Below are 288,358 nucleotides of genomic sequence, written 5' to 3'. Positions count from 1 at the left end.
TCGTTCTTAACATCATAGCATCTAAATCTTTTTTGAGTTTCAGAATATCCAAGAAATGCATAAGGAATGACTTTTGGTGAGAGTTTGTCATTTTTGTCGGTAAGGACAAAACATTTACATCCAAAGATTCTTAACCTATTTTAGTCGGGTTCCTTTTGGTATAAAATTTTAAAAGTTGAAGTTTTGTTTAGATTTTTTGAAGAAAAGTGATTTATAAGATAAACGGATGTAAGAGCCGCCTCGGCCCAAAAACTTTTTGGAATGTTTTGAGAAATGAGTAAAGTTCTAGTTGTTTCAATAATATACCTATGTTTTCTTTCAGCTAGACTGTTTTGTTGTGGTGTTTTTGGGCAAGATCTATGATGAACTATTCTATGATTTTCAAGATAGTTTTTAAAATCATTTGAAAGATACTCTCCTCCGGAATCAACTCTAAAGATTTTTAAATTATCATTAAATTGATTTTTAATCATCATATGATATGTCTTAAACGATGCAAAGACTTCATGCTTATGTTTAAGGAAGTATATTCAACAAAATCTTGAATAATCATAAAAAAAAATAACATAGTAAGCAAATCCTCCCTTAGACTCTACGGGTGTCTTCGCCTCGAAAGAATAGCGCACAAAGTATTGGCGAAGACAAATACAGCGATTGTTTGCCATCGCTGATTACAGCGATGCAAATAATCAATAGATAAGAAAAGGTTTTGTTGCCATCGCTGGATACTTGTGCTTTGAGTCGGAGAGCGATCTGTGGCATCGCAGCATAAATCCGAGTGCACAAGTTTAAAAGATTTGTTTGTAAACGTAGATCTTTGTTCAAAAGTCAAGCTTCTCATTTTTCCAAAAATGCAATGATTACAATTGAAATTACTATTACAGAGATCTTTGTCTTCGCAATCGCTGTATTTGTCTTCACCTCGAAAGAATAGCGCACAAAGTATTGGCGAAGACAAATACAGCGATTGTTTGCCATCGCTGATTACAGCGATGCAAATAATCAATAGATAAGGAAAGGATTTGTTGCCATCGCTGGATACTTCGTGCTTTGAGTCGGAGAGCAATCTGTGGCATCGCAGCATAGTGATTTGTGGGTATTGTTCGAATGTCAAATCACACGTGGAAAACGTATTTTTGAATATTTAAAACTTAATGAGCGGCATGGAAAGACGTATTTTTGAATACTTCGAACGCAAGCATTTAATTTGGCGGCGGTTATCAAAAAAAGGTGGCATGCGAAAAGCCGTATTTATATTTTTTTTAAACGCAATCAATTAATTAGCTTCGTGCTTTGAGTCGGAGAGCGATCTGTGGCATCGCAGCATAGTGATTTTTGGGTATTGTTCGAATGTCTAATCACACGTGGATAGCGATATGTAGCATCGCAGCGTAGAACGTTGTTGATTATTGTTGGACTGTCAATCTTAGTGTGATGCGAAGGATTGTTCAAGTGTGCTGCGATGTGTGGCATCGCAGCGTAGGACTGTCAATCACTGTGCTGCGATGCCACAGATCGCTATTCAACGATAACCACAAATCGCCATACACCTCCAGTGAACTTCTTCTCCAGCAAATCTTTCGCGTTCCCGACACCTCCACTTGCCTTTTGAAATCATTATTGTCAGTTCTCTATTTGAAAGCATTAGAACACATATATGTATGATTGAATCACTATGAAGTTTTTTTGACAAACTTAGAACATATATATGCTTGATTAAATCACTATGAATTTTTTTTGACAACCTTAGAAGACATATATGCTTGATTGAATCACTATGATTTTTTTTTTACAACATTAGAACAAATATATGCAAGATTGAATCACTAGAATTTTTTTGACAACCGTAGAACACATATATGCATGATTCAATCACTATAATTTTTTTTTTTACAAACTTAGAACACATATATGCATAATTAAATCACTATAAAATTTTTTTACAGCGGTATTTTTTTTTACAACCTCAGAACACATATATTCAATATTGAACCACTATGATATTTTTTTGACAGCCTTATAACACTTTTTTGCATGATTGAATCACTATGATTTTTTTTTATGAGAGCCTTAGAATACATATATGCAAGATTGAGTCACTATGAAATTTTTTTGGTAGCCTTAGAACACATATATGCATGATTGAATCACTATGATTTTTTTTGACAACCTTAGAACACATATATTTAATCACAAATATATGCATGATTCAATGTCTAAGATTTTTTTTTGACAGCAATAGAACACATATATGCATGAGTGAATCACTATAATGTTTTTTGACAAGCTTAGAACACATATATTCATGATTGAATCAATATAAAAAAATATTGACAGCGTTAGAACACATATATGCATGATTGAGTCACTATAAAATTATTTGGCAACATTACAACCCATATATGCATGATTGAATCAACATAATTTTTTTTTGACCGACTTACAACACATATATGCATGATTGAATCACTATGAGTTTTTTTTTACAACCTACGAACATATATATGCAAGATTGAATCACTATGATTTTTTTTAGGGCCTTAGAATACATATGTGCAAGATTGAAATTTTTTTGAAAGCCTTGAAACACATATATGCATGATCGAATCACTAAAAAAAAATTTCAACAGCCTTAGAACACATATATGCATGATTAAATCACTATGAATTTTTTTTGTCAAACTTAGAACACATATATGCATGATTGATTCTAAATGAACTTTTTTTTACAGCCTTAGAACACATATGCATGATTGAATCACTATGAATTTTTTGTCAAACTTAGAACACATATATGCATGATTGATTCTAAATGAACTTTTTTTTACAGCCCTAGAACACATATGCATGATTGAATCACTATGAATTTTTTGTCAAACTTAGAACACATATATGCATGTTTGATTCTTAATGAACTTTTTTTATAACCTCAGAACACATATGCATGATTGAATCATAGTGATTTTTTTTTTGAGAGCCTTATAAGACATATATGCTTGATTGCATCACTGTGATTTTTTTTTTTGCAGCCTTAGAACATATATATGCATGATTGAAATTTTTTTGATACCCTTTGAAAAAATATATGCATGATTGGATCACTATGAAATTTTTTTGACAACCTTAGGAAACATATATGCATGATTGAATCACTATAATTTTTTGGACAACCTTACAACACATATATGAGTGATTGAATCACTATGAAGTTTTGTTGACAGCCTTAGAACATATATATGGCAGATTGAAAATTTTTTGACAGCCTTAGAACACATATATGCATGATTGAATCACTATGATTTTTTTTGACAACCTTAGAACACATATATGCATGATTGAATCACTATAAAAAAAATCACAATCTTAGAAGACAAATATGCATGATTGTGTCACTATAAATTTTTTTTGACAGCCTTAGAACACATATATGTATGATTGAATAACTACATTTTTTTTACAAAAAAGCCGTATTTATATATTTTTTTAAACGCAATCAATTAATTAGCTTCGTGCTTTGAGTCGGAGAGCGATCTGTGGCATCGCAGCATAGTGATTTGTGGGTATTGTTCAAATGTCTAATCACACGTGGAAAACGTATTTTTGAATATTTAAAACTTAATGAGCGGCATGGAAAGACGTATTTTTTAATACTTCGAACGCAAGCATTTAATTTGGCGCGGTTATCAAAAAAAGGCGGCATGCAAAAAGCCGTATTTATATTTTTTTTAAACGCAATCAATTAATTAGCGGGCTGTTTTCAAAAAATGGCTGCACGTTAAAGAACTTTACCTTTGTAGGTGAGGACGGCGTTTCAGTATCTACGTTGCAAAGGTGCCATCGATATCTTCGTCCAGGCATGGCGCCGAAGAAGGGGACAATCGGAGCAGTACGACCAGCCATGGCGGACAAGAAGAGGACTAGTGGAGCAATACGACCCGGCACGACGCCAAAGACGATGAGAGCACTACGACCGGGCACGGCGGCAACGGAGAGGACGATGGTAGCAAAACGACCAGGCACGACGTTAGAGGAGTGGACGAGGCGAGAAAAACGACCAGGCACGTTGCCAATGGAGTGGACGATGGCAGCAAAACGGCCACGCACGGCTCTGAACAAGAAGACAACCACATCCACAGTACCAGGACTAGCGCTTAAGAGGTATATTCTTTAAAACGCCTGAGCAGTTTAGTGAACATTTGGCTTTTCATGTCGTATTTGGACTAGTGTTGTTTACTGTAGACAATAATTTCAATGTCCAATCCTGAATACCACGCTCATGGTGCACTCAGTGCAACATCCACAGTCTCGGGTGGGCGACAACGCCCTGACGAGTTCGTAGATGACATCGAGCAGATGCAAGATGAATTTGCAGATGGGAACACTATCAGTAATTTTGTAAGTATTTGTCCACTATCAATTTCTTGGTCATCGGTTTGCATGTTCTGAAGTTCGTAACTTTGTGCAACCAGACAATATATGATTTTGTCAATTACATTCAGAGCAACCCAACGAGCAATATAGTATGCATCATCAGCCCGTATTTCATGGTATGTCTGTGCCGATGTTGTTCTGTTTGCTTTCATGACGTACTCACGTTTCTTGGTGGTTAAACCTTGCTATTTCGTGCAACAGATGTACGTCTGGCGAAAGTCATACGGCATAGGATTCGAAGATGCACTACCTTGTTGGAACAACGATGATGAGTGCATAGACATTTCAAAATTTGGAAAGGTAAGTGAACAAACCTCTTATCCAAGGTTTATTCGTAACATCCCCATCACGATAAGTCTCTGGAACGAAAAATGATTTTATCGATTCGCAGATTTTACTTCCTACACTCTGGCAACATCCAAACCATTGGGTCCTATACGAGATGAATTTTCAGCTAAAACAACTATGGTACTACAACTCATTGGACTGTCACAGTGGCGTAGAACGCGATGCTATGCATTTGGTAAGCTTGTACCCAAAGGTGAAGTAGCTATTCGAGGTGGACCGGACTGTAATATATTATCCCTTTTTCACAGGCGGGATTCCTTAACGGGCAAATGGGTGTCGACATTGGTGAGTGGATGTTGCTCTGTGCTGACGATGCTCCGTTACATAGTAATGGGGTCGATTGTGGCATATTCGTAATGAAGCATATTGAAGCAATATACAATGGAGAACAACCTTGTTTCCACGCTGTATGAGCTTCGTATCCGATGTTATTGGGTATTCCTGTTATATATTGGATTTCACATTACCTGTTTTGTTGCAGGAACATATTCCGGTAATACGCGACGAAATATGCGGAAAATTGATTGAGTTTAAAATGAACGGCAGACAGAATAGTATAAAGTGAAACCTATCGATTGCTCTGTCTGTACAACCTAACGAGGCCCTCCATCACCGTTCTCGCCGTCCTCCTTGACAGTAACCCAGTGGTGCAGTCGCGCTGAGGGTGGCCAGCAGGAGCTCCGCCAAGTCATGTAGTGTATAACTGTAATGTTTCAAGGTGTTAGTGGGTATCTAAATTTTTGTCATGTAGTATAAAAGAGGGTCGACCCCTATATGTTGTAACCTTTTCAGGGTTTTTTGCTAATGAAGCTTAAGTTGTCTTCCCTCTCTATTCTCCTCTTTTCTCTTTTTGTTCTTGCTGGTTTCCCAATTTCAATATGGTATCAGAGCTCTATTGAAAATGAAAGGGTGCTTTGTTGAAGATCGGTGAGAGGAAGAAGCTTCATCTGCATCGGTCGTGCTGGGACCCACCTCAGCTTGTGTTCTCCACAGCTGACGTCTGTATCAACCTTGAAGTCTTGAACTTTTGGTCGATTGATGTTAGATTCCATTAGCTCTTGATTTTTGTGATTGAATGAATCAAGAATTTTAATGGTCGGATGAAATCTCAATTTTTAGTGGATTTTCTTGTATTTTCTGAAAAAACTGATGAACAGTACCTGAATGCAAAAAGTTTATGATTGTGATGCTATCGGTGGGTTTTGTTTGCCCAAATCAATTGTAATCTGGTCATTTTTTGGTGTGTGATAGATTGGGACTGATTTGAAGGGCTATTTGGGTGTTTGGGTGCAATTTTGATGATAGATTTGGGTTCCTAGTTCAGGCGGTAACCCATTTTCTGTAGTTTTTCTCTGTTTCGACCAGCATATTGTGTTGGGTTGCTGGTGCTTTCGACCAGCACAAGTACGACCAACATATTTTTCTCTGACGAAAGATATTTCTAAATATCGCATTACATGAACTTATCAATAAGAAAGATTTGTTCTTAGAAATCGCTGTATTAATGAACCGACGGTAATGTACACCTAAGGTGATTTCTTTAGACGTACTTGTGGATTTATTTGAGACCCAAAAATTCGGTCCAATCGCATTGACTACCATTCAGAATAGCCCTCTGGCATGACATTGTTTTCATTAATGCGGAGTGCTTTTTTATTTAAGATTTGCTTTTGGTTTAATGAAACTCACGTATATACTCGAAAACTGACGAAGGGTGATAGGACGTTTCATTAATATTTGAATGACACAACACACAGTTCCACTTTGCTTCGCGAATAAGGAACCGACATAATCGACAATTCCTGTATACACGATTTATTCTTCAATTGAGTGCATAGGCGGCTTCGACGCAGTTGTCGTATCCGTCTATACCTTTTTCATAGGTCTGTAAGATCATAATTGAAGAAACCGTCGTTTAAAATTCAAGCAATTTTCAAATGCTGGCACAGGTTTTCATGGTCGTAGCAGTGTAGTTTGACGTTAGACCACCAAGCGTATCGCTTTGTACTATTCATAAAATAAGAATGTGACATTAAAGCGATGTTTAAACATACAACATTTCATAGCGATGTTGAATATTATCATTTCGAACATTAGAAGTCTTTGTTCATTGCACACATCGCAGTCTCACCCTGTGACTGTCAATCACGCGGGTTGAGCGCACATCTTTTATCAATTACAAGCCTTTTAGACCTCGCCTCCGTCAGTTTCTCCTCCGAAATTAGAAAGGACGTCAACTTTTTGCAGAGTTCTTCGCGGAATCCGGGTATATCAACCTGCAAAAACAGATTGTAAACTAGAAGCAATAGACATGCCCTTAATTGTCAATAACAGAGGCCAAGGAATGGCATACAGCGTTGAAACAGGGTTCTGCACCATTGTATATCGCTTCAATGTACTTCATTACAAATACGCCGCAATCAACGCCATTATCTTGTAAAGGAGCATGGTATGTCGTGCGATAGATCCACTCGCTGACATCGACTCCCAAAATGGCTATGAGGAAACCGATCTGAGAATAATGCGACCGAAAGTAAATTCATGACCCCAGTACACTACACGATACTCATATAGATGGAATCTTACGAGATGGGAAATGTCTAGCCGTAAACCACTGTCAACTTCCAACGAATTGTAACACCATAGTTGTTTTTCGCGTAAATCCATCACGTATAAGACCCAATGCTTTTCAGACTGCCAGAGTGTAGGAATCAGTATCTGCAAATAGATCAAAAAAATGTTGTTACCACTGTCAAGCTGTAATATTGCACTGTAGGTTTGTTTGCTTACCTTTTCACTTGTCATAAGGTCTCTGCAGTGATTACTGTTAACCCAATAAGGTTTGCCATCTTGAAATCCACTGGAGTATGGCAAACGACGTAATATAGTCTGCAAACCGAAAGAAACATTGCTAACACCAACGTTAACATACGAATCAATTGGACTAAATCAATAATGAAAAGCAACATAAAATACAACCGATATACCATAAAATATGGGTTGACGACGCTCACAGTCTGGCTTGGTGCGTTGCTTTTAATATAATTTACGAAATCGAATATAGTCTGTTTGCAGCAAATATGGTGTTGTATTGATCATACGTACACATGGCTTACGTTTATAGACAACTACTACTAGTTTAATACTAACAAAATTACTGATCATGTTGCATTGTGCGAATTCACTGCGCATTCGGTTGATGTCCTCCAGGAGTGATTGACTAAGTTTTCGCCCAACTTCGTCGGTGGATGTTCGACTGAAATGAATGCGGACATTGCAACGACCGATATTTAAATTACATTATATAGTACACAAAAACAAATCGCAAAAAACGCATGAAAGAGACGGATTTTGCTGAACATGTAGACTATGTGTAGACAATATACCCAGGATTCGCCATTGTTGGTCGTGTAGCTGTCTTCGTCTGCCTCACTGACTATAATTTTCTATGTTCGAGGGCGGATCTCCAGGTTTATGAAGAAACTGTCGGTTTGGTTGTTGCTGGTTCACGAAGTAGAAGACAAACACACCTTCCAATGCTTGTGCGACTATTTATGACCTAAAAGATGTACTGCTCAACCAACATGATCAATGAATATTGTACGACAACTCAAACATTTATGGGTATCCGTTGGAAAATACACATTGAGTAGCCTTTTATTTATAATATATGGATGCAACTTTTCACAAGATAACAATAATGATTTCAAAAGGCAAGTGGAGGTGTCGGGAACGCGAAAGATTTGCTGGAGAAGAAGTTCACTGGAGGTGTATGGCGATTTGTGGTTATCGTTGAATAGCGATCTGTGGCATCGCAGCACAGTGATTGACAGTCCTACGCTGCGATGCTACACATCGCAGCACACTTGAACAATCCTTCGCATCACGCTAAGATTGACAGTCCAACAATAATCAACAACGTTCTACGCTGCGATGCCACATATCGCTATCCACGTGTGATTAGACATTCGAACAATACCCAAAAATCACCATGCTGCGATGCCACAGATCGCTCTCCGACTCAAAGCATGAAGCTAATTAATTGATTGCGTTTAAAAAAAATATAAATACGGCTTTTCGCATGCCGCCTTTTTTTGATAACCGCCGCCAAATTAAATGCTTGCATTCGAAGTATTCAAAAATACGTCTTTCCATGCCGCTCATTAAGTTTTAAATATTCAAAAATACGTTTTTCATGTGTGATATGACATTCGAACAATACCCACAAATCACTATGCTGTGATGCCACAGATCGCTCTCCGACTCAAAGCACGAAGTATCCAGCGATGACAACAAATCCTTTCCTTATCTATTGATTATTTGCATCGCTGTAATCAGCGATGGCAAACAATCGCTGTATTTGTCTTCACCAATACTTTGTGCGCTATTCTTTCGAGGCGAAGACAAATACAGCGATTGCGAAGACAAAGATCTCTGTAATAGTAATTTCAATTGTAATCATTGCATTTTTGGAAAAATGAGAAGCTTGACTTTTGAACAAAGATCTACGTTTACAAACAAATCTTTTGAACTTGTGCACTCGGATTTATGCTGCGATGTCACAGATCGCTCTCCGACTCAAAGCACGAAGTATCCAGCGATGGCAACAAATCCTTTCCTTATCTATTGATTATTTGCATCGCTGTAATCAGCGATGGCAAACAATCGCTGTATTTGTCTTCGCCAATACTTTGTGCGCTATTCTTTCGAGGCGAAGACACCCGTAGAGTCTAAGGGAGGATTTGCTTACTATGTTATTTTTTTTATGATTATTCAAGATTTTGTTGGATATACTTCCTTAAACATAAGCATGAAGTCTTTGCATCGTTTAAGACATATCATATGATGATTAAAAATCAATTTAATGATAATTTAAAAATCTTTAGAGTTGATTCCGGAGGAGAGTATCTTTCAAATGATTTTAAAAACTATCTTGAAAACCATAGAATAGTTCATCATAGATCTTGTCCAAAAACACCACAACAAAACAGTCTAGCTGAAAGAAAACATAGGTATATTATTGAAACAACTAAAACAACTAGAAGCAAAAACCCGCTATCTATCGATTTGAACAAATTCAACCACGAACCGCAAGTCGTCAATGACAAACGACTATAAACTCTCAAAAAATCCGGCATTGTGGAGATCGGGTCATGCAAAGAGGCATGCCAACTAAGTTAATAGCCCACACGAGATTCCTGTGTCCCAAACCTATCTGTCGACTGCATCGTAGCCTGTCATGAAAGAGAAAATATTAGACACTGAATTAAGTTTCACAAGAAATGCCTACCTCCTCGCAACATCGATTACATACCAAAAGCCTTGTAAAACTGTAGCGATTGTTGCCAGAAATCTGGTCGGGAGGAATGTAGGTTTGAACGTTTGCCGGTACTTCTGCAGGGTATTGCTGCATGATGGACATTACACGAGTTAGCTATTTGACAAGCTTCACGCAATGGGGAGCAATATAATGTTTTACATACCTGTTCATTCGAAGGGCTTTGTTGTTTTTTATTACAGGTTGGTTGTTTCTTAGTCCTTTTCTTGCCAACCAATTCTAGTGCACCCTTTGCCCTCCGACGACTGCGATCAGAGGCAGGTTTTCTTTTGATACCCTTTGCTTCATGAATATGTCCATCATAATCAACAACGTTCACTACTGACTTGTTGAAGATAATGTTTACGCTTCGGCGCAACTTCTCGGGAGTGTCAAGCGAGACATGATTTTGTCCTACGTTGTTCGATCCCATTATCTTCGGCTAGTATTCATTCGCTGCAAAAGACTTAATGTGAATTAACTCCACGTTTTCAAGTAACTCCGTTGCAGCTTTTCTCGCACATGCATAGCCTTCTTCGCTTCTCGATGCCAAATCAGCAACATGCATGAATGACCTACACAGTTGTTGGTAACGGGAGGCTATGTGGCACTTCTCGTCAACACCAGATTTACTCGCATTGTCCATAACGAGCATTTCAATCTTCGTGCGTCTCGTCCATCTTCGCATTACGTAAGACTCAGGTATTTCTTGTATCTTCTCTTGATTGATTGCCTTTAATGCATGACAGCATAGGATACCTTTGAATTCATACATTTTGCACGAACATTCTACCCTTCCATTGTCGACATTGTACGTGACATGCGCTTCTTGCCTTTCCTGATGCTTTTCGCCCTGACAAAAAATATGGTATTTGTGCATATTCTCGGTTTGCACCAGTTCTTCTATTCTGCAATTCATGACATGCAACACCTCTTTCTTGATCCATTCAAATACAGTTAGTGTATACAGAGCTGCAGGTCGCATCAATATTTTCATGCCAAAAGTTAGAGGTCGTGTATTGAAACATTTCACGTCTTGTTCAAGCTCATTCTGTCTTAGACCGTCTACAAATAATTCATATTGTTCCATGAAACGAAACATTGTTAAACATGAATACAGGGTTTTCTTCAGCGTGGCATGCATAGATTCAGCTCTTTGTGTGCTTATCATACCTGCACAAAAGTATTGTCTTCCATATGTCAATGCCCACTTCTCTTTTTCTGCATATAAATTTTGTAACCACAGACAGTCAGCAAGGTCGTATGTCTTAATCATTTTGTCCCAATCTGACTTAAAGGTGACCTCGTCTACGCTATGAAGTACACACCTTGTAACATGTTTGTCAAACCCTGTATTTTGATTAAATATGTGTCCTATGTTCTTTGCTGCATTTTGAAAGATATGCCACAAACACAGGCAATGATGTGCATCTGGCCACACATGAAGCACTGCAGCCGCAATTGCGTGATCACCATCTGTGAGTACAGTTTCAGGATGCTTCTCGTTCATTGCCTGTGTAAATACTCTGAACAACCACTCAAAGGTTTCCTTGGTCTGGTCATACACAAAAGCACCGCCTAATATACAACTCTGTGTGTGATGGTTCACTCCCACAAACTGCGCAAATGGCCACTGTTCAGTGTTAATCTTTACTGTAGTATCAAACACAAGCACATCATTGAAGCATTCATAATCTAATTTAGACCTTGAATCTGACCAAAACATATTCACGGCATATCCATTTGCGTCCACTTGCATTGCACTAAAGAAACCATGTTCATTTCTTGATTTATTCTGTAAGTAACGAACCAAACAACATATTTCTCCGTTCTTCATGTTATCTGTCCTCTTCCTGCTCAAGTGGTTTCTAAGATCCAAAGGTGTGAATGACATATTTTCGCGACCACCATCTATGCGGGTAAACAAGTTGTATGTCTTCCTTGGTGCAATGTCGGCGCTATCGGCTATTTCAGCCATTGCAGCATGAGCTACAGTTACTTTACGATGTGACCTTAGCATAGGAGTCATAAATGATGCAGATAAATCATGATTATGATCACTGATTAAAGTACGCACGACAAATTTCCCATTCGGATGTCTTCTCAAAACCAATCTCGCCTGACATCCACATCTTGATTCTGGCGTGCTCCTAGTTGGATTTCCCATTGATTTCTTCCAACCTTGCTTGGCACCCTATGCATTTTTTGACCAAGAAAACCTTCTCACACTGAAGCCAACTTTTAAGGCATAATCATTGTAAAATTTATATGCATCTTCTTTGTTATTAAAATGCATTCCTTCTACAGGAACATAGTCAAGTGCAATTCCATGTACATTCCCAGTTCCTACGGTTTTATTAAGTGTACTGACATCAAAATCAGGATCATTATTGAATTGCATTTCTTCTCCTGGAACATTGAAGTCAGGTGTACTTCCGTGTACATTCCCGGTGCATACACTTTTATTATGTGCGCTATCATGGTAGTCTACCTCATCATTGAATTGCATTTCTTCCACTGGAACATTCAAGTCAATAGTGGGTCTAATGCCTGCACCCTTCTTTTCATGTGCATCGTTAGTGCAGATGTTCAATTCTTCAGTTGGGTCATAAGTATAGATATTCAATTCTCCAGATCTTTCTATTGATTGAGCTACATCGTCTTTATTACAACTTGATGATAAGCTCAATAATGTTTTAAGCAATATATCAATTTGTGTTTGCAGTAACATGGCAAACAAGTCGATATTATCTCACAAAAACGAGAGTCTGTTACTAATACAGTGGTTTGAGATACAATGCATATGATGAGTGAATGTAGGATACCTGATGGGGTAGAGGCCCTTCCTAGCATCTGCAAACAAGCATTCCTGTCAATAGGTCCCAGCGTCTTACAAATATCGATAAGTTTCCAACCTTCGTAAGAACAAGATCTACCTGCAATAACCAAACAAAGCCTTAATGACACACAAGACGACATGCCTTCTTCATCGATAGCATGATGCTGGGAAGCTACTCACGCCGCCTTGATGGAACTGGTTGGAATGTTTGTGCATCATTGCTTTCTTCCTTAATGCCTAACAACAACGACAAATAAAAGAAGACAATAGAATGATTTGTAAGCAATATATCAATTTCCGTTAGCAAGCGGCATAGGTTTACTACGATTTAATCAGGATGCATATAAGAACGGATATCACTAGGGTTACGCAAGTCAAAGCAACGATTTAATGAATGAAAGTATCAAAGCAAGTGCGGTTTGATGTTTGCTTGTGCTGAGCATCGACGTGTCGCTTACCATGCCAATAAAATAAACATGTCGTACATTGTGAACACCCCCAAATTTTTCAAAATCTTTTAAATATCCCCTTTCTGCCCCTAAATTCATTTTTTTTTCTAAATTCCAGTTCATTTCTCAAGTTTTACTGAAATTAAATTCATTGTATATGTTTAAATTGATTTCGGACCTGGATCTGTTGTCCAGATATAAATCTGAGTCACATTGTCCAAATTTTAAATTAAAATTATAGAAAATACCAAAAATAATTTTTAAATAGCTCGGACAATCCTTCCGACATCTGTTTGGATCCATCAAATCATATTTCTCGATTCGAGTGTCAAAACTTGAATATTTTCTCAAAACCGGGGTCCAAATCCTCTTTTTTGAAGAAATTTTCCCGAAATGGTCTGAAATTCTCAGGAAGATACTTTTGTAAATAGTCTTTTTAGAAAAATACAAAAAAATAGGATTTAGTCTTTATTTTCTCAGGTTTTTATTCCAAAAATACAAAAAAATCAAAATACTCAGAAAAGAACAACAAAAAATAAAATAAAATAAAATACAAAAAAAAACCATTCTTTTGCAAAAACCTTTTGAAAAACACTCTTTTGAAAAATCGGGTTTTGAGAAAAACTTCTTTTGCAAAAAAGTTTTGTTAGGGAGCCCCTCTTTGCAAAAACTTAAAAATAAAGGGGCCCCCTTTTGAACTCATTTTTTTTAGGGTTTTGGTAAAAACCCTTCACAAGGGGTTGAATGGGAAGACCTTCTCCTTATCGCAGGTGATCCATGGCGCCTCTCCCCTCCATTCTCATCCATCAGCGCTCCATCAGCCTTTTGATCGGCTGGTTCTCCCTAAGCCCTTCATCTTCAACCGTTTTCCTCCTTCGCGAACCTCCTTCTCCCCTATAAAGGAACCACGCAGAAAACCCTAAACCCATCCGTTATCACCCCTCCACCTTCTTCTACTTCACGAATACCGCTTCTTCACCTCCTCATTTCTCCATTACGATCCGTTTTCACCCTGCCATTGTCTTCTCTTTCTCCTTCACAGTCGTCTTCCACCCCTCCACCTTCTTTTCCTTCGATGATCCATCTTCACCCCCGCACCTCTTTTTTTTTTTTACTTCGACGATCCCTTTTATCATCTGCTGTCTCTCCGCCTTCTTCTCCTTCGCGATAAGATCATCTTCAACTTCCCCCCCCCCCCCCTTTTCCTCCCTCTTGCTTTTCCTTCTGCTTATTTCCTGGGGCTTTTCTCATCTGACGAAAGGGAGCCAACTACTCTGAAGCGTTTGCAATTATAGGTAAGCGATTCTTTACTCTCTGTCACTTTTAGGGATCTCTTTTTCCTCTTGTAACGTCACCCGGTTTTCTTCTGATTTTTCAAATTTTTTATTTTCTTCCTTTTCTTCATAAGGCAAAATGATGGGTCGACCTGCGGGTAGCAGAATCGACCCATCAATTGCTATATCAGTAGGAATCCTCGGATTCCAACATTTTTTTTATTTTATTTACAAATTTTCCTTAGTCCTTCAATTTCTTGTTATATCTCATCGTCTCGATTTCGTTTTCTTTGGATCCGCTCCCTGCTTCAAATTGCATACATAAGATTCACATATTTCATATGTTTTTCTCTGCATAATACCCTATGTTAGGATTGTTTCTTGAGTCTGCTTGTCAATTGACATCCATTGTAAGCTATATCATTGCAGAGATAATATACTATCGGATTACTACTGTTCTATGGCACCTTGGCAGTGGTCCCAATGCTATTTCAAGTGTGAGTATTAGCAAAACAGGTTTGAAACATTTGCTCGTGATTTTCTTCTTGAGAGAATTGGTCATACCTTGGAATTATATGAGGATAGGGGAATCGAACTGGAGGTTGTCCAAGACAGGAATTGCCTGCTATTGCTGCAGTGTTTCCCGACTTTAGGGAAAATGAGTATACGATGGGCTTGGCATATGTAGATTTGACCAAGAGAGTCATGGATGTTGCTGAACATCTCAATGATAGTCAATTCACAAATATGGAATCGGCGTTAATAGCTTGTGGTTGTGAGGAATGCTTGTTGTCAGTATGTGACAATGTCTTTTGGATATAGCTTTGCTGGAAATTTTTTTATTGTAGTTTGGTGGTTTTTCCTCTTGAAGAATAGATTGGCACCTTCATCACGCTTTCCCTGCCATGCCAATTCCACCATCTAAGGTCAATCAATGAAATACTAACCTCTGTTATGTATTTGCAGCGAAATCATTAGGTAAGCTATGAATAAATGTTATGCTATCTTCTTGCTTTTCGTTGTTTCGATAAACCCATGATTTTCTTGATTCCTTGTGTTTATTTTGATGTTTGATTGACATTTGATCCCTCATTTTTCATGTTTTCTTGCATTTCTTTACATTTGACTGTTTTGCAATTTGTGTCTTGCTTTTATGCTAATTTTCAATCTGCTCTTAAGGTTATCCAATTTTCTGGCCCCTGGTCGTAATTCCCAGTTTGCAGTTAATCATATTTTTCGTTGACTTTCGAACCTATGTTGTTAGATTTACCACCTCTGTGGTGCTTCAGTATTGCTAGAGTTCTCCACAGTTTGCAGCATACCGGATTCATATCAGTTGCAGTCATCAACTTGATCCTTCCTTCTAATTTAAGTTAGTTGTAAATATCTTATGGAGGCCTCGGGTCAGATTCCGATGGTGGGAACATTCAAAACAAGCTAGATCAGTGGTTGGCCAGCGACATGTCTGGGGTGGAGAAATTTGAGGAATTTAAGAAGTGGTAAGTATTCATCATTCAGAAAGGAGGTTTGTCTTATTGGTCAAGGTATGAGGAAACAAGATTAAAATTCCATTAATCTTTTGTGAAGTTCACTATTCTTAATCTCGAGAATCTCATATCTGGAACGAGTTTGATAAATAGTCCACTGCATTAATTTTACGGGACCCATATTTGCATCTGCTTCGTCATAAGTTCCTCTCATTTGTTGTAGAAAATTATTTTTCTTTATTAGCTGTAAGTACTTGTTGCAAATTGCTATTCCATTCGCTGCAAAAGCATACCAAACAATCACCAGTGAAACAATTTTTTTTTTTGACACAGTTGCAAAGGTAAGTTCAAATATTTTTGTGAGACAAGTTAATTTCATTATATACTTGTTCATAGCATCACATTTTGCTAGTCCCTGCAGGTTGTTATTCACATTCTTTTGAATCATCAAGTTGTAGCTCTGAAAATTGGTGACTATATTGGAAATAGCCCAGGTAATGTTTACAGTATATACCGATATGAAGATATCATTGCAAAATACTTTAACATCTCAGTTCTACGAGCCTTATCTGTCATGGAGGATCGATCTGCAGAAATCACCATCGCCACTCAGTTTCTTGGGTTGGTTGATGGTCTTAATGCATCCTTCAGCATTTCCAGATGCTCAGAGAAATGATCAAATCAGGCCCAAGTCCAGCATTTACAGCTTACTTGCTTGCCATTATACAGTTTGTTTTAGAGAGATTTTAGCATTATCATCAAATCCACAAGATTGCTCTTGCTTCCTGTCATCTATTTTTTTTTTTTTTAGCATTATTGCTTAGATATGTTTTCCCACCCACTGTACTAGTCTTAGTTAATTTTATTATTTAAATTGCTCTTTTAATATGAAGATGGGATAGTCTAACGTGTATATTGAAGCAACATGTTATAGGAATAGTTTGTTTTGAATATATTCATTTTGTATGGCTTCGTTTGTTGGTTGTATATATTCAGAATAAATGATTATTCCATCTGAAGGATGTTTTATTTAGACATGGGTATTATGGAAATATGAGTGACCTGCTGAGGATTTCAATGGAAAACCATGAAGATTTGTAGGCTATCTTTGGCAAATGCAAGTACGGGTGGTCAAACACCTTTTTCATTTCTCTCGGGAAATTCATTCTAATGAATCAGAACCCTCAAGGTCTGATATGTAACTACCTAGATAATCCATGTATTAGCCATATCAGTAAGCTCCACTATCACAGCTTTTTCCCATTTAGAATCCAGCCTTCATTTGCCTGAATTTACTGAGCGTGTGAACATTATTACAATAGAAACTTTCAAAACTTTGCTTCATAATAGATAGTCATAACCTTCTGACGCCTTAGATGCTGGACTGCTATGAACAACTAGGTTGTCATAATATTATGGCCTAGGTTTTGGAAATAAGGGCTACACAGTAAACCCTTTGTTATCTAAGACAGTTTCTTTCCCACAAATTTCTCCATATGGTGGAGTTTTGGGGAAGACATCTCTTGATGTTTAGGTTCAAGGAAACAGGTAATTACAGATTTCAATAAAGCAGGTTGATGGTACTTCACCCGAAATGGCTTCATCAAGTTTTGAAGCCAATGTGTCTCAGAAATTCTTTGAAAATCTACTTCCTTTTGGTTTGAATGGGGACACGTTGTACCCCTACTATACCAATGCTCACCTTTTGCAGCATCACTATGTTACACTTCACTTCACAAGCCATCATATGCCCGTTATACAATGGCAGTCTAGCTACACTTTACCTTTCACTCTGCCCTCAATCTCCTACCTTCATACAGTCATATCATTGCATCATTTCACTTTCCTCACCTCCTGCACACAGCCACATGTTCACCAACATCACTGCATCCTTAACTCCCCACTTACTACTGCCCACCTGTGTAAAACATATTTGCTGCAATTGCAGCAATGTCTCCCCTGTAGGTTACTGACATATTGTATTTTCAGTTGTGATTTCCCTGACATACCCTGTATGCATGACCTATGTATAAATGAGCTCAAGTCTTCTAATTATGAGTACATACATGCATGCGTATATATATATATATATATATATATATATATATATATATATATATATATATATATATATGCATATGCCTTCACATGTGTCCCTCCATGAGTGTTCTTAAACATATTTGGACAGATTCCCCCATACATATATATGTATCTATACATAGATATATATACTTATATACATGTGAATATACCCATATATGTACACATATATATGTATATAGGCATATATATATATATCCTTTCCACCTTTTCCATCATTCATATCTCGGTTTGTGAACATTGTTTTTAGATATCCATGTGATGTATGCCATTATTCCTTTTTTTTTCTCATGATTAACTCAGTTGTTTGGCGGGAAATATGTGGATAAAATTATCATTTGAAGTTGTAAAATTAATTTCACATGTTGTAATAGCTAGATTTGAATGAGAATTTACATTTCTTGCTTTAGGTAGAATGAATGAGCATTATAAACATCATAAATTGCTTGTTCTCATGCATTTTTGCCTTTATTTCTCAAATTCTCACAATGGTGAAACACGAATGGCACGTGCACCATTTCGTAAGAGGTAATTAGTCTTAAGTTGATGATTTACATCAATGGCCATAGTCATGATGTAAACAAGACTTAGGATTTTTATCTTTTACGAAATAACACTGGACCCACACTGGATCCGTTTTCAAAATTCATCATATTTCCTTAAATATTTTCTTCTTTTATTGGAATTTAACTTAGAATTGACTCAAAATATATACCAATGGCCATAGTCAGGGTACATTAAGAGTCAATTTTATTTTAAATTCTACAAAAGCACCGAATGTATTTTATTCTTCTCTTGCATTTAAATATAGATTATTATATAATACATTTAATGACCTTAGTCAAGGATGTACTATATCTTCAATCTTATTTTAATTCATCTAAAGAATGGAATAGCTTTTAAAATCCAATTTCAAAAATTTAAATTCATTCATCATTTAGATAGAATTGCATCATATTTCTAAATTCTTTTTCATAAAATCCAAGTAATTCTTTCCTTCATTTCTCAGATCAAATCCTATTTATAAATTCAAATTCAATTCTATTTCTCAAAAGGATTCAAGAATTCAATTTCAAAGTCCCATTTGACTTTGAAACTTCAGAATCATCTTTTATTTCAAATTCCAAATTCTATCTTAAATTTAAAATCCAATTTAACTTTGAAATTCATTTGTATATTCAAGATTCAATTTCTAAAATTCATTTTTTAAGTTCAAATTAAACTTGGAAGTTCTTAACTCCAAATCCTCTTTAGGATCCAGGATTCAACACTCACATTGGATCTCAGACTTCAGATCCAATTCCTCTTTAAGATCCAGGATTCAACACTCATATTGGATCTCAGACTTCAGATCCAATTCCTCTTTAGAATCCAGACTCCAATTTCACTTTGGATCTTAGACTTCAGATCCAAATCTATTTTAGGATCCAAAACTCAACTTCCATCTTGGATCTCAGACTTCAGATCCAAATCCGTTTTAGGATCCAGAATCCATTCTCCACTTTTGGGTCTCAGACTTCAGATCCAAACCCATTTTAGGATCCAGAATTCAAATCCATCTTGGATCTCAGATCCAAAATCCATCTCAAATCTCGGATCCCATCCAAACTTTGGATTCATATTCCATCTTGAAATCCATGTTTCAAATCAAGTTCTATTTTTTTCCAAATTCAAAGCCAATTATATTCCAGATCTCAAAGATAGATCCATTTACAGATCATGTTTAGATTTTCTTAAATTCATTTCTATATCATTGGTATTTCCCAGATTCATTCCAAATTCCAAAAATCAATTCCATTTTTCAAATCTTATCTTTTCTTCTAAAATCCATGATTAAATTCAAAGTTCACTTCTGACTTTAAAACTTCATCTTCTTTCATTTTCAAAGCTTTAAATCATTCTTTCTCTAAGTCAAAGATTTACTCTTTCAACTCCGATTTACTTCAAAGACTTAGAAATTCTCTGATCTATCTAAAGTTCTAAGTTAGATTCAATCATTTCTTCACTTCCTTATCAAATTCATCTGAGAATAACTTGGAGATTTTCAAAATATCTTTCAAAAAGAGCATACATCATTGCATTGCACAAGCATGATTCTTTGTGCATTTAGATCTTTTAGGATAAATTCTTAGATTATATTTAGGCAAAAGCAAAAGGCATAGATTCGATCCTTGGTTCGATTACCCCTAGTAAAGGCGCTAGGAACGGTCGAACCTCGTACCGACGAGCGAATCCCGTCTCTCCATTTTCCCGCAAATTTTCAAAACGGAGGCGAGTTAAATTTCTAAATATTTTTCAAATAAAGGTCAAGTGAAAACCCGCAAAAGAGTTCATCTTCTCTCTCTCTTTCTTTCTTTTCTCTTCTCTCTTTCTTTTCTGCCTTTTATTTTCTTCCCTTCAAAAAGGAAGAGAATAGAGGTTAGAAAAGGAAAAGAGAAGGAAGAGAGAGAAATACACGAGAGAGGAAAAATTTTGCGATGATCACAGTTTTGGCGACCGAGATGAGACCTCGTCTTCGTCCGGTTGGATCTATGCCTTTGCTTTGCTTTTATATAATCTAAGTCTTTATTCCAACATATGTCAGCTACATTTTCATGCAAACCTTAGGAGCCTAGACTCTGTCCTAAAGCTGACATCATTGCATATAGGATCTAAGTATGGTTTGGTAGGACCATATTGAGGAGATTATACCCATGTTCACATTAGATTTAGGTCTTAAATACAACTCTCCTCAAATTTAGGGATTGAATGCAAAACAATGTATGCAAGTGTATGCTTCTATTTATTTAAATCTATCTCTTTAGGACTTGCATTAGAGCCTTCTGATTTCATTGCATGTTGATCATATTTTGAAAACATCCCTACCTATATTGTCCCGGTCTTCACGTTGCTGGGCTGTCTCACTGAACCATAGTTCGGGAGAGAGCCTCACAACTGGACCACTTATTTGGGTTCGCGCCCCCCTACCATGTACCTAAGGGCCATAGTCCGAGGTATATCGGTAGGTGCTCAAGGATGTTGGGAAGCCTCTTACCTTAGAACCGAAGAGATATTTTATATGCCACGTACTTCGAGCTTCGGCTTGAGTATATCGGCGTACCTTGATTGGAATCAGATGATATAAATCTTAGAGTTAGGATTAAGGTCCTATCTTCCATTTCAAATATTGCATATAGAGTCAGCTTTATGGTGTGTTGTTTGTACATCTTTTTGCTTGTATATCTATGATTGAATGATATTATACATGTATATACTTTCTTTATATTTTCCAAAACCCTGGGTGTATATTATTCAAAATTTTCTCTTTTAAAACCCCAGGTATATTACCTTTTTCTTTCTGATTTCTTCAAAATCTTTTTGATCCTGCCTGCTAGTTTTCAAATTTGTTTTTAAATCCTTGTCGTCTATTTTCAAAAATTTGTTTTTCTCCATCATGAGAGAAATGATATTGCCTATGAGGATTTTCAAAATCATAAAATTTCTTTTAAAAAGTCTTCAAAAGATTCAAATATTTTGATCTAAATCCCTTTTTAAATAAACTAATATGTTGATTTTCCTTTTTCCAAATTAGGTTTTAAAAACCATTTGTCTTCAAAATCATCACCTCATGTTTATTCTCCCTTTCAAAATTGGTTTTAAAAACCACTATCTTCGAAATCAAACCTCATGATGATCTCTCATGATGATTCCCTTTCTTAAAGGATCAGATCTCGCGCTGATCATTCTTCTTGCAGTAGATTTTCTTTCCAAAAATGATTTTTCATCTATCTTTTAAATAAACCTTTTTCCTTTCCAAGATCCCATATGCAGGCAGGATCAGAAAAATTCCTTTTTCTCTTAAATCTTATAAATTTTTCAGTTAAATTTGATATTTATATCAATTTCATTCATTTTATTCATGTTTTTCTCAAGTTTATATCAATTTTATCAAGATTTTATCAAGTTTTATCAAAATTCTCCTCAATTTTATTAAATTTTATCAATTCTTTTATCCTTTCAGGTTAAGGGATAAACATGATGCCTCTTTCCCATGAGGTATTTCCTTTATTCTTATTTTTCCCGCTCAGGTTAAGGGATAAACCTGACCCTCGTTGTCCGAGGTGTGCCCATTCAGGATAAGGGATAATCCTGAGATCCCTCGTAGGAGCAATAACGCTACCTATGAGAATTCTTTTGTAAATACAAGTTTTTCCAATCTTTATTGATTTTCTAGATTTATATTAACTTGCCTTAAATTCTATTCATTTTTCCATTCAGGATAAGGGATAATCCTAAAACCCCTCGTAGGAGCAATAATGCTACCTACGAGAATTCTTTTGTAAATACAATTTTGTTAACTTTTATTGATTTTTCTAAATTTATATCAATTTCTCTTCACCTTCTTAAAAATTCTATTCTTTTTCCCATTCAGGATAAGGGATAATCCTGAAACCCCTCGTAGGAGCAATAATGCTACCTACGAGAATTCTTTTGTAAATACAATTTTGTTAACTTTTATTGATTTTTCTAAATTTATATCAATTTCTCTTCACCTTCTTAAAAATTCTATTCTTTTTCCCATTCAGAATAAGGGATAATCCTGAAACCCCTCGTAGGAGCAATAATGCTACCTACAAGAATTCTTTTGTAAATACAAGTTTTGTCAACCTTTATTGATTTTATAAATATTATATCAATTTCTCTTCACCTTCTTAAATTCTATTCTTTTTCCCATTCAGGATAAGGGATAAATCCTGAGAGCACTCATAGGGGCAACCATGCTACCTGTGAGAATTCCTTTTACAAAAGTAAATCAATTTCTTCAAATGTTTTACATTTTTTTCAAAATTCTATATCCTTTTGTCTTTTCAAAGTTTATTCTTTTTATATTCCCCGTCACATACCTGGTCCATCTAACTCATAGATCATAAATTCTAAATCTTGTCATATCCCTTCTAAATTCAAGTTTCAAGTTATCTCGTCGCAAAATCTTTCATTTCCCCTTCATGTTAAGGGATAAACCTGAATCATTCTTTTCCTAAATTCTTCATCAAATGTATATTTCATTTCCCCTTCAGGTTAAGGGATAAACCTGAATCATTCTTTTCCTAAATTCTCATCAAAATGTCTATTCCATTTCCCTTTCAGGTTAAGGGATAAACCTGAATCATTCTTTTTCTAAATTCTCTTCAAAAATGTCTATTCTATTTTTCCTTCAGGATAAGGGATAATCCTGAAACCCCGGCCATTCTTCTTGCTTCGATCTCTAAATATATTAAATAGGCCGATCTCCTCCCCGACTCTCAGTTGAAAAACCTAGTTATCTTTGCTAAATTTTCAAAATCTAAAGATCAAGTTGAGTCACAAAACTCAGTCCTCGTACTGGTTGCCTTTCAAAAGTCTCAATCTTAAATCAAGTCATTAAATGAAATGTCTCAGCTACTTCGCTGGTCGTTAAATGATTAAATGAAATGTCCCAGCTACTTCGTTGGTCGTTAAATGATTAAATAAAATGTCCCAGCTACTTCGCTGGTCGTTAAATGATTAAATAAAATGTCCCAACTACTTCGTTGGTCGTTAAATAAAATGTCCCAGCTACTTCGCTGGTTGTTAAATGATTAAATAAAATGTCCCAACTACTTCGTTGGTCGTTAAATAAAATGTCCCAGCTACTTCGCTAGTCATTAAATGATTAAATAAAATGTCCCAGCTACTTTGTTGGTCATTAAATGATTAAATGAAATGTCCCAGCTACTTCGCTGGTCATTAAATGATTAAATAAAATGTCCCAACTACTTCGTTGGTCGTTAAATAAAATGTCTCAGCTACTTCGCTGGTCGTTAAATGATTAAATAAAATGTCCCAACTACTTCGTTGGTCGTTAAATAAAATGTCCCAGCTACTTCGTTGGTCGTTAAATGATTAAATGAAATGTCCCAGCTACTTCGCTGGTCATTAAATGATTAAATAAAATGTCCCAGCTACTTCGTTGGTCGTTAAATGATTAAATGAAATGTCCCAGCTACTTCGCTGGTCATTAAATGATTAAATAAAATGTCTCAGCTACTTCGTTGGTCGTTAAATGATTAAATGAAATGTCCCAGCTACTTCGTTGGTCGTTAAATGATTAAATGAAATGTCCCAGCTACTTTGCTGGTCATTAAATGATTAAATGAAATGTCTTAGCTACTTCGTTGGTCGCTAAATGAAATGTTCCAGATACTTCGCTGGTCGTTAAATGAAATGTTCCAGCTACATCGCTGGTCGTTAAATGAAATGCTCCAACTCCTTTGTTGGTCGTTAAATGAAAGGTCCCAGATTTTTCTGGTCATTAAATGAAATGTCCCAGCTACTTCGCTGGTCGTTAAATGAAAAGTCCCAGCTACTTCGCTGGTCGTTAAATGAAAAGTTCCAGCTCCTTCGCTGGTCGTTAAATGAAAGGTTCCAATTTTACTGATCAGAATATCCAAGATCATAAATTTCAACTAAAGGTCGCATCAAAATCTATATTGAGTAAATATTTCACATAGAAGTCATAAAAACTTTGCCAATTTGCTAAAAATATTTGTTGATTCCAAATAAATCTTACTACACAAAAGAATTACCTCATATTACCTCTAGTATTTTCTTCATAAAAGGTGAAACTCTTTGTGAAGGAGAGGTAAAATTCAAATCTTTTTCCTGTTGATCAACCAAAAGGATGAAAGAAATATCCTCGGTATGATTAGTGAAATAAATATTCGATGACATTGAAAAGCCAGAAGCGAATTGATATTGATCATAGCTATGATGCATATTTAAAGAAGAATTCCTGGCAATTAGACAGAGGAAGTACCCTGAGCCATAAAAGAATTCATTTAATCCATATCCTCTCATTTTAAAGTTGCAATCAAATATCTGCAAAAGGGATCTCTCAATTGTCGTCAAGATGAAGGTGAATTAAGCGAGTAGACTCCCGGGGCCAAAGAAGATTTGAAACATCTCCAAGATGACGGAGTTTGTGACGGATCCTTCCAGGGAAAGTTCGGATCACCGTCGAGATGAAGGCGGATGTGATGAACCTACCGACAAACCCTAAATGATATTTGATTTCAGCTATCATCTAAAGACCTTTAAGCCAATATCATATGTAATCCCTGAGAAAAATGAAGGATCAGAACATCTCCAAGATGAAGGAGTTTGTGACGTACCCTTCCTTGAAAAAGAGAGAAAAGTCAGGACACATCCAAATGAAGGATGATGTAAAAAGCCCGAAAAAGCCCAATGACTCAAAAAGAGTGCAAGAAGATCATCATGAGAAAACACTCAGATATCAAACTGCCTAAATTGCCAGAAGTCGTCTTTTCTCATGCAAAATTCTTTTATCAATATCTTTTCACTACTTTCTTTTATGAAATTGAGAATATTTTCTTCTCTTCTCATATCAGGGAAATGGATAGCTTCCTTGAAGAAAGTCATCAACGCTAAAATTTTGAATTTGACTCTTAAAACCAAAGAGTTAACCTCGTTGGAGGAAATACTCTAGGTAAAAGAGGGAATATCTTTCGCACATACGTGCACATTTTAAGCGTTGAAGTCAACTATAAATTTATCCCATTGGCAAAATTTTCTAGATATTCTAAGAATGAAATAAATATTCGATATCCATTTTTGATACCACCTAGAGTTGTTTGCCTTCTCCGTCTTTCGCTTTGTCGAGAGACTCGCCTTCTCCTTGATAAAAGGATTGCCTTCTCCGTCTTTCGCTTTGTCGAGAGACTTGCCTTCTTGATAAAAGGATTGCCTTCCCCGTCTTTCGCTTTATCGAGAGACTTGCCTTCTCCTTGATAAAAGGATTGCCTTCTTCGTCTTTCGCTTTGTCGAGAGACTTGCCCTTCTCCTTGATAAAAGGATTGCCTTCTCCGTCTTTCGCTCCGTCGAGAGACTTGCCTTCTCCTTGATAAAAGGATTGCCTTCTCCGTCTTTCGCTTTGTCGAGAGACTTGCCTTCTTCTTGATAAAAGGATTGCCTTCTTCGTCTTTCGCTTTGTCGAGAGACTTGCCTTTCTCCTTGATTAAATGATTGCCTTCCTTGTCTTTCGCTTTGTCGAGAGACTTGCCTTCTCCTTGTTAAAATGATTGCCTTCTTCATATCTTACATTTTACATTCTCCTTGTTAAAAGGATTGCCTTCTTCATATTTCACATTTTGCCTTCTCCTTGCCAAAAGGATTGCCATCTTCACATTTTCATATTTTGCCTTCTCCTTACTGTTGCCATCTTCATATCTTACCTTCTCCTTGCTAAAAAGGATTGCCATCTTCATCGCCATCTTCATATTTCACTTTTACCTTCTCCTGTCCCAATGATTTGCCTTGTTCCATCTTTCGCCTTGTCAAGAGATTTGTCTCCTTGATAAAAGGTCCGCCTTATTCATCTTTCACCCCATCGAAAGATTCGCCTCCTACCTTATTCATCGTTCATTTTTCCTCACCTCTCCTTATTTTCCATCTCTCACATTCCAGAAGAGTTGCCTCATTCAGCTGAAGTATCTCTCCTGTCCCATCACAGTTTTGAGGATCCCGTATAGTCGTTCCCACTCAGGTTAAGGGTCAAAACCTGTATTTTCTACGAGAGGTCATTAAATTCAAAAGTTGATTTTAGTCTCAGCAATGAGACATCCAAGTTCATCCCTTTCTCAAAGCTTTAGGAAACCCCACTTCCTTCCTCCTTTCGCAAACTCCTTTCGGATTTGTTCGTCCAAACTCCGAAGGTCCCATCATGGTCTCTTCACTCGAGGATTCATTATGGTCGTCCCCTTCAGGTCAAGGGTTTAAGCCTGAACCTCGTACCTCGAGATATCTTCCTTTTTCAGGTTTGGGTTAAACCTGAGTCTCGTTGCAAACGAGGTATTTCCTTCCAGTCCCATCATGGTTCTTCCCATCGAGGAATTCGTGCTTTGTATATCCATCCAGAATAAAATCCTACTTGAGCTTCATCTCACAAGGCATTTTTCCAAAATGTCCCATCAAGGTCCTCATATACTACTTTCCCCATTCAGATTATCTTGATATATCTTTGTCCCATCCAAGTTAAGCGCTAAACCTGAGTCATTCCAAAAAGCTGATCTTGCCTCATTCATGAGACTTGATCGAAATCCTTTCATCATTTTGGGGTCTTCACCCAAAGTCCCATCACGATTTCCTCATTTCTATCTATTCGGTCATATCATTTTCGAGGATTTCGTCCCCCCAAGCCATTCAAGGATAAAATTTTAAACCTGAAAAACCATGTCTCTCAAATAAATTTTTCCACACCCAGTTCAGATTTGCTGACTGGGGCCGTGTTTTCTTTGCCACTAAGCTCGTCTTTCAACCGGCTTAGTAGCAAAGAGGGGCATCTGTGAACACCCCAAATTTTTCAAAATCTTTTAAATATCCCCTTTCTGCCCCTAAATTCATTTTTTTTCTAAATTCCAGTTCATTTCTCAAGTTTTACTGAAATTAAATTCATTGTATATGTTTAAATTGATTTCGGACCTGGATCTGTTGTCCAGATCCAAATCTGAGTCACATTGTCCAAATTTTAAATTAAAATTATAGAAAATACCAAAAATAATTTTTAAATAGCTCAGACAATCCTTCTGACATCTGTTTGGATCCATCAAATCATATTTCTCGATTCGAGTGTCAAAACTTGAATATTTTCTCAAAACCGGGGTCCAAACCCTCTTTTTTGAAGAAATTTTCCCGAAATGGTCTGAAATTCTCAGGAAGATACTTTTGTAAATAGTCTTTTTAGAAAAATACAAAAAATTAGGATTTAGTCTTTATTTTCTCAGGCTTTTATTCCAAAGATACAAAAAAATCAAAATACTCAGAAAAGAACAACAAAAAAAAAATAAAATAAAATACAAAAAAAAAAACCATTCTTTTGCAAAAACCTTTTGCAAAAACCTTTTGAAAAACACTCTTTTGAAAAATCGGGTTTTGAGAAAAACTTCTTTTGCAAAAAAGTTTTGTTAGGGAGCCCCTCTTTGCAAAAACTTAAAAATAAAGGGGCCCCCTTTTGAACTCATTTTTTTTAGGGTTTTGGTAAAAACCCTTCACAAGGGGTTGAATGGGAAGACCTTCTCCTTATCGCAGGTGATCCATGGCGCCTCTCCCCTCCATTCTCATCCATCAGCGCTCCATCAGCCTTTTGATCGGCTGGTTCTCCCTAAGCCCTTCATCTTCAACCGTTTTCCTCCTTCGCGAACCTCCTTCTCCCCTATAAAGGAACCACGCAGAAAACCCTAAACCCATCTGTTATCACCCCTCCACCTTCTTCTACTTCACGAATACCGCTTCTTCACCTCCTCATTTCTCCATTACGATCCGTTTTCACCCTGCCATTGTCTCCTCTTTCTCCTTCACAGTCGTCTTCCACCCCTCCACCTTCTTTTCCTTCGATGATCCATCTTCACCCCCGCACCTCTTTTTTTTTTTTACTTCGACGATCCCTTTTATCATCTGCTGTCTCTCCGCCTTCTTCTCCTTCGCGATAAGATCATCTTCAACTTCCCCCCCCCCCCCTTTTCCTCCCTCTTGCTTTTCCTTCTGCTTATTTCCTGGGGCTTTTCTCATCTGACGAAAGGGAGCCAACTACTCTGAAGCGTTTGCAATTATAGGTAAGCGATTCTTTACTCTCTGTCACTTTTAGGGATCTCTTTTTCCTCTTGTAACGTCACCCGGTTTTCTTCTGATTTTTCAAATTTTTTATTTTCTTCCTTTTCTTCATAAGGCAAAATGATGGGTCGACCTGCGGGTAGCAGAATCGACCCATCAATTGCTATATCAGTAGGAATCCTCGGATTCCAACATTTTTTTTATTTTATTTACAAATTTTCCTTAGTCCTTCAATTTCTTGTTATATCTCATCGTCTCGATTTCGTTTTCTTTGGATCCGCTCCCTGCTTCAAATTGCATACATAAGATTCACATATTTCATATGTTTTTCTCTGCATAATACCCTATGTTAGGATTGTTTCTTGAGTCTGCTTGTCAATTGACATCCATTGTAAGCTATATCATTGCAGAGATAATATACTATCGGATTACTACTGTTCTATGGCACCTTGGCAGTGGTCCCAATGCTATTTCAAGTGTGAGTATTAGCAAAACAGGTTTGAAACATTTGCTCGTGATTTTCTTCTTGAGAGAATTGGTCATACCTTGGAATTATATGAGGATAGGGGAATCGAACTGGAGGTTGTCCAAGACAGGAATTGCCTGCTATTGCTGCAGTGTTTCCCGACTTTAGGGAAAATGAGTATACGATGGGCTTGGCATATGTAGATTTGACCAAGAGAGTCATGGATGTTGCTGAACATCTCAATGATAGTCAATTCACAAATATGGAATCGGCGTTAATAGCTTGTGGTTGTGAGGAATGCTTGTTGTCAGTATGTGACAATGTCTTTTGGATATAGCTTTGCTGGAAATTTTTTTATTGTAGTTTGGTGGTTTTTCCTCTTGAAGAATAGATTGGCACCTTCATCACGCTTTCCCTGCCATGCCAATTCCACCATCTAAGGTCAATCAATGAAATACTAACCTCTGTTATGTATTTGCAGCGAAATCATTAGGTAAGCTATGAATAAATGTTATGCTATCTTCTTGCTTTTCGTTGTTTCGATAAACCCATGATTTTCTTGATTCCTTGTGTTTATTTTGATGTTTGATTGACATTTGATCCCTCATTTTTCATGTTTTCTTGCATTTCTTTACATTTGACTGTTTTGCAATTTGTGTCTTGCTTTTATGCTAATTTTCAATCTGCTCTTAAGGTTATCCAATTTTCTGGCCCCTGGTCGTAATTCCCAGTTTGCAGTTAATCATATTTTTCGTTGACTTTCGAACCTATGTTGTTAGATTTACCACCTCTGTGGTGCTTCAGTATTGCTAGAGTTCTCCACAGTTTGCAGCATACCGGATTCATATCAGTTGCAGTCATCAACTTGATCCTTCCTTCTAATTTAAGTTAGTTGTAAATATCTTATGGAGGCCTCGGGTCAGATTCCGATGGTGGGAACATTCAAAACAAGCTAGATCAGTGGTTGGCCAGCGACATGTCTGGGGTGGAGAAATTTGAGGAATTTAAGAAGTGGTAAGTATTCATCATTCAGAAAGGAGGTTTGTCTTATTGGTCAAGGTATGAGGAAACAAGATTAAAATTCCATTAATCTTTTATGAAGTTCACTATTCTTAATCTCGAGAATCTCATATCTGGAACGAGTTTGATAAATAGTCCACTGCATTAATTTTACGGGACCCATATTTGCATCTGCTTCGTCATAAGTTCCTCTCATTTGTTGTAGAAAATTATTTTTCTTTATTAGCTGTAAGTACTTGTTGCAAATTGCTATTCCATTCGCTGCAAAAGCATACCAAACAATCACCAGTGAAACAATTTTTTTTTTTGACACAGTTGCAAAGGTAAGTTCAAATATTTTTGTGAGACAAGTTAATTTCATTATATACTTGTTCATAGCATCACATTTTGCTAGTCCCTGCAGGTTGTTATTCACATTCTTTTGAATCATCAAGTTGTAGCTCTGAAAATTGGTGACTATATTGGAAATAGCCCAGGTAATGTTTATAGTATATACCGATATGGAGATATCATTGCAAAATACTTTAACATCTCAGTTCTACGAGCCTTATCTGTCATGGAGGATCGATCTGCAGAAATCACCATCGCCACTCAGTTTCTTGGGTTGGTTGATGGTCTTAATGCATCCTTCAGCATTTCCAGATGCTCAGAGAAATGATCAAATCAGGCCCAAGTCCAGCATTTACAGCTTACTTGCTTTCCATTATACAGTTTGTTTTAGAGAGATTTTAGCATTACCATCAAATCCACAAGATTGCTCTTGCTTCCTGTCATCTATTTTTTTTTTTTTAGCATTATTGCTTAGATATGTTTTCCCACCCACTGTACTAGTCTTAGTTAATTTTATTATTTAAATTGCTCTTTTAATATGAAGATGGGATAGTCTAACGTGTATATTGAAGCAACATGTTATAGGAATAGTTTGTTTTGAATATATTCATTTTGTATGGCTTCGTTTGTTGGTTGTATATATTCAGAATAAATGATTATTCCATCTGAAGGATGTTTTATTTAGACATGGGTATTATGGAAATATGAGTGACCTGCTGAGGATTTCAATGGAAAACCATGAAGATTTGTAGGCTATCTTTGGCAAATGCAAGTACGGGTGGTCAAACACCTTTTTCATTTCTCTCGGGAAATTCATTCTAATGAATCAGAACCCTCAAGGTCTGATATGTAACTACCTAGATAATCCATGTATTAGCCATATCAGTAAGCTCCACTATCACAACTTTTTCCCATTTAGAATCCAGCCTTCATTTGCCTGAATTTACTGAGCGTGTGAACATTATTACAATAGACACTTTCAAAACTTTGCTTCATAATAGATAGTCATAACCTTCTGACGCCTTAGATGCTGGACTGCTATGAACAACTAGGTTGTCATAATATTATGGCCTAGGTTTTGGAAATAAGGGCTACACAGTAAACCCTTTCTTTACTAAGACAGTTTCTTTCCCACAAATTTCTCCATATGGTGGAGTTTTGGGGAAGACATCTCTTGATGTTTAGGTTCAAGGAAACAGGTAATCACAGATTTCAATAAAGCAGGTTGATGGTACTTCACCCGAAATGGCTTCATCAAGTTTTGAAGCCAATGTGTCTCAGAAATTCTTTGAAAAACTACTTCCTTTTTGTTTGAAAGGGGACACGCTGTACCCCTACTGTACCAATGCTCACCTTTTGCAGCATCACTATGTTACACTTTACTTCACAAGCCATCATATGCTCGTTATACAATGGCAGTCTAGCTACACTTTACCTTTCACTCTGCCCTCAATCTCCTACCTTCATACAGTCATATCATTGCATCATTTCACTTTCCTCACCTTCTGCACACAGCCACATGTTCACCAACATCACTGCATCCTTAACTCCCCACTTACTACTGCCCACCTGTGTAAAACATATTTGCTGCAATTGCAGCAATCTCTCCCCTGTAGGTTACTTACATATTGTATTTTCAGTTGTGATTTCCCTGACAGACCCTGTATGCATGACCTATGTATAAATGAGCTCAAGTCTTCTAATTATGAGTACATACATGCATGCGTATATACATATATATATATATATGCACATGCCTTCACATGTGTCCCTCCATGAGTGTTCTTAAACATATTTGGACAGATTCCCCCATACATATATATGTATCTATACATAGATATATATACTTATATACATGTGAATATACCCATATATGTACACATATATATGTATATAGGCATATATATATATATATATATATATATATATATATATATATATATATATATATATATATCCTTTCCACCTTTTCCATCATTCATATCTCGGTTTGTGAACATTGTTTTTAGATATCCATGTGATGTATGCCATTATTCCTTTTTTTTCTCATGATTAACTCAGTTGTTTGGCAGGAAATATGTGGATAAAATTATCATTTGAAGTTGTAAAATTAATTTCACATGTTGTAATAGCTAGATTTGAATGAGAATTTACATTTCTTGCTTTAGGTAGAATGGATGAGCATTGTAAACATCATAAATTGCTTGTTCTCATGCATTTTTGCCTTTATTTCTCAAATTCTCACAATGGTGAAACACGAATGGCACGTGCACCATTTCGTAAGAGGTAATTAGTCTTAAGTTGATGATTTACATCAATGGCCATAGTCATGATGTAAACATGACTTAGGATTTTTATCTTTTACGAAATAACACTGGACCCACACTGGATCCGTTTTCAAAATTCATCATATTTCCTTAAATATTTTCTCCTTTTATTGGAATTTAACTTAGAATTGACTCAAAATATATACCAATGGCCATAGTCAGGGTACATTAAGAGTCAATTTCATTTTAAATTCTATAAAAGCACCGAATGTATTTTATTCTTCTCTTGAATTTAAATATAGATTATTATATAATACATTCAATGACCATAGTCAAGGATGTACTATATCTTCAATCTTATTTTAATTCATCTAAAGAATGGAATAGCTTTTAAAATCCAATTTCAAAAATTTAAATTCATTCATCATTTAGATAGAATTGCATCATATTTCTAAATTCTTTTTTATAAAATCCAAGTAATTCTTTCCTTCATTTCTCAGATCAAATCCTATTTATAAATTCAAATCCAATTCTATTTCTCAAAAGGATTCAAGAATTCAATTTCAAAGTCCCATTTGACTTTGAAACTTCAGAATCATCTTTTATTTCAAATTCCAAATTCTATCTTAAATTTAAAATCCAATTTAACTTTGAAATTCATTTGTATATTCAAGATTCAATTTCTAAAATTCATTTTTTAAGTTCAGATTAAACTTGGAAGTTCTTAACTCCAAATCCTCTTTAGGATCCAGGATTCAACACTCACATTGGATCTCATACTTCAGATCCAATTCCTCTTTAAGATCCAGGATTCAACACTCATATTGGATCTCAGACTTCAGATCCAATTCCTCTTTAGAATCCAGACTCCAATTTCACTTTGGAGCTTAGACTTCAGATCCAAATCTATTTTAGGATCCAAAACTCAACTTCCATCTTGGATCTCAGACTTCAGATCCAAATCCGTTTTAGGATTCGGAATCCATTCTCCACTTTTGGGTCTCAGACTTCAGATCCAAACCCATTTTAGGATCCAGAATTCAAATCCATCTTGGATCTCAGATCCAAAATCCATCTCAAATCTCGGATCCCATCCAAACTTTGGATTCATATTCCATCTTGAAATCCATGTTTCAAATCAAGTTCTATTTTTTTCCAAATTCAAAGCCAATTATATTCCAGATCTCAAAGATAGATCCATTTACAGATCATGTTTAGATTTTCTTAAATTCATTTCTATATCATTGGTATTTCCCAGATTCATTCCAAATTCCAAAAATCAATTCCATTTTTCAAATCTTATCTTTTCTTCTAAAATCCATGATTAAATTCAAAGTTCACTTCTGACTTTAAAACTTCATCTTCTTTCATTTTCAAAGCTTTAAATCATTCTTTCTCTAAGTCAAAGATTTACTCTTTCAACTCCGATTTACTTCAAAGACTTAGAAATTCTCTGATCTATCTAAAGTTCTAAGTTAGATTCAATCATTTCTTCACTTCCTTATCAAATTCATCTGAGAATAACTTGGAGATTTTCAAAATATCTTTCAAAAAGAGCATACATCATTGCATTGCACAAGCATGATTCTTTGTGCATTTAGATCTTTTAGGATAAATTCTTAGATTATATTTAGGCAAAAGCAAAAGGCATAGATTTGATCCTTGGTTCGATTACCCCTAGTAAAGGCGCTAGGAACGGTCGAACCTCGTACCGACGAGCGAATCCCGTCTCTCCATTTTCCCGCAAATTTTCAAAACGGAGGCGAGTTAAATTTCTAAATATTTTTCAAATAAAGGTCAAGTGAAAACCTGCAAAAGAGTTCCTCTTCTCTCTCTCTCTCTCTTTCTTTCTTTTCTCTTCTCTCTTTCTTTTCTGCCTTTTATTTTCTTCCCTTCAAAAAGGAGGAGAATAGAGGTTAGAAAAGGAAAAGAGAAGGAAGAGAGAGAAATACACGAGAGAGGAAAAATTTTGCGATGATCACATACATGTGTGTTGACGATAACGCTCTCATAATATCCACGAGGCTCTAAAGCGAGTTCAATAGAAGTCGCTGAGAGAGCAACGATATGCATGCGAAAATTGCCCCGCCATGCGTGTCAAGATGTGTTTCTGCACCCAAACGTTTTCAAAGTCTGTGTACAAATATCTTACAAATACATATTACAAAACATATAATATCTTACAAAATGATATGTATAGCGATTTGTCAGATATTGAAAATCGATACGGCAGTTCAGTTTTTATAACTTATAACTCGACGATACAAAAACATACTATCTAAAAGGTCGATAAATATATCGCACAATAAATTACAAATCGATAAGGAAGAACTTGAACATAATAGCAAACAAATCAATATTAACTAACAAAAATGTATCTCACAAAAACGAGAGTTTGTTACTAATACAGCGGTTTGAGATACAATGCATATGATGAGTGACTGTAGGATACTTGATGGGGTAGAGGCCCTTCCTAGCATCTGCAAACAAGCGTTCTTGTCAACAGGTCCCAGCGTCTTACAAATATCGATAAGTTTCCAACCTTCGTAATAACAAGATCTACCTGCAATAACCAAACAATGCCTTAATGGCACACAAGACGACATGCCTTCTTCATCGATAGCATGATAAGATGAAAAGCTACTCACTGTGCCTTGATGGCACTGGTTGGAATGTTTGTGAATCATTGCTTTCTTCCATGATGCCTAACGACAGCAGTAATGAAGAGAAGACACTGGAATGTTTTGTAACACTGGAACGTTGATAATGGGAGCACTGTTACAGCAGATGGCGCAGGCGAACGTCTCCACTTTAAATGGTTAACATCAAACTTTCTGGAAGGAGGACTTTTTTGTCCTTTTCCCCACCCGTCGTTTCACAACTTTTGAATGGAGGATATTTTTGTCATTTCCTCGAACCGTCATTTCAGGGCAAGAAAAGCAAGTAAGGGTGATTAAGTCTTTGCAACAGCACCAGAGTCCGATGCAAAGTTATGTCAACATACACGGTAATACGAGCCCCATGTGCATGAATACGTGGCGCTCATTCGATCCCCCAAACACGGACGTGGGATTCAGTGAATCATCGGGGGCGAACATACACAACCCTCTCCTAAAATAAGGATGGGAAAACAAATTTTAAAAAAAGTGCCTTGACGGGGTGGAGGAGCGAGGCTGAGGCCCGTGAGGGGCCGATGAGAGCGATCACAGCGAGGAAGACACTAGACAGAGCGATCAGTGCAGTATTTGTCATCTATTTCGCTCTAAAAATGCTTTCATGTGAGATTTTGACGTGCGGTTGGATCTAGGGTTTGTTCTTCTTGCCTTCTTTGGGTGTTTTAGGTGGAGTGGATGTTGGATGTAAGAAGAGATGAGAAAATACTTCAAAGAAGAAAATAATTTGGAGAGTACTCCCTTTATGGAGTACCTTTGTTTGGACTTTGATGATGTGGAATAGTCTCATATTGATGAATCACAAAATGGTGGTGGAGTTTATATCCTATATGGTGATTCAATCATTTGTTCTAAAGAACAAAAGGGTGAAATGGTTACCACACACGCGTTGTGTCGGGCCGGGTCCAGGTTCGGGTTCAGGTAATTGGCCATTTAGGGCCATATCCATTAATCTAAGTTCAATGTTCCTTTTTGTCCCGCATTAATTATTTTATTTGGATTAAATAAAAAAATAGATTATGGATCATTCTGTTGATGGGTCACGTCACTTCGTAACCGGTAACGAATCTCTTCTATGTCTTTAGTATCCATTCAGGGATTATAAAATGTGGTTAGAGGGTTGCGGTTACGGTGACTCTCGAGAATTATCTTATAGAATTTGTTTTCTCTCTCGTGCTTTTCTGAAGGGTGTTTCCTGGAAAGGAGAGTTCTGCAACAGTTGTTCACTGAGGTTGTTTTTTGAAGGGTGATCTACCATCAGAGTGCATCGATCCAGATCGTCGAGGCTATTATATCGTTGGGGAAAGACGCTCAACCCTTTTTACATCGTATGTGGGGGCAAATCTTTTCTAAGGGGAGTATTTTTATACGCCTTAGCTTATTACAGAATATTAACATGTTGTCATTGTTGTTCTTATTATGTTCTACGCATTTGTTTTATCTGTTGTCTTCGTCTGGATTTTGGTTTAAAACAAAACTTGACATGATTAAACCTTGTCACGGTTTGAATCTTTTGTTAAACATGCATATCATGTTGATTTATAATTTTATTTGCATCATGATACTGTATGTGTTTCTAACAGTCTTAGAGAAGATTTTAAGCATGTTGACTTCATCTAGTTTTATACCGAAAGTAGACATGTCTGGTATGCTTGAAAAGTTTGTCGGTCAAAATTTCAAGTGTTGGCAACAACGCATGAAAATCTGGTTCACGACTATAGGCTTGATTTATGTTCTGGAGTTCGAATGCCCTATGATTTCTAATATTGATCATGATCCTGTCACTGTTACTGCAGCTGCAGAGTGGAAAGAGAATGATGGTATATGTCGTGGTTGCATTCTGTTGGCTCTATCCAACACTTTGTTTGACGTATATAGTTCCTCCTCTACCACTCCTAAAGCCCTATGGGATCAACTTGACAAAAAGTACAATACCGAAGACCAAGGTCTTGAGAAGTACTCTGTTGCCAAGTTTCTGAAGTATCAGATGGCTGAGGGCAAGTCGGTTACTGAACAGGCACTTGAGTTTATGTTATTGCTCCATAGTTTGGTTGAGGCAGATATAAAACTTTCTGAGAAGTTTTAAGTCATGATCATCGTAGAAAAAAATCCTAAGTCTTGGGTAGACTTTGGCATGTCTCTCAAGCACCGTAGAGAAAAGATTTCCCTGGATGATCTTATGGTAGCCATAGCCATTGAGGAAGAGCATATGAGTCAGAAATAATTTGTGATGCCAACTGAACAAAAGGAAAAAATAGATTATTTTGACATATATTCTCTGGTTACACAGATGACCACAATTAGGGTGCTTATTGCACTGGCTTCTATTTATAATCTCTCGGTCCATCAAATGGATGTGAAGACAACATTTTTGCATGGCGATCTTGAAAAGGAGATCTATATGGATCAACTTGAGGGCTTTGTGGCTCCTGGTAATAAAAATAAAGTTTGTAGACTTGTTAAGTCGTTATATGGACTAAAATAAGCCCCTAAACAATAGCATGAGAAATTTGATAAAGCTATTTTATCATTTAACTTTGTTGTCAATGAATCTGATAAATATGTTTATTACAAAGTTAAAAGTGATGCATGTATCATTTTATGCCTATATGTAGATGACATTCTTTTGTTTGGTTTCAATATGAGAATTGTGAATGAGACGAAGTTGTTTCTTAGTAGTAAATTTGAGATGAAGAATATGGGCATTGCAACTATGATCTTAGGCTTAAAGCTGACTCAGTCAGCTGATGGTATAGCTATTTCTCAATCTCATTATGTTGAGAAAGTACTTGAGAAATTTGGCTATAACAAAGGAAGATCTGTAGCAACTCCATATGACCCTTCTACTCCTCTTTATAAGAATACGACTCATGTTCATGTGTTTCAATTAAGGTATTCTCAGATTATTGGAAGTTTGATGTATCTTGCAAATTATACGAGACCGGATATTTCATTCTCTATGACAAAATTAAGTAGATACACAAGTTGTTCAAATCACACTCATTGGAAGGCATTGGACATGGTACTTAGGTACCTGAAAAGAACTATTTCTTTGAGTTTGCATTACAAGAGATTCTCTGTCGTTCTTAAGGGATATAGTGATGCAAGTTGAATAGCCATAAACTTTGGGAGTTATGGCATAACAGGGTATGTATTTACCTTGGGTGGCGGTGCAGTCGCCTGGAGGTCAGTAAAGCAGACCATCTTGTCACGGTCTACTTTTGAGGTTGAGCTATGTGCTTTAGATATCATAGGAATGAAAACTGAATGGTTAAAGGGACTTCTAGAAGAACTTCTTTTAATGAGCAAACCAATTCTTGTGATATCTGTGCATTGTGATAATATAACAACAATCGCAAAGATCAAAAGCACAAAATATAATAAAAAACAAAGAAGATACATCCAAGTCAGAATAAAATCTATAGGAGAACTGGTGTCTCAGTTAGTGGTTGTTGTGAACTATGTTGGATACAAAGAGAACACAGCTGATCTATTAACGAAAGAACTAGATAATTCATTAGTCCTGAAATCCAGAGAGGGGATGAGACTGAAACTCATCAGTAGTTCATCTACAGTGGCAACCCAACCTATTTGAGTGAAGATCCCATAAAATAGGTTCATTGAGGTAATAACAAGCTGTAGGGTGAACTGGATAGCACCTTCTTAATGTGATACTATGTATCTATGTCTTTTCTTCTAAATACTCTGAAAAGGTATTGTAGCTGCAAGTAAATGAAGAGTGAAAACTATGAATGAGTTCAAAACCTTCTAGGCGAGATGTTAGAAGTGCATCTCTAGAGAAGCCCACCTATATGAGTGTGATTGTGTGACCGCAGTTTGAGAAATTGGATTATTCCTGAAGTCACTCATGGAATAGGATTTGGGTGCAAGGCCATTAACGCGTCGCCCTTAAAGATTACAACCAGAACCTTTATCATGTTGTTGCTAGTGGATACTCCTACACCAAAGGTTCAAGTTCAAGACTTTAGTTCACTTTATTCCTATGGGGGTAAAGTTAGTCAACTAAGGTAGTGGTTCAAACCAGAAGGTACCATTACTTAAAGCATGATATGTCCTGCTTCAGATTACTCCACCTTTCATATTTGTTTCCTCATGTTTTCATTCTTTGAATTTGTGAGGGAATGTTGAATATAAAAAGATATGAGAAAACAATTCAAAGAAGAAAACAATTTGGGGACCACTCCCTTTATGAAGTACCTTTGTTTGAACTTTGATGATGTGGAATAGTCCCATATTGATGAATCACAAAATGGTGGTGGGGTTTATATCCTATATGGTGATTCAATCATTTGTTTCAAAGAACAAGAGGATGGAATGGTTACCACACACATACACACACTCGTCGTGTCAGGCCGGGTCCGGGTTCAGGTAATTGGCCCTTTAGGGCCATATCCATTAATCTAAGTCTAATGTTCCTTTTTGTCCCGCATTAATTGTTTTCTTTGCATTAAATAAAAGAAAAAGAGAAAAATGGATTACAGATCCTTCTGTTGATGTGACATGTCACTTTGTAATAGGTAACAGATCTCTTCCACGTCTTTAGTATCCGTTCAGGTATTATAAAACGTGGTTAGAGGGTTGCAGTTATGGTCACTCTCAAGAATTATCCTACAAATATTGTTTTCTCTCTCCTTGCTCTCTCGTACTTCTCTGAAGGGTGTTTCCTGGAAAGAGGAGTTCTGCAGTAGTTGTTTGCAGAGGTTGTTTTCGAAGGGTGATCTACCATCGGAGTGCACCGATCCAGATCGCTGAGGCTATTGTATCCTGAGGAAAGGATGCTGGACCCTTTTTGCACCGTTTGTGAGGGTGAATCTTCTCTAAGGGAAGTATTTTTATACGCCTTAGGCTATTACAGAATATTAACATGTTGTCATTGTTGTTCTTATTTTGTTCTACGCATTTGTTTGATTTGTTGTCCTCATCTGGATTTTGGTTTAAAATGGAACTTGACATGATTAAACCCTGTTACAGTTTGAATCTTTTGTTAAACATTCATATCATGTTGATTTATAATTTGATTTGCATCATAATACTATATGTGTTTCTAACAATGGGTGGTTCGTTTTGTCTGGTGGCTGATTGTGGTGATTATAGGTTTAAGAGTTGGAGATTGGGAAAAAAATTCTTTTGAAAGGAGTTTTAAGGTTTTCGTTTGGGAGTATAGGGGGTTTTCCTTTTTTTCTAGTGTTTGATCGTTTGGTTTCCCTTACTAAAGGTTTTGGGCATCAAGTTTGTTCTTTGTATGCTTATGTTGGGGATTTTGATGTTTAGAGGGAGAAGATCTTGAAAAACTTCATCCATTTCATGGAAAGGAACTCTGAATCTGGATCTGCGCAAGAGCAGAGACTTTATGCTTTCCAGCATATGGTCACTAAGAAATTCCACGACCTTGCATCTTGCAACCCTGATTAGCTTCTTGCAATTTCATGGATCTGTCGCCTCCTTGATGCATTCCTTGCATGCTAGGAAGAGTTCAGATTAATCCTTCTAAACCATCGGTTCCACTTTTCCAAGCCCCCTCTTGACCATCAGACATCTGAATTTTTTGAGCGTAGTGTCAAGGCTCTTGATATCTGCAATGCCAATTGTGCAGGTCCGGCAATGGCACAGACAGCTTGAGATTGTGTCATCTGCATTAGAATTCTAGCAAAGAACGATCTGTGGGTCATTTTCGATCGGTTTTCTGGAGTGTATTTTTCCAAATTTTTGCCAATAAGAACCTAAGAAAATAAACAAATTTAAAAATCTTACCAGAAAATATTTTATGCTTTTGAGCATAAAATGTGATTTTCAATATACATTTTTTGAACACTTTTTAGTTTTTAGATCAAATCCAATATTTGAGATTTTAAAAGTTTTTTTATGTAAAATGGTGGGTGGATGGGTTCATTGTTGGACATATGGATCGGGTCCAACCCATTGGGTGACCCGGTTTGACATTAAAGGAAAGTAGTGGGCTAATGGGCATGATAGTGGAGGGCACTTAATGCCATTAGAGAGGAGGCTACGTGAATGTGGATATCCACATTCATTGTATTCCATCTCCCTCCTCCACTATATATAGGGTTTGATGGTTGCAATTGATGATGAGTGACATTGCATAGCCTTAGCCTAGCCCACGTTAAGCTTCAATTGGGTTTAGGACCTTGCTTATCGTCGATCTTAGGCCTGGGCTCATCGTGGACGTCGACCGACTGAGGAGAACACTGAATACCCTGCACGCGCTCTATGGTGAATATAGGTACGCTTTTTGTGTTTGTTTTACAAAAATCGCCATCATTGGGTTATGGGCCCACCACGCTTTTGCTGCGCGTGCGGGCATTGTAGGGCCTTCCGGCATTTTTGCTGCAACTGACACCGTGGGGCAATGTAAGTCGCAGGTTGCCGACGATTGTCGCCATGAGGCGACAACATTTCTGGCAAACTGTCACCAAAAGGCGACAACTTTTCTGGCAAACTGTCATCGTAGGGTGACAACCTTCATCGATGACATAGCCATTCTAGTCTGTGACCGCCCATCGCCGTGGGGCGACAGTCATTGCTGGCAGTCCTTAGCCCCAATGACCCTCTGTTAATAAAAAAAATAGAGGAGCGAATCCCTGCACCGTCGGGTTGCAGGATGGTCGTACATCATCAAGGTTGTTGCAGAACATCATCGGAGGGGGGTTTTGCCGGACCGCTAGATTGCCGGTGGAGTGTGGCAAACTCCTTACCTATTGCGTTGGTCGGTAGAAAAAGTAGGGTTAAAAAACCCCTTTCACCAAAACCCTTCAGTTGTCGGGCTGGGGGTTTTGGCCGATGGTTTGTCCTCGGGAAGATGAGATCGTCGTGAATGATGATGGCCTTTTCGACGCCGCTGGCTGCCTAGCGCTGGCTTCTCGACGACATCGCTGGTTTACCAACAACTCCAATGATAGTTATTAAAAAAATAAAAAGTAGCCCCTTGTCGTCGGGGTGTCACTGAAGATGCATCGTCGGAGCCGGCTGGTCACCGGCGCCGGTCGTCGTACGACGACGGACGTAGAGAGAAACTGAAGGTTTCTCAGTTTTTTTTTTGTAAAACAGAAACCTTCGGGTTTCTATTTTAAAGTTGATTGCCGGATTGAGTCCAGCTTTTTTACCCGGTAACATGCCTGATCCAAACCCTTTTCAAGGCAGATCAGGTCTGCTATTTTATTGGATTAGACCTAGACCCATAATGGTTCCGAGTCTGATTCAGGCTAAACTCGGGTCCAACCGGGGTCCACTTAGGACTGGGTCAGACCTGGGTCCTTTTTCGAACTAGGTACAACCCGGATCCATTTCAGACCGGGTCAGACCTCGGTCTATTTTGGATCGGGTCAAACCCGGGTCCAGTTCAGACTGGGTCCAATCCGGGTTTCATTTTGGACCGGGTTAGACCTGGGTCCATTTTTGGACCGGGTCAAACTTGGGTCCAGTTCAGATCAGGTCCAACCCGGGTTTCATTTCGGATCAGGTTAGACCTGGGTCCATTTCAGACTGGGTCAGACCTGAGTCCAGTTCGAACCGGGTTAGACCTAGATCCTATTTGGACTGGATTGGATTCATGCTACTACAAGATCCAGACACTATTTGGCCTGAACCGGATCAGAAACTGATTCGGACCTTTCTAGGACCAATTCAGAGCCATTTTTGACTGGTTCCTTCTGAAAGTGCACTAGGATAGAGACAACGAGCACTAGAGGGGGGTGAATAGTGCTTTTAAAAATTGTTTGCGGAATATTGAAGGATTTTGCAATTTGAAAAGCAAACACACAAAGAACACAAGATTTTATCCTGATTCGGTCTATCCCGACCTACATTTAGTACCCAAGTAAAACTCGCTTGAGATTTTCACTATCAACCTTGTTAACTACAAGATCACACAAACCAAAACCAGTCCCACTTTCAGTAACAACCCTACTGAAAGCAAACAACTTCTTTAAACCAAGGAGTCATTCTTTTTATAGAAAATAAGTAACACCTTACAAAACAACCTATGAGCCTTTCTTTTGAATGCAAATGAGATGCAATTGGCTTTTGAGGTTGTTGAAATACTCTACTCACGAATTCACTATCTCTCAAAGTGATTTGAGTGAAAAACTAAAGTGAAAATATCAAGTGAGTGAGAAAACAAATACTTGAATGAATAGGAGTGAAAAGCAAGAAGTAAATGATTCAAATCGATTGAATTCTTGTTATTGAGTGTAAAATGCACTCATATTTGTAGTTGAAAGATTCCATACGTTGAGAGTATGAAAGGGTGTCAAAACCGTCCATTTTGAACGATCAAAACGTTTGAAAAATGAAGACACACCTTTTTTGAAGTTTCAGGAAAATGGCAAAATTAGTCAACTGAAACATCAGTTAGTCGACTAATAGTTAGTTATTAGTAGATTGACAGTTATCGTCTTTCGACTGATCTGTTAATCGAGCCGTTTGAAAATCTGAACTTTTGAAACTTAGTCGACTAGAGAAAAATTAGTTGATTGATAATATTATCAATAGATTGAAAAACCTTTCAGTCGACTGCTGCTAAAATCTTCTAAAAAACAAACATTCTGTTCGGTCGACTGATAAAAGCATTAGTCGACTGCTGCTAAATTTTTAAAAAACACATGTTTTGTTCAGTCGACTGATAAAACCATTAGTCGACTGCTGCTAATTTTCCAGAAAATAGACATTCTGTCCAGTCGACTGATAAAACCTTCGGTCGACTAATTTGACAAAAATAACTTTTTAGAAAATATGGCGCGAAAGGATTAGTTGACTGGTAAGTTTATTGGTCGACTAATAAACATTAAATTTAAGAAAAGAGTTTTATAAAAAGATTTTCAAGAGGGGTTCTTTTAGAAAAGTTTTTCTAAAGACTTTTAGGTAAAATGCAACCTAAATATGCACTCTAAGTAAGGCTCTTACAAGAATCTAAGACTTTTAATGAATTTAACATTTGCACACTAGTCTTCAAAGATTCTTCATTGAATTCTTCAATTTCTCCATAGCCTTAGCTGAAATGCAGTTGATTCTACTTGCTCATCATCAAAACCTTGTTCTTGAAGTATCATGTATGGCTTCATTGTCGTAACACCTTCCAGTTTTTCATCGGTTCTAAGATGCTAAGACCATGTTTTCATAAATATAAGAAGATATAGGGATTTTAGCATACGGTTATAGGTTTTATGAACTTTTGTTCATATTTGGTACATGTTCATAAGGTTCAGAATCGGTTCAAACCCTTGGATGATCAATTCAGGGTTGTTTCAGACCGGTTTGGGTGTTTTCTGATTGGTTCCTACTTGAGGACCCCGGGTTTTACCCATATGAGCCTGCTTTTATTATTTTTCATGCTTTATAACAAATTTATTGTATGGAAATCATGACTTATGCATGTTAATTCATGTGTTTTACGTTGGTTAAGTTATGCATGATGGTTTTAAGTATGAATTATAACTAAATTCGTGACATTTTATTATCAAAATTAGTTTATGCATATAAGCTGAAGTATGAGCTGATATTTTGATGTTATTATATATATTATGTCATGAATATACATGCATTTAAATGTGTGCATGGTCATGGTGCATAATACGAATATATTTTCGCTAAAAGATCTTGATTGACCGATTCATGTAATCATCAAAGTGATCTGACTCGTGTTGACTAAGGATTCTTTAGACCGTATTAAGATTCGTTATTATGATTATGTGTGAATTTATGAAACATGGATTCTACCCAAAGGTAAGTCATGTTCAAAATTCATGTAGGGTGTAATATCAGATATGTATTTCAGCCTATGAAACATATTCATACCCAAAGGTACAATGTTGAATTGCCTCTGGTTACATGATCTGCTAATTTCATCAACTTAAGTCAATTCCTTGTGAATTGAAGAGACAGAGTAACTATGAGTATTGTCGTTTCCACCAAAGTGGATCGATAATGGCTCAACTATGCTTGTCCCAAAAAAGGTGAAAATAAAGGGTCTCACTTTTACCTTTTTAACACGAGTCTTGACTGAGCAATAATAGTAATGACTTTCCATTTTCATTCATTGTTGTATCTGATTCCTTCTTTATTGATGATTTTAATAATATCCTCCTTTTAGACGAATCTAACTTTTTAGATTGAAAATAAATCATCTTATTCACTTTGGGCTATATGGATTTAGATCTGACCCTTAGAATTGATGAACCTCCCACTCTTACAAAGCAGAGTACAACCGATCAGAAGGCTGCATATGAGAAGTGAGAGCGCTCAAATAGACTTAGCTTATTGCTTTTGCAATCTCGGATGGCTAAGAATATTCGAGGTGTCATTCCTCACTGCAGGACAGTGAAGGAATTTCTGAGAGCTATTGAGGCTCAATTCATTATTTCTAATAAGGCAAGGGTCAGTACATTCATGTCCAAATTAGTGTCTATGAAATATGTTGGCGACAGTCACATCCGACAACACATTTTGGAAATGAGGAATATTGTGACTTAATTGAATGACATGAAGTTTGTCATCTCTGACTCCTTCTTGGTCCATCTGATCTTAACCTCATTACCTACTGAGTATGGACCCTTCAAAATTCCCTACAACACACATAATGATGAGTGGTCTTTTAATGACCTCTTGGCCAAGCGTGTTGAAGAAGAGGAGAGATTGAAGGGTGAGAGGGTGCCAAGTGCACATATAGCTTCTCATCATAATAAGCAGAGGTCAAGACCAAAGAAAAACTCCTTCAAGAAAAAGAATCAGAAGAAAGACACTGGGTAAAGTTTAAACTCTCAGGCGAAAGCTAAATCCCAGTCAGGAGGTTCTTCTATCAAGTGTTTCTTCTGCAAAAAGAAAGAGAATAAGAAGGTGGATTGTTTGAAGTATAAGAAGTGGCTCGGAAATAAAGGTAATAAGTCATTCATTTATCATAAGTGCAATTTAATTCATGTTCCATTACATAGTTGGTGAGTTGATTTTGGTGTCACGGTACACATTGTCAACTCTTTGTAGTCATTTCTGTACAAGAGGGAACCAACATAGCATGAGAGAAACATCTTTTCTCAAAATAGGATGTGTTCGCATGTCAAGAACGTTGGGACCTGCAGGATTATGTTGGAGTCAGGATTCATATTGGATTTGGTCGATACATTCTATGTTTCATCCTATAGTCGGAACCTGATTTCAATTTCAAAACTTGATAAGTTTGAATTTGTATTTAAATTTAAAATTTTCAAACTTATTATTATGAAAAATTCAATGAATATAGGTTTTGCATATATGTGTGATGGTTTGTATTAATTAAGAATCAAATTCTAAATCCAAGAATCTCACTCCATTGAGAACACAATGATTGGCAATAAACGTGGCCTAAAGGACAATCCATCATATTTGCTTTGGCATCGAAGGTTAGGACATATCTCAAAAGAGAGAGTCCAAAGACTCGTGAAAGAGAGAATCCTTGGATCCCTTGATTTTACGAATATAAAGACATGTGTCGACTGCATAAAGGCTAAACAGTCTAACACGTATAAGAAAGATGTCAAATGTAGCAATAAAAAGCTAGAAATAGTGCATACGGATGTGTGAGGCCCTTTTTCACCATGTTATACAGGTGAAAAGTATTTTGTCACCTTTATAGACGATTACTCAGGGTATATGTATCTTTACTTATTATTTGAAAAACTAGAAGCCTTTCAGGTTTTTAAGGACTTCAAGAAAGAAGTCGAGAAACAAACCAATGAAGTTATTAAGGTTGTCAGGTCTGATATAGGTGGCAAATATTATATTCGTTTCACTAAGATGGGATAAAAGAAAGGGCCATTAACGTCGTTTCTAAAAGAGGAACGCATTATACATCAGTATACTATGTCTGGTAGTGCTTACCAAAATGGTGTATCTGAAAGGAGAAATTGTATGCTTAAAGAAATGGTTCGAGTGATGTTAAATCACTCAAATCTTCCTTTGATCTTGTGGGATAAAGATCTTAGAACAACAGTGCATATTTTGAATAAGGTTTCTACAAAGGTTGTTCAAAAGACTCGTTACGAGTTATGAACAGGTAAAAAACCTTCTTTGTCATATATGTGCATATAAAGATGTCTGATAGAAGCTAAATTATATAAACTACATATAAAAGCCTTTAATCATTGGACAACTAGTGGTTTCTTCATTGGTTATCCAGAAATGTCAAAGGGCTTCAGGTTTTATTCTCCATCTCATACACCACAGATAGTTAAAACAGATAAAGTAAGATTTCTTGAAAATAGTTTTGTTGGGATAGATGCGACTCAAAATATTGATTTTGAGAAAATACAGGATTCAGGTTTCACACCTGCTAAGGATAAAGGACTGGTTTTTTCTATCATTGTCCCTTCGAATAATATAAGAGAAAGTTTGGTCAATAAACATCAATTCCAACTAGATCTGGTTGTTGATGAGGATATACAACAACAATAGGATATAGAGGCTCATTTTGAACCACCTGTAGCACCTGTATGGAGGTCCACCAGAATAAGGAAATCTGCTATCCATCCGGATTATGTGGTGTATTTACAAGAGTCAAATGATTTCATAGACATTGATGAAGATCCTTTCACATTTGCAGAAGTCATTGAAAGTGAAAGATCAACACATTGGATCAATGCCATGAAAGAAGAGCTTGACTCTATGGTAAAGAACCAAGTGTGGGATCTTGTACCTCAACCTGATGGAGTTAGACCTGTTGGTTGTAAATGGGTCTATAAGACCAAAACAAACTTTAAAGTGATATGGAAAGGTACAAGGCTATGCTTATTGCAAAAGGTTTCACATAGATAGAGGGCATTGATTATAATGAGACTTTTTTTTTGTCTCAACTAAGGAATTGTTGAGGATAATCATGGCCCTTGTAGCTCATTTTGATTTAGAGCTACATCAGATGGATGTGAAAATTGCCTTCCTAAATGAAGATCTGAATGAGGAGGTATAGATGCAACAATCTCATAGTTTAAGTATAAATAACTTGAATAATTTAGTTTGCAAATTGAATAAGTCAATTTATGGACTTAAATAGGCTTCCCGCTAGTGGTATAAAAAGTTCAATCAGGTAATTATGAACTTTGAATTCACTAAAAACATTGTTGATCAGTGCATTTACATAAAGACTAGTGAGAGTAAGTTCATAATTTTGGTTTTATATGTTGACGATATTCTTCTTGCAACTAATTATTTAAGTCTATTACATGAAACAAAAGATTTTCTTTTCTCTCGTTTCGAGGACATGGGTGAGGCCATTTATGTCCTTAGAATCGAGATTCGTCGTAACATAACTAAGGGTGTCCTTGGCCTCTTTTAGAAATCTTATATCATTAAGGTTCTTAAAAGATATGGGATGAAGAATTATTCTCCTGGTTTGGCACCTATAGTGAAAGGGGATAAATTATGCTTAAAAGATTGTCCTCAAGATGATATTGTGAAGGCTCATATGGATGTTGTTTCATATGCTTCGGCAGTTGAGAGTTTGCAGTACGCGCAGACCTCCACTCGACCTGATATAGCATTTGTTGTGGGAATGCTTGGTAGATATCAGTCAAATCCAGACATTGCGCACTGGAAGGCTGTTAAGAAGGTCATGCGTTATTTACAAGAAACAAAAGACTATATGTTGATCTACAAGAAAGCTGACCACCTATAGGTCGTTGGATACTCTGATGCAAACTTAGAAGACTGTATTGACAGTAGAAAATTCACTACTTGATACATTTTCTTACTAGCGGGTGGTGTTGTCTCATGGAGAAGTGAAAAGCAGTCCACTACTGCTGCTCATACCATGAAGGAAGAATTTATTGCTCTATACGAGACTTCGTCACAAGTCATTTGGGTAAGAAACTTCATTATAGGTCTTGGTATTGTAGACTCTATTGAGAGACCACTGAAGATCTTTTGTGATAATGAAGCAGTTGTGTCATTTTCAAATAACAACAAGAGCTCAACATTGTATTGACACATGAAGTTAAAATATTTTGTTGTTAAAGAAATGACTGAGAATCATCTGGTATATATTGATACAATTGGGATGAAGAAAATGACTGTGGATCCCCTTATTAAAAGGCTAGCACCGGGATTGTATTCCCAACATGTAAAGGGGATGAATCTTTTTTATTCCTTTTGACGTATAACAATATATTTTGTGATCATATTTGTGTGTATTTTGATTCTTTATGGCTTTGTTAAATATTGATTTTGCATAAAAGATCTCTCATATGGGTTAGAGAGAATAACAAAATAACAATATTAAATGACCAATAAAATAGGTAAGAGACCAACCTATTCATAAAGGTAATTTCAACATGCTTAAGCATTGAAAGTGAATTGTAGTGTAGTACATGGGAATATGATATTTCATAAATGAGTGTTCATCTCCATGACTCATATGATTCACTCTTCTGATAAAGGGTAGCATGTGAACCTACGTGAAGAATTAAATCGAGATAATTGTATAAACCTCGATTTAGTGCACTTTTAGTGTCAATGGGTTAAGTGAGAGAATGTTGGACATATGGATCAGGTCCAACCCATTGGGTGACCCGGTTTGACATTAAAGGAAGGTAATGGGCTAATGGGCATGATAATGGAGGGCACTTAATACCATTAGAGAGGAGGTTACGTGAATGTGGATGTCCACATTCACTGTATTTCATCTCCCTCCTCCACTATATATAGGGTTGGCTCGCTGCAATGGATGATGAGTGACATTGCATAGCCTTAGCTTAGCCCACGTTAAGCTTCAACTGGGTTCAGGGCTCTTCTCACCGTCGATTTTAGGCCTGGGTTCATCGTGGGTGTCGACTGGCTGAGGAGAACGCCAAATATCTTGCACGTGTTCTATGGCAAATACAGGTACGCTTTCTGTGTTTGTTTTACAGAAATCACCATCATTCATATGATCCAAAACAAAGTAATTTGAATCCATGTCAGTCCAAGTTATATGCACATCATCACCAAACAACGAATATTTGAAACACTGGATCCAAGTACGATCCAAACAAACGTTGGACTTGGTACGACAGAACTCTCGGTGACTGTATTCCTCTTGATGTTGTCACTGCTTCTTTGTTAAAATGTTACCTTCTTGAAACATGAATAATTGGTTACTCTATTATTTTTCTTCACATTCACATTTTTTTTTTTTACATTTATGAAATTGGTAACAGGCAAACAGCCACCCCAAACCCACCTACAATTTTTATTTCAATAAGATTAACGAACCAGTCTATGTAATTCCCATTCAAACAGGATGTTTCACGACCAAGCTTTTGTACATTGAATATACAGCAAACATCTCCAAAATACATCTTATTAAATAGAAACATTGCACCAGAAATACAACTGGATTTCATTTTTCGCAGTTTTCGTCTTCTGGAAATCCAGTCTCATCATCGATCCTTTCAGGCGATGAATCTACGTCAACCTTGCGCTCAACCTCTCCACTTTGCTCTGCTCCTGACCCAAGCACACGAGCAAAGTCGTTCGAACGGAAATTAGCCTGCTCTAGGATGTTATGTGCATCTTCATCTTACCAGCCATCTCTGCTTATACATCGAGGAGTCTGCTTCAAATTTGGCCTTCTTGGACTTAAGCTTCTCAATTCGTTGCCGTGATTCTACAAGCTCCCGGTGGTGGTTATGTGAGAAGAGGGCTGGGCCATCACCGGAGTGCTGCCTGGAATGGCACCTGATAGCCACCAGATAACATAGGGAGGGTGAGCTTGTTGGGAGTAGGGCTGGTAAACTAACTGAGCAGCTTGTGACTGGGCTCGGTTTGGCTCTATGATCATTTTGTATAATTGGCTAACCAAGCCACGAGCAGCTAGTTTAGCTTAAACAAGTCAAGCTCGAACCTAGGATGTTCAGTTTTGCTCGAGTGAGCTTATATATATAAGGGATGAATGAAATATATATACATAAAATATGAACAAAATAAGCTTAATGTATATATTTCATGTATAAATAACATAGAATGTTTTTACATGTGTTCGGCTCGTCTTATTAAAGAATGAGCCGAGATCAAGCTTGTTTCAACTAAACACGAACACAAGCCAGTTATGAGCTCAATCCACTGCTAAACCATTTCTGGGTCTGAACATGCCCTGTTGGGTTCATTCAGCTCGTTTACCAGCCCTAGTTGGGAGGAGGGAGGGGGGAGGTTAGGGTGAGAATAGGGTTGGGGGTTGGTTCATCACTTCATATAGCTTCTAACTATGGTTATAACCTAACTATGATTATGACTAATTTGACGGTATGCGAACGAGAGGACCATTATATAAAACCGTAGGAAAGATAATGGACGGACCATTATGCAATAACGGTAGGAAAGATAGGGAAGTACTTGCAAAAACGCAAAAGGGACTAATTTGCAAATCGATGAAAAGGCAGGGACTATTTGCAAAAAAACTCTAAAAAAATGAAACAGCTTGGCACCTAAAAAAAACTCCAAATCATGATCATTTCATCTATGGTGTCAGATGGGAACAATATGCAATAAAGAGATCTTTCATGGGGTATGACAATAGACCTGAAGATAGGTTAAAAATGACCATGCATGCTCGTAATGCCAATTAACAGCAAAGAGAGAACCCAGTTCCATTCATCACCTATATCATCCCTATCATCATACCCCTTCCTAAATCTCATTGGTGCAATTTCTTTTAATCAAATCTGGGCTCGGATTCAACATGGTCAATTTGATAGGAATCAACCATTAAATTGCACGTCTTTACAACAACAACTACGCCTTCATCCCAAAACAATTGGGGTCGGCGATATGAACCAACAAAGAAAATCATTATGGGTCTTCCACATGAATCCTTCTCCTCCGTTCATTTCTATCCAATGCCATGTCCTCGGTGAGGTTCAAAGCATTCATATCCTTTCTTATCACCTTTATCCATGTCTTCTTAGGCCAACCCCGACCTCTTTTAACTAATATATTTTCCCATTGCACGTCTTTAAGAAAAAAATTGATTTTTTTAATAAATGACATTTTTACAGCTATTAATTTGTAATCGCCAGAAAACCCTGCACACAGGTCACTTTTTGGCAATTTAAATGCAGATATTCATTAAACTGAGAATGTAGATCATATTTATAGGTCATATTTGATTAAAACAACTTGATCTCAAGATCAGTATGGTGATAGCTATGTCACATGGACACTCCATTTTTGGCCCACATAGTGTTCCCTCATGCTAGTAATGTTGAAAACGGGCTGAATCCCCGTATCCACATATGTATCCATGTAACATATGGTGATAGGGATAAGAGAGTTTGAGTGAAACAGAATTATAGTCTACAGTGCCCAATCTCCCAATGGACTTCCGAGTAACCAGTGTGTCTTTTAAGAGTTGGTTCTGAAACCACAGCTGAAACTCTGTATAAAAGGGACTAAATGCCATCATTGTATTCTAAATATGCCAGCCAAAGTAGTCAATCTTCTCATGATACACTACCAATGAGGTATCATTTCCAAGGCCCCATGCCTTCAAAGTCCTCAAGTTACCTTAAAGAATACATCTCCAACTTCTGAACATTGTATTCTAAATGTTTGCTACAGTGGACTATATGTACAATCTAGTATTAAACACAGTGTTTCTCTCTTTTTTTTTACTGTACCTTACAGAATTGATGACTTGTTTAGTGGAAAGCATGCTTCCAATCATGCAAGTGTGCTGTTTAGGTAGGTTTTTCAGGGGTTTACAAAATCAATGGCTCAATAGATCACCAAAAATTTTACAACTCAGAAAAAATATGTTCATACACGCAATGACAATTCAAGATGCAGCAAACAAGCCATGTTGATGCATCTATGTTGAACAAACAAGCCATGTTGATTTAAGGCTGTCAAACGGGTTGGATCAGGCCCAGGTTGGGGTTGACCCTAACCCATCCATGTAAATAATGGGCAGGTTCGGATTTCGGGTTCTGGTCATCATGGTTTTATAACCTAGTGACTCGTAACTCCTCGTCCTTGAGTGACTCATCACTCGGCTGGTACAATAGACCATAGAAGATAGATACAACTTAAATTCTCTAGTCTTCCTCCAATTTAAAGACTCTATTTACTCTATATCTCTTCTCATCAACTACTCCCTGGCTAGGATTTGCAGGTGTTTTGTGCTCCCGGTGGTTATGGGTGCAAACAGGTCGGAGTCAGGCTGGATCTTGCCAGATCCAAATCTGAATCTAAGATGCAAATAGTAGATCCAAATCCAAATCCAAATCCAGATCTGAATCAGATTCGAGGAGGTAAGGTTGGTTCCGAATGCGAAATACATGTGGTAATATTGTTGGATCGAATTTCAGATCACACAGTTTCACAATCATCATCATGATATAAAACATGATACAAATAAGAAAATATAACAGTGTAGACATCATGATCAACAGACGATCGAAACAATAACAGGGAGCAAACATGTCGGGTTCCACCATATACCAAAATCCAGACATATGCAAATGAACAACCATATGCATAGAACATAATATAAACAACAGAAGCATGTTAATACAGTATAAACGGCTAAGGCGTACTAAAGTACTCCCCTTAGAGAAGATTTGCCCCCACATACAGTGCAAACAGGGTCCGACGTCCTTCCCTCAGGATACAATAGCCTCGACGGTCTGGATCGGTGCACGCCGATGGTAGATCGCCCTTCGAAAACAACCTTAGAAACTATAACTGCAAACCTCACAATTTTAGCAAAGCAAGAGAGAGAGAGATGATAGAGTGTACATCCATCCCCTTGGAACCTCTCTAACCACGTTTATATAGACGTGGAAGAGATCTGTTTGAAAGGACATGACTCTTTAAGAGTTGCCCATTTTGAAAAGACATGACTTTTGAAGAGTTGCCCATTTTGAAAAGACATGGCCCTTGCAAAGAGTTACCAGATTTGAAAAAGTGTGACCCTGCCAAGGGTCACCAGTTCTGAACGGGTGTGACTCTGCCAAGGGTCACCAGTTCCAAAAGGCATGACTCTTCATCAAAACCAAACTTTTTCCAAAAAGAAAAAACACCCCACGTTTCTTCTTGGAATTTCCTCTCCCCTCCCTTCTTGCACCTAACATTCCCCCACAAATTCAAAGAATGAAATGGGAGGAAACCAAGATGCAAGATGAGATAATCTGCAGCAGGACATATCATGCTTTTAGTAATGGTACCTTCCGGTTTGAACCACTACCTTAGTTGACCAACTTTACCCCCACAGGAACGAAGTGAACTGAATTCTTGAACTTGAACCTTTGGTGTAGGAGTGTCCATTAGCAACAACATGATAAAGGTTCTGGTTGTAATCTTTAGGGGCGGCGCGTTAAAACCAGGCGCCTGAATCCTGTTTCATGAGTGACTTTAGGAATAACCCAATTCCTTAAACTGCGGCCACACAGTCACACTCACATAGGTGGGCTTCTCCAGAGATGCACTGCTAACATCTCGCCTAGAAGGCTTTGAACCCATTCAGAGTTTTAACTCTTCCTTAACTAGCAGCTACAGCACCTTTCCAGAGTAATCAGGGGTACAGACACAGATACAAAGTATCTCATAAATAAGGTGCTATCCAGTAAACCCTACAGCTTGTTATTACCACATTGAACCTACTTTGTGGGATCTCCACTCAGATAGGTTGAGTTGCTACTGTAGATGAACTACTGATGGGTTTCAGTCCCATCCTCTTTCTGGATTTTAGGACCGATGACTTGTCTAGTCCTTTTGTTAATGGATCAGTTGTGTTCTCTTTGAATCCAACATACACAACAACCACTAACTGAGACACCAGTTCCCTTACAGATTTTATTCTGACTTGGATGTGTCTCCTTTGCTTTTGGTTATATTTTGTGCTTTTAATCTTTGCTATTGTGGCCATATTGTCACAATGCAGAGATATAATTGGTTTGCTCATTAAAGGAAATTTATCAAGAAGTCCCTTTAACCATTCAGCTTCCAATCCTGTGACATCTAAAGCACAGAGTTCAGCCTCAAAAGTAGACCGAGACAAGATGGTCTGCTTTACTGATCTCCAGATGACTGCGCCGCCACCCAAGGTAAATACATACCCTGTCACGCCATAACTACCAGAGTTCATGGCTATCCAACTTGCATCACTATATCCCTCAAGAACTGCAGGGAATCTCTTGTAATGCAAACTCAAGGAAATGGTTCCTTTCAGGTATCTAAGTACCTTGTCCAATGCCTTCCAATGAGTGCGATTTGGACAACTTGTGTATCTACTTAATTTGTCACAGAGAACAAAATATTCGGTCTCGTGCAATTTGCAAGATACATCAAACTTCCAATAATCTGGAAATACCTTAATTGAGACACAGGAACACCAGTCGTATTCTTATGAAGAGGGATAGAAGGGTCATATGGAGTTGCTACAGATCTTCCTTGGTTATAGCCAAATTTCTCAAGAACTTTCTCAACAAAGTGAGATTGAAAAATGGCTATCCCCTTACTCGAACGAGTCAGCTTTAAGCCTAAGATCATATTTGCAACACCCATATCCTTCATATCAAACTTACTACTAAGAAACGACTTTGTCTCATTCACAGTTTTCATATTGAAACCAAACAATAGAATATCATCTACATACATGCATAAAATAATACAACCATCACTTTTAACTTTGCAATAGACACACTTATCAGATTCATTGACAACAAAGCCAAATGATAAAATAACATTATCAAACTTCTCATGCCATTGTTTAGGAGCTTGTTTTATTCTATATAATGACTTGACAAGTCTACAAACTTTGTTTTCATTACCAAGAGCCATATAACCCTCAGGTTGATCTATATAGATCTCTTCTTCAAGATCGTCATGCAAGAAAGCGGTCTTCACGTCCATTTGATGGACCGAAAGATCATAAATGGAAGACAGTGCAATAAGCACCCTAATTGTGGTCATCTGAGTAACCGGAGAATAGGTGTCAAAGTAATTTATTCCCTCCTTTTATTTGAACCCCTTGGCAACCAGTCTCGCCTTGCACTTGTCAATGGATCCATCTGGTTTCAACTTTTTTTTAAAGATCCATTTGCACCAAATTGTGGAACTACCACGATGGAGGTCAACCAGTTCCCAAGTGCCATTAGAGATAATGGAGTCCATTTCACTCTTGATGGTGTCTTTTCAATGCCTTGCTTCAGGTGAAGCCATTGCATCTCGGAAAGTAGGAGGATCATTCTCGATAAGGTAAGTGATAAAATCACTTCCCAAATCCTTGGTAATCTGTGGTCTCTTGCTTCTTCTAGGTCCAGCCACTTTCTCAGACTCAATGGGTCTAAGATGGAAACAAGATGGTTCTACCTCTACATCTGTCATCCTTTCCACATGTTCGGGATTGGAACCAGAAGTTGAAGGTATATCTAAAGAAAAAAGATTTTGAGGTACACCAACTTTCATGGAAAATACATTCTCAAAGAATGTAGCTTCTCGAAGCTCAGCAATAGAGTTTACATCTATGTCAGATATCTCATACTTAATTACTAAGAACTTGTAGGCATAGTTATTCTCTACATAACCCCAAAAGACAGCATCTATTGTTTTAGGACCCAGCTTTTTCCTATTGTGCTCTGAGACAAGTACCTTTGCAAGGCACCCCCACACTTTAAGGTATTTCAAGCTAGATTTCCTATTTCTTTAGAGTTTAAAAGGGCTACTATCCTTATGCTTTTGAGAAACTTTATTCAGAATATGGTAAGCCTATTCAAAGCATCCCCCCACATATAGGTAGGTAATCCAGAACTCCTAAGTAGAGTATTTATCATGTCAGTTAGAGTTCTATTCTTCCTTTCTGTAATTCCATTAGATTGAGAAGAATATGGAACAGTAAACTCATAAACTTGCCAACAGATTTGCAATATTCAACGAGTTTATTAGAGGTATATTCTCCCCCTCTGTCAGGCCTCAGTCTTTTAAGTTTTCTACCACTTTATGTTTTTGCATCATTCTTAAAAATAAGAAACTTGTCAAAAGCTTCATCTTTTGATTTTAGCAGATACACATAACAGTATTTAGTGCCATCATCTATAAAAGTAATAAAATACTTTTTATGATTTCTGGTTAACACTCCATTAAACTCACAGATATCTGTGTGCACCATATCTAATATTTCAGAATCTCTAACAATCGTATAGAATGGTTTCCTATATTGTTTTGCTTGCACACAAATTTTACATTTCTTAGTTTTATTAATGGAATGCTCAGGAATCATTTTCAAGTTCATCGTGCATTTCACAGAATTAAAATTCACATGACCTAATCTATTATGCCACAAATCAGATGATTCTATGTTATATGCAACATTATACAATGAATCAGAAGAAACATCATTTTCTAATTTATCACTGCAAACATGTTCAACACGAAATTTAAACAAACCATCATCTAAATACCCCTTGCCAATAAAGGTTGCAAAATGTAAAATAACAATTTTATTACATTTAAAGTTAAATTCATAACCCTCTCTAACAAAACATGAACCACTTAGAATGTTCCTTCTAACTACAAGCACATGGTGCACTCTGTGTAAAGACAGAACTCATCCTGAAGGAAACTTCAGATCCACGCATCCAATCCCTAACACCTTTGCAGTCATTGAATTGCTCATAGTTACGGATCTGCCTGCAGCAGCCTGGTATGAGACAAAGACAGACTTATCAGCACAAACGTGCACATTAGCCTCAATGTCAACCAGCTACTTTGTTGGCTCATAAACGTGATAGATTTGCGGGTTAACAGAAACATACCCAGTACTGGTCTCATCGACCTCAGTCACCATGTTGACTTGAGGCGTTCCATCTGTGGTACCATGAGCTTTGGCCTTCTTCTAAGGACATTCCTTAGCTTAGTGCCCAACCTACCCACAGTTCCAGCACGGTTTGTTCTTTGCCTTTTTCTGGATTTTGGCCTTAGGTTTAAACAGATTTTTCATTACACATTTCGGTTTTTGTCCCTTGCCCTTAAAAGATCCGGTCATTATGTTCACTTTAGGTTGTTCAATTGGCATCACGATTTGTTTTTGGCTTCTATGCTCTTCTTCAATTGCAATGGCTACCATAAGATCATTCAGGAAAATCTTTCCTCTACGGTGATTGAGAGACATACCAAAGTCTACCCAAGACTTAGGAAATTTCTCCACGATGGTCATAACTTGAAACTTCTCAGAAAGTTTCATCTCAGTCTCAGCCAAACTATAGAGCAACAATAGAAACTCGTGTGCCTCCTCAATGACCGACTTGCCTTCTACCATCTGATATTTCAGAAACTTGGCAACGAAGTACTTTTCAAGACCTTGGTCTTCGGTATTGTACTTCATGTCAAGTTGATCCCATAGGCCCTTAGCAGTGGTAGACGAGGAACAATACACATCGAACTACGTGTTGGATAGAGCCAACAGTATGCAACCACAGTATATACTGTCCTTTTCTTTCTACTCTACAGCCGCAGAGACCGCAACAGGGTCAGGGTCAGTATCAGAAACCGAAGGGCAATCGAGTTCCAGAACCGACAGCAGCCCTATCGTAGTGAACCAGATTTTCATGTGTTGCTGTCAACGCTTGAAATTCTGACCGACAAACTTTTTCGGCATTCCGGACATGTCTACTTTTGGTACAAAAGCGGAAGAGGTCGACATGCTTAGAATCTTCTCTAAGACTGTTGGATCGAATTTCAGATCACACAGTTTCACAATCATCATCATGATATAAAACATGATACAAATAAGGAAATATAACAGTGTAGACATCATGATGAATAGACGATCGAAACAATAACTGGGAGCAAACATGTCGGGTTCCACCATATACCAAAATCCAAACATATGCAAATGAACAACCATATGCATAGAACATAATATAAACAACAGAAGCATGTTAATACAGTATAAACGACTAAGGCGTACTAAAGTACTCCCCTTAGAGAAGATTTGCCCCCACATACAGTGCAAACAGGGTCCGGCGTCCTTCCCCCAGGATACAATAGCCTCGGCGGTCTGGATCGGTGCACGCCGATGGTAGATCGCCCTTCGAAAACAACCTCAGGAACTACAACTGCAGACCTCACAGTTTTAGCAAAGCAAGAGAGAGAGATGATAGAGTGTACATCCGTCCCCTTGGAACCTCTCTAACCACGTTTATATAGACGCGGAAGAGATCTGTTTGAAAGGACATGACTCTTGAAGAGTTGTCCATTTTGAAAAGACATGACTCTTGAAGAGTTGCCCATTTTGAAAAGACATGACCCTTGCAAAGAGTTACCAGATTTGAACAAGTGTGACCCTGCCAAGGGTCACCAGTTCTAAAAGGCATGACTCTTTATCAAAACCAAACTTTTTCTAAAAAGAAAAAACACCCCATGTTTCTTCTTGGAATTTCCTCTCCCGTCCCTTCTTGCACCTAACAAATACTGGACCCAAATAATTTTGAACAAAAAGAAGCTATTTACATGTAAAAAATTGTAATCGGATTGGATCGATTTTAAATCCTTCTTAAAATGATGATCCGAATCCAACCCAAAACCAAAAGTAATCCGATTGAACATATCTGAATCTGATAGAATGTATATCCGGATCTTAATTAAATAATCCATAGCTAAAAAAAACATGTTGGACTCAGATCGAATATCCGGCCATATCCAATCCGTTTTCAGCCCTATCAGTGGTAGAGTCATGTCCTTTGAACTTTGGCATTCTGTTACAGAAAATTCTAAATCAGTAATAGCGTTTACTTCTGTCAAATGTAACGTTAGTAACTCTTTCACCTTTGCCACAACAATGGTCTAAATTTCTGCCCTATTCAACTGCATCAAGTGCAGTAAAAGTGGCCAGCACTCTTGACAACAAGAGAGAAGACCAAATAGTAACATGTGTTGACAATGCCCCTCTTCTTTTTTTTTGGATTTATAACTCAAAAGAAACTGCATCCAGCACGAAGACCTGGTTGCGCTGGCTCAGCCTGTCATACCTATAATCGTCATGCCAGCAGTGCAAAACTTCGAGGCTAGGACCCCTGCCCCCCGGCCTCTATGTTATGCATTGGCTTGCACAGAGGGGCGACACCCATGAAAATCGAACCATGACTGTCCGTCTAGCAGCCAAGGCCCCACCCACTACCCCAACCCCCCTCTCTTCTTGCTAACCCAAATATGCAAAATGAGGTTGCATCATGCACAACAAAGGCAAGCAGCATCCTGCTCAATATTGCAGCAAATAAATTACCAGGCAGTTTGAATTGATCTTTCTTTCAAATTTTCCCACCTACTTTTTTTTTTACTTGAAGAAACCACCCCAGGATCAGAGTCCTAGTCGCGCTGGCTCTGCCTGTCATACTTAAGGTCACTCTCCTGGCATCATAAAATTTTGAGGGCTTACCCCTTGCCCCCAAGAAGTCACCACGCTTCATCTTGAAGCAAGGTGGGAAAATTTGAACCTAGACCACCCGCCTAGCGGCCTAGGCCCCATCCCACTATGCCAAACCCCTTGAGGCTTTCCCCACCTACTTAAGCCAAATAAAAAAATGGAATTCAACCATTGACAATTATTGGCACATATATAGTTATCTTAAGCTTATAAAAAACACTAAGAAGGTTGCTTTGGAAGCGTGAAACCATACATTTCTTTCACACTTATAAAAATTTATGAAATCGCTATTGTTGATCTTAAAAATTCACTTTTCATGTTTAACGATTTTTTTTTTGTAAATCCTATATATGATAGTTATTTTTGAGCAAAAGGCCTAAAGATATACCTGAGTAAAAACATAGGTTGTATATACCTAATTCTTTTTTTGTCATTTGATACTTCATTTATCCTTTCATACTTGCTTTATCTTATGATTCTTAAATGGTTCATACTTCACACAATAAGACATCTTTTAAACACGATCGCTTCACGCTTTTGGCACCTAGTTCTTTCCCTGATAACTATGGTTACAGGTGAGGCAGGAACAATAATTTTAGTTGCATCTCTTGCTTGTGGCAACACTGGCTAGTGCTGCAGTCACAGTGGAGACCAACCTTGCCAAAAAAAGAGGTTTTGTATTGTCAAAAAAAATGAGGTATGCTGCATGTAACGCCCCAACTTTTTATAGTAAAAATTTTGGAGTAATTTTTTTTTTTTTGAAATAGCGGAAGTGCGAAAAACACAAGTCGGGTGCATTACAGGGTAAAAACAGAGAAGTACTAAAAGCATATCATTCATTAATTAAAGCATTAATGCCATTAATTATATCCCATTACAAAAATGTAAATCTACTAATCAGAGTTCAAACAGAAAACACTGAAAAACTGAGATCTCTTGACTACTTCCAAATGCGACGCCACGATGCTCCATTTATGCGTTGCCTGAAAAACATTTAAAGCAGAAGGGTCAGACTCCCCTGTCTGCGTAAGAAGCAATGTATTTATATGTGGTGCTCAGTGTCCTGTGTACAAATATGTGCAACAACTGCAGATATAACTAGCATGGAAGTTTATATCATTCTAAGAAGATAATTATGATTTCTAATTCATGATACAGTGCAAAAGATGACTGAACTAGAGGTATATTTATCCACATTAGTACAAGCTGTAGATTCCACAAGTTTTACTAAAGTCAAATCAACAGTATATAATTCTTCAGAGATAAGTTTTCAGTCAACTTAAATTATTTAATGCTTATCTTACTCTTACTCTTACCCTGTGGGTACGCACGGGCATAGACATCGTAGTAAACTGAGACCCTACGGTGATATGCCTAGCTCTCACAAAAACATGAATGTTTACGAAGCTTGTACCACATACCCTCTCCAAGGTAGATCAATGGGTCCAGTAACATATACCGTCTTTCAGGTATACCCATAGCCCAGAGAATCCGGTAACATATACCGCCTTTCAGGTATACCCAGAATCTCGAAAGTTTTATATTTATGTTATCATTTAACATCTTCTTTATAATCACGTGTGAATCATCACACCACGAGGGGTCCGGTAACATACACCGACTTTTAAGTGTACCCAGAACCCTGGGAAACCAGTAACATACACCATCTTTCAGGTATACCCAGAATCCCATAATTATTATATATGTGCATAATTTTCATTCTTGTTTGTTTGGGTCTAGTAACATACATCGTCTTTCAGATGTACTCAGAACCCTGGGAAACCAGTAACATACACCATCTTTCAGGTATACCCAGAATCCCATATTTAGGTTATGTGTGCATATTTTTAATTTTATTTATTCTTATGTGCAAGTCATTGCACCACAGGGGTTTTCCAAAATCCCAACCCACATTCGGGGTGATCTTAGTGTATGCACATTACCTACTAGAAGCCCAATAGGCGGCAACCATAATTTCTCAGAATTCTGGTTCAACTTTGTGTCGAGTACTTATACATTCGGCATTTTAAGATTTGTTTATGAGCTCGAGTGTACGTTTCATACCCCCACTGGTTACGCCGCAACATGACATTATCTAACTTTATCATTTCTTAAGTGCTTGTTTGGCACTCCCAACATTTAGCAAAACCCCATGTTTATTTTTGAACACTTATATTATCCTGAACAAGAATTGATCTTCGTTGTGCAAATATCTGTATCATGTGTGTTCCATGTATTGGACATAATCCTAAAATCCATATGTGAATCACATATTTAGTTTACCATCGAACTATTTCTTTCATAAATATTTCAATTGCATTTCACCTAAAAAGTCTTTAGAAAAAAAAACTTCTCTAAAAGAACCCTTCAGGAAAATCATTTTAGAAAACTGTTTACTTAATTTTTCATGTTTATTAGTCGACCAATAGACTCACCAGTCGCCAACCTTTTTGCTTCAAATCTTCTAAGCAGAAACGTTACTTTTTTTATAAAATTAGTCGATCGAAAGTTTTATCAGTCGACCAGACAGAATGTCTGTTTTCTAAAAAATTTAGCAGCAGTCGACTGAAGGGTTTATCAATCGACTGATCATAAAATTAGTCGACCAAAAGTTTTATCAGTCGACAGGACAGAATGTCCGTTTTCTGGAAAAATTTAGCAGCAGTCGACTGAAGGGTTTATCAGTCGACTGATCATAAAATTAGTCGACCAAAAGTTTTATCAGTCGACCGGACAAAATGTTCATTTTCTGGAAAAATTTAACAGCAGTCGACTGAAGGGTTTATCAGTCGACTGATCAGAATGTCTGTTTTCTAGAAAATTTAGCAGCAGTCGACTGATCAGAATGTCTGTTTTCTGGAAAATTTAGCAGCAGTCAACTGAAGGGTTTATCAGTCGACTGATCATAAAATTAGTCGACCGAAAGTTTTATCAGTTGACCGGACAGAATGTCTGTTTTCTGGAAAATTTTAGCAGCAGTCGACTGAAGGGTTTATCAGTCGACTGATGATATTATCAGTCGACTAACTACTGTTCCAGTCGACTAATTTTGTCGTTTTTCTGTAACTTTTTAAAAGGGCGTGTCTTTTCATTTTTTTTTTGTTTTTTTTTTCTTTATGAGCGTTCAATACAAGGCTAATACTACCGATTCCATTGTATAGAGTGGATCGATGCACAGACCAAGGCGTTTTCCGGCAACCCCTCATAGGTTTCATGCCATTCGTCTACTTAAGATTGTTTCGACCTTGGATCCGTTATAGCTAACGCCCACACCAAAATATATGTATTTTCCTACATATATTTGAATATATGTATTTCCCTATATATATTTGAACTATAGATTTTGATATGAGTAATACACATCACCAGGCATACACATAGGAACATAATGCCCTTACTAAGAACACCACAGTGCCCCAACGTTGGCCAAGGGTGAGAACCATTGGCTGAACCACTCCATATTGACCTATTGGCGAGTAGGTGTTTCAGCTCATGTCACCTCGGTCTCGAGGCCCTAAACGCACCCACATATAGGTGGTGTTTGTCGCGTAAACTCCATGATATTGCAATATAAATGTGCAACAAGGCATCAACCACTTACATACAAATAGCAATGCTCCTTACCTCTTTGGAGTCTCACGACGGCAAGGCTGCAACCCCTTCTCTTCGTTAGAGCGGCACCCCACATCGATAATGGATGTTCACGCGTTCAGCAAGGGAGGTCCACACAGTCCAACAATGGAGGTCGACCACCACCGTGAGAGAGAGAGAGAGTGAGTAGTCATCTCCTCCTTTTCATCCAATTTAATTTTATTCCCTATTTAGGGAAATTTTTGATTTCCAAAAAGAACTAACCTCCAGCCCCACGTTTTGTGTGGTTTGTTTAGAAACTTCCTAGATTGCCCCCCTTTCCCCATTAGCAAAGTGTTTTTCCAAGGTTGCTTTATGGGTACCCCCACCACATTTGGGGGGATTTCCCATATTTCTTGGAAAAGGGGAAACACAAAGGCCAACTCCCACACGTTTATTGTGGGAGAGGGTCTAGAGAGTAGGGTTTTAACTCCCCCCCCCCCCCCCCCCCACGATTTTCCTTTTTATATATATATTTTTTTCAAGTAAAAATTCTAACTTGTGTGTGTAAAAAGAAAAATTGTGCACATGGGGTTTTGAAACTTGGGTTGTGGTATCACACACCGTGTGTCCTACTACAACACCACACCATCACTTGGTGTTTACTTTTGCAGAAAATTCTCTTTATGTCACAATTGGACATTTTTCCTTGTTGATGGATTTCTTTCGTTTTCACATGGATTTTTCACCGTTTGGTCTTAACTTGCACTCGCTTACTCTAATTGTGTTTCGGATCTCACACTATCATCCCGAAACCATCGGGTTTCCTTACTTGGTCTCGTGAACCAGGTCAGATCATCGGATCTCGTCAAAGTCCGGATCCAAGTACCCTTTCCAGTATTCGTTATTGGGTTCACTCGACTGGCCCGCAAGTCTCAAAATCACATTGAATATCTCATAAACCATATTATCTCACGTAAACACACCTTTTTATTTCATTGAAAATTCTTTAAAATTCATGGGTTTTACACTGCAATTCAGGCAGAATCAAGGGAAGTGGCATCTCATGCAGACAAATCATTTGTACATTTTTTTTCCTTTGAGAGGATCAAATTATTTCTACTGTTAAGCTAGAACATCTGGTAGTTAAAACTCAAATAAAAACTAGGGTAATTTCCTTTATCTGAAATTCCCTATCAGGTACCGCCTTTTTTCAATTCCTGATACAGTTCTATGATTTTTACAATGGTCAAGTAAGGACCTGGTCTAACCTACCCCTATCATTACCTGGCTAATCCAAGTTAATTATTTTAAAATACCAAAAGTACCCTTATATACTCCCACATATTAGAAATCATGGTTATAGGTTGTATCTTCTCAATTAAACAGTATATATGACCTCAACATAGTTTATTCGATAGGAATTCCCTATCACGTACCGCCTTTTTTGAAATTCCTGATACAGTTCTATGATTTTTACAATGGTCAAGTAAGGACCTAGTCTAACATACCCCTATCATTACCTGGCTAATCCAAGTTAATTATTTTAAAATACCAAAAATACCCTTATATACTCCCACATATTAGAAATCATGGTTGTAGGTTGTATCTTCTCAATTAAACAGTATATATGACCTCAACATAGTTTATTCGATAGGAATTCCCTATTAGGTACCGCTTTTTTTGAAATTCCTGATACAGTTCTATGATTTTTACAATGGTCAAGTAAGGACCTGGTCTAACCTACCCCTATCATTACCTGGCTAATCCAAGTTAATTATTTTAAAATACCAAAATACCCTTATATACTCCCACATATTAGAAATCATGGTTGTAGGTTGTATCTTCTCAATTAAACAGTATATATGACCTCAACATAGTTTATTTGATAGGAATCATGCCTTGGATCGTGTTTTTTGGACATAAAATTAGGATTTTTTCTGAAATTTTGATACATTGTGAGCTGTTGATTTTAAAAGGTCTTAAAAAACATACATATCTGCTATAATCACATGATCCAAAACTTGTTTTCTACTAAATAATGCTTATAGATCATATGATCGACTAAAAAGTTTAAGAAATTTGACAATCTAAAGCTTTAATTAGGGTAGGAGTGGGGTACTCCGGGAGCACCGTATCATTACAAATTTTTAAATACTCAAATATATTTATCTTGGATCTGGCCCCCAGCTGGACATATGCCATCCAAAATAGAAAATATGGATATGATCGAACTTCGGACTTGGGTAGGAACTGTCTGATTCATTTTGATTACTCGTATCGTAACGTGTAAGGGTGGGTGGATGTAAGTTTATAAGATGTGAGAAGGCAGTCATGTATTTTTAATATATAAGGGTAAAATAGAAATTCTACAACACTTTAAAATGTTTCCCACCATCGTATGCGAGGACCGAGGATCAGTCTGTTTAACTCAACAACGTCCTTATCCAAAAAAAAAAAAACTAAGACCATATCAGGAATTTGTAAAAAAAGGTGGTACTTAACGTGAAATTTTAGATAGAAGGTTGGTCAGTAATCAGTATCAAAAAATTGCCCATAAAGCTACACTTGGGCCACTGAGTTGCTTAGCATCTCTGAAATTCAGAAAGGCCACACTTTCCACCACCGTTTCTCCTATTGCCTCTAGTTATTGTTTGTAGCAACACTAGCTTTCTAGAAACATCTTTTTTTTTTTGGTAGAAATGACACTTATAAAAGCAAACTTCTTTTAAGGTTTGGAAACAAGAAAATATCTTAGAGGAAAGGAAATTTTGATTATGAAAAGTTTTGATATGATAACTTTTTTATTGAAATTTTTTCACTTGTTTATATAACATGAGAAACACAGAATGAAAAATGTGAGAAAAATGAGAGAGGAGAGGGGGGTCGATCACCTCCCTCTTAGAGAGAGAGAGAGAGACCTGAAAATGGTGGGGAGTGGGAGGAAGACGAAGATGGAGAAAGCTCTCTCATTGTGGCGGTGGATGAGATGAGATGTGTTGTAGGTGAATAGTTGCCTAATCAAAAAGAATTTTTTTTATCAAAAATCACACTTTTTAGAAAAACTTTCTTTTAAAAAATTTTCTCAATTAAAATGGTTGGAAAATTTGTTATTTTTTCTTTCCTACTTTCATTTTTCTTACCATTTTCTCGGTTTCAAATATACCCTAAGTACAAATGTCATTTGAAAGATTATGAAAGGTGTAGTTGCTAGGGGTGTAACTGGGTCGGGTATGTCCAAACTCAACCAATTTCCCAAACTCATTTAAACTTGACATGCCCTGATTTTGATAGACCATAGGTTAGAGTCAGGTTTAAGATCTCGACTCATTTTAAAAATGGTTTAGTTCTTGAGTATGCAAAATGTAGATCCAACCCATTTTTGTACCTGGCCCAAACGGTTTTATGTAATTTATACCCGAGCCAAACTGAACTCGAAACCGTGTGTACCCCGAAACTCATTTCATGCTTGACCCAAACAGTTCTATACAATATGTACCCAAACCCCTTTTTTCTCTAACCTTTTTCAAACCCGACCCGACCAAAATACATGTTGTTTCATATCCAACACTTGGACCAATCCTAACCTCAACTTAATGTATATTGATTATGATAAATTTAAATATAATTACCCAAACTCATTTCATCGACATAAATATATTTAGCCTTAGTCCAACATGTTTCTTTTATCAGAACTTTCCTAATTAACTCCAATAAGTAAAAATTCTAATAGGCCTTTTTTTTTAAGACAAGCTGGGGTTAAGCGGACCCTACCAGAATAACAGCCGCCCATGCGGCAGAGGGATTCGATCCTCGGCATTCAGCTTGACACAGGACCCTGCTTACCAATGCATTGAAACAACCCAACCCATTTATACCCTACTTGATTTATAACTGAACTGAGTAATACCCAGACCCAACCTAAACACAAATCAAAATAAGACTTGATCCGTTTGAAACAGTCTCATTTTGTACTCATACTTGTTCATCCATATTAGTATATTGGTGCACAATTTTTAGCCATACGTCGACCTGAATCAAACCAGGTTGGTTTTAGGCCTAATTGTTAGATCCAATTAAAAAACATGTCTAAAAAGCAAACCTTCTGGACCCGACCATGTTTGTACCCGAACTCGCTAACTCAACTAAGTATAATATTTAAGCATAACCTGATCTGGTTGTAGAAGTGAATCAAATTGGGTCGTATGCAAATCTAATTTTTAGACTTAATTCAAAAAATAGGTCTAACATGATCCGACCCAAACCAACCCCTTCCAAGGTTTGTTTGTTTGTTTCACTCATTTTACACATAAAAATAGGGGTTTGCTTATGATTTAGGGTTTCTCAAGACTCTGTTAGATATTTTGTTTACAAACTCAGTTTTATCTAATAATTTATTTTATTTTTTTAAATTAAATATTTTGATGAACAATGAGTGATTGACCACGTACTTGTGATTTATCTGACATCTTATTAACTATCGTCTATTTATGCTGATAAAAATATTTTATAAATTTTGTTACATAAAAAAATTATAAATTTTGAATAAAGTTTTGTTTTGAAAATCCAAGCATTATAAAGACAGCAGGAGGGGTAGGGCTAGGAGGAGCGATGGAGCGGAAGGTGGGCTAGAGAGAGCAGGAAGGAGTGATGGGGGAGTTGGGTTCTCAGAAAAGATGAGGTGGTTGTAAAATGAAAATTTTTGGCTTGTTTGGGTAGCATGAGATAAATAAAATAAAAAATCTTAAAAAAATAAGAGAGAGGAAGAAGAGGAGGTAGTGGTGAAGCTTGTCCAATGCAATTTTGGGAGTTGGGTGGCGGTGACAAATCATCGTGGGTGATGATAGGTAGTGATAGAATGGTGGTGAATTGATGGTGTGGATGGGAGTTTTTCTCAAGGTGAGTAGTGTTGGGATGGATGGTAAATCTTATCTAATACCATTTTTTTAGGTGGTGGTAGTGGTAATGGTGAGATAGATGGTGGTGATGGATACTCAAAAGTCATTGTGGGGAGGGCAATTTTTAAAGAAGTGGATAGTGGCGGTGACGATGGTGGGTGGTGGGTGAATGAGAGTGGATCTCATCGTTTTCTCTTGTTTGGAAACATTACTCCGCCTTCCCTCGCGAAGGAATGTTACATATGGAAAAGTATACTTCTAAAAAAAGGTCTTTTATTGAAAAATTTTCTTTGGAGATCATAAAAAATTGTACCGCAACTGTCTATCACTTTTTCTACATTTTTTTGGCATTGCCCTAAGAACCCCACACCAGCACCCTCTATTCTTTATTTTTTAGGTTAGGACTAGGGGTGGCAAAATCTGACCCGACCCGTCAACCCGCTTCTTAGATAGGTTAGGGTTTGGCTTAAACGGGTTCGTGTCATAAATGGGTCGACCCACCTAACTCATTTATTAAACAGGTCGTGTTTGTGTTAGGGGTATGCCAACTCGTTTGACCTGTTTAATAAACGGGTTAGATGGACGGGTCAACACATTTACACGAACCCAACAACCCACAACCCGTTTATAAATATTAACTTATCTAACCCTAACTCCTAACTTTACACTTTAGTCACCCACCTAACTCCTTCCTACCTAACCGCAGCCAAGAGAGCCCGAGACCTCTCCTCTTCAGTGGGGGTGTGCGCCTATGCGGTTATTGGGTCGACCCATTTAATAAACGGGTCGTTATTGTAATCGTATCATGTCGACCTGACCCGTTTATTAAATGGGTTAATCTTGTCATGTCGTGTTACCTGTTTAATAAATGGGTTGTGTTTGTTACATCCGACCCTTTTAATAAATAGGTTATGTTCGTGTTGAAGTATTCTGACCGGCCGACCCGACCCCTTGTTAGGACAACTGAAAACCCTAGCCCTAGTAATCTCTTCCCCCCTAGACCTAGCCATAACACTAGTAACACACCCGTGACCTTAGAAGGGACCAATTCATTCACCAAGTGACAACTTTACCAGAAATCACCTCCACTGGTGCCAGCCTGTCTGCAGACTACATGGGAATTAAAAAAGTCCGAGAGCTAAAACGTCAGAAAACAGGAATAATAAACTCCCCGATTTGACACGACCCCAATTGTGGGCAATCACAGTTAATTGAATGCAACCCTCACTTGTTTTGTATCAGCATCTTTTGCTACTTTTAATCAAATATCAATAGAGCTATGAAAGGACGCTAAAGTTGAGGAAGGGCACATATACAAAAGCTCACAGTCCACATGATGTTGGTAGGGGGCACAAGTTCTTCTTTCCACTGGCTAAGCTCTTTTCTTTTCTTTTCTTGAAAGAATAAAGCTAATTGGATTTTCTCTAAATAATATCAAATTGAATATGTGGACTCAATAGCTATTACACTTCATACTTCACCATTGAAGTGAGCTGGTTGGGGCTGGTAAACCAACCGAGCAGCTTGCGACTGGCTAGGTTCGGATAGCTGGTGAGCCGAACCACGAGCAGCTCATTTAGCTCAAACTAGTCGACCCCAAACACATGATTTTCGGCTTCGCTCGGCTTGATGAAGTCATCAGTGTAATATATAAAATATATATTTGTAAGTGTAATAAATATATATTTGTAAGGAAAAGTTTTATAGGACGACTATTAGACCCGCTTTACTATATGGTACGGAATGTTGGGCTGCCAAGAGACATCATATTCAAAAAATGAGTGTAGCTGAGATGCGGATGTTTAGATGGATGTGTGGAAATACAATAAAAGATAAGATTTAGAACGAGGAGATACGTAAGAAGGTAGGTGTTGCACCCATTGAAAATAAGATGCGAGAGAATCGTTTACGATGGTTTGGACATATTCGGCGAAGGCCTAATGATGCTCCTGTTAGAAGGTTGGAGAAATGAAAAAATATATTAGTTAAAAGAGGTCGGGGTAGGCCTAGAAGACTTGGATGGAGATGATAGGAAAGGATATGAATGCTTTGAACCTCATCGAGGATATGGCATTGGATAGAAATGATTGGAGGAAAAGGATTCATGTGAAAGACCCAAAATGAATTTCTTTTTTTGGTTCATATCGCTGACCCCAATTGTTTTGGGATGAAGGCGTAGTTGTTGTTGTTGTTGTAAGTGTAATAAATAAAAATATAAATATATTCTTTGTATAAATAACATAGAATGTTTATTATCCAAAAATATAACATAAAATGTTTTTACACAAGTCAGTTGGTGTTCCGCTCGTCGCATCCAGGGACAAGCCAAGCTCAAGCTCAAGCTCAACTCGGCTCGGCTAAATACAAACACGAGCAAAGCTGAGCCACGAGGTCAATCCACTGGGAAACAAGCCGAGCCCGAACATGTCTTGTTCCTTCTTTCACCTGGTTTACCAGCCCTAGAGCTGCTCTGATAACTTCCTCGGTTATATATATATATATATATATATATATATATATATATATATATATATATATATATATATATATAGAGAGAGAGAGAGAGAGAGAGAGAGAGTCGGTTATGAATTGGCTGACTTGTGCTAATCTCAGGCATGTAGGACAATCCACCGGCTCTATTATTTGCTGCCATCATTTTCTAGAATCCATCACAACTTCAAAATTATCTTTTTCTTTAGGAAAAGCTTAAGGAAGAAGATTTGGACAATATTTTAGTTGTCAAATTTCATACGACAAGGTAACACAGCCCTGACAAGTTATAAGCAACTAGGCTGGGTATAAGGGATGCAAACGGGTTGGATCCAGAATAACTAAACACAAAAGGATTCGGAACAGAATCAGATCCGGAACAGCCCAAAATTGCAAAACATCCATCTTGGCATTTCTCAAGATGGGTGCAGTGGCCCATCTTGAGAAATGGCAAGATGGATGGCTAGCCTTTCGATCTGCTTATTAATAAATGAAAATCCAAGAATTGTCGTAAATGAGCTAGCTTGAGCTCAACTCGTAATCAGCTCGGGCTCAGCTCTACTCAACGCAAGCTTGAGCCATAGCTCAAGCTTCGGTTTAAACTTAACAAGCTGACCTTGAATAGGACAAGTTCCCCTTTTCTGCTCGTTCATTAATATTGCCAAGTTTAAACAAGGTTCAAAATGAACCATATTAAGTTGTTGCCAGAGCTCTATGCCTTTGACAACCAGGTGCAGGCCACTCACTCCATCTCCCATACTGGTATCCAAGATCTGACAGGCCCTCGAGATGGGGCTCAGATACTAATTGCAACAAAAAGGTGAACCCGCCCCAAGGGGGTTGGTGTAGTCGGGTGGGATCTTGGCTGCTAGATAGGCAGTCAAGGATTGATTTTCATGAGCCATGCTCTTCTGCAAAAGCAATGGTTTGTATAGGCCCCAGGTGCAGGTAGGGGTGGCAATCGGGTAGGGGTGGCAATCGGGTCGGGTTGACGGGTTGGAGGGTCAGCATACATGAACCCGAACCCGACCCGTTTATTAAACGGGTAACCTGACACAACCCGCCAACCCGCTTAATAAACTGGTTGGGTCGGGTAAACGGGTTGGCGGGTTAGCGGGTCAGGTTGGCGGGTCGGGTTGGCGGGCAGGTTGGCGGACGGGTTGGCGGGTTGAACCGCCCGCCTAACCCGTTTATTAAACGGGTCAACTGGGTTGGCGGGTTGGTATACCCCTAACACGAACCCGACCCGTTTAATAAACAGGTTAGGCAGGTCAACCCGTTTATTAAACGGGTTTGTTTTTGCCCAACCCGAACCCGCCTAAGAGGCGGGTTGGCGGGTCGGGTCAGGTTTTGCCACCCCTAGGGGCAGGGGTCCTAGCTTCAGAGTTTTATGTTGTTGGCACAATGGTATGGTTGAGCCAGCACGATCAGGTCTACGTGCCGGGCACGGTTTCTTCTCGTTATAAAAATTTAAAAATAAACAAAAAAGGTAAAACTATAAATAAAGTGGCCTTTGGAATAAAGAAAAGGGCAAAGGTGACTTTGGGTCACTTCCTGATTAACATTGACCAGATCAGCATACTGGTCAATGGATGACCCAAAGTAGGGGTGGGCAACTGGCCGAGCGGTGCAATGGTCCAAGCTGACCCGGCCCACCATGGTTAGGATTTGGGCCAAGGTTTAAGGCTCAAGTCCATTAGGTACCAAGCCGAAATTGGGCTGTTATATACGTGGGTCGGTTCTAAATTGGATCACGCGCTATTGGGCCGGCCCAGTCTGATGGGCTTCAGTTATTTTATTAATTTTTTTAATAATATAAAATTTTAAAAATTAACTATTGCATAGTAACTTGGTAACTATTACTATTTACCTAAACATTAATTTTATAAAAAACTAAAAAGACAATCAATTAGGTACATAAAAAGTTGAAAACTTGTTAATTATTAATATTTACAAATGGATTTGGGTCAGACTGATCTGGACCTCGCCGAATTCACGTTGACCCATTGGGCCAATGGGTCGGGCCATGGGCTTCTCTTCAAACCTGAGCCCGTTAAGAACTGGGCCAAAACCTGACCCATTTGTAAAACGGTAAGAGCTATCTTCAAAATTAGCCACACTTAAAGCCCGACGATGCCCACTCCTAACTCAAAGTGGGTGAATTAGTTTTAAAAAAACTTAGGTGAGCATTTGCAGCTAGTTCTTCTTCCTATGAATACAATAATATTTTTGTTAGTATATATTTTATGCACACATCAAATGAGATAGTGGGTTGAATGAAGAAGCCTAATGACAGACTTTGTTAATAAGATATTCCAGATGGAAGCCAAATAGTTTATTAGAAAAAACTGTTTTGACTTTAAAGAACTCGTCATTAATATGTCATAGTCTATCTTTAATTCAATGTCTATGATACGTGTGCTTGCAAACGTTTAAGATGGGCCTTTATGATACAGTATAAAATACTCTATCTTTTTCTCAATTTATGTTTCGCTTGCGAGGCTCAAAGAGGTTGGCGTAGTGGGGTGGGCCCTTACCACTAGACGGGTGGCCAATGTTCGATTCTCATGGGCGTCTTTCCTCTATTCCAGCTGACGGCCAGCGTATTTACTGAGGGCAGAGGTCCTAGCCTTGGAGTTTTATGCTGCCGGTAGGACAACCATAAGTATGGCATCGGAGCCAGCACGAACGATCAGGTCTTCATGCTGGGTGCGGTTTCTTTGGGTTATAAATTCAAAAAAAAAAAAAAAGTTTCACCTGGGAGAAAAGTATACTGAAAACAGGTTATATATACTACTGTCCATTTAAGGTTTACCTCAAACCTTAGGTAAGATACAAAAGCTTGTGTCAAACTCATCTATAAACTAATCTATAACTAAGTTGATCAAAGTGCCATAAGCCTAATTCATTGGACAAACAATTTCTTTTTATGTTCATTTATTTTCGGTAATAAAATAATTCCATAGGCAAGATCCAAAAAATCATATTGGTATTAAAAATTTGAGCTAAAACCACAAACAAACAAATACATTCTAATATTATAGGTTGTTTGGATGACTAAAAACCAGACTTTGGTCACCAACAATATATTAAAAAAAAGAGAGTGGTCATTTTTGAGCCAACTAGCTGAAAAGTGGTTGAGATGTCACACAAAAATGGTAGGGTTAGGCATAGTATAGTTGTGTATCAGCCAATACCCGTCGTATCGACAGAATTTTGATACGTTGTCTTGCCGATTCAGCTAATACAACAACAACTACGCCTTCATCCCAAAACAATTGGGGTCGGCGATATGAACCAAAAAAGAAAATCATTTTGGGTCTTCCACATGAATCCTTCTCCAATCATTTCTATCCAATGTCATGTCCTCAGTGAGGTTCAAAGCATTCATATCCTTTCCTATCATCTTCATCCATGTCTTCCTAGGCCTACCCCGACCTCTTTTAACTAATATATTTTTTCATTTCTTCATCCTTCTAACTGGAGCATCATTAGGCCTTCGCCGAATATGTCCAAACCACCGTAAATGATTCTCTCTCATCTTATTTTCAATGGGTGCAACGCCTACCTTCTTACGTATCTCATCGTTCTGAATCTTATCTTTTATTGTATTTCCACACATCCATCTAAGCATACGCATCTCAGCTACACTCATTTTTTGAATATGATGTCTCTTGGCAGCCCAACATTCCATGCCATATAGTAAAGCGGGCCTAATAGTCATCCTATAAAACTTTCTCTTCAACCGCAATGGCATTCTACGATCGCACAACACTCCAGTTGCACTTTTTCAATTCATCCACCCAACTTTTATCCTATGATTTATATCTCCATCAATTTCTCCATACTTTTGGATGATAGATCCCAAATATTTGAAACAATCATCCACTGGTATTTCTTGCTCACCAAGCTTCACTACACTCCCATTACTACTTCGTTGCTTACTATTATTAGCTAATGTTTTATTTTTGGGCTGCCGATTCAGCTAATGTTTTAATAAATATAAAAAATACCAATTTTTATTATTATTTTTAAATTATTTTAATGGTTTTAACACATATCATGTTATGATTGATAAGTATTAATTTTTTATTATTTTTAGGCTGATACATAATGATTGAGCTTAATATCGGTAGAATCAGCAGCCCAACGATTCAGGGTCGATACCAATACTGACAACATTGGTCTACACGTATAACATTTACCAAACCACTTCTAAGTCAACCCTCCAAAGTGTTTTTCACAACTCGAATCACATCCTTTCTGGTGCTCTCAACTATGACCCACTTAGATCGAACGCCATCTAAAAAATTTCTCCACCAATACCACTTTCTTATTGCTATGCCCCCATGGCAGACCATCCAACCCAGCTTCAGAAATGAGCTATTGTGACACTAACAGCTCCTACCAAATTTTGTTAGAGCAATTTATGTTTTAGATGAGTGGCATCTATGGTGTGAAGAATGAACGGTTGAAAACAAAGCAAATGTGATGGTGCTCTGGCCAGTGGCAGAGCCAGAAGTTTTTTGTTGGGTGGGCAGACTTCGGGTCTCGAGGACAATGCTATGGTCTTGAAGGACAATCCATTTATTTGGATAAACATCAAAAGTACAAATCATGAATGGATAAACCCAATTCTTTGCTTTATTTTTTTATTGTCCTCATCAGGGAAAAAAAACACGAAGAGATGATTTCCCTCTTAATAACCTCATAAAAATCTCAGAAAAGGAGCCCAAACCAATGGAAAAAGCATAAATTTCCAAAGTTTACATCATCAAAGCTAAAGCAACCATTCGCCGTTACTAGTCCCAAAATTTTTTAAATTTACACCGTGAAGCAACCAAAAACAAGATGTCCTACCAGGAATTTAATTGGTACTCTGAAAAGATCATAGTCTAAAGAACCAATCTTTAGGCTTAGAAACATCAGTTCTATCAAAAACCAAAATCATGAATCGTTTAGGATAACCGAAAAGACAAACCCAAGAAGTATAACAAAGTTAAGATTCAAAGAAGGGAAATAAAACCCAAACTCCACCTGCCCCCCCCCCCCAAAAAAAAAAAAACAAAACATGAAACCTCTAAGTTTCAACAGGCAAAAAAAGAGAAAAGGAAAGAAGGAAAACAAAAAGGATGAGTACCTTAATATGGAGAAAACTTCCTCCCCACTGGCTGTCGCTTCGATTGTTGAATTATCCAAGCATGGTTCTTGTAAAAGCAAGCACCCTTCCATTGAACGGATGAGTTCGGGGAAGAGACGACACCCACAAAGGAAGAGAGTAGGTCAGACGCACTGTAGAGGGTGTTGAGGATGGGCCAGGAGACCTGTTGGGCAAGAGGGGCAGTATGTCCTTGAGATAGAAGGCCAGTTTTGAAGGGTACCCATACACATCTGAGAAGGACGATGTCGCAGTAGCCAACATCAACAACAACAACCACGCACGGAAGAAAGAAAAATAAGAAGAAGAAGAAGGGGAAGAGAGAGAGATATTGACCTGCTTCATGCCTTCAATCGGTGGTTCGGCGTTCCAGCATGATGGCGAACGGTGGTGATGCTTCTTTACATCGACAACAGTGGTGGAGCCAGGGGTGGGCATGGGTGAAGCAGCAACACAAATGAAACGGTGAAAATGAAATGGAAAACCTCAATCCCTAATTTTTTGAAATGTCCTGACTCCTGACTCGGCCTAGTCACAGTAGACTCGGGGTTGGGTACCGAGTCAAGTTGACTCAGTCGAGTCCTGAGTCGACTCAGTTTCTAATTCTGGGGTGGGTGACCGCCCACCCTTGGCTCCGCCGCTGGCTCTGGCTGTCGTCCATTGTTGTTGTTTTAGGGCTCAAAAACAAAATTAAAAAAAAGTTAGGTTTCAATACGGCCTCATAGAGGAAACAAAAATTACTCAAATATAAGCAAATAAACAATCAACCACAAGACAAAGAAGATTTACATGGCTTGACTATGTGCCTATGTGTAACGCCCCGGATTTCCAAAACAAAGCTAAGTTAAAATTTTCATGAATTTCTTTTTTTTTTTCTTTGCAGCAGAACTTAGAAAAGCTTTTAGCAGCGGAATCAGACGATAATGAGTCGTCAGTTTTAGAAAACTCCAAGCACGTTGCAGGTATGTGGCCAAGCAACTCATTGACCACCAAAGTGTTCCATTTTATCGAAAACATATGTTTATTACAACACTACTGCTTAGGAGAGCAGTGTAGGTTCAATAAAAAGGAAGCAGTACAACTCTGTCTAGAGAAACCCTGGAACTCGATGCCGCCTTGCTCCGCATATCGCCACGCAGGTCCAACACCTGAAATCCCCATAAAACGGGGTCAGAACCACTGATGGTCTGGTAAGCATGCAATCATGTAACCATTCAACTCAAGCACGATAATGACCACTCAGGGTCGCAATGCGCAATAACGACGCTCAAGCCTCCAAGACTTAGCGTATATCGCAGGAGCCTCCTCAGGGCTATGAGTTGAACATCCGCTCGAGTCTTCATGACTTAGAGCAAGCCTTTTCAGGGCTGTGATTTGAATAGCCGCATAAGTCTCCACGACTTAGCCATGACCTCTTCCGGGTCTCAAAGTGATGTCTAGCTCAAGTCTTCATACTTGGCACATCCGTATCCCACGCATCTAAGGACAACTCTTTGAGCTTCGCTTAGTCGTGCGGATACAACACGGGTCTTTGCCCAGTCGGTCCAGTAGTATACCGAACATGACACCTTCACAAAGGTTATGCAGGACTGACTCAACACGTCATCCACTCATACATTCAAAGCATCGCTGTACCTAGAACTAATGCATTGTTTGATAATTAACCGCTCCCGCCTTTGGTACGCAGGTAGAGCTATTGTCCGGGCATCAACGCGACGTTCTGGGGGTTGATTATTCTATGTATTTTAGATACCCCAGAGGCCTGTTGACCCTATCCATAGTAGGGCAGTGTGTTTCAACTGGGAGAATCCTACTAGGCCCATATTCGGATGCATCCTCTACTTGCAGTAGTTGGGTTCAATCCTTAGATCTTAAGGATAACCACGACCCCAAAACCCATGAGTGACTGAGGCCATCGTGGACTCTATCAGGTCCAAAGTAAAATACATGTCACTCAAGGCTGTACCATCACTGTCATTCCACAGTGAGCATAATTCCTGAAGGGGTCTGCCAGTCTTACAATTACTTGGACAGAATCTGCATGCCATTTAGGCAGCCCGTGCTTTCAGCACTACGGGAGTATGTACCCGACCCCATTCAGTCTTCCCCAACACAGTCATTACTGAGGGGGTACCCCTAACACGATCTTCAACCGCGGGGTATGTGCGACCTTAAGTCTTATTCATATGCATGCAGAACACCGCTCTTTGGCACTTCGGCCACCACGAGCATCACACCTCTTTGGGTGGAAACAACACACTCTGGCTCTTCGGCCCTTACGAGTCTGGTTGTGTAACCGTTCTCAATGAGCATGCATATGACTCGATCTAAATAGATCGGCTACTCGGCGTATTTTTACGCAACGAGTCCAAACCTAGCCAAGGCGCAACCTCTACTCCGGCTCAGCGGCCCTTACGAGCAAGGTGCCCTTGCAGGCACAAGGATACGAGCCGATCTGGCATCGTTCCATCAACGGACATCATTATGCCGTTCCATTGGTTCCGGCAGCTCTTCTGCCAACCATTTCGTCAGCACCTCCCCTGCTCTACCGGCAGTAGTGCGACGAACCCTTCTACGTTGTAGAGGGCAAACCATGAACTGGGTAGCACTCTGCTATATGTCAGAGTATCCTGCTACGTTCTTTCTGAGCTATTCATAGCTTCTTCAGAAATTTCAGCAGCACTTCCTCTCTTTTACGGAGAAAGCGTGCGTTTCTTTTATCCATTTCAGCGGCATCTCCCCTCTTTGGTAGGAAATCGCCACGCTTAATTCGGGAAATGGATGCGCACCGTTGTGCGTACTTTGCATCCATCAAGGTTGCAGGAACCCTTGGCCATAGCCAGGCCATACGAAATTGACTTAGTCATTACGTAAAGAGCATTTTGCCAAAAACCGAAGCCTTTCCAATAGGGGCTTCATTCGTCAAGCAGAATCTTGAACGAGGAGCGGTCAAGGAATCGCATGGGCGATTTGGAGTTTGATCTCCATTTGAACGCTCATTTATGCGCTATATATGTAGTATAAGCAGAAGCCTGTGCTTTATACAGCGGCGGCGTAAAGAAATGCATATACTATTGTTCAGGGTGTGTAACTGAACGAAATATTCTACATATATAACAAAGCAGAAGCCTTGGCATCGTTCGACGCGACGGCGTAAGTAAAGACATTACAGAAAGCAGGAGCCTTGGCATCGTTCGACGCGACGGCGTAAGTAAATGCATAATCGGAAGTGCAGTAATCGGAAGTGCAGAAAACAGGGAGCCTTGGCATCATACGACGCGACGGCAAAGGTAAATTACATAGCCTGTGCGATATAAGACGCGTCGGCAGAATCAGCAGATATACACCTAGATCTGTATCCAACGATAGTTACGAGGCGAGCGAGTGAACACCGAAGTGTCCTAGAGGGCTCAACCAAGAACTAGGGTGAGATACTATTTTTGAAGAACGCATATACTGCGCATTCGAACATATATATCCGACGATAGTTACGAGGCGAGCGCGTGAACACCGAAGCGTTCTAGAGGGCTCAACCAAGAACTAAAGCAAGATACTACTTCAGAAAGTATATTCTATATACAAACAATCAAATACTTGAGAGAGATGGATCAACGAAGCGAACTTACTTCAAATCGTGGAAGAAACGGCTCCGGGGTGCTTCTTTGGCTTTGAGCCTTCCTTCGAGAGGTCAGACTAAGTCAGATGAAGCTGACTTAGTTGAGAAAGAGGTAGAGCAGGTCAAGCTACTCAACCTAAGTGGTTTGAACCAAACAGGGTTCGATCCAAGTCAACTGGGTTCAGCAGGTTCGAACTCAGCTCAAGTAGGCTAAGTCTGGGTTCAGAAATCCAAACCGGAATCTGGACCAAAAAGGACTTTGACTTTGACTTTAAACCCAACTAGGTTCAAGTCAAGTCAACTGGGTTTGGACCAGGTCAAGTGGGTTCAGACCCAGGTCAGGTGGGTTAGGACCAGGTCAGGCAGGCTCAGGCTAAGTCAGGCAGGCTCAGACCAGGTCAGGTGGGCTAGGCTAGGTAGGGGAGGTTTAGGAGAGAGAGAGAAGGCAAGAGAGAGAGGGGGGGGTCGATTTTTATGAGAAGAGAGAGAGTGGGGAGGGCTATTTATAGCCCAAGCCCACCTCCTCTTGGGTTTTTCCATGCCATTTTTACCCCTTGGCTTCTTTTAAATTCCTGGAGGTTCCTTTTGAAGTGGGGCCCACAAGATATTTCCATAGGATATTTTGTGGGTCCCACAAGATATTTTCTGAGGAATATTCCTGTGGGTCCCACCAATATTTCTGTGGGTCCCGCAAGAATTTCGGGTTTCCGGTGATTTTTTTCCGAAAAATTTTGAGTACGCCATTTTCTTCGTATTGACGTAACTAAGAAAGTTGGCTCGTACGAATCTCTTCATTTCGTTTAGCTAGGAAGTTATGGCTTCCAGAGTGTTTGAGCATATATTCGCAAAGCGACGAATATCTCAAGTATAACTGGTTCGTACAAATCGATCTGATTCGTATTTCGGGTTCAGATGTTATTTTTACTTGAAAATGCCTCGTGAATTTCTTCAGAAAGATACTGAAAAATTGCGGGTCTTACACTATGTCTACAAAAAGAGTTCAAGATGATCTTATTAATGAGAAAATAATCACCATACAAGATAAATATACAAAAGCATAAAAAGAGAACAAAAGTTATTATTGATCGGTCTACCAAGTAACCTGGTGTGTGCATCCAAACCTCCCTCTCTCTACCAGTAAAATAGAATACATTATTAATGGTTTTCAATAAAGGACAACTCTCACCAACAACACTTCTTTCTGGCTTCTCACAACTTCTTTTTCTCATACAACACCACCACCCTCACAATCTCATAATACCACCATCATATATCATGTGAGATAGTATCCCTCTCTCTCTCTCTCTCACTTTTCTTAATGTAATATGAAAGTCAACAAAAAAACAAAATAGCGCCTCATGAGGATTCTATACACGATGTGGCATGTGGGTCCCATGTGAACCTCAAGTCATAAAACAACAATCTCCACCTTTGCTTGAATGTTGATACCCATCCACCATCTCTCTGAGCTATGTCTCCTTTCCCTATGGTCAATAATGTCAACTCAAGACATTTATCAAGTTCAATCAATGCTTGAACTTTTCAGCAGTTACTTGCTTCATCATCATATCCGCAGAGTTCTCTTTGGCATGAATCTTCTCTAATGGAATCTTCATGTCTTCAATGAACTCATAAATTTTATAGTATCTGATCTCAATATGCTTTGACCTTGAATGATACACCAAATTATGAGCTAAGTCAATTGCACTCTTGTTATCATAATGCACATATACCTTTCTTTCATTTATAAACTCTCTATTTTTTCTCATAATTCCTTAACTGATTTAATTTCAAGTACATTAATACATGATATCATAGAAAAAACATATCTTGATTGTGCTTGCAGTACTAAAATTAAACTTCTCTCAAATTTTACCACTCATTGTGGGTATTAAAGTGGTGGTTTGTTGTCCATCAGCTACCACCACTGGTTTTATCGGTCTAATCGATAGGGCTTTGTAGAAACCTTGTTAGTTCAAAAGATCCTTCACCATTCTATGCCATATGCCAAAGTCCCCTTTGCCATTAAATTTCTTTACCTCAAACTTGACACCCAATATCTCTGGGGTCATACGGAATCCTGCTTAAAGAAAAAAATGATGACTCTAATACTAGTTTGTTGTGGTTTCAGAGCTAAACACAAAATCGAAAAGAGATTCAGATTCGAATGGGGCTTTAAAGAGGAAACACAGATACCTAAACTTAAGCAAAGAAACAATCAACCACCAGATAAGAAAATTTGTGTAGTACGACATTGTGCTTATGCCTACGGGAAGAGTTTGAGATGTTCTTATTAATGTGAAAACAATCATCGTACAAGAGAAATATACAAAAGCATAAAAAGATAACGAAAGTACTTATCGATCGATTTATCAAGTAAACTGGTGCATGCAGCCAAACCTCGCTCTCTTTACCACTAAGATAGAACACCCAAGAATACCTTCTTGATGATCATCAATGTAAAATAGCTCTCACCAATCACCCTTATTTCCTCCCTCTCACGCTTTTTGTTATTCTCATACACCAACACCACCTTCACAATACCACTATCATATACTATATAAGAGAGTCTCACTCTCTCTCACATTTTACTTGATATAATAGGAAAGTCAATAAAAAAAACAAAATAGAGTCTCATGAGGACTCACACATGATATGACATGTGGGTCTCATATTGACCTCAAGCCATAAAACGACTTCATCACATAGATGAACATCATCCAAGGCACCTCTGATGTTAGTAAAACCATAGGAGGTGTCTCTGACTCGATATCCTCTATGCATAAAATATGCCTGGTTCAGATGTGGGTCCCATGAGATTTAAACTGGTTTTGACATGTTCTGTCGTCTAAATTGAGCATGTGTCAAACAAAGGGATGAGAATGCAATGCATTTACATTGTTCTCGATCGCTATTCATGTTTGGGAGAATGGTGGCAAACCATCGAATTGGGACAGAATTGTGGATGCCAAAAACTCTGATTATAGCTATGTTTGGGAGCCTTGCAATGGGATGAGAAAACACTCTCAGTATTTTGCCAATGTGTGATGTGGAGAGATAAAGTTGCAAAAACATCCTTTCATGAAAGGTGTTGAAATGTTGTGTTGAGCCTGAATACATTGTTTTAGCAATGCCACTGGTCCCAAACAGCAAAGAGTATAGAATCATGGCAGAAACCACAACACAATGGCCGATTCAAGCCTAAAAAACATAGCCTAAGTTTCACCTAGTGTTTCAAAAACTGAGTGGGGTTTGGGGTATGTATTCTCTTGGTGCAAAATGCACTAGATTGCCTATGTGGTACTTGACATCCTAATAAGAAAGATTATGTCATCGAATCCCTTCAGGACTTGCTCTCATTGTGGCATGATGGTGATAGTATCACCTCGAGTGACCCGTATGATGTTATAGACCAAAGAATTCAAGTGACTTCCTGTCACTCGGAGGTTAGGAGGTTGAGTTATCCTTAAAATCTAGAGATTGAACCATGCTACTACAGTAGAAGGATGCATCAGAACCAGCATGAAAATTGTCGCTCCACTACAGCCAGAGTCACTCCGGTCACTAGGGTATACAAAATACATATCATAATAAACTCCCAGTTGGTTTCGTTTGACACCGAATTTAAGTTTTTTCACGTAGCAGAGGTGAACGAGTAATATCGAAACAATGCATTAGTCATGGGTACAACGATGAATGAATGATTGTGTGTTAGTGTTACTCATACATTATTTTATGAATGGTATTGATATCAGTACATTGTTAGACCAATCAAGCAAGAGACCCAAATTATATCCATAAGACTAAGCTAAGCTCGATGAGCTCTTGCTTTGATTCATGGGATATCAATACACTAAGTCATGGAGACTTAGCTACGATATTTCAACTGCGGCCCTAAAGAGGCTTCTCATATTTATACACTAAGACGTGGAAACTTGAGTTACGTTTTTTCCAACTATGACCCTCAAGTGACATATCATGTTTTCAAGTATTATACTTATTAGAATTGAAATATTTTTCTACTAGACTGGCGATGGTTTTGACCTCGTGTTATGGATGATAGAGGTATTGAACCTACGGTGTGATATGCGGAGCAGGACAACATTGAAATTTAGGGTTTCTCCAAACTGCGTTAGACATTTCATTTATAAAACCAGTTTTACCTAATACTACTTTACCAAACTGTGTTGTTTGTAATAAATAACTCATTTTGGTTTGCTTAAATAAAATATTTTGATGGTCAATAAGTGTTTGGTTTAAAATCGACGACTAACGAGGATCAAAGATGGAGGACATGAAACGAGGATCAGGGATGAAAGTTAAAATCAAAACCCATGCGGAGATGGAGGCGGAAATAGACTTATACTTTGCATCGTCCCCGTCCCGATCCCTGCTTTGCCTCACCCCGTTCTGTCCGCATTCCTTCTTTAGGGATGACAATGGATCGAGGAAAAACAGAGCCCTGCCTCACCTTGCTCCATTTGAATCAGGGATGGAGGATATGAAATGAGGATGAAGGTGGAGATGGAGGTTAAAATCAAAACCCGTGCAAGGATGGAGGTAGGGATGGGAGGATGGAGGCAGGAGGCAGGGGTAGAGACCTTTTCTCCCAACCCGCCCCGGCTCCAGTCCACTGTCATCCCTAGTTTCATGTATGGCACTCTAAGCAAGCATGACCAGGTCTTCCGCGGGGTAAAGTTTCTTCGGGTTATTAAAAAAAAATAGATTTTCACAAAATGACTTCAATTAGTTCTCACATTTAATTTGTGGTTGCGCAGATCCGATGGGGAAAGGGTTGTTCGTAAAAGCAGCCGTACGGAAATTGATTGCGCTCGACTGGTTTGCGTTGATGAGAATTAAGAAATTTTGGCTTTTATTTAGATATTAATTTTGTGCTGTAAGGACAGTGGTCACCATTGATTTCTTTAAACCACAATTTCTCCTACAATGAGATGAGCAAAATTAGCAGCCAGAGCTGTCAGGCAACGTATGCTTTGAATGGCTAATCACAAAAAAAGAGAGAAAAAAAAATTCAAAAAAACACTTAAAGTAGGCATTAATAAAATACACTTCAGTTGGGACCCGGTTTGACCAGACCATTTTCAATTTTGTTTTTTCTTTCATTAGCAACCCAAACCCGTCCTTCGTTTTGCCCATGGTCGGCAAAAAACGGCTAAATATTGAATAAGTTATTTGAAAGGTTTTATATTAAAAAAAAATGGCACAAAGAAACGAGTAGTAAAAAAATGGGCAAACAATATATGAGACTTTCCCTTGAAAAACAAATTATGGCGAAGGAACTACGAGATTCAAATTTAAGAATCATTATGATCCGAATCCAAAATCCAGTCTAGGTGTAAACAAGTGGAACGAACTGAACAGATTCAGTATCAACCTGGTTTACCACTGGATGGAGCTCATGACTCGGCCTATGTTCATGTTTAGCCGAGCCGAGCTCGTCCTTGAATGAGGAGCCAAACACGAGCTGACTCATGTAAAAACATTCTAAATTATTTATACATGCAACATATTACACTTAAAATATATTTTCTTATATATTACACTTAATAGTTCATGTATATATATTTTATGCATTCTTCTTTTTATATATTACACTTAAAATCTATATTATACATAATATATAATTTTCATCTATAGGAGTTCTTGTTACAAACTCCTTATGTTTGAGCTGTACTCATTTAAGCTAAACTAGCTGCTCGTGGCTCAGCTCGCCAACTATATGAACTGATCACTAACGAGTACCTGACCAGCCGAACCGAGCTGAGTCATAAGCTGCTTGGTTTGTTTACCAGCTTTACCAATGGGATCCATAGTTCTGTTTATTTTGAAAAGTATTTATTTTAAATATACATAAACGTTTCTCCCAATTGTTGTGTTAGAGCTTTTAATTTGTGGAATTTCTTTCTTTCTTTCCAAAAAAAAAAAAAGAGAGGCTGGATTTGGGTCGTGCTGGACCCGATTATGTGTTGACTAGTTCTAATATGGAATGCGACTGTTCAAATAGTTAAAGATTTGAACTCATCCCCACCGGATGTTATTGCCACGATAGCGGCTGCTTTACACTTTTTGCAATTTCCGGATCTTGGATATGGTTTATGACCCAGATTGAAAACAGCAAGGGGCTTCCTCCCACAGGGTCCCACACCCACCCGTCTCCAGCCGAAAGATTCGGTCGCTGTGACCAAGGGGGAATACGATAGGGACAGGATGGTAACTTCATCTTAGTGAAAATAAATACCACCGTCACGTGATGACTCAGGCAAAGCGAGAAAGTGGGAGATGACCGCAACGTGTTGGCACCTCCTCTCCGCTCTTCCTCACGGAGGTTTGAGCGCCGTTACGTCTGACGGGGTTATAAGACGGAGCCGTTAGTGGGAAGCTTGTGCTGACGTATCTGATGCCCTTCTGATAACGAGATGAGGTGGCAGTGATGAGGAGGCGTCCCACGTCGACCACCTTGGGTTTCACTCATCTTTTTATTTCTCAACGTTTTCAGAGATATTACAAATGAGCGGCCACGAAAAACTAATTTTGCAGGTGGACACTCTCCTCTCTTTTTCACTCTTAGTGCTGTAAATGAATCGAGCAGCTCATAACCCCTCCTCGGTTCGGCTCGTCACGAACTCGTTCATGCTTGGTTTAGTCTCAGCTCAGCTCAAGATAGCTTGTATGGATAAAAATTCTATACATTTTTATGTATATATACATTTTAAGTGTTATCTATAAAAAAATGCATACATATAAGTACAAAAAAAAAAAGAATGGGTACTATTTTATGTAATATATAAAAATTATATATTTTAAGTGTAATATATGAGAATATATACATGCATTTCATGAATAAATAGCATGAAATGGTTTTTATGAGCTCAATCCACTGATAAACCAGCCGAGCTCCGAGCATGGTCTGATAAGTTCGTTCAACCAGTTCATCACTCAATCCATCAAGGCCAAACATAGGGATGGCAGTGGTTTGGGAAAAACAGGGCTCTGCCCCCACCTTGCCTCGTTTGGATTGGAGAAGGTGGACATGAAATAGTAATGGAGGTTAAAATAAAAACCCATGTGAGGATGGAGGCCGGATGGACTTAGAAATTTTCTTACCTCGTCATTTCTGATCTTTATTAATAAAATGCTAAAATAATCTTTTGAAATGACAGTAGAGAGAAAAAACTAAACTTGCCCCCCCCCTTATTTTTTTTTAATACTAGGGATGGCAGTGGGACGGGGGACAACGGGGCTCCGCCCCGCCTCACCCCGTTTGGACCGAGGATGAAGGGCATGAAATGGGGATGAAGGTTAAAATCTATCCCCGTGCGGGGATGGAGGCGGAAATGAACTTACGCATTTCCCCACCCCGTCCCAATCCCCGCCTAGCTCCACCCCGCCCCGTCCCCAATCTTTTAAGGAATGACTATAAACTAAGGGGAAATGGGGCTCCGCCCCGCCTCGCCTTCATTTGGACGGGGGATGAAAGACATGAAACAGGGATGGAGGCTGGATTGGGGAGGTTAAAATCCATCCCGGGGATGAAAGGCAGGGGGTAAAGGTTAGGATTTTGAAACGGGGCGGGAGTAGAGACCTTGTCCCACTGCCATCCCCTAACGGAACGGAGACAGAGATAGAGATGAGAATAAAAACCCGTGCAAAGACAAAGGACAGAATTTTGAGACGGTGCCGGAATAAAGACACTGTCATCCCTAGCCAAACAAATCCATTGAAACAAACACATTGGGCAGGCAAAAAGTTGTTGTCACGAAGTTATTTATTGTTTGCTTGGTGTGCAATTTGTCATTTGTAAAATTGGTAAAATCGTGGCAGTGTTTTGGATAAACACTAAGATCAATGACTCGCTGGTGAATATGTCAAAGAGTGGAAACCAGATAGGGATGGTGTTTAATTCCTTCCCTGTTTGTGCGTCTTAAAATACGGAGTGGACTGCGGACTCCAGCTGGGATTTAAACGGAGTTGAATGGTACGACTGCTACTACGCGCAAACGCCATCCTCTCCGACGTTTATGCCGTGTACCCAATCGAAGCACGGACTCCATTGTCCGATTTAAGCGGATTGGATTCCCCAATTTGGAGTTTAACCACTGTGGTTAGAGACTTGACCGCGGTTAAGAGTCCTTTAAAAGGGAGTGCAGAGGTTGCCATTACATCTCATCCCTTTGGAGCTCTGTTTCTCTCTCTCTAATCGAAACTTGGAGGGTCGACAGACCCCTTTTATCGTCGTTCTCTCTTCCCTGGTTATTCCCTTTCTTGGGTTTTCGAGCTAAAAGGCTTAGCTCGGTTTTCTATATACCCTTCCCGGTGCGACTTTTTTTTTCCCTCCTCCCTATATATTTCCCCTAGAAATTGTTATTTCTACGTTTGGAAAGATTGATTTTGGTCGTTTGGTGTGAGCTTTAGTGCTGCATTTGTTGTTAAAAACTGTGGAGATGAGTTCTGATTTTTTTTTCCGTCTTTTTTAAACTTTTACTGGGTTTGATTAGTGTTTTTTTCCCCGAACTTTCGCGGTGCTTTTTTTTTATGCAGTGTTTGGGTTCTGGGGGTTATGTTCAGAGTGAAGGGAGCCGCGAAATTTTCCACGGAAATATTCGCCTTTGTTTCGGCGTCCTTTGGTTCCGAAAGATTTTTTTCTGAATACGAAAATTCTGGCGCTTTGGATAGTTGCACTTGTTGATTTTTTATTTGTTAACAGTACGTAGTACCCGTTTAACGTCTGTACGTGGTGACGAAAAAGGTTTATTACTCGTAGCGAGATGGGCAATACCCGTGACATGTTGAATTCATTGAGATCGATAACGAAAATGACCATCTCTCAGTTTTTTTTAAGTAGACAAAGACTATGAAAATGGATAATCTATCCCTGTAGAAGACGGCATCTTCCGTGCATCGATCGAAAGAAAATAGGTGACAGCTAAGTAGGAAAACTTTGGCTCTCTTCACATCCCATAATCTAAGCGATGCAGATTCCAAGCCCCAACTTTTCAGGGATAGAATAGTTTTTTAAATGAAAAAAAGGATGCGTTGGTTCCTGTTGATAAAGGACTCTTTCTTTTTCCCATTTTGTCCTTTTGCAAATCAATTCTGTCCCTCTCTGAAAATATTCTCTGCCATCTGTGAGCAGGGAAGAAAAAGAAGGGGAAGAAGATGGCGGAGAACGGAGACTTCAGCTTCGCGAATGGAGGGGTGTCGTCTCCAGTGGTTGCTCAGAACGGGCTAGCGAGGATCCAGACGAACAAGAGGGACAACGGGGTCTGCCATGACGACAGCGCACCGCCGGTGAGGGCGCAGACGATCGACGAGCTGCACTCCCTGCAGAAGAAGAGGTCGGCACCAACCACGCCCATCAAGGGAACCCAGGGCGCCTTCGCGGCCGTCATCTCCGACGAAGAACGCCAGAAGCAACAGCTCCAGTCCATCAGGCATTCCCATCTCTCTCTCTCTCTCTCTCTCTCTCTCTCTTGTGTGTCTATATATATGGCAAGATGCCAAGAACTAAGACCTTAATTTAAAAAACCCCAAAAAGAAAAACAAAAAGTGCTTATAAAAAAATTAAATATGTGTGGGGTTTCACAGCGCATCGTTAGCCTCGCTGACGAGGGAAACGGGGCCAAAAGTGGTGAAAGGAGACCCCACCAAAACGCCGGCGACACCCAAGGTCGAGCACCATCATCTCACCACCCCAGCCTTCTGCGTCACCGACAGCTCTCTCAAGTTCACCCATGTCCTCTACAATCTCTCGCCCGCCGGTAAGAAGCTTACTATAAATGGATCAAATTTAAGCCCACTTCTTCCTAAAACATAACTTATTTTTGTGTTTTTTTTTCAATGGTGATCAGAGTTGTACGAGCAGGCCATCAAGAACGAGATGGGCTCGTTCATCACGTCGACGGGTGCGTTGGCGACGCTCTCCGGTGCGAAGACGGGGCGTTCTCCGAGGGACAAGCGCGTCGTCAAGGACGAAGCCGCCGCAGCCGAGTTGTGGTGGGGAAAGTGAGTAGCTTCTCTTTTTCATTGCTTTCTATTCGTTTGCTTGTGATTCCTCGTTTTCTCTTAACTTGGGGAGACGTTTTCTTTGCTGATTTCAGGGGATCCCCCAATATCGAGATCGACGACCATACTTTTATGGTTAACAGAGAGAGGGCCGTCGACTATCTGAATTCGCTCGATAAGGTAAACTCGCTCTCTACTAGCAATTGAGGTGCCTCTTTTTCGTATGTAAAATCCTGAAGTTTACAAGCTTAACCTGAGAGTCAGGCAACTGTTTTCCCAAGATTAAAAAAAAGAAGGGAAATTTCCATTTTGGGGCCAACCATTTGCCCCCTAATTCTAAAATGAGAGTATTGTATTCTATTCTTGTGTTCCCATGACTACAGGAAGATAGTGGATCTTTTAGTAGTTTCTTTTGTAGAGAACGTGGCTATTTGTTCAAGAGTTTGTTTTATGTTCATATATGCGTGGCGTGATGGTGGTGTCTGCTAGCGTCAGTGACGGTTGACTAGGCCTAGTCGGTGGGGCATACTGTTTTGTTGTGAAGAAAATATGGTCCTCACCCCTTCTCTCTCTCTCTCAATTTGCATCTAATTCGTTGTGTTGTGATTGTTTTGTATTGTTTCAGGTCTTCGTGAACGACCAATTCCTCAACTGGGACCCCGAACACAGGCTCAAAGTGAGGATCGTTTCGGCAAGAGCTTACCATGCCCTGTTCATGCACAACATGTAAGTAGAATGATAAATATTGCACCTCTTTATATTTCTCGCCTCCAGCGATCGTCAGGCTGCCAGATAAGTCCTCGCCAACGTTGACAATGCCCTTTGATCTGTTACTCTCTGATTTTACTTCTCCTGCTTTTGTGAGACTTTACAATTTCTCAAACTGTCGAAATATGAGAGACCCTGAATTTCTAATTCCCGTTTTTGGGATTCTTCATTCTTCTTTTGCTAAGACTTGCCTTTTTTCAAATTTCACTTTCATCAACGATGGCAATGTCCCCTTTCTTTTTTTTATGAAAAGTGAAATATATGATCAAATTGTTGGTTTTCTGCTGCTATACTATTTTTCGAAAACCAGACGCTTTGAAAATATGAACTTCAAAAATCAAGGTGTTAATATGCCTGAAATTCATGGGTCTCTACATGTTTTTCTCCCCCTTCTTTGACATGGGGTAAGAAATGAGTTGCAAATTTGGGCATGTTGGTGAGTATTCCAGGAATGCAAAGCAAGGTATAAAAGGTGAGTTGAGTTATTTGAATGCGATAATAATAAAAGGAAATAGCGGTAGTAACACATGGGTGGCAGGTGTATACGTCCCACCCCTGAAGAACTGGAGGAATTTGGTACCCCGGATTTCACGATTTACAATGCGGGGCAGTTCCCTTGTAATCGATACACACACTATATGACATCATCGACTAGCGTAGACATTAATCTTGCTAGAAGGGAAATGGTGATCCTTGGTACCCAATATGCCGGAGAGATGAAGAAGGGTTTGTTCAGCGTCATGCACTACCTTATGCCAAAGAAACAAATCCTCTCTCTGCATTCCGGCTGCAATATGGGAAAAGATGGCGATGTCGCCCTCTTCTTTGGTTTATCAGGTATGGTGGTGGGAGGAGACTGACCCTTTCTGCAGGCTCTCCCACCATCGTCTGAAACGCACACCTTGGGTCTTTTTTTATTGCTGAGAGTTTTTCTCTTTAATTTTCACTTATTTGGCTCTGCTTTTGCTTAACAGGGACAGGCAAGACCACCCTTTCCACCGATCATAACCGGTTCCTGATCGGAGATGATGAACATTGCTGGAGTGAGAATGGGGTGTCCAACATCGAAGGTGGTTGTTATGCTAAATGTATTGATCTATCTCGGGAAAAGGAGCCTGATATCTGGAATGCCATTAAATTTGGAACTGGTAAGGATGATGTCTTTCAGGCCTCAAAACAAATGATAGGCCATTACCCAATTGAATTTGGACCTTTTGAGTCTTCCTAGCAATTGGTAAAATATTTTTTTTACACACCAGTAAATAGAAACTTGTCTGGCCTCATACTTGAGTCTTAGAGAATCAAATTAGACTGCTGGTGTTGGTTGGACGGTTTCAACTTCAAACTGGCTTTCTTGCAGTTTTGGTTTTGGTCAATATGTGGTCAAATTATTCCATCAATTTTAAGCTAATGATGGAACATCTTTCCTTTTGGTTTTGCAGTGCTGGAAAATGTAGTGTTTGATGAGCACACCAGAGAAGTAGATTATTCCGACAAGTCAGTCACAGGTATAGCTCCATTTTATCTTCCTTTTCTTCCTCTTGTGGAATCTGCTTCTTCTTTTTCGATTCTTTATTATGGGCCTTATGGCTCTGTATTGTCGGTGTGGATATTTACCAATTTTCTTTGTGCAGAGAATACAAGAGCTTCTTATCCTATTGAGTACATTCCGAATGCCAAGATTCCCTGTGTTGGGCCTCACCCCAAGAATGTGATATTGTTGGCTTGTGATGCATTTGGTGTGCTCCCCCCTGTCAGCAAACTCACTCTGCCTCAGACCATGTATCATTTCATTAGTGGCTACACTGCCCTGGTATGCTTAACCAATTCTGATATATTTGTGGTAGATGTGATTTATGTCCATCTTCCTAGTTCATTTAAGCACCCACACAATTACTAACTGAAAGGACCTTTACATGTTTTGGAATTCTCTTACACATAACACCATGGTCCATAGACCATTCATATAGTTTTGAATTGACATCAGTTCTTCCCCTATCCATGCCAAAAAAGCAAGAAAAATTGATAAGTTCCGCCTTTTTTTTCCTTTATGGTTCTGATTGAACTAGGTGGCGGGAACTGAAGAAGGGGTGAAGGAACCACAAGCCACATTTTCTGCCTGCTTTGGAGCTGCCTTCATAATGCTTCACCCCACCAAGTATGCAGCCATGCTAGCTGAGAAGATGCAGAAACATGGTGCAACTGGCTGGCTAGTCAACACTGGGTGGTCTGGTGGCAGGTAAAACAATTTGCAAGCAATCATCGATGAGAAGTGCAGCAGGGACTAGGGAATAGAAAAGTCTCACCTGGTTTCCCATACAAAGATGTTTTATGATTTATTTTCTCATCAAGCAAGCTTCCTTTCTGATGAATAAAACTCAATTTTGGTTGTTTTTTTCATTTGCAGATATGGCACTGGTAGTCGGATAAAGCTAGCATATACTAGGAAAATTATCAATGCCATACATTCAGGCAGTCTTTTGAATGCCAACTACACCAAGACAGAAGTCTTTGGCCTTGAGATACCAGATGAAATTGAAGGTGTACCTTCACATATTTTGGACTCCATGAATGCTGTAAGTGGGTTTAATTTTTCTCCTCTTGATCTTTGATTATTTGAGCATCACACCTCACTTGAGATTTACCAAGATGCTTGTAACATTCTCAGTTTGCCTTTGACATATGGTTCTTTGTTGATCACAATCTGAGCTTGAATCACAATTCCTCACTCTGATAGATTCAGACATGATGGAACTGGACAATATAGTGACCAATGAGTTGGTTTTTGAGGCTCCAAAGTCTGAGCTTGAATGTGAGGAATTGGAATATGTTTTGCCCTTGCCATCCTAAGGGCCTGAATGCTCGTTTCTTTTGATGGCACTGCAAACTGATTTGCATGGTCAATGTTGCAAGTCCTCACTCTGTGCTGGTTTATCATAACTTAATTCCGAGAGCTGTGCAAATTCAGCATGCACAGATGTTCCCTAAAGAAATTTGAAATACTTAAATTTGGTTAGCTAACCCTGCAACTTGTTATTGGCAGTGGGCAGACAAAGATGCATACAAGGAGACCCTTTTGAAGTTGGCTGGTTTATTCCAAAAGAATTTCGAGGTATTCGTGAACTATAAGATCGGGGAGGATGATGCACTGACTGAAGAAATTCTGGCAGCAGGACCCATCTTTTGATTGATTTATGCTGCGTGACAAAAAATGCATTGCCAAAAACGGGGTTATAGGAATAATGTGGGAGCTTTTTCAAGTTAGTGTTACTGTTAGGGAATACTGAATAGAGAAGGAATATATGCATGGACTTGCACTTGGTATCTTTATCTTTGTTATGTGTATACAAGCCATGATCTGATTTGCAATATATGCTTTATCTTCATTGTTGCTGCAAAAAGATAATGTTAAACAAAAAAACTGTTTTGGGGCAGAAACATGTTCTCTTTTCACTGTTTTTGAGTGCTAGGGCCTTGGTCAAATTCCGTAAAAATTTTAAGTGTTTCATTGAGAACCTCTGTTGTGTTTGGCTGAGGAATAATTGTTCAAGATTGGTTAACTATGTAATACAGTACACAACCAAAGTTTCTGATTCTTTCAAGTCTGAGGCAATCTTAAGTCTTGACAAATGTCTGGCTCTTGTTGGACCTGTGGTGAGATGTCTGTCATGTAATTTGTTTCTTGTAAACTGGTTGCGGTTTGCCTAACCCCAGCTTGCTAATTAAAAAGAAAGAAAAAGAAAAATCTAAACTCTAACTGTAACACATTTGAAGGGGTAAACTTCTGGCATAATTTGGCTTATGCACTCCAGTTCAAGACTGAGAACTAACTACGCAAGTTATCAAATCAAGTGGAACAAGAAATGGCAATGGTTGCAAATGAGCCAAGCTGAATTGAGCTGTAGGTTCAAGCTTAGTTTGGTAAGATATTTGACTTTGAGCTTGAGCTGAATATAAGGTTCTAGCTAACGATGGGGCTTAGGCTCTCCTGTTCAAGACTTGGAACCAACTATGTGACCCCAGCTCCATGGATAAATATGCTACTTGCTAACAATGGAAATCTTAGATTGAGAACATTCTATTGGTGGTATGAACAATTACCAATTCCTTGGATCTTGTTGAAGCAGACGCCCAGATTTGAGGAGGCCAGTCCAACGATAAACCCAAAAAGGGAGAGAGAGAGATTCATTGATCTCTAATCCCTTTAAATAGTGATTAGTTAAAAAAAGGTTCACAAAAAGAGACTAATTTACTTAATTATGTATGACTATCCAAACTTATAAATATTACTCAAGCTGGAACATATATATCTATCATGTTTGGCTTGTCACAGCATCTGAAAAAACTGGCACTTGCAAGAGGTTTTGTAAACACATCTGCGACTTGTTCCTCTGAGGTCACATGACTAGTAGTGATATGTCCCGTCTACACTAAGTCGCATATATAGTGGCAATCAACTTCAATATATTTTGTTCTCTCGTAAAACACATGATTGTTAGCTATATAGGTGGCTGCTCTATTATCACACATCATCAACATGAGCAGGAATCGTTACATGTAAATCTTTGAGAATGGATCTAACCTACATCATTTTAGCGGCAGTTTGAGCCATAGCTCTATACTCTAATTTAACACTTGATCTGGCTACTATTGTTTGCTTTTTACTTCTCCAATTTATTAAGTTTCCTCCTACAAACAACAAAACCCAGTGGTGGACTTTCTGTCATCAATGGCCCCTGTATAATCAGCATATGAATACGCAACTATACCAAGTGAGGAGCTTTGTTTATACAGGAGTCCCTTTCCAGGAGAAGATTTCAAATACCAGAGAATCATCATCGCAGCCTGCCAATGCAATTGAGTTGGCTTGTCCATGAATTGACTTATCTTACTCACAACCAAGAAAATATCTAGTCTTGTCACAGTAACATATATAAGTTTACCAACCAAGGATCTAAAACTTCTACTGTCAACCGGTTTTGCTTGTTCATCATATATATGAAGTTTTGGATCCAAAGCGATGTTTGCTGGTTTGGCCCCTAACACACATGTTTCTTGCAATAAGTCAATCACATACTTTCTCTTTGATAGAACTATCCCCTTACTGCTTCGAGTCACCTTTATGCCCAAGAAATATTTAAGAGGACCAAGGTCTTTTGTGACAAAGTGCTTCTGAAGATGAACTTTGGTATCTGAGATATCCCTGGCACTGTTTCCTGTGAGTATAATGTCGTCCACATACACAACCATAACCACAATACCAGCAGAGGTCTTTTTAATAAACATTGAGTGATCTGATGCCGACCTATGGAAGCTAAATGCAGGCATAATTTCAAATAACTTCTAAAACCATGCACGCAGACTTTGTTTTAGACCATATATGGCTTTCTTTAATTGCCACACCTTTTCACACTTTCCCTAAACCTCAAACCCTAGAGGTTGTTGCATGTACACTGTCTCAGCCAAATCGTCATACAAGAAGGCATTCTTCACATCTAATTGGCACACACTCCGCCCACTATGGACAACCACAGATATGACAAGTCAAATAGTCCCAAGGCGAGCCACTGGAGAAAATGTTTCAAAAAAGTAAACCCCATATGTTTGTGTGTACCCCTTGGCCACCAACCTGGCTTTGAATCTTTCAATAGAGCCATTTGAGTTATACTTAATGGTGTAGACCCACTTACATCCAACAATATCTGCATCCATTGGAGGGGTAACCAACTCCCATGTGTTGCGTGAGAGCAAGGCATCCATCTCATCTTGCATAGCATGTTTCCACTTATGGTCCAACAACGTCTGATGGTATAGATGTGGCAGATAGAGCTGAGATGAAATTCCTCATGTATCCCCCAAGCCTTGCCTCCGTAACAAACTTAGAAATAGGGTGTAATGTGCATTGTCTTTTACCTTTCCTGATAGCAATCGGCCTGTCATCATCCACAGCAGAAAGCTCAATATTTTCAAGAGATCTTACCTCAAGGAAGGAGGTGCTGTATCTATGAGTGTACATTAAAGGAGGATCACGATACCGAGCCGTTGTGGAAGAATGAGAAGCAAAAATACTCTGAGAAATCGACTCTAAGGGAAAAGGAGGTATAGGTAGGGGCATGACATCTCCTTGATTAACATGTAGTCTGGATGCAGTGCTTGAGAAATAAGGGACAAATTCAAAGAAAGATACATTCGCACTAACATACTCTCGATGGGCAATGAGATCATAACACTGGTATCCCTTTTGGTTTTTAGGATATCCAATGAAAATACACTTGGTGGCTTATGCAGAAAGTTTATCATGATTGGGTCCCAGTTTATGAACGAAGCAGACACATCCAAACACTTTGGGAGAAATTGAGAAAAGCGGAGCATTGGGGTATAGAATTTGCGAAGGAATTTGTTCTCCCAACGATGATAAGGGCATACGATTAATAAGGTGGCAGGCAGTGAGAATAACATCTCCCCAATATGAAGGGGGCATACTGGATTGCAACATAAGGGTGTGAGCTACATCTAGAAGATGTCTATGCTTCCTTTCAGCGACCCCATTTTGCTGAGATGTGTGGGCACAAGTAGTTTGAGAGCAGATCCCATTATTTCGATAAAAATTATAGTAATTCATTAGATTTGAACTCGAGCATTATCAGTGCGGACAATCTTGACAAGAGAATCAAATTGAGTCTTTATTTCAATAACAAGAGACATAAGAATGGAGGGAACCTCCGACCTCTCTTTTATTAAGAACACCCATGACAATCTAGAAAAATCATCAACAATCACCAAGTAATAACGACTCTGAGACCTACTAGAAACTTTACTAGGTCCCCAGACATCAGCATAAAGAATTTCAAACAATCTTTGACTCGATGGACTCTGACCGGAAGGAAATGAACTCCTGTGGTGTTTACCCAACTGACAGGCTTCATACTGGAACGAAGCAGAAGGAGGAATCTGAGGAAGAAGTCTACGAAGCTTTGACAAAGGGACATGACCAAGACGGAGATGCCACTAATACGGACCGAACGACGGCTCTGACACTGAGTACGTGACTCCAACTGGTTGATATAAATAGTAGACACCTTCCTCCTCATGGCCTCCACCAATCCTCTTCCCTGTCAGCAAATCCTGAAAAATACAACACACATGATCAAATATCACCCTACAGTTGTGCTCTTTAGCAATACGACTAACTGACAATAAGTTTTGAGAAAATAATGGAGCATGTAGCACATTAGTCAACTGAAGTGTGGGGGAAATGGAAACATTTCCTTGGCCTACTATGGGAGATGAACTTCCATTAGCCAGTACAACATTACAATGTTCATCAACATGATTTAACTTAGAAACATTTTTATAGGTCCCACAAAGGTGTCTGGAAGCATATGAATCAATAATCCATCTACTACCTTGGTAATTCAATTGATTACCTGCAGAACAAGCCACATTAGCAACTAGAGTAGCAACACTCAAACTGGAAGGTCGGTGAGACACCAGCTCATCATACTCTGCACGACTGAGGGTAACTGAATCGCTGGAAGAGCCAATAGGAGTCTCTGTCTCAAGTTTTACAACTTGAACCTTAGTTGCATTTGGTTTCAAGGAGAAAGTGGGTGGTCGACTGGTTTTATCCCAACACCTATCTTCAAAATGCCCCAATTTGCCACAGTAAGTGCATTAAAGCCTACCTCTTCCTCCTGCTCCTCGACCACGACCTCTTCCTCGAGAGTTCAAGACAACACCTCTTCCACGTCTTGCGGTGACAACTAGGGCAGATGCCTGTGATTCAGATTGAGTTTGAGGAAGAGTAATGACGAGTCTACTCAAACGATTGTAGGCCTCTACAAGAGTAGGAACGTCAGAACCAGTCAACATATGAACTTTTGCAACAAAATATTCAGATGATAACCCAATAAGGAATCTAGCAACCATGATCTGCTCTTGATGGGTCTTCTGTTTGGTGCAACATAGGGGCCTGTGTGCATTAAGCCTCTCAAAGGCAGATTTGACAGACACATAATATTGGGCCAAAGTCTGTTCTCATTGTTGCAATTGGTAAATCTCCTGCTCAACCTACAATATACGACTGACATTGGTCTCATGCGAGTATGTATCTCGGAAATTATCCCACATTTGTTTGGCTGTGGTATAATAAATAAGACCATCAGCTATATGAGGCTGAACACTATTCATTATCCATGACATGACAATATCATTGTCTTCTTCCTAGGTGACATATTTTTCAATCTTTTCAAATGGTTCCTGCTCTAACATGATATGTTTCTTTCGATGACCAGAAATTGACATCATGAAGGTGCGAGACTACTTTGCATAGTTAGAATTGTCTAACTTAACCGAAGACCCATATGAAAATGGGTTGGCAAAAGCCTTATATTCACCAAGAACCTCCCCCTTTTTATTATTGTCTTGAGCACTTAAATCTGACATACTCAACTACAAGAACAAAGACAAAAAAAAAATATGCCCAACAGAGATATGATCTAAACAGGACCAACACCAAAACACAACTAACTCTTTATTTAAAACAGGATATTCCACTCATCTAAAACCACTCACCAGGGACAAAAAAAAAATAGACAATGTCTGATCAGACCTCAACCGATATATGTTGTTGTTGGTTCAGGACTCCATCAATAATACGCCCAGGTCCACGTTGAAATCTGGTTCTGTTCTTTATATATATATATATATATTCATCTCAGATCTATTCAGTGTTTCCAGATTTGATCGATGATGACCATCAAATCTCTATCCACGACCATTGAAGTTTTTCACTTTTTGTTTTTGAACTACACTGATCAGATTTCCACCAGATCTGATCATCAACAATGATCAGATTTTATCATGTAAAATCTGATTTCAGATCTGGATCTTCAACGCTTGACAGATCCCTACTACTTCTGTTAGATCTGATTTCAGATCTGCGCAGACAATACCAACCAGCGAATTAGATCTCTACCTGATCTGATTGCTTCCATCCACGTTTCACGACACTTGCTGCAACTTCCCAGATCTGATTTCAGGTCTACGCCGACAATACCAACCAGTGAATCAGATCTCCACCTGATCTTATTGCTTCCATCCACATTTCACGACACTTGCTGCAAGTTTCCATAGTCAGGCACAATAGCATCCCACGACCCATGATCAGCAATAGTATCCCAAGAGGGAACGTTGCTCTGATACTATGTTGAAGCAGACGCTCAGTTTTGAGGAGGCCAGCAACATCCAACATAAACCCAAAAAGGGAGAGAGAGAGAGAGAGAGAGATTCATTGATCCCTAATCCCTTTAAATAGGGATCAGTTAAAGAAAGGTTCACAAAAAGAGTCACACATAATTTACTTAATTATGTATGACTACCTAAACTTATAAATATTACTTTTTAACATATCTCAAGGATATGAAGCTGTAACCAAGCAAAGACAAATTGGGTCAAAGCCAAGACAAATGGTTTGTTAACAAAATATTTGAGTTTTACCTTGAGCTCAAACTTCTCTATAACCTAACTGAGCTTGAGCTTGGTTTGGTAGTGAGTTAAAACCCTTTCGGGCTAATTTAGTTCTAGTGAAGCAGGAGCGGTATTAGATGCTTTTATACATCCCTCTCAAGATACACACTTGTAAATAACACTCGAGTGAGGAAAACATCAAATAACATTAGCACTGCCAGTTCAACAAACTAACAACTGAATTACTAGTATTTTAATGTAACTAAGCCGCTATGTTTGCATCCTAGACAAAAACCCAAACAAAAGATGTAACAATGTAATGAAAATTCAAAAAACTTCTTGTCCTCAGTTCTTTTGTGCTTGGACAATAGAAAACGAATTACGATAGCCTGCAAGGGGCACTCTTCATCTGTTAAGGGTGATTTGAGAATACCACCAAGTTGACGGGATGTCATGAGTTAGAAACCTACAAGGAGTGTCCATTGCCACAAGATCGAAGCTGGGGTATTCCCTGGTGGTCAGGAGGAAGCTCAAAGGTTTTACCAACCAGAGGTCAGCCACCATGTGATCAGTGATGAGGGGCTTTTCCTTTAGCCTAGCCAAAAAAGAAAAGAAAAGAAATTAGAATAAAAAGAGAAGGCCCAAATAGAACTATTCCCTATTGAAAAAGAGTGCCAACAACATCCAACGACAATACCATAAATAGTGAACAAAAGGCCAGATTGGGGAGTTTAGAAAGAAAAAGGGAAACTTAGAATTAGCATTTGGTAGTTGCACTTTTGTCCATTTAGGTTTGCACTTTCTTGAGCCAACTAGATCAAGCATGATAGAGGATTGAAAGGTTGAACAATTTGGCTTGTCAATGATTTTTTTTTTTACTTGATTGCACCTTCAATGCACCAAAAGTATTTCTATTGAAGGCTTAAATATCAAATAAAAACAAGATCTGTATCACAAAATGCAACTTTGCGACATGAGCCGCTTTAAACCTAAAAGGAATAGATGGACTAATGAAACCAAATATCTAGAGAGAGAACATTCACCAAAATGAGGTTAAGGTTGAAGCAAAGGAGTAGAATGATATGAGCTTTGATCCTTGATATGAGAAGCAAAAGGAGAGGATATAAGAAAGGAAAGATTCAAAGAGGAGAGGTTCGCACATTAAGTACTAGTCTTAGATCTCTTTTTTTTTTAAAGGCAAGCAGGGGTTAGGCAGATCCCTACCAGTTAGACATAGATACCATTGGGAATTGAACTTGCAACGTCCCAACACAAAATGATGTGCACTAGCTGCTCCTACCAGACATGCGGAGCTCCTGTTTGTACTAGTCTTAGATCTCTCAAAGAAAGTGTTGAATTAATCCCAAAAATTTAGGATGAATTTGCCCCTTTTCTAGTTGGACTTCATGTAGAACTCAATTTGCATGAGCATCAGAGTACCCACAAATAGCACTCAATCCATATATATATATATATATATATATATATATATATATATATATATATATATATATATAGTAAACCGTGTTTGATGATGGTTGAATGACTATCCGCTGCTGATCTGCGTGATCAGCAGCAGAAAAACACTGTTTTTATCCAAAAAAAAGTCTTTAGCGCGGTTCTGCCCGCCACTAAAGACCAAAAACTAAAAAAAAAAGCAAAAAAATGCAGATTCGGATGCATCCGAGGATTGGGCATTGGATGATACGTGTTTTTTATATATATATTATATAAACTCATACGTAACTAACTTCTCGTTACCACTACCACTGCTGGGGTTGCCCACGTGGCCAGCAAGATATGTGTGAGGGCTTTAAGATGAAGACACTGGATCGAACCATGCTGGTGCTCTAAGTGTGTCCGCAGCTTTATCGTGGATTGAGCAGGTAAGGCAGGGTGGTTATGTCGTCATCCAGGGTTTTACTTCACAAGGGGCGGGCTCATTCAAAGACCCAGTCCATGATGAGGGTTTGCTCGTCATAAAAAAAACTTCTCATTACCTCACAGTGTACCGCGGATTTAAACCTATTATGTCTCGGATTAGAATCCCACGCATTATTTCCCGAATACCCGTGGCTTGCCTATCAACAAAAAGGAAACAAATTAAAGAAGAAGATACCTGGTTTACCTCTCTTTTTTTTTTGAAAGGCAAGCTGGGTTTAGGCAGCCCCACCAGTTATTATTGAATGTTTTGAACCTGCAACGTCCCGCCACTAGGAACGTGCACCGACACATCCTACCAACCACGCGGAGCCCCCCGTTGGTTTACCTCCTCTTGGCATACAGGCACGTTTGCAGAAGAAATTCAAAATGACAGGTGGATCTTTCTCCCGTGCAAGTGACTTTTTCTACCGTAACATCATTTTTTATGTTAACACTCATACAAAGCAAGTGAAAGGAACCAATGAGATTTTGGTTGTCTTGGGAATCATTCTTCTAAGTAAAATGTGCCCACGAAGTTTCTGACTTTAAAAGAAGAGAATAGAGAATTTTTAGCTTTTATTTAGGGGGCATTACGAAAGAGTCATTCTTCCCTAAGAGGGGTAAAACACACATTATGCAACTTTTTCAATAAAATATATTTAAAAAATATTTTCAATAAAAATGTTTTCATAAAAACCGGTTCGCACGAGTGGTGGAGTTCGGATCAAACTTAGCGAACGAAAAATACTTTATATTCCATCACATAATTAAACTACGCTTTATTATCAAAAAAAAAATAATTAATGAATAAGAGTGTGACCCTTGCAGAGGGCTTAAACAAATAAAAATAATAAGTGCTTTATTACAAACCTTAAATTGAATTAAATTAAATAAAATAAAAACTTAATCTAAAAATAAAAGAAAAAGTCTTCAGTGCTAGTGCTTGAGTCTTTTGTCCTCTTGATCTTCTTCTATGTCGAATACTTTTGCATGGTTTGATTAAGGGCTCTCTGAAGAGACCTTTTAGAGATCTCAGAGGGTACTTCGGAGGCTCAAAATGGAGCTCACTGCACATTCAATCGCTTTCCTGCAAGAATCAAAAGACAAAACACAACAAAATGAAGAAAAAAAACTAAACAAGATGGAAGCTTGAAAATCAACAAAAATAAGATTTAAACTGACTTCTAACATACACTACAAGACAAAATACTAAAACTAACTGCTAACAAACTCCCAACACTTATATGAAACAAACTATTCTAAATTAACACAAAAGAGGAATTAACTATTTATTAAGAAAAATCGTAGGTCTAAACCAAGTAAAACAAAATTTCATCAAACTATAACTCATGGAATAGAACTTGCATCTAACTGATTGCTGGAAGAAAATTTAAATAGAACAATCACTAAGGCTGCAGTAATATACTTGGTTAACAACTAATATAATAAAGCATGACTGATGAAATCGACGTCTAATGCTATCAACGACTAAGGTTAAAACCAACAAAAACCATTTGCTAATGAAATCAATGCAGCCAATTGACATGAATCACTAAAACAGACAATAGCTACTGAAATTAACGTCAATGACCGACTCACTTTTACTAAAAGTGACTACAGCAAATACCATTATCTAATGAAACTTCACTACGCTATTAAAGAAAACTAAAAGTTGATAATTAATCAAACAAACAAATTGGGCTGAAAATAATGTAGATAATCTATTTTAGAAACTAACTAAATGGTCAAATCACGCCTAATGTATTTAAACTAAAAGCAATATTGATTTAACTAATTGAAAACATCAACAGACGTAAAAAAAGAATCAATGAATAAAGACGGAATTTCCACTTAACTACATGCGGCTAAACCTTAACTAACGCTGACCACTAAACTACTATTTTCTAATCTAGCTATTGGAATAAAAAAATTTGGACTTAAGACTAACATTGACTAATCAACAAAAGCATTAATCAACTCTATTCTGGTTGGCTAAATAAATGAACACTAAAACGATTTATTGACTAACCTCTATCAATTAAAACTAAGCAAAATGGAATAGTAAAAACCAATTTTAGATTATGCTAAACTCAATCTAAACGTGGATCTAACACAAACTGAATTCAAATTCATAAAAACAAAAAGATAATCTATGCTAAATCTACCAATTTAAATACAATAATACTATTCTATGCGAGAACCAAGGAAAACGACTAATCTAGAATAATTTAAATATATTTATTTTTTTTCTTTTTTTTATATGTTAAATCCAAAGCTAATCTAAACTAAATATGCAAACGATGCAATGACAAATAAAACTACATGTCATGCTATGATTTGTGATATGCGAAAACTGGAAAAAAAAACTATGGTGAAACAAGGGAGAAGAAGATGGTTTTTACCTTGTTGCACCCAAATGAACTTCAGCTCTATCTCCGACAGAGGAGATGCAAGAAACCAGTACCGACGGGGTTTAGAAAAAGGATTGAAAAGCATAAGAAGCAAGAAGAATGAAGTAGGCAACCAGTCGATCAAACAAGAAGAAGAAATGAAGAAGGGGAGGCAGAGAAGAGAGAGAGAGAGAGAGAGAGAGAGGAGGATCCAACAAGGGGAAAAACAACCCCTCTTGGCAGGAAAAGAAGTATTTATAATAAAAATTATGTCAAAACACATTTTCTATTGAATCAAACTTCATATAGCCTAGTGCTTAAGCATGACGCATCCATTCACAACATGAGAAATTTTTTATTCATAACATGTATTAAAAATCCACATACATGTACATTACGAAGTCTAGAAATTTTAACATGCATACTATGTAACCATCCACAATCATACTTTCAACTGTGCATCATCTCAATTAGAGAATATGAATATTTAGATGCTTACCCACATGCCAAATACAATTACACTTGTTGTTACTGTTATTGTTATTGTCACTACACTTAATGAAATATTGCTTATCTCATGCATATCATGCTATATTCTACATTGTTTACTTGTGCACTGATCATGCGTATATTTTAGAGATATTTCATATGAAAATATACATGATTTCATGAGAAAATAATTTTAAAACCCTAATTTATGTTAGTTTTGAGTAAATGAGCTAAAATGATTTAAAAATAGAAAATGCATAAAAAATAGCTTTATTTTACATTTTAATGCATATTTTAGTTTTTGACATAATTGTAGTAGTTTAGTTTTTAAAAAAAAAAAAAAAAAATTAGAGTTGAAATAGAGTTAGTTTAGTTTTTTTAAACATAAGTCAAAATGAGGCATTTTGTAAATAATTTTTAAAAAGTAGTTTTTTTTAGAATTTCCAAAAGTTCAAAACAAACCCCGGTGGCTTTAAAACTCAACAAAAGAAAAAAATTGATTGTCTTCTCCCTTATGCCTTCTCCCTCTCTCCTAACTCTTCTCCTCCACCACTTCTTGCCTTTTCTTCCCCTTCTCCCTTTTTCTCTCTTTTTCCTCAATCCGGTGGAGGCATCCAGCTACGGCGATGGCGTACGGGAGGAGTCCACCTCTCTTCTAACCCCTTCAGTCTACGATAAGTCTTCTTTTCTCTAATCTTCTTCTTCTTCTCCTTCTTCTATTTCTATTCTTATTCCTCCTTCTACTCTTTATTAGATTAGTTAAGCTGAGAAAATCAAAATAAAGTGACATCGTAGATCTAGTTTTATCTGATTTTTGCATTTTAGCATACATTCAAATCTTGTTTTACTGTATTTCGATTCAGAGATTTATAGATCGTAGTCTGATTTGAGTTCATAGGCATAGTTCATTTCCAGATTGCTTTTCAATTCTAAATCATATGCATTGTTTTAGTTAAGATGATTTGCATTATAGCTGCTGAAATTTCACTGTTCGCTAGAATCTTCTGTTCACCGGCAGAACAGACTTGATCTATTGTTCTGGAATCATCTGCATTTGTATCTGCCGAATTTGAGTATGCATCTACCGTGAAAGCATCTCAACTATCCGGATCAACCGGAATCCCTCTGCTATCCGGTTGGATTTTAAAAGCAAACGAAAATCATCTCCTGGCCGAAATCCACTCTGCTTCGCCAGAATTCCTTTTCTTCACCATACAAATCGGTTTCACGGTGGAATGGTTTAATTGTCTGATTTTTGGATTGAATATCTGATTTCAATCGATCGATTAATATTTGATTTTTGTCAAATGTCTGAATTTCTGAGTTTTAATCGATAGTATTTGAATTCTGGTAAGTGTTCTATTGACTCTCAAGTGACACTCAGCTTGTGTAAATAAATATCGATCATCTGGATCGATTGAATTGAATCTCTTCATTAAAATTCTTGTTTCTTTCATTTTTCCTGTTTTATATTTCATTTTCCTGTCTCTTTCATTCTTTAAATTCCTGTTTTTCCATTACAGTCATTTCCTGTTTAACATTGATTTTCCTGTTTTTTGCATTCTTTAAGGTCTTATTTTACATTCAGTTTTTCTCTATTTTTCAATTCAGTAATTTCCAGTTTTTGTTGCAATTCTAAGTTCCTGTTTGCTCTTCCATTCCGATTTCCAATTTTCCAGATAGATGTTAGTCGATGAAATTCCTGTTTTCATTCGTTGCATTTCTTCTTCCTTGATTTCATGTTTTTCAAGTAATCTCCTGGTTTTCCTGTTTTTATTCCAATCGCGTTCTATGTTTTGTTCATCTCCAGAGTTCTTGTTTTTCATTTGCTGATTTAATTTTCTGTTTGATTCATCATTCCCTTGTTTTTCTGATTTAACTTTCATGATTTCATATTTTAGCATTTAGCTTGTTTAGTATAAGTTTTACTTCTATCTCGTGTATTGCTCGTGTTCTTTTGATTTGTGCAGGATCACATAGGAGTAGAGCGAAAGTGATCGAGTGACACAGAAGCACAAGAGTAGAAGATTTCTGTTTTTACTTTAGAATTAGGAATCTAATTCTGGGTTTGTAAATAAAGTCTTTTAAGCCCTCTGCGTAGGGTATTCATTCATTGTAATAGCCAAGTAGTTTATTTTTCTTCATACTTTTTCCATTTCGGCAATAAAGAATAGTTCAGTTGTTTGTTTGAATACGAAATATTCTCGTTCCCTGAGTTCGACCCGGTCTCTACCACTAGTGAGAACCGGTTTTTATTATTTGATGTCTGGTTTTCACATGCTTTTCATTTAAAAATCTTTTCAAAACTACATCTTCACAAAAAGACATCATGCACCCTACTAGTTTGTCACAAAACTGACCCATTTCATGGGCAGGTGAGAAGTAGATTTTTTTGGGTAGCCGATGGCGCAATGCAACGTGACTCAAGCCTTCATTCTTTCTGCTGGCGTCCTGGATCGAAGTTTTAGGATTTTGTTGGGACTTTGGATTGTAGAAAAACTATTATTTGTTAAACCACAAAGTCTATTAATAAATGATTGCATTTGTTTCTTATTACTCTGAGAAATTGTTTGATGATTGGTCTTCGAGCTAACGTACCCAGAATCCATCCACTTGTTTTCTTTCTTTGAATTGTTTAGGCTGATATTTTCAAAATTTTAAAAAGGGTTTGTTACTAATGTTTTCAAAAGCACAAGTGAAACGGTTAGGGATTATGACCAACCTACTCTTTGCCCCAACATTTGTTGATTTACCATTGTAGAATTTGAGCCAATGTTGCCAGAATCTGTTTATAAGCCGAACCATTTTTCAAAATGGTTAAGCGAATCAGCGGATTTAAAAATGAACTGAATAATTCTGAATCGGCCTTTTTAAATTTTTGGTTTCCTAAAAAAAAGTTGACGCATAAAAATTAAAAAAACTCAGACACATAAATATAATAAATGATGACTATGGGTGTAAATCAAGTTCTAAAATATGCAGTTAATTAATGTCTAGACTCTAAACAATCAAATAGTGAGTCATTATCATACCAATTAAAAAATAAAATGAAAACAGTTTTTCCCATTTTACAGAAAATCAGTGAAGAACTGAATCAGGCCGATCTGATAAGATTATGACTAACATTGTTTGCAACAGTCGCATTCTGGTTTTGACCTTTGTTTACCTCTTTTTATTTTTTTCCCTCTTTGTTCGTTTTTTCAGCTTATTGAAGATTCAGGTTGGGTTGGGTTGGGTCAGTTCAGTCCCCATGACCCAATGGGCCACGAAGTGGGCAATGAGCCACCTGTAACACCACTGTCGAATAGAAACCTGGCCAAGAACTAGGGATGTGAACGGTCTGGATTCGGTAGGATGTGGCCAAATACCAAATCCAACTAATGAGATGTTGCTTAAACGGACCTAAATTCGGACTCCAATGATGAAAACCTCACGCTAAATCTGCTTTTTAAAATGTAATCAGATTGGAATATTTATCTAATATGGATATTTGTTGGATTCGGTAGCAAAAAATCAAAACCATATCTGTATCATATTATAATCAGATATGGTTTTGGCTTACCAAATCTGACTAAATAAAGACGGATGCGGTCTGATGTGGCCAAATACCAAATCTGACTAATCGTATGCTGACTAAATGGGCTTGGATTTGGATTTGGACTGTGATGGTGAAAAGCCCACGCCTAATCTGATTTTTTACATGTTATCAGATTAGAATGTTCATCAAGTTTAGATATCTGTTGGATTTGGTAGGAAAAAAATCAAAACCATATCAGCATCCTATTATATAATCTAATATGGTGTCGGCTTACCAAATCTGACAAAACAAAGCTGGATTTGATTGGATATCGGATAAAATCCGATCCATTGACATTCCTAACAAAAACTAATTTGTTAAAGAATAGGCAGGGTCATGCTCGAGACCAGTAGAGGGCCAGAGGTCTCTCTCTCTCTCCCCAAAACAAGTTTTACAGAAATCTGGTTTTCTTCGAGACTCGGTCCAGTAATTGAACCGACCTTGCAGAACCTTTTCTTTTGGTTCTAAACAACTTCATGGATGATCTACATGTAATATTTAGTTATAGTGAGATCAGGCATTTGAATTGTCAGAATCTAACGCGTGTACAGGTTTTTCTATTAATGCAAAAATCCATGATTGTAAACTGCATCAATTTTTTCAGTCAATAAAAAAAACTATTTTTTTAATGAAAAAAAAACAGTTCTTTCCCACTAAATCGACCATGTTCAACACATTGCCCTCTGGATTCGATTACTAAACCTGCCCTTGTCGAAGCCCAAATACTCTGGAGATTGCAGAATCAGATTATAAGAAAGAAAAAAGATCTAGCGGCTAGCCTATTGCCACGCGTCGCCACCAACGTTTTAGACCTTGTGCATTTTCTGCTTCTCTCTCTCTCTTATCCACTCAAGTCAAAATGAAACGAATCAATCCGATGGAAGAGTCGACCGCCGCAGAGTAGCGGTTCGTGGGCCCCTCGCCTCCTCAGAGTGACAGGGCAGCAGAGAAGCCGGGAGGTTGAGGGTGGTACGGGAACGTGTGGCCTCATTACCTCCTCGCATTCTTGTTCCTACAAAATTAAGGGAAAAACGAAGCCCGACTGTGCTGAACTCTCGACCGAGGCTGCATCACATTCACATATGAGGAGGCCAACGGCGTTAATCTTCTCATCTTCTGCTAAATGATAATTGTCGAGGATTCCTCCCGAATTCGAGGCCACCAACGTCGTTTCTGTTTCTCTTCTTCTCCCAAGCGGCATGGCGAAAGCTGCTTCTCCCATTTCCGCTTCTTGTTTTCGCTATCTCCACCCTCGCAAGGTAACCCCCCCCCCCCCCTTTCTCTCGTATTGTCATATAGCATATGCAGTTTTAGAATTTAGAGCTGCCAACTTCTTCCAAAAGTCACCCCTCAATGCGTACAACCGATTGTGAAGTCTCTGGACCATGTTCGTTAGATAGAATGGCTAAAACATTCGGTCATTTGCTTTTTTAGTTCTTTTTGTGCAATATATTCACTGCATAGGAATCTTCTTTACGTGAACGCCAATCTTAGGCAGACAAACTACCGTTTAAGCCGTCTACCACTACAATGATTTGCAATTTTTACCAATGTTGCCAACCATGCTCGAAGATTAAAAAGAAAAAGAAAAAAAAGAAGAATGAAGAAGACTAAGATGTAATAATTCTAGTTCCAGTTTATCATGAAATGTAAGCAGGCTAGTGCTGTACGCAGCACAATGGTGGAAATGGTAATGATTATAATCAACTAGGAGGGTACTCGATGTATATCTGATGCTGGTTTGGACGTACATTCAAAAACATTTGAGATGCATACGTAGACCAGAATCATGAGCAACTAGTAGGGAGATTGTTGATAGAGTTTTTCGATTGTGTTAGAATACGTAAAGCATCGTACACAAAACTCTAGCACTCCAATCTCATGAGGATGTTGCAGAGAATGTTTCTATGAATTAAAGAGAGTCAAGGACTTCAGAGAAAGAAGTTGCCTGCCTGCAGGTTTTGAAGATATATTTGCTAGTTTAACAGCTCAATCTAGGTCCCTAATTTGAGTATGAACTTAGTATGGACTACTTCAGAACTCATAGCTGCAGGAGCTTTTTGTCTAATCTGATTCATAGAGGCATTTATCTTCGTTTATTTACTAGAAAACATGCCTCATCGAATTGTTTCGATCACAAAGCTTGATTTTTTAGTCAAAAGGTTTTCGTGCAATATAGACCATAGATTTTTAGATTCTCTTAGGAACCCATCTTAACAGAAGAAACTCATCAGACATACACGCACACACGTGTGCATCTAAGATGCAGGTCCGTTGTACCATATCATATCATAAATAAGAAAGATTTAAAAGATCTAATGAAATAATAACATTTTTAAAATAATGTGATGGTTTTTGTGATTTTTTAAGATTGATCACAAAAAATCTAAGCAAGAAATAAAGTTAATAATAAAAAAAGTTAATATGCAACAATAGCAAATAATGCATCACATCAACAATAAAAACAACTGTAATTGCACTGCTATATGCAGTGTAGTGCAACATGTCGTGTGCAAGCATGTCACAAAACAGAGTTGCATCTCAGATTCTAGAGAGCTAAAATAGCTGTCCTAAGGAACTGGGCTCCTAAGAAATGAAGTTGTCTTTTTTCTAAAATGAAATTGCAAGATCATGTTTAAAGTTGAAAATTGGAGGTACTATATTGGTAAATAGAAAGATTGGGGCCCACAAGAGGCTCCACCTTCATGGCTAGGGGCAACCATGGTTTGTCACTTGATATGGAACCACTGTTCGAAACCCACAACGGGCGTTCTTTGCCACAAGGTCGAAGCTTGTGTACTCCTTGGTGGGCAGGGAGGACCCCAAGGGTTTTACCAACCAGAGTCCTGTCAATATGTGGTCGTTGATGGGTTTTTTTTTTCAGAGTTTCCAGAAGCTTCTTATACAGGTGGGAAGTGCGCTTCCTGAAAACTCGCTTCGGAAGCGCGATACTCCTCGCTTCCGAAACTTGATGGGAATCTTGATTCTCTCACGTTTCTCCTATGCTTCTCATACACTTCATTCATGTTTCCTACATGCTTCTTATATGTCCTCTCATGCTTCTTTTCATGTTTTCTATGTGTTTCATCTCATGTTTCTACTCAATTCCAATGTGCTTTCTCTAAATAGGTGACCATTATTTTTAGATTTTGACAAAAGTTTAATTCTTACAATAAAAAATTATGAAACTGAAGAAGTCATTTTTATTTTGATTTTTATTCGCTCCCATTTGATTCCCGTTTTACTTTCCATTCGATTCTAATATTGTTTTTTGTTCGATTCCGATTTCGTTTTCAAATTGATTCCTCTCTTCACGCTTATAAATTTCAAAATGCCTCACTTCTCACTTCCGCTTCCTGGTTTGGCAACCTTGGGGTTTTCCCTTAGCCCAGCCCTCCCACCCCTCCCCCACCCAAAAAAAATAAAGACGGGGTAAAAGAAGAGGGAGAAGAGCAAACCATCAATAGAAAAAAGTTAGTAGGAACTCCGAAAGGATAATAAAAGCCCTGTTACATTCACCTTATCCTAGAAAGAAATGCAAGTGCAACCAATATCATACTACCATTCTTACCTTCTTCAATTTTCTCAGTTCTACAAGAATGTTTCCTTTTCTTTTAATGCTATTTGTTTTATTACAAAATAATCCTATTATTGAAATAAAGAAGGTAGGTGGCTAGGTGCCACAAGATGGGCAACATATTCTATTTGCGTTATCATTCACTGCCAGTTGCTACTTCCTAAAACACTCAAAAGTGACCAACACATATATACTTGCTCAAAGCTACAGCATCAAAAACAATGAATTGCTGGCAATTTTAATTTTGTGAATAAAAACCTTAAGAAGCATTAGATGTAGGTATTATTCCACTAATGCTAGAGGAAGAACCTTGAGGGGAAAGCTGATTTCAGTGATTGTTAGGGTGCACCCAAAAGCATACATACAATATGAAAGTGGTTAACAATGATGAAAATATTCTAAAATAGAATGTCAGGTATCAACAGTATATGTAAGAATGGAGAAAATATAATATGCCTTAGTATATAGAACAAAGGAATTACAAGGCAATACACATACACACATAATATCATCTGCTTGTGGTCTCTCTCTCTCTCTCTCCATTATATATATATATATATATATATATATATATATATATATATATATATATATATATATATATATATATATATAGTGCCAAGATGTTCCATTCATCACATAGTTGCATTATGTCCGAGTAGAATAAATATTTGGCAATGATAATCCTGATGCATGTTATGTTCCCATAGTACTTGATGGTTGAATACAAGTGTTTTGGCATGTTTGTCTTATTATGGTGCTTATAATGAATCCTTCATCCTCTTTTTTCTTTGAATTGTTCAAGAATCAACCTTTTAAACACTTTCATTAATCTAACCTTTTTTGCATTAATTTTCATGTTGCAGGATTCTATTCTGTACCAACAGATTACGTCTCTAAAGGCCTATCCTCATGCTTACTCAAGTCATTGTTGCCATTTTTCTTATAGCTATCCCTTCTCATCCCAAGTGAATGTGAAAGTGTGTTTGCTTGGTTGGACAAAATCAAGGCATTATTTCATTCCAGAGAAATTGCCACAACTGAAAACAACAGCTGCGTCTAGCCTTTTATTTGGAGGTCTTGATGCCTATAATACAAAACAGGCTTATTTGAGAAGATTCAGGGTAAATGCCGAGCTTGAATTTGCAAGTGCCGTCGACGTCATTAATGATTTAGGTTTTGATACCTTAACATTCTTAGCAGTGACTGTTATGGTTGTTCCTGCGTTCAGGGTTATCAAAGCTAGCCCGGTAAGACTTCAATCTAGTATCTAATTCACTTTCTGCTACTGTTGAGGTTACATGTTGGAAGATCATTTTGCTGCTTTGCATATGAACACTTTGAACCATCATTGACCGTAGCAATCTCTCTCTCTCTCTCCTGGATTCTTTTCTCTTTGTTTTCTTCTGCCCAACCTTGAAAGCGATGATGGAACTGATGCTGCTTGACACTTCTCATTATAAGTCATTGTTTAGGTAGCTATTACTCTCATTTTATTTCTATTTACTGATGTGTGGAATGTGCACATTTAAGTTCAAGCTAATTGATTCTAAACTGTGACATCTGGTATTCTTTCCACATGTTAGGAGAATCTGTCGTTTTCTGCTATATGTATAGGGTAGATGATATACCTAAAAAGTTTTGCCAATCATCTTTTATGTTGTATTATGTGAAAAGAACTCTTGCTATCGATTGCCCAATTTCAGTCTGCGAACAGAAACAAGGATCACTTCCTATAATTGTTTTATTTTAGAATACTTGTACATACATGAATAGAAGAGGCAGAGAAAGAGCAGTAGGTATAAATTAATGTAAGTAGATTGAATAACTCTGCCATGCACTTAAACAGAGTCAACAGACTGACAAAAGGGGGCACTTTCCCCAATTGAAGTGGCTATTCTCAAAATGGATTTCTAGAGCAAGGGAAAAGGATAAAGACAGGATGAACAATGGTAAACATAACAAAAGGAAAAAGTTAAGGAACATCAGTGGAGATGGTTGGACATACTGTATAGACACATAAAACAACATTGGTATGGAACAGTCACCCTGAAGGATCTAAGAACAATTAAGATGTATATTAGAGTTGACATTACATGAAATTGGAGTTATTCATGCTTTGATCTTTACATAAAACTGAGCGGAGCCGTATTATCTAAAAATCAACTATATGCAGACATAGCTTCATGATGATTGTTAAAAAGTAATATTTATAAGTTTGGGTAGTCATACGTAATTAAGTAAATTATATGTGACTCTTTTTGTGAACCTTTCTTTAACTAATCCCTATTTAAAGGGATTAGGGGATCAATGAATCTCTCTCTCTCTCTCTCTCTCTCTCTCTCTCGTTCGCTCTCTCCCTTTTTGGGTTTATCGTTGGATGTTGCTGGCCTCCTCAAAACTGGGTGTCTGCTTCAACATGGTATCAGAGCAGCGTTTCCTCCTGGGATATTGTTTCTGATCGTGGGTCTTGGGATGCTGCTATGGCTGACTGTGGGAAGTTGCAGCAAGTGTCGTGAAACATGGATGGAAGCAATCAGATCAGGTGGAGATCTGATTCACTGGTTGGTGTTGTCGGCGCAGATCTGAAATAAGATTTGGGAAGTTGCAGCAAGTGTCGTGAAATGTGGATGGAAGCAATCAGATCAGGTGGAGATCTAATTCGCTGGTTGGTGTTGTCGGCGCAGATCTGAAATCAGATCTGACAGAAGTCGCAGGGATCTGTCAAGCGTTGAAGATCCAGATCTGAAATCAGATTTTAATCAGATTTTACATGATAAAATCTGATCGTTGTCGATGATCAGATATGGTGGAAATCTGATCAGTGTAGTTCAAAAACAAAAAGAGGAAAACTTCAATGGTCGTGGATAGAGATTTGATGGTCATCATCGATCAGATCTGGAAACACTGAATAGATCTGAGATGAATATTTGTTTTTGGATTGTGTAGATTGCCTGTGATAATATATATATATATATATATATATATATATATATATATATATATATATATATATATATATATATATAAAGAACAAAACCAGATTTCAACGTGGACCTAGGCGTATTATTGATGGAGTCCTGAACCGACAACAGCATATATCGGCTGAGGTCTGATCAGACATTGTTTATTTTTTTTTGTCCCTGGTGAGTGGTTTTAGATGAGTGGAATATCCTATTTTAAATAAAGAGTTGGCTTGTGTTTTGGTGCTGGTCCCGTTTAGATCCTATCTCTGCTGGGCATATTTTTTTTGTTGGTCTTTGTTCCTGTAGTTGAGTATGGCAGATTTAAGTGCTCAAGACAATAATAAAAAGGGGGAGGTTCTTGGTGAATATAAGGCTTTTGCCAACCCATTTTCACAAGGGTCTTCGGTTAAGTTAGACGATTCTAACTATGCAAGGTGGTCTCGCACCTTCATGATGTCAGTTTCTGGTCATCGAAAGAAACATATCCTGTTAGAACAAGAACCAGTTCAAAAGATTGAAAAATATGTCACATGGGAAGAAGATAATGATATTGTCATGTCATGGATAATGAATAGTGTTCAGCCTCATATAGCTGATGGTCTTATTTATTATACCACAGCCAAACAAATGTGGGATAATTTCCGAGATACATACTCGCATGAGACCAATGTCAGTCGTATACTGTAGGTTGAGCAGGAGATTTACCAATTGCAACAATGAGAACAGACTTTGGCCCAATATTATGCGTCTGTCAAATCTGCCTTTGAGAGGCTTAATGCACACAGGCCCCTATGTTGCACCAAACAGAAGACCCATCAAGAGCAGATCATGGTTGCTAGATTCCTTATTGGGTTATCATCTGAATATTTTGTTGCAAAAGTTCATATGTTGACTGGTTCTGACGTTCCTACTCTTGTAGAGGCCTACAATCGTCTGAGTAGACTCGCCATTACTCTTCCTCAAACTCAATCTGAATCACAGGCATTTGCCCTAGCTGTCACTGCAGGACGTGGAAGAGGTGCTGTCTTGAACTCTCGAGGAAGAGGTCATGGTCGAGGAGCAGGAGGAAGAGGCAGGCTTCAATGCACTTATTGTGGTAAATTGGGGCATCTTGAAGACAGGTGTTGGGATAAAACTGGTCGACCACCCACTTTCTCCTTGAAACCAAATGCAACTAAGGCTTAAGTTGCAAAACTTGAGACAAAGACTCCTACTGGCTCTTCCAGCGATTCAGTTACCCTCAGTCGTGCAGAGTATGATGAGTTGGTGTCTCACCGACCTTCCAATTTGAGTGTTGTTACTCTAGTTGCTGATGTTGCTTGTTCTGCAGGTGATCAATTGAATTACCAAGGTAGTAGATGGATTATTGATTTAGGTGCTTCCAGACACCTTAGTGGGACCTCTAAATTTTTTTCTAAGTTAAATCATGTTGCTGAACATTGCAATGTTGTACTGGCCGATGGAAGTTCATCTCCCATAGTAGGCCAAGGAAATGTTTCCATTTCCCCCACACTTCAGTTGACTAATGTGCTACATGCTCCATCCTTTCCTCAAAACTTATTGTCAGTTAGTCGTATTGCTAAAGAACACAACTGTAGGGTGATATTTGATCCTGTGTTGTATTTTTCAGGATTTGCTGACGGGGAAGAGGATTGGTGGAGGCCATGAGGAGGGAGGTGTCTACTATTTATATCAACCAGTTGGAGTCACGTACTCAGTGTCAGAGTCGTCGTCCAGTCCGTATCAGTGACATCTCCGTCTTGGTCATGTCCCTTTGCCAAAGCTTCGTAGACTTCTTCCTCAGATTCTTCCTTCTGCTTCGTTCCAGTGTGAAGCCTGTCAGTTGGGTAAACACCACAAGAGTTCATTTCCTTCCAGTCAGAGTCCATCGAGTCAAAGATTGTTTGAAATTCTTCATGTTGATATCTGGGGACCTAGTAAAGTTCCTAGTAGGTCTCAGAGTCGCTATTACTTAGTGATTGCTGATGATTTTTCTAGATTGTCATGGGTGTTCTTAATAAAAGAGAGGTCGGAGGTTCCCTCCATTCTTATGTCTCTTGTTATTGAAATAAAGACTCAATTTGATTCTCTTGTCAAGATTATCCTCATTGATAATGCTCTTGAGTTCAAATCTAATGAATTACTACAATTTTATCGAAATAATGGCATCCACCCTCAAACTACTTGTGCGCACACATCTCAGCAAAATGAGGTCGCTGAAAGGAAGCATAGACATCTTCTAGATGTAGCTTGCACCCTTATGCTGCAATCCAGTATGCCCCCTTCATATTGGGGGGATGCTATTCTCACTGCTTGCCACCTTATTAATTGTATGCCCTCATCATCGTTGGGAGAATAAATTCCTTCGCAAATTCTATACCCTAATGCTCATCTTTTCCCAATTTCTCCCAAAGTGTTTGGATATGTCTGTTTCGTTCATAAACTGGGACCCAATCGTGATAAACTTTCTGCACAAGCCACCAAGTGTGTTTTCATTAGATATCCTAAAAACCAAAAGGGATACCCGTGTTATGATCCCATTGCCCGTCGAGAGTATGTTAGTGTGGATGTATCTTTCTTTGAATCTGTCCCTTATTTCTCAAGCACTGCATCGAGACTACATGTTAATCAAGAAGATGTCATGCCCCTACCTATACCTCATTTTCCCTTAGAGTCGATTTCTCAGAGTATTCCTGCTTCTCAGTCTTCCACAATGGCTCGGTATTGTGATCCTCCTTTGGTGTACACTCATAGATTACCTCCTGAAACAGAACCTACACCACCTCCTTCCTCTGAGGTAAGATCTCCTGAAAATATTGAGCTTTCTGCTGTGGACGATGACAGGCCGATTGCTATCAGGAAAGGTAAAAGACAATGCACATTACACCCTATTTCTAAGTTTGTTACAGAGGCAATGCTTGGGGAACACATGAGGAATTTCATCTCAGCTCTATTTGCCACATCTATACCACTTAATCATCATCAGGCGTTGTTGGACCACAAGTGGAAGCATGCTATGCAAGATGAGATGGATGCCTTGCTCTCACGCAACACATGGGAGTTGGTTACTCCTCCAGTGGATGCAGATATTGTTGGATGTAAGTGGGTCTACACCATTAAGTATAACTCAGATGGCTCTATTGAAAGATTCAAAGCCAGGTTGGTGGCCAAGGGGTACACGCAAACATATGGGATTGACTTTTTTGAAACATTTTCTCCAGTGGCTCGCCTTGGGACTATTCGGCTTGTCATATCTGTGGCTATCCATAGTGGGTGGAGTGTGTGCCAATTAGATGTGAAGAATGCCTTCTTGTATGGCGATTTGTCTGAGACAGTGTACATGCAGCAACCTCCAGGGTTTGAGGTTCAGGGGGAGTGTGAAAAGGTGTGCCAATTAAAGAAAGCCATATGTGGTCTAAAACAAAGTCCACGTGCATGGTTTCAGAAGTTATTTGAAATTGTAGAATAAGATGGGATGTACAGCCACCTGTGGGTGTAGAGAGAGAGAGAGAGAGAGAGAGAGAGAGAGAGAGAGAGAGAGACGGCTGCACAATAGAACACGTTAACTTAATTGATTAGGGCTTCTCTCTATATTAAATAGAGAGAGGCACAAAAGAGAAATTACATCTAAGTCCTTATGAGGACAAAATTTCAGAAAACCTCTAATATAAAAGAACTTAAAACAAAGAACCACCTATTCTCAACACTCCCCCTCAAGCTGGAGCATAGATATCAATCATGCTCAGCTTGTCACAACATTTTGAAAAATTTGGCCTAGCAAGAGGCTTTGTAAACATATTTGCAACTTGGTCTTCCGACTTTAGATATTTGGTAGTGATATGACCAGCTTGAATCATATCTCTTACATAGTGGCAATCAACCTCAATGTGCTTTGTTCTCTCATGAAAGACAGGATTGTTTGCTATATATGTTGCCGCTTTGTTATCGCACATCATGGTCATTGGAGAGGGAATTTTCACCTGGAGATCATGAAGAACAGTGCACACCCACATCAATTCAGCAGTTGTTTGGGCCATAGCCCGATATTCTGATTCTGCACTCGACCTGGAAACCACATTTTGTTTGTTACTTCTCCATGAAATCAAGTTGTCTCCCAAGAACACACAGAATCCTGTGGTAGATTTTCTATCTACTACAGATCCAGCATAGTCAGCATCATCATAGGCTACTATCTCCAGAGTTCCACCTTTTCTGAACAATAGCCCTTTTCCAGGAGATGATTTTAGATATCTTAGAATCATTATGGCTGCACTCCAGTGTACCTCAGTTGGTTTGTCCATAAACTGGCTAACTTTGCTTACTGCTAAAGCAATATCCGGCCTGGTCATAGTTACATATAATAACTTTCCTACTAGGGAGCGATAGCTTTTGCTATCAACTGGTTTTGACCCTTCTTCAAACAACTGAACTTTATGGTCCATGGGAATATTTGCTGGTTTAGCTCCCAACATGTCTGTTTCCTTTAATAAGTCAAGAACATACTTCTGTTGAGACAAAACCATCCCTTCACGGCTCCTAGCAACTTCTATACCCAGAAAATACCTGAGTGAACCAAGGTCTTTTGTAACAAAGTGTTTTTGAAGATGAGCCTTTGTGGCTTCAATAGCTTTCACATCATCTCCTGTAAGAATGATGTCATCCACATATACCACCATAACAACTATGCCAGAGCTAGTTTTCTTTATAAAAAGAGTATGATCTGTTGCTGATCTATTAAAGCCAAAGCTTGACATTACTTCAAACAACTTTTGAAACCATGCACGAGGAATTTGTTTCAAGCCATAAATCGCTTTTCTCAATCTACACACCTTCTGACACTCCCCCTCAACCTCGAAGCCTGAAGGTTGTTGCATGTAAACGGTCTCAGATAGATCCCCATATAAAAATGCATTTTTCACATCTAATTGGCACAAGCTCCAACCATGCTGAACAGCTACTGAGAGAACAAGACGGATGGTACCCATCCGTGCAACAGGAGAAAAAGTTTCAAAGAAGTCAATTCCATATGTCTGAGTATACCCTTTCACAACTAATCTGGCCTTGTACCTTTCAATAGAACCATCAGATTTGTACTTTATTGTATATACCCATTTACATCCAACAATGTCAGCATCTGCTGGGGAATCAACTAGATCCCAGGTATGCTGAGATACCAAGGCTGTCATTTCTTCTTGCATAGCCAGCTTCCAACGATTATCAAGTGTTGCCTGTTGATAGTTCAGAGGAATGGTTTCAGCAGACAAGGCTGAAATAAAAGACTTCATCTGATGTCCAATTCTGGCATGGGAGACAAAATGAGATATGGGATATAAGGTACATTGTCTTGTCCCCTTTCGTAGAGCAATAGGCCTTCTATCATCATCCTGAAGATCACTATTGTCAGTAGAACTTACCTCAGGAGAAGAAGAAGATGAAGGATCTTGCGGAAGTGGAGCTCTACGCACATATACCAATGGAGGATTATTAGATCTGGACATCATCGAAAACATATTTTGTTGGAAGGCGAACCCACTGAGAAATTGGGAAAATATGTTACTTGGGATGAAGATAATGACATAGTTATGTCATGGATCATGAATAGTGTCGAACCCCATATTGCAGATGGATTGATCTACTATAATACAACCAAACTAATGTGGGACAATCTTCGTGATACATACTCACAAGAAACGAATGCGAGTCGTATCCTGCAAGTCGAACAAGAAATATATAACTTGCAACAGGGAGATCAGACCTTGGCCCAGTACTATGCCTCTGTCAAAGCTGCGTTTGAAAGACTTAATGCTCACAGGCCTCTTTGTTGCTCGAAGCAAAAGGATCATCAAGAACAAACCATGGTTGCTCGTTTTCTTACAGGTCTTTCTTCAGATTTTTCTGTTGCAAAAGTTCAAATGTTGACTGGTTCAGATGTTCCCACTCTTGCTGATGCTTACAATCGTCTAAGTAGACTTGCGATCTCTCTGCCACAATCTCAGCCTGTGACTCAGTCATCTGCTCTTGTTGTCCCATTTAGTTATGGGCGTGGAAATATTCAGAATATCAGAGGACGAGGATGTGGACGTGGTATGGGAGGCAGAGGAAAGCTTTAATGTACATTCTGTGGAAAATCTGGACATTTAGAAGATCGTTGCTGGGATAAGCATGGTCGGTCAATCTCTTCTTCATCAAAGTCATATACTCCTAAAGCAAATGTTACTACTATTGAGGCAACAAATGCACAAGAGAATATCACTGCAAATGAAAGTAGTATCAACCTTAGTCGTGCGGAATATGATGAGTTAATCGCTCTTCGACCTTTGAGTTCCACCTCTTTTGTAGCTGGTGTTGCCTATTCAACCGGAAATCATCTCCATCCGACTGATAGTAAGTGGGTTATTGACTCTGGTGCATTCAGACATTTGTGTGGAAATTCACGTATTTTTTCAGATCTAAAGGTCATTAAGGCTCAGCTTGGAGTCTCATTAGCCGATAGGAGCTCCTCCCCGGTTGTTGGTCAGGGAAATATTTCTATATCCTCCTCATTACAGTTGAAAAATGCTCTTCATGCTCCAAACTTTCCTCAAAGTTTACTTTCTGTTAGTTGCCTTATAAAAGAACAAAACTGTAGAGTAATATTTGATCCAATGGGTTGTCATTTTCAGGATTTGATGACGGGGAAGAAGATTGGTGGAGGCTATGAAGAAAATGGAATTTACTACCTACATCATCCAATGGGTTCTGTTCATGCTGCAACCTCTAGGGTTTGAGGTTTAGGGAAAGTGTGAAAAGGTGTGGCAATTAAAGAAAGCCATATATGGTCTAAAACAAAGTCTGCGTGCATGGTTTTAGAAGTTATTTGAAATTATGTTTGCATTTAGCTTCCACAGGTCGGCATCAGATCACTCAATGTTTATTAAAAAGACCTCTGCTGGTATTGTGGTTATGGTTGTGTATGTGGACGACATTATACTCACAGGAAACAGTGCCAGGGATATCTCAGATACCAAAGTTCATCTTCAGAAGCACTTTGTCACAAAAGACCTTGGTCCTCTTAAATATTTCTTGGGCATAAAGGTGACTCGAAGCAGTAAGGGGATAGTTCTATCAAAGAGAAAGTATGTGCTTGACTTATTGCAAGAAACAGGAATGTTAGGGGCCAAACCAGCGAACATCCCAATGGATCCGAAACTTCATATGTATGATGAACAAGCAGAACCGGTTGACAGTAGAAGTTTTAGATCCTTGGTTGGTAAACTTCTATATGTTACTGTGACAAGACCAGATATTTCCTTTGTTGTGAGTAAGATAAGTCAATTCATGGACAAGCTAACTCAATTGCATTGGCAGGCTGCGATGATGATTCTCAGGTCTATGAAATCCTCTTCTGGAAAGGGACTTCTGTATAAACAAAGCTCCTCACTTGATATGGTTGCGTATTTAGATGCTGATTATGCAGGGGCTATTGATTACAGAAAGTCCACCAATGGGTTTTGTGTGTTTGTAGGAGGAAACTTAATTACTTAGAGAAGTAAAAAGCAGATAGCAGTAGCCAGATCGAGTGTTGAATCAGAGTTTAGAGCCATGGATCAATGTGGGTTAGATCCATTATCAGAGATTTACATGTAATGATTCCTGCCCCAATGTTGATGATGTGTGATAATAGAGCAGCCACCTATATAGCTAACAATCTTGTGTTTCACGAGAGAACAAAACATATTGAAGTTGATTGCCACTATATACGCGACTTAGTGCAGACGGGACATATCACTACTAGTCATGTGACCTTAGAGGAACAAGTCGCAGATGTGTTTACAAAACCTCTTGCAAGTGCCAGTTTTTTCAGATGCTGTGACAAACTAAGCATGATAGATATATATGCTCTAGCTTGAGGGGGAGTGTTAAAAAGTAATATTTATAAGTTTGGGTAGTCATACGTAATTAAGTAAATTATGTGTGACTCTTTTTGTGAACCTTTCTTTAACTAATCCCTATTTAAAGGGATTAGGGATCAATGAATGAATCTCTCTCTCTCTCTCTCTCTCTCTCTTCCTTTTTGAGTTTATCGTTGGATGCTGCTGGCCTCCTCAAAACTGGGCGTCTGCTTCAACAATGATCATGTATGAAAAAATCAATAGGCTTTGCAGGCATGTCCCAGCTTAAAGCATGCTTCTCTAGGGAAAAAACTGAAGTTTAAAATGCAATAATGAGCAAGGACTCGTACAAAAAGGATTACAAGCGAGAAAGTGGATGTCATCATAAAAATATTATTTAAAACCTCCATTTGTCTTCTTGTTTCCAACCAGGTTAAGCCAGCACCAGGACATTTTATTTTGACACAGATTAGGACCTGGCTTTGCACAGCCAAATGGATCGAGGTTACTGATTTACACTTATCTTCAAATATTCTCTTGTGGCGTTGAAGCAAAATTTGCCACCACTATTGGAGAAGCTACCATTTCCAAATTGCATAACTTTTTCCTTTTCTCCTAATGCTCCTGGCTGAAGTCAGTGACCTTAGATCCTTTGCATCATCGAGATCCTGCCTCATATCAGGACAAGGCAAGTTTAGGAGCTGTTGGAAGAATACAGAGCCTCCAAACAGATGTTCGGTAGCCTCCTCCTCATATCATATCACAGCATTGATTTGCTAGCTGAAAACCTACTCTCTTCAAGTTGTTGAGGGTGTAAGCCCCATCTAAGATCACCTGCCATGCTAAGAATTTCTGGTGCAGACTGACAGCGGGTCGGCCCACAACGGAAACCCAAAAGAAACCTATTCAAATGTGGAAGCTTCCTCGAAACTAGAATGTTGAAACAGACAGATTCTGTTTCCACTGGATTTCAAACCATAAGAACTCAGAATCAGAGAAAACACACAACAGAGGAAAGATGCATAATAGAGCGATCTTTCCAACACACCAAAAAACGGGATTTTTCAACATTGGAGTGCCGAGATATTATTTTTCGATCGGGACTGACTGACAAAGCAAGAACACAGTCACGGGGCAGAAAATCAACACTGTCACGACCAGTTTCGGAGACAGTATGGACCGAATCCGCAACTGGTCCAAACAAACTCAAAATTTGCCAAAAATTTTGATAGCTTTCTAGTGAACCAAACCACGCAATTTTTCATTTAGGAACGAAAGAGTTATGTCTAAAATACTACAGGCGGGTCAGATTTGGCCAGAACTCCGAAAGACAAACGCACATCAACACAAGCACAAGTTCAAGTCTGTTTTCGACAACAGAGACAACCGAATCACACAATACTCAAAACACGAAATTTGTCGAGTTGCATGACAGTTTTCCAACAAGTCCTAGAACTCTGTAAACTGACCAATATCCTGGGAGATATGATCTGTTTACTAAGAACGGGTCAAACCAACAATAATACAGAATGTAAGCAACAATCACACAACACAAGTCACAATGTTTAGATCCAGTTTTAATCTTCTTTTTATGTTTAAAGTTCAACCTGCAATCGCAAACACTTCTAAAGGTTGATTCACCGATTTCAAAATCCCTTACTCCAATACCCAACTCCGATTAGAAAATGTTCGAAGAGATACAAAAATAATACTACGCACAATCAAAATATCATGCATGCAATTTCACCCAAACCAAGATCTTTCGAAAAACAAGAATCAAGTCCAATAGTTCAAACACAAATCAACAAACCACAATTCAAAATGTTTCTAACACAAGATCAGCAAACATATGGGGGGTCTAGTCAAACCGACAAAGGTGGGATTGGCCAAACAGCAACACGAACACACGATCAACAAGTTGACGTGGAAGAAGATGTAGTCTGGTATTGACTACCGACTCGAACCAGCAACTAGGTCACACGTCCAAGACGAACAGTAGCACACGAACCCAAGAACAAGATCAATACGAACTCTCGAACAACGAGAACAATCTTCACGCCACCAAACGAACTCACGAACAAGGGTGAATCGAACAAGATCAACACGAACAATGGTAGCACACAGACAATGGCAGCACACGAACAATGGTCTTCACATGACCAGCATGAACACGAACTTAGCAGGAAACGACAGCAAGGTTCACGAACAACAAGGGCTCCAAACAACTGTAAGGAAATGACTTTGAATACATTAGGTTCAATAATGAACCAATAAACGTGTACATGAAGTGCGAATACACACACCCACTAATGGATAAACAAAAGCACGTAATGTGCCAACACATAAACCCACGAAGGGGCAAAGCCACAAAGGCTACAAAATATATATCTTCATTATGTGGAAGGGGGTAAAAACCCCTTATTCTACAAGAGGGAGAGCCCTCAAATATATAGAGGGAGAACAAATGAGAGAGAGGGGTCATTGGGGCTCCCTTCTGTAATGAAATATGCGGAAAAGAAATATATGTCCTACAATGGACGTTCACATATAGAAAGCAAAGAACAAGTCCAAAAGAGGACATACACAAAAGCCAACAATGGCTTGAAAGCATAAAATCTTATAAAGGCACAAGAAGGCTTTAAGAAGCCACACATTACAAAGGGGGAGACCCCACTTATTTATAGGCAAGAGAGGAGTGAGAGAGAGTTAGAGAAGGGAGAGAGAGAGAGGCACCATTGGGAGTCCCAACAAGGTGTCGTTGGGCTCCCAACGACTCTTTGTTGGGGCCCCCAATGAGGGTGCATTTAATGCACAAAAAATAAAAAAAGGAAAATAAGAAATAAGAAAAAAAGGAAAAAGGAAAGGAAAAAGGAAAAAGGTAAAAAAAGACTACAATGCCCCCTATTGGGCGAATTTACAGAAATACCCCTTATCGGGTATGGATGAATATACCTATATATATATAAATATATTGATTACATGTATTTTAACACCCTCCCTCAAGCTTTACGAGGATACAACCGAAAGCTTGTTGAGAAGAAACATAAAACGAGGAGCAGCAAGGGCTTTAGTGAAGAAGTCCGCCAACTGATACTCGGATGTGACGTAAGACAGTGCTATGGTTCTTTTTAGGTATTCATCTCGAACATAGTGGTAGTCCATCTCTATGTGTTTAGTATGCTCATGGAAGGTGCGATTGCTTGCAATATAAATGGTGCTCTTGTTATCACAATACATCTTCGAAGGAGTAGAGATGATTATGCCCATATCACTGAGGAGACTTCTAAGCCATACAAGTTTCATGGTTGTAGTGGTCATTGCACGATACTCTGCTTCTGTTGAGGACAATGACACTTTGTGTTGCTTCTTGCATCTCCAAGAAATCATAGTCACCTAAGAAAACACAAAAACCAATAGTTGAGACTCTATCATTGGGATTTCCTCCCCAATCAGCATTAGTATAAGCAATTAAATCAAGAGATGATGAAGAGGAAAAAAAAACTCCCTTAGTTATGGTGTTTTTAATGTATCTGACTATTCTTAAGACTGCACTCATGTGCATAGTTGTAGGTGCATGTTGAAACTAACTAACGGAGTGAACTGCATGAGCTATGTCTGGCCGAGTGATGGATAAGTATGTCGGAGACCCAACAAGTTGGCGGTAGGGAGTAGGATTCTCGAGAAGTGTTCCATCTTCCAACCTTAACTTTGCATTGATAACCTCAGGGGTTTCTGTCTTCTTATCATCCGAAATTTCAGACTTGGAACAAATGTTAGCAGCAAGTTTCATCTGAGAGAGAATGTACCCTCAGGGAGAGTATGCTACTTCAATACCTAAAAAATATCTTAAGAAACCAAGGTCAAACATGTCAAAATTTTCTTGTAAAACTTTCTTAATATCATGGATTCCTTGCTCATCACTTCCAGTGGTGATCATATCATCAACATACAATAGTAAAATAACTACTGAAGACCCTGCCCTTTTCACAAACAACGCAGTGTCAGTATAACAACAACAACTACGCCTTCATCCCAAAACAATTGGGGTCGGCGATATGAACCAAAAAAAAAAATTATTCTGGGTCTTCCACATGAATCCTTCTCCTCCAATCATTTCTATCCAATGCAGTGTCAGTATAACAACAACAACAACAACAACAACAACAACTACGCCTTCATCCCAAAACAATTGGGGTCAGCGATATGAACCAAAAAAGAAATTCATTTTGGGTCTTCCACATGAATCCTTTTCCTCCAATCATTTCTATCCAACGCCATGTCCTCGGTGAGGTTCAAAGCATTCATATCCTTTCCTATCATCTCCATCCAAGTCTTCCTAGGCCTACCCCGACCTCTTTTAACTAATATATTTTCCCATTTCTCCAACCCTCTAACTGGAGCATCATTAGGCCTTCGCCGAATATGTCCAAACCACCGTAAACGATTCTCTCGCATCTTATTTTCAATGGGTGCAACACCTACCTTCTTACGTATCTCTTCGTTCCGAATCTTATCTTTTATTGTATTTCCACACATCCATCTAAGCATCCGCATCTCAGCTACACTCATTTTTTGAATATGATGTCTCTTGGCAGCCAACATTCCGTACCATAAAGTAAAGCGGGTCTAATAGTCGTCCTATAAAACTTTCCCTTCAACCGCAATGGCATTCTACGATCGCACAACACTCCAGTAGCACTTTTCCATTTCATCCACCCAACCTTTATCCTATGATTTACATCTCCATCAATTTCTCCATACTTTTGAATGATGGATCCCAAATATTTGAAATAATCATTCACCGGTATATCTTGCTCACCAAGCTTCACTACACTCCCATCACTACTTCGTTGCTTACTAAACCGACATTCCATATATTCAGTCTTACTCTTACTCAACTTAAAACCTCTAGCTTCCAATGTCTGTCTCCATAATTCTAACTTAGCATTAACCCCAGCTCTAGACTCATCAATCAAAACAATATCATCAGCAAACAACATACACCACGGTACATTTTCTTGAATTGATCTCGTAAGCTCATCCATCACTATCGCAAATAGGAAAGGGCTTAAAGCAGATCCTTGATGTAACCCAACCGTTATCGGAAAATTGGTTGTCACGCCTTCACAAGTGCGGACATTGGTTACTACTCCTTCATACATATCTTTAATTATACTAATGTACTTGAGAGAAACACCTTTCTTCATCATTGTCCACCAGAGAACGTCCCTAGGTACTCTATCGTATGCCTTCTCTAAATCAATAAAAACCATATGCAAATCTTTGTTCCTCTCTCTATATCTTTCAATAAGTTGTCTAAGAAGATGTATAGCTTCCATAGTTGATCTTCCAGGCATAAAACCAAATTGATTCTCCGATATCATGACAACCTTCCTCAACCTAGACTCAATCACCCTCTCCCAAAGTTTCATAGTATGACTCATGAGTTTTATACCACGATAGTTTGTGCAATCTTGTATATCACCCTTATTCTTATATAAAGGCACCAAAGTACTCTTCCTCCACTCATTAGGCATCTTATTTGTTCGCCAAATCAAGTTAAAAAGATTTGTCAACCATTCTAAACCTTTCTCTCCCAAGCATTTCCAAGCCTCGATAGGTATACCATCTGGGCCAACTGCCCTTCTTGATTTCATTTTCTTCAAAGCCTCTGCAATTTCTTTCTTTTGAATCTTGCGCATGAAGTCACGATTTATCTCATGAAAAGGAATGGAGAAGTCTCCAAGATCTTGAGCATGACTATCATTAAATAGCTTATCAAAATAATCTTTCCATCTCTCCTTAATCTCCTCATCTTTGACTAAAACCCTTTGCGTTTCATCTTTGATACATCTAACCATACCCAAATCCTTCGATTTCCTATCTCTCATCTTTGCAAGCCTATAAATATCCTTCTCGCCTTCTTTGGTATCCAACTTGTCATAAACCTCCTTATATACCTTAGCCCTCGCGTTTCGAACAACTTTTTTAGCTTCCTTCTTTGCTATCATATACTTCTCCAAATTCTCATTATCACGACTCTTAGATTTCTATAACACTCTCTTTTAACCTTAATAGCTAATTTGACATCCTCGTTCCACCATGATGTATCCTTACCTAGTGGTGCACCGCCTTTAGACTCACCCAATACCTCCTTAGCTACTTTTCTCATACCACCCGCTATCTTATTCCACATTGATTCTGAATCCTCCTCGAGACACCAATCAACTTCCTTAACTACCTGCTCTACAAACATTCCTTGTTTAGCTCCTTTCAGTGCCCACCACTTAATTCTAGGATCTATCCTATGTCTATCCCTTTTGCGGCATTGTCTAATTCTAAGGTCTAAAATTAAGACTCTATGTTGTGTAGCTACACTTTCTCCTGGTATAACCTTACAATCGATGCAACAACCCCTATCTCTCTTTCTAAGTAGGCAGTGTCAGTATAACATGAACGAAAATTTAAGCTTGTCATTACATTGCTAAATCTCTCATGTCAAGCCTTTGGAGCTTGCTTTAAACCATACAGTGCCTTTTTAAGTTTGAGAATTTCATTTTCACCAATTGTAATAACCGGAAAAAAAAATTTAAGTTTGGATTCGGGTCGGATCCGGACCCGACCCGGACCCAAATGGGGGCACCGCCTCCTGTGTTTTTAACACAGGGAGGCAGGGGTTTCAAAGATAACCCCCGCCCCTTCTTCCTCTCTCGCTGTCTCTCTCCCTCACTGCCTCCCGACTCTCCCTCGCTCGTCTGCTGCCGCCACTTGCGACCCCCCTCCGACGTCGCCGCTGCCGCCGCCGGCGACTCTCCAGGTACGCTTCTTTTTCTTCTTCGTCTCCCCTATTTTCTCCTGCCTCCTCTTCTTCTTCTCCGGGAGAGATCGGCCGACAGGGGGCTGCGCCCCTATCGTCGGCAGGGGGACTTCCCCCCAGCCTCTCTCTCTTTGGGGTCGACTGACAGGGGGGCAGAGCCCCCTGTCGTCGCCACTCGCTGGCAGGGGGCTCCGCCCCCTGTCGTCGCCATTCGCCGGCAGGGGGCTCCACCCCCTGTCACTCACTGTGTCGGCAGGGGGCTCCGCCCCCTGTCGCTTACTGTTTTGGCAGGGGGCTCTGCCCCCTGTCACTTGTTGGTTCAGCAGGGGGCTCAGCCTCCTGTCACTTGCCGTGACGACAGGGGGCTCCGCTCCCCCTGTCCCTCTTGTTTCGCCGGCAGGGAGCGGAGCTCCCTGTGTCGGCCCATCTTTTCGGCAGGGGCTTTTGCCCACTGCCTTTTTGTGGATTTTTCGGCAGGGGCAGAGCCCCTGCCTCTTCGTGGTTCTTTCGGCAGAGGAGGGGCTCGCCCCCTCCTCTCTGTTCCCTCTGTTCGGCAGGGGAGGGGTCGAGCCCCTCCTCCCTGCTCCCTATTCGGCAGGGGAGGGGTTGAGCCTCCTCCCTGCTTCGTGTTACTTTAGGGGAGGGGCTGAGCCCCCTCCCTGCTCTTTGTGTTGACAGGGGAGGGGGCTGAGCCCCTCCTCCCTGCATCTCCTTACAGTAGGGGAGGGTCAACCCCTCCCTGCTCCCTTTTGACAGCAGGGGAGGGTCGACCCCTCCCTGCTCCCTTTGACAGCAGGGGAGGGTCGAACCCTCCCTGCTTCCTCTTTTGGTCAGGGGAGGGGTCAATCCCCCTCCCTGTGCCCTCGTCGTTCAGGGGAGGGGTCGAGCCCCCTCCCTGTGCCTTTTCTCTCTTTAGGCAGGGGCATCGCCCCTGCCTCTGTTGTTCTTCGGCAGGCAGGGGCAAGGCCCCCTGCCTCCCTCTTTGTATGTCGTCTGGCAGGGGCGAAGCCCCCTGCCTCCCCTTCGTTGCTGACAGGCAGGGGCTCTGTCCTTGCCTCTCTTCTACTTTGTCAGGCAGGGGCGCAACCCTGCTTGCCCTCGCTTTATGAGGGCAGGGGTGCAACCCCCTTCCTCCTCGGAGTCCGCTGACAGCAAGTCAGCAGGGCTCGCAACCCCTGCTTCTGCTTCTTGCGCTTATAGCAGGTGCGCATGCGCACGATGCCCCTGCCTCTGTTTCCCTTACGTCAGGGCGGCGATAGTGCCTCTGACTTTCTATTTTGGTATTAGCTTGCTAAGATCGTTACTTTTGCAGCTCGTACGACGGATCCCGCTCGCGCTCCGCGACCCAAGCCGCCAATCGCGTACATCCGCGGACGACAGCAAGCTTGCAACTCTCAAAGGTAGGGAAGATTGCACAGAAGACTTGGACAATTGAATTGAGTTCAATTAACTAAAAAGGATAATTAAATAAATATATATGCATATATATATCATATATATTTATACGAGTACACATTTAACTCAAGGACGCGGTTTCGCGATCCTTGTCCTTTACTTTGCCGTTGCGCATCGCGCACAGGTTTTGTGTTGCACTCCTGTTTACAGTTCCTTTACTTTGCCATTGCGCATCGTGCAAAGGTTCTGCGTTGCACTCCTGCTTACAGTCTTTACTTGCCGTCGCGCGTTATGCGAGGGTTTGCGTTGCACTTCTGCTTACCGCCTTTACTTTGCTGTTGCGCCTAGGCTTTTGCTTTTGCATATGTGTTGGTATTGCCTTGCTTTTGCAGATGATGTGCAGGTTCTTGCTCTTTGCGTATGCCTTAAAGGCATCCTCGTGGAAGATGCAAGAGACATCTATCACTCACTCTTGCGACAAGAGTTCAGTTGGGAGTTGGCGATACACCTCCGTTTACGGAGAGGGATACCTCGCAAGGATCCTGGCTCTTCGTGTGCGCAGTCCTGCAGAGTCGACTTGAGATTTTAGGGAGCTGCGCAAAAACATCAAAGACTACTCCAAATCGAAGCATTTGGAAGGATGTGACTGGCTGGCTTTGCTCGCCTTCTTGGCTTATCTCGGGTGATCCCGAATTGGGGGGTCGAGCGAACTTCTTAGCGGGTGTTCTGTTGAGAAACCCGTATCTCGTCTATCGAGGCCGGTATCGAGTCATGCGAGACATGTAGATACCCCGATAGCGGATGTGATTCGAGATAATCACATGCAAAATGTTGGCACAAAGTACTGTTGTTTCAAAAGATAAAGTAAAGTTGATAAACTTTACATCTTTGTGAAACACTCCTGTTAAGGCTTCTATTGAGGAGCTATACCCCCTTCATCCTAGAGTACTTGTAGTCGTGCACGACACGTTTAGTACTGCGATGATCGGATGAGACGGTCGTGCGACCTCGAACAACGCTAAATGCAAAATGCTGTAATCACATAAATGGCCTCACATTCGCCTTCACAGGCAAGATGCTCGAGTGGTTTAAATACCACAGCATAGAATGGGTCGTTAGTTAAGCAACCCCTAATGCACCCGTTCGCTTCTGGTTGTCTGTCAAGGGAGAGGACAGATCGGTACAAAAACTCCAATGGACAGGTTGTTAACAACCACCCCACGGGCAAAGATCCGGCCTCCCCAGTCATTGGAGTTAGGGGATAGGGGCTACACAAGTTAGCTCAACACTTCTGCAGAAGTTGGATGCATCCGTGGCACTGCTTTTCAGCCTCTGGGGAATCCTCTCTTGGCTAATGTCGTCCCCTTTGGAGCGGACTCAACTAGCTATTCGGGTTATCGAAAATACATAGAATAACAGACGCCCGAACTAGTCTCAGTTGTTTCTATGTTTTGTCTGCGCGTACCCGCAGGCCAGTAATTATCAAAACATAAGGTCTGTTCACACTGGTCATGGGTCGTGAGATTCACTTGTACTACGGATTCGCTTGCACTACTGATTCACTTGCACTACTGATTCACTTGCACTACGGATTCGCTTGCACTACTGATTCGCTTGCACTACTAATTCGCTTGCTTGCTCGATAGTTCAGTATGCTACTCGTTGAACTGTGCACGCCTGTCAAGGCATTACTCTAGTTGGTTAAACTACTTACGCAGTTCTTTGCGGAGTAATAAGGAGTTTCTCATGCTAGTTAAATGCTTATAATAATAGCATTATACCAGTTGCTACATATTAGCATGTGACTTGCTTTATCCCTTGGTCGAACTGTTTGGTGCTTATTGTAGCATAACACTTGTTGGCTTGCATCTCTTATGATTGATGTGATTGCATACAGCTCGTAATCTACGAACTGGTGGCAACTAGGATTGATGTGGCTGCTTGTCTTATAAGCTGCTTACATAGTGTGATATAACTGTTGCCGTATGATTGCTTAGGAATGGCTTGTGATGTAATGGTTTATGCCTTACGATTAATTTAATTACTTGTTGATGGACTGAGCCATTTTATGGTAATTATATGTTTTACGAGCATTGTTATGAGTGCTTGTCTTATTCATTTGTTTTGTTTGGCTGACGGGTAGAGTTAGTTACCCTTCGCCCATAGAATCAACTGAATTGCCATATCTGCACGTTCTCATGTGTCGTTTACACATGCTTTGAGGGCCTATTTGAGGATTGCAATATTCCTTGTGGCAATCATACGATGCGTAGGATTATATGCTTCTGCGTGGAGTGATAGGATGCATATTGCTGATATACATGCTTTTGCCCATATTGTGGCTACTGACATCGAGAGTAGTAAACTGTTCGGAGCAGTCGATTGTATAGATGCGTGTATCACCGAGTAGGGTGTTTGTCGAGCACCTGATCTCCAAAGGATTATCTGTGAGGGCGTGTATGATCAAGACCAGGTACCCGACTAGAGTGGTAGATTCTCTGTGAGGATGTACACTGTCCACGAACGGGTAGCTGCAAAGACGGTGAACTCCTATGAGGAAGTGTATGGTCCAAGACCAGGTATACCATCTAGGGCGGAATTCCTTGTGAGGTTATACATGTCCCAGACCAAGTGATCCGGGCGTTGATCTTGTTGTTTGTATTAGTGGCTATCGACCCCGAGAGGGGTCATTTGTGTTATGCGTGTATCACAATGATTTTCATTGGATATGGCATCTGTTGGGGACCGGTTTCCCAAAGGTTTCGCTGTGAGGTTATACTTTTCCTAGATAGGGTGACCCGGCTAGACGGAGAGATTCTCTGTGAGGATGTACACTGTCCACGAACGGGTAGCCGCAAAGACGGTGAACTCCTGTGAGGAAGTGTAGGGTTCAAGATCAGGTATACCCTCTAGGGCGGAAATTCCTTGTTCGGTCGTATATCTCTCGGACCGAGCGATCCGACGTGGATCTTGTGTTTTCGCTTACCATAAAAAGTTATGGTGAGCTGTGACGATCTTTTGAGATTGCTTGTGATAGCCAACTATGAATTCATAGTTTCGGCTTTCTGTTTTAGCATGATTACATGCTTGACTCAGGTGTGAGAATCAGATCGTTAGCGATTTGAGTTAGTGATCATGTTTTAGACCTTCTACGGAAGGGTGGACTTTTTCTGAGAAAGTACGACGCCTTAGTGCGTCATAACCGGTGACGGTTAGCCGCGTAAGACTTTGAGAGATGAGGATAGATTAAGGTCGTTCAGGACAAAACGTTGGTTAGAAGTAGTGAGTGACAAACGATGTCCTGATGGTAATTAGATGCAGAGACCTCGTTCTAGGAACGAGGACAAGCTTGTTGCGTAGTAGTTCACAACTTACGATCAAATGGATCGTATGCTGCGTTTGTCAGTTGCACTGCTTACACATTTGCACTGCTTACTTGCTTTGAGCTGCTCACTTGCTTTGAACTGCTTACGCATTTGCACTGCTTACGTGCTTGCACTATTTACCTGCTTGCATTGCTTACATGTTTAACTGCATATCTGCTTTAAACTGCGTAGCCTACTGAATTAAATGTACTTAATTCAGTTCCTTGTAGTCTCTCTTGTGCACTTACTAGTTTTTCGCGAAACTAACCCATTCTATGGGTACAGGTGATTTTTAGGTACACTACGGGCGATGGCGCGATTGCAAGATGGCTTCATGACTTCTTCTTCCTGCTCTTAGCTCGCGTCCTGGACGCTTGGGTTTGTATCGGATTTCCCTTAGGATATCTGAATCTTGTGAGTTTTGGTTCTTTTAGCTAACGTGCATAAAGTTGTCAGCTTGCCTTATGATTTATCAAAGAAAAATCTTCCACTGATTTCATAAACAAACTCTGAAGGAAAGAGATATTTCTAGTCTCTTGCCTGTTTTTCTGAAAAGGGTTCGCAAGTTTGAAATTTGGGGCGTTACACCATTACATATTCCTGGTGGAGGATCCATATAGACTTCTTCATTTAACTCACCATTAAGAAATGTGTTCTTAACATCTAATTGATAGATAGGCCAGTTTTTAACAGATGCAACCGCAATAAGAGTCCTAACACTAGTCATTCTAGGTACGGGAGCGAAGGTTTCTTCATAGTCTATACCGTATTCTTGAGCATATCCTTTGGCTACCAACCTAGCTTTATAACGTTCTAATTACCCATCACGTTTAGTTTTAATTTTGAAGACCCATCTACATTTAATAGATTTCTTTTCAGTGGGTAATGAGGTTATTTCCCAAGTTTTAGCCTTTTCAAGGGCACTAAGTTCCAATTTCATGGCTTCAACCCACTGAGGAATGTTTTTGGCTTCATTATAGTGTGACGGTTCATGATAGTGTAATGCAATTAGACATGCCCTATACTTAGGTGTTAGAGACTCATAAGAAACAAACCTATTAGGAGGATTGGAGATTCGTTCGGATCACCTTAAAGAGGTTTCTTCTATGTTGGAACCTTGAGAATATTTTTCTAGAGCACTTATGGGAACTTGTTGACCACGCCTAACATAGGTTTGAATTGATCTATTTTCAAAATCATTACTTTCATTTTCAATATTATTAAGAGGAATATCCTCTAAATCATTAGAAACTTCCTCTTCGTGAGGAGTCACATCTTCTTGAGAGAAAAGATCAAATAAGAAAGCATATTCGCTTTCATCAATATCTTTATTTTTTTCAAAGCCGTTTTCATTTTCTAAAAATGTAACATCTTTAGATACATATAGTTTGTTGCTTTTAAGGTCGAAGCATCTAAAACCTTTTTTTTTTCTCCGTATTCTAAGAACACACATTCAATAGCTTTAGGAGATAACTTATTTCTTTTATGTGTAAGGACAAAACATTTACACCCAAAAATTCTTAATCTATTAAAATTAGGTGTTCTTTCAAATAGTTTTTCATATGGAGATATATTTTGTAGGGATGAGGATATCATTCTATTTATCAAATAGGTTGAAGTTAAGGCGGCTTTGTAATAACCTAGAAAAAAAAATTAACCTTGGATTCGGGTCGGATCCGGACCCGGACCCAACTGAGGCACCGCCTCTGTTACCCCTTTTAAAGGACGAGGCCAAAGGGGGGGGGGGGGGAGGTTATCGAAACCCCCTTCCACCCCGACTCTCTCGTCTCTCTCCCTAATACCCACCGCCTCTCGTCTTCCTTGATTCGCTGGAGACCAGCGTCAGCTCATCGCCATCGGCGACTCTCTCTGACGCCGTCGGCGACCACCAGGTACGCTCCTCCTCCTCTTCTCCTCTTTCGTCTCTCTCTCTCTCTCTCTCTCTCTCTCTCTCTCTCTCTTATTCCCCCTCGTTTCTCCGTTACGCAGGGAGGGGAGGGCCGAACCACCTCCCTACTGCCCTAGGTTGCAGGGGCAGGGCAAAGCTTCCTCCCTGCGACCCCCTTTTAGCGAGGGAGGGGGCAGAGCCCCTCCCTGTGTCCTACAGGGTAAGGGAGGGGCCGATTCCCCTTCCGGTGCCCTTTTGGCTGCAGGGGAGGGGCTGAGCCTCCTCCCTGCTTTCGTTACTACAGGAGAGGGGATGAGCCCCTCCCTGCTTCTGTCACGACAGGGGAGGGGCCGAGCCCCTCCTCCCTGCTCCCTGTTACGCAAGGGAGGGGCACAACCCCTCCCTGCTTTCTGTTATGGCAGGGGAGGGGTCGAGCTGTTAAAATGTATCTCTCTTATGTAAATATTTACATATATATATATATAAAGAGAGATACATATACATATATACATGATGTATATATGTATATGTATATGTATCTATCTTTATATATATATATATATATATATATATATATATATATATATGTAAATATATATGTTTCTCTTTTTTCTTGTAAAACTCGCAAGGGTATTTTAGTCATTTCCCTTCTTTTTGCGCATATTCATAATTATGAATATGTTGTAATATTTTTTGTATTTTTACTTTTTCTTCTTTTTCCTTTTTCTCTTCATTTATTATTTTTTTTTTGTTGACTCAAGTCAACTTGGAGGGGGCTCAACACTAGCTGTTGAGCCTCTCCAACGGTTAGAATTCTAACCGTTGGAGGGGCTCCAACAGCTAGTGGAGCCCCTCCAAGGCTCCTTGCTTCTTATAAATAGGGGAGTTCCCCCTTTGTAAACTCCACTTTTTGGAGCTTTTGTTCTTCATTCTTCTCAATAAAATTCTTTATATTTTGTATGCCTTTGTGCATTTGAGTTTCTTTATTGTACCTTCGTGTACATTTGTTCTAAGTGTTCTTGTGCATTTGTGCACATTGGTGGTGTTGTGCTTATCGCACACTTTATCTCTTTTTTGAGATATTTTCACATGGTATCAGAGCTAGGCTTAAAGGAAAAGAAGATCGTGCATTTTTCTCTCTTCGTTGGAGTACCTCGTAAAGTGTGCCATTAAGTTGTGGTGGTTGGAGTGAAGACTCGGTCCTTCATTCTATATTTTAGAAGCTTTCTACATCAAGAAGGGACTCATTTTGCATTGTGGTACGCATTTATTTCTCTTTGTATCCTCTCTAATGGGCGAAAAGGATTCACACTTCTTTCTTGGCTTCAAATTAAATGGAACGAATTATCATGTATGGGCCGGGAATATGGAGGCTCATATAAAAGGAAAGGGTCTTTGGGGATATGTTCAAGGAACTATTCCCGAATCCGAACCTAAAATTACTATCCTTGAGAGAGGAGAGATTAGGGTTCTTGAGGGAGAAGAAAGAGAAAAGGCTTTTGAAGATTACAATAAGAAGCATGAAGAGTGGGAAATGAAATATTACAAAATACTCTCATGGTTCTTCTCTTCGGTTGAGACCAAAATTAATGCCAACATTCTAAAGTTCAAAAAGGCATATCAAGTATGGGAATATCTTGAAAGAATGTATACTTCAAGAGATTTGTCCCATAAATACTATCTCCAAAAGAAGGCTTTAACCCTTCAACAAGGAGAAATGTCCGTTAGAGAGTATTTTGCCGAGTTATCCACTATTTGGGATGAATTTGCTCTCCAAGAACCTAAATGGAGTGGTGAGGCTATTGAATTGAGGGCTAAACAATTAGAAGAGGATCATTTCTTTAACTTTTTAAATGGGCTTAGACCCGAGTTTGAACAAACTAGATCCTCTTTCTTGTCTTCTTTCTCTTCTCCTCCATTGGAAGATGTGCTTACCAAATTAAGTGGAGAAGAAACTAGATTGGGAATGAATAAAACCAATCTAAGTGTGTTGGCCGTTCCCTCTAAAGATGAGGATGAGGGTGCTTATGTCGTCTCAAGACCGGGGAATAATGTTAAAACCTATAAACCCCCTCATTTTAACAAAAATCAAGAAGGAAGAGAAAATGGTGGACATTATGGAAGAAGAGATTATAGTAAGATCATATGCCATTTTTGCAAAGAATCGGGTCACATTAAACCGGTATGCCCTAAATGGAAGAAGATGGTGGTTATGTCTACTACTTTCCAATCAACCAAGGAGGAAGGTCCATCAACTTCCAACCATGCTACTTTGTCTCTTAATCAAATCATGGAAGCTCTTCAACCACTCCTCAAGGGATCCGTTTCCGGAGCCGCCATGACCACCTTCTCTCCTCCCGGTAAGACTCTTTGGCTCTTAGACTCGGGTGCATCCTTTCATATGACTCCAAATGTTTTTGCATTTTCTAAATACTCAAAAAATTTGTCAACCTCTTTTGTCTCTACCGCGGATGGGGCTTCTCTTGAAATAAAAGGAATTGGTGATTTTGAAAGACAAGGTTTTTCTATTCCTAAAGTTAGATTTATACCAAAACTAAATTTAAATTTGCTTTCCGTCTCTCAACTATCGGATCATGGGTGTGATATCGAATTCTCATCAAATAAATGTTGGATACAGGATCGCCGGTCCGGGAAGTTGATTGGGGAAGGCTCTAGGAAGGGAGATCTTTATCTCATGGAATTTCTTCAAATTCCAAAAATCTCTTTTTGTAATGTTGCCCAACATAAAGATATAAATGTTTGGCATAAATGCCTTGGGCATCCAAATATTGTCAAGCTTTCTTATTTACATTTTGCTAAAACTTTATGTAAAGACAATTTCAATTGTAATGATTGTATTCTTGGTAAAATGAGAAGCTTACCTTTTGGACAAAGAACTATGTTTTCAACTAAGCCTTTTGAAATTGTGCATTCGGATGTTTGGGGACCGGCACCCGTTGTGTCTAAGGGAGGTTTTTCGTATTATGTTATTTATGTGGATGATTTCTCAAGGTATAGTTGGATATACTTCCTCAAGCATAAACATGAGGTTTTCTCTACTTTTAAGGTTTTTCACATGTTAATACAAAATCAATTCAATAGTAAATTACAAATTCTTAGAACCGATTCCGGGGGAGAATATCTCTCAAATGATTTCAAAAGTTATATTGAAAATAATGGGATTGTTCATCAAAGGTCTTGTCCCAAAACTCCTCAACAAAATGGGTTGGCCGAACGAAAACATAGACACATAATTGAAACTACAAGAACTTTGCTCATTTCTCAAAAAATTCCAAAAAGATTTTGGGCCGAAGCGGCTCTTGCATCGGTTTATCTCATAAACCAACTTCCATCCAAAAACTTGAATCAAATATCTCCATATGAAATCTTGTATAAAAAAGAACCCGATTACAATAGGTTAAGAATTTTTTGTTGTAAATGTTTTGTTCTCACCGATAAGAATGATAAATTATCTCCCAAAGCTATTCCTTGTGCGTTTTTGGGATATTCGGAAACACAAAAAGGTTTTAGGTGTTATGATATTAAAAATGATAAACTATATGTTTCAAGAAATGTAACCTTTTTAGAAAACACAAGTGGTTTTGAAGAACTCAAAACTCATGAAGATAATGCCGATTACTCTTTTTTGTTTGAACAATTCTTGACAGATCAGGTATTACTGATGATAAAATCTGTGAGACCCTTGAAATTGTGGGATAAAAAATGAAGATCGATGATGGGAAACCTTTGGAGGATCCTACCCCCTACCGACAACTTGTGGGATCTCTAATGTATCTTAGCATCACAAGGCCGGACATCTTTCATGCCGTGCATACTGCAAGCCAATTTCAGCATGCTCCTACATCCGTTCATATGAGTGCTGTTCTCCGAGTTGTCAGATACATAAAGAGAACTTTAAACAAGAGAGTTTTCCTTTCCTCATCTTCTGAGTTAAATTTAATTGCATATACTGACTCTGATTGGGGAGGTGACCCAAATAATCGTCACTCCACTACAGGCTTTTGCATTTTTTTAGGTGAATCCCTAATCTCATGGAGATGTAAGAAACAACAGAAGGTGTCTCTATCGTCCACCGAAGCAGAATATCGAGCCATGGCTTCTACAACTATGAAGATTGTCTGGATTCATCAGTTGTTGCAAGACATGGGAATTCCAATTCAAGAACCCACAAAGTTGTGTTGTGATAATAAGAGTGCAATCTATATTGCTAAGAATCACACTTTTCATGAGCGGACAAAGCATATTGAGATGGACTGCCATTATGTTAGAGAGACATATCTACAAAAAGTCATCGATCTTCCTTATGTGACTTCAGAATATCAGTTGGCAGATTTCTTCACCAAGGCGCTTTGCTCTTCAAGATTCAACTTTCTTCTTAGCAAACTTTCGGTCATTCTGCCCTAAGTTTGAGGGAGGGTGTTAAAATGTATCTCTCTTATGTAAATATTACATATATATATATGTAAATATATATTTCTCTTTTTTCTTGTAAAACCCGCAAGGGTATTTTAGTCATTTCCCTTCTTTTTGCGCATATTCATAATTATGAATATGTTGTATTATTTTTTGTATTTTTACTTTTTCTTCTTTTTCCTTTTTCTCTTCATTTATTATTTTTTTTGTTGACTCAAGTCAACTTGGAGGGGGCTCAACACTAGCTGTTGAGCCTCTCCAACGGTTAGAATTCTAACCGTTGGAGGGGCTTCAACAGCTAGTGGAGCCCCTCCAAGGCTCCTTGCTTCTTATAAATAGGGGAGTTCCCCCTTTGTAAACTCCACTTCTTGGAGCTTTTGTTCTCCATTCTTCTCAATAAAATTCTTTATATTTTGTATGCCTTTGTGCATTTGAGTTTCTTTATTGTACCTTCGTGTACATTTGTTCTAAGTGTTCTTGTGCATTTGTGCACATTGGTGGTGTTGTGCTTATCGCACACTTTATCTCTTTTTTGAGATATTTTCACATGGTATCAGAGCTAGGAGGGGAGGGGCTCGCCCCTCCCTGCTTTCGTTACTACAGGGGAGGGGCTCAGCCCCTCCCTGCTTCTGTCACGACAGGGGAGGGGCTCGCCCTGCTCCTTTTACGGCAGGGGGGGGGGACCAAGCCCCTCCTCCCTGCTCCCTGTTAAGCAGGGGAGGGGCACAACCCCTCCCTGCTTTCTGTTATGGTAGGGGAGGGGTCGAGCCCCTCCCTGCACCTCCGTTGTTCAGGGGGGGCTCGAGCCGCCTCCCTGCTCCCTCTTCTCTAGCATCGGGCAGGGGCTTCGCCCCCTGCCTGTTCGCGTGTTCGGCAGGCAGGGGCGGAGCCCCTTGCCTCCCCCTTTGTGTCCAACAGGCAGGGGCCTAGACTCTGCCTCTTTGCATGTTCGTCAGGCAGGGGCGAAGTCCCCTGCCTCCCCTTCGTTGTTGATAGGCAGGGGCTTTGCCCTTGCCTCTCTTTTACTTTGTCAGGCAGGAGTGCAACCCTGCCTACCCTTTGCTTTTTGAGGGCAAGGGTGCAACCCCCTGCCTCCCCGTTGTCTGCTGATAGCATGTCAACAAGGGCTCGCGGCCCTGCCCCTGCTTCTTGCGATTATAGCAGGTGCGCAAGGGCACGATGCCTTTGCCTCTGCTTTGCTTACGTCAGGACGGCGACAGTGCCCCTGACCTTCTATTTTTGGTATTAGCTTGCTAAGATCGTTACTTTTGCAGCTCGTGCAACGGATCTTGCTCGCGCTCCACGACCCGAGCCGTCCATCGCTTACACTCGCAGACGCCAGCAAGCTTACAACTCTCAAAGGTAGGGGAAGATTGCACATAAGACTTGGACAATTGAATTGAGTTCAATTAACTAAAAAGGATAATTAAATATATATATATATATATATATTTATACGAGTACGCATTTAACTCAAGGACGCAGTTTCGCGATCCTTGTCCTTTACTTTGTCGTCACGCATCGCGCAAAGGTTTTGTGTTGCACTCTTGCTTACAGTCCTTTACTTTGCCATCGCGCATTGCATAAAGGTTTTGCGTTGCACTCCTGCGTACAGTCCTTTACTTTGCCGTCGCGCATCGCGCAAAGGTTTTGCGTTGTACTCCTGCTTACAGTCTTTACTTTGCCGTCGCGCATCGCGTAAAGGTTTTGCGTTGCACTCCTGCTTACAATCTTTACTTTGTCGTCACATCGCACAAAGGTTTTGCGTTGCACCCCTGCTCACAGTCTTTACTTTGTCGTCGCGCTTTGTGCCTAGGCTCTTGCTTTTGCATATGTTGTTACTGCCTTGCTATTGTAGATGACGCTCAGGTTCTCGCTCATTGCATACGCTTTTGAGGCATCCTCGTGGAGGATGCAAGAGACATTTACCATTCTCCCTCTTGCGAAAAGAGTTCAGTCGGGAGCGAGCGATACATCCTTGTTTGAGGAGAGGGATACCTCGCAAGGATCCTGGCTCTTCGTGTGTGCAATCCTGCAGAGTCGACTTGAGATTTTATGGAGCTGCGCAAAAGCATCAAAAACTGCCCAAATCAAAGCATTTGGAAGGAGGTGATTGGCTGGTTCTGTTGAGAAACCCGTATCCCGTCTATCTAGGTCGGTATCGAGTCATGCGAGGCATATAGATACCCCGATAGCGGATGAGATTCGAGATAATCACATGCCAAATGTTGGCACAAGCTGTTGGTTGTTTCAAAAGACAAATAATGTCAAAGTATAGTTTGAGAAGCATTACATCTTTGTGAAACACTTCTGATAAGGCTCTTATTGAGGAGCTATACCCCTTTCATCCTAGAGTACTTGTAGTCGTGCACTACACGCTAGTACTGCGATGATCGGATGAGACAGTCGTGCGACCTCGAACAATGCTAAATGCACAATGTTGTAATCACATAAATGGCCTCACATTCGCCTTCACAGGCAAGATGCTCGAGTGGTTTAAAGACCACAATATAGAATGGGTCGTTAGTTAAGCAACATCTAACGCACCCATTCGCTTCTTGTTGTCTGTCAAAGGAGAGGACAGAGCGGTACAAAACTCCAATGGACAGGTTATTAACAAGCACCTTACGGGCAATGATCCGGCCTCCCCAGTCATTGGAGTTAGGGAAAAAAGGCTACAATAGTTAACTCAACACTTCTGCAGAAGTGGGATGCATCAGTGACACTGCTTATCAGCCTTTGGGGAATCCTCTCTCTGCTAAAGCCGTCCCTTTAGGAGCAGACTCAATTAGCTATTCGGGTTATTAAAAATACATAGACTAACAGACGTCCGAACTAGTCTCAGTTGTTTCTACATTTTGCCTGTGCGTACCCGCAGGCCAGTAATATCGAAACATAAAGTATGTTCACACTAGTAGATTGCTTGCTTGCTTGCTTGCTTGCTCAGTAGTTCAGTACGCTACTCGTTGAGCTGTACCCGCCTGTTGAGGCGTTACTCTAGTTTGTTAAACTGCTTATGCAGTTTTTTGCTAAGTAACATCTAGCTTCTCATACTAGTTAAGTGCTTACAACAATAGCATTATGCCAGTTGCTACATATTAGCATGTGACTTGCTTTACCCCTTGGTCGAACTGTTTGGTGCTTATTGTAATGTAGCACGTTGGCTTGCATCTCTTATGATTGATGTGATTACATACAGCTCGTAATCTACGAACTGGTGGCAATTAGGATTGATGTGACCGCTTGTCTTATAAGCTGCTTACATATTGTGATATAACTGTTGTCGTATGATTGCTTATCATGTATAGCTTATGAATGGCTTGCGATGCAATGGTTTATGCCTTACGATTAATTTAATTACTTGTTGATGGACTGAGCCATTTGATGGTAATTGTATGTATTACGAGTATTGTTATGAGTGCTTGTCTTATTCAGTTGTTTTGTTTGGCTATCAGATAGAGTTAGTTACTCTTTGCCTATAGAATCAACTGGATTGCCATATCTGCGTGTTCTCATGTGTCGTTTACACATGCTTTGATGTCCTATTTGATGATTGCAATGATCCTTGTGGCAATATTTCGATGCGTAGTACTATATGCTTCTGTGTGATGTGATTGATATGCCACGTGATAAGAAATGTTGGAAGTATGCGATAATATGTTCATGGTTCATGGAACCTTATTGGAGGAATGTGTGATCTTGTTTTTTGTTTTACCATGTGAAGTAATATGATGCACATTGCTGATATACATGCTTGTGCCCATATTGGTGGCTACTGACCCAAGAGCGGTCAATTGTTCAGAGCAGTCGATTGTATTGATGCATGTATCACTGAGTAAGGTGTTTGTTGAGGACCTGATCTCCAAAGGATTATCTACGAGGGCGTGTATGATGAAGACCAGGTAACCGACTAGAGTGGTAGATTCTCTGTGAGGATGTACACTGTCCACGAACGGGTAGCCGCAAAGACGGTGAACTCCTGTGAGGAAGTGTATGGTTCAAGATCAGGTATACCATCTAGGGCGGAATTCCTTGTAAGGTTATATATTTCCTAGACCAAGTGATCTGGCGTTGATCTTGTTGATTATAATAGTGGCTATCGACCCTAAGAGCGGTCATTTGTGTTGATGTGTGTATTACAATGGTTTTTATTGTATATGACATTTGTTGGGGATCGGCTTCCCAAAGGTTTCGCTGTGAGTGTATGTATGATCAAGACCAGGTGACCCGGCTAGAGTGGTAGAATCTCTGTGAGGATGTACATTGTCTACGAACAGGTAGTCGCAAAGACGGTGAACTCCTGTGAGGAAGTGTATGGTCCAAGACCAGGTATACCATCTAGGGCGGTAATTCCTTGTGAGGTTATACATTTCCCAGATCGGGTAATCCGGCTAGAGCAGTAGAATCTCTGTGAGGATGCACACTGTCCACAAACGGGTAGCCGCAAAGATGGTGAACTTCTGTGAGGAAGTGTATGGTCCAAGACCAGGTATACCCTCTAGGGCGGTAATTCCTTGTCAGGTCGTATATCTCCCGGACCGAGCGATCCGACGTGGATCTTGTGTTTTTGCTTACTATAAAAAGTTATGGTGAGCTGTGATGATCTTCTGAGATTGTTTGAGATAACCACTTATGAATTTATAGTTTTGGCTTTTTGTTTTAGCATGATTACATGCAGGACTCAGATGTGAGAATAAGATCGTTAGCGATTTGAGATAGTGATCATGTTTTGGACCTTCTACGGAAGGGTGAGCTTTTCTGAGAAAGTATGATGCCTTAGTGAGTCATAACCGGTGTCAGTTGGCCGCATAAGGCCTTGAGAGATGGGAATAGTTTAAGGTGGTTCAGGACAAAGCGTTTGTTAGAAGTAGTGAGGGCGACAAACGATGACCTGATAATGATTAAATGCAGAGACCCCGTTCTAGGAACAAGAACAAGCTTGTTGCATGGTGGCTCACAACTTACGATCAAATGAATCATCTTGCTATATTTTGACAGTTGCGCTGCTTACTCGTTTTGCACTGTTTACCTTGTTACATTGTTTACCGCTTGCACTACTTACCCGTTTGCACTACTTACCTTGTTGCACTACTTACCCGTTTGTATTGCTTACCTATTTAACTGCATATTTGCTTTAAACTGCATAACCTGCTGAATCAAATGTACTTAATTCGGTTTCCTGTAGTCTCTCTTGTGCACCTACAAGTTTTTCGAGAAACTAACCCATTCTATGGGTACATGTGATGATTAGGTACACCACAGGCGATGGCGCGATTGCAAGATGGCTTCAGGACTTCTTCTTCCTGCTGTTAGCTCACGTCTTGAATGTTTTGGGTTTGTAACGGATTTTATCTGAATTTTTGAGTTTTGGTTCTTTTAGCTAACGTGCCCAAAGTTGTCAGTTTGCCTTCTAAATTAACAAAAGAATAGTCTTTCACTGATTCTATAAACAAACTCTGAAGGAAAGAGATTTTTCTTAGTCTCTTGCCTGTTTTCTAAAAGGTTCGCAAGTTTGAAATTTTGGGGCGTTACAGGCTTCGGCCCAATAGCACTTTGAAATTTCTTTGAAAATGAGAAGAGTCCTAGTGGTTTCCAAAATGTGTCTATGCTTTCTTTCGGCTAGACCATTTTGTTGAGGAGTCTTAGGACATGACCTTTGATGACAAATGCCATTTGTTTCCAAGTATTCTTGAAATTCATTTGATAGATATTCTCCACCGGAATCGGATCGAAGAGTAGAGTTATTACTTGAAAATTGATTTTTGACAATCATATAAAAGTTTTTGAAGAAATTAAAAACTTCAGATTTTAGATTAAGAAAATAGATCCACACATATCGAGTGTAGTCATCAATGAAAGTAACATTATAGGAGTATCCTCCTTTTGATATGACCGGAGAAGGACCCCAAACATCCGAATGGACTAATTCAAAAGGTCTTTTGGACACAAATGTTCTATTTGGAAAGGGAGTGGATTTCATTTTTCCAAAAATACAATTCTTGCAAACAAAATGTTTCTCATTACAAATTTTCTTTCCAAAGGAAAAGGAGTACATTTTTTAGAATCTTGGATGTCCAAGTCTTTGATGCCAAGTTTCAATATTTTTTATCTTGGACATGATTACAAAATGAGTTAGTGGGAAGTTTCAAGTTGTTCATGTAGTAGAGATCTCCCCTCCTATGGCCTTGCCCAATCCGCTTCCCGGACTGGAGATCCTGTATAGAGCAATCCTTAGTTGAGAAGGAGATTTCACATCTATGATCACATATTTGAGAGACAGACAAGAGGTTTAAATTAAGTTGAGGTACCACCCTTACGTTTGGCACAAAGAAATCTTTTGAAAAATCTAAAGTTTCAAAACTTTTAACTTGTAAAGATGTACCATCGACGGTGGAAACAAAAGAATTTTTGGAGTTGTTACATAAATTGGATAGTCCATTTTCAAGAGGGGTCATATGAAAGGATGCTCTAGAATCAAGAAGACATACCTGGAGGAGAAGAAGAGGCTATGGCGGCTCCCGAAGTTGATGGCGATTTGAGTAGAATTTGAAGTGCTTCAGATAGTTGAGCAAGGGAAAATGACTCCTTCCCTTTAATTGGCTCCTTTTTTGTGGTTTCTTCAATAGAGGCAACCTTTCCTTTTGGAGGTTCATTTATCTTAGGGCAATTAGGTCTTATATGACCCGGTTTTTGGCAATGATGGCAAATGGCTTTTCTATAATTGCCATTATAGTTATTTTCTCTCCCAAAGTGTGGAGGCTTATAAGCTTTCACATGATTGATGGGTTTAGACACGGCTAGAACTTCATCTCCTCCCTTAATCATGCCAAGACGAGTTTCTTGGCATATTTCAGCTATGGCATCTTCCAATGGAAGAGGTTTAGATCTATGAAGAAGGGAGGATCTAACTTGTTCATATTCGGGCCTAAGCCCATGTAAAAATTAGAAAAAGTGTTCTTTTTTCATTTGTTCTCTTCTCAGTTCCACATCTTCACTAGACACCCATTTTTGTTCTAGTAGGGATAGCTCATCCCAAAAGGTCCAAGAGTGCTATAGTAATCTCTTACACTCATTTTACCTTGCTTAATGGTATGGATTTTTTCTTGGAAAAAGAATTGACGAGCAAGGTCCTTTTGAGTATACATACCTTTCATAAAGAACCATGTTTCATTTGCTAGGCGGAATTTAACAATGTTGGCGCAAATTTTGAGCTCCACGTTGTTCATGAACCATGCAAGAATTTTTACATGCTTACTTTCCCAATCTTCAACCTTAGATTGGTGATCTTCAATAGTCTTCATACGAGTATTTCCTTATAGAGCTTTTTCTTGATCACCATCCATCTTTGTAAGTTGAAGTTGAGGTTCCCTAATGGTGCCCATAACATATCCCCAAAGTTTTTTACCCTTGAGGTTGTTCTCCATGGTGGCAGCCCACATCATGTAGTTGGTACCATTAAGCTTGAAGGAGAGATCAATCTTTTGTTCTCCTTTCATCATATGGAGGACAAACCAAAAGAGAGAAAACAAAAAAAAAAAGAGTATAACTAGTCAACTAGCTATAAAAATCAAGAGCATAACCTGGCTCTGATACCATGTAATGAAATATGTGGAAAAGAAATATATGTCCTACAATGGACGTTCACACATAGAAAGCAAAAAACAAGTCCAAAAGAGGACATACACAAAAGCCAACAATGGATTCAAAGCATAAAATCTTATAAAGGCACAAGAAGGCTTCAAGAAGCCACACATTACAAAGGGGGAGACCCCACTTATTTATAGGCAAGAGAGGAGTGTGAGAGAGTTAGAGAAGGGAGAGAGAGAGGCACCATTGGGAGTCCCAACAAGGTGTCGTTGGGCTCCCAACGGTCACAATTGTGACCGTTGGGGGCCCAACGACTCTTTGTTGCCCCCCCCCCCAATGAGGGTGCATTTAATGCACAAAAAATAAAAAAAAGGAAAATAAGAAATAAAAAAAAAGGAAAAATAAAAGGAAAAAGGTAAAAAAAGACTACAATGCCCCCTATTGGGCGAATTTACAAAAATACCCCTTATCAGGTATGGTGAATATACCTATATATATAAATATATTGATTACATGTATTTTAACACCTTCTAGTCGTTGGGAGCCCCAACGGTCATATTAATGACCGTTGGGGGCCCAACGACTAGAAGGGTGGGCCCCCCAATGGTCGTTCTATTTTGTAATAAAAAGAGAAAAAAAGGAAAGAAATAAAAAGAAGAAAAATAAAATGTTAAAAATACAACCATATTTCAATTGAAATATTTGTAAAAGGAAAAAGACAAAAGTACCCTTATCGGGTTTTATAATGATATGTTAATATATATATTTGTATATGTATAGAGATATATATGTACATATATACATAGTATATATGTACACATCTCTCTCTCTCTCTATATATATATATATCTATATATATATATATATATATATGAAAAGTTACATTTTAACAACGGCAGTCACTAGAGTCGACCTTCAATGGTGCACTTGGCTAAGGTTTAATCCAAGAGAAACTCGGTTTTCTTTCTTCTTCCATTTTCAAATTTTTTTTCTAGAGATGATCAAAGACCCCCCTCAACGTTTTTCCAAGTAGACTTTATAGAATTTCAAAGTCTGCAAATTCCCAAGCTTTAAAAGTAGAGCCAAGGCATTACATTTCCTCTTTTGGGCTTTTAAGAGACTTACCAATTTTCAAAATAATTTTCAAATGAGTCAAGGGAGGAGTCAAGAGGCTCCAACGGTTTTCAAGGGGCCTCTTACTCTCCCTTACACGAGTTTTAGAGTGGCCTCTTAAATGTGGATCTGGATCCACATTGGCCCAAAGTGCCAATGAGGTCCCAACGATGAATTTGGACCCCACTCAAGATCCAAACTTTGGAATTCAGATATTTCTCAAAAGATTGGACTTGAGGTCCAATCAAAACTTAAAAACTACCCCGGATCTCCATACACCCTCTGGTATCACTAAATAGATCCTAACAGATACTAGAACTATCCAGAAGGTGATTCCAAAAATTACAAAAGTGGAATCACATAACCAAATGGATTTTCTGAGATGAATAACACAAAAATATCAGAAAAATCAAAGTAAGCAAAAGACCAAAATACCCTTAAGATCTATTTGGACCCAAAGAGGTTGAATTTGACTTGTATCTTCTAGGGTATGACTTCTCGGATCAGATCTTCAAAGGCAGATCACTCTCCTGCTTCTTGCTAATGTCTAAATGTTCTGGAGGCTCTGCATCAATTTCACTCTAGAAGAACACATACTCCATATAGATTTAGTTAGCGGAGGTTATTCCCGCTAGGCAAGAGGGACATGTAACACAGTTTTGTTGAGAAAATGTCATCCATTGTACCATACCATTTCCAAGAGTCTTTCCCAAATGAAGGTTTCAAATCATTCAAGACATCAACAAATTCGAACTGTGCTTCTTCATGTAATGTTCTTCTCAAGTCCACCTTCTATCTATATATTTCATCCCCATTATTAGCCACCAACACAACTCGATGTTTGGTCAAATCAAACATAGAGGGGAGATCCTCCTTTAGAGGGTGTGATTCTCAGCCCAAGGGTCATCTAAAAAGGTTGTCCTCATACCTTACATACATACATGCATGCATATACATATGCACATATATACATATATATGCACATATATACATATATACACACATGCACGCGCACACACACACACACACATTATGTATGCATTCATGTGTGTATGTACTTAGGCATGTACATGGACATGAATGCATGCAGATGCAGAGGAAACATGTTAACCTAGTCTATCCCAATGTTGTAAAAGGCATATCACAATGTGTATCGGGAATGTCTGAGGTATATATTTACAATATCATGTTGTATGTTTGTATCACATTGTAAGATACACAAAAATATCAAAAAAAGGGAATTTAAAAAAAAAGGTAGTTAATAAGTAATTGACCATGTAAGCATATATATACTTACAAAAGACAAGCAATTTTTGAGTAACACGTATATTTCTTCAAAATTCATGATGACATAAAGGCTAGACAATAAAAGACAATATTGCATAAAATTCGAGCATCATTTTGTGCTCATTCTCTTTTTCTCCAATTTTGTTCTAAGAAAATGTCTAACATCTCAATCATTGACCCTATTCATTTCTTCTTTGTGCACGTTCTCCAACTTTGTATTCTTCAAAAACTGTCTATTTTTTGAGATAGTGGCAAATGCACATTTTCTAGTGGTGATGGTTAATCTTCCTCGATTTCAAGTTGTCTTCTATAACTCCTGCTACTTGTCTAATTTTTCCTTCTCATTTCTTGCAAACTAGCTATTATTTATACATGTATGTTATATGGAAGTGGAGATTTCCAAGTCCTTGCAGATTAGTTTAATCATGCAAGATTACATTTCAACCTATATAGTATCCCATAAGATCTAACGGCACACCAAATACACTATATCATTCCCATGTCAATAGGTATACAAATATTGCCATGCCAGATCAGTTTTGTCTCTTGCTCCCATTTCCATTAAAACCTAAATAAAGCTTATGATTGTAGTTTTGTAGGTTGCATAGTTGGATTAGTTGAAACTTGAAAATACTCAAAATAGTAACTCGATGGACCTTAAAAGTCCTAAATGTAGGTGGTAAATCTTGGTTTTAAATATCTCAATATAAATCTAGCATTTTATATCATAGTTTCTTTTGCACCTAAATATAGAGATCTAGACTTGTCATGCATCTAAAACATTGGATTGGAGCAACTTCCCCAAGGTCATGCACAAATCAGCCTTCCTAGGATCAAATTATGGCAAATTCCCAAAAAAACAAAAAACAATTTATGAGGAGTGGAAAACTAGGGTCAGGAAAATTCTCCTTTAATATTTTGGGCATGAAGATTTGGTTGAAACAATAATTTTGAAGCTTAAGATATTGGAGAAAATGATTGAAAAAAAAAAGTCAAAAAAACCATTGGCTGCAATGAGTTTCCTCTTAGTCCAATAAACTTGTTTTACCTATATATTTTAGTAACGAGAAATAAGATTCGAGAATCTAGTTTAGTTTGCCCTCACAAATCAAAGTAAATTTCCTACTCTTTTGTTATATGTCAGTCTTTGTGATATTCCCTTTGGGCATGCTCTGACATTGTTTTCAAAATCATATACTCTTAGCAGTTTTTAGGAGCCTTTTCAAACTAGACAGGTCTTTTTATAACCATGCAATGTGCCAAAGAGTTTTATTTTCATGTTGCATCTTTGTTGTTCAATTTGAGCTCTAGTTCTGATCTTTTTTTTATTGCAGATACTTGGTTTCTTTTTTGCAGGAGTTGTATTAAACCAATTTGGCCTGATCAGGAACATCACTGATGTCAAGGTCTTGTCTGAATGGGGGATCCTTTTTTTGGTCAGTTTCCATGCTTCTTCATTGGTTTTATATTCTTCTTATTTATATTTAATCCAATTTATATTCTATTGAACAATCATAGACAAAGCTGTTGGTTGCTTGGAACTTCTAACATGATAATGACATGCTTCATAACTAATCTCTTCTGCAACAGGGAGAACAGAAAGTTGATGTTAAAATATTTTCAGGGGCATTTATGTAATTTTTTCTTGGTATTGCAGCCTAGTGGTTGTGGCGCTTTATGTAATTGTTATGTATTCTATCTTAATGTCACTTTTGGGTGGCACCCACGTAATTCTATTGTAATATGACATACTTATCTATAGTCCACATCAGATGTTTGTACCCCTTGCCGTTGGGGTAAGTGTTAGGGGCTGAGGGCTGTCCCACGATTTTGGCTTCATCTCCATCTTCTTCACAGTGATACTTTAATTTACATGGTACCATATATTCCTCAAAAAAAAAAAACATGGTACCAGAGCAACCCACAATCTGGTTGGGCAGTCATATGATGCTAGATTCCCAAAGTGCACTTGTAGAGAGGTACTTTATCCTTTATTCTACTCCTTTCTCCCTTCTCCTTTGCCTCATTTCTCATCTTTATTTTCTTATGCATCCTTCAATCTTTTCTTCAATTCTATATTCTATATTTCTATTTTCTTTGATTCTTGGTCTTCCTTTTCTATTCTTTCTTCTCTATATTTTTAATGTTGCTAGTTTCCTGGTTCTCTATCTGATTATCTGCTTTAACCTCAGCAGCCATTATTATTTCTGTTAATTGACTTCAAGTATTTCCTTGACTTTCTTTCACCGATGTCATTTTTTAGCATATTTCCTAATGTGGTCATTATTTTCAAGTGTTGCAGGCCTGCATATATATATATATATGTGTGTATATATATATATATATGTATGTATATATATATATATGTATGTATGTGTGTGTGTTCTTTTTGCTGATAACACCCATCCTACTGCTGACTATTATGAGTGCTGCTCTTATTCTAGTTCTTTCTTTAGTCCAGTACAAAGGAAGAATCTGAATTAATCTTAGGACATTGATTTCAAGAGATGTCTTGAACTGAAAGATTTCAGGTAGCAAATGACCATGGAATGTTTTATGCTACTTGGAAGACAAACCTCTACAAGTTAGGGAAGGGTATGTGGTGTAGTTGGTTATCATGTGAGTGATATACTTAATTAAGGCTGAATTTGTTGATATATATATATATATATATATATATATATACACTGTAAACCGAAATACCCATCAAGGGTATTTCGGTCTTTTCACTGTAATAGGCATCAGCCCATTAGGGGCTGACCACCTTTTTATCTCTTTTATTTTTGTATTGTTTTTATTTTTTCTTTTTATATTTTTGGGGCAGCTCCCAACAGCCACTTTGGGCTGCTCCCTTGTGGTCTCTTTTATTATAAATAGGTCATTCAAGGCCTTGTATTTTCTAACTCTCTCAAGAGAGCTTTCCTATTCAATAAAAAGATATTTGACCCTTGTGTGGGTGTTGTGGCTTATTCAATCAAGTGTTATACTTGATTGATGTGTCTTCTTGCAAGTCCATAAGTGACATGTGTTGGTCCATTTCATTACATGGTATCAGAGCTTTGGTGCTCTTGAGGCTATACTCCTATAATATCAAGATGAGGATCGTGATAACACCAAGAGGAGGATCGTGAATTGTTGCATCGGGAAGCGCACTACCTTTCAATCAATTGTGTATTATCTTTCTTTTCCTCTCTTGATTCTCCATCTTTTTCTCCTTTCTTCTCATTGTAAAGAAATGGAGAATGAAAGGGAAGTAATCGTCTACATTTCCGTACGCCTAAATAATACAAACTATATGATGTGGGCATCCATAGTAAAGCACAAGATATGGGAAAAAGGTCTATGGGGTTTGGTGGATGGTTCCGAAAAGAAGCCTAAACTCATTCTCACCAAAATTGAGAATGGAAAAGAAGTTGCTCTTCAAGGAAAAGAAATGTCTAAAGTCGTTTTCGATTATGAAAAGAAATGGAAAGAGTGGAGGATGGGTCATTTCAAGATCATTGGATGGCTCAACAATAGTGTGGACATTCACAAGTGTTCTACAACAACAACAACTACGCATTCATCCCAAAACAATTGGGGTCGGCGATATGAACCAAAAAAGAAAATCATTCTGGGTCTTTCACATGAATCCTTCTCCTCCATTCATTTCTATCCAATGCCATGTCGTCGGTGAGGTTCAAAGCATTCATATCCTTTCCTATCACCTCCATCCATGTCTTTCTAGGCCTACCCCGACCTCTTTTAACTAATATATTTTCCCATTTCTCTATCCTTCTAACTGGAGCATCATTAGGCCTTCGTCGAATATGTCCAAACCACCGTAAACGATTCTCTCTCATCTTATTTTCAATGGGTGCAACGCCTACCTTCTTACGTATCTCCTCGTTCCGAATCTTATCTTTTATTGTATTTCCACACATCCATCTCAGCATACGCATCTCAGCTACACTCATTTTTTGAATATGATGTCTCTTGGCAGCCCAACATTCCGTACCATATAGTAAAGCGGGCCTAATAGTCGTCCTATAAAACTTTCCCTTCAACCGCAATGGCATTCTACGATTGCACAACACTCCAGTTGCACTTTTCCATTTCATCCACCCAACCTTTATCCTATGATTTACATCTCCATCAATTTCTCCATACTTTTGAATGATAGATCCCAAATATTTGAAAGAATCAGCCACCGGTATTTCTTGCTCACCAAGCTTCACTACACTCCCATCACTACTTCGTTGCTTACTAAACCGACATTCCATATATTTTGTCTTACTCTTACTCATCTTAAAACCTCTTGCTTCCAATGTTTGTCTCCATAATTCTAACTTAGCATTAACCCCAGCTCTAGACTTATCGATCAAAACAATATCATCAGCAAACAACATACACCACGACACATTTTCTTGAATTGATCTCGTAAGCTCATCCATCACTATAGCAAATAGGAAAGGGCTTAAAGAAGATTCACAAGTGTTCTAGCTTAGTGAAATTTGATTTCGCTGGTGATGCGTGAAAATATCTTAAAGACATATATAGCCTTAAAGATATTGCTCACATATGTAATGTTTAAAACAAAGTAAGAATTATGACCTAAGGAGAGATGGGCATTAGGAAATATTACAATGCGCTCTCTCTCCTTTGGGATGAATTGGCTCTTCTTGAGCCAAAATGACATTGTCCACAAGATGTAGAACTCGGTGAAAATCAAATTAAAATGGAGCATTTCTACCGATTTCTTAATGGGCTTAGACCTGAATTTGAAGGGACCAAGTCGGCTCTCCTTCACAGAAGAGGTGGACCATCCATAATCGAAACTCTTGAGGACTTAACCATAGAGGAAAATAGATTGAAGAAACCATCCAGTCCAAAAGAAGAAGAATCCATGCTTGCTATGTCAAAGCCCGGTAATCATATTGGAAGTTATAAACCTTATCGTTTTGTGAAAAATGAGAATGAAAGAAACTCTAACTATGAAAGAAGCAACAAAAAAGGGGATCATGAATACAAAAAGGGTGGCAAAATTATATGCTATCATTGCTATGAACCGAGACATATCAAACCTTTTTGCCCCAAAAGAAAGAAAGAAGATCATAGAGATAAAAGAGTTGCTTCCGTTGAAAGCCATGATGTAGACTACTCCAAGTGTATCGACTCGCTATCTTTGGCTCAACTAATGGAGGCACTACAACCAATGCTCAAAGCTCAAACTTCTTCCTTCTCGGGGCAGTCGTATCCACAAGTAGGGACCCTGGTAAGACTTCTTGGATATTTGACTCTGATGCCTCTTTTCACATGACTCTAAATGAGTCCATATTATCCGAATCTCATACTAAATCAAATAATTCTTATGTTTCAACCGCCGATGGAACGTCTTTGAAAATCAAAAGTTTTGAAGTGTTTAAAAAACAACCGACTTTTCACATACCAAATATTAAAGTAGTACCAAAATTGAATTTAAATCTTTTATATGTTTCTCAAATTGCGGATCATGAATGCAAAGTCTTGTTTTCATCTAATGATTATTTAATACAGGATCTCCAGTCTAGAAAGCCGATTGGGTGAGGCCATAGAAGAAGAGATATCTATGTAATGGACAATAGACTAGGACATCCTAGTGTGTCCAAATTACACTTGTTTCCATTCCTTACAAGTTATGAAGAAAAAGATTTTATGTGTGAAGATTGCATTCTTGGTAAAATGAAATCCTTACCCTTTAGGCCAAGACATTTTATATCTAAAAATCCATTTGAGTTAGTGCATTCGGACGTATGGGGACCGACTCTCGTTGTATCCAAAGGAGGTGTATCTTATTATGTTGTGTTTGTGGATGACTATAGTCGACACTCTTGGATATTTTTTCTTAAACAAAAATTAGAAGTATTTGATTGTTTTAAAAGGTTTTATTGCTATACAAAGACTCAATTTAAAACCAATATTCAAATCTTTAGAACTCATTTCGGAGAAGAATTTATGTCAAAAGAGTTCGAAAATTACCTTGGCCTACATGGGATTATTTATAAAAAATCTTGTCCATACACTCCTCAACAAAATGGACTAGCCGAAAGAAATCATAGACATATCATTGAGATAACTAAAACATTTCTTGTTTCAAGAAATGTTCCCAAAAGTTTTTGGGCTGAAGCCGCCCTTACGACAGTTTATCTGATAAACAGAATGCTTTAAAAAAACATTGAAAATGTCTTTCCTATTGAAAAATTACTTAAAATATCACCCAATTATAATAGGTTAAGAGTCTTTGGATGTAAATGTTTTGTCCTTACTAATAAAATTGGCAAACTTTCTCCAAAAGCAATCTCTTGTGTTTTCTTAGGCTATGCCAAAATCCAAAAGGGATATAGATGTTATGACATTGAAAGAAACAAATTGTATGTTTCACAAAATATTACTTTTTTTTAAAATGAAAATGGTTTTAACAAAGAAAAAATCCAAGAGAAATGTGATTATTCATTTCTGTTTGATCTTGTCAATGAATGTGAAAGGTGTGAAAACATTCACGATGTGCATGAGAGTGAAAATGTAAACACTCATGGTGCAAATAGAAATGTAGATGGTCTTAATAATATAGAACTATCTCACAATAATATAGACCTATCTCACAATAATATACAAATCTATACTCGACGTACCGAAGATCATCCACCATGTGCTTTAGAAAGATATACCTAAAATCAGGATATAGATTATTCTAGTATTAGGAAATCCATAAAAATTTCAAAAGCTCTTAGTAGATTTGTATCCTGTGATTATTTTGAACCAATGTATAGATCATGTCTTATGGCCATACACTCGTATATAGAACCAACATCCTACTACGAAGCTAAAAATCATCAAGAATGAATTAAGGCAATGAATGATAAATTAGAAACTTTAGAAAAGGCAAAAACTTGGGAAGTCCAAACATTACCTAAAGGTAGAAAAACTATAGGATATAGATGGGTCTACAAGGTAAAAACTAAATGGGATGAAACATTATAAAGATATAAAGCTAGGCTAGTAGTCAAGGATACAGTCAAGAATATGGGATAGACTATGACGAGACGTTTGCTCCAATCGTCCAAATGACCACTGTTAGAACCTTGATTTCTATAGCATCAATTAAAAAACTTGATTTCTATAGCATCAATTAAAAAATGGCCAATCTTTCAAATGGATGTAAAAAATACTTTTTTGAATGGTAATCTGGATGAGGATGTGTATATGGATCCTCCACCAGGTTTAAGTTTAGCACATGGCGAAATTCTTTGGTTACGCAAAGCTCTGTATGGTTTAAAACAAGCCCCCAAAGCTTGGTATGATAAATTCAATAGTGTGATGACACAACTTTATTTTAAATCTTATTATACTGACACTCGTTGTTTGTTAAGTCTTCTAATGCAGGCATGATAATATTACTACTTTACGTAGATGACATGATTATCACAGGAGGTGACAAACAGGGAGTTAATCAGATCAAAGATGTCCTTAAAGATAACTTTGAAATGATAGATCTTGGTTTTTTGCGATACTTTCTTGGAATAAAAGTGACTTACTAACCCCGTGGTCATTTTTTGTCGCAGACTAAGTATGCAACATAAATCATAGAATGATCAGGGCTCTCAGATGACAAACGAGTTGATACTCAGAGGTCATAAATACAAAAATGAAAAAAGATGATAGAGAACCTCTAAAGGATCCAACTCCATACAGACAAATGATTGGTGCTTTGTCTTATCTCTTCATTACTCGTCCTGATATTTCTCATGCTATTCATTTTGTTAGTTAATTTCAGCATGCTCCCAATATAATACATGAGTGCTGTAATGAGAATTATTAGATATATTAAAAATTCTATCAATTATGTATTATTTGTATCATCCTCTACCTCATTAGAAGTCATTGTATATTTTGATTTTGACTAGCAAGGGGATGTGAATGATAGACGCTCAACCACTGGTTTTTGTGTTTTTGTAGGTGATTCTTTAATTTCATAACAATGCAAAAAGCAACAAAAGGTGTCCCTCTCCTCCATTGAAGTTGAGTATCGTGTCATGGCAATAACTGTAACGCCCCAAAATTTAGGACTTGTAATTTTTTATGAAAAGTTCGAAAGCTTTGTAATCATTCATTTATCAGAGTTTTTACATAGTAATTCAGCTGAAAATAGTGTTTGAAATAGCAAGTCAATGGACCTTGGGCGCATTACAGCGCAAACTCTCTTTCACAACAGATTTGAAACTCTGTACATTTAATAAACCAAATAGATTTTGAAATGCACTTAATAATAATTTAAGACGTGTACAAAGAAGGAGTTTTCAAGAAAGCCTTTATGCAAATTTATCGAACTGTCTTCAGGAGCGAAACGTCAGGGAAATAGTCTCATCTTGATTTCTTCACGCCATTGTGTCATCGTAGTCCGTACAGACCTCATAATGACCTGTGCCCATAAAATGGGTCAGTTTCATGAAAAACTGGTAGGTGTACAAGTGAGACAATATATAACAAAATTAAGTACTTACATTTAATTCTATCATGCTTAGCAGTTTAAACAAATGAAAAACTACTACTAGTATCAACAGTTAATCAATGCAAGAGAAATGCTAAAACTAGCATTTAACAATTAATCAACGCACGCAAAATGCTACAACCAGTATTAACAGTAAATCAGCGCACGCGAAATGCTGCAATTAGCATTAACAGTTAATCAGCGCACACGAAATGCTACAATTAGCATTAACAACTAATCAACATATGCGAAATGCTACAATTAGCATTAATAGATAATCAACACACGGTGCGTAACCAATAAGTAATATGAACCGTATAACTTTTGTTTCGATATTAGCTGGCCTTGCGGGTACGCGCAAGGTACGACACGTAGAAACAACTGGGACTAATCCGATGGTCTATTATGTCATGTATTTTCAATACCCCGGTTAGCTAGCTGAGTCTGCTCCTAAGGGGACGGACAATGACCAAGAGAGAAAAATCCTAAAGGCATTCGTAGACAACGGATGCATCCTACTTCTGCAGAAGTCTATGGGATCTACCTCCTAGGATAATTTCTGGTAGTCCTGTCCCATAACTCTGATGACTGGGAACGCCGAGTCATTTGCCCGAGGGCTGGTTGTTAACAACCTGTCCATTGGAGTTTTGTACCATTTCATCATCTCTCTTGATGAAGTCAGCAGGTCGAATGGGTATATTAGGTGTTACTTAACTGAAGACCCATTCTATATGTTTTGGTATTTCGACCCACTCGAGCATCTTGCATGTGAAGGCGAAAACATCACCATTAGGTGATTTCAAACACGTGCCATTGCATGTTTGAGGTAAATATAAACCTCTCATCCTACTCATCGCAGTACGCAACATACCTGTTAAAAAGTACAACCACGATGAGAGGGGTCAACTTATTGTGAGGGTGAAAACATCATCATTATGTGATTTCAATCGTGCCATTGCACGTTTGAGGTAACATAGACCTCTCATCCTATTCATCGCAGTACGCAATGTACATGTTCAAAAGTACAACCACGATGAGAGGGGTCAACTTATTATGAGGGTGAAAACATTATCATTGTGTGATTTCAAACACATGCCATTGTATGTTCGAGGTAAACATAGACCTTTCACCTTACTTATCGTAGTCCAAACATATCGTGAATGTCTAAAAGTACGACTACGAAGAGAGGGGTATAGGTTTTCTCCAAAAGAAACCCAACAACAAAGTTTTGCAAAAAATAAGTGGTGCAACAAGTATCTAGATTGACAAGGTCCTATCTTTTAATCATTTAAAGGATACAGGATCACCATAGATCTTTCATCCAATATATCGCAGCATCAGCATGCTGCGCATGTCTTGCGATATTAGCAATGGTATAGGTTTCTCAGCAGAAACCCTGCCCAGGCTCATGCCCATGCCGTTAAACGGGGTTATCCGAGTTATGTCGGAAACGCAAACAGAAGTAGCAAAAACACTACTCCCAAATACGTCAATTTGGGAGACTGGATGTTATTTCTCAAAAAGGGCTCTCAAACTTTACTTTGCAAAACTGTATATTTGGAAAGTTGGACTCGCGAATAGAAATCCCTTTATTAAGAATTTTAGCGCTCATGTGCAAATCCGCATTTTTTGCAAAGTGCATAATTAGAATATGTTGAACCATATATCTTATTTTGAACATAATTTATCTTTCAAACCACGAGTACAACACTATGCAACTCGAATGAGGCGAGATCGCCACAGATGTCTCATTCGTTTATCACAGTATCTGTATGCTGCGCATACCTCGCAATACTGGTCTTGATAAACGGAGATAAGGTTTTTTTTTCAAAAGAACCACCCCAAAACGCAAGTTCGTGCCCCATCATCAGGGTCATTCGAGTTATATCGGATACACGAAACCGAAGTTGTAAAGCATATCTCCCAAATACTCTGATTCGGGAGACTGAGTTGCAATCTTGCAACAACGACTTTCAAAACCTGCTTAACAAGACCACGCATTTGGAAACACAGATTCTCTTTAGGAATTTCTTTTTGAAACAAAAATGCATAAGTGCGACTTGTGTCATTTTTAAACAAACGAGCGAAATAGGTTATGCTCCAGACTATACTTAAGTGCAAGTGTTAGTTAGCAGAGGAAAACGAGGTCGTGCACAATGCAATGCGACAACAGGATGCAAGAAATCCTTAAAGAGCGATGACGCGCAAGAGTGAGTAACCTTGGTCAAATAGACGTATCAAGAATTGAAAACGTAAGCCAGGCTTGAGGTACGAAACCATACCTCGACTTAAATAACTGCGTAAAGCAATGCACGAGGTACGAAACTGTACCTCAGCTAAACAAATGTGTAAGCAGGTAAATGCGGAAAGCAAATAGCCTATGCACTAAAGTGCGACGGCGAAAGTAATTGACATAAATCGATGCTTATCCGCAAAACTGCGTATCAAGCTAAATAAATGCGTAAAGCAAGAAAGCTTGTGCACTAAAGCACGACGGCGAAAGCAAATGACAGTAAAACAGTAGCCTATGCACTAAAGCGCGACGACAAAGTAAATGACATAAAATAATAGCCTGTGCACTAAAGCGCGACGACAAAGTAAATGACATAATGGAAAGGACAAGGATCGCAAAACTATGTCCTTGAATTAAAAAGCATACTTCTATAAATATATATATATATATATATATTAAATTGCTTTAATTTTCATTTTTAAACGTTTGAGCTTAGTTCAGTTTATCCAAAGTCCATTGCGCAACTTTTCCCTACCTTGGTGAGTCTCAGGGTTGCGCTTTCCTTCGTGTGTATGTAACGAAGGGCTCAACCCCTCCCTTTGCGTCAAAAGGAAAACAGGGAGGCTGGGGGGAGGGCTCAACCCCTCCCTTGTGAAAAGGAGAAACAGGGAGGGGGCCGAGCCCCTCCCTCATAACCTGTACAACAGGAAGACAGGGAGGGGGCTCGGTCCCTCCCTGGTGAAAAAGGGAAATAGCGAGGGGGCCGAGCCCCTCCCCTGTATCTCACACAACAGGGAGACAGGGAGGGGTCTCGACCTCTCCCTGGCGAAAAAGGGAAATAGGGAGGGGGGCGAGCCCCTCCCCTTCATCTTGAGAAAGCAGGGAGAGGGCTCGGCCGCTCCACTACGAAAAGAGAAAGGATCAGTGGCGGGGGCTTTGTCCCTGCCTGCCGAGAATACTCAGGCGGCAGGGGCAAGGCCCCTGCCGACTTGTCGAAAAAGCGAGGCAGGGGCCAAAAGCCCCTGACGGAAGCCTTATCACAGGCGGCAGGGGGTGTCGCCCTTACCGGCCTGCCGGAATACTAAAGGCAAGGGCTAAAACCCCTGTCGACCAACTAAACGCAGGCTGCAGGGGGCGTCACCCCTGTCGGCCTGCCGAAAGATGTTCGGCAGGGGCTTTAGCCCCTGCCAACCGACCTAATACAGACGACAGTCGTCCTGCAGAAGAAGAGAAAAGGGGAACAAAGAAGAAGAAAGTAGAAGAAGGAGGAGAAGACACAAAGGGAAAGAGAGGGGTTAGGGTTTACCTGAAGGGGTTGGCAAGAGGGACCGAGGTCGCCGGCGTCGACATACGAGAGAGGGAGCTGCGGGTGAGGGGGTTCGTTGAACAAGAGCTCACTGGAGGGGAGCTCACCGAAGGTCTGCCGGCCGGAAGGAAGGTGAGAGTGGGAGAGAGGATCGGGCGAACGAGGAGAGAGAAAGGTAGCAGGGGAGGGTTTCTCGAATGAGAAACCCTACCCCCCTGCGTGCTTTAAATAGGCACGGGGGGAGGCCTTATCGGGTTTGGATCCGGGTCGGATCCGGATCCGACCCGGGTCAGATCATTTTTTTTACGTGGGTTTTTACAACAACTACGTCTGAGTTAGTATGGTTGAGACAACTACTAGAGGACTTGGGAGTTCATATTGCGGAACCTTCAAGATTATGTTGTAACAATAAGAGCGTTGTATACATTGCAAGCAATCACCATGAGAGGACCAAACATATTGAAATGGATTGTCACTACGTTCGTGAAGAATTTCTGAAGAAGATCATCACATTGCCTTACGTTCTGTCTCAGTATCAACTAGCAGACTTCTTCACTAAAGCACTCCCGTTACCAAGATTTCACTTTTTACTTGACCAACTCTCGGTTGTTCCACCATGAGTTTGAGGGGGGGTGTTAATATATATATATATATATATATATATATATATATATATATATATATATATATAGTGTAAACCGAAATACCCATCAAGGGTATTTCAGTCTTTTCACTGTAATAGGCATCAGCCCATTAGGGACTGACCACCTTTTTATCTCTTTTATTTTGTATTGTTTTTATTTTTTCTTTTTATATTTTTGGGGGCAGCCCAACAGCCACTTTCGGCTGCTCCCTTGTGGTCTCTTTTATTATAAATAGGTCATTCAAGGCATTGTATTTTCTAACTCTCTCAAGAGAGCTTTCCTATTCAATAACAAGATATTTGACCCTTGTGTGGGTGTTGTGGCTTATTCAATCAAGTGTTATACTTGATTGAAGTGTCTTCTTGCAAGTTCATAAGTGACGTGTGTTGGATTTAGTCCATTTCATTACAGAATTGCACATATTCGTCACCAATATTGGATACTCAAAGGCTTATGTGCTAGTCAAGTGGAGGGTTGATATGAGACATGAGGATTGTGGCAGACATAAGGGTCGTGATAAGCATAGATACTCGGGTTGGAAGCCATGGTTAGGTAGCAAGAGAAAGCATTGGGAGGCATTCTTGAACCAGAGTCTAGGTCAGAGGGGTTTCTAGAGTCTTTAACCCAGGAATACTAGGAGGTTAAATCTCGTGTTTGCCAAAGTTGGAGGTCTTTTTGGTGCAAAGGGGATTTAAATTCTCATGTAGGAGGGAGATCAAGATCAATGTTGTCAATATCGGTTTTGATACTGAATCAAATTTTCGATTCAGAGAATCTGCCAATTTGGACACTAACCCGATCGAGTTGAATCAGCTATTTTTACTTTTTAATATAAAAACCATTACAAAAATTTGTGAAAACATTAAAATATTAAAAATCAGCTTAGGACTGAATTGGCCTTATCAAATCGATTTTGGGCTGATACGATACAAACGGCCGATTAAGGCTGATTTACATTGATATTGACAACACTGATCGGGATAGCCGAGCATCCTTCCTTGAATTATTGAGAGTGCTAGGAGACTGCCTTATGACTCATTATTCTTCTGAGACATTGAGTGATTTTTGAAGAAGCTCAATAAGGTGTTTTTGATTGTATATAATGTTCAAAATGTGTTTTTGCCCACCATTCTTTTCAAAGTTGGTAAAATGTGGGGGAGGCAGAAAGATTTGTCGGATATTGCTTGCTGATTCATTAGGGAGAATAGACTCTTATTGAGGTACTCAAGCAGTTCTGCTTGCCACAAAATTGGATTTGCGAAAGATTACCTTTCTTAACTTATGCAACAGGAATTTTTTTTTGCCTATGTGGTTGGGACTGGAACAAGAATGACTCCGGACTAATATTGTGTAACCTAGGTTTACAACAGTTAAGGAGTAGTGTGAATGAGGGACATCAGGCGTTAGCGGCACCTCTCATGGAGGTGGTAGATGGAAGGATTGCAAACAAAAAGGGGGAAGTTGATGGAGGAGGCTGGTCCTTTCTGGATCTTTCTCGACCCCATTGTTTGTGTGTCTAGGGACATCCATCAGACACTCGACCTCCTTTCACTTCCATGGTTGGAGCTCAAGTTACTCAAGGAAAGAGGTGGAAAGATTCAATTGTCAAAATGCCAATTGTTTTTTCTGTTGTCCTTCATTCAAATGAAAGTATTGAAAGATTCAAAACTAGGTTCATGGCAAAGGGATACAACCAAAACAACAAGCTAGATTACGAGGAGATTCAGTTGCAATTGTTAGGATAATTGGTGTGAGGCTCATCATGTTCCTAGCATTGTTATATGATCAACTACTATAACAGCTCAATGTTAAAATGCATCTTCCATGGAAGTTTGAAGGAAGATGTTTACAATGAGCAACCACTCGGGTTCTATCAGGTTCATCATAGAAAGTTTGTTTCAAGCTCAAGAGATTGATTTAAGGTCTCAAGGAAGCTTCTAGAATGTGGTGTCAAAGGTTTTATAATGATGTGAAGAAACTTGCCTTCTCAAAGGTACTTGTAGATAATTCTCTTTTTGTTTATTCTAGTAGCAAATGAATAGTTATTATACTCCTGTATGTGAATGATATGATAATGATTATTATTGGTAATACAGAATGTCTCATAATGGGAACTGAAGATTCTCCATGAGAAATTTAAGATGAGTGATTCAGGCTAGCTTCGATACCTTTTGAAAATTGTTGATAGAGCAAAGACCTCATCAGGATTTCTCAGCAGAAATATGCCTATGGTATGTTCAATAAATTTAATCTGTATAACTACAAGCCTTGGTACCACTTTAGTCGTGAATAAGTAAAAGAATAGTGTGGTGTGGTTGAATATCCAGAAAAATATAAGAGCATGATAGGTGCTCTATGATACTTGACACAAGACCTGATATGACATTGCAATGAACCAGGTCTATCAATATATGCACTCACCCTCGAATGTACGCATTGAGGCACTGAAAAGAATCATGAGATATATGTAAAAGGAACTATGAGACATGGAATAGTTTATTTTGAAAATGAAACCCATAATTTTCATATTAAAATAGCATTAGGTTTTCATATTCAGACTAGGCAGGAGACCTAGACACAAAGAAATCTATCAGTAGCTATTTTGTTTTTCATGGAAGAAACCCCATATCCTAGAATAGTAAAGAACAAAATAGCATTACTAGATCTATCATATAAGCTAAATGCAGGACTCTTGCTAGCATTAGAGATAGTCTGGGGAAGAAGTCTACTAAAAGTTTTGAAGATCCAGACCAGCAAATCTATGGTGCTCTGTGATAGTAAAAGTGCTATTGTGTTTTCATCAAATCCAGTTATTCATGACAGATCTAAACATTTTTAAATTGATTATCATTTTGTGTAGAAGGTGGAGTTGGAAGAGGCTGGCACTAAATTTGTCAGAACCGAAGATCATATTGTGGATATTATCACTAAGGGACTATCAAAGGCCCACCATGAATACTTGAAGAACAAGTTGTACATGTCAATGGAATGTACAACTTGAGGGGGAGTGCAATATATAGTCAGGGGAATTTCTACAAATTTATTTTTGTATCACAGCCTAGTAATTGTGACATTTGCATAATTATTGTGTTTTTGTTTTAATGTTGCTTATGGGTCCCATGTAATATTATGTAATTATTTATAGCCCAAATTAGGGCTCTCAAATAAAAAATATCCTATGGCTGTGGCCCATGCCATTGAGGAAAGTGTGGGGTGAGGGTAGGGGGGCAGACGGGTTGGTTTCAGGCCTGATATTGCCAGATCCAAATCCAAATCCAAAAATGTAAATAGTAGATCCAGATCTGGATCCGAATCTGAATCAGATCTGAGGAGGTAAGGTTGAATCCAAATCCGAATTACATATGGTAATACTGGATCCAGAAAAAGTAGAACAAAAAACAAGCTTTTTGTTTGGATTGGCAAAAAAACAAACAAACTATTTGCATGTAAAAAATTTAAATTGGTCAGATTTTGATTCAGATCAACTTTCCTGACTTAAAATGCTTATCCGAATCCAATCCAAATCTGAAAGTAATTTGATTGAATATATCTGAATCCGATCCGAATGCACATTCAGATTTTACTTAAAGGATCCATATCCTTAAATAACATGCTGGACTCGGATCAGATGTCCAACCATATACGATCTGTTTGCAGCCCTAGGTGAGGGGATGTTCCAAGGTCTTGGCCTCATTCCATCTTCCTCATAGTGATACCATTAAATTACAGTTGCTTGGTGTTGCATAGTTCCAAACCCTCTCCATATTAGGCACAGTAATGATTTTGATGTACTTATTAGGTTGAGTTGCAACCTGTATTTCTTTTGATGTTTGTTATGCAACTGACTATCTGAATGATCTTTTGGATCTTGTATTTAGATGTTTATTTTACTGTATAGGGGGCCTCTGGCTTTTGTAAAGAGATAGTTGGTACCTAGACTTTTCTTGCCAACTTTTCCTGTCCTGGTCTGCTGAGCTTCTTTTCATCGATTTTGTAAAACTAATATCTTTTGCAGCTGAACTCTAGACAATGCTCAAACGAGGTTCACTCTATCTGATCTCCTTTTCAGCTATTTGAAATGGGTCTGGAGCTATCATTAGCACGGTTGAAAGCACTTGCCAAGTTTGCCTTTGGAATGGGATTGACTCAGGTTTGGCATCAATTCTGGTTGTCATGAATGCTTCTTTTTGCTGGAAGGTGCATGCTATGTATGGTTGATCTCTATTCTGTGCAATTGTTCATGCAGGGTTGCATTTGCATGCAGTGTTCATTTAGGGCCATATTAGTATGCGCATCTATTACGTTGAATTATAGTTGCAGTTTAAAAGCATGCAAGCAACTTGTTTGATTGGATTGGATATCTGAGCTGTCATTTGAAAGCATTCCTTGGATCAATATCTAGTTGATCAAAGTTGATGCAGAAGTTTTTAAATGATCCTTAGGTTTCTATATTTGACAGTGATCTGAATTGAGCATCATCGAACGGGCTGACTGCACATCCAAAAAATGACCCTTTAGATCCAAAAAATGACCCTTTAGCCGACCGCTGCTAAAGGGTCATTTTTTATATAAATGCACATGCGCTGCTGATCTCACCATGATCAGCGACGCTCACGTGTCCAACGTTACAGTGGACGATTTGTGCATCCACTGTTACTCCCGTCTCTGTATATATACACACACACATACGTAACAGTGGACGATTTGTGCATTCACTGTTCTCTCTCTCTCTCTCTCTATCTCTCTCTCTCTCTCTCTCTCTCTCTATATATATATATATATATATATATATATATAGGGAAATGAGACTATGCGAACTGCATGCAAACTGGGTATTTCCAGCACTTTTTTCACAAATCTGACCATACAGGTGTTCAGCATGGTCCATTGCTTGGAAATTACCCTTGGATCATGTTTCTTGGATGAAAAATATGATTTTCTGAGGCTTGAAAATTTTGGACTGTTGATTTTCAAACCTTAACAAGCCTACTCACTTATCAGAATTGAATGATCCAAGAGCCAATACCTGTGAAATCAAGCATGCAAAACACATCAGTATGATCAGATTCTTGAAAAAAAAATTTGTTTGCGTGCCTGTGCATGGTAACACCCACTTAATGAAAACCTAATTCATGACAACTGGTAAAAAACCTAATCATGAATACAGTAGATATGATTGATGAATATGCGCTCATTTTGCAGCTGTCTTAGTCTCTTTTATTAAGGTTTTTAAATGCTTGATTTTTCTTGAAGTGATTGCAAATCCTAATCTTGTATAATTTATTTGGATAAATCCTGCAGCTGCATCTGCTTGATTTGTCAGAACTCAGAAGATAACCATGACAACGTTGATCTTTCTTTTTCCCCGTTTCATTTTCACTACTCATGACCGAATATTTAGTGATATTATCTTCATAATGGCATACCATAAGCAGGCTGCTTGAGTCATTTTGGACAAGAAACCACTCAACAATTGGAATGTACAACTTTGTTACATGCACAGCCACTCATGAAAGAGCCCTAACCCTGTTTATCCACACTCCTTGTGTCCATTCACCATGCAAGCATCCTCTTCAATTTATGCTGCCTTGCATGAAGATCCAAAAATCCATGCATGGGATTCATAGATTGGTTCACCGCATTGTTTTGCCCATTACATATTTATGTATACCACTGCAATTCAGTGCATTTCATTATCACCATTAAGCATATTTTAGTGAATTTCTGGGGGAAGCACATTGAAAGATGACTTACATTTCCAAGTTATAACTCATATGTATCTTTTGGTCTTTACAAATTACATAAATACTTCAGTGGTGATAACCAGTGCCAGAATTTGTCATGTATTTTGACATTTATTAGGGGCAAGAAAATGTAGTGAACTTGTTAATGTCCATGTAAGGCCATGGAAATATGTATCATGCTCATGTTGAAAATGCTCACATTGTTAAAATGTCTAAAGATTGTGCCACTCTATTGTTTGGTTCTACATTATTTAGATAGAATACTGTAATTATTTTCTTAAGAATGATAAAATTAATTGCATGTTTTATGTAGTAACTAATGGAAACAAATACTTTCATCAATCATTATATGTCATTTCCTATAAGCCCTATCGTCTTAGCTACGATGTTTAGTGCATTAATTTTATCATACGAGTTACAATCTTTCTATGTTACAAATTTCTGATTAGTGTTAATACTTGATAGTACTTGGTAATTTCAATTAGCATTGTACCTGTTCTTTGCTTTATGCCCTGTGATTTCTCAGTTGGATATGGAAATTATTTGCCATCAAAGGATCTACTTTTTTTATCTGTTCTTTTTAATCAAGTGTGTTCTGTAGATGCACCATGATGTATGAATCCATAAGTTAGTTGGGCCAATCAGTTTGATTGGTAAATAAATGTCAAATAAAATTTTTGCTTTTAGGCAGACTAAAAGTTTGTGAGCATGTGGTTGGTTCAAATCACAAAAACAAGTTTTCTTGACTCTTATGGAATTGACTTGTAATATTTTGTTCTAAATATACCACGCACCCATGGATGGTTTTATGTTCATCTTTGTATCCTCGAAAAAATATAGGGCAAACAGATCTTAATGGATTTTACTGCAAGCTTCTTTTACATAATATAATTGTTCTCTAGAAACAAAAATAATATAGTAATATACTGTTAATCTATTTTCTTTCTCCTTCAGGTTGTTCTGTCTACTCTTGCTTTTACGGCATTCGAGCTACCACCAAATGGAGCTATAGGAACAAGAATATTAGAGTTTCTTTTTCATTCAAGGCCTGATCTGGTGAGAACTATGCATTAGTTATTTGAATTCTGATAGAAATTATGTCTACGGATGTAATTCCTTGGCTCGTCATAAGCATTATGGAGCCATAATGCTTAACATGCATGAAAACTCATGAATGGAGATCAAAGTTATTTGAATAATAAATGATGTGCTATATTGTTCAACTTATTTGTTTGCTCAGTTTGAAACTATGATGATAATATCGTCCTTTTGGATTGTTACATGTGGTGTTTATTAATATTATATCAGGGGGTATGTTATATGGTGATATAGCTAGAATACTTGCTTGTTGAAGGAAAACCCTTGGCTGGCTAAAGGTGACTGAAGTGATCTGAATTGTGATGGATTTCTGCATATAGTAAGTCTTTAGCAAGACGGAACTGGGTCTGTTTTTTTCCATCTAATAACAAGGAAATATGGGATTAACATAAAGAGAAGATGGATTAATTGGTATAAGTCTACCTTCATCCATGGTGAAGGCATCAAGTATGAAAGTGAAAAGACTTTAGGAAGCAGACGGTGTTGTAGAATATGGAAAACTAAGTGAACTACCAAAACCCTTTTTATTCCCAATTCCCAAACTAACAATAATCCTAATCATCCTTCATTCCTTTTAAGATCAATATATTAACATAAGTGCATGATAGAGAGATCTAAAGATGGGTTACAAACTTAAAACATGGAATGAAGAGATTCAAGTTTTGCATAATCTCAATACTTGGCTTGTAGTTGACCACTTAATGAGTGTAATGGAATCAAAGAGCACCAAGAATACACGAAGCCTCACTAGGTAAATATAAGAGGACACAAATACAAAAGAGTCCACAATATCGCAATAGCCACTAAGGGAAAAACAAAACAGCCACTAATGGGCACACACTCACAAGGGCACAAAATACAAAAATATAAATTTTATTAATTGAAATGCTTGAGAAAAAGCATTAAAGAAAAAGGAGAAAATATCCCCATATATATACATAAGAGAGGAGGGATACGAGGTGGCTAGTTGAGCTAGCTGTTGGACTGGCCCAACGGCTAACTGAAAAAGGACAAAAATGCATAAAAATAAAAAATACGAAAAGGGAAAATACATATTTTCCCTAGAATACAGTCTAGAATAAAAGATACACATATATATACATACATATATATATAGTTAAAATGTGCTTCTAATATATATATTTATATGTATATATATATATATGTATATATATATGTATATATATATATGTATATATTAATATATATGTATGTTCATATGTATGTAAACTGAAATACCCATCAAGGGTATTTCGGTCATTTTATCTTGTAATAGAAGTCAACCCATTAGGGGCTGTATAATTTTTTATTTTTTATTTTTTTGTATTTTGTCTTTTTGATATAATCGATTGGGACAACTCCAACTAGCTGTTGGAGTTGCTCCCAACGGTCAGCCCAACAGCTAGTTGAGCTGCTCCCTATCTCTCTCACTTGTTATAAATAGGGCCTTAAGCCCTTATATATTTTTAATGCTTTCTTAAGCATTTGTGTAATACAAAAGCATTTATTTTATTCTATTGACCCTTGTGTAGGTGGTGTGGATTGATCAATTGGTGTTGTTTGTGGATTAGTTGTGTTCTTGTAAGCCCATAAGAGACACTTGTTTGCTTTTGTTCTTATTTCATTATATGGTATTAGAGCTTTGGTGCTCTTGGGTTGTGATTCATTCGGAAAGGCCAAGAGGAGGATCGTGAGATTTGTGGAGCATCGGTTCATGGGATCGTTGCGTTGGGAAGCACACCAATGTTCTCTTCATCAAAATTCTTGCTACATTTTTTTAATCTCTCTTTCTCATTATTTTAAAAATGGAGGATGAAAGAGAAGTGATTGTCTCCATTCCCGTGCAACTCAATGATACTAACTATGTGATGTGGGCATCCATAGTAAAACATAAAATATAGGAAAAGGGTCTATGGGATTTGGTTAATGGCACTGAAAGAGAGCCTAAACTAATACTTACCAAGATGGAAAATGGAAAAGAAGTGTCTCTTCAAGAAGAAGAGATGTCTAAGGCAATCATCGAGATAGAGACTCATTATGAGTTATATGAAAAGAGGCACCCGGATCCAAAATCCAAGAAGACTTACCTGGAGGAGAAGAGGAGGAGATGGCGGCGGCGGATGTAGGAGTGACTTTAAGAATTTATGAGACGGCCTCTGCTATTTGGGCAATGGTTGAATCATTGAAGTTGCCCTCTTTCTTTGATTCTTGAGGTTTTTTACTTAAGGCGGCTACCTTCTTAAATTTGGGACAATCCAGTCTTATATGCTTTGATTCCTTGCAATGATGACAAATGATTTTACCTTTGTATCCTTCTCCATTATGTTCTTCCCCTTTGAATTTCCTTTCAAAGTTAGGTGGTTTATATGTTTTTACAAAAAATTTGGGTCTTGCTATGGCAAGGACCTCATCATTAGACTTGTGCATTCCAAGTCTTGTTTCTTCTTGGAAAATTTGAGCAATAGCCTCACTTATAGGAGTCGAGGTCCTATGAAGTAAGTGTTAAAATATGTGTATTATCGTCATTTGTAATCTCGTATATATTTATATTCATATATATAGATACATATACATATATATATATGTATATGTATATCTATATATATGAATATAAATATATATTCTTTATTCACCCAAAAGGGTATTTCTGTAAATTCCTGTTTTGCGCATATTCCACTTTGGAATATTGCTTGTAATTTTCCATTTTTTATTTTTTATTTTTCTTTTTTTTTCCTTTTAATTTTCGGCTTTTGTGCCACATAGGGAGGCTCCCCAAAGAGTCGTTGGGGAGCCTCCAACGGTCACATATGTGACCGTTGGGGGCTCCCAACGACTCTCTTGGGAGCCCCCTTTGTGGCTCCTTTTCTTGCTTATAAATAGGGGCTCTCCCCTTTGTATTTTCTCACTTCTTGAGGGAGCTTATGCTCCATTGTAATGGGGTTTTTACCCCTTGTCCATTGTTTCTTCAATGATATGCAACTTATGACTTTATGTCATATTTTTCCCTTTTATAGGTTTTATGGGTTAGCACATTATGTGCTTGTGTTGTTTCCCTTTAATGGGTATATTTGCACTTCACGTGCATATGTATGGGTTCATTATTGAACCCAATGTATTCCAACTCACTTTCTAACATGGTATCAAAACAAGGTCACAATGGGGTTGTCCTTGGGTGCAACGGAAAGCGTGTCGCTCAAGAAATGGTGAAGTATTCATTGCTCTTCCTTTTTGTTTTGAAGTTATTCGGTATGTATCCCTTTTCTTAAAGTATTATGCATTTGAAAATATGTTTCTTGCATATAGTTTGTTCGTTTAATGGTTATGATAGTTGAATTATGTCTTTTCACATTTCGTATGCTCGAATATTTTAAAAATATCTCCCTTAAATTTGGTGAACTCGTTTATTTTTCAAATATATAATTTGCGTCTATCTAACTACTCATCGCATATAATAGCAATTTATGTTTTTTAAAATTACCTTCAATTATGTGAGATTTATAATTCCGATATAAGTATCTCATGATTGACCTATAAGTTAATTTTTAAATTATATATATGATTTCTTGCTAAAGTAATGATCTTTGCCTAAAATTTCTTAATTCTCATATGAACCCTAATTTGATTTGAGTTCCTCTTTTTTATTATGAATTTTAGTGCATTTTTTGAAAAATTTGATATAATCCTTATATGAAAATCTCTCACATCTAAAATCTTTGTTGAATCCTAAAATAGTTCTTGTTAATGATAACTTATAAGAACTCCTAAAAGTTTTTCAATGTTTCTTTTTTTGAAAAATTGTTTATGATAAACCATTAGGAAAGATTTTTTAAAAGGAATTTCTCACACTACATAGAGTGCATAGTTCATCTATTGCATCCTTTTGGTATAAATGATTTCATTTTTCATCTTTATAAACTTGTTGGTTTGTATTTTTCATAAGGTTTCGAAACCTCTTAATAATATCTATTAAAAATGCCTACATTGGCCATAATATGGTTTTCTTTGTCCTCAATTGCAATTGTTAAAGTTTGAGAATTTCAAGCATTGCTTTTTTTATAAAGTGCATACTTGCTCACTTTTGTGTATTTTTGTATTTTGTGCACATTTGTTTCTCAAATATTTGCGCTTATATGCATTCCCTCTTTTTTATGAAATACATGCCTTAGTGCATGTTTGTTTACACCTTGGTATGTATTTGTTCAAGTATTGTATGAGTGCCTTCGTGCACATCTTTTGTAAAGCCTTTTGTGCTTACATGTGTATTGTCTCTTCGTAGACATTTTTGCATTATGGAGCCTTTATGCACATTTCTTTTTGTGAAAAATATAATGAATTTAGATATTGAGTCCTTTTTAAATCATTGTAAGTGCTTTTAGCACTTTGTATGTTTCCGCATATCTCATCACAATCAAAGGTTTTTTTAAAATTGTTGTATGGGACTTAATCCCTAAATCTATAAATTTTCAAGTGTTTTAAATATTCTTTCCTTGAGTATTGTGTTAAAGCCTTCTTTGTGAACCATTACGGTTCTTATGATTTCTTTGATTAAAAGCTTGATTGTCTTGATGAATTCTTTATGTTGTTGTGTTTATTGCTTAATAAGTTTTTGGTATAAATGACTTGTTTGAAGATTAAGCATAATTTGTGTTTATGCAAAATTGTTGTTATAAAGCACATTATTGATTATTGGACCTTTTTTAATCGGTCCTCTTTTCTTTGAAAAATGATTCATAAAGTGTTTATTGCCTTTTTGTGGCATTTATATTTGTCCATCACATGTTATTTAATGCATCATTGTTTTGGCCTTATTATTGTTTTATTAGAGATGTTTGTTGAGGTGAGTTATGGGCACCTCGTGTTATATCATTTTAGATTGTCCAAATTGCCATATTATAGATGGTAGTTGAGGTGAGTTATGGGCACCTTGGGACTCTAGAATGATTTGGTATATGATCTCTAATTATGAGTGTGACACTCGTTGTTATGTCTTTTTAGATTGTCCACTTACCATATTATAGATGGGGGTTGAGGTGAGTTATGGGCACCTTGAGACTCTAGAATGATTTGGTATATGAGTGTGTCACTAGTTTGATGTTGGCCATTGATCTTATGGATGCTCTTATTTATATATAAATGTGATGGATATATGATATTTGAAACCTTAAAATGTTTTAAGGTATATTGAAATCAAGGTTTTAGGGATTATTGCCCAACCTTCCATTGTTTATGAAAATTATGAGTGCATTTGCACATTTGTGATTTTGTGCTTTTTTTTTGCACAAGTGTTTCATATGTTCTTGGTGTGCGTATTTTCACACATTTATTTTCAAGAATTTTACTCTATCGATTATAGTATCTTGTTGAAGATATTTTTTTACATGCATGTTATTGTTATAAGAATTCATTTTAAAAGGAGTATTGTTTTATTCGAGGTTTATTTTCATTACAAGTTTATTGCCTCAAAAGTCTTTTCCTTTTATGCCCATTATCTAAGTGTCATCATATGTAGACAAGAATTTTATTACACCTTCGTGTGTTTTTAGCCCTTTGTTGGCTTTTGCTCTCTTGGTATAGTAGCTGAACACACTTGACTTGAGTGTTTTTATATGTAGACAAGGCACGTTGATTCACACCATGGTGTGTGATTTTTAGCCTATGTTGGCGTTTGTGTCCTTGTTCTAGTCGCTTAGATGTATGCCCATGGTTGGCTTATTTCACTCATTTCAAGTGCCATCTTATGTAGACAAGATATGCATTGTGTCCTAGCCCATGGTTGGCTTATTACTCTTGTTCTAGTAGCTGAACATACTTGGTTTTAAGTGTATTTTTACGTAGACAAGAGATACTTTTTAGTCCATGTTGGCATGTATTCTCTTGCTCTTGTCGTAGATGCACTTATTTCAAGTATTATTATATGTAGACAAGAGGTTCGTTTACATACCTTTGTGTGTGTCTTTGGCCTTTAATGGCTTTATATTCTTTATCTAGTAGCTTATACACTTGATTTATGGGTTTTGGAGGACTAATGAGGAAGTTGTTTGTAATGAATAAACTATTATTGAAATTTGCAAAATTCCATTCATGACTTGTGTTTTTCAAGTAAATCATCCTTTTGATATACATATCAAGTTGATTTCTTAGCATTTAATCTATATATTAAGTGCTTATGGTTTTTGCCACCCTTATATGCAAAATTTGGATTTTGTCAATTAAGTATGACTTTCATAAATGATTTTAAAACCTTGTGAACTCTTGGGTTTATTTTGCCTAAAGTATGCTTGAAGACTTCGTTTCTCTTGTTTGGGACTTCATTACATGTTTAAAGCATGATCATTAATGAGTTCTTTGAGTATTAATTCATTTAATGATAAGTATATGCATATGCTCTTTATGGCCTTTTTTGGGCTCTCATTCAATAAAGCACATGTATTTTATGCCTCTTCGTAGGCTTCTTGTGGTATCCCTTCGTGGATCATTTTGTTATTCCCCATTATGGGGTTATATTTATCCAATGTTGGACCTTATGAATGCATTATGCATTCTTGCAATTTAGTTTTGCATAATTTGCTTCCGCTCAGTTTGTTTTAACATGATGTATGATTTTGAAACTTTAAATGTCATTTCTGCATAATTTGCATAATTTCTAACATAGGTCATCCATAATTATGCTAGTTAGAAATGGTCCATTTGAGTAAAAGTGCAAAGATATGTTTTACTTGTTTCTTTGTTGATTCTCTACAGGATCGCTAAAGATGTGGAACATTAGATGCATCATGGATTCGATCGATGGGGAATTGGACTTGAAGACCTAGCTCAAACTGTCATGAAGATGGGGTTTTTTCTTAAAGACTTTTGAAGAATCGGACTTCGTCTCAAGACTTCCCTTTGATTTTCCAAACTTTCGGGTTTTCCCCCGCAAAGTTTGAGGGGGGATGTTAAAATATGTGTATTATCGTCATTTGTAATCTCGTATATATTTATATTCATATATATATAGATACATATACATATATATATATGTATATGTATATCTATATATATGAATATAAATATATATTCTTTATTCACCCAAAAGGGTATTTCTGTAAATTCCTGTTTTGCGCATATTCCACTTTGGAATATTGCTTGTAATTTTCCATTTTTTATTTTTTATTTTTCTTCTTTTTTTCCTTTTAATTTTCGGCTTTTGTGCCACATAGGGAGGCTCCCCAAAGAGTCGTTGGGGAGCCTCCAACGGTCACATATGTGACCGTTGGGGGCTCCCAACGACTCTCTTGGGAGCCCCCTTTGTGGCTCCTTTTCTTGCTTATAAATAGGGGCTCTCCCCTTTGTATTTTCTCACTTCTTGAGGGAGCTTATGCTCCATTGTAATGGGGTTTTTACCCCTTGTCCATTGTTTCTTCAATGATATGCAACTTATGACTTTATATCATATTTTTCCCTTTTATGGGTTTTATGGGTTAGCACATTATGTGCTTGTGTTGTTTCCCTTTAATGGGTATATTTGCACTTCACGTGCATATGTATGGGTTCATTATTGAACCCAATGTATTCCAACTCACTTTCTAACAGTAAGGAGGACCTAACTTGCTCAAATTCCAGCCGGAGGCCATAAAAGAAAGAAAAAATATTTTCTCTTTTTATTTGAGATCTTCGCATTTCAATAGTTGAACCTTCCAATTTTGGTTTTAACATGACTAGTTCATCTCAAATAGGAGATAAAATACTGTAAAAGTCTCTTACACTTTTATCTCCTTGTTTTATATTATGTACCTTGTCTTGAAGATAATATAGCCTAGCCATATCTTTTTGGATTAAGGCACTCTTTAGAAAAATTCATGCATTACATGCCTTTTTAAACTTGATGATGTTGGTGGCGATTTTGAACTCCATGGTATTCATAAACTATGAGAGAATTTGAGCATTGCTAACTTCCCAATCCTCCAACTTGCTTTGATATTCTTGCAAAGCTTTCTCCTTTTCTTCTTCGGACAAAGCTTTGACTTGATCTCATTCTCTTGTCAATTTGAGTTGCAATTCATTAGTGGTAACACTAACAAAACCCTATAGCTTTTTACTTTTGATGTGATTCTCTATTGTTGTCGCCCACATTAAATAATTGTTTTCATTGAGCTTGTAAGAGATGACGGAAGCAAAATCTCTTTCTCCCATAATGATTACAAGAATTTTTTAATAGAGGAATTGGAAGAGGGCTAAGAGTTGAAGAGCACCACTACAAGTAGTATAATCCCAAGATAACTTTCACTTCTTCAAGCGCCAAGCTCTGATACCATGTAATGAAACAAAGGTGCACGAATACAATGCCAACAAAGGGCTACACAAGTGCACAACAATAATGTGGTCTCTAATGGACCAATCACAATCTCATAAAAAAGATAAAAAGATGAACTTCACAATAGCACAAAGGCACAAAGCCTACAAGAACATAAAATAAAAAGGGATTTTATATACTTCACACAAATGCTTCTTAAAAAGCATGCTTTACAAGGGGGGAGTGTGGCTCTATTTATAGAGCCTCACTTGTAGTGAAGGGAGGTCGTCCAATTACTAGTTGGACTGTCTCCCAACAATCATATTACACTTTACATAAAGGAAATAAAAAATAAAATAAAAGATAAAAAGACTTTTCAATCCCTAATAGATTGTACTAAATATATCTTATAAAATGACCAAAATACCCCTAATATATATATTGTATAAATATATGTATATCAGTCAGGTATATATATACAATATTTTAACAGCTACAACTATTAAGGTCCTAACACTAGTTATCCTAGCTATTGGGGTAAAAGTCTCTTCATAATCAATATCATATTCTTGTGAACCATCACTCTTGGTCTTAACCTTAAATACCCATCTACAACCTATGGACTTTTTTTAGAGGCAAAGTGATAATTTCCCAAGTGTTTTCTCTATGAAGGGCATCTAGTTCTAATTTCATTGTATCTATCTAATGAGGGTGGATTTTGGTTTTGTTAAGTTTGATGGTTTATGATAAGCATGAATAACCATTAAGTTGTTAAGATAGGTATGTATATATATATAATGTATATATACATTATATAGATATACTTTATAATTGTAATAGGTAAATACCCAATAGGGGTATTTTCATCTTTTCACAACTTTGTAATAGGTTGTGCCTATTAGGGGCACAACGGTCTTGTTATTTTTATTTTTACAAACTAGGTATTTGGTTCAATGTTGAGGGCATAATTGTAATAAACCCATAGAGTCGTTGGAACCTCCCCAACGACTCTATTTCTAGCCGTTGGTGAGTGTCTCAATGGCTCTCAAGGGCCTTGATTGTGTATAAATAAGGGTATTCCCCTTCTTGTAAAGTTAATGCTTTCTCAAGCATTTTGTTATACAAAAATACTATATTTTAAGTGTGCTCTTGGCCCTTATGTGATCTATGTGTATGTGCTTTTGTGTTGGCTCATAAATGGTCTTGGTGTCATTTGATATTGTGTTCTTGTAAGCTCATAAGAGGCATTCTCTTGCATTTTATTTTTCATTTCATTACATGGTATCAGAGCCATTAGTTAAGGAACTTGTTCACGTGGACGTGACAACGTGGATTGTGTGATTGTGAGCTCGTGGTGTCTAAAAAGTACACTTACATTCTATCTCCTCTCTTTCTATCTTCTTTCTCTTTCCCTCTATTCCTTATTTGTAAAAATGGAGGATGATAGAGAAGTTGTCATCTCCATTCTCGTGAGACTCAACCATATAAACTATGTGATGTGGGCATTCATTGTAGAACACAAAATATGAAAAAGGGTCTATGGGGTTTGGTTGATGTCACCGAAAGAGAACCAATACTCATGCTTACCAAGCTCGAAAATAGCAAGTAGCACTCCAAGGAGAAGAGATGTCTAAAGTCGTTGCCAAATACAAGAAAAAATTGATAGAATAGAGGACAAGTAATTTTAAGATTATTGGATGACTCATCAATAGTGTTGACATCAAGAAATATTTAAGTTTGGCAAAATTTAATTTTGCTAGTGATGCATGAAAGTATCTCAAAGATATGTATTGTCTAAAAGATATAACTCATATATGTAATGTGTAAAATAAAGTTAGAACTATGACCCAAGAAGAAATGAGCATTAGAGAATATTATAATGTTTTTTCTCTTCTTTAGGATGAATTGGCTCTTTTAGAGCTTAAGTAGCATTGCCCTCAAGACGTATAACTCCGTAAAAATCAAATTAAACCAGAGCATTTCTACAAATTTGTTAATGGGCTTAGACCCAAATTTGAAGGGACTAAATCAACCCTTCTTCATTAGAAGAGGTGTACCTTCCATAATTGAAACGTTTGAAAAATTAACTATGGAGGAAAATAGATTGAAGAAACCTTCTTCTACTAAAGACGAAGAATCGGTGCTTGTTATGTCAAGGCCCAAAAAGCACACATGGTCTTACAAGCCACCTCACTTTGGGAGAAGCTCCAATGATTATGGGAGAAACTCAAATGATCATGGAAGAAATAACTATGAATACAAGAAGAGTGATAAATTAATGTCACTTTTGCAATGAGTCGGGTCACATCAAGCCCTTTTGCCCAAAAAGAAGAAGAGAAGATCGAAGAGAAGAAAATAAAGTGACTTTCATGGGGCCATCTTTTGAAATGAATGGTGTAGATGAAAGCTCTAAAAGCGTTGGCTCAATGTCTCTAGCACAACTCATGGAGGTACTAGAACTAATATTAAAAAATCAAGCTTCTTTCCTCTCCGGTTCAGCCGTATCCACATATATTGATCCCGGTAAGACTTCTTGGATTCTTGATTCCGAAACTTTTTTTCATATGACTCTAAATGATTCCATACTATTTTAATGCCATATTAACCCAAATGACTCTTATGTTTCAACCGTCGATGGAACTTCTTTGAAAATCAAAAGTTTTAGAACTTTGTAAAAATATCAAGCTTTTCATGTACAAAATGTTAGAATAGTGCTAAAATTTAATTTAAACCTCCTATTCATTTATCAAATTGTGGATCATGGATGCAAGATTTCTTTTTTTTCTAATGGTTGTTTGATACAGAATCTCCGGTCCAGGAAGCCGATTGGGTGAGGCCATAGAAGGGGAGATCTCTATGTTATGGACAATCTTGAATTATCAAAACATATTTTTTATAATTTTATGGAAAAGAAAGATATAGAAAATTGGCACAAAAGACTAGGACATCCTAGTATGTCAAAATTACATTTGTTCCTATTTCTTGCAAATATAAAGAAAAGGATTTAGTTTGTGAATATTGTATTCTTGGTAAAATGAAATCCTTGCCATTTGGACCTAGTCATTTTATATATAAAAAACTATTTGAGTTAGTGCATTTGGATGTATGGGGACTGGCTCCGGTTGTGTTCAAAGGAAGAGTATCATACTATGTTATTTTTGTGGATGATTATAGTAGACATACTTGGATATATTTTCTTAAATACAAATATGAAATATTTGATTATTTTCAAAAGTTTTATTGTTATGAAAAAACTCAATTTAAGGCCAACATTAAAATGTTTATATTCGATTCAGAGGAGAATTCTTATAAATGACTTAAAAAATTATCTTGATTTACATGGAATTATTCATAAAAAATCTTATCCTTATACTCCTCAACAAAATGGTGGAGTCAAAAGGAAACATAGACATATTGTTGAGACTACTAGAACACTTCTTATATCAAGAAATGTTCTTAAAAGTTTTTGGGCCAAAGCTGCTCTTACGGCAATTTATTTGATAAATAGAATGCCTTCAAATACTATTGAATTTTTTTTCCTATTGAAAAAATATTTAGAACTCCTCCCGATTATAAAAGGTTAAGAGTGTTTGGTTGTAAATCCTTTGTCTTTACCAATAAGAATGACAAAATTTTTGCTAAAGCTGTTCCTTGTGTTTTTTTAGGATATGCCGAAAACCAAAAGACAAGCTATATGTTTCAAGAAATGTCACGTTCCTTGAAAATGAAAATGGATTTCATAAAATCTTGCTCATGAGCATGATAAAGTTGTTGATTATGATAGTAATGACATTCATGATGTGCATGAGAGTGACAATGAGGACACTCATGATGCACATGAGAGTGGGAATGATGTAACGCCCCAAAAACTTAACCTAGAAACACCAGATTTTTTTTTATATAGCGGAATCATTTTATAAATCATGGTTAAATGAATGGAGAGATACAGGTGAAAGATCTTCATACAATCGACACATTCTTTATTTCATTTCAGTTCATGAAATTTACAAAAGTATGTTTACAAAGAACGAATCATTGCTGGCATATCAGTTACAAGTTGGTCAGGGAACCAGTAGATCAAACAGATGTCGAAACCTCTCCTGTAACCGCTTGTGGTGACTACTCAGGACCTGAAAATGTTAAAATAGAATAGGAATTAGACTACCACGTCTAAGCAGAAATTCTATACTGATAGTGCGAGTATATCGTGAATCGAGTGTGTGATATGAGTGTCATGGTTGATCTTTAGTGTATATCAAGACAGGTAAGCATTATATAACAAAGATCTAAATTCATGTACATGAGCAGGTGAGCAGTTATATAACAATAACAAATATGCAACATTGATAAGCATGTGAGGTATGCCACAGTCAATGTAATAACATATACACTTTCCTATAACAATTTAATTACCTTGTATCAACCAAGTTAAGAATTTTGCTAATTTACAAGTTGATAATATAAAGCATCTGAAATACCACTTCCATATATTTCTCTAGTATCTCTACTAGTTGTGACGCCTAACTCTTCTAACATGATGTTTAATTATCTTATCCCATGGGTACACACGGGAACAGGTGACCATCTCAGAAGAGAATGTTCGGGGGTAGATTATTTCAGGTAATTTATTAACCCGAACATTCTAACGGAGACTGAATCCCGAAGGGAGCGACCAATAGCCGAGAGAATCTCCCAAGGGCTCAACTCAAATCAGGATGCACTCCTAACTTCTGCAGAAGATGTGGAACTACCACCTAGGACACATAGGTAGTCCTGGTCCCTAACTCCGAGGACGGGGACCCACGAGCCGCTTCCCGCTCAATACCAAACACAAGTCCTCGAAGTATTGTACCACCCACCCTCTCCAAGGTAGGTCTCAACTTTGTAATTGGGTTTTATTAGTTTATTTATTTTCCCGAAGTTTAGAACGTTTCCACAACTGTCATAGCATTAACCCCATTCTTAGTAATACACACTCAAACATTGAGACCCAATTTCCTTGTCATGTGATATGTTCATGATTCACCATAAATTAGGCATGAGTACCCCTCATAGGTGGCTATCCTATAAGTATAACTCAATTTCTCTGTTAACAGAAATATCATGTATCTTGAGAGTTTGTTAACAGAAATGTCAATTAAGCTACTCTGAAATTTTCTGGTAATTTACATTGTACTGACCCATGTTCAATATATAATGCAGTTGGACACTGAATTAGTGCATAAATATAACATTTCATACATAGATTGCAGTAGCTTATCAAAAAAAAATTCAAGAAAACAATTAGCACAATTAGCAAAGGTTACTTCTTCATCCAGATTTAATAATCAGTCATAACTACTTAAGATGAGAGATAATAATGGCTCCAAATATACCAATACTTAGATCACTCAGGGACTGACATAATTCACTACATATGGCTAAAATAAACTGATGAAACTAGCTACTAAGGAATATGAAAAGAAACTAATTCTGGAACTACCCTTGCATGTCAACAGGGAATCAATATCTTCAGCAACTCAAAAATAAAGGATTCAGTACAACCATGCATAGAACAAAATATGTCAGAACAGTAGCAAACAATCTGTGTTAACATGATGCCCATACAACAAGTCAATCAAGAAGGGTGTTGGCGTAGTTTATAATATATATATATATATATATATATATATATACATATACCTATCACACAACCCTGCCGATATTTGAAACTATCATTACTTTTGGATGCTAAAGAGCAACAGATGAAACGAAAGGAAAATACATATATGGTGGCTTATCAATACCACTGATTACTCATATGAAGTTAACTAAACAAGGAAACTTAACAATTATAGATTAAGATCGGATGCAAGAAAATGCCATTTACCCCAAATCAACCATGAGCAACAAAAATCAGTCTGACAGATAAAAAAAACAAATCCTAATAAGAAAGTGCATAAGATCCAACCGAATGCCCAAATTATTAGAACTTAAAGATTTAAGGCTTAGTCAGTCAGCCCCTTTTTAATCTTTTTCTTTGATCGCACCAAGAAAGGTAAACAAGAATCGGCACCCCCAATCGAATTTGATTTGGGGATTAGGTATTGTCGTATTAGGGTAGATCAAGTAGACCCCCAAATCGATTTGATTTGGGGATTTCTTGATTAGGGCTAGGCACAAAACCATATTTCCCCCCCCCCCCCAACTACTATTTTAACCCTTTTCTAAAACCCCAAGCCACAACGTTGGATTTTCCAACAACCAAGAATCGTTTGGCAAGCTCATACGTGCCCACTAAATTGGGGTTTTCCTGGACCGACCCAACCCCAACTGGATTCCATCCATACCCAACACAATCAGGGATAGAAATCCTACCTTTCTTTTCCTGCGATGGATGGAGAAGAACGAGGCCGATGATCGAGCTCAGGTACCTCCAAGATCGCGTTTCCTGCTGCACTTTGATGCTGTAAAGAAACGAGAATGAGAGGCGATAGGTGGGGAAAAAGAAATACAGAGGGAGAGGTGCATGAGAGCTCAACCCTCTCCACCTACCTCCCTGATAGTGGCGACCCTTCCCGCGTCTCCGATGCCCTGGAAGACTTGGTTACCGGACTGTAACCCCTCCCCTCCCTCGATCTCTGTTATACGCACCCTTAGGCAAGAATCGTGCCCCAGGCAAAATTCTTATACTCGTTTTTTAACAAAAAAAAAGAAACGAGTCCGGGTCCGAACCCGATAACCCACCATATCGGATCCACTCCAAAGTGGATCCGGGTCTGTAATAAATTACAAACCCATTCAACCCGATAATAATTTTTTTAATGTGAATCCATTGACGTGAGTTCGAACTAACACCGCTTGGGCAAAACCTTAAGTGGATCTATTTGGATCCACGGTGAATTTGACCCGACCCATATAATTTGTACCTTACTGCCTACTGCATTTGGATCCAGTGAAGGGATCCAAGACCCAAATCTCCCTAATTTTCGTAGTTATTACAAATGAAGGTCTTGTTGACATAGAATAATCACATAATGAAGTTCAAACTTATACTTGATGTACCAAAGATCATCTTCCATGTGCCCTAGAAAGATATTCCCAAAATCAAGAAATATATTCAGCTAGTATTAGAAAATCCATGAGGATTTTCAAAGCTACTAGTAGCTTTGTGTCCTATGACTCATTTGAACCAAAGTATAGACCATGTTTGATGGACATCCACTCATTCGTAGAACCATCCTCTTATAATGATGATAAGAATCACAAAAAATGAATTAGAGTCATAAATGATGAATTAGAAGCTTTAGAAAAGACAAAAACTTGAGAAATTCAAACATTACCTAAATAAAAAAAAACATAGGGTGTAGATGGTTTATAAAATTAAAACCAAAAGTGATGGGACGTTAGAGAGATATAAAGCTAGACTTGTAGCCAAAGGATATAGTCAAGAGTACGAAATAGACTATGATGAAACATTTGCCCATGTTGCTTGAATGACCACTATTAGAACCCTTGTTTCTATAACCTCGATTAGAAAATGATCCATATTTCAAATGGAGGTTAAAAATGTTTTTTGAATGGTAACATTAATAAGAAAGTTTACATAGAACCCCCACCAGGATTAGGGTTGACACATGAAAAAGTCCTTCAGTTACGCAAGGCTTTGTATAGTCTAAAACAAGCTCCTAAGGCTTGGTATGATTGATTCAATAGTATGATGACACAACTTGGTTTTAAATCTTTTTATGCTGATACTGCATTGTTTGTTAAGTCTTCTAATGCTGGCATGGTAATATTACTTCTCTATGTTGATGGCATGATTATCACATGAGGTGATAAACATGGAGTTAGTCATATCAAAGATGTTCTCAAAGTCAACTTTGATATGACAGATCTTGGTTTTTTACAATATTTTCTTGGAATTAAAATGGCTTACTCACCTCGTGGTTATTATTTGTTATAGACTAAGTATGCAGCAGAGATCATAGAATGATCAGGGCTTTCAGATGAAAAACGAGTTGATACTCTCGAGGACATCAATGCAAAGATGAAAAAGGATGATGGAGAACCTCTGAAAGATCTAACTCTTTACATACAGATGATTGGAGTTTTATCTTATCTTTTTATTACTCATCCTAATATTGCACATGCTATTCACTTTTCCATTCAATTTCAACATGCTCCTACTATAATACATATGAGTGTTGTAATGAGGATTATTACATATATTAGAAATACTATTAGTTATGATTTATTTTTGTTATCTTCTTTCTCGTTAGAAGTCATTGCATATTCCGACTTTGATTGGGGGGATGTGAATGCTCGTCGCTCAACTATGGATTTTTGTGTTTTTATAGGGGATTCATTGATTTTGTGAAAATGCAAGTGTTAAAATATATACTTAAATATATATATATATATACATTCGTATATATATACATTCGTATATATATATATATATTATAAGTATATATGTTTAACCAAAATACCCGATAGGGGTATTTTGGTAATTTCAATGTACTTTTCATTTTAGTTTTTTTTTCTTTTTTCTTTTTTTTTTATTGTATTTTGACCACATAGGGGGGGGGGGCTCTTTCTAGTCGTCCCCCCCCCCCCCCAAACGGTCATAAATATGACCGTTTATGGCTCCCAACGGCTAGAAGGGAGCCCCTCTATGTGGTCCCTTGGGTCCTCCCTCCTCTATAAATTGAGGGCTCCTCCCTCCTCCTTGTATGGCTTTTAGCCTCTACTTTTCTCCCTCTCAATAAAGTTGTTTTTTGCCTTTGTAAGCTTTTCACCCCTTAGTGGGTTATTTGCACTTGTATTGTGCTTGTGTTCTCTTTTGCACATTGTGTGCTTGTGTTGTTGGCTTCCTTGCTACTCCTCTCTTCGCATGTTGGTGCTTTCACATCTTTCATTACATGGTATCAGAGCCAGGTTGGTAATCTTGCATTCTTATTGAAGCCTTTGGGAAGAGTGCCTCTAAACTTATTTGAAGAACAAAACCTTTTTTGTTATCTATGGAGTCCGAATCAAAGGTAGAGCTCTCTTTTAAGCTCAATGGATCCAATTATCTTATGTGGGCTTCCGCTATGGAGAATCACTTAAGAGGTAAGAAACTTTGGGGCTTTGTTATGGGAACCACTCCCGAACCTTCTCTTAAACTCACTAAAATAGAAGGGGAAGTTGAAAAAGCTTTAGATGACGATGAGCGCATCAAGGCAATCAATGATCACCAATCCAAATTAGAGGATTGGGAAAGTATCCATGCCAAAATTTTGGCATGGTTCATGAACATTGTTGATCTAAAGAATTGTGCCAATATTGCGAAATTTAGAAGAGCCAATGAGGCATAGTTCTTTCTTAAGGGTATGTATACCCAAAAGGACCTTGCTAGGCAGTTCTTTTGCCAAGAAAAAATTAGTCTACCAAACAAGGGGACATGAGTGTCCAGGATTATTTTAGTGCTCTTACTCCCCTTTGGGATGAGCTTGCCCTTCTTGAACCTAAATGGGTGGCTCCGGAAGACATTGAATTAAGAAGAGAGCAAGTTGAAAAAGAGCACTTTTTCCAATTCCTCCATGGTCTTAGAACGGAGTTTGAGCAAGTTCGGGCATCTCTTCTTCATCGTAGCACCGAAATATGCCAAGCCGAAACTCGTCTTGGCATTACCCTAAAGAATGATGATGTCTTGGCCGTTTCTAGGTCCAAAAATAATGTTAAACCTTATAGACCTTCTCATTTTGGAAAGAACAATAGAAGAGGCATCATGTCACTTTTGTAATGAACCGGGGCACATTAAGCCTGTTTGCCCCAAGCTTAAAGCTAAGGTTGCCACCGTCAAAGAAAATGTCGCAAAAAGAGAACAAGATGGAGGCAATATTAAAGATACTCTCAATCAAATCCCAGCTCTCCAACACCTCAAAAATTCATCAACTTCTACCTCGGGTGCTGCGATTGTCTGCTCATCATCACCCCCAGGTATGTGGATCCTTGACTCTGGCGCTTCCTTTCATATGACATCTCATAAAAATATCTTATCAAATGTGATTTCTGACCCCATACCTTCGTATGTGTCAACGGTCAATGGGACATCTTTAAAAATTGATAGTATTGGGACACTTGATTTAAATCAATTTTTTTTATTCCAAAAGAGTTCCAAAAGTAAATCTAAATCTTCTTTCAGTTTCTCAAATTACCAATCACGGTTGCCAAGTCTTTTTCTCACCCAAAGGTTGCACCGTGCAGGATCTCCAGTCAGGGAAGCTGATTGGGCGCGACCATAGAAGGGGTGATCTTTACTATATGGATTTTTTGTCTCTCCCAACCAAGTCATTTTGTAATCTTGTAAATGCCAAAAGTGTTGATGTGTGGCATAAGAGACTTGGCCACCCTAATTTTCTAAAGATGTCACTCTTTCCTTTTTTGAGCAATTCTTGTAAAAACAATCATATGTCTTGTAAGGATTGTATTTTTGAAAAGTCTAAAGCTATTCCATTTGCTTAAAGAAATTTTGTCTCCACTAGGCCGTTTGAATTAATACATTCTGATGTATGGGGTCCTTCTGTTATATCCAAAGAATTTTTTTCATATTATATTTTGTTTATTGATGACTTTACTAGATTCACACGGATCTATTTTCTAACTAAGAAATCTGAAGTTTTCTCATTTTTTAAAGAATTTCATGCAATAATAAAAAATCAATTCTTAGGTAACTTGTCCATCCTTAGATCCGACTTAGGAGGTGAATTTATGTCTAATGACTTTCAAAATTATTTAAAGGAAAATGGAATCTGTCATCAACGTTCTTGTCCTAACACTCTGCAACAAAATGGTCTTGCGGAAAGAAAACATAGACACATAATAGAAACAATTAGAACCTTGTTGATTTCGAAAAACATCCCAAAATCCTTTTGGGCTGAGGCAATTCTAACTTCTGTATACTTAATTAATCGAATACCTTCATCTACTTTAAAAAATCTTTCTCCATTTGAAAAACTTTACAACATGACTCCTGGTTACCAAAGGCTAAGGTTTTTTGGGTGTAAGTGTTTTGTCTTAACTCGTAAAAATGATAAACTTTCTCCAAGGGCAATTAAATGTATATTTTTGGGGTATGGTGAAAAACAAAAAGGTTATAGGTGCTTTGATATAACAAATAAAAAATTGTATATCTCAAAGGATGTCACCTTCTTAGAAGATGAAAATGGATTTTCGCACAAATCAAATGAAAAGGTTGATCACTCTTTCCTGTTTGATTTATTACCTCGAGATAATAGTCCTGAAGAAACCATTAATGAACAACAAGAAATGCATGTAGATGATTTGTATAATGAACAACACGAAGATACAAATGAACCTATATCAAGGCAAATTCAAGTTTATTCCAGAAGAGGAGGAAAATCCTCCTTGTGCTCTTGAGAGATACTCTCAAAATAACACAATGGAAGAATCTGTTAAAATATGATGTATATTTATATATATATATATATCTATATATATCGATTACGACACATATACATATATATGATATATATATGTCTACGTGTCTATCTATATATATAAATATATATATATATATATTTTGTAAAACCCCACAGGGGTATTTCTATCATTTCACCTGTACACGCATATCCTTGATATGCTTTTTCTTTTCTTTCTTTTTTCCTTTATTCCTTTTCCTTTTTTGTATTTTTTACTTTTTCTTTTTTTACATTTGAGAGGGGTCCACATAGAGTCGTTGGACCCCTCCAACGGTCATAAATATGACCGTTGGAGGGGCTCCAACGACTCTATGGGAGCCCCTCCTTGGGTCCCTTGCTGTGTATAAATAAGGGGCTCAGCCCCATGTATTCCTTAAGCTTCCTTTGAAGCATTCTATGAAGTGAGATATATTTTTTATCTTCTTTTTGTGCTTGACCACTTTTGTGGTTTATTTTGCCCTTTAGTGGCATTTTGTGTATGTCCGTGCTTTCGCTTGGAGACGTTGCTCTTTTCATTTGGCACTTCATTACAGAATCATCTCAAAGAAGGTCAAGTCGTGTAACTAAAGCACCAAATAGATTTGTTTACTATGAATCTTTTTCACCAAATTTTAGAGCATGTCTGTTGGCTTTGCATTCCTTTCATGGACCAACTCATTACCATGAAACTAAACAATATGACCATTGGATTAAGGCTATGGAACTTGAACTAAATGCCCTTGAAAGGGAGCAAACATGGGAAGTTGTTGATTTTCAAAAAGGTAAGAAACCCATCGGGTATAGATGGGTTTTTAAGGTAAAAACCAAAAGTGATGGGTCTTTAGAAAGATATAATGCCCGATTGGTTGCAAAAGGATTTGCTCAAGAATACGGGGTAGATTATAATGAAACATTTGCCCCTATTGCTCGAATGACTAGTGTTCAAGCTCTTATTGCAGTTGCTTCTATTAAGAAATGGTCCATCTTTCAACTTGATGTGAAGAATGCATTCTTAAATGGTGATCTTAATGAAGAGGTTTATATGGAACCTCCTCCAGGTATGAATCTATATGGAAAAGTCTTAAAATTGAAAAAGGCATTATATGGTCTTAAACAAGCCCCTAAAGCATGGTATGACAAATTTAGCAATGGTTTGATTAATTTGGGTTTTATATCTTGCTATACTGACACTGCTCTCTTTGTTAAGAAAACATGTGATCTTATAATCATTCTTCTTCTGTATGTTGATGACATGATCATCACTGAAAATGACCAAAAGGGAGTAGATGAGGTTAAATTTATATTGAAGAAAACTTTTGATATGTCTGACTTGGGTTACTTGAGATATTTTTTAGGTATTGAAGTGGCATATTCTCCTCGTGGATATATCTTATCTCAAATGAAATTGGCAGCTGATATTTGTACCAAGTCAGAGATTTCTGATGAAAAAAGAGTTGAGACCCCTGAAGTTATAAATGCAAAACTCAGACTTGAAGATGGTGTGCTCCTTGAAGATCTTACGCCTTATCGCCAACTAATTGGCTCTCTTACTTATCCATCACCCGTCTGGATATAGCTCATGCGGTTCATGTTGCAAGTCAGTTTCAGCATGCTCCTACTACTGTACATATGGCGGCTGTGATGAGGATTGTGCGCTACATCAAGAACACCATCTCCAAAGGGCTTTTCTTATCCTCTTCTTCATCTCTTGAATTAAATGCTTATATTGATGCTGATTGGGGAGGAAGTCCCAATGATTGAATCTCAATCACAGGTTTTTGTGTTTTCTTAGGGGAATCACTTATCTCTTGGTGGTGTAAGAAGCAACAAAAAGTTTCCCTCTCTTCCACTGAAGCCGAATATTGGGCAATGACAATAACAACTATGGAAATCATATGGATTAGAAGTCTCCTCAGTGACATGGGCATCTTCATTTCTACTCCCACCAAGATGTGTTGCGACAACAAGAGTGCGATTTATATTGCTAGCAACCATACTTTTCACGAGCATACAAAGCATATTGAAATGGACTGTCATTATGTTCGAGATGAATACCTTAAAGGGACAATTTCATTGCCATATGTTATTTCAGAGTATCAATTAGCAGACTTCTTCACCAAAGCTCTCCCAGCTCCAAGATTTATGTTCCTTCTTGACAAACTTTTTGTCTTCTCCCCGTAAAGTTTGAGGGGGGTGTTAAAATATATACTTAAATATATACATACATTCGTATATATATTATAAGTATATATGTTGTTTAACCAAAATACCCGATAGGGGTATTTTGGTAATTTTAATGTACTTTTCATTTTAGGTTTTTTTACTTTTACTTTTACTTTTTCTTTTTTTTCTTTTTTATTTATTGTATTTTGACCGCATGGGGGGGAGGCTCTTTCTAGTCGTTGGGGCCCCCAAACGGTCATAAATATGACCATTTGGGGCTCCCAACGGCTAGAAGGGAGCCCCTCTATGTGGTCCCTTGGGTTCTCCCTCCTCTATAAATTGAGGGCTCCTCCCTCCTCCTTGTATGGTTTTTAGCCTCTGCTTTTCTCCCTCTCAATAAAGTTGTTTTTTGTCTTTGTAGGCTTTTCACCCCTTAGTGGGTTATTTGCACTTGTATTGTGCTTGTGTTCTCTTTTGCACATTGTGTGCTTGTGTTGTTGGCTTCCTTGCTACTCCTCTATTCACATGTTGGTGCTTCTGCGTCTTTCATTACAACAACAACAAAATGTGTCATTGTCCTTTACAGAAGTAGGGTACCGAGCTATGACAACCACTACCTTTGAGTTGGTTTGGCTGATGTAATTACTATAAGACTTGGGAGTTCACGTAAAAGAACTTTCAAGATTATGTTGTGGCAACAAAAGTGCAGTTTATATCGTCGACAATCACACTTTTCATGAGCAGACCAAACACATTGAAATGGGTTGTCATTATGTCAGCGAAGAATTCTTGAAGAAGAATATTACACTACCATATGTATCATCCGAGTATCAATTGGCGGACTTCTTCACCAAAGCACTTTCGTCATCAAGATTCCAATTTCTCCTTAGCAAACTCTCTGTTGTGGCACTGTGAGTTTGAGGAAGGTGTTAAGATATGCATATATGCATATGTGCATATACATATATATATATATACATATACTTTATCATTGTGATAGGTAAATACCGAATAGGGGTATTTCTATCTTTTCACAGCTTTGTAAAAGGTTGTGCCCATTAGGGTACACCAGTCTTTTTATTTTTATTTTTACAAACTAGGTATTTAGTTTAATGTTGAGGGCATAATTGTAATCAGCCCATAGAGTCATTGAGACCTCCCCAACGGCTCTATTTCTAGTTGTTAGAAAGTGTCCCAATGGCTCTCAAGGGCCTTGGTTGTGTATAAATAGGGGTATTCCCCTTGTAAAGTTAATGCTTTCTCAAGCATTTTGTTATACAAAAATCCTATATTTTAAGTGTGTTCTTGGCCCTTGTGTGGCGTATCTGTGTGTGCTTTTGTGTTGGCCCATAAGTGGTCTTAGTGCTATTTGATATTGTGTTCTTGTAATCCCATAAGAGGCACTCTCTTGCATTCTATTTTTCATTTCATTACATAAACAAACTTTATAGTTTGGCAAAAAAGATTCATAGGATACAAACCTATAGGGAGGTCTAGACTCCTATTATATCCTAAGGCTAGGTCCTTCTAATGATTGACCTTGTGAATATTTTTTAAAAGCACATGGTTGATCCTCACTCTCATGCCAGGAGTAAACATGAAGCTCATGAGATGTTTCATTGTTATCAAGTGAGTTATCCTCAATCATATCATTATAAATCTCGTCATCAATTCATTCAACACTATCATGATTATTTGAACTAGATGCTTCACTTCCTTTTTTAGGTAAAAGATAAAAAAGAAATGAGTAATCTACTTCCTCCTTAGGCTTATCTTTGTCAAATCCATTTTCTTCTTCTAAAAAAGCTACATATTTAGAGACATACAATTTATTAATTTTCAAATCATAACATTTATATTCTTTTTTATTTTCCCCATAACTAATAAACACACATTCGATTGCTTTTAGTGAAAGTTTGTTATTTTCTTGAAAAAGTACAAAGCACTTGCATCCAAAAACTCTTAATCTTTTTAAATTTGAAGTCATCTTGAATAATTTTTCAAAGGGTGAAATGTTTTTAAGTGAAGAAGGCATTCTATTTATTAAGAAGCAGTAAGCGCAACTTCGGCCCAAAAATTCTTAGCGACTTTTTTTGAAATGAGTAAGGTTCTAGTTATCTCAACTATATGTCTATGTTTTCTCTTTGCAAGACCATTTTGTTGGAAAATTTTTGGACAAGATCTTTGGCAAACAATCTCATTTTGTTTCAAATAGTTTTGAAATTCATTTGACATGTATTCTTCACCCGAATGGAAGCGAAAAATGAAAATATTTGTTTGAAATTGGTCTTTAATAAGCATGTGAAATTCTTTAAAAAGTGTGAAGACATCCGATTTAAACCTAAGGAAGTAGATTCACACATATATAGTGTAATCATCAATAAAGATAACATAATAAGAATATTTTCTCTTTGACATGACCTGTGTGGGTCCCCACACACTCGAGTGCATCAACTCAAAAGGTTTCTTGGAAACAAAAGTTTTATTTAGAAAAGGAAGAGTGCATTTTTTCAAGAATGCAATCATTACAAATGAACTTTTTTTTATTACAACTTTTCCAAAAAAGAAAATAGATACAATTTTGAAGTACTTAGATGGTCAAGTTTTCATGCCAAGTAACAATATCTTTGTCTTAAACATAATTACAAAGAGATTTAGAAGGGAGAGACAAAAAGTTCATGTAGTAGAGGTCTCCTCTCATATGGCCTTGCCCAATCAACTTCCCTGACTGAAAATTCTACACAAAGCAACCCTTAGATGAGGAGACTTTACATCCATGGTAAAAAAATTTGCAAAATCGAAAATAAGTTTAAGTTCAATTTTGAAATAATTCTAATTTTGGGAACAAAAAATTTCTTTAGAATTCTTTAAGACTTTTCAAATTTCTAATTCCTTTGATTTCTAAAAAGGTCCCATCAACGGTTGAAACAAAATATGTATGAGAGTTAGTGTATTGATTGAATAGTAGAGATACATTAGGTGTCATGTGAAAAGAAGCTCCTGAGTCAAGTATCGAAGAAGACATACCGGGAGGAGATATAGATAAAACCGTGACAACAAATGTGGATGGAGTAGAGGTATTTGCCTTCAAAAAGTGTTTAAGAGCTTCCGCCAATTGAGCGATGAATAAATCTTTGAGATCACCTCATTTCTTTGCATCATCACTAGCTTTGGTGGATTTCTCTCCATCAGAGGCCACTTTCTTTTTGAGCTTAGGATAATCAGGTTTGATATGTCCCAGCTCATTGCAAAAGTGGCAAATAATTCTTCTCGTTCATTCATTGTTTTGTCTCTCAAAGTGAGGAGGCTTGTAGGTCCTCATGTTGTTTCCCAGTCTTGACACGACTTTCACCTCATCTTCCTCCTTAGTCATGCCAAGACAAGTTTTTTCTTGGCATATTTCTGTGAGAGCTTCACTTAAGAGAGGATGGGATGTTCTATGAAGCAATGAAGCCCAAACTTATTCAAACTCCAAGTAAAGTCCATGAAGAAATTGAAAGAAGTGCTCATTTTCAACTTGTTTTCCGCTTAGTTCGATGGTAGATCCTTCCCATTGGGGTTCAAGTAGAACAAGATCATCCCACAAAGGAGATAGTGTTATAGTAATCACATACACTCATGTATCCTTGCTTGGTTGAACGGACCTTCTCTTGCAAAAAATATTGGCGTTCAAGATCTTTTTTTAGTGTATATTTCCTTTAAGAAGATCCATGTTTCATTTGTCTTTCTAAATTTGGCAATGTTAGCACAAATCTTTAGTTCAACATTATTCATGAACCTTGCCAAGATCTTAGCATGTTCACTTTCCCAATCTTCCAATTGGGTTTGATATTGTTGACTCGCCTTCGTTCTTTCATCACCTTCAAGAGCCTTAGATCACCTTCCACCTTCGTGAGTTTGAGTTGGGGTTCAGGAATAGATCCACTTACATATCCCCATAACTTTTTTCCCTTGAGATGGTTCTTTATTGCCAAGGCCCACATCAAGTAGTTTGTGCCATTCAACTTGAAAGAAAGCTCGATCTTCAACTCTCCTTCGGCCTGTAAGAAAACAAAGGGTTTGATAATGAACCCATAAATGCACACTTAAGGTGCAAATACACAGACCCACTAAGGGGCAACCAAAAGCACATAAAGTGTTAAACCCATAAACCCACAAAGGGGTTAAGCCAAAAGGCTAAAAGAATATTTCTTTATTATGAAAAATAGGGTAAAAACCCTTTTACAATGGAGCTAAAGCTCCCTCAAGTATATTCTAAATACAAGGGGAAGTCCCCTATTTATAACAAAAAAGGCACTTGGAGGGGCTGCAATGATCATTGTAGCCCCTCCAACGGTCACATTTGTGACCGTTGGAGGGGCCCAACGACTACATTGGGCCCCCCAAGGTGGATACAAAAAGACAAAATAAAAAAGAGAAATAAAGGGAAGAAAAGAAAAGAAAAAGAAATGTAAAAATACAGCCATATTTCAATTGAAATATGTGTAAAAAGGTAAAAAGACAAAAATATCCTTGTTGGGTTTTACAATGATATATCAATATATATATATTTATATATAGAGAGAGCGATATATGTACATATATACATAGTATATATGTATATATATGGAGGGTTACATTTTAACACGGCCATGGTCACAAAGACACAAGAATTTTTTCCTGCGAACAGAGCGAATGAAGGCAAGACCACCAAGAGAGAATACACCTCAAAACAAAGCAAATAGAATAAAAAAATCCTATTGGCTCTGATACCATGTAATGGAATCAAAGAGCACCAAGAATACATAAGGCTCACTAGGTAAAATACAAGAGGTCACAAATACAAAAGAGTCCACAATATTGCAATAGCCACTAAGGACAAAACACAACAACCACTAATGGGCACATACTCACAAGCACACAAGATAAAAAATGCAAATTTTATTAATTGAAATGCTTGAGAAAAAACATTAAAGAAAAAGGGGAAAATATCCCCATATATATATATACATAAGAGAGGAGGGATAAGAGAGCTCAGCTAGCCGTTTGGCTAGTCCAACAGCTAGTTGAGCTAGCCCTAGACATTGGACTAGCCTAATGGCGAACTGAAAAGGACAAAAATGCCCTTAGATGGCATTTTTGTCCTATAATAAAAAAAATCAATACAAATAAGAAAAGGGAAAAAATACATATTTTCCCTAGAATACACACACACATATATATATATATATACATATACATATACATGAAGATGTATATATATATATATATATAACAATGAGGATGTTGTGGGTTGAAAGTGGTATACAAAATTGAATACAAGGCTGATGGTGGTAAAGACCTTAATGCAACTCCTTATAAAAGAATTTACCTAAAATCATGATGTAGATTACAATGAGGTATTCAATTCTGCTGTCAAATGCTGACCATTTTTATTTAGCTTTGAGATTAATTGGCAATTGCATGATCTTGATGTCAAAATGTCTTTTTATTGGGGGTTCACTACAAGAAAGTTTTCATGGAGCGACGTCCAGGTTATCCTTCTACTAAGTGTTGTATCTGAAAAATGCAAATTCTGGACATTTGAAAGCCTTAGAGAACATGGTTTTGTAACAAAAGCTTAGTAGACTGTTCCCTTTTTGTCTTATATTTCTCCCATAGTTTCATTATTGTACTTCTATGTGTTGATGAAATTCTCTTCGCAGACTCCAATCAGTATCATATTTGTCAAGTCAAAGAATTATTTGGTTCAAAGTTTCATGGGAAAGAGCTAGGATAGATGGCATTTCATATTCTCAAAGTTGAATAAAGAGATGTGTGACTTTCTTTAACCCAACATATATATGACTTGGATCTCCTTCATTAATCATGTAATTTTTGTAGTAAGCCAATAGTTATTCTTGTTGCAATTTTAGGCTGTTAAGATTGGCTTTCAAGAATATTCTTTATATGGAATATCTCAAGGTGTTTTAAAGAAAGTTATTTTAGCCAGAAAGACCTGGGAAAACTTTGATTTCTTAAAGTTCAGAAAAGCCAAAAATAAGATAAAATTAAAAAAATGAAAGTGAAAATGAGTGAATTTAAGAAATCTCCATTGCATGGAATATTTCAGAACTCCTAAATAGTGAAATAAAGACTTGTTATTATTTTTTTATGTGGAATATCTCAAGGTTAGGCAGTTGTTTCTCATGCTTACATGCATGTTTTGTAACTTTATGTGGGTTAGATAAAAATCTTTGTTTCTGGCTTACTCTTTTGTGAGAATCTGCTTCATTCTGCTTTATGGTCATTAATGAGCTTGTATCACCTCTTTCCAACAAGTGCTCCTTGTTATGTTTATCTAAGATAAACATGAATTTCTGAAATGCCAATTGATTTATAATGCTTTTATGAGTTATGCTAATTCCAGAACTACTGTGCTTGTTGCTTTTTCACTTGTAGAGAATAATATTTGTACAATATTTCAAAATAAGCTTTTATATATTGTATTTATTCTAGTGAATTTTGACAGCCATGCATGTACAATTCTTCTAAATGTTTGGTTCTAGCAAAATGCAGGTCAATATAAGGAGTGTTGATGAGGCTATAGTGATTGGTGCTGCTCTTTCTTTGTCATCTTCAGCTTTCGTACTACAGGTGTGCACAAGTGGTTAACTTCAGTTGTCATTTCATAACTTGAATGGCACTTTAATGTGCAATATGCAGTATGCGTGATGCTTTGATATAATAATATTAGAAAATCCATAGAGAGAGAAGGAACAATCATGTTCAGTCAAGAGAGCAATGGAAAATGTCCACACTTGGGGGGGTGTCCTATCTATTAGACTCATTATATAATAGGGATAAAAGATAGCATATACAAACACCCTCACATAATATACATATTTTCTTATGTACAAACAGTCCTGGGTCGTTTAGAGCAAAATTACCAAAATAATCCTACCGTAACAGAAAATTACAAAAACACCATTGGTTCTCAGAAACGTCCAGATTATTTCATCTTACTCAAAAACACTACGTCTAACACCTTCATCAAATTGTGGGTGGAGATGAACCATGAACAATTTTCTCTTCAAATGCCAATGTCTAGAAGAAGTTATGAAATGCCAGTGACTTACTATTCACCATTGATGAATCGTGGGTGCACCTCTTGGTTTTCCACTTCACATATAAAATTCTGATTCAGATAAATGTGGCCTAGTTATATCATGATGTATAAAACTCATAGCTATAGAGGTTGTACCTGTATTATCAGAATAGGAAATCGATCATGTGAGAGGCTACTTGTAATAACAAAAAAAGAAGAAGAAGAAGAAGAAGTTTTGGTTTGGGCCGGATCCGACCCGGGCCACCGCTCCTCGCTGTCATTAAAAGACAGCGAGGCAGGCGGGAGGAGGGTTACGAACCCCCCCTCACCGCCTCTCGCTCTCTGTTCTCTCTTTCTCACCCTCTCGTCCCCGACTCTCTCCCTCACCGACACTCTTGTCTCCCTCTCTCTTGGTTTCTCTCTCTCGCTCGTCCACCCACCGACATCGGCGACCCCCAACAGTCGCCATCGACATCGGCGACCCCGCTTTCCCTCCAGCGAGCTCCTCTTCGGCGAGCTTCCTCCGAAACCCCCCTGGTACGCCACCGCTTCCTCTTTTCCTTCTTTCTCTTCTCTCTCTCTCTCTCACTTCTCTGTGTGGCCACAGGAGGGGTCAAACCCCCTCCCTGAGCCTCCTTTTAGCAGGGGAGGGGCACGACACCCCTCTCTGCTCTCCGTTACGGTAGGGGAGGGGGGTTGAGCCTCCTCCCTTCTCTCGTTACGGCAGGGGAGGGGCTGAACCCCCTCCTTGCTTCGTTACGGTAGGGGAGGGGCCAAGTTCCTCCTCCCTATCCCCTTTTTGATGTGCCAGCAGGGGCCGATGTCCCCTGCCTTTTTGATTGCCAGCAGGGGCCGATGTCCCCTGCCTTTTTGATTGCCAGCAGGGGCCGATGGCCCCTGCCTTTTTGTCTACCAGCAGGGGCCGATGGCCCCTGGCTTTTTGTTTGCCAGCAGGGGCCATGGCCTCTGCCTTTTTGTTTGCCAGCAGGGGCCGATGGCCCCTGCCTTTTGTGCGCGAGCTTATACCCTTGGCCGGCAGGCCCGGGAAATCTTTGGAAGCTACATCGTGATGGGGACAAATCATTACAATTGTTGGTCTCCAACGAGGAATTCCTAGTAAACGTGAGTCATCTGCTCGCATTGACTACATCCCTCTTTTGGCAGCAAAGGTCATTTGGCCCTGCCCCATCCTTTCTTTTTTCAAGGCAATTGGGACAGTTGGCCCCAACCCTATCCATCGGAGAAGTCGAGCCTTCTCCTTGCTTTTTCTTTTGTCTGGGTTGCATGTTAATATCGCATATTTGCAGCTACGACGGATCCCACTCGCGTTCTGCGACCCAAGCCGTCAATCGTGTACATCCGCAGACGCCAGCGAACTCGCAACTCTCTAAGGTAGGAGAAGATTGCACAGAAGACTTGGATGATTGAATTAAGTTCAATTAAACTAAAAACGACCATTAAATGAATATATATATATATATATATATATATATATATATATATATATATATATTTATTTATACGATTATACACTTCACTCAAGGATGCGGTTTCGCAATCCTTGCTCTTTACCTTGCCATCGCGCTCTGCGCCTAGGCTTTTGCTTTTGCATATGTGTTGGTATTGCCTTGCTATTGCAGATGACGTGCAAGTTCTTGCTCTTTGCGTATCTCTTAAGGGCATCCTCGCGGAGGATGCAAGAGGCATTTATCACTCTCCCTCGTGCGACACGAGTTCAGTCGGGAGCGAGCGACACATCCTCTTCTAAGGAGAGGGATACCTCGCAAGGATCCTGGCTCTTAGTGTGCGCAGTCCTGCAGAGTCGACTTGAGATTTAGGGAGTTGTGCAAAAGCATCAAAGACTGCTCCAAATCAAAGCATTTGGAAGGAAGTGACTGGCTGGTTCTGCTCGCCTTTTTGGCATATCTCAGGTGATCACGAATTGGGGGTTCGAGCGAACTTCTTAGCCGGTGTTCTGTTGAGAAACCCGTATCCCGTCTATCGAGGCCGGTATCGAGTCATGCGAGACATGTAGATACCCCGATAGCGGATGTGATTCGAGAAAATCACGTATAATATGGGCACAAGGTACTGTTGTTTCAAAGGATAAAGTAAGGTAGACAAACTTTACATCTTTGTGAAACACTCCTGTTGAGGCTTCTATTGAGGAGCTATACCCCCCTTCATCCTAGAGTACTTGTAGTCGTGCACGACACGTCTAGTACTGCGATGATCGAATGAGACGGTCGTGTGACCTCGAACAGTGCTAAATGCACAATGCTGTAATCACATAAATGACCTCACATTCGCCTTCACAGGCAAGATGCTCGAGTGGTTTAAAGACCACAGCATAGAATGGGTCGTTAGTTAAGGAACCCCTAACGTACCTATTCGCTTCTATGTGTCTGTCAAGGGAGAGGACAGAGCAGTACAAACTCCAATGGACAGGTTGTTAACAACCACCCTACGGGCAACAATCCGGCCTCCCCAGTCATTGGAGTTAGGGGAAAGGGGCTACAATAGTTAGCTCAACACTTCTGCAGAAGTTGGATGCATCCGTGGCACTGCCTCCTTTGGGGAATCCTCTCTCGGCTAAAGCCGTCCCTTTGGAGCGGACTCAACTAGCTATTCGGGTTATTGAAAATACATAGAATAACAGACGCCCGAACTAGTCTCAGTTGTTTCTATATTTTGCCTGCGCGTACCCGCAGGATAGTAATTATCGAAACATAAGGTCTGTTCACACTGGTCGTAGGTTCGACTGACTCGCTTACACTATTGACTCGCTTGCACTATTGACTCGCTTGCACTACTAACTCGCTTGCACTATTGACTTGCTTATACTATTGACTCGCTTGCACTACTGACTCGCTTGCACTATTGACTTGCTTGCATTATTGACTGGCTTGCACTACTGACTCGCTTGCACTACTTATTCGCTTGTACTACTTACGCGCTTGCACTATTTTACCTCGTGCATTTCTTACCTATTTGACTGCATATCTGCTTTAAACTGCGTAACCTACTGAATTAAATTTACATAATTCAGTTCCTTGTATTCTCTCTTGTGCACCTACAGTTTTTCGCGAAACTAACCCATTCGAAACTAACCCATCTAGCCATTTTTAGATTTGATTTCGGAGGTGAATACACGTCAAATGAATTTCAAAACTATCTTAAACAAAATAGCATTATTTATCAAAGATCTTGTCCTAAAACTCCTCAACAAAGTGGTCTTGCCGAAAGAAAACATAGGCATCTTATTAAAACAACAAGAACTCTTCTTGTTTCTAACAATATTTCAAAGAACTTTTGGGTTGAAGTCGCTCTTTCCGCAACTTATCTTATAAATCAGATGCCTTCCTCATCCTTAAAAAATGTTTCTCCTTTTGAAAAATTGTTCCAAAGAATTTTTTGTTGTAAATGCTTTGTTCTTTTTTAAAGACAAGATAAACTTTCCCTAAAAGCTCTTGAATATGCTTTTATTGGCTATGGTGAAAATCAAAAGGGGTATACGTGTTATGATATTAAAAATAACAAACTTTATGTTTCAAAAAATATGACCTTTCTTGAAGAACAAAATGGATTTGAATTTCAAAATTCTAAGGAAGAGGTTGATTATTCTTTCCTCTTTAACTTATTGCCTAGAAATAAGTCTAAAGATTTTAATAATACTATTTGTGATGACAATTCTCATCAAAATGATGCTTTGTTGCATCAAAATGATGATTCTCACAATGAGAATCCCAATTATATACATGTGTATACTCGGCGAGAGGGCAATGAACATCAAAATGCTTTCGATATATATTCTCAAGACATTTCTTTGGAAGATCAAGTTGAAGAATCCCTACCTAGGCGATCTTCTAGGAATAGTAAACCTCCTCAAAAATTTGTGTCATATGATTCCTTTTCTCCAAATTATAGAATTTGTCTAATGATCGGAGGAAAATGATTCATGTGGAAGACCCAAAATGAATTTCTTTTTGGTTCATATCGCTGACCCCAATTGTTTTGGGATGAAGGCGTAGTTGTTGTTGTTGTTGTTGTCTAATGATCATCCATTTCTATCGTGAGCCTTCCAATTTTAAAGAAGCTAAGCAACATCCACATTGGATTGATGCTATGAGACTTGAGTTAGAAGCACTCAACAAAGCTAATACTTGGACAATTGTAGGTCTCCCTTTAGGAAAAAAGGCTATTGGATGTAGATGAGTTTATAAAGTTAAAACTCACAATGATGGGATATTAGAAAGATACAAAGCTAGGTTAGTTGCTAAAAGGTATGCACAAGAATATGAAATTGATTATGAGGAAACCTTTGCTCCAGTTGCTAGGATGACTAGTGTAAGAACCTTAATAGCCTTAGCGTCTATTAAACAATGGCCTATCGATCAACTAGATGTCAAAAATGTCTTTTTAAATGAGAACATCTGTAAATAAGTCTATATGGATCCTTCGCCGGGTCTTGAGATTGAGAAAGGAAAAATTCTTAAACTCAATAAAGCTCTTTATGGTCTTAAACAAGCTCCAAAAGCTTGATATAATCGCTATAGTAAAGTTGTTCTTGATAATGATTTTACCTCTTGTTATACTGATACTGCTCTTTTTTTTAAGTATGCAGGTGATCACATAACTATTTTATTATTATATGTTGATGACATAAACATCACTAGAAATGATAAAAAGGGCATTGAGATTATTAAAAATATTCTTAAAAACAATTTTGATATGTCTGACCTTGGATTTCTAAGGTATTTTTAGGGATCGAAGTTGTATATTCTCTTCAGGGATATGTTCTGTCTCAGATGAAGCTTGCATAAGATATTATTGCTAGGTCTGGCTTAACTGACAAAAAGAAAGTGGAGACTCCAGAAGTGATCAACGCTAAGATGAGAGCCAATGATGAAACTCCTTTAGAAGATCCCACTTCTTATCGTCAACTAATTGTATCACTAACATATTTGTCTATTATCAGGCCATATATTGCTCATGTTATTCACTGTGCAAGTCAATTTCAAAATACTCCTACTACCATTCACATGGCTGCCGTCATACGAAGTATCATATATTTGAAGGAAACTATAACCAAAGAACTATTTTTATCTTCTTCTTTATCTCTTAATTTAATTGCTTATACTGGCTCTTATTGGGTTGGTAACCCCAATGATTGTATTTCTACAACAGGTTATTGCGCTTTTCTTTTCTTGGAGAATCATTAATCTCTTGAAGATGTAAGAAACAACAGAAGGTGTCTCTTATCTTCTACGAAGGCTGAGTATAGGGCGATAACCACAACTACCACTGAACTTGTCTGGTTGAGAAGTCTGTTCAAAGATATGGGAGTCATTATCTCTACTCCTTCGAAGTTGTGTTGCGACAATAAGAGTACCATCTACATTGCTAGCAATCACACCTTCTATAAACGAATGAAGCACATCGATATAGACCGTCATTATGTTAGAGATGAATTTTTATGGGGCACAATTCAACTACCATATGTTACTTCAGAGTATCACCTAGCAGATTTCTTCACAAAAGCCTTGCCATCACCCTGTTTCTACTTTCTCCTAAGCAAACTCTCGGTGATCTCACTGTCAGTTTGAAGGGGGGGGGGTGTTAAGATGTATGGATGTTATATATATATCTTTTATAATGCCCATTAAGGGCAATTTAGTCTTTTCACCTTTTTATAAATATTCATGTCCATTAGGGATATTTTTGTATTTTTATTTTTTTCTTTTCTTTTTGATTTGTTAAAGGGGTAAAAAGGGGCTTCCCTAAGAGTCATTGGGACCCTCCCAATAACTCTTTGGGAGCTCCCCTTGGCCCCCTCTTGTGGTGTATTTAAAGGGGTCTTCTCCCCCATTATTTGCTATGCTTGTTTAAGCATTTCAATAAAGGCTTCTATATTATTTTAAGTTCTCTTCTCCCTTGTGTATGTTTCTTGTTTGCCCTTTGTGGCATATTGTATCTTGTCCATTAGAGACATTGTATTTATGTGATTGTACGTTCTTGTAGTCACTTTGTGACATTAATTTTTTTGGCACTTGTATTTCATTACAACTACAAGCTTTATACTTTGGAGAAAAGGAGTCATAGGATACTAATCTTTTGTTAAAGATACTTTAGAATGTTAAAATATGTTATATATATATATTACATATATATGTCTATGTGTCTATCTACATATATAAATATATATTTATTTTGTAATACCCAATAGGGGCAAATTAGTCTTTTCATATTGTACACGCATATCCTAAAAGATATACTCTTTTTCTTTTTACCTTTTTTCTTTTCTTTCTTTATTGGTTGAGAGGGGTTCACAAAGAGTCGTTGGACCCCTCCAACGGTCATAAATATGACCGTTGGAGGGGCTCCAACGACTCTATGGGAGCCCCTCCTTGGGTCCCTTAGTGTGTATAAATAAGGGGCTTGGCCCCATGTATTCTTTAAGCTTCTTGTGAAGCCTTATGTGAGTGGAATATATTTTTTCACCTTATTTTGTGTGTTTTACCACTTTTGTGGTTTGTTGCAATCTTGCCCTTTAGTGGCTTCTTGTGTATGTGCGTGCTTTCGTGCTTGCTCTTAGAGATATCACCTCACTCTTTTGGCACTTCATTACATAGTATCAAAGCCTTGGTTGAGAAAGCTTCATCGGATCCTCTCTTGACAAGTAATATCACTCATCTTTCTTACTTTCTAACTCTTTTTCTATAAATGGCCAACAAGGATGCAAAAATTGACCTCTCATTCAAATTGGATGGGACCAATTACCGAATGTGGGAGGCCGCTATGGAAAATAACCTCAAAGGTAAAAAAACTTTGGGGTTATGTGTGTGGAACCATTCCGGAACCACAATTGAAGTTAACTAAATTTGAAGGAAATGAGGAAAGCATTAAACGAAGAGGAAAAAGAGAAGGCTATTCTTGATTTCTCTTCAAAAATGGAAGATTGGGAAAGTGAGCATGCTAAAATTCTAGCATGGTTCATGAATAATGTCGAATTAAAGATTTGTGCAAATCTTGCAAAGTTCAAGAAGGCTAATGAAGCTTTGTTCTTTATAAAAGGCATGTACACTCAAAAGACCTTGCTAGGCATTTCTTTTTACAAGAAAAGGTAAGAGCTACCAAGCAAGGTGATATGAGTATGATGTAGGGCAGGATGGACCCAGGCCATACCCCAAGACCCGTGACCCGGATCCAGTTCCATCAAGAAGAAGATCCAGATCTCGTCTCGGGTCCATGACTGGACCTGTGACCCGGATCCACTAGCTGACCATTTAAAACCCTCTCCTAGGGTTTTACGAAAGAAGAAGAAGATTGATTCCTTGGCAGCAGCCTTTTCGTTCCAGCATTTTTTTTTACTTTCTTTACCTATTGACTGATTCCTTTGCATTGTTTGCTATTTTCATTTATCGTTCAACACTGTTATTCGTTCATTGAAGTTCTCTATTTCAATAAAAGGAGGTTTAACATAGTCACCATCATTTTGGGTGACTGTTTCTCTTATTTCTGGCCATTGCTGAACGTGAGAGTCACATTTCCTAATCTAGCCAGTAGATACGTTGCAGCAGACCGTCAGCCGCTGCATCAGAGTGGTATCAGAGCCAGCGCCTATCCCCTCGTTCGCAAGATGGCTTTGGAGGTGAGGGGCGATCCAGCGACGGTGATCGAGCAAGAGGATGTCGACAACGCAGATCCGATGTTGCGGATGATGGAGATGATGACGAAGATGCAGGAAAATGTGTTGCGTATCAGCCGGGACGTGGCAAGCATATCACGACGACTTGATGGGGTCGAAGGGAGAGTCGTTGCCCTTGAGTCGCCGATGGAGCCCTCCGCGACCTCACGGCAAAGACTGGGGGCTGCGTTGGATGTCGTAGCATACGTGGAAGCAGTCCAGCCGACGCCCTTTCAGCCCGACTTTGTCGATGCCCCTCAACCAGCATTCCCCCCTCCATTCCCGGGTTCGACAGCAGCGGCGTAACACGCAGTTGGTACCCTCCATCTGAACCAAGAAAATAGGGCAGGGCAACCCCACGTCGAGGGTGCAGTATTGCCTTGGCCTCGAGTCATGGGGGCTATGCCGCAGGCAGGGCTGGGCCTGCAGGAACCCAGCGTCACGTCGGGTCCTGCCGTAGGTTTGGGTCCTAGTGCACCACAGACCAGGTTTCGGTTTCCTATGGGTCTGCCGCAGGTTGGGTTTGGTCTGCAAGAACCCAGCAGCACGCGGGACCCCGCTGCAAGCCCCAGCGCAGCGACTCGACCCGGGAAGGAGCTTGTTCTCTCTCCTAGTCCCGCACACAGAGGCCTTGCGGCGACCAACCAGCGAGTGGAACCTGGCGGACCCGTGTGGATGGGTCCGAACCCGAGAGGGTTTGGGCCAGAACATTTTTTAGCGGGACCCAGGCCTGGATCTCGGGGACCACCCTTTGGGTCCCTGGGAGCGAGAGCGGGTCCGGGATCCGAACCCCCTTACCCAACCAACCCAATTGGGTTTGGTTCGCGGTTCGTCCCGAATCAAACCCAACCCATTATCTTTGAACCCCAAAATGAATCCAATACCGACCCAAACCCATAACGGCCCCGGACGGAGCTTCAGTTTGGATTTGAGTCAGGTCAAAACCAGACCCATAATCATATGGATCGTGGATCGAGTTCAAACCAAGCCTCTTATCCCCACAACTCGACCCTCGATCCAACCTATCCATATCTGGGTCCGACGAGTAGTTTAGGAACAGACCCGATCCACATTCCATCGGGCGAATCAACCCAACAATATACCAACCAGACCCTAGACCCAAACCAGAACCAAACCCTCAACCCAACTCTGATCCAGAATCTAGTACCATATCCGACCCAACTCCAGTATCCTAACCCAAACCCATATTATGTCATTCCTACCCACCTAGAACCCGAGACCCATCCCTCTTACTTGGGACCCCCTGTCATACCGGTGCCACAACACCGACCACAGATGGCTCCCGCCCGCGGGCCAGCCAGACCGAGGCAGACTCAGCAGGGTCCGGCGCGACCAGAGCGCCGACAACAGGTAGTCGGAATTCGCCAACCACAGCAGCCAGGCGAACAAGACCACGAAGATGGAGCAGTGTGGGATGATGACACCTTCTGGAATGAGCATCCTGCAGGAATGGTAGGGGCCCGACAGCAGAGAGCACCAAAGTGCCCCTCCACGTATGGGTGAAGTTAGAGCTTCCAGAGTTCCCAGGTCGGTTCGATGCAGAGCAGTTCTTTGATTGGTCATATGCCATCCAATTCTTCTTCGACTACCACGATGTCGCCAAGCACCGTCGTGTCTCCCTAGCCTCTACTCGGTTGAGAGGCCTAGCACAAACATGGTGGGTTGAGATGCAGCGGTCAAGGGAGCGACAGGAATTAGAGCGTGTACAGACTTGGGAAGAGATGCAGAGATTGATGCAATCAAAATTCGTGCCTTCAAATCACACTGAGAGAGCCTACAAGGAGTATCTAACCCTGCATCAAGGCACCAATACTGTGGCGGATTACACTACGGAGTTCCATCTCCTTTCCCTACGAGTACAGATCGAGGAGATCGCCCGCTAGCAGGTCATGAGGTATATTTCTGGTCTCCGTCCTGCTATTTTTGACGACTTCAGTTGTATCACAGTCGAGTCACTGGATCAGGCAAGTAGTTATGCTATGAATGTAGGGGAGAAACTGAAAAGGAGACAAGAACATAGGACATCCTGTAGTGTTCAGTTCAGTCAACCCAAGTCGAGTTTCCCAACCAGGGGAGCGAGCTCCCCTAGGAAGGAGGACTCAAAGTCTACCCCTAGCCCAGAATTTAGCAAACCTGATCAATCTGGACCCGCGTACCACACCAGATCCAAGGGTAAGCCCAATGAGTCCATTGTTCATTGTTTTAGGTGTCAAGAGTTAGGTCATATTGCGTCCAAGTGTCCCACCATGAATAAGAACACTCATCTAGCAGAGGGCATTGTTGAGTCTGCGTCCGATAGTGAGAGCGAGGGTGAGTCGCTTTTTGAGGGGAATGACGAGGTGAAAGTCGTAGAGTTCGATGGCAGCATCGAAAATTTGTTAACCATCCGTCATGTGTTGACCACATCCCGAGAGTCGCCCCCCCCACAAAATCGTTGCGAAATAATATTTTTAGAACTCGGTGTAACTGTGAGGGGCGTGCGTGTGACATTATCATTGATACTGGAGCGTGCGAGAATATGGTGTCTGAGAGTGTCGTGTCCACCTTGAACTTAAAAATAGAAAATTTATCCCAACCTTATAAAATGGCATGGTTCAAGAAAGACAACGAGGTGCCCATCACCCTGCGTTGTCTAGTTCGGTTCTCTATGGGTTAGCATTACCACGATGAAGTGTGGTGTGACGTGGCGCCCATGAGTGTGTGTCACATCCTATTGGGACGACCCTGGCAGTTTGACCGTAAGACCATCCATGATGGCCGTAGGAATACGTACACATTTGTCTTTCAGGGTCATAGGATAGTTCTCCTTCCCACCAAGGAGACCGGGTTGCCCCGGCTAGCGGGCCTAGCTGACCGATCTTCCCTCCTTGGGCTGCCCGAAACTTGGTACATTTCTCCTACATCTAATGTGTCTGATCTATGTGCTTACTGTGGAGACAACAAGTCGTCAGAGCCGACTTCTTTCCCACCAGGGGAGAATGATGCATGGCAGGATGGACCCAGGCCATACCCAAGACCCGTGACCCGGATCCAGTTCCATCAAGAAGAAGATCCGGATCTCGTCTCGGATCCATGATTGGACCCGAGACCCGGATCCGCCAACTGACCATTTAAAACCCTCTCCTAGGGTTTTACGAAAGGAGAAGAAGATTGATTCCTTGGCAGCAGCCTTTTCGTTCCAACATTTTTTTTACTTTCTTTACCTATTGTCTGATTCCTTTGCATTGTTTGCTATTTTCATTTATCGTTCAACACTGTTATTCGTTCATTGAAGTTCTCTATTTCAATAAAAGGAGGTTTAACACAATCACCATCATTTTGGGTGACTGTTTCTCTTATTTCTGGCCATTGCTGAACGTGAGAGTCACATTTCCTAATCCAGCCAGTAGATACGTTGCAGCAGACCATCAGCCGCTGCATCAGAGTATTAGGGACTATTATAGTGCCCTATCTTCTTTATGGGATGAACTTGTTCTTCTCGAACCTCAATGGGAAGGTAGTGTTATTGCCATGAGGCAAGAGCAAATAGAAAAAAAGAGTTTTTTTTTTTCAATTTATTCATGGACTTCATCCCGAATTTGAGCAACTTAGAGGATCCCTTCTTCATAGGGCTTCTACTCCTCTAAGTGACATTTTGGCCAACTTGTGTCAAGAAGAAACTCGTTTGGCCGTGAAAAGAGATGTTGATGAAGTTCATGCCGTGTTTAGACTCGGCAACAATGTAAGATCATATAAACCACCCTATTTTTTGAAGAATAATGGTGGTGGAGGAAGAAAAAATATTTGTCATAATTGTTATGAACCGGGCCATATTTGTCCGGATTGCCCCAAATTCAAGAAGGCTTCCGTTGGTGAAATTCCTCCAAACACAAATGAAGATTGAAAGAAGGATGGAGACATAAAGGAGTCCATCGCTCATCTTACCGAAACTCTTCAACAATTTATAAAGATGAATTCTTCTACATCATCCTCACCCCGCCATCTCCTCTTTTCTAGGTATGATCTCTTGGATTCTTGACTCGGGTGCCTCCTTTAATATGACTCCAAATGCATCACTTTTGTCAAAACCAAGTCACAATAAATTCAAATCATATGTTTCCACCGCCGATGAAACATCCTTGGATGTTGAAGGCATTGGAAACCTTGAGAAAACTTATGACCAAAACAAAGATTTTTTTGTACCCAAAATCCGAATTATTCCAAAACTTAATTTAAATCTTTTTTTCGTTTCTCAAATTACCGATTTTGAATGTGATGTCACTTTTTCACCTACCCATTGCTATGTGCAGGATCTCCGGTCCGGAAAGTGGATTGGGCAAGGCCATAGAAGAGGGGATCTTTATTATATGGATTTTTTGTCTTTGCCATCCAAATCATTTTGTAATCATGTTCAATCCAAAGATATTGGGACTTGGCATAAGAGGCTTGGACATCCTAGTATTTCCAAGTTGTATCTCTTTCCTTTCTTGAAAATTTTTTGTAATACAAGTACATTTACATGCAATGATTGTATTCTTGGAAAGATTCATTCGCTTTCGTATTCGCATAGTAATTTTGTGTCAAAAAGACCTTTTGAACTTGTGCATTCTGATGTATGGGGGCTGATACCGGTTATGTCCAAAGGGGGATATTCCTACTATGTTACTTTTATTGATGACTTTACTAGATATACATGGGTATGCATTATTAAAATTAAATCCGATGTCTTCACTAATTTTAAAGAATTCCATGCTCTTATTCAAAATCAATTTCAAAACAATATAGCTATATTTAGATCCGATTCTGGAGGTGAGTACATGTCTAAAGATTTTCAAAGTTATTTCAAAATAAATGGAATTTTGCACCAACGATCTTGTCATAAAACTCCGCAACAAAATAGTCTTGCGGAAAAGAAACATAGACATTTAATTGAAACTACAAGAACACTTCTTGTCTCTAAAAATGTTCCTAAAAACTTTTGGGCCGAAGCTCTTCTTACCGCAACATATCTTATCAATCGTATGCCCTCTTCTTCTTTAAAAAATGTATCACCTTTTGAAAAATTATTTAAAATTACTCCAAATTTTAATAGACTAAGGATCTTTGGATATAAATGCTTTGTACTTATTCAAGGACAAGATAAATTATCACCCAAAGCTCTTGAATGTGTGTTCATTGGCTATGGTGAATAAAAAAGGCTATAGATGCTATGATATTCGAAACAATAAACTCTATGTGTCAAGAAATGTAAACTTTCTTGAAGAACAAAATGGTTTTGATATCCACACATCTAGAGAAGACATTGATTATTCCTTCATTTTGACTTAGCTCCTAAAATTGAGTCTCCTGATGCAATTATTTGTGATAATACTTGTGATGGCATTGTACATCATAATGATATACCACAACATGGTAATGTTTCTTAAAATGAGAACCTTAATGATATAAATGTATATACCCGGCGGTTAGGAAATGAACATCAACCTTCTCTTGAAAGATATTCTCAAGACTTCTCTTTAGAAGAACCTATTGATCAACCTAGGAGATCTTCTCGTAATAGTAGGCCACCACAAAAATGTGTCTTATGAATTTTTTTCACCTAATTATAGGACTTGTCTCATGTTAATACATTTGTATCATGAGCCTACTTCATTTAAAGAAGCTAAAGATCATCCACATTGGATTGAAACCATGAAAATTGAATTAGAGGCTCTTAACAAAGCCCAAACTTGGAGCATTATTCGTCAACCATTAGGAAAAAAGGCAATTGGGTGTAGATGGGTATATAAAGTCAAAACCAAATGTGATGGATCTCTAGAAAGATACAAAGCTCATTTGGTTGTAAAAGGCTACGCCCAAGAATATGGGATTGATTATGAAGAAACCTTTGCTCCAGTAGCTAGAATGACTAGCGTGCGAACATTAATTGCCTTAGCCTCCATTAAGCAATGGCCGATATATCAACTTGATGTTAAAAATATCTTTTTAAATGGAACTTTATATGAAGAAGTTCTTATGGATCCTCTGCCAGGTCTTGAAATTGGTAAAGGAAATATTCTAAAATTAAATAAAGCTCTCTATGGTCTTAAACAAGCACCAAAAGCTTGGTATGATCTTTTTAGCAAAGTAATTCTCGATAATGGTTTTTCCTCATGTTATACTGATACTACTTTGTTTGTTAAAACCAGAGTTACCAGTCGAGGAAGCGGGAGCGGGAAGCGATACGGGAAGCGGGAGCGGGAAGCGAGGCACTTTCAAAAATTTAGGAAGCGGGGAAGCGTGGGACTACTTAGAAGAAAATTATGAACCGTCTCGGAAGCGACATAGGAAGCAAACCAGAAGCGAGGGGGAAGCGAAAAAATGGGGAAGCGAGGGGGAAGCGTGTTTCCCATAAAAGGGAAACGCGCTTCCCATAAAAGGGGGACGCTTCCCCTCACACTTCGGAAGCGCGCTTCGGGGAAGTGCGCTTCCCCTTTTACCTAGGCGCTTCCGGTAACTCTGGTTAAAACTTCAAATGAGTACATAACAATTTTGTTGCTATATGTTGATGACATGATTATCACAGGTAATGATAAAAAGGGTATTGACCTTATTAAAAATATTCTCAAAGAAAATTTTGATATGTCTGACCTTGGTTTTCTAAGGTATTTTTTAGGAATTGAAGTTGCATACTCCCCCAAGGGGTATGTTCTTTCTCAGATGAAGCTTGCCTCCGACATTATTGCCCGGTCTGGGCTGACTGATGACAAGAAGGTGGAGACTTCAGAAGTGATCAACGCCAAGATGAGAGCCAGTGATAGCACTCATTTAGTAGATCCCACGCCTTATCGTCAGTTGATTGGGTCACTAACATATTTATCTATCACCATGCCCGATATTTCTCATGTGGTTCATAGTGCAAGCCAATTTCAGATTGCTCCTTCTACCATTCACATAGCCGCAGACATGAGGATTATCAGATATTTGAAAAGCACCATAACTAAAGGATTATTCTTACCCTCTTCTTCACCTCTTACTTTACTTGTCTATACTGACTCTGATTGGGGGGGTAACCCCGATGATCGTATTTCCACCACAGGTTATTGTGTGTTTCTTGGAGAGTCACTTATTTCATGGAGGTGTAAGAAGCAACAAAATGTTTCTCTCTCTTCTACCGAAGCAGAGCATCGTGCGATGGTCACTACCACCACTGAGATTGTATGGTTAAGAAGCTTGCTTAAAGATATGGGCGTCTCATTCTCAACTCCTTCGAAGTTGTGCTGCGACAACAAGAGTTTTATCTACATTGCCAGCAATCACACCTTTCTTGAACGAACAAAGCACATTGAGATGGACTGTCATTATGTTCGTGATGAGTTCTTACGGGACACCATTCAACTGCCATATGTTCCTACCTATGTCACAGGGATTCGGCTAGCAGGTGCTGCACCCGCGTTGACGCGACTCGACGCGGGTGCGGGTGCGGCACCGGCTGCGGTCAACCCAATCCTGGGTGCATTGACCGCACCCAGGGTCATTTTTGTCCTTTTTTTGGATTTTTTTTTTAAATTTTTTTGCCCTATGAAATGGGCTGCGGAATTTAAAAAAAAAATCTTTGTGGGGGCGCTGCCCCCCTATAACCCCCCGCCCGTTGACCGCGCAGAGGGACTCGCGCCGGGAGGAGCCCCCGGACCCCCCTTCCTGCAAGGGCAAAAACAATGAATCAGGCTCCACAACTAATCACTTTCATCTTTGGGGACAACCATATAAGATAAAAAAATGGTAAAAAGCAAGTTGGGCACACATTCAGATATATATCTAAAAAAAATCAATGCCTCTGCAAACATAAAACAAAAGGCTTCTCATGAAGAGGGATCAGTCTAGGAAGTTAATAAGTGTGTTGACTTCCATAGCCATCTGCAGGTGTTAACACATACCATAAAATACACCCTTGAAGTTTAAAAATGACTTGGCGGTTCCATGCATTAATGGACACCAGTAGCTATTTTTGCAATTTTGTGTAAAAATAAGTTACACACTTATTAGTTGTGCATTCAAAATGCACAATTATTAATATGTTTTCCTAATAAAAAATACTAAAATGTCCATAATTGTGACAATTAATACACCTAATCACCATATCAATTTTTAAATTTGTTAGGGGCATAAAATTGTGGTGAATGTGCTAACATGCATAAATGTCATGGACCTTAACAGCTACCATACATTCATACATATACACTATATATATATATATATATATTACATTTTTTCCCCTGCTGCACCCCCGCACCCGGGTTTTTGGAAGTGCCGAATCCCCACACCCGCACCCATGTGACATAGGTTCCTACCGAGTATCAGTTAGTGACTTCTTCACCAAAGCTTTGCCATCGCCTCGTTTTTACTTTCTCCTTAGCAAACTCTCGGTGATCTCACCATGTGTTTGAGGGGGGTGTTAAAATATGTTATATATATATATATATATATATATATAGAGAGAGAGAGAGAGAGAGAGATTATGACACATACACATATATATGTCTATGTGTCTATCTATATATATAAATATATATATTTCTTTTGTAATACCCAATAGGGGCAAATTAGTCTTTTCACATTATACACACATATCTTAAAAGATATGCTCTTTTTCTTTTTACCTTTTATCTTTTCTTTCTTTATTGGTTGAGAGGGGTCCACAAAGAGTCGTTGGACCCCTCCAACGACTCTATGGGAGACCCTCCTTGGGTCCCTTAGTGTGTATAAATAAGGGGCTTGGCCCCGTGTATTCTTTAAGCTTCTTGTGAAGCCTTATGTGAGTGGAATATATTTTTTCACCTTATTTTGTGTGTTTTACCACTTTTGTGGTTTGTTGCAATCTTGCCCTTTAGTGGCTTCTTGTGTATGTGCGTGCTTTCGTGCTTGCTCTTGGAGATATCGCCTCACTCATGTGGCACTTCATTACATAGAAGAGGGAGAAAAGATGGGTTTGGAGGAGGTACAACAATCCAAACAAGAGGGCAAAATGTCTTCACTATTGTTTATTATGAATCACTATTCAAAATACAATACAAGGGTCAACCCCCTTTAGACCTGAAAAAGAAAAGAACAAAATAACTAGTATACCCCTTCACTATAAGGTATGTACATATAAGTCTAATAAGTTACTTTACATAACTCTATGATACAATATAGTATACAGACTTTCAATACCCTCCTTCAAACTTGGAAGGATGTAAAAGAATAATTCCAAGTTTGGAAAGGAAAAAACTGAAATACAAAGGAGAAAGACTTTGTAAACACATTTGCAATCTGATTCTTTAAGTTAACATGCTCTAAAGCTATAATCCCCATCTTCATAAGCCCTTCTTGTATAATGACAGTCTATTTCAATGTGCTTAGTGCACTCATGAAACTGTGGATTCTTTGCAATATGAATAGCACTCATATTGTCACAATATAGTTGAGTTTTTTTTTCACATGGAATTCCCAATTCCTTTAATAACTATCGAATTCAAATAATCTCAGCCACAACTTGAGCCATCGCTCTGTATTCGGCTTCTGCAGTGGACAATGCAACTCTATGTTGCTTCTTGATCTTCCACAAGATCAAAGAGCTTCCAAGAAAAACACAAAACCCTGTAGTAGAAAGTCGATCCTGGTGCCGATCCCCATACATCTGAATGCAATAATTCAAAAGGCTTTTTAGAAACAAAGTTACTATTTGAAAAAGGAAGAAAATACATTTTTCCAAGAATACAATCATTGCAAATAAATTCCTTTTCATTAAAAAATTTCTCCACGAATAAAAAAAGATACAATTTAGAGGCACTAGGATGACTAAGTCTTTTATGCCAAGTGATAACATCCTTAGATTGAATATGATTACAAAAAGATTTGTAAGGTAAAGTTAAAAAATCTATATAATATAAGTCCCCTCTCTTATGGCTTTTCCCAATCAGCTTCCTGGATCAGAGATCCTGTACGAAGCAAACCGTAGGTGAAAAAGAGACCTTATAACCATGATCGGATATTTAAGAAATCACAAAAAGGTTTAAGTTGAGTTTAAGAATAATTCTAATTTTTGGAACATAAAATTCTTTATTTTTGCTTAAAACTTTTTCAAGGTTTCCTATACCCTTAACATCTAAGGATGTACCATCGGCGGTAGAAACAAAAGATTTGAAAGAGTTGATATTTTGTTTGGATAAAAGAGATGCATTCGGAGTCATATGAAAGTACACACCCGAATAAAGGATCTAAGAAGGCATACCGGGAGGTGACGAAACTGCGACACCGAAAGTAGCAATGGAGTTGTTGATCTTCATAAAGTGTTGGAGAGATTCCGTAAGTTGAGCAATAGCGTCTTTGATGTCATTTCTCTTTGCTCGACTCATTACAAAAGTGACACATTTTTTCTTCCTCCATTATAGTTATTTTTCACAAAATAATGCATGTCCTCATGTTATTTCTCAGCCTAGACACTGGATGTACTTCATCACCATCTTTGCTTATAGCAAAGCGAGTTTCTTCTTGACAAAGCTCGGCAAGAGCTTCACTAATAGGAGGAGAAGTCCTATGAAGTAATGATCATCTTAATTGTTCAAATTCGGGACGGAGGCCATGTAGAAATTGGAAGAATCTTTCTTTCTCCATTTGTCGTTGCCTCATTTCAATAGCACTTCCTTCCCATTGAGGTTCTTGAAGAGAAAGTTTGTCCCATAGAGGAGACAAAGTACTATAAAAGTCTCTAATATTCATGTCAACTTGCTTAGTATTTCTCACTTTTTCTTGCAAAAAATAATGTTTAACAAAGTCTCTTTGAGTATACATGTCCTTCATAAAGATCCATGCTTTATTTGCTTTTCTAAATTTGGTGGGATTAGCACAAATTTTGAGCTCTCATTGCTTATGAACCATGCTAATATCTTAGCATGTCCACTCTCCCAATCTTTCATTTGGGATTGATAATCTTGAATAGCCTTTATTTTTTTCATTACTTGATGCTTTTTCTTGATGTCCCTCCTGCTTGATGAGCTTCAATTATAGATCGGGAACGATGCCACATACATATTCCTAAAGTTTCTTGCCTTTGAGATTGTTCTCCATAGTGGTTGCCCACATTCTATAGTTGAACCCATTCAATTTGAATGAGACATTGATCTTTGCATCTTTGTCGGCCATGACAAAAGGAGAGAAATAGATAAACGAAAAGAATGTGTGTTATACAATCACACACAAAACAATAAGGTGAGGCCCAAGAGTGTCAAACACCTAGGGGCTCTAATACCATGTAATAAAACTCAAGTGCACAAGAGGAATGCCACAAAGGGCTACAAAGAATGCACAAACACACAAGTAAGAAGCCACTAATGGGCAAGATACAAGAAACCACAAAGGGGCTAAGCATAACACACTCAACAAGGAGCAAGAACACAAATATAATAAAAAATATTATATTTAAAATTCAAAGGAAAGCATAGATCAAAAGAGGGGCTAACAGCCCCTATTTATACGATGTGGGGACCAAGGGGAGCTCCCATAGAGTTATTGGGAGCTCCCCAAAGGTCATACTTATATGACCGTTGGGGATACTCCCAACTACTCTATGGTTAATGATCATAGAGCCCTTGGTCAATGAATAAAAAGAAAAAATAAAATAATACAACAAAAGACAAAACTGTCCCTAGTCGACAGTTCTAATTACAAGGGTAAAAGACTAAAATGCCCCTGGTGGGCAATACAAAAAACATGACAGAATATATATATATATATATATATATATATATATATATATATATATATTACAAAACAAATAGGAAGAGACATATATATATATACATAGTTATGTGTATATATATTTTAACAAAATCCACATTCAAGGCCACTAAGGGCACAAACACATGCCTGCAAGAAAACATAAGCCACTAAGGGTGAGAAAGCACATTTAAAATATATATATATATATATATATATATATATATATATGTATAATTTCATTAAGCTCACAATAATGCATAAAGAAAGACATTATAATATCCTAAGAATAGTATGATCCTATAGATCTAATGCATGTGAAGAATCAAGGAGCCTTCGATCATAAGCAAAAATTCACCCAAAACCAAAAGTGGTCAATATGGACACACCTACCAGTCCCACAAAGGGGATACACACAAAGAAGGCTCAAATAACATAATATTTTATCGTTCACTCAAATCATGCAAGAAGCATTATGCTTAAATTCCCATGTGATGTAAAAACATGTAAGATAGTGTTTACTAAAGAGCCATATGACCAAGAAATAACACAATCACAAGGGACAAAAGCCACTAAGGTCTCCAAAGAGAACCCTCACAAAAACCTTTTCAATAAATATTTTTATTAATGATTATGATGCACTAAGCATGTAAGGCACAAATCATTCAAGTGCAATGAGTGTACTCACAATAAACACCTCCCAAGAGGCAAGAACACAAGCCACAAATGGGCACAACAAGTGAGCACACAATAACTTAAATATTTTTGATAATTTTAAAAATGCACATTTAGAATGCAATCATAAACCTCATAGAGGAGTTCAACATAAATACCACAAGTTTTTAAGTCATAATACTCACAAGGAATAGCTTTAGCAAAAGATCACAACCCTGAAAAACGAAAACACATAAATTTGAAGCCATACATAAAGACATGTTTTGATATTTAAAAGCATGAAGTGCTCGAAAAAAATATCTAAGTGCCAAAAACACATGCTCAAGAATACTAGATCATATATGTACATATTAAATAAAGAGAGTTCAAAAATCTAAGATTCAAACTAGATCTCATAAAAGCATACACATGTATAAATATCATTTTACAAAACCAAATAAATATTATAAACCTTATAAAACATTTAATAAAGATTTTTTAAATAAATTCAATAATAATTTTGAAAAATATTTGAAAGTTTAGTTTTAAAAAATAACAAATAATTTTCAAAGATAAGAAAAATGAGTATTTTTTCATGCATAATGCATGAGATAGACAACTCAAGTAAAACTAAAGATTTAAGATACATACCGGGTCAAGATCTCCCTTGAATCCAAGTCATATATCGATCACGATTCCTTCACGAAGCACGAACTCGAACCAAAGAGTCCCAAGACCCAAAGAGGCAAAATACCAAGAAATTTTTCTTGGCTCCGATACCATGTAATGAAATCAAATGCATAAGCACAAGAAAAAGTCCTACAAGGGACAATACAAATGCCAAAGGTAATACAAATGCACTTAAGTGCATACAATGGCTACAAAGAGCCTAAATGTGCACAAACACAAGTCCACAAAGGGACAATACTCAATCCAATCAATTACAAATACATGAGATCATAAGAGGTACCAAATAGCATACACAAAATAACACAAAAAACATAAAAAAATAATAATCTTTATTGAGATAGAATGCTTAGGAAAGCATTAAAAACAAATGGGGGTATTTACTATTTACCCCTTTATATAGGCTACATGGGCACCATATAGCCTTTGGGAAGATCCCAACGATTGGACAAAGTCCAATATACCCTCATATAAGAGGAAAAAAGACAAAAGATAAAAAAATGTACAAAGACAAAAATGCCCCTACATGGGCAAAACCTATCACAATAATAAAACAATTAAAAAAATATATAATATATACATTTTAACAGGTTCCACATTCAACCATCCTTCATCAGTAACATTATTTGGGCTGGCTTGAATCTCAGCTTAGAGAAGAAAAGAGACAGATTTGACATGAAGCTTTTCCAAACTATGGTTGAAAGTTGAAACTGGAAAAATCTTACAAGTTAAAGGAGGAACTCATGGATGATGATGTGATCAGGATTAACAAGAACTAAAGAAGATAAGGAAGGAAGAACGAAAACATTTTTCTCAGCAAAGGAAAGAAAACGGTTTTAGGCGATTGGCCATAATAACGTTAGAGATGACCGACACTGGCATACACAAAAGCTGCCTTTTTTGTAGTTTTTTTAGTGGATGAACTAGTTTAGTTATTGAGAGAGAATTTTCTCAAAGAAAAGATTAAGATGAGAAAGGATGAAATCAAATTTAGGAGAAGCGTAGGGTTTGAAAGACGGAAACTAAAATGGAACGAAATAAAAAAAGAACAGAAGTAGGAAAAGGATAAGATCTTGAGAAAAATTATTATAGAGACCTGTGGCTAAACTTGATGTAATATTGTGCCAAAACTCTAAATTCCACCTTTAAATTGCGACACAAAGAGAGGACGGAGAGAGGCTAAGCAGATATGGAAGGTTGTAGGCAGAAAAAGGAGACACCTGTGTAGAAAGTTGGACATCTGATCATATTAACTTTATGATGTATTAGGCTTTAGTAGATTACTGACATACACTTACATGATGATAAATTTACAATAATACAACCAAAATAATAAATAATTGCAAAATTATCATAACTACACGATTTTTTAGTCGGAATGACATAGAAACTCACTACTTTCATTCCACATGTTTCATAGGAAAAAATAGTTTTATCAAACATATATGTGAGAAAGAAAAAGTTTCCCAACTAACTCAAAGAACAAAAATGTGTTTGTATCCATGCTAATATTCTCCAAAATGCATATTTAGCTATGTAACCAAGCATGTGTAAATATTTAATCTTGAGGACTTCTAGGGATTTTACTTCTATACAAGTTATCTCTTAATTTATGATAAAGTGAAATTAGTGATATTTTTGTATAAGACTTTTCTGTTAACCCAAATCCGGTTCATGAGTCATGATATAGTTTTTAGAACAATTTAACATTGAACTTTTAAAAAATACAATTTAATAGAGTACTAATTTAATTGCCTCTGCTTCCTTCAAATACACTTCTTACAGTTGGTTTTTCTCATCTTCTAAAGCTTGCCAAGTGTACTTTGTAGCTTCTTGCAGAAAAAGGAGAGCTTCCTACCAGATTTGGCTCTGCTACTCTTGGAATTCTTTTACTTCAGGTTTTTACTTTTAATCTTTAAGCTTTTAGACAAGAATGACTTATGGTGTTGTTAATCATGATCCTTGGATGGAGGACCTTTTTTCATCTGAAGGTGTTCAAATTTATCTCATTCTTTTATTTATGACAAAGCAATTACTTCACTCTATCTGCAGGATATTGCTGTTGTTCCTCTCCTGGTCATACTTCCGGTACTGGAGAGCCAGGTATGCTGCAAGTTCTTCTCGTGAACACATATACTGCTGTTGTGCCATAAAATTTTCTGCAGCGAATAACATTTCTTTATGTATGTGTCCCAGGTGCATCAGCTTTTCTCCAGCTGGTTTGAAATTTGATGTTAGGATTTCTTTGCAAGCACTTGAAATTTTGTTTTCCAGTTATTTATTTCACTGGGAAACAATGAGATGGTCTTGAATAGATGATATTATAATGTAGTATTGTCACAACCCTTATTATACACATGATACTTCACAATAAGCTTTCAACGTTCTTCGACCCCAGATTACTTCACTTAATTCAGCTTATATAGTTATCCAGTGGTAGACATGAATTGAATCTTGGTCATTCTTGTATACCATCAGGTGCTGCTGTTTATTTTGCTACTGTTTGCTGTTATCATTTTTTCATATGGCTTTTCACTAACTTTGCTTCAAGAACCCCAGAATCATGTAATACTGATAGCCTTAACATGAAAAAATGTGGTTAGTGTGCATCTAGTTCGTATGACATCTGTCCCTCCCTATTCGTCAATGGAAGCGTTTCAGGAATTGGTGTATATATTTCATCAATAATATCATATAATGGAATTAATACCTCATGAACAAGAATGAAACATGTCATGTTTATGTTTTCTGTGCATTAATCCGCATAACAAGGTAAATTACAATAATACTACCCATTAAGAATTTGTGAATTAACTTGAAGCTTTAAAGAGCATATTTTCATACTAACACTAAAATCAATATGTAAAAAAGTAGAAATCTTACTTTTATAATCCTTTTGAACTACTTATGATATTGTTGTGTCTACAATGATATATGGGAAACCTGTTATTTATTTTTGATGGATACACCTGAGATCAGGAGGCTAGGAACTCTTCTTGCTACGATCAAATTGGACTAACGATTTAGGATTATACAAAACATTGGGTTCCTTCTCTTTTTAATCTCAAGTTTTCCTTTTCTTCTGAAAAGAACACAATCACGGTAGAGTATAAAATTATTCCTAGTAGTCAAAACAGTCCTTTTACAGTGTTTTATGATATAGTATGTGCATATTTACAAAAGACGTCATATTGATTGCAGATTATGTACCATATTAGACTGAGCTTATAAAGACTAATAATACCTAATACATGTAAGCTTCCACCATCAAATGCAACGACAGACCCTTTGCTTCGATATCCATTTGTGAGAAAGGAACCCTCCTAATCTAGCTAAAAATTACATACAGTTAAGATAATTTCTAATGGAGAAAATATGATAAAACTGAAAGATTAGATCTGATTCTTTCTCTTCATAAAGGGTACCTCAGCTAATTAATGGCACAACCTCTCTCTCTCTCTCTCTCTCTCTCTCTCTCTCTCTCTCTCTCTCTCTCTCTCTCCATGCATGCATGTCCTAACACTAAATTTGTGTGAAGAAACATGACTCGTCAAAAGGTAGCGAAAGACAAACTAAGCATTACAGTGGCCCGGGCAAGCAAAATAAATAGAAAGTAAATGGAAGCTGCAAATGACCAAATCCACCCTCTAGCATGCACAGTGATGACAGCAAGTCTTGCCATCAAATGTCATAAAGATAAATCAGTTTGGTAAATATACTATATATCAGCAAGTTCTGTTTAATATGTGAGGTTGACATGACACAAGAAACTATTTTGTCTTGTACTATTTCATGGTTTCCAGTATTCCCTCCATCTCATTATTGCTAGAAAGGATATTGCCATATTCATTTCCATTCTTAACAGACCAGAGACACTCATGTCTACCTTTTCAAATTCCATCACTATATCTGCTTTCACATGAGAGATCAAGGTTTCTTGTACTTCTAGATTGTATACTATATGCAATGAAGAATATGGGAATTTTTTTTCTCTTGCACCTTAAAATCATGACCCACACTTCTGGGGAAATTTTTTCCATTTTAAGGATATTATATGCAATGAAAGAATTGTTACCTTCTTTCCTTGGAGGTATTGTCATTCACCTTTTTCCAAAACAAAAATGCATTTTACCACCTTCATGTTTGATTTATGTTCATGTTCCCATTTTTTTCCATGAAATGTGGAGTTTTTCCATGAAACATGTCTTACCTCTGAGTTTTTCAATTTTGCAGAATCTAGTACAAGAAAGTATCTGGCCAATGCTAGTTACAGAGAGCCTTAAAGCTTTAGGGGGACTTGGCTTACTTTCTTTGGGAGGGAAATACCTCCTCCGACGTATATTTGAGGTTTGTTTTGTCACAGATAAAGCGAATATAAATCTCATGATCTTGCAATAAATTACCTATACAAAAAATGGATCAAGTACAGGTTGTTGCAGAATCAAGGAGCTCGGAAGCTTTTGTTGCTCTTTGTCTCCTTACGGTGGCAGGAACCTCACTTCTTACTCAAAAGTTGGGCTTCAGTGATACGGTATGTTCTAAAACATTCAAACTTTAATGTTAAATTGGCAAATCCAATATACCCTTTCGCCTCATCAACTGAATTTGTTTTGTAGCTGGGGGCATTTCTGGCTGGAGCATTACTAGCTGAAACAAATTTCCGTACACAGATTGAAGCAGATATTAGACCTTTCAGAGGATTACTTCTCGGGTTATTCTTTATAACAACAGGGACTTCCATTGATATGCAGGTATTATGGAGTCCTAAATCCTTTGCTTTTTGAAGTATCTCATGCTTAAAATCACTTTGAATTACTTGTATGTGACTGTCTGCCATCTGATTAAAGAAGAAATACAAAAACAAAAAGGCAAATCAGATGTTTTGTTTCTGATGTCGATCTATGCTGTTAGCATTAGTTTATTCAAGCAATAAAAGAAAAAATAAAATGACTATTAGAAGTTCTATCCAAGAAAGATGATAGTGTCAAATAACTTTTGAGATCAAGAACAAAATGGATGCATCAATTTGCAAAATGCCCACGCAAAAAAATTGGAGGTCCGTCGTACCAAGGAACAATAAATGTGTAATTTCGTGACCCAAACAAGTCTTTTAATTTTAGCCTATATTTTCTTTTCTTTTTGTCAAAGTGTGGGTCGTGTCTTTGACATGATATTTTGGTCAAGGAATCATCAAGGAAGAAAAGGAATTACATAGAAGATAACCCCTCTTATTATAAATTCCCTGTTGTTATTTGCCATAAGAAACATGATCTTGGTCGGACATGAAAATTCCAATTATACAATGATGAAGCACTTATAGCAAACGTTAAGAAGTAAATCATCAAAGAATTCTGTATACTCTTGCATGGGAAGTGCGTCATGTTATGAATAGGTTTTCCTCCATTTCCTTTCTTCAAAGAAGCCCTTTGATTGAGCCATATACTAGATTACTCTTTTTTCCATCCCAGAAGTTCTGAAAGCAATGGAAACACTTTTGTGGAAATGAATCTAGCTAAATGAGAGTTTTCACACCTTTTGATCTCTGGGTGTATCTTTTATGTGTCAATGTGTCCATTAATGCATACTGCTTTAAATGTTAAAGTCCTATGACATGAATTGTTTCCTATGCCTCGATTTAAACTTTTTATAACTGAGTATTCCAGCATTAGAACTTTCTGTTTACATCACCTGGATTTTGATGCTTCTCATTGCATCCTGTTTTGCTTTCAGCTTCTTTTGCGAGAGTGGCCCAACGTACTGTCCCTACTAGGAGGCTTAATTGTAATCAAGACACTGATAATAACTGCAATAGGGCCCCGTGTAGGGCTATCTTTTCAAGAAAGTGTAAGAATAGGATTGCTTCTATCCCAGGGTGGAGAATTTGGTTTTGTTGTATTTTCTCTAGCCAACAGGTTAGCTATGAGATTTATGATTTTATCCATAGAACACATTGACTTCTTGTCTTTACCTATGACTTTAGTTTGCTAATGGTGGTTTCTTCTAAGCAGGCTTGGGGTGTTGCCACTTGAGTTGAACAAGTTGCTTATCATTGTTGTTGTTTTATCAATGGCATTAACTCCATTTCTCAATGAAGTTGGAAGAAAGGCTGCTGGGATCATTGAGGAGAAGCTGGGATCACAGGAAGTATGAATGTGGACTCTGCATGTTTGTGTTTGATTTTCCTGGTACATTGGTGAATCATACAAGAGTTGTTTATGAATGATGTGTTCGCAGAAAGTTGCAGATGAGGTGAACTTTGATGCAAGTGAACCCGTTGTTATTGTTGGATTTGGACAAATGGGCCAGGTTATATAAATTTTTTCTCATTTGGAATGATTTCTTTTCTAGTTTCATTTCTTATATCAATTAAAAGCTTATATCCTACTACATACTTCGATATTTTTTCTGATATTCTTCCTAGCCACAGGTCCTTGCCAATTTATTATCAACTCCACTGGCCTCCGGTGTGGACAGTGATGCCATGGGTTGGCCATATGTGGCATTTGATATTGATCCACGGGTTGTGAAGGTAAGTGCAAAAACACTTCATTTATCCATTATAGAACCAAAATTTAATTTCTCTCGTTTGAAGAACTCCAGGTGCTCATTGTCATTTTCTATGACTTCATGATATTTTACATATTTGTGTTTTATCAGGCAGCTAGGAAACTGGGGTTTCCAGTTCTTTATGGAGATGCATCTCGACCTGCCGTCTTGCAATCTGCTGGAATTGCTTCACCAAAAGCCGTAATGGTTATGTATACAGAGAAGAGTAAGACAGTTGAATCAGTCCAAAGAATTCGAGCTGCTTTCCCGTCGGTAAAAAAATATATTTATCTTGTCAGTATTTTGCCAATAGAATATGATTAACCAATATTTATAGAACACAGTAACTAATTGCTCACAAAAAGATACTTTCTATCAGATTCCAATATATGCTCGAGCTCAGGACCTTGGTCATCTCTTGGAGCTAAAGAAAGCTGGTGCTACAGATGCTATTCTTGAAAATGCCGAGGTATCTTGAAGCAATAATTTTTAACCTTTTTTTTGTGCTTCTCAAAGCCTCTTGCTATTTCTGTGGTACCAATGTGTAATATTACAAGTGGCAGCTTATTGATTGAAATTCTAAAGTGCACTTACAGACTAGTCTTCAGCTTGGGTCCAAGCTTTTGAAAGGACTTGGTGTCATGTCAGATGATGTAACCTTCTTGAGTCAGCTTGTGAGAGACTCAATGGAGCTTCAAGCTCAAGAAGCACTTGAGAGAAACGATGGGCAAGTGTATGAAGTATTGAAGCCACTGCAGGTTTGTTCAAGCTAACCTTCTTCTGCAGGTTTCATGTTAACCTTATTCGCTTCAGTATCCTTGATTCATGACATAGCTTACTTGGTCATAACAGGTTAGAGTATATGACATGGTGGATTCACGATCAGACAATGTCCCTAATCCGAAAAACAGTGAAAAAGAAGTATTTGATCTTTCAAAAATTAACCACGTCTCAGATTTACAAAATGACCATGCTGGGGATCATTCCTTGTCTGATGAATCAAGAGATGAAACTTCAACAGAGAGTTCAGAATATGAACTTGAGAAAGGAGTCAAGTGGTGTGAACTGGATTCAGACGTCAGACCTATTGGGGATGCACATGTTGAAAGTGAGAAACATGAAGTAGATGATACAATTCCCTGTATAACTCCTGCCGAGGGGTCTTAGATACAGTTTGGATCAAGTCATAGTTGAGCTTCTGGTGATGACAGCCTTGGTTTTCAATAAGGGGACGTCCAACCGCTCGAAGCAATTCTTTTTTCAGGAATCAATTTTTTGGCTTATGGCTCCGGTCTCTGGAGCATTCCAGATTATTTCAATCAGATCCTTTACCTTGGGGTCTTGTTTGTGCAGCTTAAAAGTACAGGTTAGAGAAAAAGGTTTATTCCACTTATGGTATCGTTGGTTAAAATATCCTTGCATCAGCCACAGCAACGAGCCATCTTGTGTATATTTTTTTGTATAAATGGTAATTGAAAATTTTCCTGGTCTCTACCGCTGATTGGTGTTATTATCATTATAATTATATGCCTAAGCAATCCTGTCATTTCTGAGTTTTTCTTTCTTTTTGGAATCAGTCCACCGCCTTTACAAAATGGTACGTTCACGATCAATGTTCAAATCGTAAAAGAAAAGAAACCTTGAAAAATGAAAAAAAAAAAACTGTTTAACCTTTTTTGCAACAAATCCTCTTTTCAGATTGTGTAAGACCATTTAGACTGCTGAATGTGCTCAAAATATAAATCAAAGGCTTATCCAGCAGTGAAGACATGGTGAATTGCAAGATTCGATTCAAAGTAGCTATCGCTGGTGTTATCACTGTAATGTGTTATGCATCATAGACCCTCATGCACATGGTTGTTGAATGGCACTACCCGACAGCGAATTTGGTTCTGTTTCCTGCAACCATATGGCAGCTTCAGCACTCTCATTTAACAGCCCATAGATTGGGCGAGTGATCATATCAGATGTCAGCTTACAGAATCATTTCCTATTTTCTCATTGAGGGCTCGTTTTAGCCAACCTTGGTAACCAGAGGGTTCTAGTATTCGTTTACAACCGAGGGTGCCTCGGGTAAAGAGTAGGGGTGTCAACGGGTCCTGGGCATGGTGACAAATAAGACCCGGGTCTGGACCCGAAGGTCCGATTAATACATGGACCCTGATATAGTTTGTGAAATTTTATACCAGACCCGGACCCAATCCGTGTTCTGATTAAGACCTGCAATTTTTCAATGTAAAAATAATAAAAAAATATTATTTTACCGGTTATGGTTTATGTAGTTCTTATAGGGTTTGAGTATGGCTTCTCTTATAGTAGACCTGATTAGAGCCGGATTCAGATTCAATACCATACTCAAAAATCTTGTCCAAGTTTGGTACCATCATTGTCTACCTCGATGAGCGTAAGTCCTGAAAGGGTTTAACGACATAATCTTTATTATTAAAACATTGAGTGCCACATAGGAAATTCAATGTGTAAAGTAACAAGAAAAATATGAACTCAACTCCAATCAATTTTTTGAAGCATGGGCATATTTTCGTATGGACAGAGACTATCGTTATGTTTGTTTAAATGCATGCGGACATCGCTTTTGGTGCCAACCTATGGCCTTCACGAGCGCTTCACCTTGTTGCGGGTAGATAACCAACTCTGGCACAACGGTGCCTATGCGTATTATTCTTGTACAGTAGTTTATAGAGGCATGCATAATCAATAATCACTTTTGATCGACTGCTCGGGCGTATTTAGACACAACAAACACTATCCTAACAAGGCGCAACAACTATTCTGGTGCAACAGCTACTCTGGCGTAATGGCCCTTACGAGTACGATGTCCTTAAATGAGGAAATAGAAAAAGTTGTCCTAGCAGGGTTTCAACAATGAGGGCATCATCGTGCCATCTATACTAGCTTAGGTGAGTATTTTATCAATTTTTTTGGCAGCATCTCCCCTATTTAACGGGAAAAATGCTATGTTTTTTTTAGCTCGAAGAGCATCTTGTTAGAAATTTCGACAACATCACTCTTGTTTAACAGGGAAAACACTATATTCTTTTTTAGATAGTTGCACACCATTATGCGTATGTTGCATCTCCCATGGTTTATCAAAAACCTAGGCCTTAGTTAGGTCTTACGCTGGTGACTTAGATGTTTACATAAATACGATTTTGTACAAATTTAAAACCTTTTTAATAGGAGTTTATTCATTAAACAATGTTTTGATTGCGACAAGATTTTTGAATTGCTTTGAGCGATAGGAATTAGTCACCATTTATATGTTTATTACAACGTAGTTATATTTATTAAAAGCAGAAGTCTATGCACATAACAACGTGATGACAAAGTAAATAGCATAAAACAGGGTCAGGTAAATAAAACTACACGTCGAGCTAAGTAAAGTGTGTAAAGCAGAGCCTAGTGAATAAAATCACGTATCAAGCTAAGTAAAGTGCATAAAGATATATATATATATATATATATATATATATATATATATATATATATATATATATATATATATATATATATAGTAAATAAGAAAGTAGTCGCAGGGATATGCGCGTGAACACTGAAGCAAGCTTGCGGTAACCTAGATGGCATAAACTAAGGACTAGGACCCTATGACATATATTTCATCATAAATATCGAGAAGTAGTCACAAGGATAGGTGCGTGAACATCGAAACAAGCTTGTGGTGGCTTAGAAAGCGTGAACTGAGAACTAGGACCTGATATCATTTTAGAAATGTATACGATAAGGAAGATATCACCATACATGATAGTTATTTTAACAAATATAATTTAAAATAGAGAGCGACATGCAAACCTACAAAAAATTGGGTAGAGGTGGTTTAGCGTAAGCGTAGAGACACTCCTAGGTCATGGCCAGCACGTCCTTACGTCTGGTACGGTCATAACAAATTGTGTCTTGTGTAGAATTCGTCGGTGCAAATAAACAAAGAGATATAGGCCAAAAACGAATCAAACCTAGCTTAGGTTCAACTGAATTCAAGTCTACCTCAAGTGGGCTCAGTCCAGGTCAAATGGGTTGGACCTAGGCAAGAAAGAAGTAGCCAATGAGATAGATAAAGTCAACCTGTCAAGGTCAAGTGGTCTTGATTTAAGTGGGCTCAGTCTAAGTCAAGTAGGTTCAAGCTCACCCCAAGTAGGCTCGGTCTAGGTCAAGTGGGCTTGACCCAAGCTAAGACTAAGAAATAAAGGAAAATAGAGAAAAGCTATCTTGGTAGGTTAAGTAGGCTTGGGCTCAATCTAGGTGAGGTAGGTCCAAGCTCACCTCAAGTAGGCTTGATCCAAGTCAAGTAGGCTTGACCTAGGATATAACCAAGAGGGAGAAAGTGGAGAGAGAAGGGGGTGGAGATTTCTAAAAAGTGGGGTGGGGGTCTATTTATAGACTTTGGGTGTGGGCCTCGTCCCAAGGGATAAGCATGCCCCTTCTTTTCGATTTCTCCCAACTCTTTTCGAATAAGGATGAATATGTCTTCTTTGGGGCCTACCTAGATATTTTTATGAGATGATTATGTGGGACCCATAGGATATTTATGTGGGGTCTGCATATTTTTGAGGTTTCACTGATATTTTTTGCGAAAAAAGTAAGTATGTCATTCTCTTGGTCTTGATGAGATGAATCAGATTGTCTCTGTGAAATTCTCTCATTTTGCCAAATCAGTGTGATATAGCTCTTTAAATATTCTGAGTGTATATCCCTAAGGATATATGTATAATAACCTCAACTCATACCTCTTAAAAATGAGATTTTTTTTTAGACAAATGCGAAAATATTTCCAGAGATCTGGGACCTTTACGGTTCCACTCTCAATTGGATAACCACACACACCACAACAAAGCTTACACTTATCATTCATACCAAACCATTATTCATTTATTTGGAGGAAAAAATGTTTAAGCAATAATTGCAAGAGACGTATCAGAGTTATTTAAATGACATAAAAGTAAATAATGAAAAACTGAGCTACATTGTCCCTCTGTGAACCGTCCAACAAGAATGTGACACTCGTAACTCTCCCAGAAACCAGTTGTTTCATTGATCGTCTGTGGTTGCAAAAATCATAAAAGTAGAGTGTCAGAACCGAAATTCTGAGCACAGGTACTTCTAATGAAACAAGTAAGCATAACGAGTACAAATAAGATTTCATGCAATCATTTAGAAGAAAGCAATTATGACAACTTCATAATTTCAATTAAGCATTATTGCAACAGGAAATAATTTCTAAGCATGAAGAATCATTAAGCAATAGCATAGATCACAATTTAAATAAGCAAGGCATTTAGCATGCATTAGAAATTAAACCTAATGCATTCACCATCATGTAACGATCAAGAGAACAAGTAAAATATGTATGTTCTAATGCTTAGCAGGAATATGCATGATTTATGTGCAATGCATGAACATTTCATTATCTTTCATTAAAGTTTTTCTTTCCATATACATGCCCTATTAAATGCATACAATTTAAGTTTCTCTTTTTAGTTATCGTTGCCCGCGGATACACCAAATGGGTAAAATCCTCGATGTCAAGTTAAGTTCCCAAGGTAGCTTAACACACAATTTGTATTTTATTACTGGGTTCCAAACTTAGCCATCGATCGATATTAGAAAACAACACCATCCATCAGAACATTGGAAAACAACATTCAATGTCAGGGACACCATGAAAAACAACATCCACTTGCACCACTTTCTTAGTATACCAAAACAACAACAATTGTGTCAAACACATCACCCCAAGGCAAAGTGGCGGACTCTCCCTAAAACCGTGGCAAGGAGAAGAACCCCAATATCGGGTTTAGGAGCAACAACAACGTACACAGAGTTTTTGTATCTTCACGGTTTCCCAAAACCACAACATCCAAGATTCTCACACTAAAGAAAAGACATCCAGGAAACATAAATTACACTGTTTTTTACTTTCTTTTTATCTTGTTATTAATTCTTCTCTTTTACATTTGCAAATCAACATGCAAAATTAATAACATAAGTTTGCAAATCAACACACACCCATAACCTTGCAAATAAGCATGTGCAGCTCTTCAAGGTCTACCACTCATGGCAACAATAGAACATCAAAATTAAAACCATAATATAAATATGAATTTTGCGATGCATTTAAACAATTAAAGAAAGAACAACCAAAGCTCAAGGCTCTCCAGGCCTGTGATGATTCATTTAGACCATCGATGCATCATACACAAAAACCATAACAACCTGCAATGTATGCAATGAGGTCAACACACTTTCAAATGCATATTTATATATGCCAATTTAATCATGTGCATGATATGTCACATTTATATGCATGTGTTCACCATTCATGTGCATGTGTTTTTACGAAATCATTCCACATACATGCATTCACTCATGAATCATCTCAATTGGGATAAGTGAACAACTCATGCATTTATGTACATACAAAACACACATCAATGCATGTATGCACATGCATTTGAAACAAACTTCATATAGTATAATGCTTAAGCATGTCACATCAAGTCAAAGCATATAAATAAATTCCAAATCTTGACATGTCTCGAGAACCAAAATACGCGCACACCACACCTTCTGGAAATTTATATGCACATTCAGAAATGCAAACATGTATCATGTGTATGCCACAAAAATATTCATAAGCATGTCTTTGTTTAATTCGGATGCATACTCAAGTCAAATGCATACTTTTATTCATGAACCAGTTCCAATTAAAATATGTGAACATGCATGTCATGAGGTACGTGCCAAAATACATCAATTCCATGTTTGCACATGCATATGCAAGCAACCTTGCACTAATGTCTTAATCAAGCATAACATGTCGATTCTAAGCACAAGAGAAATATCATTCTTTCCTTAATTCACCTCTAGCAAAACATGCATACAAGTATATAAGCATGCGAGTGCAATAACAATAAACTTTCATGATCCATATTTTTAATACATGCACATGTCTATACATTCATATGCGTAGAAAGAAAAACTAAATCTTTAACATATGTAAACTAGGGGATAACATGAACACTTTTCATATGAGAATCTGTATATAGCCATATGCAATTTGCTGAGTCAATGAACTTCAATTTTGCAAACCTAATCACCACCAAAGCATTGATCTTAACTGTGCCTAAAAAAATCAATTTTATAAGTATCACTCAAATCATTCAAACTATACCCAGCATGAACCCAATTCAAGAACAAAAAATGCAGATTAAGGTATATACATACAAGCATAAATCTTGATCATAACAAACAGAAATAAATCTTGATCATAACCCAATATGAGTCCGTTTTTGTATAAAAAACCCATACACAGAATTTTTATGTGTAAAGAACCGAAAACACTCATATAAAAGAGGATCTATGGATCCTTATCCATGTAATCTAGAGTGAACACATAGAATCACTCTTTAACCATGGATTTACACTAAATATTGCATGGAAATCGAACCAGTATTTGATTTCTCACATGATTCAAAAGAAAGAACTCGTACCTCAGAATCGACGCTTGGGAACAACTCAAGGATGCCAAAGGCGAGGAACGGCTCAAGCGGGGGTCGTCAGACGAACACTTCAAAAAATACGCAGTTTTCATTTCATTATAACACATATCTACTTTTGTGTATGCATAATAGTGTATGTAGCAAAAGTATGAACAAAAATTTTGTTCTTATTACTTAATCTCAATACCAAGCCAATCATAGGCCCACATATTCTGAAATTTTACTGTCAGATGGTTTTCCCACAGACTTTACTTATACCAAAATTTTAACAAAATTTCCAAATGGGTCGGGGCATGATCACAAACTAGCAATCGCAACCTACACAAGACCAAATAGCAGTAACAAGTTCCAATGATGTATGATGGTGCACGCACACATTACCTATGGTTGATCAGTCTCACAGAGATGGTGCATAACTGAAAAACTAAATAAATAAACAAAGAGTCTGAACTGTGTATATATGTGCAGAACCTTATTCACGTAGGTTAAACCCATATAAATGGGTTGAGCAATGCTACTAGCATACTTGAGACCTATGCACTGCAAAAACCCTCGTAACCCGAAACCAAAACCCCTCTTTTTCTTTTTTGATTCTTGGCAGTCGAAATCTGAAATCTAAATTACCAGTGCGAGGACTGAGTTCAGAAGATGGTTCGATATAGGATCGAAAGTTTTTACAATGACCAGTTTGAGGACGGGATTTTTCAAAGGATTCAACTTGCAAGCTGATTTTGGAAAATAAAGGTTCTTAATGAAAATTTTAAAGTCATGATTTGAATAGACCACCATAGTTAACTGTATGTGGCCTACTTTCAGGATTATCCCCTTATCCTGAATGGGGAGAAGGATTGATGAAAATTTATTAGAAATTGATGAAGAATTGTTGGAGATTGATGAGAAATTGTTGACAAAAGTTTTTGTTTGATCTTGCCTGCATACAGGGTTTTTGAAGAGAAAAAAATAATGAATTTTCTTTAAAAAAAAGATGCCCCAGTATGATGGGTAAGGAAGAGTAATATTTGAAAAAGGCTATTTGAGAAAATAGGAGAACTTGAAAATGGGATGTTTAGAAAAAATAAATTTAGAAGAAATTTTGAAAAAAAGAAGGAATCAGTTTGACAATTTGAAAATGACATCCCATTACCAGAGGTGGGGTTATCACAAAATTTGCGACAATTGCGTTGTTACTCCATGGGGAGGAATAAACAACTAGAATATAAAGGAAACTGTTATTTTGAAAAGGATATCTCTTGACGAAAGAGATTTTATGTGAGAAGACACAAGAATTTTTTTTGAATAGAATCAGGAGATATACTAGAAGACATGAGAAAAGTTGAAAACAAGAGAGGGTGGTTCGCCGACTCCGGTTGCTCCTACCATCGTGAAGGGCACGATTGAGAGGTTACTGTCGAGAGACAATGGTCGGTCAATCCTGCTATTTCCATTGCCGCAACATCGGTCAAGAGGGAGAGTGAGAAGGAGAGAGAGAGAGAGAGCCAGAGAGCACGAGAGGGAAAGAGAGAGAGCACGAGAGGAAAAGGGGTGTGGGAGGAGAAGGGGTTCGGGAGAGCCCCCTATATAGGAGGGTGCTCGAAAAGGGAGGAGGTTTCCTCCCCCTCCGAGTGTCTGCGCATACCTCCCCTCCCTTTTTATGATTTTGCAAGTGTTAGGGTTTTGAACCCTAATGCGCCCCTTTTATCGGGCAGTCCCTTATCGGGCTTCTTTCCTTTTTTTTTTATAACACTTACCCGGGTCCGGGTCCCAGCTGTAGCGTGGATCCGTGGTTTTCCTGCGGTTTGGATCCGTAGGTCTCGCGGTGTGGATCCGCAGGTTGGATCCAAATGGATCCATCTGCGGGTCCGCGTATTAACAGATTATATATATGTATATATTATGTTTAATATTATTTGTATTATCCTTAGTTATTTTTCTTTCAAATATATATATATATATATATATATATATATATATATATATATATGGATCTTGGATCCAAAATGCGGATCCCATGCCCAACTTTAGAAAAATACCTATTATTTTCATATAAATTTAAACAATTAATGTTGAGGTTATTACAATATGCATCCTAAATATAATTGACTGTGAAATCCCTTTGTTTCGCATTCCAGGTCAATATGATAAAATTACGTAAAAATATTCTTATTTTTATTGAGAAGTTTGTTGAAATTTTATGAATCTTACAAGTATGATAGATATTTCTGGACTGGATTGTACATGCTTTACTGCTCATGATAGGGCATTGGGTTCAAGGATACCATTGTTGGCTCCTTAATAACTAAATTTGTATGTGCGGCATGTGCATCATTGTTTTGTAATTAAAGGCATCAAGGAAATGCATGTATGCAAGGTTGCTCTTGGTGAGTTGGGGATTATGACAAACTCTGGGGTGCAACAATGCACCAAGTTATTGAAAATCATGTACACACTAATTTTAGAATTGTCTTTACTGGCGAACTGCAACACTGAATGGGTTGGGTACATATGAATGGATCACAGTGTGATTGTTATCCTAAAAAGATACCTTGGCCATTGGACTATGATTTGCCAACTTTTACGAGGCACTAGAAAGGATAAGTCCCTGTAATAAGATAACTTTGCATTGTGTATCTTATATTATAAACATGAGTAGGGAACACTTGCATCATTTTCGAGTTTTTTTTTTAAATTGTCAATAGCCTATTATGTTTGTTTTTTGTAATATTTTTCAATAGCCTATTCTATATCTTTATTGTTTGCATGTTTACCTTTATTTCTTGTTTGTTATTGTAGAAAATTCAGAACTTGTTTATTACAAAATGATGATTGAACAAATAGTCTCAGAGAGGCTCATACCCACACCATGTGATACTGTTGAAACACGACAAGAAAAGCTATCAAAAAAAAATTACACACTAGGTGATACTTCATACTATGAAGTATGGAGTAGGCTTGATAAGTGTGTAGAGAAGGACCCTGCTCTGTGTTTTGGTTTTTTTGCCTCATCTTCTTCTTCTTTTTGTTTCCTCATGCATTTATAAATTTGATCATATGCTTTATGTAGTCTATTACATCATCTTGAAAAAGAGGTTCTTAGCAAACAATTAACTATAGCTTACATCCAAAAAATATAACAAAACATGACATATAAGTATGTACTTACATTAAATTATTTTTTGTGTTTCTACCCAAGTATTGCATGTAAGTAGAATAAATATACCACAATCAAACCTATAACAATCATATACAAATTCAAGAATATATACATGTATGAATTGAGTTAACAAATATATGCAAAGTAATTACTCATTTTCTTAATGAAAAATATCATCTACAGAACAGGTCATCCAATCAATGTTAGTGTCATAGTCAAACAATTTTGCAAAAAAACTAACCTGCAACCCAACATTAGACCTACTTAGCTACATGAGAAAAATAAGAAAATTATTAAGTAATGGTATCGTACTAGATATTTGATGTTCTTATCTACATGAGTAGTAGAGCTCAATGGTATCGTACTAGATATTTGATGTTCTTATCTACATTAGTAGTGCTCATGGAGTTGTACAGTCTAAACTCCCTTGCATTCATATTTGTTTCTCAAAGAACCTAGCGTTGGTTTCCCTAGTTCAAAATAATTAAAATATGTAACATAAATCAAGTTGAATACATAGGCAAGTGAAATTTTTGATGTGTTGTAAATGTAAATGTAAGTATACAAAGTTATCCAACGAATATCTTATCACATTCCTCGAAAAGATACGATAATTTGCATCTCTACAAGAAAGAACGAACCTCATCTCTTATTGCTCTTGCTTCGACCATTTGTTGTGAATAGTTAATGATAAATAATTAATTTCTATTAGTCGGTAAAAAAATAAGACTATCGCTTTATATACTCAGCGAGAAATAAGAGGTAAGGTAAATGGCCTTTGGCAGTTTTGTTCCTTCTGTCATGTCCTATTTGTGGCATTGTTAGAGTATTTCTATGAATCTATATAGATGCTACATAAATTCATAGTATGTGATACATTCATGTTAGATTCATATGAGTCTACATACAAACGTAACAAACAAACAAATGTGCAAAACTAATACTTATGTCACTGCTCAACATAGTTTCCATGTACGCATCATGCTCGTTCATCTCTTCTTTTTGTTGTCTATCTTTCTCATTCTCACAAACCTATTTTCATGATCAATGAAAAAAGAATATAAACATGTACATGTCAGCACCACTGGTTGTATACACATATAACTTGTTTCATTATGCATCTTACCGCAATTGGATCATTGCTTCGGAGTGAGATTGGGGGTTTGGCTCTCTTTCTGTTGTCATATTTTTTTTTACGTGTATACATCATGAACTACTTAAGATATACATATAAAAAATAAGGCATTAAAATAGTTCATTAAAAACTCTAAATAAATACATAGAATCAATTCATTCAATAACTCTTAATAAATACATATTTTGCAACAAGAGGTACTCAAACATACAATCATGCGTGCTTCTGTCTGTTGTGGTCAACCTTACCACAAACATTGCACTTGTATGATACAACACCCTTGTATTTTGTTATTTGACTCTTCACTTTAGGTCTCCTTGATTTACGGGCCAATTTTGATAGATAAACAAAAATAAGAGTCAATGAAGCATTGTGTGGGACATTATTCATCGTCGAAAGTAATAAAAATGTATTATATGCAGCTTCATATGATTCAACTTTGAAGAACCTGTTGCAGTAATCCTCTGGTAACTTACCCTCATACAAAATGCATGTGATCTCATGTTCGCATGAAATCCCACTAACCTGCCACTCTTTACAAGAGCGTAATTGATTCTCAAGATCAACACTATACCCATGAGATTGATCATGAACTTTTTATCGATGTCAGTGTCAATGCACTACCTTCACACGTAGTTGTTGTGCATTTCTCTTAAGTGCCTCTACTTTTTTTTTTACCTTGAACACCATAATGTCTGACATTTTCTGCTTGATATTCTTTCTTTTCTCAAAAAGTTTCATTAGCATGAGATGAAACATCTCAATAATAAGCACTAGGAGCTTGTTACTTATGAGGGGAATCCATGAATTAAAAATCTCTGCTATATTAGACGTTAAGCACATATATCTTCCTGTTGGAAAGTGATTGTTAGTTTAGTATTTTGTATCTATGTTGGTGGCTTCATCTTGCTCTTAGACTTTTGAAAGAAAATAATTGCACTATTGTCTCGTGGTTGCTCAAGTTGAGCTCTACCAAAGTGCACTAAGTGGTGGACCAAATTTTATTAATAAAGTTCTATGCCAATTGCTTCATGCACTATCCAACATGATATCTAGGCTATGTGTGGGGGACACCATACTTTAGCCCTACATGCCTATCTGAGATAACTGTCAATATTCCTCTCTCTCTAAACTTGTCAAAGCATATGAGTTCTTCCTTTAGATGCTTCAAAAACCACACCCATGAATTCTTTGACTCTTTATCTACAACTATAAATGCTACCGAAAATATCTCACTACAATGATCAATACTATCGGCTAATAACAATATACCCATGTATTTTTCTTTTAGGAATATGTCATCTACCATAAGAATTAGATGACATCCTTTCAAAAACTCATCAATGCATGGACAAAATGATAAGAATAGATACCTAAATCGATCTTTGTTATCAGTCTGAATGTACCCTAGCACTCTGAGGTTAGCCTTCATTAAATGGTCTAAATAGGCGGAAAGCATTCCGAAGGACTCTTCAAATGAACCATATCACTCTGCCCTTGTTCGTTTCCATCCATGTCTTGGTTGTTTGTAAGTAACCTTCACACCTTTCTTGCAACTAATGTCAATCATGATTTCTCTTGGAGTTATCTTTGGGTTATCATGCAAGTATTTGTGAATAACACTTTAAATCCACTTGGAAGACACTTTCTCTACTATAAGGTTTTCCAATGATACACCATGTATATGCTCACTTTCATATTTCTTCATTTGAAAGAATGATATTTTGTGCACCTTTGTGCAATGAATCTTCTAAGGGCAATCAACCATAATCTGTGGGTTCTTTCTCGTAAATATGATAGTGACTTTGTTACTACAACTCTTCACAAATTTTACTTTATAATTATTCCTGATGATATGATCTTTCAAAAACTCACGACAGTGCTGAAGATCATTAAACCTTCAATAGAAAGAATTTTTTTGATCGTTTGAGCATGTTGTTAGCCATTAGAAAGGTTCTCAATTATTAAGTTTTTTGTTACACAATTTGTCATACAACTGAGATGTCTCTGCTTTAATAAATTTTCAATTGTTTCTCTTTGTATAATAATTCATTGGACGATAACTTATTTAACCATATCTCATTAGTGTAAAAATATAAAATAGTTTTATTACCCAATAAAATGTTCATATAGCTTATACAACATACCAAGGGTTTGACTTTCCAATTGCCATTCGTGCATCATTTTCATCTGTCATCAGTTGTCTTATGCCATCAATGTTTTGGTTTGGCTTATCCAACATGGTATAGTCATCATCATCAATACCATATGATTCTCTATTATCAATGTGAACGTTGTTACTACTAATTGATTATTCAGTTGTACAAACTAAATCAAAAGTCATGATATTTATCACTTCCTTTGGTTTCATGCATGTAACATTCATACATTTTCAACTTTCAAGATTAATCACAAAAATAGTTCTTCCATCATCATACCTACATCTCAAGCATACATTATAAAGTCCAACAACTTGTACCTAGTTATGTCATCTACCTTGGAAGGTTGCATGCCATCCAAATTAGTACAATGAAGATTAGTAGCACTGGTTGGTCTGCATAATTCCATATGCTCTGCAATGATTCTCTAATCATAAACAACATTAATTGTTTGTGGAAGTTCTCTATTACTTGCATGTTGAAGATTTATATCCCTAATTAGTTCGGGCAACTGCATGCCCTCTGCATGCCTAAGCTTAATATTTGGGACATCAATATAGTCCACTGTTTGGGACAGTTGGATGTTTGCCAAATGACTAAACTCAATAAATGGTGTATAAGATAGATGTACATTCTCCACAGGATTCTCATCATTTCATTCATCAATTTCTTATACATCACTTGCAACTGCTTCTTATTTAACTTTATGAGCAACAAAGTAATCGTTGCTGCTAAATAATATTGACTCTACATCATCATCTTCTAAAACATCTATCCATATATCTTGGCTACCTACTTTAGCAGAATAACTATACTGGTGGTCTAATAACTCTTCCACATATTCAGTTTCATGACACATCAAAGCTATAAATTCTTTAAAGATACTGTTTTTGGAGACCAGTATAGATCATCAAGCTATGATAGTGTACTTAACCCTTTCATAACCTATCATTAATTCTTTACACCAAACATAAACATATCATTCATCTAATAAAAATAGCATGTGAAAAAAGGTCTTCTTTATACCTTTCATACATTCAATTAACAAAACTACCTACAATAACCACTCTAAAACCAACTACCCATAATGACCCCCTAACCCCTATTCAATGCTTGCGCACAATCAACCCCAACCTCATCACACTAATTGAATGCTTGTGCGTAGTCAACCCTAACCCCATTTCACAAAGATAAAACCACCAAATATTAAATAAAAGACAAGAAACTAAACGTAAATCATCTACAATACCAATAAATATATATTTATGGAAAAAAACCCTAAATAGTAAATCTGGTGACAAATATTAAATAAAACATAATGAAATATACATAAAACATCCACATTAACAACCACACACATACTACAAGGCTATTAAATGCTCATATCTAAAAAAAAAATCAAAATAAAACAAAACAATATGCATATATATTGTTTGTATGAAACTCACCTAACTGGTAAAGTTGATGAAAAGGATACCACAACCTCATTGAAATGGAGGAAAAATATTTTGCAGGAATCACAACAAGGGGAAAGGGAAAATGGTTAGGGTTCTTTCAAAAAATAAAATAAAAAAACAAAAACAAAATAAAAATGGGTTTATATATGATTCAATAAGCATGTGAATGTAAAAAAATCACATGCTAAAATTTTGTGCATGTTTACACATATTTGAGGATCTCATTGAAGATAATTTCATACAGGGAGATTCGCAAGCACTCTTCGTGAAGGTCATACATTATCTCCAAAAGTAGCACCATATTTACGATCTTCGTATAAGAGTGGGAAGATCAGGGACATTCACAAAAATTATATGTGAATGTCGCAACACATTTGCGGACCACCTTGAGGATTATTTACTTGAGACTCACATGGTAGTTCATGAATGTCGTACTATATATGCGAAGATTTCCAGAGTTTGATCAAAGTGCTAAGGTTGAAGACATTTGTAAACATTAATATGTGAATGTCGCCATACATTTGCGGACCTCCTTGAGGATTAGTTACTTAAAGAAGATTTGCACGATAGCTTGTGAATGTCATCTATGTATGTGAATTAATTTTGTATGGTATTTATGAAGGCATGTAAATTTCAATTGTAAGAGGTTCACAAATTTGGTTATGCAAACTTCATAAGGTTTATAAAATCATCGTACAAATATACTTTTTAGTAAAAAGAGGTTGAGAGATCATAACAACGTACCTATATATCGCACAAACATGAGGAGGTTCTCTTATGTGAAGGTTAAAAAGGTCCTAAAAAAGTTAGGCATTTGAGAATTTAGACATGGGGTGGATTTTAAAAATTATGGGGTATTTCAAAAAATGTATCATTTTTGTCATACAGTTCAATCATTTTTCATATTATTTATATCCAAATTCATTGGATTTATATGAGTCTGCATTCAAAACTGACTTGAGATGTTATCATTAAGTCCAACATGATCCATAAGAAAAATGAATCTAGATGCAAGTTTAAATATCTTAAGCAAAACTATGAGTCACATAGGATTTGACTATAGTCTAAATCCATATCTTTAGGTTTCAAGTTCAAATGGATCTATACAACATATTCAACATTATACTTTTATGTATCCATCTCTCTGGATTCATACAATAAGATGACCCCAATAAGAAACTACCCAAAGTATACAAGAATCAAAACATGCATAGTCCCACATAACAAAGTTAAATAAACTTGGATACCATTATACTAATTTGGAATCGTAATAGATCCATATATTATATGACCAAATAAGGGCTATCCATAAGCACATGCAATAAAGTAATATGCAATCATATAAAACGTAGTGTCAATATAGATCCAACTCACTTCTACCATGTCCAGATTTCATTCGAACCATTACTAGGTTCATATCACACCATGAGTTTTGAATTAATTTTGATTAGAAAATCGGATCTCAATATGTTGATCCCATTATGGTTTATTTGACTCATCACTTAAATAATCTCAATACTCATAAAATGACACATTCAAGTATGATAATTGTGCAAGCAAGTCCAATAGGTTTAATTGAATCCAATGATCTTGCTAGGATCCAAAAAATATTTAACTAGATCTATTTAGATCCACTCAAGTTCAACCAAAATCCAACCAGGTCAATTAGAATTTGACTTGATCCAACTTTATCGGACCTGCTCTCATGTCAGCTTTACTGAACCAAGCAGCAGATCCAATCTGGTTTAGGTAAACATGTCTGGTACAATCCAACTTGATCCATCTGGATCCAGTCTGGCCCAATTTGGACCAATGTGACCCAATATAGACAACCAGATCCTAACATCATGATACATCTCACTTATATTGACCCCATCTAAATTGTTCAAATATGGTTTTCTCAACTAGATCCAAATAGTCAATAAAATGTGAATATATTGGATTGATTTGAATAGAATTCATCATAAAAAATGGATCAATACTAGGTCATACGGGATTCATATATTAATAGGATCTAAACATGAACAAATTATAAAACATATCAAAATAATATACAATCACACATAGCATTTCTGGATCGCATACAACCAATATAGATACATGCTAAAATGTCCAAACTCTTCCATATTACCAATCCATATTACAATTGGATTAAAAAACAAACCATGAGTTTTTAAGTCAATGTCAAGATTCTAACCGGTTGTAGATTGACTTAACTGAATATCAAACTCATAAAATGATTCGTGATATCAATAATAAATCCAAACTATTTAATAAATTAAGTTGACTGTATATGAACAAACCTGGTTTGGTTGGTCTTGGATATTGGATAGAAAATGGGTTGTGGTTGTTGGAATGGAATTCAGTCATCTCTAAGGTAATAGAATCTCACTGTTGCAGGTTGTTTTCGTTAAACACGACACCATAGATGGATTCAACATCATTGATTTGATAAGAATCGACTGTTGGTTTGTATTTTTATAATAAAATATAGTTTTTTACAGCTATTGATTTTTTAATAGCCAAAAAAATCTTGCACACAGGTTGGATTACAGAGGAATGTTGATCTCTACTAAAGAGACTATACAGATCACATCTAAGGGGTCAGATTTGATCAAAACAAGTTGTCATAATGAGAACTTAGAGGGGTATGACTATAAGAATGATTTGATCCTGTCTCATGGTAGTTAGGGTGAGTCAAGAAATATTGATATACAATAATTCGGATGGTTTTTGGCAGCCAATTTTAGCAAAGACATCATGATATTGAAGAGTCTTCTACCTTTCGTACCTCATAAGATTATGAATGCATCATGTGACATTGATAGAAACAAAGTCAATGACCTTGAAAGTAATGTGGCTTTATGAAACTATCTAACTCCTTTTCATAAGCTGTTTAAATCTTGTGGGTGATATCTTTAAAAGTAGGATAAAGTCCGACCTGAATTGCACCCGCTTTTATAGGTCTACAATGGTGGTCTCTTTTTAATTAGACAAAGGTTGCCTATCATTAATAGTGGTTCACTCCCTTGGTATGTATTCTAGAAAACACTAATAAAAAACTCATTATTCTTATTCTCCCCAACACTTTTTTTTCCTACTTTTGAGGTGCTTTTTTTTCTAAAATTTTTGAAAATTGAATATATACTAAGAAATAGCTTTGTTGAGATATTCTTGAGACTAATATTTCTGACTATGATTGAGACCTGTCTTGCAAGTGCGTGACAGTACTTCAGTCAAGCAAAGATTGGGAAGGAAGGATGCAACTATTTTTGTGAAAGCCAGATGATGGCCCAACTAACAAAGAGAGAACCGTTATCAAAAACCCTGATATGATGATACAAAGGTGTGGGATTTTGACCGATTAGTCTAATTCAAATTCTCGCATTCATCGGTACCCCAATCCTTAGTCGGTTCGGAACTCGTCAAACCCTCAACTATCTTACTGTTATGAGTGTCACAGAACTGTGTACAGTCTACAAACAAAGCCTATTTTTTGACGGATTATAGAAAATTTCATCAGCTTTTAGATGTCATAAACTATTCATAAAAAAAAATTTGAAAAAAGGAGATACGACCGGTTTAGTGATCACTTATACTTTTCTGTTCCAACTGTGATAGTCACTGTTCTGTGCACAATCCAGAAAAAGAGCCCAATATTTCACAAATTATGTAAAATTGTATTAGCTTTCCAATGCAGCAAATTGGTCGTAAAAACGACCTCAACCTAACTAAAAGCTAATTTGGCTTGACGCACTGCAAGGCACACTTAGGACACGTTTGAAAGTGAGAAAGATGTAGAAAAAGTAATGCAAAATGGAAAATCCGTATGGTTTTTTCAACTTTTCCAAATGAGAGAAACTTTTTCGCTGAGAGAGTTTTTCTAAAAAGTACACTTTTTGATAAAAAAAACATTCTTGCATGGGAGAGGTGGAAGAATGTTTCCTACCAAGAGAAAATTTATTTTTTACACTCCTTACCACCCATCTCACCACCCACCATATCACCATCACCACCCACCACCCTCCTCCTCTCTCTCATTTTTTCACATTTTTCCATTTTGTTTTTCTCATGCTACACAAACGAGCGAAAAACTTTGTTTTGAAAAACTTCTCATATCAAAAACTCTCATAGGCAAAACTTTCTTTTCTTATGAAAGTTTTTCTCTCTTCCAAACATGAGTGCACATCTGGAAGTAAGAAAGATGTAGGAAAAGTGATACAAGTTAGAAAAACCATACGGTTTTTCAACCCTACAAACAAGACTTTTTTCTCTGAGAGAGTTTTTCTAAAAAGTACATATTTTGATAGAAAGCATTCCTCCGAAAAGGAAAAGAAATGTTTCCTAACAAGAGAAAATGATGATTTACACTCCCCACCACCTATCTCACCACCATCCATCTCACCATCACCCACATCCCACTTCCCACGATGATTTTTCACCATCCATCTCACCACCACCATTACCACCCACCTCCCAGAAAATTGAACCAAAGAAGCTCCACCACCACCCCCACGATGATTTTCTATTACCACCACCACCATCCACCTCTCAAAAATCTATGTTGGAGAAGCTCCACCACCACCACCACCCTCTCTCTCATTATTTTTAAGATTTTTTATTTTATTTTTCTCATGCTACCCAACAAGTGAAAAAAAATCATTTAGAAAAAATATCATATCAAAACTTCTCATAGGCAATTTTTTTTCGTATGAGAGTTTTTCTTGCTTCCAAGGCATGTTTGGAAGCAAGAAAATAGTAGGAAATTCACTTTATTTTTCTCTTGCAACACAAACAAGCAAAAAAAAATCATTAAAAAAGTATCATATAAAAACTTCTCATAGGCAAAATTTTCTTTTTCTACGAGACTTTTTCTTGCTTCCAAAAGTGAGGGCATTTCGGTGGGAGAAAATGAATGACAGAAAAATGTTTGATCTAATACCTTGTTTTAGTTATGCATAATGAGTCCGGCTCCAAATTCATAACCACTCAAATTTTATAGTAGTCCAAGAACATGGATCATATATGAGTTTCTTTGGTACTAGATCCACTGACAGAAGCAAGTGGTTTTTATTTGAAAGTGTATGGTAGACATGGTTCTGACTCAAATTTGACTAAATGAATTTAACAGATTTTGACACATTGCCAACTAGACCTGAACCTATTTGTTCTGAACTCAACCAATATCTAGATATATTCCCCTTGGATTTGCTGATGTGGGTTGGATCTGGTCCAATGAGTTTACATCTCTACATGAAATCACATGCACATATACACACAAACATAAAAAATGAAAAATGACTATTGTATGGATAATTTGACATGATTCCCTAAAAAGCCTCCATTTTTTTATATTCCCTCAAAGTTCAAAAATTGCAAATATTCGACATTATTAGGACCTTTTTAGCGTTCGCAACTGCGAATTGAGGCCTTTTTGCGATAAAATTGTACTGTCTGTCGGCTAGGTCCAACTCCTACTTAAATACAGAATCACATGTTTTTTTATGCGAATTTACACCTCACAAACTCATATAAATTTATTTGCGAATTTTTGGTGAAACTGAAACCATCAAAATCACAAATATCCCGCTCTTTTGCATATAATAAAAAATATTTGCATAAAAATTTGTGAAACACCTCTCCCAAATAACATACTACTTCACATATATCCTAAAATTACATAAATATATGTGTGAAACACTTACACTAATTTTGCAAATAGCTTACAATTTCTCATATATTGCATGCTCTCGCATGATGTTATTTGTGAATCTTCAAATATCGTAAATATTAGACTTTTTATATTTATGAAACTATGACAAATATGTGATATCTTTTACTTTGTATAAATTTTTAAATCATATATAAACCCGTTGTAGTCCCTAATCTGCTTATTTTTGCATAGTCTAGGGCTTTTTTTGTCTTTTCTCCCCAACCAGTGGTTTCCAAATATGCGATATTTTTTATTTTGTGAAACTATGATAAATATGTGACATTTTTTTATTTTTTGTAATTTTTTTGAATCATATATAAACCCACTGTGGTCTCCAACCTGCTTATTTTTGTATAATCTAGGGATTTTTTATCTTTTCTCCTCAACCAGTGGTCTCCAACATACTTCCCTTTTGGCAACTAATTATGGCAACTATTTCCAAGTCATTTGCGTACATCATACTTTTTTGCATATACGTTCTGAAATCTCGTGAAACATATTTGCGAAAATCCTAGTGATCATCAAAATTTGAACAATTTTGCAAAATTGTTTCTCCATGTATAGACAAGTCAATATGATTGACATAGAACTAAATACAATCAGTTTGCATAAAATCAGATAACTTAAAGTTTAACAATTACAAAGTTGCATTCAATATATGAGCTTCATTACAAAGTTATAGTCAAAGTTTAACTTGATTCATTCAATTATAAAGTCTAACTTGATCCATTCAATTAAATATAAGTTTGACTTGATTTATTACAAAGGTAAATAATTATTCACAACTTAGCTAGCTGGATAGTCTCTCATGATACATCTCTAACCAATGTCTTTGCCTTTTCATTGCCTTTCACACCCTTGGAAACCCTTTCCTTTCTGTGCTTATAGAACTTGATCATATGATTCCTTATATCTGTGACATATTGCTAAAAATAATCTTTTATTAGCAAACAACTAACTATAGCGAGCATCTCAAACTAGTGAACATCTAACATATAAATACATACTTGCGTGGAGTTCAATATCAAGTTTTTGTCCAAGTACTGCATATATTGTATGACAAATGTACTACAGTCATACCTGTAAAACAGGAAAATACTAAGTGAAAAACATGTACATGTACGAAATGAGTTAACAAATAAATGCAAAGTAATTACTCATGTTCTTGTTGAGGAATACCCCTCATCCTCTGTGTTGTCCAATCTTTATAGCAGTCGAACCCAAATTGCGCTAAAAAAATAAACTTGCAACACATATGCACGAAAAAGAGATAACAAACATATATAAAAAAGTGAGATAACAGACATACACAAAAAAGTGAGTACATTATTAAGAAAGTTATGTTATTATACTATTTGTTTGAGGTTTTTAGCTATTAAATATGTGTTCGGCATGAAATTGTACAACTTAAAGTCATTTTCCTTCATGTTCATTTCTCAAAGAACCTGGTGCTTGTTGCCCTAGTTGAAAGAAATTAAGAGTTGCAACATAAATCTAATATAACGTCATTGTGCACATGAAAATTTATTGGTAAGTATGCAAAGTTGTGTAAAAACATACCTTGTCAACATCAAGAAAATGATATGGCAAGTCGTGGTTCTCTAAGCATTCAGTTGCCCCACCTCACTGCCCTTTAGTTGCGACCATTTACTATAAACAAACAAGGTTTACCAGTTAGTTTTTATTAACGGTAGTAAAATAATATAAACATCGCTTTTATAAGTCACTGAGACATACCAGATAAGGTAAAAGGTCTTCAGCAAGTTGTCTCTTTCTTTGTCCTCGTTGTGAGCCACTTGAAGTCTTTCTACAAATCTTGCTAGATGTTATATAGTAAATTTAATGTGATAACAAAAGAATAAACAAAATTATGTGCAAACGTAACAAACGAAATAAATAAATTAACATGCAAAACTAACACTAACATCACTTGCCAAGCAAGTTTTTTTGCCAAACTCATATTATTTTAGCTATGGGATGCTTTTTTTATAGATTTTCTTTTCTTATTAACATGTTCTTAACAACAAAATAAATTGTATAAGATTAATATCAAATATACACACATGATTTAGAATATTGCTTATACCTCATGTACGACCAGTTGTTTTTTGCTCTTCAAAACTCAGGACCCTTTGAATTCATTTCTTTTCTAAGAACATGTATGTCCATACATCTTGAACTACCTAGATATGCACATAAATAAGCAATTAATTAAAAAATATTGGATATACACACAAAAAAGCAATTCATTAAACTATATATATATATATATATATATATATATATATATATATATATATATATATATATATATATATTGTTATTGGTGGTAGTGCATGTTGTGGACAACCTCACCACATACATTGTACTTGTAAGGCAGAATATCTTTGTGTTTTATTCTCCATCTATTAACCTTAGGTTGCCCTGCTTTGCAAATCTCTTTTGATGGATAGACAGTTATAAGAGTAGGTAAAGTGATGTGTGAGACATTATCCACCATTATATTGATTATATGCACATTGATATGATTCAACTTTGAACCACTTATCATAGTAATCCTATGATAGGTTGCCCTCATACAAAATGCACATGATCGCATGTTCGCAAAGAATCTCGCGAACTTGCTACTATTCACAAGAGCACAAGCACCTCTGAATATCAACACTATAATCGTGAGATTGGTCGCGAGCTTTGTTCCATTGTTGGAAGCAATGCATTCTTGCACACATATTTGTTGTGCATTTTTCTTTAGTTTCTTTAGCTTTTTTTTTACCTTCGGCATCACATCTATCATATGCTGCCCCACAATCTTTCTCTTATCAAACAGTTTCATCAGCATGAGACAAAACTTTTCAATAAGTAAAATTAAGGTCTTGTCACATATGAAGAGAATCCATGAATTGAAGCTCCTTGCTATATTAGATGTTAAGTAGCCATATCTTTTCACTTGAAAGTGACAGTTAGCTCAATGTTTGGATCTACGTCAGTGGTAATATAATTGTATGTGTCTATGCTTTGTTCCTTAACATTGTCAAGAAAATAATTGCATTGTTGTTTCGTGGTTGCTCGAGATGCACTCTAACAAAGTGCACTGAGTGATAAGCTAATTTTTTTTTTAAAAAAAATTGGCAAATACTTCATGCAAAATCTAACATGACATGTAAGCCATGTGTGGGGGACAACATACTTTCAACTTGGATGCATATCTAAGATAAGTATAAATACTCTTGTCTATCTAAACTCATTTAAGTGTATGAATTTGTACTTTAATACCTCTAAAACCTATGTCACTGAATCTTTGGACTCCTTATCAACAACTGCAAATGCTACCGAAAATATCTCACTACAAGGATCAATATTGTGTGCCGACAATAATATACCCGCGTATCTTTTTTTTAGGAATGTGACATCTATAATAGGAACTGAATAGCATTCTTTCAAAAACTTATCGATGCTTGGTCGAAAGGATAAGAACATGTACTTAAATCTATCTTTTTGATCGGTCTTAATATTCCCTAACAATCACCAGTTAACATTCATCAGATGAACCAAATATATGGGAAGCATCTTGAATGATTGTACGAATAAACCATATAGTGAAGTCATAGTGTGTTCTTGTCTACTTCATGCTTGTTTGTAAGTAACCTTCAGAACTTTCATGCGAATGATATTCATTATTTATCTTCGGGTTATCGTGCATGCATTTGTGAATAACACTTGAAATCTACTTAGAATTCACTGTTTTTATTATAAGGTTGCCCAGTGATCCACCACATGTATGCTCACTATCATACCTCTTCACTTGAAAGAAATTTGTTCTGCATACATTTGTGCAATGGATCTTCAAGGGGCAATCAATTGTCATATGAGCATTTTTTCTCATGCATACAAAAGTGATTATGTTATTGCAGCTCTTTAAGAATTTTGCTTTATAGTTATTATTGATCACATGATCTTTCAAAACTCGCAATAGTGTTGGATATCATTAAACTTTTTGCCCAAAGCAATTTTCCGACCATTTGAGTGTGTTGATAGCCATTGAAATTGTTCACAATCATTAAGTTTTTTATTACGCAATTGCTCATACAAATTAGATGTTTTCGCTTTAATGATTTTCAAATATTCTTCATTATATTAGAACCCATTGAACGAGAACTAATGGTTTGCATTCTCCAATGTCATTGGTGCATCGCTTTCACCCTCTCCTATCGACATGGTATACTCATCATCATGGATATCATCTGATTATGCATTATCAACATGATCACTGCTATCACTAATTGATTGTTCGGTTGCACCAACTATATTAAAATTTGTTGTATATATCACTTCATTTGCTTCTATGCATGAATCATTCCTATATTTTTAACATTAAAGATTTAACTATCAAAATATCACATTCATCATCACACCTATATCTCAACTATAAATTATATTGAAATTACAACTTGTACCTAGCATTGTCGTATGCTTGAGAAGGTTGTATGTTATTCAAATTACTGTAATAAAGATTACTGACATTTCTTTGCCCATGTGGTTCCATATCCTTTGCAGTGATCCGTTGATCATGTACAACATCAATATTGTCTACTATTTGGGATAGTTGGATAATCGGTAAAAGACTCTGATTGATAAATGGTACCTGAGATAGATGCACACTCTCCATGGATTCACATTATTCAATTAATCAACTACTCATTCGCATAATTACTCATTAATTAACTTTGCATGATTTTAAGTAAACATTATCACTAAATAACATCGATTATATATCATTATCCTCATCAACATCTATCCACATTTCTTGGTCGTTTGAAGAATAACTATACTAGAGGCTCAAAGCCGCATATTCGGTTTTATGAGTCATCAAAGACGCAAATTTCTTAATGGTAATATTTTTTTAGACTACTATAGATTTTTAATTAGTGTAATCAGACTTACATTAGTGTACTTTAGCCATTTCAGATGTTATCATTGACTGCCTACAACAACCATGATAGTGTACTTTAGCCCTTTTAATGCTTGTGCATAGTGAACCCTAGCCCCATTACGCCAAGACAAGAACAATAAATATTAATTAAAAGACAAACAAACAAACAATCATAAATCATCTACAACAATATATATATATATACGAAAAAATCATAAATATAGTAAACCCTAAACGAAATTCGATCACAAAGATGATACCACAACCTCCTCAAAAATATGCATGGGGATATGTAGATATATATTACATGAAACTCACCTTTCAAAACTGTAGATAGGGAAGTTGATCACAAATATGATATCACAACCTCCTCAGAATGTAGGAATCATTGCAAGGGAACACTGAGAAGTTCTTTGCATACACAAAGAAGAAGAAGAAACCCTCAAATAAAAACAAGTATATATATGATTTGACAAAATCATAACTATTAAGAAAAATCGCATATAATAAAAATTTCATAAATATGTAACATATTTGTGATTTTGTTGGTTCCCTTTGAAAGTAGTTTCGCATATAAATTTATGTGATTTCATGATATATGTGAAACAATATGTTATTTACGAGAGGTGTTTCACAAATTTTTTATGAAAATTTTCTTATTATATACAAAAGAGTAAGATATTTGTGATTTTAGTAGTTTCAGTTTCTCCAAAAATTCACAAATAAATTTATGCGAGTTCCTGAAGTCTAAATTCGCATGAAAAAATCTATGCCTATGTATTTAAGTGAGAGTTAGACCTAGCGGATGGGCGGTACAATTTTATCGCAAAAATGCCTCAATTTGCAAATGCGAAGGATAAAAAAGTCCTAACAATGTCAGATATCTACAATTTTGGACATCAGGAAAATATAAAAAATATAGGATTTTTAAAGAATTGGGTCAAATTGCCTGTACATTACAATCCTTTTCCACGTACATAAAGCCCTTGGTAGGCTTGGAGTTGGTCCAGATTGGTTACTTTATTGACTGAGCTAAGAAATTGGGCTCTTGTTAGTCTGTTCACAGTAGTAAAAGAGGTGGTGGGGCACATTTTTCCCAATAAAACGGGTTTATCTCAAAAGGCATGACCTTCACTCAATCCTCACTTACCACCTCATTGACATTGAGAAGCAAATCTCATTCAATTTGTCAAGGCAACTTGAGAAACAATAAGGCCCTGTTTGGGATCGGTAGCTGGGATGGGCGTTCATGAAGTTTATGCATTTGAGGAAGTGGCAGCTGCTTTCCTTTAGTGTAAATACAAAGGAGAAAGGGCATCACTTCCCATCCCAAATGAATAAACGCCCATCCTGGCGCTGAGATTCCAAAGAGGACCACCATGGGCGTTTGACCAAGATTTTGCCTCGAGAACACCAAATGCATAAATGCCCATCCCAGCACCAAGATTCCAAACACGCCCTAAAGCACCTAACATACCAAAATGGACAATACCTTCAAAGCAAATTTCTTTTTGCAAGTCTCTAATTCATGTTCAATACCTCTTTTGAACATTCGGTTAAATGTGTGGTTTTACTTAAAAAGTGTTATTTTCATGTGCCACCATCAAAATATGCTGCTCAACATTCAGTCAAATGTGGTTTCTTCAAAAGCCCTACCTTTTAATGTACCCCATCAAAATATGAACAAGATAAGAGGGAAACAAAAAAAATGGTTCTTGGCCCCAAGCAATTTTCTGATTTATGCACACTCGGCTAAATCTTCATTGATAATGTAGCTGACCTTGGGGCTTTTCCACAAACTGTTGTGAGAAGACTGCAATTCCAAACCATCTGCAGAAAATGTCGGCAGTTCAACGCTGTCATGCTGCACCCTTCCACTTATCCCTAAACATAACCCATTTGCTCTTCTAGCAGTCTGTTTTGCTCTACCAGAGCCCTTAGGTGGACCAGGATCAACAAAGACAGGGCGCAACCCAATGCTTGGGTTAGGCTTTATGCGGTTCATTTCTCTTTCTTCTGCAGGCTCTGTTGGTCTTAGTATACTGTTCTCTGATTCTGACTCCATAGAATCCTTGTGCATTAGCACCTGCATAGAACCCATACTTGATAGTTAAAACAGAGTGCTATAAGCAATTGAGTGGTAAGGAAAGCACATGGCCACACCGTTCAACCGTTATCCGACTTAACGAGATACTTAGATTGTTCTTTTTTCTTTTTCTTCAGAGAGAGATATGACAGAAATGATATATTAATCAAAGAAAGCAAAGAGCGAAACAAGTGACATTAAGTAGGAAGAAATTGCCACATAAGATGCTTAGATTGTTGATGATTTCACGTTGTATATGAATGATGTTAATGCTTATATAAACTACAGAGGTATGAATGGCCAAAATGACTGCATGCCTATTTCGATGAGAGTAATGAAGAAGTAACCAGTTCAACATAAAGCTAGACAGAATACCACCTTGCGGCCCACTAAGTCAAATGTTACAACCACTTTACTCCGTTTTTCACGTTCAGCTTCTTCAACTTTCTGCTGCTGCTTTTGCAAGAGTTTTTTTTCCTGGTACATGAAACATAAATATTTTCCATAAGAATAACAGGAACCTCAACAGCATATCTGGCCAAGACACTCATGCATGGCAGGGTTCCAGATTTAAATATAGTAAATGAAGTAGAATTTGAAGAGGAACTATGAAGAATAAAACAAATCATAACCTAACCACACAATCAAGGCAAGCAACCACCATCACTTCACAGCCATCACAAGGACATGGATGAGGACTCAATATGAATAAGAGACATGAATACGCAAATTTCTTGAAAGTTAGGACACGAATACAGGGGTTTTTATTATTTATTTCATAAAAAATTAGTTATTTGTATTTTAATAAATAAAAATATATTTATTATAGAAAATATTATTAAAAACTATTAAGAAATAATAAAACACTCTCTATGCATGCCATAGTGTGTCATGTGGCCTGCCCACGTCATGTCTGCCGACATGAGACCGAAATATCATGTCCCTGTAACAGCTTCACAATAAGAACACTAAGATCGGAACCGCAAAAACCACAGAAAGAGAAAGGGAAGAAGACAAGGAAAGAAATGAGATTAATGGGACAGACAAGAAAAAGAAAGTGATTTCTGAGCTCTGATGACTTCTTGTAAATATTTTGAAAAGAAGAGGAAGAACCCACAAAATAGTGATAAATAAGTCATCTACATGTTTGGATTAAGCAAAAAAAATGCAACCTTGTTTTTTTGAGGTGTCTAGGATGATCTAGGACATAAACTATCTGAGAGCTACTCTCTCTCTCTCTCTCTCTCTCTCTCTCTCTCTCTCTCTATATATATATATATATATATATATATATATATATATATATATATCAAGAAAACTTTGTTTTCTTACAAAAAATACAAAAAAACAGTTTGAGAAGTTTTAAAATATAAAAGAAACAAAGAATCAGTAAAATATATATATATATATATATTTAAATACTGCAATATTAACATGATATTAATGCAATATTTGTTTTATGAGGATATTTTAAAAATATCATGTTATTTTCACATTTTTATCTGTGGTTGTTATGAGAAAAAATTAATAGCATAATATTTTTAAAATATTGGTGGTACTGGTAACTATAACACGCACACACATACACATATATTAAATGTAAAAGAAGAAGATTACAGATTCTCCTTTTATAGACAGATGGGAGAAACGAGAAGGAAAATGTGTGACGAGAAAAAAAGGGAGATAGGTGAAGCCAGAAAGAAAAAGATAAAGAAGATCACTGATTCTCCACTAAAGGATCGAGTGACCCTTTGGCAAGACATAAGATGATGCATGAGAAAGAGAGAGATGCCAAATCCTGAAGAAAAAATACATGATACAAAAAATAAAGAAATAAGTAAATTGTAAAATCCTTGAAGTCAGACGAATTGTGACTCTTAAAAAGTAAAATTCAAAAGGCTATTGGTGCGAGAGGTCATCATTGTTTACTTGATACTCAAAAAAACAAAAGGTAGTTTATCAAATATGAGATCTATGTCACACGCACTCTTCTAACATGGCACCGCACCCGCGTCGCACCCACACCCAGGTGGGTGCGACACTTGGACACAACTTCCTTTGTGTTAGGTAACCTCAACCACACTAAGGTCAATTTCTATCCAAAAGTATATTCAGTTAACCCTAATCAAGTCCATTATATATATATATATAGAGAGAGAGAGAGAGATATACAACAACAAACAACAACTACGCCTTCATCCCAAAACAATTGGGGTCGGCGATATGAACCAAAAAAGAAAATCATTCTGGGTCTTCCACATGAATCCTTCACATCCAATCATTTCTATCCAATGCCATATCCTCGGTGAGGTTCAAAGCATTCATATCCTTTCCTATCACCTCCATCCATATCTTCCTAGACCTACCCCGACCTCTTTTAACTAATATATTTTCCCATTTCTCCATCCTTCTAACTGGAGCATCATTAGGCCTTCGCCGAATATATCCAAACCACCGTAAACGATTCTCTCTCATCTTATTTTCAATGGGTGCAACGCCTACCTTCTTACGTATCTCCTCGTTCTGAATCTTATATTTTATTGTATTTCCACATATCCATCTCAGCATACGCATCTCAGCTACACTCATTTTTTGAATATGATGTCTCTTGGCAGCCCAACATTCCGTACCATATAGTAAAGCGGGCCTAATAGTCGTCTTATAAAACTTTCCCTTCAACTGCAATGGCATTTTACGATCGCATAACACTCCAGTTGCACTCTTCCATTTCATCCACCCAACCTTTATCCTATGATTTACATCTCCATCAATTTCCCCATACTTTTGAATGATAGATCCCAAATATTTAAAACAATCATCCACCAGTATTTCTTGCTCACCAAGCTTCACTACACTCCCATCACTATTTCGTTGCTCACTAAACCGACATTCCATATATTCTGTCTTACTCTTACTCATCTTAAAACCTCTTGCTTCCAATGTTTGTCACCATAATTCTAACTTAGCATTAACCCCCAACTCTAGACACATCAATCAAAACAATATCATCAGCAAACAGCATACACCACGACACATTTTCTTGAATTGATCTCGTAAGCTCATCCATCACTACAGCAAATAGGAAAGGGCTTAAAGCAGATCCTTGATGTAACCCAACCATTATAGGAAAATTGGTTGTCACCCCTCCACAAGTACGGACATTGGTTACTACTCCTTCATACATATCTTTAATTATACTAATGTACTTGAGAGAAACATTTTTCTTCATCATTGTCCACAGAGAACGTCCCTAGGTACTCTATCGTATGTCTTCTCCAAATCAATAAAAACCATATGCAAATCTTTGTTCCTCTCTCTATTTCTCTCAATAAGTTGTCTAAGAAGATGTATAGCTTCCATAGTTGATCTTCCAGGCATAAAACCAAATTGATTCTCCGATATCATGACAACCTTCCTCAATCTAGACTCAATCACCTTCTCCCAAAGTTTCATAGTATGACTCATGAGTTTTATACCACGATAGTTTGTGCAATCTTGTATATCACCCTTATTCTTATATAGAGGCACCAAAGTACTCTTCCTTCACTCATTAGGCATCTTATTTGTCTGTCAAATACCACCTAATCTCAACATCATCTTTGCAAGCCTATAAATATCCTTCTCGCACTCTTTGGTATCCAATTTGTCATAAACCTCCTTATATACCTTATCCCTCACGTTCCGAACTACTTTTTTAGCTTCCTTCTTTGCTATCATATACTTCTCCAAATTCTCATTATCACGACTCTTACTTAGATTTCTATAACACTCTCTTTTAACCTTAATAGCTAATTTGACATCCTCGTTCCACCACGATGTATCCTTACCTAGCGGTGCACCGCCTTTAGAGTCACCCAATACCTCCTTAGCCACCTTTCTCATGACACCCGTTATCTTATTCCACATTGATTCTGAATCCTCCCCGATACACCAATCAGCTTCCTTAACTACCTGCTCTACAAACATTCCTTGTTTAGCTCCTTTCAATGCCCACCACTTAATTCTAGGATCTATCCTATGTCTATCTCTTTTGCGGTATTGTCTAATTCTAAGATCTAAAATTAAGACTCTATGTTGTGTAGCTACACTTTCTCCCGGTATAATCTTACAATCGATTCAACAACCCCTATCTCTCTTTCTAAGTAGGAAAAAATCTATCTGACTCGTATTAACCCCACTTTTAAATGTTACTAGGTGAGACTCTCTCTTCCTAAACCAAGTGTTTGCTAAGATCATATCATAGGACAAACCAAAATCTAAAATCCTTTCTCCACTTTCGTTTCTTTCTCCTATACCATAGCCTCCATGAATACTCTCAAATCCATCCCTACTAATGCCTACATGCCCATTAAGGTCACCGCCGATGAAAAGTCTTTCTCCATAAGATATCTCTTGTACTACTCCATCTAAATCTTCCCAAAATTGACACTTAATGGAATCATCTAAACCTACTTGAGGTGCATAAACACTAATAATATTAATAATATTCATACCTAATACTAATTTAATAAGTAAAATCCTATCACCCTTCCTACGGACCTCAACTACATTATCTATAAACTCACGATTCATAACAATCCCTACTCCATTCCTATTCCTATTTATTCTTATATCCCCAAGGTTCTATCACTTTTGCTTTCTCACCTACCCATTTGGTTTCTTGTAGACATAAAATATCAATATTTTTCCTACACATAACATCTACTAACTCTACCAACTTACCAGTTAAAGACCCTATGTTCCAAGTGGCTAACCTAATTTTATGGTCCTGGACTAACTTTTTTACCCCCACCCGTCCAACAAAGTGAGGGAACCCTTGCCTATTTGACACCACACCCGGGCGCCGGTGTGACGCGTCGCTTCCGGGCGACGACCTAGCAACCCTTGCCCATTTATCACTGCCTCCGGGCCTATAGAGTACAGCGCGTCGCTCAGTAGGGAACGCCCCAACGAAATTCTCATATTGGTTCATATTCATAGGGTATGACAGTTTTTATGCTGGCTGTCACAGGCCTACCGCAACCCTCCTCCTTTATCCGGGCTTGGGACCGGCAGTATGTATATATATATATATATTCCCTGCAGCCCCGCACCCAAATTTTTTTAAAGTACCGCATCGCCGCATCCGCACCCGCACCTATGTGACATAGTATCAGATACTTATTGTTGAAGTGTTCATACAACACACATGGGCTGTCCAATACTTAATAGGTTGTGCCCATTATGTCCAACAGCGTCAAGCATTTCGATGTTTGAAGTTCAAAAATCTGTACCCAAACTATACCAAGAAGTGTCAGACATGGATAGACACGGATATGCTAGACCAATATGAGTGTCCAGGTAACACATAGCAGAAAACAAAGACCTTAAGCTTCTCAATCAGATGTATTTATGCTCGTAAAACTCAAAAGATTGCATATGATTACCTAATTACTTGTACCCAATGTTATCAATAACGTTGAGGTGTAGGACCAGTTCGCGAAGCGAGGCATAAAACTTAAGCTTCACAAAAAAATATTTAAAAAAATAAAAATAAACAAAACATTATTTGTGAACCAATAATTAATAATTAAATATCAATTAGAGGATTTAAAATAAATCACAAAATGAATTTCAACAGACAACATTCTACATATGGGCTAACAGAAAGGTACAATTCTCTTTATAATTTTTATACCTTTAATCTACTCATGTTAGAAAATCATTGTACAGGAGCAGAAGATTCAGATACATATATCGTAGCAAATTAGCAATGGAAAAAGTCACCAACTCTTTACCATAAAAAAAGGCACTAAATGAATTTTGAATCTTAGATTGACAGGGGAATTAGCAAAACTTAAATTGAAAATTTATTATAGAGAAACAACAAAGAATTCAGACAGCATAATCAAAATTTACAAGGCTTCGCAAAAACTGCAGACCTTCACTTTGAGGCACAAAAAGCATGCTTTTAACATCATTGCTTGTACCCTTAGCTTGTTAACATAGCCAGATTTGAATCCTCCATACTATCATTAATACTTCATGAATAGACAGAAAAAGTGAACAAGAAGAAAGTACCTCAGCAGATAGCCAGTTGTTCCCCTCTATTTCATAATAGTCACTCTGGTCATCAATCACTGTCGTACGTGCAGCAGAATTCCTGTCATACTCAACAAGCCTTTTCTTGAAAGCTTCTGCTACTGCCTCAGACTCAGAAAGAGGAACTACAGTGTCATCTAAACCAGCATAGGTGCTTCCTTCTCGCAGAACAAGTGCACCACAAAAACTGCATGGCCCTTCACCTTCCTGCTCGCAAACAATCTTGCCACAAGACAAACAGTTGGTAACAAGCTTGTGCTGGCGAGCTTGGCATGAACATGGCTTTCCCTGTTGAAACACAATAGATCCCTTAGCAGCATCTGCAAGTGAAACAACTTTACCAGATTTCTTCTTTTTGGAAACATTAGATACACTCTTTTGGGTGCTTTGTGGATTTGTTGTCTTGGAAACTTTTCTTCCTTCCTGATTGATAACATTCATTCCATCGTTGGATATTTTTGACTGCTTTTTGGACCCAACAGTCAAACCTTCATCTGCAGGAGGTTTGATATAGGTCTGCAGGTTAGATTTCAGGACGTCACTGGTGACACTGCTGGAATTCACACAGCCTCTTCTTTGCATGTACTCCTCTATTACGGGTTGAACGGTTTCTTGACCAATAATATTCTGCAGAAAAAAGAACACTTATTTGAAGCAGAGAAAGAAACCAAAACTCATGTGGCTTCAGTAATTCAATGAATCATGATCATCGGATCAGAGAAGAAATCTAGTTAAAACTTGTCATTCAACTAGAGAATGCGGGAAGAGAACCAATTCAGACATATAGACCTCATCAACAATATGCATCATGATCTTCATTGTTTCATCGCCATAAGGAAAAGTTATGACCAATATAAATTGAACATGCCAATTCTGTTAGTCTTGCTTACAACTTAAGCAGTCGTGGACAAAATGTGAACACAATCAACTTTTTCAAATCTTTAGATTGCACCAATACAATGAACCAACCCAAATACATGAGAATCCTGCTAGTTTTTCTCAAACTTCAGACCTCTACAAGAATACAGATTGAGATGGTAACATTGTATTGATCATTAAATTTAAAATGGGGGAGACTAGGTGACAGGTTGCAGGGTGCAGAAACTAACAAACAAAGGCCATGATTTCATGTTAGATACAATTTTTTTTCCAGAATAGGAAATCAAGCTTCAATGTAAATGCATAATCCCTTGAGAGACCTAGCTGTTTAATATAAAATTATGCTACCCATTCCAGAAGATATTCCAGAATATTTGAACATATGGAGACAATTGATCACACGTTGGAATCAGAGTTGCGACATAAACCTTAAGTCAAGTTCTCAGTAATCAGATACACAATTGAAAGAGCTTCCAGAAGCTGAATTCAGGTGCTCTACTAATCATATCTTCTAAAATTGGGGAAGAGCTTTCTTGAAAGATAAGTCTGCACAAAAGTATATCCATTATGCTGAAACAGAAAATAAAATCGACAAGAATATTGAATATGTATCTAATATATATATTCATATACATAAACAGGGAAAATCGTTAACATGGATATTCAGCCCCAAATTCAATAATATCGGCTACTATGGAATCATACAAGATTTCAGAACTTAATACTTTAGGGAAATCGACCAAATCAAGAAAATAAAACTCGTTGCTCTATTTATGAATACCTATATATAGATTTCCCCTTTTTCCATGAACAATTTATGCATAAAACGAATTTACACTTATTTCTTCCCCGTTCGAACCTAGAGAAGAACCCATACCTTAGATCGAAAGCAGAAAAAGACCAGAAAATATTCGTCGGAACAGGAGATGATCCTCCTTTCCTTCTTTTTCTTCTTCTCGTTTTCCTTTCATTCTTTTCTTCTTCTCTCTCTCTCCCACGAGTTTCCCTCTCTTTCTCTCTCTATCTCTCTAGAATACCGATTCTAGAGAGAGAGAAAAACTCAGCCCTTTTATAGGTTTTCTCTAGATTTTTTTCTACTTTATCTCTCATTTTTTTGTATTATTTAATTAATGGGCTCCTATAAAGGGTAACACCCCTCTAGAGTCTTCTACAAGTGTAGAACTCTATCTCGAACTACTTCTCATTCTTTAGATATCTATTATTTATTTATTTATCTTAACTTTATTTGGAATTTTCTAGAGGGTGACGCCCCCTCTAGAATCCCCTTATTAGGTGGAGTTCTACAAATATGGAACTTCCCCCTTATCCAGATAATTAAAATTCAAAATTTATTAATTAATATATTTTATTAATTAATTATTATTTAATTATTAAATAATAAATTTTTAAGAATGTTATAGAGGGTGTCTCCCCCCTCTGAGAGTCTTATTAACATGAAATTTTACTCAATTTAACATTTTAATTGAATTTAAAGTTTTAAATTGGTTGGACTTGGATTTTGGATCCGGATTCAATATCCAAATTCATATCCAAAATCCATATGGATTCCAACCTAGACTAGATCCTAATTAATATCGGTCTTAGACTGGGTCCAGATCTATATCAACTCGGATCCGATCCGATCTGATCCAGTCTAGAAAATGGTAAAATAGAGGCGGGTCATTTTTGAAAAAATACAATTTTTGAGCTAACCGTAGCCCGAATTCAGAAAAACAAAATATCAATGTTCTTAGAATTACGAGACGCATCTAATAATATACTACCTAATTTTCGCCTCCGAATTTTACATAAATTTAACCTGATTTTCACTCGATTTTCGATTAATTTTAAAGGTTACCAACAAAAAGTTTTACGAATATTATTTGCCTTGTTTTGGTCTTGTCAATGGGTCACGCCCAGACCCAGCTGACATCACCTAAAAATGAAGATTTTTATCAACTTTACAAAATACTTGGCCAAATTTTCAGAATTGCAGAATCTACAATGAAAGAAAACACACACGATATTACATAGATTTATAAATCATTAATAACTTTAAACATTCTTGAAAAGTATACATCATTTTGGTACACATATTTATCACATTAATGCATAATAGACTTGAAATACGAATTTTACAAACAATAATTAATACTATAAAGAAATAATTCACAAAAGAGTCCAAATCTCAACATATTTTTACACAGCGGAAGGTACATGAAACGATTTCCATCAATTAACAAAGATCAATTACATTTTTTGAAGCAATATCAGTCATGCAACAAAGGATGTAATAGCAGTCATCACTCCGGGGACATGTGCTTTTTGCTTCGGGCGGCAATGGCTCGTTGGTCCCCAGTTTCGGTTAGAACGTTCGGGTTTGTTGAGAATAGGTGGTTTTAAGTAAAGTTATTTTACATTAAGATGCTATTTGTAATTTAGTTTTATAATGGGGCTTTATTGTAATTATGTCTTTAAGCCTCTCTCTATTTAACATAGAGAGAGGCCCTAATATCGAATGAGGTTCTGAGGTTTTCTGTGCAGCCGTCTCTCTCTCTCTCTCTCTCTCTCTCTCTCTCTCTCTCTCTCTCTCTCTCTCTCTCTCTAGGACTCGGGTCAGCTTTCTACATGGTATCAGAGCCATCACCGATCGTGGGAGCGTGATCGTGGGAGCGTGATCGACTGTTACGTGGGAGTGTGATCGAGTCTGATCAAGGCTCGATCGATCGTGGAGGCCATCGTGATCGTGATCAAACTCCGATCCAATGAGTAAAAGAAATCAATAGAGCGATCAGGTCAGCGATGTAATTTTTTTTTATCTGATGACAGATCTGGTCGTGTTGTGGGTTAGTGGATGCTTGTTGTGGGTTCGTCGCCTCGTGTTTTATTGTTTCGTGACTACCTACTGCCTCGGTGGTAGTTCCTGCCGTCAGTCTCGTGACTATCTGTTGAGAATGTGATTGTTGTTAGTAAGTCTACATATGGTTGGGGCCCTGTTTTGTTTATCTTGATATAGTTGCTGTTGGGAGATTGATTGTTGTTGGTACAATTTCCACTGAAAAGGTCGTGGCTTCCTGCTTATTTTGGGTAGCAATCCAACACGTGGTGGTGTTGCTCGAAGAAAAAAAATGAATGACTTAGTGCCGAACTGTATATGTCTGGGGAGCTGCCCCTGTTATGAAAAAAAATTACTGCTGCATATGCAGAAGTCATGTTAGTAGTGAGTCACTGACGTGCTGAATCATTTTTCTGTTTGTGAGCTGCTGCTCACTACTGTCGTGGGGTTTTTTTTTTTTGTTCGTGAGTGAACAACTGCTGATTGGAATTTCAGTTGGCGTGTGAGTGTAACACACGGTTGTTTTCCCTATTTAGTTTGGAGATTGTCCAGTTTTTTCTTGGAATTTCAGTTGGCGTGTGAGTGTAACACACGGTTGTTTTCCCTGTTTAGTTTGGAGATTGTCCAGTTTTTCTTTAACCAGAAGTATGGCTGAAACTTCGAAATGTGATTCAAAATTGGAACATATTGGAGAATATAAGGCATTTGCCAATCCATTTTCGTACGGTTCGTCTGTAAGGTTAAATGAAACTAACTATGCCAGGTGGTCCAGAACATTTATGATGTCGGTATCTGGACATCGTAGAAAACATATCTTGTTGGAAGATGAACCCACTGAAAAGGTGGGAAAATATGTTACCTGGGATGAAGATAATGACATAGTTATGTCATGGATTATGAATAGTGTCGAACCCCATATTGCAGATGGTTTAATTTATTATAATACAGCCAAACAGATGTGGGACAATCTTCAAGATACATACTCACAAGAGACTAATGTGAGTCGTATCCTACAAGTCGAACAGGAAATATACAATTTACAGCAGGGAGATCAAACCTTGGCCCAGTACTATGCCTCCGTCAAAGCTGCGTTTGAAAGACTTAATGCTCACAGACCTCTCTGTTGTTCGAAACAAAAAGATCATCAAGAACAAACTATGGTTGCTAGGTTTCTTACAGGTTTATCTTCAGAATTTTCTGTTGCAAAAGTCCAAATGTTGACTGGTTCGGATGTACCTACTCTTGCTGAGTCATATAACCGTCTAAGCAGACTTGCGATATCTCTTCCACATTCTTAGCCTGTTACTCAGTCATCTGCCTTAGTTGTCTTATCTGGTTATGGACGTGGAAATCTTCAGAACATCAGAGGACGAGGTCGCGGACGAGGTGTGGGAGGCAGAGGAAAGCTTCAATGTACATTCTGTGGAAAATCTGGACATTTAGAAGATCGTTGCTGGGATAAGCATGGCCGACCAACCTCCTCTTCATCAAAGTCATATGCTCCTAGAGCTAATACTACTTCTCTCGAGGCAACAAAGGCACAAGAAAATATCTCTGCAAGTGACAGTAGTATAACCCTCAGTCGTGCTGAATATGATGAGCTGATAGCTCTTCGTCTTTTGAGTTCTACCTCTCCTGTTGCTGGTGTTGCCTATTCAACCAGAAATCTTCTTCATCCGACTGCCAGTAAGTGGATTATTGATTCCGGTGCATCCAGACATTTGTGTGGAAATTCACTTGCTTTTTCAGATCTAAAGGATATTAAGGCTCAGCTTGGAGTCTCATTAGCCGATGAGAGTACCTCCCCGGTTGTTGGTCAGGGAAATATTTCTATATCCTCCTCATTACAGTTGAAAAATGCTCTTCATGCTCCAAAATTTCCTCAAAGTTTACTTTTTGTTAGTTGTCTTGTAAAAGAACAAAACTGTAGAGTAATATTTGATCCAATGGGTTGTCATTTTCAGGATTTGCTGACGGGGAAGAAGATTGGTGGAGGCTATGAAGAAAAATGAATCTACTACTTACATCATCCAATGGGTACTGTTCATGCTGCAGTGGAACATTCATTTAGTCTTGTTCAGTGGCATCGTCGTCTTGGTCATCCTTCATTGTCAAAGCTTCGTTCGGTCTTTCCTCATATTCCCTCCACCACATCATTTCAGTGTGAAGCATGTCAGCTGGGCAAGCATCATCGAAGTTCGTTTCCTTCGAGTCAGAGTCAGTCTAGTAATAAAGTCTTTGAACTTCTTCATGCAGATGTATGGGGTCCTAGTAAGATTCCTACTAGGACTCAGTGTCGATACTATTTAGTTATTGTTGATGATTTCTCTAAGTTATCATGGGTGTTTTTAATAAAGGAACGATCTGATGTTCCAAATATTATCAAATCTTTAATTCTTGAAATAAAAACTCAGTTTGAATCTAGTGTCAAGATTGTTCGCACTGATAATGTTCTCGAGTTTAAATCAAAAAGTTTGTTACAATTTTACCAAGATAATGGCATCCAACCACAAACTTCCTGTGCCTATTCATCTCAACAAAATGGGGTGGCTGAGCGAAAACATCGTCACCTACTTGATGTTGCCAGGACCATTATGATCCAATCAAATGTTCCTGCGTTATACTGGGGAGATGCAATTACAACTGCTTGCTATCTGATCAACCGCATGCCTTCCTCTTCTGTGGGTGATCAAATTCCAATTCATATCCTAAAACCAAATACCCCTCTTCTCCCTCTCGCCCAAAGTGTTTGGATGTGTTTGTTTTGTACACAAACTTGGCCCTGACCGTGATAAATTAGCTGCTCAAGCTACAAAATGCATATTTATAGGTTACCCCAAAAATCAAAAGGGATATCGATGTTATGATCCTACTTCTCGCCGAGAGTATGTCAGTGTGGATGTATCTTTCTTGGAATCCACTCCATATTACTCTAATACCGGTTCCCCGCTGCAGGTTGATCCAGTTGAGTCATGTCCATTACCTATACCTCCTTTTCCCTTGGAATCCGTGCCCTCATTCCCGAACCACACTTCATCCTCTTCCAGATTTCATAATCCTCCATTGGTATATGTGCGTAGAGATCCACCTCCGCAAGTGCCTCCATCTTCCTCTTCCCCTGAGGTAAGTTCTACTGACAATATTGATCTTCATGATGATGATAACAGGCCGATTGCTCTACGAAAGGGGACACGACAATGTACTTTATATCCCATGTCTCATTTTGTCTCAGAAGCCAGAATTGGAAATCAGTTGAAATCTTTTATTTCAGCTTTATCTGCCTAAGTTATTCCTCTGAACTATCAGCAGGCAGAGCTTGATACTCGCTGGAAGATGGCTATGCAAGAAGAAATGGATGCCTTAATATCTCAGCATACTTGGGATCTAGTTGATTCCCCAGCAGATGCTGACATTGTTGGATGTAAATGGGTATATACGATAAAGTACAAATCTGATGGTTCAATTGAACGATACAAGGCCAGATTAGTAGCCAAAGGGTATACTCAGACATATGGTATTGATTTCTTTGAAACTTTTTCTCCTGTTGCACGGATGGGTACCATTCGTCTTGTTCTCTCAGTTGTTGTGCAACATGTGAAAAATGCATTTCTATATGGGGACCTATCTGTGACTGTTTACATGCAACAACCTCCAGAATTCGAGGTTGAGGGGGAGTGTCAGAAGGTGTGTAGATTGAAAAAGGCAATTTATGGCTTGAAACAAAGTCCTCGTGCATGGTTTCAGAAGTTGTTTGAAGTGATGTCAGGTTTTGGCTTTAATAGGTCAGCAGCATGGTGGTATATGTGGATGACATCATTCTTACAAGTGATGATGTGAAAGCTATTGAAGCCACAAAGGCTCATCTTCAAAAACACTTTGTTACAAAAGACCTTGGTTCACTCAGGTATTTTCTGGGTATAGAAGTTGCCAGGAGCAGTGAAGGGATGGTTTTGTCTCAACGGAAGTATGTTCTTGACTTATTAAAGGAAACAGGAATGTTGGGAGCTAAACCAGCAAATATTCCCATGGACCATAAAGTTCAGTTGTTTGAAAAAGGGTCAAAACTGGTTGATAGCAAAAGCTATCGCTCCCTAGTTGGGAAACTACTGTATTTAACTGTGACCAGGCCTGATATTGCTTTAGCAGTAAGTAAAGTCAGTCAGTTTATGGACAAACCAACTGAGGTACACTGGAATGCAGCTATTATGATTCTCAGATATCTAAAATCTTCTCCTGGAAAGGGGTTATTGTTCAAGAAAGGTGGAACTCTGGATATAGTGGCCTATTCTGATGCTGACTATGCAGGATCTGTAGTAGATAGAAAATCTACCACAGGATTTTGTGTGTTCCTGGGAGACAACTTGATCTCTTGGAGAAGTAAGAAGCAAAATGTGGTTTCTAGGTCGAGTGCAGAATCAGAATATCGGGCTATGGCCCAAACAGCTGCTGAATTGATGTGGGTTCGTACTGTTCTTCTTGATCTCCAGGTGAAGGTTTCCTCTCCCATGACCATGATGTGCGATAACAAAGCTGCAACATATATAGCGAACAATCCTGTATTTCATGAGAGAACAAAGCACATTGAGGTTGATTGCCACTATGTAAGGGATATGGTTCAAGCAGGTCATATCACTACCCAATATCTAAAGTCGGAAGACCAAGTTGCAGATATGTTCACAAAACCTCTTGCCAGACCAAATTTTTCAAAATGTTGTGACAAGCTGAGCATGATTGATATCTATGCTCCAGCTTGAGGGGGAGTGTTGAGAATAGGTGGTTTTAAGTAAAGTTATTTTACATTAAGATGCTATTTGTAATTTAGTTTTATAATGGAGCTTTATTGTAATTATGTCTTTAAGCCTCTCTCTATTTAACATAGAGAGAGGCCCTAATATCGAATGAGGTTCTGAGGTTTTCTGTGCAGCCGTCTCTCTCTCTCTCTCTCTCTCTCTCTCTCTTCTCTCTCTAGGACTCGGGTCAGCTTTCTACAGGGTTAATAAAACACCAATGCATAATGAACCCCCGAATGTTCTCTTCTGTTACAGTTGTCTTGGCCCGCGTGTATCCGCGGGATAATTCAAGAGAAACATTAAGTTGAGTATCTTATGAATATCAGTTGGATAAAGGTTTGTCATTCTTGCGTCTTAACATGTATTAGTTAGATTGGTTAATTAAGCATTAGACAAATTACTTAAGCCTATAATCATGTTATTGTTCATGCTTGCTAGTTAGAGATTTATAATTGTGAGATGCATTAAATTATTTTCATGTTACTTGTTTCTTTATGCTATGTTTAGTATCATGCTTCACTGTCTATAATTAAGCAAACACATTGCATACTTGTTACATAGTACATCTGCAAAATCATAGTATTTTTCTACGCAAACTGGTTGTAGTCTGACAAATTTATTTTACCATTTTTCGAGAGAAGAGTAAAAGATACAGAGCGGTTACGAGATGATGTGCGGATCAAGATTATATGATATATTGTGTTGCCGAGATGTTGAACTTTAATTTGGTTATTGTAATTATGTCACTCAGATATTTCAAACTCTGATATTACGTTCTAAACTTTTATTAGAAATGAAATGAATGTTAGTTGCTTCGATGATCCCTGTGACGCGCCTGAAATGTTTAGCTTGTTTAAATTTGAATATTTTCGTTGTTATATAAAATGTTTAGGTGATAAAATGCTCTACTAAGATATAAGGTTATCCATGTTACAAATCAATACAACCCTCTAAAAGTTTTCAGTTCAAACTTCTTCTGCATATCATTTTCCTAAAAGCCCTTTGTTTGTACCCTATAAAGGCTATAAACATCTCATACAGATTTATGACCACCAAGCACTAGAAGGTACAAGATTGTAATGACTAGCAGATCAAGATGTTGTAATTGACATTGATTTAGATTCCAGTTCTTCTCCGCAGTTCTAAGTCATCAGTTCCAGAGTTGTGGCTATCAGATATGATAGACTTTCTCCAAAACATCAAGCCTTTCTTGCTTCTTACGTTGTTGTAGGATCATATATTCTGATTCTATCCTTTTAAAAGCATTGAGTACCAAAAAGTTGGACTATCACACCAAATGCAAGTGCAGAGAACCACCAGACACTATTCGCCATTGGCATGGATGAGAACTAAATGTAAGTTTTGGATAGTCATTTATCAATTCTAGAACTCTCCTCCATCCAGAATCAATATCTTGTCAGATATCATACTAGTACCACTTAAGGAAATTTATATATTGAAGCTATTAACCAGTCAAATTCCTCTCTTATAAAATCATGGAAGATTTCAGACTCCTGCTATCATGTGCACCAGAATGTTTCAACTTTCAACACTTACATGATCATTGCTTGTTGTTGATGAAGTAACATACTGGGCTTTGTTTCGAAAGCTACCCATCATCCCTTAAATATTTTCATGCTTGCTTTCCTATGTTCAACATTTCGCGTATATTTTTTTTTTCTGAGAAGAACCAACTACACCCAGCCGACCCAGTCAGCTGGGGTTCGGTTCAGGCCCAGCTGGACCCAACCAGCTGGGTCCAATCTGGACAGACCTGGCAGAGGAATACCAGGTCTGCCAAGTCCAGATGCAGGCTGGTCTGGGCCCGGCACGGCCTGGCATGCCCAGCCGAGCCACTCGGCTGGGCTGCCAGGTGTCCAGCCAGCACCCTGCTGGGTCTGGTTCAGCCCGACCAGACCCAGCCACACCTGGCAGGACCTGGCACGTCAGGCCAGAGTCGGCTGGCCTGACCGCCAGCCCACCAAGGGTCTAAAAAAAATATACTTATATTATTTTCTTTTCTTTTTTTGAAAACATAGAAACCTTTCTTTTCTATAATACCATGAACCAATAGGCCACCAACACGGATTTTTTTTTCATGAACATGCATGAAGATAAAATATTATAACATGGATTTTTGGTGCATCCAACGATCCAAAAACATGGATCATCCATGGAGATCGATCATACCATAATATCAACCCTTAACAAATTATTTGTACCGTCAAACCCATGCCTTTTTGGCATAAAAATACACATGCACAGAATTTTTTTGTTGCTACGTGTATAAAATCGAAAATACCTCCATGAAAGAGGATCTACAAAACCTCATCCATGTATTTTAGAGTAAATATCTAGATTTACTCTTTTTCCATGGATTTTCTCAAAAACATCACATGGAAACCCAATCCATGTTCTTTCTCTCATCTGAAACAAGAGAGAAAACCTGTACCTTTGCATGAATCGAAGGAAAATAATGGTGGGTCAAGGGTTGGATGGCTGAAAAAGATCAAATATCCTCCTCTTCTTCCTTCTTTTACCTCTCTTTTCCTTACTTTCTCTCTCCCCCATCTTTTTTTTCTTCTCTTTCTCTTTTCTCTTTCTTTTTGAAGTCTTTTTATAGGCCCCCATAGGGGAGGTGTTAGGAAAACTACGAGCAAGAGACAACCAAAAGGAAAACAAAGAACAAGAACGATCAAACAAAACACAAGAAGAACACAGATTTACGTGGAAAAACCTCTCCTCAAATCCGAGAGAGAGTAAAAAACCACGGCCGCCCAGAGAGAAATATTATTACTCTTAACTGACAGTTACAAGTTGGGGAAAGAAAAACGAGAATATAAACAAGGCAAGGGCGACAATCCTAACCCTAACCAAATCGGGTCGGATCCACTGAAAACCGGGTCCCAAACATAAGTCCCAAAAAAAAATCTTCTGGGGGGGGGGGGGCACTGCCCCCCTATAACCCCCCGCCAGGGGCGGCCCCCCTGGAACCCGCGCCGGGGGGAGCCCCCGGACCCCCCTTGCTGCAAGGGCAAAAACAATGAATCAAGCTCCACAACTCATCAGGAGGTCGCCCCTCCTTCTCCAGCCCTCTCTAAGAGAGTTCCCAAAAAGATGGAAACTCCCTCTCCTCCCTCTAGTTTCCTAATTTTTTGGAAATACTACCAAATGTTGACTTTTCCACATTTGGTAGTTTTTCTAACTCTTTAAAGCTTTTAAAACTCTCTTTAAGTAAGTATGGGGGCTCTCTTAAGGAGTCTCACTCAGCCCTAAACCAAAATTCGGAATTAATATTAATTAATTAATTAATTAATTATTAAATATTAATTAATTAAAAATATCTAAAAACTCCCAAAAATAACCACATTAACTCTAAAGGCTTCTTAACTATAATAAAACTCAAATTAAGGCTTTACACTGAATTTAAAGCTGGAAAAACGTTGGGCTTGGATTTGGTTTCGGATCCAAGATCCAAACCCATACCCAAAACGAAAATGGATTAAGACCTGGATCCAATCCAGATTTAAGTAGGAGCTAAATAGAACCCAAATCCATAAAAATTTGGATCCTAGGCCTTGGATCCAATCCGATCCAACTCCGGATCCATTTCGACAAACTGCTCAATTTTCAGAAAAACGTGATTTTCGGGCCAACCGAGACTCGAATTCAGAAAAGTAAAATATTATCGCCTCAAAATTCTGAGACGCATCCAACGATATATTACACGAATACCAATTTCCGAATTTCGCCCAAAAATAACCTGAATTTCGCTCAAATTTTGCTTGAATTTAAAGGTCGAAATTAAAACTTTATCACGCTTCGATTGGCTCGCCTCGACCTTGTCTAAGAGACCTGGGTAAAGCCCAGACTCAAAGACTTCAGTCTAAAAATCGAGCCTCAAACGATTTTTCTCCCAGAATTAGCCAAATTTTCGAAAATCTCATATTTAACTAAGTGTGAAAATACACGATATTACATAAGGAAACATTGACGAAGAAGAATCTCATTCCTATATGAATTTCTATGACAACTTGTATGACTGGAACCATCACTATCCAAAGCTTCACAGTCAATTGACTTATAATAGAAGACATTCTTGAGAATACTACTTGGATGTATGGGAATCATAACGAATTTTATCATGTAGAAGTGTCTTTATATCATTAGTATTATAGTATATGATAAGATATACAAAACGAATGATGAAATATAACAATAGCACATTTAATATCGTGTATTTTTTCATGATTTTTAAATTCAAAAATTTTGAATTTTAAACTAAGTGTTTAATGAAAATGACAAAATCGTGAGAAAATATCTTTAAATATAGGTAATGTCAGCCAGGTTTGGGCGTGGCCCAAAGCCCACTGACAAGACCATAATGAGAATTAATATTTGAGAAATTTTTTTTTAATCTTTAAATTCAAGCAAAATTCAGAGGTAAAAATCAGGTAAGTATACCATTAGATGTGTCTCGTAATTCTGAGAACATTGGTGCCTTGTTTTTCTGAAATCGAGCTACGGTTGGCCCGAAAATAATGTTTTAAAAAATGACACGCCTCTATTTTTGCCTTTTCTAGATTTAATCGGATTGGATCCGCTCCATTTTATCTAAGTTGATATGGATCTGAACTTAGTCCAAGACCCATATGAACTACGATCTGGTTCAGGTAGGAACCATATGGATTTTTTATATGGATTTGGATCTTGAATCTGAATCTAGATCCAAAATCCAAATATGGCCAATAACTTTAAAATCAAATTTTAAAAGTTAAATTGGGTAGGTAGAGTTCTACCTGAAGTAAAACTCTACCATAGGAAGGCTTCCAGAGGGGGGAAAGACCCACTAGAATATTTCATAAAATATTTTATAATATAATAAAATATTTAATAAAATAAAATAAAATACTTAAATAAATTCTAGATTTATCTGATAGATAAGGTGGAGTTCTACGTGAAGTAGAACTCTACCTAATTGAGTTCTCTAGAGGGGACATCACCCTCTAGATAACCCTTAAATAAATGAAATAAAAAAATAAAACAAAGAGATAATATGTTATAAAAAGGAGTAGGTTTTCCCCTCTGTCTAGAAACTCAAGTTTCTAGAGAGGGAGAGGGTTAGAAAGAGAGAGAGTAAAGAGAGAGAGCCCAAACTCGTTGGGGAGAGAGAAAGAAAAGAAAGGAAAAAGAAGAAGAAAAGAAGAGGGAGAGGAAGAAATCCAACCTTCTCATCGAACATCCATTGTTTTTTTTATCTTTTTCCACATTCGATTTAAGGTATGGGTTCCTCTCTAGATTTGTACGAGGAGTAGTTTTAAATCAGGTTAATATGTAAGTTTAGATGGAAAAGAGGGAAATCTAAATTTAAAATATGTCATGTATTTCTTGAGATTTTGATTGCCCTAGTGTATTTAAATCTTGAAATAACCATGTTTATGTCAATTTTCTTTTATTGATATAAGCATGCCATCGATTCTTCATGTTTAAGCATGTGTTCAACTTCGATTGATTCTTGGATTTGCATATCATAAGAAATACATGCTGCCGATTTCTTTATATAGCCCTTTTATGCTGAATATATATATATATATATATATATATATATATATATTCTATGCTAATTTTATTATTCATGTTCCAAAATAAAATAGATATATATGGTTTGGGATCAGATTTGATCCAAATCAAGTTTGTTGATTTCATCATATGAGCAGTCCGATCAGATCTACCTATATGCATTTGTGGGCAGACTGATCAGGCCTGCCGATTTACATATATGTAATATATTTGGCTGAATCAGTCTTATTCTTCATGTTTCGACGCAGACAACATCTGATCAGATTGTTGATGGGTTGCTTGAGCAATATGATTAGATGGTTGTCATGCGTAGGATGTGCAACCTTATCAGATTGTCGATACATGTGAGCATGAGTAATCTGATTAGATCGGCACTATGAGTGTGGATACAGTTTGATTAGACTGGCCCATATGCTATGTGAGTGTAGGCTGATCAGACTTTATGTAAATATTTTTTTTTAGATGTTATCAAATCCTGTTTTATGGTATCTTGATAGTTGTTATAAAATCTGAATATACGTGGATTCATTGACTGTTATCAGTTTTCGATTATGCTAATTTGATGTTGGTCTATTGATTTACCTGCATGTCATATTGGACTGTTATCATGTAATAACCGTGAATTTTACTGATTTAAGTAAACTTGAAATTCATGTCTTTAAGCTAGCACAAAGATAATTCTATCATTTTATTTGTTTATTTGTAATTGGATCTCGGATATCATGTTTGGATCTTCAATATCAGATTCATACTATCCTATTTCGGTTTTTGGGCCTTTGGGAGATTCTCTCGGTCACTGACCACTCCCTTAGGATTTACAGTTTCAGTTAAAATATTTGGGTTAATAAAACACTAATGAATAATGAACCCCCGAATATTCTCTTCTGAAATAGTTGCCTTGGCCCGCGTGTACCCGCAAGATAATTAAAGAAAAACACTAACTAAAAATATCTTGTGTACATCAGTTGAGCAAAGAGTTGGCAGGTTTGCACTTTAACATGTTAATAGTTACTTTTAGCATGTGATTATTTAAATTAGCATAAAATAAATTCAGTATATTCGTGAGTTTGATTTGAGCCTGCTATTGTTCACATATGTTAGTTAGATCCTAGAGGTTGTTGTGGTAATACTTCAGTTCCTATTGTTTACTTTGTGTTTTTACCTATCATTAGTTAACTTAGCATGAATTAAATTCTTTATTCCTGTGATTGTTGATTTGATCATGTTAGAACTCATATATACTAGTTAGAAACTTAAATTGACAATGTGCAGTAGTTTAGTCATGTTCAGATTCTCATGTTATGCTTAGTGTTATGCCTTATTGTTTGTAATTGAACAAACCCCCTTGCATACTTGTTACTTAGTATATTTGTCAAATTCACAATAATTACCTACTTAAACAGTTGCAGTCTAATTCCTATAAATTTACCATTTTTCAGGTGAAGAATAGAGTTTATGAGCGGCTGCAAGATAAGGCTTCGATCGATATATTGATTTATTGTGTTCTTGGGACAATCTCATATTAAATTTCAATTTATTATTATTTCTGTTATTTGGAAACTCTGATTTGGAATAAAATAAATGTTGTTGCTTGAACACTCCTGTAATGTGCCTGAATGCTTAACCCAATGAAATGTTTGTTTCCGCTGTTACAAAAAAAAAATCCTCTAAAAATTTGGGTTAAAATTTCGGGGCGTTACATATCAAATATGGTTATGCTAATTTGATGTTGGTATGCCGATTTGCATACATGTCATGTTTGTGGACTGTTATTAAACCTGATCTTTTGTCATTATGTTGACTGTTATCATATTTGATTTCATGTTATCAAATCTGATTTTATGTTAACTGTCATCAAATCTGAGTATATGTTATTATGTTAACAGTTATCGGATTTGTATATACATGTTTTGTTGACTGTTAGCAAATATGATTATTTGTTAAAATTGTAGACTGTTATCGGTTGCATATAAATGAGTTTTTATGTATTGTTCTGGGCAGCACATTGCTGCAACAATAACATATTGTCGACATCATGTTGTTGTGCACATTTATGCAGCAACAACATGCTCATATTCGAGTTGTGACGGCATGTTGTTGTGCATGTTTATGCAGCAGCAACATGCTGTCAGCTGCTCACATTAGTGCAGCAACGACATGCTACTAACAACATGTCATTGGGGCATGGTTATGCAATGGAAATTAGATTATCGAGTAGGGTGTTGTATGCAATCTGATCAGATTTGAGCATTGTTTGTACACATGCAATCTGATCAGATTTGAGCATTGTTTGTACACATGCAATCTGATCAGATTTGACACTAATTGCACATGTGTAATCTGATCAGACTGCCGAGTGGTGCATTATGTGCAATCTGATTAGATCCGATATTGTGTGTGTGCATGGCATCCCCATCAGATTGGCCAAGGTCCTGTGCTAGTACAATATGATCAGTTTTGGCAGCTTTGGTGCATGTGTAATCTGGTCAGGTTGTCGATGGATGTGTGCATAAGCAATCAGATCAGTTTTCCCAATGAGTGTTGATATGCAATCTGATCAGATTTGATAATGTGCCACGTATGTTAGCTTAATAGTTTTGCTATGTTCGGACCCACATTCATGTTGACTGCAGGGTTATGTATTTGATTATGTGTTTTGATTGGTTATGTATGATTATGCATTCAAATACCATGTTACAAATATGTATATTATACACATGAAAATTCTGAAGTTTATATTGATGTTTGCATAAATATGATCATGTGCATGTTTGGGTGTTTATGCATAGAATTGATCATGATAATGTGTGTTGCAAGCATTTGTTCGCATGCGTATCCAATTGGCTTAATGTGTATTCATTTTGTGTGTTTGAATGTATATTGTAGACATGTTTTAGAACAAGGTATGTGTTGCATGTTCACTAAAATTTTGTAAAAAGATGCATAAATAACTTTGATATGTTTTTGTGGTCATATGTGAACCACTGGGTCGTATAGGCCAGAAGCATGTATGGCTCTACTCGTGTTGATTTTATTTATACATTGCAAAATTTATTTTTGAAAATGATTGATTTTTCAAAATTAATTACACTGTTAAAATTGTGTGGATCAAGGCCCGAAGCTGGTTTTGCATGTTGATTTGCAAAACGGTTCTTGTGCAAAGAACTTGAAATTGTTTAAAAAGGTAAAAGAGACCAAACAATGTAATTAAATTCTTTCTTGATGTCCCTTCCACAGTGTGAGAATCTTGGATGGCGGTTTTGAGAAAACTGTGAGGATACTAAAACTCTATATGTGATTGTACTTTTCAACCCGATATCGTGGTTCATCTCCTGGCCACAGTTTTAGGAAGATCCAACCACTTTGACTGAGGGTAGTGGTGTTGACTCAGCTGATTTCTCTGATGTCCCGACATTCGATGTTGATTTCTTATGTTTTGTGGGATGGTGTTGATTCCTGATATCAGTCGAGGAACAAGTGTGGGACCCAGTAATAAAATACAAATTGTATATTAAGCTACCACTGGGAACCTAACTTGGACTTCGAGAATGTTGTACTCATTTTGAGTATCTATAGGTTTAAGAAAAAGTGAAAACTAAATTTGTATGCATCTAATAGGTACATGCATGCAAAAACAAACTTAATAAGTTATTCATGCATGTGCATTGAATCATGCATATTTATTGTTATGCATTAATTCATGCAATTATGCTTATTCCGCTTTGCATGATATTTGTTATTGCATAATATTTTGTTAAATGCTTGAATGGTAAGTTGTTTGTGGTAAATTGTTATTATGATATTCCTCTGAAATTATGCATGAATTTGGTTTAAGATATTTTCTTACTGTTTGAATTTTTAGATAAATTCGTACAAAGGACTTTGGTTCTTACCCATTTAAAAAAAAATGGTTTTACATGTCTGGGTGCTTAGTGATGGGTTGAGTTGCTAGCTGGAGACTGCGAACCTTAAGTGACTAGTTTTGGGTTCTTTGACAGAGTGGCTCTTTTATGATAAACGATTTACTGTTTCAGCTTATTTGACATTTATTCATTGGTTAATAAAGTTGTTTATTCTTCGTTGATTCAATGCACTGTCTCTTTGTAGCTTGGTATATTAAATCTATGAGACCCCGAATCCTTGGGTTTGTTTCCGCAATTGTTTAAAAAAAAATCACTATTTTTACAAGGATTAGTTGGGGTCATTACATTTTCTCTCAGTCAACTCTTGGTCCGACATGGAAACTCCATGACATGTATTGTTTGGAAATACTTGCGATTATTAAGGATTAATGCTTATACAATAATTCCTTTACTAAAATAGGAGAGCTAAAACCCTAACTCAGAGAAATGTATGGTTATAAAGAAGGTGCTAAGGGTAAGAGTTCTAGGATCTGAGTTCCTGCCAAGTAAATGTCAGTTGAGGTGTTCACTCTGATGAATATTGGGTGCTTCAGAGTACATGGAAAGGAGTGGAAAATAGGCAACACGATATGGAACTTTTTGACATGGGACCAGAAAATTTAGTGCCCAATAAAAAATGAAGCTTTCAACAATTCATTTTTATACTTGGTTTGGTTTCCCTTGCACAAAAAAAAGCTTTGAAGTTCTAAACATCATTACTAGATTTAATGACCAATTCAACATAGACACCACCTCCAAGCTTGACTTGCAAAGGTCAAATTAATTCCTTTGAAACCAACTCAAAGAAAGCATATGGAACAGACATCAAAGTTAGTGAAGAAGGCTTTTGTGATCCTGATATCGTCAAGAAAATATAGAATCTTATATGGAATAATTTGGGTCATTAGCTGAACATAAGGGGAATACTGCACAACATATGAGTAGGTATAAAGCAAGTTGTTTTCCACGTCCAGATTGCATCACCCAGTTAACAAAGATGAAAAAGAAAATGAAAGTATAGACAAGGCTCAGAAATGCAAAAGGAAGTAACAAGATGAGATATATCATAAACTCAAGGAGAGATCCCATTGGTGAGCATGAACAGGCCAAATGTTCATTTGTGTTTAGCAAGAAAAGAAAAAACACCTTTCAATTACTGCATCCAATCCTAGCTAGATCAACATGAAGAATGAGATAATTTCAATCAAATGACACACAATAACAGAGAAGAAAGTTCAGTCACATATAAACAACTCAATCAGTAAGCGTTTTGCCAATTATTATCAACTGGTTTTAGCGGGTTGCTGACTCTCAAACAGAATTTTGCATGTTGGCCATAACTATATGGTCCGTCATTCAAAGCACACAACTTTTTTTTAATTTCTTTTGGATTTTCAAAATTTTCCAATTTTTTTGGATTTTTCATTTTTCAAATTTTTTGGATTTTTCAAATGACTACTTACAAAAAACAATTAAAACAATTTACTCACATTCCCAAAAGATGTGAGAATAATGACTGGATGACTGGACTGTATGTGATCGAGAGAACACCTGATCCTGATGATACAATTTTACATCCTGTGACTCTCTGACAAAATGTGGAGAACGGATATGCTTTGAATCTGCCCCAACAATGAACTTCAGATGCTGTGAGGATAAGTAAATGACACTTTCCGTTTGAAGCATGATGTGACCCATCAGATACTCCTCATTGATCTTTCAAGGGATTGAGAATTGGACCTTTGCTTCGATGTTGCCCCAGATTTGGCTCCAAAAAATGGCAGGTGATGCTCACTAAATATGCATATGATGGGCCAAAACTAGAGAACCCATCATTCAAGCAACAAAAGGAAGAAAGGAAAAAAGGAACACCACAAGTTACTATCAACCGGGCTTTGGGCTTTCATCCAATAATGTGCATGGTTAGCCCAATACTAAAGAACCCATAATTCAAAAGCCACACAAGTAATAGGAAAAAAAATAATGAAGCCCAAAACCTATCACCAACAGGATTCCTGATCAGCTCAAAAAGATTGAGTGGTTGAGCCAAATTGCCAAAAACTAGAGAACCCATCATTTAACCAAAGAATGAAAGGAAGAACCATCGATTGGGTCCTGGGTTTTGATTCAACAATTTACATGGTTATGCCAAGACTAAAGAACCATCATTCAGAAACCACATGGATAAGAGGGAAAAGAAAAAAATCATGAAATACAAAAACTACCATCAATGGGGTTGCTTATGCCCTTAGAAAGGCTGCATGGTCAGGCCAAAATGCAAAAACTACAGTACCCATCATCCAAAAAACAATTAAAAAAAGAGGGGAAGAAGAACAGAAAACCAAGAGCGGTAGTAAAGAAAAGTAGATTACGTTGAGGTATTCACTTGCGTCTTCTGGAGGGGCCAACTCGCAGTAGGAGACCACCCCGGAGATGACGTCGTGGTCCAGGCACAACCCGTTCTCTACTCGGCTGCACAGCTCAATCAACGCTCTCTCCAGCCACTCCCCTGTTTCAGAGCAACCCATCTTCACTGATGAGGAAAAATTTGACTCTCTCTCTCTCTCTCTCTCTCTCTCTCTCTCTCTCTTCTCTTTAAGCCTCCACTTCACATAGACCCTTCTGCACGACAAAACGGTTGGGTTTTTTTAGTCAGCTGAAAGAATCGGAACAGTCGTCTCGGGACACGTGGTGACCTGTTGTGAGTTACGTCATTCTAAGGCTGATCGGACACGGTCCGAGTTTGAATCCAAAGTTCGTGCACGTAATCCAAACTTAAGTCCGAATTTGGAAAATATCCAATGATCTGAGATTGAATCCAGATCTGAACTATATGTGGTGATACTGGATCCGCTTATGATGTTTAAAATGAAAACTACCAAGATTTTGAGCCACCGTGAACTGGCCCATGACTGGTCCTTTTGTGTCCGCTGATAACTCAATGACTCAACCAAGTCTTATACAGCTCAGTTCAATCGTATGTCACAATGGCACCGTTGACACGCTGACACAAAGAATTATTTAATGTTTTAATATTATTTGAATATTTAAAATATTTTAATAAAATACATTTTTATATTAAAATATGAAAAATGTTAAAAAAATCATGTCCCTATATCCTATTTTTCAAAAAAAAAATCGAACTCGAGTCGTGTGTGTCATACCGGCATCTTTGAGACGTAGTTCACTCATGTAAAATTTTCAATTCTAAGTACTATTAGTGAGCCCTATGTTTCATCGTCAGTCCGGGGTTTTTAAGGTTGAGGCTCATATCTATCGAGACTTCGTTACGACAAGCACACCTCTTGTTGTGGGACCTATCGAGGAGTTTAAGGTAAAGGTGATACGTGCTAAGATTATGTTTTGACAAGTGGTTTTTGTTGTGGGAGCCACCATTATGTGTGGGTAGTCCTGATCATGTGAGATGGTTCTATTTATATAGGTGTGGGATGGACATTGTTTGTGGGTGGATTGTACATTGATGATGAGATGTGGTGGTTTGTACATGTACGGTGATAGTTATGTTTTGACATGTGGTTTCTGTTGTTGGACCCGCCATTGTGTATGAGTGGCCGGGATGGTGAAGTGGTGATCTATATATAAGTATGTGATGGACATTGTTTGTGGGTGGGCTATACATGGATGATGAGATGTGGTGGCTTATACATATATGGTAATCTATGTATGTGGGATGGGATGCATATGGCATTTGTGTGGATGTAATAATAGATGCATAGATGGTGATGTGGTGATCTACATGTGTATGGTGATGTATACGTGTGGGATGAGGTGTGTATATGAGTGATTGGCCATATGGCATGGTGTGACGGATGGCATTTGTTAGAAAGAAAACCACAAACAAAACAATGATACATCAACCACAAACTTATCACCAACAAAGCATGCTCCATGTTGTCCAAGTTGTTATCATGTTCTATCAGTTCAATCACAAAATGATGTACTTTGAGCCACAGACCAACAAAAAGGTTTAGAATGAATGACAAACACAGAGGGCAGATGTGGCAAAAATTCATAATTGACTCTCAAACACCAGGTGTTCTCAGAGACTACGTGTGGCCACGTGTTCAGAACAAGTTATAGAATAAAAAAAAGGTTAAGAAGAACAAAAACTCTTATATTTTATTTTTATGTTGTGCATAGTTTGAATGTACAAAGCTTAGAGAAAGAAAAGAAGAGAAAGAAAACATAAGAAAGTCGTGCAGCTTTAGTATTTCATTAGTTTCAAATTATTGTATGCTAAGTTGTTTTTGATTACTTTGTGGATATGATGGTGTAATACCCGACAATTTTTCAAGAATTTTTGCTCAGATGTAAATATCTAAGATAATTGGTGGTTTTAGATGACACAGTTGCAACCACATCAAAATTTCGAGAAAAACGCAAGTGATTTCATAAAAAATGGAACTCGTATGCTCTCAAAATTCACCCAACAAGTTCAAAGATAAATTAGTTATTTTATAAATATTGTAGGGATACTTATGACATGGTCATACCCACCCACCTACTGACTAAGCTCAGTCAACCATGTTTAAATTTGTATACATAAAAAACATATATATATATATATATTATAAATAAATAAAATATATAATTGAACTTAGTTATATTAACATAATAGACTTAGTTAATGCAACTAAGAGACTCCCTAACTGTTTGAGCATATATTTGCGAGGATACGTACATCCTAAGTATAATTGGTTCGTTGAAATCTATTTGTTTCGCATTTCGGGTTCATATGTTATTTTCACATAAAAATGCCTCCTGAATTTATTCAGAATTTTTGTTGAAAAATTGCGGGTCTTACATCATTACCCTCTTAAAAGAATTTCGTCCTCAAAATTTCGTTAAGAGTACTAAGTGAACAGCTTAGGATACTTTTTTCGCATGTTAGATTTGAGTTTCCAAGTGCAATCATCAATGCCATGATGTTGTCATCTCACTTTAATAAATAAAATGACCTTGGTTCTTAGTACTTGTTTCTGACGGTCCACAATTTCTACCAGTCTTTCTTCTACCATCATATCTTCTCGAATGTCAATATCTTCATGTTGAATGACGTGAGAAGGGTCGTGAACGTATTTCCTAAGCATTGACACATGAAATACATTGTGTATTAATGCATATTATGGTGGCAATGCTACTTTATATGTTGTCTCTTCGATCCAGTTCAAAACCTCGAACGGACCAACGAATCTGAGTTGAGCTCTCATTCTTTCTAAATCGAAACACACTTTTGGTTGGGAAGACATTGACGAAAACTTTGTCTCCAACCAAAAAAGTGAGTTCACTACGCTGTTAATGTGTGTAGCTCTTCTGTCGACTCTGAGGAGTTAGTAGTTTCTTTTGGATCATATGCACCTGCTCAGTGTAATGTAGTAATACAATGGGCGAGTCTAAGGTTCGCTCACCCACTTCACCAGAATGAATTGGTGATCGACAGGGTCTTTCGTACAAGGCTTTATACGATGTCATCCTAATGCTAGCGTGATGGCTATTGTTGTAAGTGAATTTTGTCAATGCTACGTGTGAATCTCAATCACCTTTCCATTCTAACATTGTAAAACCCAAGTTTTTCAGGAAAAAAAACTTTCAGACCCGGGTCAGATCCAAACCAGACCTGTAACTCGTTAGGGTTATAAACTGTTAGTGCGAGGGTTTTATATCCTCACCTTTTTTCTCTCCCCCCCCCCCCCAGCCACTCTGTTTCCCTCCTCTCCTTTCTCCTTGGAAAAGGACACTCCGCTGGGGTTTCCCGATTCACGCCTCCCCATGGGTCCTTTAAGAGGTCGTGCGGAGGGGAGAGAGGGCACATGCACCTCTTTCTTCCTCTCCCTCCCGACCGCCCTTTTCTCTCTCTCTCGCTCTCCCTTGTCTCCCTCGATTCGTCGGAGCTAGCCCAAGTTGCCCTCCCGTCTGACATTCCTCGAACACCACTGGCTCTCTGCAGGCGGCTGCCATCCTCACTTTCTCTCAGTGTTCACCCGCTCTCCCCTTCTGATCGACCTCCGAGCTCCGACCGGCAGCTCGTCGAAGCCCTCACCGGTGACGCCGACCTCGTCGGCCCCTTCTCATGTAACTCTATGTCTCTCCTTCTGTGTTGTCTTCTTCCTCTTTTTCTTTCTCTCTCTCTCCCTCCGTTGTCTTCTTCTTTTCGGCAAGGGTGATGCCCCTGCCGCCTGAGATTGTCGGTAGGCAGGGCAAAGCCCTGCCTCCCCATGGTCTGGTGGGGGCTTTGCCCCTGCCGCTTGTCCTCTGGCAGGCCGACAGGGGTTGAACCCCTGCCGCCTGGGCGTTCTGCCGATAGGTTGGCAGGGGTCAAGCCCTTGCTACATTCGGTTTCTCTTATAGGTCGACAGGGCTATGGCCCTGCCGCCTCTTTTCGGCACACCGGCAGGGGCCAAGCCCCTACCGCCTAGGTTCCTTGTAGGACATCAGGGGCTGATCTCCTGCCACCTTTACCTTCTCGACAAGGGGCTTCGCCCCTGCCCTTTGTGTCTTTCCCGGCAAGCAGAAGCAAGTCCCCACTATTTTGGCCAATAGGGGTGATGCCCCTGCCCCTCTCTGTCTCCCTCTTTTGTTTTGGCCAGCAGGGGCAATGCCCCTGGTGTCATTGGGATTCCTTCGACAGGGGCTTTGTCCCTGCCCCTTCTTTTTTTTCCTTGGTAGACAGGGGTTCACCCCCTGTCTTTGCCCTTTTTTCCCTCTTCGAATGTGTAAGCCAGGGGCTTCGGCCTTGCCTCCTCATAGTTTGCTCAGGCAGGGGCCTCGCCCCTGCTGTTTGAACCTTCTGTGAGGCAGGATAGTCGCCCTGCCTCTCGATCCTCATCAGACAGGGGTTGCCGTTCCCAAGTTTCGTCAGGCAGGGGCGAAGCCCCTACCGTTTCCAGATTTTGAGCATATCCTCTGTCCCTTATATTTCTTTCATTCTGTTTTTACTATGCTAACAGTTTATTTCTCTCAACTTACACAACGGAGCTCGCTCGTGCCTCGCGACCCAAGCTGTCATCACCTACGCTCAGAGACGATCGCAACCTGACAACTTCCCAAGGTAGGGTAAAGTCGCACAAAAAGGGTAGTAGATGAACCGAATTAAGTTGAAATAATTAAAATGGCCATGCTAGATATTCTTAGATTTATTTTTAGTTTTTCTATACTTATTTTGCTTTGCATATTTACTTGTCTACATGTTTATGGGTCGAGGTACGATTTCGTTCCTTGTGCATTATTTGCATATTTACTTACTTGCAAAGATATGTGGTTGAGGCGTGGTTTGGTACCTCGTGTATTATTTGTGTATTTACTTGTCTGCAGGTTCATTTGGCCAGGGTACGATTTTGTACCTCGTGCATTACTTATGCCCTTATTTGCTTGCATGTACATTTGGTCGAAGTACGGTTCATACCTCATGTATTACCTACACCTTTATTTGACCGAGGTACGGTTTCGTACCTCATGCACTGCTTATGCACTTTACGTTTGATGTGCAGATTCGCAAATCGAGTGTTGCTTTGTACTTGTCGTCATGCTATAATGTGCATAGGTTTGCATTTGTGGTAAATATGTACTTACATGAATGCAACCTCGTTCATATCCTGTTTTCACTCATTTTCAAAACAATGGAAGTTGTGTTAGTGCGCTATAGTTCTTTAAAAGAGGGATTTCTTACGCGAATCCAGTTTTCAAAATGTGTAGTATGTTGATATTGAGGTAAAATGGGATGCGAGATCCATAGAGATTTCATATGTGTGAATGACACAATATTGTACTATGGTTTTAAAAGATAAAATGTGTTGAATGAGTACTTTGGTATTCCTTGAATCTTTGTGAGATTTTGTGTTGGGGTTCTTCGGAGAAACCTATACCCCTTCATCGTAACGTACTTGTAGACATGCATAACATGGTAGTACTATGATGATCCGATGGGAGACACGAGGCAATCTCGTACCATGCAATATTATATAGTCACTCCAAAAGAGAGAATATGACATATGAGCATCTTCTGATTTGTATTGAATCTTAGCGAAACTTTTGTGTTGGGATTTCTGTTGAGAAATAGTTTTCCTTTTTACCGTAGTTGTACCTTTTGACAAGTATGGCCGTACCTTTGGACATGTACGTCACATTGGTGTTACAAGGATCGGATGAGAGGTCTGTGGTAACCTCGAAACATGTTTTGGCACATTATTGAAATCATATAATGTTGTTATTCACCTAATAGGCAAGAGGCTTGTAGGGTTCTAAAAGACCAGAGCATGACAAGTTTTAACTTGAATAGCTACACCATGTATTATTGGCAAAGAAATGTTGTGGAGATTCTCTTTGAGAAATCCATACCCCTCTCATCGTAGTTGTACTTTTGAACATGTATGTTGCATACTATAATGAGTAGGATAAGAAGTCTATGTCTACCTCGAAAGTGCAATGACACGTGTTTGAGACCATAAAATGGTGATATTTTTACCCTCATAATAAGTTGACCCCTCTCATCATGGTTGTACTTTTGAACATGTATGTTGTACACTACGATGAATAGGATGAGAGGTGTGTAGTTGTCTCGAACGTGCACTGGCACGTATGAATCACCTAATGATGACGGTTTCGCCTTCACGGGCAAGATGCTCGAGTGGGTCT

General features: G+C 37.8%; 3 protein-coding genes across 5 annotated transcripts; 2 read left to right on the top strand and 1 right to left on the bottom strand.

The window, feature by feature from the left end:
* Window positions 1-88,937: 88,937 nt before the first annotated feature.
* On the top strand, window positions 88,938-94,980 carry LOC149835416 (phosphoenolpyruvate carboxykinase (ATP) 1-like). The gene is made up of 13 exons (XM_090008495.1): window positions 88,938-89,085; window positions 89,906-90,203; window positions 90,358-90,530; window positions 90,621-90,774; window positions 90,870-90,954; window positions 91,400-91,500; window positions 92,081-92,379; window positions 92,517-92,690; window positions 92,985-93,050; window positions 93,177-93,355; window positions 93,612-93,781; window positions 93,950-94,118; window positions 94,586-94,980. Exons 2-13 carry the CDS (start codon window positions 89,929-89,931, stop codon window positions 94,727-94,729), a joined length of 1,989 nt encoding a protein of 662 aa, XP_089864621.1. The 5' UTR covers window positions 88,938-89,085; window positions 89,906-89,928; the 3' UTR covers window positions 94,730-94,980.
* Window positions 94,981-109,827: 14,847 nt separating this feature from the next.
* LOC149835415 (K(+) efflux antiporter 3, chloroplastic-like) lies at window positions 109,828-229,021 on the top strand. Of its 3 annotated transcripts, XM_090008492.1 has the most exons (19): window positions 109,828-110,648; window positions 113,833-114,216; window positions 153,024-153,125; window positions 168,448-168,528; window positions 171,077-171,178; window positions 199,637-199,714; window positions 222,759-222,827; window positions 222,982-223,032; window positions 225,163-225,276; window positions 225,359-225,460; window positions 225,546-225,680; window positions 226,660-226,841; window positions 226,938-227,073; window positions 227,164-227,235; window positions 227,357-227,458; window positions 227,587-227,748; window positions 227,855-227,944; window positions 228,072-228,233; window positions 228,328-229,021. In XM_090008492.1, the coding sequence occupies exons 1-19, from the start codon at window positions 110,589-110,591 to the stop codon at window positions 228,640-228,642; spliced, it is 2,499 nt and encodes an 832-aa protein (XP_089864618.1). In that variant the 5' UTR covers window positions 109,828-110,588; the 3' UTR covers window positions 228,643-229,021. The 3 variants fall into 3 exon arrangements, with proteins under 3 accessions (XP_089864618.1, XP_089864619.1, XP_089864620.1); XM_090008493.1 differs by lacking the exons at window positions 109,828-110,648; window positions 113,833-114,216 and adding an exon at window positions 132,590-135,758; XM_090008494.1 differs by lacking the exons at window positions 109,828-110,648; window positions 113,833-114,216 and having other exon boundaries at window positions 153,032-153,125; window positions 168,394-168,528.
* A 26,035-nt stretch (window positions 229,022-255,056) lies between these two features.
* On the bottom strand, window positions 255,057-282,295 carry LOC149835414 (uncharacterized). Its single transcript, XM_090010519.1, has 4 exons — window positions 282,079-282,295; window positions 261,699-262,346; window positions 256,017-256,115; window positions 255,057-255,638 (listed from the first exon to the last, which is right to left on the bottom strand). The coding sequence occupies exons 1-4, from the start codon at window positions 282,232-282,234 to the stop codon at window positions 255,291-255,293; spliced, it is 1,251 nt and encodes a 416-aa protein (XP_089866645.1). The 5' UTR covers window positions 282,235-282,295; the 3' UTR covers window positions 255,057-255,290.
* Between the last annotated feature and the right edge of the window lie 6,063 nt (window positions 282,296-288,358).

The sequence above is a fragment of the Nuphar pumila genome, chromosome 6 (assembly GCF_984573655.1).
Source record: "Nuphar pumila chromosome 6, dmNupPumi1.hap1.1, whole genome shotgun sequence".
NCBI lineage: Eukaryota > Viridiplantae > Streptophyta > Magnoliopsida > Nymphaeales > Nymphaeaceae > Nuphar > Nuphar pumila.
This window is presented reverse-complemented; position numbering and strand designations above follow the sequence as displayed.

Bases quoted from the DNA above. Each gene is read 5' to 3' on its own strand.
- LOC149835416 (XM_090008495.1), top strand. From the start codon at position 89,929: ATGGCGGAGAACGGAGACTTCAGCTTCGCGAATGGAGGGGTGTCGTCT. The intron at 93,782-93,949 runs GTAAAACAATTT...TTTCATTTGCAG, and splicing joins ACTGGGTGGTCTGGTGGCAG to ATATGGCACTGGTAGTCGGA. The intron at 94,119-94,585 runs GTAAGTGGGTTT...TGTTATTGGCAG, and splicing joins TTTTGGACTCCATGAATGCT to TGGGCAGACAAAGATGCATA.
- LOC149835415 (XM_090008492.1), top strand. From the start codon at position 110,589: ATGGCGAAAGCTGCTTCTCCCATTTCCGCTTCTTGTTTTCGCTATCTC. The intron at 225,277-225,358 runs GTTTGTTTTGTC...GATCAAGTACAG, and splicing joins TCCTCCGACGTATATTTGAG to GTTGTTGCAGAATCAAGGAG. The intron at 225,681-226,659 runs GTATTATGGAGT...TTTTGCTTTCAG, and splicing joins GGACTTCCATTGATATGCAG to CTTCTTTTGCGAGAGTGGCC.
- LOC149835414 (XM_090010519.1), bottom strand. From the start codon at position 282,234: ATGGGTTGCTCTGAAACAGGGGAGTGGCTGGAGAGAGCGTTGATTGAG. The intron at 262,347-282,078 runs GTAATCTACTTT...TTTTTTCTGCAG, and splicing joins ACGCAAGTGAATACCTCAAC to AATATTATTGGTCAAGAAAC. The intron at 256,116-261,698 runs GTACTTTCTTCT...TTCATGTACCAG, and splicing joins ACAACTGGCTATCTGCTGAG to GAAAAAAAACTCTTGCAAAA.